This window comes from Sander vitreus, chromosome 21, assembly GCF_031162955.1.
Source record: "Sander vitreus isolate 19-12246 chromosome 21, sanVit1, whole genome shotgun sequence".
NCBI lineage: Eukaryota > Metazoa > Chordata > Actinopteri > Perciformes > Percidae > Sander > Sander vitreus.
In genome coordinates, this window is record NC_135875.1 from 21094220 (window position 1) to 21382577 (window position 288358).

Genomic DNA, 288358 nt, shown 5'->3' on the forward strand with positions numbered 1-288358 from the left:
TGCAAAAATAGGGAGCTAATATTTGAGATTCTCTGTGTTTTGCTCTCTACTACATATCTGTTTTCACAGCTTTTGTCTGGTATTCTCTCCAGCCTGAAGTGTCAGCTTTTGGCCAGCTTAGAGTGGAAAACTTAAAACTCTCTTTCACTGTTGTTGTTTTCCGTGCACTTACTTTTTTTGTGTCAGCTGTTGTGCCATGCTGACCCAACTGCATTATGGGTCAGCGGGATGAATGACCAAGAGGTGGCAAATGCGATACAAGACCGACAGGTCGTTTGTCCTCACAGCCTGTGTGCACCCTTTTACACACACATACACACATTCACAGATGAAAGTTTTCTTTTTAACACACACACACACACACACACACACACACACACACACACACACACAGACACACACACACACACACTTGGTTGACAAACTATTCTCACTGTTAACTAGGCTGGATGCAGCAGCGATCATTAATGTGTGTGTGTGTGTGTGTGTGTGTGTGTGTGTGTGTCTGTGTGTTTCTGTTTGGTCCCATCATTGATTGGAGTCACATAGCTTAGGCTTGTATTAACCTAACCACGTTAGGAATGCCCACTTCGACCCTGTGGTCAATAAAATGCATGCGCTATGCATCAAGATGTCTTCACATTAAGTAACTCTGAAACAATCCTCTCATTCAGCCTCCCAGACTCTCAGCATCTGCCTCTGTTCTTTTTTTTTAAATTTATTTATTTTGTATAATATAATTTTGTATATTGTATTATTATATAACAACACGCCTTGCAAACAGATCTTTGGTAAAAAGGGTGAAATGGGAGCGCCGACTGCCACTCAGAACAGCCACATGTGGGCTTCCCCATTCCCCAGATTCCTCTGTGGCTCCTTTTTCCTCTCAAAAACCTTTTTTGATAGTCAGTTGGAGTGAAAGAGATAAACGTGCATCCCTCTGTCAGAGGAGTTTTTACATTTGAATAGGATAATGAGGTCACTGGAGGGAGCCGAGAGAAATGCTTATCTTCTTTGTTTGTTGCCAGCTGTTATCATCTGTCTTTGTTACATTCCTTAACTGTTCTTCTCTACGTGGTTCGAGCGAGCGTCCATGCTGGTGATCCTGCTGAACTGTGTGACACTGGGCATGTTTCATCCCTGCGAGGACATCGTCTGCGACTCTGAGAGGTGCAAGATCCTGCAGGTAAGTCAGTTAATGGATTGTTATTTATTGAATTTATTTTCTTTCCACACCATGTTCAATATGGAAAATCCAAGCAGAACAGGAGCAGAATGAAATACTTATTTTCCAGCAGTGGGGATATGTACCCAGGGGGGATATGTAACCAGGCTGTTCTCATACAGCTAGGAAAAGTAAAGCACTGTAATATGTATTGTATGTATTCCACTTACTTATTGCTGCATGCACCACATTGACTGCTGCTGTATAGGAACGCTCTGGTCCGTGTAGGGATGAAGTCGGGGTGGATGGGTACTAAAACACAGGGCTTTTAAGCTGAGGAGCGAAGTTCGTGTCCCGGAAGAAATTAAGGGGAAAACACACCGAGGAAACGAGGGTTTGTGTCTCGTTTATGTAATCCTAACCACAATCTTTTTTTCTTTTTTTTATCTTTACTTGTTTTTAAGTCGTTTTGGTGCTTAAACTTAACTTTCATCTTTGCATGAAGTTAACTTTTTGTCGGCTAAACTCAACTGCATTGGCCTCTAAATCGACTACCATTACCATACGACGCGGTTCCCAGTAACAGTTTCTCGGCTAAAATTGACCGTAAAGACAGCTAAAGTTACCTGTCATGTGCCTGGTTGGCACGTGACATGCCAGAGGTCGCTTTTTTGGTAGGATATCATACCAATTGTTGTGTATAACTTTTGTTATGATATCATGAGAATGCGTTGAACTAAGTCCATTATTTTCAGAATATCATGATACCTATGCGTGTATTTTTGCACTTACGCACACCACTTACTGAAAAAAGAGATTGAAAACATGAGTGTCCCTAACCCCTCGCCACACCGCCTGCCTAAGTGTTAGCCTCGTTATCCTTATCCTAAAATACACGTCATAGAGGAATACGTGGGATTTTTTTGTTGTGTTTTTGTGTTTTTAGCATGGTATCGAATTGGGTATCGACAATAGTGAAATTTCACTGGTATTAGTATCGACTAGTTAATTTCTGGTAGCGTGAGATAAACACTTGATTCTAAATGTGGTCAGACAACACGTTGGAAGAACTACTTCTTAAGCAAAAGCCAACCCATAGTCTTACTTGTTGTCTCGGGGACAAGATCCAAAAATGATGGATCCTACATTCCCCATAATGCAAGTCAATTACATCTTTTTGTGAGGCCCTCCCTGCCTGGGAAATGTCTACATCTTTTAAACTTGACAGCCACAGTTTTCATTGCACATTCATCACCAGCAGTCAATTATCTTCCTCGATCTTTATTCAATAAGACAAGTACAACCGACTGAAAGGCCTTCCAGTGGGACGAGCATGAAGAGGAATGAAAACACACATTAGAAATATAACATTCACCTACATGAATGTGACACTTTTTGATAAGGACAACAAATGCAGAGAGCAACGGCTGGGAAACATCAGACATTACAGCAAGATAAAACCTTATGGCAGATTATTCAAACATGTTGAAACAGATGATTAAGTGCATGAACTCTGAGAGGTATGGGTCCAATTTTCTAAACCAATGCCTCTCATACTGAAACAATATTTTCCATCATATCTGGCCTTTGCACTGCCCTCCATTTGCATTATCTCAGATGGGAAAATAAACAACAACATTGTGTGGAGGCGTTTCCATTAATTTATGGACCTCCTTTAACCTAACAAACGCTAATGGAGGAGGCATTGTTGTTCTTGTTGTAAAACACAGAGGATAGAAAACCCATTTTGTTCTAAGTCGGATGAGGGGAATGAGGCGGACTGGGACGCAGTCGAATGGATCCGTGTTATCTGGCACCGTACATCTTCTGCAGTGACGGGATAAAGTGCTTGCAAAGTGGTTCTAAATAGATTGAATCAGAACAAAGTCCTCTTATTTTCTTGTCCACTGACTCAGTGAAATTGAGCAGCTTCATTTCAAAATGAGATATCTATCATTTAAAAAATAGAGCCCTAATCCAAGTATATGCTTTCTGGAATGGAAGTCCATGAATTGGGTAAGACATTTACTGATCCAAAGCATCTTCTGAAGGAAGTAATCATACTTTCAATTCCTCTTAAAATGGATGCATACACATCATTTTTCTCTTATGAAATCTAAAACATTACATTTGAGAGAAAAAAGAAAGGAAATGGAAGAGCAGGGACAGAAAGGAAAGTAAGAGAAGATCGTAGGAAAAGAAAGAAGAAGAGAGAGGAAAACAGTGAAAAGTAAAGCAGGGGATAGGGAAAGAAAAGGAAGAAATAATGGAAAGGAAAGGAGAAGAATGAAGAGTAACAAAGAAAAAAAATGAAAGCTGAATTTGGAGAATAGTGTAGGTAGGGCTGGGTACCGAATTCAAAACATTTTAGGCACCGACCAGATTGCCTCTATAGTATCGAGTATCGAAAAATGCCTCGTCATTCAATACCAAATTTCAATAGGAGTAAATCGGTGCCATGTCATTTCTCTGACTCTCCATTGTTCCGACCTCTCACAAACCCGAAAAATTCCCTTTGGTCCTACAACCCACTAGTCCAACATCCACTATGGCCACGCCAAGACCCGCCCTTCAATAGCATTTATTGGCCAGGCGTCCATGCTTACGCAAGGTAACATAACCTCATTTGTACAGGTCCTATCCCCTGACCAATCGACTATCCTAACCACTCAAGGTCAAATGCCTAACCCCAACCAATCGAGCTGCTTCGTAGGGCGATTCTTGGCGTGGCCATAGTGGGATTCGACAAAGGGACGTGGGACTAGTGGGCTGTAGGACCAAAGGGAATTTTTTGGGTTATTGAGAGGTTGGAACAATGGAGCGTCAGATAAATGGGCAGTCCCCAATCTCATCAGCATCAGTGAGCCAATAAGCATGCGGCATGTTTCTACCAAGATCTAATAATGCTTGTGATTGGCTGTCTTACATTACATGTCATTAAGACAGGCAGGATTAATGTGTAATGTTGTAATTTCTTTTTGTTAAAAGGGATTTAATAAAATTGGTTTAGTAAATGGTAACGTTGAGGAACCGGTATCGAATTCTCGGTATTGGCATCGGTAGCAGTATCGAACATTTTTCAACAATACCCAGCCCTAACTGTAGGATGGTTTGAGTTGAAAAAAGAAACACGAAGAGCCAAGAGTTTGAGGCTGCTGTTGCTGGGCAGCCCGAGCCTATCAACTGCCTCCGTCGCTCTGCTCAGGGATATGAGATGTGATTTAATTCAGTGGGTCTTCTCTCCGGAGCGCAGATGAATGTACAGCCTAGAGGTTAAATGCATTCTCATTAATTCCTCGCTTCCTCCATTTCAATCTCCCCATTGCTGTCCGCACCGATATGTTAAGAGATCGTAAAGGCACATAAACCAAACAATTTCATGCTCTTGTCTGTCTTTGATCCGTCTCACACTGTCTGGAACATACTGTCTTTCCAGTTTTCTCTCCATTTCCATTCTCTCACATCTCTGTCTACGCTGTTGCCTCAGTCTCTCCTCATCTTTTACTTTTTTTAATGAGAGTTTGGTTTGATTTTACAACCTCCTCAGGTCAAATATTTACCAGATTTTCAAATTGATTTTGATAACACAGAATAGTGGTAACAGAAGAATAGGCCATATGGTGAAAATGGTTTAATTTAGTGTTTATTCTGTGTGCAGCACAGAGTCTCAACTAAAACCGACGCCTGGTCAGGTGCTTTTGGTGTTAGTTACTGACACAAAAAAGTCTCTTTTAGTGTCTCAGTCAGACGAAGAGGGCTTTCGACTAATTCCAATATAATCCCATCTGCGACGATATTTGATGCTCTGGGTACCTCTTAGGCCTCATTTTCCAACGCGTTTGGTCGGGACCCTTGGTGGAACCTTTTGACGCTCTGGGTCAGGACACATTTGGCCTCATTTTTATGTATCTATGGAGAAGTACCTCAAACTATCCCTTTAAGTGGTAAGATGGTAAAAAACAAACTAAAACAACAAACAAGGACATTTGATAAGGTTATATGTTATGATCCGAAAATATCCGCAATTATCTTCCTTGTGTGGACCCGAGGGCTAATATCCCAGAAAACTCATTTAGTGCCTGCACTCTCAGATCAGGCCTGTGCTTAGCATAGCCCTGCTAGCATCAGGCTAATGATGAAGGTCTGCCAGGCCTCTCCATAGCTCTCCTCTGTGATGCGGGCTAAACGAGCTCTCATCTCCTGACAAAGCTAATGGCTACTGTAATGGTCACAGGCCACTGTGTAGCTGCAGGGTAGAGAAAAAGATGACCCACGCTTCATGTGTCAGCATTGTTGAAAGGTTACCATGTGGAATTATTTACAATTTGTTTTAATGACACTCGGAAGTCACTTTAAAGCTTTAGTGTGTAACGTCCATTACATTCAAGCCATTGCCAAATGAGTTGCTACAAAGTTAAGACTATCAGCTTCACAAAACTCTCTCTGTATTTCTCAGTATGGTTATGTTTAGAAAATGGTGTCATCAGGAAACTTTCGCACGCAGAAACTCGAGTGAAGATAATTACCTCTTCTGAAGAGTCCATCATGTTTTTTTTAATCCTCCTCGTCCTCCTTGGCAACAAGTAACTGCTTGGAGGAGGGGTGGGGGTGGTGTGCGATTACGGAAGGCTTGTGTCATGTGGATGCAACAACAGTGTTGTTGTCATTGCTTAGAATTCCTCATGGGGGCGACAGAAACTACGCACTATAGCTTTAAATTAACTTGTTATCAGCTTTATTACATCATGGTTGGATAATATCGAAAGTTTTCATTCAATCAACCGTTACTCTAGCAATGTCTGTCTGTCAGGTGGTCAGTCAGTCCATTACTTTGGTCCACACAATCTCAGCAATCACAGTAATGAAATGTTGTACACACATTCATGGTCCCCAGACGATGAATCCTAATGACTTTGGTGATCCCCTAACTTTTCTGCCACCAGCAGTTTGACATTTGTGGATTTCAGTGCATATTGTCTCGACAACTATTGCCATCCAATTGTTGTCACTACAGACATTTATGCCTCCCTAAAGGTAATCTGTAAAAACTTGGTGATGGAAAAGCTATGTAATGGCAAAACTATGTCTAAATTACATATATATTTGCATTTCTGTACTGCACTTTCTTGTACCAATATATATATGATGTGCTAAACTGTATCCTTCCGGCTCCATACACCTTAACATTGTCTACAGTATGTCTGCAGCAAGCAAAAAAGAGTATCACTGTTTTACTTATCTGTGGTTTATCCCCCTTCTAACACTTTATCCCAGATAAACAAACCTCAACAGACTGTAGATGAGGTACAAACATCAGAAAGCCCTCCGTATAAGAGTGAAAAAATAAGGGATAAAGGATGATTTACCCGATTGGAGTAGTTTCAAAGAAATGTCAAACTCTGGCTATAATGTATCAGCTGTAATGTTAAAGATTGTCTCTTTTTTTCCTGAAAGAGAAATTTCAATGGAACACATACTGCTCTGAATTCTACAAAACACACTTAACCTTCCATCGTCCCCCGACAGCTACAGTACAAAAGGATGTCCGTGGAAAGCAACTTAAATCATTGGCAATACAATGGGAACGCTGGGTTACAGAAAGATACACAGAAAGAAGACAGAAGAGAGAAAGAAGGAAGGAGGGAGAGGAGTTGGCAGGCAGATGCCATGGATTTGAATTCCTTGCTGAGATCATAGACTGTAAAGGATAATGAACGGAGCTTCTGGCACTGAAACCTGAAGCCAATGCGGAAATGCCTTAAACCTGTATTCTATCTAATTTACAGCAGGGGGCAACTCTACTGGATGCAAAAGGATGTTGGCTTGTATAGAAGTCTACGCCAAAATGACCCTACTTCTCATTCAATTTATTACCTAGGCAAATATTTTGATAATGACTTTATGGACTCAATCGCTAGTTTCAAGTCTTCCAATACAGCATGATGTTCATTTTGTAAATTATGGTTTCATTTATTTTAAAATAGACAATAAAGCAGGGTATGCTTTAGGGCGTGGTTACACTTCTCCCTGTCAATCATGGTAGAGGCTTAGCATTGCTAACCGAGGCACTGTGTACATTAAAATAGACGTGAACTTGTTTTTTTGGAATGCTGTTACACACTGCTACACTTTGGCCCTCTCACCGTGTGTTTTCACTTCATCAAACTTAATTGAAACATTTTGGTCTCCTAAAAATGCCTTGTTCAGCGTTGGGTAGCACCTTGCCAACCAAGGATGCTAGCTAGCGCCAGCGTTAGCTGGTAACTTAACAGAAGGTTTGCCTGTTTGCCTTGATTTTCTGTGATATTCAATTCAAGAAACTAACATTATCTGCTGGAGCTGCTACCCCCGCGACCCGATACCGGATAAGCGGACGAAGATGGATGGATGGATGGAACATTATCTATCCGTTAGGAACTTCATTTGTGCAGAGCATCAGTGAGTGTATAATCCATACCCAACAACACAACACAGTTCACATTGCACACGGTGGCACAGTTCACATGTACAGATTACACAACACAATATACAACACACATCACATACCAGCAGTCAGAAGGTAAAAACTTGCAAAGCAAAATACATAAAGTATGAAAAATAGGCAATAAAAACATTTAAATAATGTTAAAAAATGATCATGTATTGATTCAAATAAATACATGAATAAATAAATAAATAAATCAGCTATTCATGAGTCTGATGGATGTAGGCATGCAACTCAACATGGCTTTCTTAGTCCTGAATGAGAGTGGCCTGTATCTCTGTATCTCTGACTGTTGTACATGCAGCTGAATGGCTCCAGTACCCTGCTGGATAACTTGCATCTGCCGGCAGAAAATCAGCAACTTTCCCTCTTTCAGAGTTTAGCGTAGCGCAGCGCCATTACAACCATAGAAGACACCGGCTTAGCTGCATAATCCTCTCCAGCGCCAACCTCTCATCCAAAATTCGTCATGTCCGGTTTCAAAAAACCAAGATGGCCTAATTGCCAAACTCAAGGCTTCAAAACTGTAGTCCACAAACCAATGGATGACTTCACTGCTGCTAAATCCATTATTTTTACAGTCTATGGCTGAGATTAGGGCTTCTAATATTTGTGCGGAGCCAGAGTGCTTTTGCTACTGTGTACTATGTAACTACTGTAGGAGCTTTTAAGACTGATTGAAAAACAGACACACACGGACAGACACACACACACACACACACACACACACGGACACAGGTTAACCCTAACAGCCTAGCATAAATGTGAGGCTGAAGAGACGTCAGATCTTATGTCTGCATGCATTTACCCTGGTTTCTATAAATGGTCTAATAGAGCTAAAAAGTCTCGCTCACAATATTATCTCACTCCACCTAAGAGGAGTGCATCTCAAGTGAATGGCAGATTACAGTTAGCCTTCTCTATTGTCCTCACTACATGAGGCACACAGAGCCTCCATCGGCACGTGTGGCTGTCCGCCTGCCTGCACAGTGCAACTGTGTGTGTGTGTGTGTGTGTGTTCATGTGATGAAAGCATCTGACCCCCGTGATAATAGCATTTGGATTTCTGACAGGCAGAATTAGCATACATAGTGGCTGAGATTTATTTTTCGGAAAGGTTGCAGGGAAATGTTTTTGCAGAATTGATGGCACCTGTTTCAGCCAAGAAGAAGATATACACAACTTCCTATCTGTTAAGATGCCCTTTATTAAAGTAGGGACGCATGCAGGGACGGACACCAGGAGAGAGATTCTTTCTGGATTCAGGCTTCATTAGTTGGGCTCTGAGAGACATTGTCTACCATTGACCAATCACCTTCTGGAAAAGAGTTGCATAGGATTTGGCCCTAAAATCTTTTTATATACACCTTATTAAGCATAGCTAAATGGATTACCAACATTTCTAAAGGCATTATTCCCAAATAGAAAGGAAAAAACACAAGCCAAAAGGATTTTTGCAATGTAGCAACTTAATTTTTTTTAAATCTTATAGAACACTATTCTTAAACGAATCAACCATCTACAGCTATGCTAGCTTTCCAAATTATTGATTTTTTTCTTTGTTAAAAAAATAAATAAATGTAAGGCTGCAATTGATAATTGCTAATATTTTTATTTGGGGTTAATCTGTGGTTCATTTTCTCCATTAATCGATAGATTTGAGTCTATTAGCTAATTAGTTAGTGAAAAATGCCCATCACAATTTCCTGACCCAAGTTGATGTAATCAGGTTGCTTTTTCTCTACAAACAACATCTAAAAACGCCTAAAAATACAAAGTTTACTATAGAATAGGGAAAAGAAACAGAAAATCTGAGAAATTCAGGAGTTGGACTTAAAACGATGGGCATTTCTGCCTAATAGATGAAAAGAATAACGAATAGTCGATCATCAAATTAGTTGTCCGTCCATTTACTTTTCAATAAATTGACTAATTGCTCAAGCTCGAAAATAAAACTATAACAAACAAATGTAAATGTACTGCATTTATATAGTGCTCTTCTGCTCTTAAAGACTACTCAAAGCACTTTACCATAGGCACCATTCACCATTCAGACACACATTCATTCATACACTGGTGGCTGAGGCTGCCATACAAGGTGCCGCCTGCTCATCAGACAAACATTCAGTCAAACATTCATACACATTCACACACCGATGGCGCAGCATTGGGAGCATTTCAGGGTTCAGTGTCTTGCCTAAGGACACTTCGACATGTAGGCTGCAGGGGATCGAACCACCAATTGGTAGACGACCACTCTACCACTTGATTTTCGACTTGGCGCGCGTGTGCTGTGTTCTGGCTGTGCCGCGGTTATGTTCCGTCCTCCGCCACGTGCCATACCACACCGGGAGAGTCTCAGAAGTGGAGCGGCCTGTCTGCCCGACTCGCAGATTGTATTGTCTCTACGTAAGTACTTGAAAGAATAATCACGTGTTTATTAAGCTAGTATCTACGTTCCACTCTAAGCACTCAAGGACCTGTGGTGTAGTATTATGTTTTTCCACGTCCAAGATGAATCTCTCGTCACCCATGGTGTTGTAGAGGAGACGTATACAATATTGGGGGGTGTCTTTTGGTAAATTGACTGGATGCTTTCGCTGTTTTTCCTGCACAGATGTCCAAACGCCCCGCGGCTAGCGTGAATATAGAACTGGCGAGTATCTTTAGCGGAGCGGAGAGCCGGCTTAGCGCACGCTTCTGGGACGCGCCGTGGCACGGGTGGTAGAATATCAAGCATTGACTTGAATGGCCACAAGGACCTCCCTGCTGAAATGCACAGATGTCATTATACTTTCATTATACGTTATTGCCTGGGAAATGAATTCCGGCTTACAACCTATATGGAGATCAGAGGTCAGGGTCAGCTGCAGCACAGACAAGGAGCTGGTAGACTTTCAGGGACTTGCTGAAGGACACTTCAGCACGGTGGATACTTGCTGTGGACTTCCTCCTTATTGAAAGACAGACCTCCTGCCAACATGTCCCCCTGCATTGTATGGCTGCTGATTATTTAACCACAACAGCCTGTGCTCATGTCCCATAACACATGGAAATATTTAAATCATGTGCAGGAATGTTTCTGATCTGCAGATCTTGATTGTTCGTCAAGGGCTGTGTCACTTTACACGTATACTGTACAATACTGTATCCATAATAACTGCTTCGACGCTTGAGGATTTGGAGCGAGTCGTGTCAATTCATTAGGGAGTGTTTTAAGTGCACTCAGCGTTAGTGATTAAGTGCAGAACATAAAGGCTCCGTTCAGGAGGTGATGAGAGAGCGGGTAATGTTGGCTTGGTCGCTTGACGCATTGATAACACGCGATAAAGCTTGCTGATGTCTGTTGTGCGCCTGGCAGACACGTGTGTTTACACTTGTTCTCAGGCAATGTGAGAAGTAACATGGGCGTTCACACACACACACACACACACACACACACACAGGGCTGTGTGGGCTGTCACTGTTTAGGCTGAGAGGTACAAGCAAGCCTACATACACAATTCAGAGAGGGAGAGAAAGAAGCTGTATGATCAATACGCCCACCTTGTCAAATACTGTCTTGATGCCTTGGTGTCACTTTTTGACACTTTGGGTCGGGACCCCTTGACATCATTTTTCAACGTGCAGGGTAAAACCACTTAGGTTTAGGATAGTCTCGCATTGCCAGACCTATCTCCACAGCGCTGCAGAGGAGGGTCTGGCTAGTCCACACAACATTCCTGGATAGGAGAAAAATGTGCGCTGGTTGATTGGCATTTATTTAAACCAATCGCAATCATCTTGGGCGGCGCTAAGCACTGCACGCAGGTATGGTGCCTCTGCAAAATAGCCTTGGGAAGGAACTTGTTTTGTTGGAACATAACATTCGGTGGATTTAAAATGGCTGCCGAGTGTGTAATGAGAATTTTACTCAAAAAAAAGCTATATATAACTTGATTGTCGGTTCTAGCTCAGAAGATGTTTCCCGAATCGACTGGAGTTTGGAATGCCAATACAAAGAAAGCGGAAGGTGAGGGACATCAGACACCAGAACTATCCCTTAAATGACACGTCGTCGATAAAGACTAGGGTTAGGGAAAGATCACGGGTGGGGTTAGACAATGTACATTTAAGTGACACACGGGACGAACAGCACACGAACCCCAGGCTTCTGGGTGAATGTCCTGTGTTGTTTGACCTATGCAACACCCCAACCTGCCTCCTTATGTCTTTTATAATACTGCTACCCTTATCTCTTTTCATACTACGTCATCTTAAAGCGCTGCGATCGAGCTGCTGCTCAGCCCGGTACATCCCATACAGACGCTAAAGGGTGCATTGTGTGTCAGTATCTGATGCTGAGGGCCACTGACCAAGCGTCAGTATGTGACGAGTTGGGAGTAAGAACGGATCGGCTTTATGTGTGTCCATACAGTGTAATATTTTGTGAAAGACAGACACACAAAAACAGACACACACACACACACACACACAGGCTATATACAGTCAAGTCCAAATTATTATAAGCAAGCACATCAAAATGACACATACCGTATACATATGAGCATGCAGACAAGCAAATGTACCCCACACACACTCAGACTGTAGCTGTGCACACAGTGAAATACTGCAGCCGACGTAATCACAGTAATGGGGGAGTGATAAGCCTTCCTTGGGAGATATAGGGAGGCAGTGGGAGAAAAAGATAAGGGGAAAATAAAGATGAGAGAGATGGAAGTTAGTGGTAGACCGGAGGAGGAGGAGGAGGAGGAAGAGAAGGAATGCCAGTAGCTCACATACAGCAGGAATCCCATCCAGCTGTTAATGCAGCGAGACAAGAGTGGGGGAGAGGATACGAGTGGCAGAAAGCCGAAGACATAAGTTAGCATCCCATTATTTCTTTTTCTTCATTGGCATAAAAGTTGACTTGTATGGAAACAAAATTGTAGATGTGTCTAAAATGAAAAAATGAAAAGAACCTGGACAGCTGCCTCTGGTTCTGGCCAGTATTGTCAGTGCTGGTATTCATACTGTGGACTGTACAGTCTATGACATCACCTGTAGGTTTACTCCAGGGCAGGGATGTCTTAAAGCATGGATTGGGATGATGGTTTGCCACCTTTTCAGCCAGACACATAAATGTAAATTTCACATCAAAGGCAAAACATTGCATTGTGGGATTTCTATTAAAAAGTAGTGTCTACTGCTACTTTTTTGTTTTACTGTGTATACTGCTCTGCTCGACTCGACTCAACTCACTTTTGGTACCAGATCCTTTCTCTAATTATCTATTTAGCTGATCGGCAAATCGCCACCACTTGATACTGCCGTAATATCGTCTTCAACGGGAGACTCGCTGGATCCTTTCATCTGCAACAAAACAGAGGACCGTCTGCGTTTCATCAATTGTACAGTGTAGTGTGTACGGCGTAGGTTTACGGGCTGCCATTTTATAAAATCTGGGGTAAGTAAATGAAAAATAGTGGTCGCTATCGACCGTAACTTGGCTATTTCAAAATTGTCCACAAAGAGTCCAAAACTTTTGCTAATGGAAAACCAAGAAAGAGCGAGTTAAGTAGACCACAGACGTACTATGCAGTGAAAATAGCATTAGCCGTTAGCCACTTTGAGTTTACCAAACAAGTTCGCGTGTAGCTAGTGAGAAAAGTTGGACATTTAACAGCTAAAGACAAGTTTCAGTAAGTGTTTAGGTACATTTACTAAACTATCCTATCAGTGACTTGTATACACTATATAATAAATGTACTCTATTATTATTATGAAGCTACAGCATGTTGGAGTCTAAATTTGAGGGAATGGTTAGCAATAGGGCATGATTAATATAGAAAGTGTAGCTAACTGATAGCATGTACAATTTATAATGTCTGAATTCCATTTAGCTGCTTCAGTTTCAGGGTCCTGGTAGTGTGCATGTGCACACTGTCATGGCTTACTGAGACATTTGTATAGAATGAGCCACATGTTATTAGTACATATGTGCTCTTCCTGCTATGACAAGTTAAATGTCTACTGTGAGAAATTCCTATAATGTGCAATATTTAGATGTATACAAATACTTTCACATTTTTGCCACTTTGTTACTTAATAGTTGCTTAGTAGTAGTAGTACCTGCACCCACAATTTGTGGTACAAAGCTTTGAAATTTGCTTGTTATAAACAGTGTGCGTCTGTTAAGTCCTTACAGGGTTCGTCTGGTGCACAGGAAGTGAAGGCTTTTCCATTTCTAGCAGCAGCAACAGTGGTTTGTTTAGAATAAATATAGAAGGATGAGCAGACCACCTACACACAATCAAAAGACTCAAAGACTTTACAGTACTGCCAACACTGTTTCATTGACAAATGATCTCGGAGAGACGCAGTGCAATACCATGGCAGCAATGAGCACAATAAGCAATAGCAACGAAGCAGGCGAAACCTGAATAAAAAGTTGGCCCTTTTAAACTGTATGTGAGTTATGATATTCCCATTATAGGGGTTTCAGTTGTCCAAAGAATATTGCATTACCATCCCTTATATTATCTGATTCACCACTTAATTTTGCTTCAACCGTAATTTTGCATATTCATCCCTCACTATTTCAAAGAGTTTTAGATTGGATTGACTCACCACGAGTTCAGTGTTGTCAGTTGTTGGCCAATTTCACCCTTTTGTGACTGTCATGCTGAATGAAAGCCAATTTCATAAGGCGTGTCTGAACAGGGATTAGGCTGGATGATATTATAATTAACTTTTTTGTTTTGTTTTCACATAATGTGAAAGTCTCATTCTTTGGGGACATTCCAAAAGTTGCAGAAAATATCCAACGGAGTTCAAAAATTCTGTCCCTGTGTAAATCTTCTCACAGGGAGAGAACGCAGTGGAGGGAAGAAATTTGGAAGTGCGAGAGCAGTGAGCCGTTAAGCACAGGTCATTTGTGTCTATGAACCTCAGAGGCAGGCTTGTGTTCTGCTTCTCTGGTCTCCACATGGATGTACAGCCAGTGAACCATCATGACAGTGAAATCACACATTTCCATTTTGGTAAAAACTCAACGTGGTGTCATCAGTGTCAGGAAACCCTGGAGATCTTAGCCTGTGATTGGTGTATGTTTGGATATGAAATCCAATCCTTGTTCATCAGGATCATGCAACGTGCTTCAGACAATGATGTAGTTTCGCGGAATCAATATCGAGATTGCAGACGCTGTATTACGACGTGCTGCCACACCAGTACGCTCCAGTGGGAATGCCTCAAGCCAACATGTCCTGTTGACTTCGATTCATTTTGAAACCCAGCTGTCCGTAGAGTGTGTTTGCATGTGTATTTGTGTGCATGTTTGAAATGAGAACAGCATGGAAGGTTAAGCTGGCTGACATCAGCTCAGTGTCAATTCATCAAGAGTCCCTAAAGGCTTGGTCCCATGTTGTATGTGCTAAAGTATGCATGTACTGTATGTATCAGTGTGCAGATGTGTGTGTGTACTGAAGGTTGTGTGTGTGTGTGTGTGTGTGTGTGTGTGTGTGTGACAGTAAATATATGGTCCATATCACTCTGAGTCTTAAAGGGGATTCTTATACAGTATGATGAGCTCTGCTGGCATGCAGTCTTTAGCTAATGCAAAATAGATGAGTAATTACTCTGCAGCAGAGAAAGAGGAATGGCTCCATCATCAAGCAAAAGAGAACAGAGATAGATAGGATGGAGTATTAGAGGAGCGAGCAATGCAGTCATTTTATGCTCAGCATATTTCTGCTCCTTCATTTCACACAACGCTAGTCCTCTCTCAGCTGTGCATCTTGGACCGTAACACCTGTCAATAGTTGGACTTTCTTGTTATTTTCCCAACAGACTGACGTGCCCTGTTGTCTATCTATCATGCAAGGTCCAGTGTGCCGTGCCTTTCGAAAAGCTGATTACTAACAAGGGCTGTTGGTCCAATAGGTCCTTTTCTCCAGACAGAAACCATTCATACATACTTTACAGTGATTATCTATTTATCGCTTGCATTACAAAAAAACATTTAAACATGCACTACAGAAAAATATTGAACGTAACATATTGTAGCAACAAGCAAAAATTGTTAAAAGTAAAAAAAGATAGTTTGACATTTTGAGGAAATATAAGTTTTTTTTTCTGAGAGACGACAAGAGAAGATCAGTACCACTCGCATGTGGCTCATCAGGCGATTAGCGTAGCTTAGCATACAGACTGGAAGCAGGGGAAAACAGCTAGCTCTGTCCAAAGTCAGCAATACATCTACCTAAAGCTAAAAAAAAAAATTTGCAAAAACAACAAGCTGTGGTTTAAGGGAGAGTTATAAACTGTAACTTGCTGAACAGTGGCACGTCACAGTTACTTCCTGTTGTCTCTGCTGGTTCCCTGGCAACCTTACAGTGACTACAAGATTTGGAAACATAGCTTTTAAAAGGCTTGGCAAAGCTCAGTCTAACTTTATTTCTTTGTCTTTGCCAACACTTCCAATTCACTCAAAGTTCAATTTGCAGCTAGCCCTGAATGAAGTTTTTATTTTGTTGCTCTACCTTAAATACATCTCTTTACATTTTAGTAGACCTAAAGCTTTATGGTTGCATTGTAAAGTTCAGGGCCGATTTTAACCTGCTATATTACAGTGGGCTGGTAGAAACAAAATGGTGGTGCGATTTGGGTTGCCCAGAGGTTAGAGAAGCGGAGTAGCCCGGAGGTTGCTGGTTTGAATCCCTGGCAAAATGACAGCTGGCAACTGGAGGGTTGTCAGAGTCAAGATCAGATGCAATTCCATTCCATGGCTACGTGTGTTTGTAAATAGGGTGTTTGGATAAATGCAGAAGATTCATTTCCCCATGGGGATACATAAAGTGGTTGTTTTAATATTTAATTATATTCTAATGTATAAAGAACAGTTTGAAGCAGGGAAATTGGGAGGTAGTGAAGCAGCATTTCTAAGTTTGCTGCTACCCTATGATTGGAGTCAGTGGAGGGCAATTTTACTTACAACTCAATATGTATTTTCAATGGATGAGCTTAGTTCTCAAACAAAATTAAAACCTAATCAAGTGAGACTTCTCACCATAGCCAATATTTGGTGTTATTCAAACTCAAAGAAAACAACTAAATCAACTAATTATGCTGATACTCAAAGTTCAATCTAACTATATATGCAGCATATATAATCCAACTGGGCAGAATCAATCTATCTATCTATCTATCTCATCAGTATCCTGTTTCCCTTTGCAACAATTTTAACAAATGTATCCATGTCTAAGGTATTTGTTATTGAATTCTCATGGGCAAAGATCAACAAATTCCTTTCCTTCAAGTAACATTTTAAGATTGAACATTGGTCTGGGGAGTCTGCTCTGTATTTTCTACTGCACAAGTGGCGTGATCAACGGGCATAGTTCAAATGACTCTGTACGCAATTGGATAGTCCTTCAACCAATCAGACCAACGATCCGGGTGACGTAGCAGCGACAGCCGCATCAACAGGTTGCTGCGCTTCGTTGGCCGCTATGTTGAATGTAAACAAGAAGCTGCTTGGTCGCTTCTCTATCGTCATCGTGTTAAACCCGGCAATAGCGCGCCAGGTGGATAAGCCAGTTTGTGATTGGTCCCCGCAAAATTGTAACGGAAGCAGGATAGAAAAACTTACAGGTTTCCATCCTGAGCTGCAGGGCGAAATCAAATCTCCGGCAGATCGGGCTGAGTTTACCCAGTCTAGGTAAGAACTCCCCTTATATTTGGCCTCTTGTCATGAAGGTAGCACATGTCTGTAACACATACTCGCAAGGTCAACAGTAGAGTAACACAGACTACAGTGCTCTGGGCTTTCTAAATTGGAAGAGACTATCAGGTGAGGATCAATCAACAGGGATTGATCGTCACCTGATAGCGAGTCAACAAAATACCTGTCTCCACTGTATTTTGTACCATACATAGAATGGACAAGTTGGTTCCAGCAGTGAGACAGTTTACATTTAATTTAGATCAAACACTGAACACAATGTTTGTTCTTTTATCTTCTTCTTTTGGGGGATTATATGCATGACTGAACAATCTGCTCTGAGGCTCTTCTGCCTCTTTGGAGTAAATGGGTGGTGTGTAAAACATCTGGAGCGATGTACGCTAGGGAGAAACCTGGGGCAGGTGTTTGCTAGAGGAACCAACTATCTAATATATGGTATGCCCTAGAAAACAGCAGTGCAACCCAATATTTTGTGTAAAATCTGTTGGGATTTCTAGACAGACTACATGAATGCTCTCCAAAGATGAGGCCATGGTTAGTGCCTGGTTATGGTTTAAAATGGGGGGAGCAAATTTGGAAAAGTACATACATACAAAAATACATAATTAGCAGGCCAATTGCAGCCAATCACTGCAAGTCTTCTTCAAGTTAATGCCCACTACCACAGCAGCTCAGGTCAGTGTGCCAGATGCTACCAAAACGATTGACACTGTGGTGTCTAATAAAAATCAATGCATAAAATGCGTTAGGATTATTTCAAATGAAGTACTCTATCGGTATCATTATGACATTAAGGGTACCATTATTGGTACTGGTATTGTAACTTTTTAAATGATTACCAGTCCTGTTTAAAACAAGATTCCTGCAGCACCTAGTCTATATCCTTGACGTTCCACTTCCGGGATTGCTCCATTGCCGCTGGAAAATCCGCTGGATTTCACTCATTTAGGCCGGATAGCCGTTGCCTTATGTTTCCTTTGTGGTGGCATGTAAAACTCCGGTCGATTTATAAGGACTATGGTTAACCTTTTCTCAAATCTCTGTAGGGTAAATCCAGCCAGCTAGCTAGAGTTTTCTGTTGCAAGACTAAAATAACTTTTAAACGTACACGTTCCACCAAAACAAGTTTCTTCCGAGCCTATTTTGCAGCGGCACCGCGGCTTTTCTCCGGTGCTTGGCGCCACCCAAGACGATTGTAATTGGTTTAAAGAAATGGCAATAAACCAGAGCATGTTTTCCTCCCATCCCCGAATAGGCCTATGTCACGCAACTATTGAAGACTGGAAGAACATCTCTGAGTGGGGATACGGTTCTTCCGGTTAGCTTTTTACAATGGCGTAGCCCGATACATACTGCTGGACCAACACTCTCAAAGTAAAACACATTTTGAAAACGGAAAAAAGGCAAAAGGTACAAGACCGTGTACAGAAACTATCATAAACTTCAATGGTAGAAGCTCGCTCTAGCCGTTCACGGTTTCGCGGGTACGGTAAACGTTTCTATTGGTAACAGCGAGTTGGACCAATCGGAGACGTTGCTGTTACACTTAGGATTGTAGGTGGTGTAGTTTTTCTCCATAAGATCGCGAATAAAACATGTTTGTCTTAAAACAAGGTTGATTTCATACAGACTTCTAGCTTCTACAGGAGCAGAAACATTCATTTCACAACCTCGTAGCTTGTGGTCAGTCTACCTCGGATGGTTTAGACATTATGGCTGATAATCTAAATCCTTATGGATAAAGGGACTGTTGACCGGAAGTTCTGTTTCTCTACTCCGCGTTCCGGAAGCAGGACGTGTGACATATGCCTTTGCTATGTGGAGTAGCCAGACTCTCCTCCAGCGCTCCTCCAGGAGGGTCTGGCAAAGCGAGACTATGCACCACCTAACCTCTTGGATTCATAAATCAAGAAACGCCTGCAATCTACTAGATTGGATCCCAAATAATAAACTCAACAGGACTAATGCAAATAGCCACTTTACACTAAAAAGCTCTCTGATTTGGCTATTTCCCAAACGTCCCATCTCAGAAGCCGAATCCTCTCCTATCAGCTAGTTAACTTTAGGTGGGCTGGCTGGCAAAGTTAGCTAACATTGACTTGCAAATTGGTTTGGCATTTCAGCGACAATACAATCCTACAATTAGCTACGATTTAAAGTTTGCCTGGAGTCAGTGGCCCAAGCAATTTTATTCAACATACGCTGGCGTATATTTTCCTATGCTCTATATTCAGTCCATGATTACAGTTAAGCTAAATGGCTGTTTCTTACCTTCGTAAACAGTCAGACTCCTGTGTGGATTGACAGACTGTGATTGACGGCCAAAGCATGCTGTGGCAAACGATCAGTGGCGAGTGTGACTCAACAAACTTAAAGGGTGGTCCAAAGATCTGTGATTTTTGTATTCCTTGTTTTTGTCAGTTGCTGAAAATAATAACATGATCATTGATATAGGCTGCTTAAATATAATCACATGATTGCGTGGACTGTATGATGAAGGTCATTTAAAAAAAGCATTGCTCTGGAGCCTATGGATGGGACTGATGAGAACGTTGAGTAGTACACACACACACACACACACACACACACACACGCATATACATTCTCGTGTGACCCTCTACATTTTACTTACAGTGAACTTTAGAGCACCGGGAGGTATTCTGCCTAAGCTAACAAGATTTTATATATTTATACTCTGTTCATGTTTGGATGACTCATCATCAGTGGGTGTCCTGTGCCTTGATCTTCTTCCAAAATTATGTTTTCATTTTTTTGACTTTGAGCTGCATTCTTTTCCCTCCTCATCTCTAATTCCTTCTCTTCTGCCTTTTTGATAATTATTTGATTTTCATGTTTAAAAAATTAAGCTTATCTTGTTTTGAATTTCTGTCCAACTCGCATCCTCATTCTCACTCTTGTTTTCTCTTTCAGTCCAGTCTGATAATAATTGGGAGAGCTGAAGCTCGCAGCCAGACAGACAATAATGAGGGCAGGAATACTGATTAATGCAATAAGAGGCTTATTCCAGGTTATTTTATTGTATACTCTGGATCGGAGGACATATGTCACTTGAGTCCCTGTTATGGCAACAAGGTGAACTTATGGTGTGCAAAACCATCCTTGGGCCGGAGGACCCATGTTGTCGGCAAGCATCTTTCTTACAGAAGTCGCCTTCAGCAAGACACTACATTCTTTGTAGTTGCAAGGATTCTGTTATTTTTTTCTTTTCTTCTTTTCTCTTACCACAGGGAGCCTAACCTCCTGGCGGCAGGGCAAAGATAAAAGAGGATTCCACTGCAGGAATTATCAATCACATTTCTGTCAAGGGTTTACTGGTTCTCTCTCTCTATTTTTGTTAAATGTAAATGTTAAAATTATCTTTGATGAAGTGAAACCACACAGCGGGAGGGTCAAAGTTTAAGAGGAAAACAGGGACAACACCCACAGTGCAATGATTAGCATTGCTAAGCCTCTGTCCTGACTGACAGGTCGGCCACCAAAGCAAAACAAACCCTGCTTTATCGTATTTTTTAAATAAATGGGACCATAATTTGCTAAATCAACATCATGCTGTATTGACGAAGACTTGACACTAGCGATTGAGGCCCTAAACTCATTATGAAAATGTTTACTGTGCTAATAAATCAAGTGAGAAGGAGGGTCATTTCCCATAGACTTCTATGTAATTGAATCTCTTTTTGCAACCAATGTAGTCGCCCCCTGCTGGAAATTAGATAGAATGCAGGTTTAAGGCACTTCGGCATTGGCTTCACTTTTCAGACCCACAAGCTCTGTCTATTATTTTTTTAAGTCTATGATTCAGACTAAAATATCTCCACTAACTATTGGTTGGATTTCCATTACATTTTCATGTTCCCCAGAAGATGAACCCAACTGATTTTGGTAATCCCCTGACTTTTGTTCCTATGCTGCCAGCAGGTCAAAGTTTTCACATATCCATTCTCACAAATCTACTAAATGTATCTGCACACCATTTTGTACAAACATTTTTTTCCCAGATGATGTATCCTAATGTTTTTAATGAACTTCTGACTTTTCCTGTAGTGCCACCATGACATTGGCATTTGTAGTTTTTGTGTCAAATGTCTCAAGAACTATTGGATGGAAACAATGAAACCATTTCAATTTGGTAGCTACATGTGTGTTGCCCTCAGATCGTCATCAGATCAAAATTGTACATTTTTCCAATACTTTGGGCCTGGTTTAATACCTGCAAAACTGACATTCCGATCAGTCTCTGCTGGACTTTGTGTGGTTTACTTTTCATATTGCTAACTTGTACTTAACTTTTTGCAGAACTTCGATGACTTCATCTTTGCATTCTTTGCCATTGAGATGGTGATCAAGATGGTGGCTCTGGGGATTTTCGGCAAGAAGTGTTACCTTGGAGACACTTGGAACCGCTTGGACTTCTTCATAGTATTGGCTGGGTGAGTTACCCAGTTACACGCACACAAACACACGCACACACATAGGTGGCCAAGCATAACCAAACACTGGAGGCTTGTACAAGAAGTAGTAAACACACACACACACACACACACACACACACACACACACACATGCAACGAATTTGAGTAGTAATCAATCTGCAATTCAGGATTTGAGAGTGCAGGGACAGAATCATGAACAAGGACAGAATCTAAATGTTTTGAGCTTGTTAGTGTAATTGTGTCACCAGATTTCAACAAACTGCAGGGTTTTCTTTGCTTGCTGCCCCCAGAGCAGATCAAATCCCATTTGGATTTAAAGCATGAATCTGTTAGAACCAGTCCTCTAGGACTAAGTAACATCAGGCTTCTTCTCTGTGCGCTCCACTGGGTTTGTCATTCAATGAATTTACCCGAATGTCCTGTAAAAGCCTTTTAAAGAGAAATTGGTAGCAAGTACCCTCTTAAATTCTTAAGTGCTCAAAGTCTGTCATAGAAGAAAGTGAGATAAGATTTAAAAACTAAGGGTGTGAATGCAAAATTAGTTTTCTTTTGAACTTGACGTTGTTTACTTGTTCATGTTGTTTACTTGTACACTTTATAGCTTTACTTCACTTGCAGATTGAAAAGGTTTTCTGCTTAACTTTCATAACATATCCATGCGCACACATGTACAATAACGATGTCCAGGCACACAATATACTTGCAAACGAAGACACACATGCACACACGAGATCGTTTACATAATCCTGTTTAAATCGATCGAAAAATATATATATAAACTTAAAAGCTAGAGCATTCATTGCTTTTAAGCAGAAAGCTAAGGCTTCTGTCTTAAGCGTCATTACGTTGTGCTCTCGTTGTGAGACGTCCGTGGCAGCATTCTTTTGCAGATGATCACAACTGAGCATATCTCAAAAACTAAACAATGTACATAGTTCAAATAGCTTATCGAGTGTTAAGAAACATTTTGTTCATGTTTCTACATTCAGAAATCTTTTGGATCAATATGTTTTGTGTGATTATTTAGTAAAGTTTGATGAAAACACATGTCAGATTTTTGTATTCTTTATATTCATGACACAATTTGAATATTTCTATTAATTATTATGGTTTACTGACTTCGATGACCTTTTAGCTTAGGTTGTACTGAGTTTAGTGATATGGAGCGTTCAAAGATACTGCAAGAAATGGCATCACAATAAGCAAATACCAATGTAGGCACTGGCATTTCTACTGCAGAGTTCAAAGGTTTAATAGATCTACTATGCATACAGTCTATAAACACAGCAGGCACAGAAATTAACACAGTGACACACATACACTGATGCACACACAGCAATGCACACACACACACACACACACACACACACACACACACAAACACTGTAATTTGATTAAACATGTTACAGAACATAGCCTGCTGGTTGCTCTGACATTTTCATCCACTACATCCCCTGCTGGCTTTTAATACCATCCTTCTGCCACAGCTTCTGTTGTCCATCAGTGGGAACAGGACACATTTTCTTTCTGTGTGTGTGTGTGTGTGTGTGTGCGCGCGTGACAAAGCATGCCCTTCAGCAACAGAGAAGAGATACATTTCATGTACTTGTATGCAGTAATACACCTGTAAATCTGTGAGTGGCAGCTGTTTCTCACAGTCGACGGTCTCTGTCTTTGTCTTTTCTGCAATGGCAACCCTGAGCTTCCTCTTCAGCCCTCATCCATGTAATTTATGAGGACTATGGTTAACTGCTCCTCAGATCTCTGCAGGGTAAATCCAGACAGCTAGCTAGACTATCTATTCAATCGGAGTTTTCTGTTGCACGACTAAAACAACTTTTGAACATACACGTTCCACCAAAACAAGTTCCTTCCCGAGGCTATTTTGCAGAGGCAGGGAGGCTCCGTGCGATGCTTAGCGCCGCCAATTGGATTGGTTTAAAGACATGGCAATAAACCAGAGCACGTTTTTCTCCTATCCCGGAATGCTGTGTGGACTAGCCAGACCTTCCTCTGGAGTGCTCTGGAGGAAGGTCTGGCAAAGCGAGACTATGTCCACCGCAACCTACCTCCAATATGGCGCTCATATTCTTCGTCACCGTACTTCCTTTTTGCTCCCGTAATAATTATGTGACCACTAGAGGGCGCCGTCACTATAAATGTAAATTTAGGTCGTAATTGCTGCTTGAAACAAACAACCTACCAGACCAGACTCTACCAGAAGGAACTAGATGGGAAATACCTCAATGTCTGATACAGTCAGTGGGCTTCTAATTAAAACTACAGCAACAGGCAATGATAACAGCTGTAATGTTCATTGTAAAAGGAGGACATTATAATGAATAGAGATATTTTTCTTGCATACAGATGAAACTATACTGTACTGGTGGGGAAAACTGGGTCATCGAAGCAGTGCAGGATAGAAAATGCATGTAATAGGCAGATGAAATATTACTGTGGAATTTCATAATAAAACATAAAAGCAATAGAATCCATTCCTTTTGTGTATTGCAATGTTAGATTAGCATAAATGTTTTACTTAAACTTTATTTGTCAAACAATTAGACGTAAAACATAAAACATAAGCATGGTCGATGAGTATAATAATACCTCAAAAGTCTTTTATTAAATATTGTATACTGCAGTGATTTGACTTGGATATTTCATAAATTAATTAGAATGCTGACTGTAGTCGGTTATACTATGTGTGAATATCACCTCTAGGGCTGCGACTAATAAATCTTTTCATTATCCATTAATAAGCCAAAACTTATGTCCATTTATTGATCAATGCCAATCACAATTTCACACAGCCCATGTTGATATATTTTAATAGCTTGTTTTGTTCAACCAACAGTCCAAAACCCCCAAATATTCTATTATTCTAAAAAAAAAACTAAAGCCCTGTTCAGACCAAAGATTCACGACGAGACGAAAACGTTTTAGAACATCGCAGAGAAAAGTTGCAGTGGTCTAATCCGGCCCGTCTCAGCTGGACTCAAGCCAGCTAATGGTTTCGCTGCGACTCAGCAGTTTAAGTCGCAGAGGCTGGTTTTAGAACTTAAGGGACGTCGCCTCGTTTGATCAGCTAATGAGAAGTCAGCTGGTAAAGTCAGCTATAAACTATAGAAATGAAATGATCCACAATCCATTTCATTCAGCTGGTCGAAATGGCAGAGTTTTAGACGGAGCTCCAACGACCGCCATAAGCACGGTACCATTATATGGGTAAGCGAGATAGGGAGTGACTGAAGAGAAAGAGAGCACCCAGCGGCGTTAGAACAAAGCAGTGAATCAGAGAAACAAACTGTTGTTTTCGCCGATTCATCACTAGAAATGCAACTGTAGCAAGCATCTCACTATCACTAATGTTATCCACATTCAGATTAAACAAATGATATATAGGTATACACAGTATACCCACTAAGAAAGCTCCAGGATTTTCATATGCCCACTTAAAAATGCCCAATGACACGCAACAACATACTTTTCATTATATTTTTGATATATTTTGAATTGTCATCTGTGTTTTTCTTTTTCACAATAAAGGTATTCCCACCATAAATTGGTGCATAACAGTGTATCCGAATACGGGAAATTAAGTTTCTGATGCTCAAAACTTCCCTGGGGGAGGACACCCAGACCCCCCACTATGATATGTTCCCCCCTATATATATATATATACAGTATACCCACTACAATACATTAGACTACACCACTGATATCCAGCTACAAAAAAGCCTAAAAGTTGAAAGTTAGAACGGAAGGATAACAAGGCGTTTTCAGGGAGATGATACACCATCATCTTCTTCATCTTATTGGTTTGAACTGGCAGGTTTTTAGAACGCCGCAGACCGACTCGTTGCAAGAAGTTGCAAGTTTTGACTCATCTCTCAATCTTTGATCTGAACTGGGCTTAAGAAAGATTCACTTTTGAGGAGATGGAACACTTCATAAGGGTAAGAAAAGTGGTTGAAATAAACCGGGGTTAGGATCAGCTCATTGTAATTATTGAACATATTGATTTATTGACATATGAACATGATTACTGTATGTACATGCAGAAACATGTACGCGTTGGTCATTAACCTTTTAACATTAAAGATAAGAGTAAGACATAAAAGGTCTGTGTTTGCATGAGTCCAGACCAGGAGTCGGCAACCTTTTCAATGATGAGTATCAATTTACAAAGATGAATGCGGCCGGTATGGCAGTGGCATTTGTTAACGTGCATGTAATTTATTTTCAATTTGTGCGCTGATAGTTAGTTACACTGTTATTGGAAGTTTGACCTCAGTGATAATGGAGTTGCAGGCCTTTTATTTGCACTTGATCACCTCTCTCAGTTACTCATTCACACATACAAAACCTTGTTGTGATGTAAGCTACTGATAAATCAAATGTTAACTGGGCTGACCAAATGGTGTGATCCCTCTTCCTGTCTTTTGCTGTTGTGGTGTGCTCTGTCCCGCCTGTATGTTTCCCCTGAATTTAATTCAATTACATTTCATTTATAGTTTCAAATCATAAAGTTATCTCAGGACACTTTACAGAGTAGGGCTATACCACATGGTATAATTTACAGAGACCCAACAATCCCCCCCAAGAGCAAGCATTTGGTGCGAAAGCGGCAAGGAAAAACTTCCTTCAAACAGGTAGAAACTGTCAGGATTTGTGCAGGCTTGGACCCAAAAATGCAGAGAGTTGAGACGAGGAGGCAGTGTTCGGTCTCGAAGGTTTATTAAATTAAGCTGGCTACAACAAAAAGTGTCCTGATGCAAGCAGGTAGAAAACTGGCCAAAGGAAATCCCAAAACACAAGGAACAAAACTACTGAGGGAGAGCCGCAGGGTATGCCTCGGAAAAGACACGTGTAACGACAACGATCGGACAACAGACAAAGAAAGCACAGAGACTAAATACATGAGGTAACGAGGGACAGGTGCGTGAGGGCTGGTGAGACACATCAGGGCAGGGCAGAAAATCACAAAGGCGGGAAAACACACAAGGCAGGAAATAAAACAAGACATGACACAGGAGAAACAGACTCTACAAAGTAAAACAGGAAACTGAAGCATGAAAACATACACAAGGACGGAACTAGGAAACAAAACAGGAAACAAAACAGAACACAAAAAGAACACGGGTAACACACAACCACAATACAGACAACAGGGAATGAAATAACAACAATAAACCACAACAGAAAACCACAACCATGACAGTAACCTCAGACAGACCCTGTCTATTGGTGGGCGGTCAAATTTGTTGGTTCTTTTTTCAATGTTTAGACGCTTTTTTGTCACTTTTACGATTTTTTTTTTTTTTTAATGCTTTTTCCATTTCTTTTTTATTAGCTTTAACTTTTCTTTTACCCATTTGGACTGCTGGCGCCCCTAGCATTTACCTATGCTGCCTATGCCACAGGACAGCCCTGCTGACGCAACTGGTGAATGGTCTGTTGTCAGCCAACTGAGAAACGTGGGCTGTCACTGATGTCCACTCTCATTCATTCACTCATTTATGATGGACAGTGGCCAGTCTTTAATCCTGGATATGATGGTGTCTTTAAGTCCCTCCAACAAAACCTCTGCACTGTTGAGGAAGGCCTTGTTGATTTATCACCAACTGTGAAATATTTCACACGTTTAGCAATGCACTCGGGAATGTTATAGCTGCCCTCTGTAGCCTTATATTTGTTTGTTTTTTTAATCTGCTTTGGCACTGCCCTTTATATCATCTTTGAAGATTTTCTCACACGTAGTATGGGGTCAGGATTATGTCATACGTCAATTGCGAGCTTGATAAACAGGCTCATGAGCAAATTATATCATTTCACAGGCGCACTAATTCAACCATCAAGAGATGTACAGGCAGCTGAGAGCGTGATACAAAACATAGAGGGAGGCAAAGAATGGCACGTGCATGTATAAAAACTATTTAGGAAGCGCACAGGTCAGCCATCACATGCCATCAGAGTGTCTGCTTTGCGTGCATTGGAGGGAAATACAAGCTCTCGCAGGTACACTCTGCTCTCGAAGTGGATTTCTGCTCGCGTGATTGAAACTGACTTTTGACACTATGGGGTAGGGCTGGACAATAAATTGAAAATTTGAAGCTGTTATCGACGTATTTTTCCCATGACGATAATTTCGATAATTTATTCATGTTGATAGGCCTACCTTCTCCTTAAAAAAGTTCTGCCGCGTGTTTCTGTCTTTATTAACGATGTAGCACAAGATAGCACCCTAAAAAATGACTGTATGAGTGTTTTTCGTCCGTTCCGTAGTTGGGATATCTGCGTAGCTTTTGAAATGTCTATAAATCCTTGCCAATGTATGTACGAGCTACACTCTGTTTAAAGATGTTGACCATTATCAGATATCAGCCTCTTTTCTCTCCCTCAACATATTTCTTTTCACTCTTTAAGCGTGATATATGCTCCTGCGTTAAATCTACGCCGTGGCTACCTATGTAGGTACGTGGAGACGCGGACCCTACACCAAGCCTAACTAGTTGCTCGGCTGTGGCTTGGTAGCGTTGCATTTCCCCCTACTCATTTCTTGGTTCTCCTTCTCCATAAACAACATGAAATCAAGGAGAGGGTTAACTTTTCCTGCTACAGATTTCCCACCGTGGTCAGAAAGAACAGGGGAGACACTTTGTTTCTCCCACTACGTCGCTAGAGTGCCAAAGCTAATCATCTCACTCGCTCTACCACACACTTGCCGGCCCTGCTATTCTCTTAAAGAGATCAACGCACACACCAACGCACAAGTATAAACTTTAGGCCACTTACTTAGGCTACGCTGATAGCAGTGCGTGGAGCCTCTGCAGGTCCATAAATCACGCTTTACTCTGTAACTGTGAGAAAACATAATTGTGTATATGTGTGTGTGTGTGTGTGTGTGTATGTGTGTATGTGTGTGTGTGTGTGTGTGTGTGTGTATGTGTGTGTGCGTGGGTGTGTGTGTGAGCATGTATCAAAGCATGAACAATATGGGGTGACAGAAAACACGGCACAAGAAATAAAGTCTATTTCCACGTCTGTATCTACTGGTGTCATGTACGTTGAGTTACATCTGAGGGTGAGTGTAGGTGATGGTTTGAGCATGCATGTATGTTAATATGTTGTGTTTTCATTGGTTGCCATTTCGAAAAAAAAAAAAAAAAAACTTTGTACGGAGAGCCCCCCAGCCATACGGAGACAATGGTAGCCTAGGTAACGGCTGGTTGTCAAGCATTTGATATATCCCGGCAACAGTTGTTAAGTCTGCGGAGGAAGGCTCTGATGAACTGTTTGTTTCTTTCTGAGGCGATAATTACAGCTAAGCTGCTTTTTCAGCAGGTCTTCGCTCTCCTCCTAATCACCTCACTGTCAGGAGGGAATGATGGAGGGAGGTGTGTAACAAACAGGTGGAGTGTGCAGAAAAAGATGGGGATGTGCTGGGAGTTTTTTGTCTGGTGAACGGTGGAATATGGCTGCACGATATAAGGAAAATATGCAATATGCGATAACATTGAATATCGCGATAACGATATTACTTGCAATAAATTACCAGATATAAAAGTGTACTCAGTTCTGCTGCCTTCAGTATTCTGCTAAAATACAACAAGTTGCTTGTTGAATTTGAAACAAATGAAAGAAAATCATTTCCAACATTCTTTAATTGAACAAATTGAACATTGAATTGAATATAAAAGGCAACACTAACAAAGAATGATAGTTTTCTGATGATATTTTCTTACAACTAACACAAAAAATCACAAGAGTGTTTTCTGCGATATGTCGCAGCCTTCCGCGATGTGTCTATTGCGGCAGTTGATATCGCATGACGATACAAACGATATATTGTGCAGCCCTATGGTTGAGGGAGTGAAGGATGAATGTACTACTGCATTCACATGGTAAAGAAAGAAAGTAAGTAGGCGTTTCCTACTTTTGAAAGAAAGTTTACAACATCATCGACATAGCAGTAGATGAAAACTCACACTTGATAAATGACATTTTCGTTTCATTTTCGTTTTGCAATTGCATCACTGTAAATGCCTTCACAACACTGATGTTTTCATTTGTGAGTTAGCTTTGCGATGCTTAGTTTGCTCTCTGTCATCAACTCACACGTATCACTCTTCAGCTGCATGTGTGAGAAGTGTGAAAAAGCTGATGACAGCACCCAGTGTGAACGGAAACAATTACTGCTAGATGGCTTGGGAAGACTTGTGTTAACACTTCTAAGTTGTGTTTTTCACCTGTCAAGTTGTTCAGAATCATGAACGCAGAATTGTTGTTTTTCACCTGTACACAGAATTCTGAGTCAAGCGAAGTAGTTTCACTGTGTTCCCACATCTCTGTAGTTGATTATGTTATTACAACCGATTGTTGGACAGAACTACAAACATAACACAAAGGTTATGATGAACTGGAATGATCCTTTCCTGTACTAGAAAACTGGCCTAACCGACCAATTGCATTCGGCAAAATGAATGTGGCTCTGTAGCTTAGTGTCAGCTCTGTATCTGTGAATGCATGTCGAGCCAAAAGTAACTTCTTAATTTTTCTCGGAGGGCAGTTCCCTTATAAATGCCACAGACTGAAACTAGGGCTGTCAATTGATTAAAAAAAAGCAGAGAAAAATGCTAGGATATTCTCCAGAATAACCTCAAAGGGACTGTATGCTCAAAAAAACTATCCAGCGTTGCGTGCCTTTGGTGAGGGGGAGGATGGTTCTCTGCCTCAGCTGTATACATGGCCAGCAAGTGGTATATGAGACTCAACGTACTCTGGTGGTAACTCAGTTCACATCAACAGTACATGCAAATAACTTTAGTCTTGTCGAGAGGAACCATCTGGAAGTGCTTTTAAACTGAACTTGCCATTCAAAAGATTCTTTTCTTTATCCATTTCCTAGGAGCTTTGTTTTTGCTAGCCATCCACAAGGTTACTGCTGCATCGCTTCTTGATTTCCCAAACTACGGAGTGGCCCAAGGCCCAAATCACAGAACATGCGTGCGTTAATCACGCATCAAAATAATAAGTGGAGTTAAAAGGAATTTGCATTAACTCATAATTGCATTTCAGCCCTAACTGACACAAAAAATATAATGGGACCTGACACGTTATCACAAATGATGACGAGGAAAATATTATGCTAAAAAGTTACAACACGAACATTTCTAAGGAGTTTTTGAACCAAATATAAATAGGACAGATTACTCTGTTCATATGAAGACACTACATTTAATAAAACAGTTCAAAACAAGTTTAGCCTTAGCTCTAGATTGAATGTCCTGTTCTGAGAGAGTGTTTTCATTTATGTATGTATTCATTTATTGATTGGTGCAATGGAGCCCCATTCAATACCTTAGGGAGTCTAAATAGGAAAGTGTAGCAGCACTTTCTCTAGCAGGCTATCCTATCCATAGGACATTGATCGATCCGATTTAACACGCTCTCTCTCTCTCTAGCTTGATTCCTCCTGTAAAGACAGAAAGGATAACTGAGGGGGAAGAGTGTGAGTGGAGAGGGAACAGGAGGAAGGATGATGTATTGGCAGAGAAAGGCAGATGAAGAAAGGAAGAGAAGCTGAGGCAGTCGAGTTGATCGCTTGATTGGACTCCTTCAATATGTAATCCGGTTTTATGTTTGAGCACAGACACCACCAATGAAAATGCTCATTTGGGGTCATTTGGGTCAGTTTGGATAAATTACATCTTGCTGTAACTTGTATAGAAACAGGGATCAAATATGTGATTGTTAGTAAGGTACCTATAACTCTCCTAGAAAGAGTCTAACAAAACAAGCTAAATCTTGTTATTGTGATGAAATATCCCATGTAAACCTTTAATCATCCCCTGCAGCACACTGCTAGAATTCACACCATCTAATTGAGTATGGACCAAAGTGGTGGACCGACCAACAGTCAATGATATCCCTAGTAAACATGTCGCGAAAAGTAAAAAATTGTGTAACAGAAATATTCTTGTCTGTCCTGAATTATCTGGCAACCCCTCCGATTTTTCTTAGGACCTATTTTAGGGTTCGAAAACCCTGGGGTTGGAACCAATGTAATAGAATAGACCGAATCACCGTTACATGGCGCTTACACAAAAATCACTTCCGGGTAGAAAAATGGCAGTTAATTTGATGTGCAGAGATATGTGAAATCGGTAAACTTGTTTATTTCTGTTGTCATTTCCAGCCATCACTGTAACATTTAAAGATATATAGTTAAACACGGAGGTCCGACATATCTGACGTTTCTGCTGCTCTTATTTTCTGTTTTTCTTTGTTTGTTTCTTTGCTAGCTTCTTTTATAAACCAAATCTAATGTTATGAACAGCGACATCTCACCGCGGCTCGGACTGACGGTTAGTTTGTGTGATGTAATTTTCTTTAGTCTGTGGCCCAACAGGAAAATTAGTTCTCCAACCTAACGTTAGTAAAAGTGTTGACGTATGAAAGCATCAAACATGCATTTTAGATGAATGAGATGAGAGCATAGACATAAAATGGATAGAAAGGTACACAACAAAATGGCTATTGTTGTTAGTTGTCATAGTGACAATACGCTTTCAGTGGGGGCGTAAACTGTGTCGCAGCTCGCTGGAAAGAGAGCCGCCTGACGCCACTCGGGAGATGTTCTCGGAGTTGCAGTGAGTGAGGAGAGACAGTTAGACCCAGCGGCAGTGGGTCAGTGGACCGCCAACGTTAGACCCAGCGGTAGTGGGTCAACTCATTGTCTGTAACCGATGCAGCATAAAAGCACGGCGGTACCAGCAAGCCAGCCACCCGGTGTTCGTTGGCTAGCGTTAGCTTGCTAACTCCACCTTAACGTTACCCCCTCGCCACATCGCTCACAGAAAACGAGCCGAGTCAATGGTGCCGATAGCAATGTGCTTTGTATGGATGAATCATTAAGTTAGTTTAACTCATTTAGCGGCTGGCTCTCTGCCTCGTAACGTAACAACTCCACTGCTTGTTTGTTTGTTTATATGTAACAATGGCAATGGTACACATGAAAATGGCTGCTGCTCTGACCATTCTGCTACGTTGATTTAAATGGAAATGGCCTTTCTATGCATTTTATTTCTATGGATGAGAGTATATCCAGTTTTTCCTCGCCCTCGTTTGCTCAGCGCCGTTAAATTGTATGTACAGAGGTTTCCACCCAGACGTTGATTGGGTCTATAGCATAGAAATTCTAATCATTGTTCTTTTACTGGACAGGGACAGTAGAGAGATATAGAAGGGAAGAGAGATTGGGGATGACAGGAACCGGTCAGTGCCTTAACCCCTAGGCCACAAAGGCACCCCTTTGTTTAACATTTTAATAATGTTAATTCAATTCAATTCAATTTTCAATTCAATTGTATTTATACTGTCAAATCATAACAGGAATTATCTCAGGACACTTTACAGATAGAGTAGGTCTAGACCACACTCTATAATTTACAAGGACCCAACAATTCCAGTGATTCCCCCAAGAGCATGCATGAATGCGTAAGTGCAACAGTGGCAAGGAAAAACTCCCTTTTAGGAAGAAACCTGGGACAGACCCAGGTTCTTAGAAGGCAGTGTCTGACGGTGCCGGTTGGGGGTATGATGAACAATGGCAATAATAGTCACAATAAAGATATTGTAATAGTTATAATAGTTCATGGTGTTGTAGAGCACAGCAGGGCGTAACAGGGCGTGGAAGGGTGTTGGCCGGACATAGCAAGTTGAAGCCGGGCATTGCAGTGCGTAGCAGGGTGTAATAGGGCACAGCAGGGCGTAGGGCAGGACCACGGCGACAGCTGCCACCATGATGTAGGTGCCATCATGATCCAAGATGATGATGCTGGGCGGAAAAAGAACATAAGGACTCCGGGGAATAAGCTCCCCGGAGCTATGTTAGTAACAAGCATTTCTGTGACACGAATACACACAGATGGAAAGAGAGAGGAGAGAGAAGCTTAGTGTGTCGAAGGAGGTACCCCAGTAGTCTAGAACTATAACCGCATAACTAAGAGCTACAGAGAAGGGGAGATAGGGAGGCTGTGTTCTGTGATTGTGGCTACACACCTTCCCCCACCGGTCTAGGCTAACGCTGCGACTCATTACTTCCTAAGTATATGTAAGCTTTCTATGGGGAGAAGCAGAGATAGGGTGGGGGTGCGCCATGACTGTGGCTACACACCCACCCCCGCCGGTCTAGGCGAAAGCTGCAACACCTCATACCCTATATATAGTAAGCTTTCTATGAAGAGAAGCCGAGATAGGGAGGCGGTGCGTCATGACTGTGGCTACACACCTTCCCTTGCCGGTCTAGACGAACGCTGCAACTCCTCACTCCCTAACTATAAGCTTTATCGAAGAGTAGAGTTTTAAGTTTACTCTTAAAGGTGGTGACAGTGTCTGCCTCCCGAACCCAGACTGGGAGCTGGTTCCCTAGGAGAGGAGCCTGATAGCTAAATGCTCTGGCTCCCATTCTACTTCTAGAGATTCTAGGAACCACAAGTAACTCTGTATTCTGGGAGCGCAGTGCTCTAGTGGGACAATAAGGTACTATGAGCTCTTAGATATGCTCAAGATATGATGGTGCTTGACCATTTAGAGCTTTGTAGGTCAGGGGAAGGATTTTAAATTCAATCTTGTATTTCACAGGAAGACAATGCAGAGAAGCCAACACAGAAGAAATATGATCTCCCCTCTTAGTTCTTGTCAGAACACGCGCTGCAGCATTCTGGATCAGCTGGCGAGTCCTAAGAGTTTTATTTGAGCATCCTGATAATAGGGATAATACAATAGTCCAGCCTGGAAGTAACAAATTCATAGACTAGTTTTTCAGCATCGTTTTGAGACAGGATGTTCCTAATTTTGGCAATGTTACGAAGCTGAAAAAAGGCTGTTCTAAAGGTTTGTTTTAAGTGGGCATTAAAGGATATATTGAAAGTTATTAAAAAATGGTCTGATAATAAAGAATTCTGTGGAAATACTATTAAATCTTCAATTTTGATGCCATATGACAGCACAAGGTCGAGTGTGTGGTTAAAACAGTGCGTGGCCTTATGCACACTCTGACTGAAACCAATTGAATCTAGTAGTGAGTTGAAGGCAGTACTAAGGCTATTGCTGTCAACGTCCATTTGGATATTAAAATCACCTACAATAATTATTTTATCTGATTTTAGGACTACACATGACAAAAACTCTGAGAATTCAGATACAAATTCAGAATACGGGCCTGGTGCTCGGTAAACAACAACAAATATAATTGGCTGTAATGTTTTCCATATCGTTGTCGTATGTTGAAGATTAAGAACAAGACTTTCAAACGAGTTATAATTAAGTTTAGGTTTAGGATTGATTAACAGGTTTGAGTCAAATATGGCTGCAACTCCCCCTCCTCGGCCTGAGCCTCGAGGAATTTGAGTATTAATATGACTGGGAGGAGTGGCTTCATTTAGACTAACATATTCTTCATGTCCCAGCCATGTTTCAGTAAGACAGAATAGATCAATTTGATTATCTGATATGAAATCGTTTACCAATATTGCTTTAGAGGACAGAGATCTAATATTTAATAGTCCACATTTGATTCTCCTATTCTGTTCTATCGTTGCAGTGGTTGTTTTAATTCCAATAAGGTTGTTAAGTATAGCACCTCATTGGTTTACGTTTGATTTTACCGATCTCAGTCGGGGGACAGATACCGTAGTTATGGGATTGTGAATGGGTGGCTGCTCCAAAGGAAGCACAGAGGAGCGTGTAGCGCTGTACCTGTGGTTACTGATATTATTGATTCTTACTGGAATGATATGTAAAGGAGTGAGAGCTTATGGGAGAGTGAGACTGGGAAGTGCGCTTGTGCGTGTGTTTACGGGGTGCAGACAGTCAATCTAAGGTCTGGGTCTGCAACCAGGTCTTGGTCTGCACAGCGTGCCGCAGATTCTCACATAGCATCTGGCTGCCACGTCTATTGGGATGAATCACGTCCCTGCTGAACAGGGAGCCACGTTCCCAAAACAGATTAAAATTGTCAATAAAACCTATCTTGTGGATGTTGCATGTATGCTGGAGCCAGGTGTTGAGGATGAGTAGTCTGTTAAAAAGGCAAACTCCGTGACCTCGAGATGGAAGTGGGCCCAAAATAAAAAATTTTCTTCCCAGTGCTTTTTAAAGCTTCAATGAGAGTACCAAAGTCTCTCTTTGTGCGCTCACTCTGCTGATAGGACATGTCGTTATGTCCACAATGGACCACGATGCGTTTAATAGGGGTCGGGAGTGAGGGTATCAGGTCCACAGCTTTAGCCAGGATGTCTGCAACTTTAGCTCCAGGAAAGCAGTGTGTGACAGCATTAAAAAAACTTATATCCCGGGTGATATTATATGACACCAATAATTATTGTGGTTGGGGGGAAGAGCGGACGAGGAGTGGGGGGGCGTGAATGGCCGGTGGCAGGAACAAAACAGGCAGTATCGGTTTCAGATGGACAAGGAAAAGAAGAGGAATATTGCTTACCATTCGGTGGGGGAGATTGTTTTTGAGGAACGTTGTCATTTGGCCGGTTCAGGCAAGGGATGCCATCGCACCGTCTGACTTCCGCATCCCTCAGAATTTTTCGCCGTGAGGCAGCGGTCCTTTCCCGTGACGACAGCTGGTCAGTCGGCTTTGATTCAGGGCGAGCCTGGGTAACCACATCGGCCGTTACCGGGGGGAACATTCGGCTTCGACAGGGCATCGAAGCGACTGGAGAGGCTGAGGGCAGGAGGCGATGGAGCCCTACCCGAGGCTCTCTTTCGGCCGCGAACCACTGTAGTCCAGGATGGCCTGATGGTCGGTGTCAAACTAGAAGATGGATGTGGGCAGGTGGATGGGTCCCAGAGTACAGTATCCTGGAAGGCCGCCGAGAGAGTTGCGATTTGGAGCGATTGATTTTGAACAACGTCCAGGTAGGCTGTTAACAAGGCATCTTTGGTTTTTAAGTCCTCTGAGAGCTGATGAACTTCTTCCCTAAGGTCAGAAATTTCTTTGCTTGCATTTTCAAGCAACGACGAAATCCTGTGGGGAAATCGCCAGGTGTGGAGGTAGCCATGGAGCTGGCGTTAGCCTGAAGCTAATGTTTACTACTCGTAGAAAATGTGCGGTCCTCCACAGGTACGTAGATTTGCGTAGATGCTGGCTAATTTCTAGAGACTAAAGGCTACCAGGGGGCAAATAAGAAACAAAAAACTAAGCAACTAGTACAGCATTGTCTCGAAATAATACTGTTTTCCTCCGTCTGTCATCTCTCCCTCTACACTCTCACACTGCGTTACCTTCCGGTTCCGGTATTAATAATGTTAAGAGTATTTATTAGAGAGATAAACCCCTTGAGAAAAATTCTCATTTTCGAGGCGGTCTTAAGACAAATATACAGAAAATACAAAATACATTTACACAGCACTCCCAAGCCTAACTACTCCAACACCATGACTCACCCATACAAAAAAAAAAAAATAATATATATATGTATGCAAATAAATTCAATTACATTATATTTATAGTATCAAATCATAACAAGAGTTATCTCGAGACACTTTACAGATAGATTAGGTCTAGACCACACTCTATAATTTATAAAGTCCCAACAATTCTAGTAATTCCCCCAAGAGCAAGCATTTAGTGCGACAGTGGCGAGGAAATACACAATAAGTTTGAATACATCCCACTTGCGCTGCTGTTTTCAGTATATGCATAAACAGGTGTCAACACATTAAGGAGGAGAAAAGTAAGAAACTATATGAAAAGAAAAAAATCTACAAGAATTATGTTTCATCAATGCAATGTGTTTTTTCTCCCCTTAGTGGGGTCTTAACTGTAAATTTGAGGAAAAATAGAACAGGCACAGAGTGACTCATCACCTTAACCATGATCCTGATCAATTAAGATAATTATCAGGAAGTATCACTCTTCATTTCGCCATGATATATTGATATTTAAAATGCAAGCTTAGCACCTTTAACTGGCTTTAAATATTTAACACATCCTCTTGGATTTCAGAGCTTTGACTGAGTCGCACTAAAGGAGTTGAGAGAGAAACACAGGACCTAACCATCAACGTCTCCTCCTTTCTTCTCTTAATGATTTATTAATGACACTTTGGATCGGCTCCAGCCCAGTTTAGGGGACATCGGAAGAAGGAAAGGGTGTGAGGATGGAAGAGGAAAGGAGAGAGGGTGGTAGAGACGTCAAGAGGAAGGGAGAGAGGGAGACAAAGTGAGAGAGAGAGAGAGGCTGAGAGAGAGAGGAATGGATGAGTTGAAAATGAGGAAGGACACTGTTAGAAAGGCAGGTAGAGAGAAAACTGAATGTACTTTTTTTTTTTCAGCTAAATTAAGCAATTTATTTGTTAAATATTTTTGGAATTACGCTCATTGCTTTTTTTTTCCAAGAGTGAGATGATCAATGTCCATCTCATGTCTGTGCGTTAAAGGGATACTTTGTTCAACCAGCTTTGTATCATAATAATGTTGGTAGAATGTATAAATGAACTACGATAAACTTCCCTCCATATTAACAGTGCCCAGATCTCCCTCACAGGCCAGCAGAAACACCTCCAAGTCTAACACAACATTCGTCACTAGGAGGTTTGCTGCTGGCCCTAAGGCCTGTTGCTTGAACTACAGACTGTACGTCTGCATACGGACACAAGTATAGAAGCGGATCGAGGAAGACAGCAGCCCCTCTCTCTCTTTCTTAAACTCAGACTGAACCAAGACAGCCTCACGTCCAAAACGGACGCTCGGTCAGGTACTGACGCAAAAAGTCTCCTTTAGTGTCTCAGTCAAACGCAAGGAACTTTCAACTAATTACAACTAATTGTAATTACAGCCAGTCACGTACAACGTGACTGGTTGGGAGGCCTTGGCGTCACTTTTTTACGCTGTGGGTCATTATTCAACGTGCAGGGTAAAACCACTTAGTTAGGGCTAGGGAAAGATTGTGGGTGGGGTTAAAAATATACCTTTAAGTGATACGCGGGACAAGAACGGGACAGTTAGGGTTGGGAAAAGATTGTGGGTGGGATTACAAAATGTAGGCTACGTTTAAGTGACACGCGGGATATGAAAAGGACACGAAACCCCGGTCTTTTGGGTGAAAGCTTTGTGTTGTTTGACCCATCCATCGACCCCAACCTACCTGCTTACACAGATTTCGTTTTTTTTTTATACTACTAGCTACCATTGTCGCTCTTCATAGTACGTCATCTTGCAGCGCTGCAGTCGAGCTGCTGCTATGCCCGGTGCATCCCATACATCCCATAGGCAGCTAAGGGTTAACCCCAAACTCTGATTAAACTGTAAATTAGGCAGTGCTGATCAAATGTAAAGCAATATTATGTTACTCTCAGGGTTCCCAAGGCCATGGAAAACCTGAAAAAGTTATGGAATTAGTAAATTCCTTTAAGTTTTAGAACAGTCATGGAATGTTGTTGTGTGTAATGAGTGGGTCAGCGGACCGCTAACGTTAGACCCAGCGGCAGTGGGTCGGCGGACCGTTAACATTAGATCCAGCGGCAACTGGTCAGCAGACCTCTAGCGTTAGACCCAGCCCGCTGTTCAGCTCATTCTCTGTAACCGATGCAGCATAAAAGCACGGCGGAATAAATTAGGACATTGTTACAGTAATCTTCCGTGGATAACCTGTTAGGTAATGTAACATAACACCAAACTTATTTTCTGTACAGGAGCTGTTTACATAATGCAGCTCTTTTATGTGTTAATACTTGACACTTTCTAAAGTGTGGGTTAGGGTTAGGGTTAGGTGTGTGTGTGTGTGTGTGTGTGTGTGTGTGTGTGTGTGTGAGAGAGTGTGAGAGTAGTGTGGAAGACTGATGTTGCAGTCCAGAGGGGTGAGAGAGAGAGAGAGAGAGAGGACAGAGACAAGGATATAGCATCCATGAACAATGATGGCCATTAAACAAACTGTCCACTGCAGTAGGTCTCTCTCAGCCTTCCCCCTGCCCACACTCTCCAGCCCCCCCTCTCTTTCTCTCTCTGTACAGCATCCAGACTGGACGGCTGTATTTTCTTGTCCTGGGTGTCCTTATCCACCCTGGGCTCTCCTCCATTAGCTATATTATCTCCCCACTACAAGTGGGTCAGCAGATCAGCCATAGATTATCAGTCAGAGGGAGCAGGCGGGAGGGTGGGGATGCTGGGGAGATAGAGGGAGGAAAGATAAAGACGAGAAAGGCTAAGCGCAAGTGTGAGCAGAATATTTTAAAGATTTACAAGGATGCATTTGGATGTAAAACTGTGCCTGTATTGTTAACCAAAATTACAATAGAAAAGGGCATCCTGCAGCCTCTGTTGATTTGCCTTGGGTTCCCAAATGAAATCCTGCTTTCATGAGTCATTAGTGGGCAACCCTCTCCGTGCACAGAAAGTGAATACACACAACTGCTTGTAAATCTTTATTGCTGTGAGCACAGCGTAGTAATTAAAAATATCAACCTTTTCTCCTGTGGATTTTGCAGCTTGATAGTCAGATGCCACTGTTTAGAAAGATTTTAGAGTAAATCAAACTGAAACTGGGGGTTCACCGTTCCAGTGAGAATGACGCCCTCGCTTCCTACTTTGGTATTGTGATTACTGACAGGATTTGGAAAAAAGTAAATTATAATCTCTGCAAAGTACTGACATCACGTTTCAGGATTTGTGGCTATTGAGGCTTAGAGTTGAAGCCTGTAATTTACAAAATTGGCCTCTGCAGCTTCAGGAAAGAAAAGGACTACAGAATAGTTTTTTTTTTTTTAAATGTGCTTCCATTTCAGGCTTTGTAGTGTCTGTAGAAGCTAATAACACATGAGAATCATGGAAATCATCATGTCAATGTGTATTTTGTAAGCTTCTTTCTGTTTTTACACAGTATTTCACAGTAGAGAGCCCTTGCTTATGATTGGCTGGAGGATATACTACTCTCACTTAGCATCATCATGATATTAGATTATTATGAAAGCCGAAAAGACTAAGTAGTTTCAGTGGTTGTCTCATGTTGTAGTATTACTAACATTAAGGTTGACATTGATAGTTTAAAATGTATATTTGCTGAAACTGTCACTATGTCCTGACAGTTGACACTTGAGACAGATTATGGCATTTGCAACTTTCCACCATGTCCGAAGCCAAACAACCAATCAGAGCTGCACAGTCTAACGCAGTGTCAATGACTGCTCGTGAACTGCAGTCAAACAGGAATCAAGGTTCATGATTGCCTATTGCTCGCTTTAAATGTTTTCAGGAACATATCTTAATGAACTGCTTAGCTGTAAAATGAGAAAGTTTGTGACCAAGTCGAGCCAAAACCAACCACTGCCCACCGGCCTACGGGCCGGAGCAAGCTTTCCCATTTTAAAGCTAAACAGTACACTAAGGCAACATTTGCATTGCTAGTTTTTGGTTTTTAAGCCGAGTTTTGAGCCAAAAGCGAACTCCGTGCACACTAGTGTTTTTAGCTCCAGTAGAAGAACTAATCTCCGTTTAAACTAACACGCCCAAACTGCATATCTCATCAACTTTCTTGTATACCGGGCATGCACGTACCGGGGTAAACAGGAAGCAGAATGTATACTCTGCCCGTTGCTGGTGGTTGCCATGGTAACGTTAGTAGCTTAGTCTCAGAGAACGAGACGTCACGACCGATAAGTTGGAGTCAGTGTCGGTGTTGCTAAATGTCTCCGTTTGTGGCCATTGAGACTGCAACACAACCCTGCAGATTCCAAACCAAAAAGGGCTCTGAAGTGAAATGTCTCCGGTTTAGACGCTCTGTAATACCAGAGCAGTGCTAATGCGAGGTGTAAACGTAGAAAAAGGTATTCGTTTTTTAACCAAAACGTAGCAATGTAAATGTAGCCTAAGATATGTTTCTGAATAGGCAATGCATTGCAACAGAATCTTGATACATATAGTATTTGATCAGCGCTGCCTAGTGTTTAACAGTTTGACAGCAGTTCAGGAGGAGTCATTGGCGCTGCTTTAGAGACTCCTCGGCTCTGATTGGTTGTTTTCCTTATGCCATTAACAGCACCAGGAGGAGAAAGAGGAACATGAAAACAAGTTTTTTTATAATCTTTACCAATAGCTTTAAAGAGCACTTAGCTTAATCACAAGTTTGTGTTTTTTGAATGATTACAAGTGGCCAAGGTATTAGCGGGATACCAAGCTCTGCAGTTATCAAACAATAAGTAATAATTGTATTGTTTGATAAGAGAAAGAAAGTCCCTCAGGCACATTCACAAGGAAACTGGTTTGTTAAGTTTGATTATGTTTGACCTGGGAACATTTGGGACTATTTTATATGCAGACACAGTCACATTTTGCAAACATTTTGTGTTTACATAGTTTGCTAGAACCAAAATAATGACTTTCCTGGAGGGAATGATACTGTATTGAGCATATAACTTTATTGCTGTCATGTATTATTCAATGCGTGCTGCCTTTTCTGGTGTCTTATGTTTTTATTCGTTTTAAGCTAACTTACTCATTGCCAATCAGACTTTTAACAGAACATGGAAAAGGATGCAACCACGGGGTCTAGTAGTTAGATTTCCCCTGTGGACATGCCGACTCTGAAGTATCCATGAGCAACACACTTAATGCCAATGTAGGAGTGCGGTTCTGGAGCCAAGACCTTTGACTTTTCTGCTTGGGGCCAAGAAGAAGGAGAATTCCCTCACAGTGTGCAATTGTTGCAAGGGAAAGAGAGATATTCAGTAATCCGCCATGACTGTGAAGAAAAAGTTGGTTAACATTTGGGTTAGATAAGCAGCAGAGTGGGTTGATGGCAGAACGTGTTGCTGATGAAAGGCTTTCAATCTGATTCAGCATGAAAACACTCCATCTGTCTCTTCTCTGTGGTTTTTCCTCTCTCCACTTCTCCTTAATGATACTCAAGCACTCACTTTAATATTATCAGACTCTCATCATTAGCTGGTGTTCATGCAGTGACATGAATTGGACGTTTTGATTAAAGGAGACCTATTATGCGTTTCTGTCATTTCATGCCAATGTTACAATGTTGGATGTTGATGTTATACATGGCCGAAGCTTAAAATAATGAGGTGAACATATTTAACCCTTGTGTTTTACCCGGGTCACATTTGACCCGTTTTCAAAGTTTTTTTATAAAAGATATATGGGTTTCTTTCAACCAAATCTTAACTATTAGTCAAATAATTCATAATTTCTGCTTTTTTTTACCTCAAACATTAGGTATAATGTCATCTACATTAGGTTTCTTGAACATGATCTTTAACAAAAAAGTGTTGACATTGACAAAAACTTTTAAAAAAACGTCAAAAGCAATCGAAAAAAACGCCAAAACAAGTTCATTGTCAACTTTTACCCGAATTTTCATGGTCGATGGGAAGACAACGCGAGGGTTAAAGCTTTAGTGTGTAACTTATTGATATTAACGAACGTCCGTTACATTCAAGCCATTGATAAATGAGTTGCTACAAAGCTAATTAAGACTATCAGCTCCACACAACTCTCTCTGTATTTCTCAGCATGGCTGTGTTCAGGAGATTGTGGCGTCCGCCGACTTTCCCGCGCAGAAACTCGAGTGAAGATAATGACCTCTTCTGAAGAGTCCGTCATGTTCTTTTAATCCTCCGTGTCCTCCTTGGCTACTAGCAACTGCATGGAAGGGGGGGGTGGTGCGCGGTCATGGAAGGCTTGTATCATGTGGATGCGCCGACAGTGTTGTTGTCATTTCTTAGAATTCCTGATGGGGGTGACAGAAACTACGCACTACAGCTTTAAAGAAATGCCCATTCTGGTTTCAACTATTTGTTCTACTCTCGGCTCCGAGCCGATTTTATATATATGGTCATCTGCTCCAGGCAGGCACTACTGCAGTGTTTAGGCTACATACCCTGCCAGAAGCTACATGCTAAGTCGGGGAAAGCTGTAATCTCAACATCTGCAATGTTGTTAATTTCTCCCCAATTTAGGACAACATTACTGCTGGAACATTCGTCAGATTGTGTATTATTTGGTTTAGAAGCCTATATTGGCGATTTATGATTCAGCTATATATTCCGGACTGTACATAGGCAGACAGCAGAGCACAAGTGCGGAGACTCCGGAGATCTGGAAACGCTGACCAATCAGAGCAGACTGGGTTTTTTATCGGGAGGGGGGCTTAAAGAGACAGGCGCTCCAACAGAGCGTCTCAGGCGGAGGGTGAATGTGTGTTGTTACATAAAGGTATGAGTTATTTTTATGGAGCACACACTGTAGCAATTGCACTTCAACAATACTACACACACAAACACACACACAAAGAGCTATCCATCACTCACAATTAATTTGCTGATGGACACCTAGTGTGACAGCTTGTCACTGATGTGGAGGCGAATAGAATGCTAACAATGTTGTGTGACTAAAGGTCTTTTAGCAGAGAGGACAGATGACTGGTTAGTTCATAATGAGTGATAAGTGACAAGACCGATTATGAAGGAGGAATGTGCAGCTACAGTGGTAAAGCGGTATAGTCCAATAATCTAATAACAAAGCCATTACCTAATGTAATAATAACAGTGGGGATAAACAGGTGATGCAGCCCTTTGACTGTGGATCAATCAAATAACTGCTACCTAAATGCATTTCTCAATATTTATTATTATGACTCAATATTTCATGGATATGTGATTTCAATCCAGGATATCAGTGTGTTGTATGCAAATGTTTAATATGGTCAAAGAGCTCCAAGCACACTTCAAAATTTGATCATTCTTCTGTAAGAAGCAATCTTGACAAACAAATATATCTTTCTCACTATGGTTTGCACATTTCGGAATTACAGTAAAGCAGCAGTGGGTAGAATACAATGAAACGCCAACATTTGAAGTAGAGTGAAACCTCTCCCTCTCCCGTCTTTGTCACACAGGCAATGCATGTGCCAACCAGCCAATAGGAACGCTCTAAATCTCTCTCTCTCCCTCTCTCTCTCTCTCTCTGAAATGACCCGTGATTGACCAAAGTCTCCCGTCATGGCTTGATTATCTAACTATGACAACAGAGCCAAGAGGGGGTGCAGATTTTTCTCTCACATCCTGTGAATTAACAATATGCTAAAATATTATTATGGAATTTTTGGGCAACAATGCCAAAAATATAGTGCCTACCACAGCTTTAAAGGTCCCATATTATGCTCATTTTCAGGTTCATACTTGTAATTGGGGTTCTATTAGAACATGTTAACAAAAAAAAACATTATTTTTCTCATACTGTGTGTCTAAATAAACCTGTATTCACCCCTGTACCCTGTACTAGATACACAGAGTAGCCTATTAAGCTAGTGTTTGTTCTTTTTTGGCCCTTTTAAGGCAGATCTGCAAGTCCAGGGGTGTGGCTAAATGTTAGGGGGCGGCTCAGTAATCAAGTTTAGACCACATATTGTAAGTTTTATGTAAAACGGATGATGTTTTTCATATAAGGCTGACTTCTTGTTGCCAGCAGGGGGCGCTATGACTATGCTTCAGTATTGACATGTACAGTAGATGTCCTCAGGCCTGGACTTTTGTCAATCATGAGAAATTTCAGGCAGATTGGCCAAAGTACACTCGAGTTACAACAACTATCTCGTTCACCACTTAACGCTCAAAATATCTAATTTTTCACCAGTCCTGAAGCGTGTGCACATTTTGGTGAGTTTTCGATAGGCCCTTCGCCAGCCAACGTTAGTCGGCGCTTGGGCCCTAATGAGAGTAGATTTGCTACCCAAAATACTAAAATAATCTCTGTTATTTTTTGAGCTCTCAAATTGTCGAAAAAGGTGTTTTTCTTTCCAGCCTTGATTATGCTAGGCTAGCAATTTCTCCCTTCCTAACGCTATGCCACGCTAAACACATCTTTGACCTATGTCGGTATCAAATTCACATCAATCCTCTTACTCTGTGCAACAAACTATATAAATAGCCATGTAATTATCAGCCCTCTACGTGGAATGATTAATGGGTATAGCAGTGGATGTGTATCAAGTTAGTTTTACGCATATTTTGCCACCATGATACTGAAAACATCACGGGGTACCCAAAGCCATTTGTCAACTTGCTGTGCAGTGAGAATGCCCCAGCTCTCCTCATTAGTTATTCAGCAAAGGTATTTCCAACATTATTTAACAAATATTTTCTTCCCTGATAAAACAAACTCCATAGCCTCAAATCGAGCATGAAAACTGAGGCGACTCTATCAAAACGGGTCAATTCCATTTGTCTTTCCTCAGTCTATCCATCATGATTTGCTTTAAAATACAAAGATGGAAAACCGGCCAGGGAAATGATGAACAAATATACACTGGTGAGTTATCTTTTATATTTGTGTACTCTTGCCTTTTGGTCCAACTATCAGTCATCCATTCCTTCTCATCCATCTGTCAGATATAGGACTGGTGGCTACTTATATATAATGGTGCAGTAGCTGCAGGAAGACAGATGGGTGGACTGACCGAGATGGACAGATGGATAGATACAGACAGAAAGGCAGACAGATAAAGGTTAGGTGAGGACAGGGCGGGTTAAACATCGGACACTACATTCCTCAACTTCCTAGCATACTTTTCCTAGTACAGCTCTTTCTGGGTGGCATTGGGTCTCGTGTGTATGTGTGTTCCAAGCTACTGTTGTCTTTGTTGTGGAGGAGATGTAGCTGAAAAGCTGTGTGTATACCATCCTTCATGTGTCTGGCTGCTTTGGCACAAACACACACATTCACCCTCTGCGATAAGAGAGGACAAGCTAAGAAGCTAAACGCCCAGAGGAGTGTGTGTTTGTGTGCGTGTGTCCTTTGGTGCTTTTTATTGCATGACTTAAACAGTATGATTCTCATTATATTCTTCTGCGAGTTTGTCCTTGTAAGGATCTCTCCATATCAAGATATAAGAGTGTGTATGACAAGATGTAAAACAGTTTTTCATTCTTCGACTCCATCCCGCTGTGTAGATCTGCTCTGTGGGCGTCAGTTTGGGAATTCTCCTCACGCAAACTCCCTCCAGGGTTGGGCCTCCCCCAGTCCTCTCCGGCTTCTCATTTCTTAGTCCTCCTCCACCGGTTGCCCTTCCCTGTATCAGCATTGTCAACACTGGCACGGACTCTGACGAAAACAGTGCACGACTTCCTGTCGTTTCCATCGTTTGTTTGATACACACCATTTCTCCTCGGCTGTTTTCTTCATTCCAGATGAGGGGAGATGGGTCAGTTTTCACTGAGCACACTAAACTTCATCTGGCTCCCATCAGGGAAAGCAAGTGTTTTTGCATGGACTATTTTTCAACAGACATCATTCATCATCCGCTTTGAAGTTTGTTTATGCAACTCTGTCTGATGAAGAATGACCCTAATATTTGTATTATATTGCTCTGGGGATTTATAGCATGTCTATGACACTCAAACATGACTTTTCCCATTGGTATCCTGATAATGGTACAATACATTTCCCATAGGGGCTTTTACTATTCAGAACTGGAATCATGGTGAATTTATTGTATATTCTCCATCTCATACAGCCTGATAATCACACTGAATTGCCATGTTGCAGTCACATCATTTATCAGTCTGACATGGTGGGTATATAAGCCATTTTCTATTTGGAAGAGTTGTTATTTTGACCTAACTTATTTGTCTTGTTGACATCATGGAAGAGGTTAGCAGAAGTGGTTACTGGGAGATGGTAACACAATAGTTTGACATGATTCCAAATTTAATCATTTATTCCCATATCAACCGCAGTTGATTTGGAATTTGTTTTCGGTGCACACTAAACAACGATACATATAATCACATATTACACACAAAAACACGCCGCCACAATAACAATACAGTGACAACAAATAATAATATTGTAATAAATACAATAGTGGCTCATGCCCTTAAAGTGCATGTGCTCAGTTTTTTGCATTTAATGGTCCCATATTATGCTCATTTTCAGGTTCATACTTGGATTTTTACTTTACTGTTAATAGAAAATGTTTACATGCTTTAATGTTCAAAACACATTTTTATCATACGGTCTTTCTGAATATACCTGTATTCACCCTCTGTCTGAAATGCTCAGTTTTGGCACCTGTCTCTTTAAAGCTTGATTTATACTTTTGCGTAAAATCCACGGCGTTGCTACGTACGTAGGTACGTGGAGACACAAACCTACTCCGGACCCTACGCCGTAGCCTGACGTGCACCTTTCGAAAAATGTAACTACACGTCGCGGCGATGTACGTCGCTCGGTTGTGGCTTGGTAGCGTTGCATTTCCCCCGACTCACTTCCTGGTTCTCCTTCTCCATAAACAACATGAAATCAAGGAGAGGGTTAACTTTTCCTGCTACATTTTTCCCACCGATGTCAGAAAGCACACGGGAGACACTTTGTTTCTCTCACTATGACTCTAGAGTCGGTACTCGCTCCGAAGCTAATCGCCGTCACTCTCTCACTTTCTCCCTCGCTCTATCACCCACTCCCCACACACACACATGCCGGCTCAACGCACACACCAACGCGCAAGTATAAACATCAGGCCACTTCCGTAGGCTACGGTGAAAGCTCTGCGTGGAGCCTCCGCAGAACCGTAAATCAAGCTTTAGCCCCCCTTTCGAAAAAGCCCAGTCTGCTCTGCTTGGTCAGCTTTTCCGGGTCTTCTCCATCTGTCAGCTCTCTGAGTCTCTGGACCGTCATTGCAGCCAGGGAATGAAGGTAACGGCACTGTAGTGACATTTACTACCTATATATAGTATAGTTGTGACATCACAACTGTCCGTAAGTCCTGACGGCTTGTTTAAAGGCACAGTTTCTGAATACACAACTATATCTATAAAGTTGTGGCACCAACAACAGACTGAACTAAAAATAATGGACAAAGTTTCCAGGCCTGCAAAGTGAAGCCATTGTGGAAGTGCCTTAAACCTGCATTCTGTCACATTTCCAGCAGGGGATGACTCCACTGATTGCAAAAAGAAGTGTGTTTCTATAGAAGTCTTTGGGAAATGACCCTACCTCTCACTTGATTTATTACCTCAATAAACATTTTCATAATGAGTTTATCGTCTTACTCGCTACAGTAGTTTCAAGTCTTCTTTAAGACAGCATGATGGGCGCCCGGATAGCTAAGTTGGTAGAGCGGGCGCCCATGTATAGAGGTTTGCTCCTCGACGCAGCGGGCCTGGGTTTTACTCCGGCCTGCGGCCCTTTGCTGCATGTCATTCTCCCTCTCTCCCCTTTCATGTCTTCAGCTGTCCTGTCGAAATAAAGGCCTAAAATGCCCCATAAAATAATCTTAATTTTTGGGTGTTGTCTGTTTTATCTCAAACTTTTTCGCTCGTGCTGTGTGTTTTCACTTCATCAGAGATAATTGGAACATTTGAGTCGCATAAAATTGTCTTTTTCAGCGTTCTGCCAACCAAGCTAGCTAGCAACTAGTAGCATTAGCTTGTAACTTAATGGGAAAATGTGCTGATTTTCTGAACTGCTTTACATACGGATGAATGGTGGCAGTACCAGGTCGGCGTTTACCAGCAGGTACATTTCCACTGGATGACTCGCTTCAGAAGGGTGAAACATCTTTAGCGTTAAGCTTAGCGCAGCGCCAATGCAACCATAAACTCCAAAAGTTGCAAGTCACTCTTTCATAAAAGTGCCACTTGATTCCTTTTGACCTGAATGTCCACGGCGGCCATTACAGAACATTACACAGCTGCCGATGTTCCCAGGGACTACCAGATACCGTGTCTCAGCTGGTGATGGGATGGCGCTTTGCCGTTCTGTTAACTGTTTACTCATTTACCTTGTCTTTGTGGCTCACAGGCCATCTGTCAAGTTCAGGGTACTGTATGTGTGTGTGTGTGTGTGTGTGTGTGTGTGTGTGTGTGTGTGTGTGTGTGTGACAAACCAGAAAAAGCTCGTACTGGGACATCTCAAACACACACATTAATTAAGGGAGTTTCTTGCACTTCAGGTGACCAACAGGCACACACACACACACACACACACACACACACACACACACACACATAGACCGTCCGACATGTGTTGCAAATTTGTCCGACAGACAGACTTGGAGCCGGTGCGAGGAGGGAATTCCTTCATCTGCACGCCCCTTCAAGCTGCACATGTGCTCAGCATCTGCTCCACACACACACACACACACACACACACACACACACACGGAGAGAGAGTGAGTGGGAGACGAGATGACGATAAACTCTGATGAAGAAGAAAATAAATGTCAAGCATTCCACAGTTTCTCTTTGCTAGCGCTGTCCTTCTAACCTCCCATCACAGCCAGAAAGAGCCTCTAAAGAGCTGCTGGAGAGTGTTAAGAGTGTGCCGTCCCAAGGTTACAAGCGGACTTGATCTGATGCTGCTCTTTTATGTACCGTGGACGCCATATTATCTTCTCAATGACGAGTGATTCACCCGCTCTTGACGTCTTCCAAAAGATGTATGCTGTCCGCGCCTTTGAAGGTTGATTGTGCGAGGGTGCATGTGAATATATGAGTGTTTCTCAGGCATGCAAACATTGCGTGTAGGCTGCGCTTCATATACAAGCACAAACACACACACTGCAGTTTAAGTGTTTTTCTAACTTGCTGGTCCATTAGCTGCATTTGGAATGAAAGCATATTGTTTGCCAGAACACATGTACTGCAGCCATCGCTAAAGGCAAGAATGTAAATGGGATTCAGGACATTAGAGGATTAATTACCACTTGAGAGAGTGGGAAAGCATGTAATACATGCAATATATAATTGGCTACATAATATTGCCTTTACATTTTCTGTTTTTTTATTCCCAGATGATAAAGCAGGCTCTGCAGTGTGAGCTGTGATAGCAATTACAGTATTTGTGTTTTGTTATCGCTGTACTTACACATCTTTCTCTCCACATGTTGCAGGATGTTGGAGTACTCCCTCAACTTGCAGAACGTCAGTTTTTCAGCGGTGAGGACGGTTCGCGTGCTGAGACCTCTGAGAGCCATCAACCGAGTGCCAAGTGAGTGCAGACCTAACTGGCCTCTCACACAGCTCCTTAACCAGACTCTGGATCCCAGAACACTCACAAAATCACAACACTTGTGGCTTCCTCTGGAGACAAATGCATTTCTTTGATCGTAAACTAAAGCCAGGCTGCTAAAGATGGCTGACCATTGCCTTACGCCAGTGTGAGAAGTCGCGCATTGCCAGATCTCCACAGCGCTGTGGAGGAAGATTTGGCTGCACCCCAGATGCATTCTGTAACAAGAGAATAAAATGCTCTGAGTTGTTTGCATTTCTTTTAACCTTTCACAATCGTCTTCGGACACAGCGACAATGGCTCTGCAAAAGGAACTTGTTTTGGTGGAACATTTGCACCGTGCAGATGCCACATACAATATTAAATGAAGATAACTGTTCACACTGTACAGTCACTTGAGCTATACAAATTAGCTGGACACATGGTTACGTAATTTGCTCGTACCAGTGTATCGCCGTGTGTACTTCGTCCATAGCAATCCCACCAATCAGTCCCAGAATGTCCCAGGTACAGAGTAAATGGCATAAACATATGCTTTATAAATCTTTACAATCATTCAACCAAAGAACCAAGCAGGGCTGCCTTGTTGCACGATCCAATTTCTCTTCAAAACTTTCCATTTTCAGTGTGCAGCTTGCTAGCTCGAAGTTTGAGAACAGCAACACACAGAGAGCGTAATGAGGGAGGAAATATACTTCCATTGATCCAGACTACATCGTGAGCGACGTCAGTACAAGTTTGGGGGATAACAAAGACAATCTGGTAGTGTGTGGGGCCCAGATGTTTAATCTCTTACTCTGCACAACAAATGCAAATGTTTGGTGTGTAAGATTTAAATCTGATCCAGTCTTGATGTCTTCCTATAGTGTAAGCCACTTAGCTGGCAGCCTTAATGGTTCAAAATTGCTTTGTTTTCATCATTAAAATGGACAAAGGCTTATATAGTCATCCGACATCATATTATTTTGGATAGTGGATCAAAGGACAGGAGTTGCCCGAGCTAATGTTGTGCTACACACTCAATCTGGACTGAATTGCATTTTAATCCGGAGCAGACCACTTATTACACAATGTGAGGATATATTTTCTGGTATGTGAGCATTGGTAGTGTGATGGAACTTAACCACATAGTTATTAGTGGTTGTACGCGTACAGTGTGTGACATTGGTTGCAGACTGCAAGACTGCTTCACTGTGTGTGTGTCCGTGCCCCTTGTCAGTATCCGTATATGTGCATCCACTTTGGCCCAATCACAAGACATAATAGCAATGTTTCCATTCACATATTTTGGGGGCATTTTGAAGTATTGCATTAGAAAAGCTGTAGGAAAGTTGAAAACGGCAGAATCTGATACAACTTCCTCAAAACCATGTTGAAATGCCTTTGCTGAATAAGTTCTTACGTAGCAAACATTTAACTGACATGACTGACCAGCTGTTTACACTGTCGGCGTCTTCCCGGAGATTAGCCTACATTTATTTAGCTTCGTCTCTGGACAGAAACATGGCCAATACTAGCTAACATGAATGAACAATTAAGACTTGCCCAATTGAACAAAATTCCTGGAGACCTCTCGCTATTTTTCTATCAGAGACGGGTAAAATGGTCAAAGCGACTTGTTTTGTTTTCAGTTAGCAGCCCCTACTTCTTCTACTCTGTTAAGAACAGGTGTGGGTAAAAACGTTTTGACCAAAAACTCTTTTTTTCCATCTGTGAAAACAGGTGAATAATATTACCTGCCAAACCTTTTTTTGTGAAACTTTGAAAAATGATCCCTGGAAAAACTTTGGTTGGACCTGTTCTTGGTTCCTAAAGCCTATACGAAAAAAAAAAAAAATAGATCAGACATAGAAACTACATCACTAGAAAAAAAGATCTCACTACTTTCCTCTCAGGGCTTCCGTATTCACCTATACGACACGGTATTGAAAAAAAGTCTTATTGTCAGAAGCTCACTGTCTTTACACTTTGTTCAACGTTAAATAAAATACTTGCCTCAGTTTATTAGCCAAAAAGATCTTGTGAACTGGCAAAACCAACACAGTGACAGGTGGCGTTAAAAAACTGACGAAAATCTTTTAAACTGACCTTTGTCGATCTGAAATGAAGACAGATTCAGCAACTGTATGGCCTATTTCTCGCTTAAAATGTTTTCAGAAACAAGTTTCAGTGAACTATTTTCGCAAAATACGAGATTGTATTTTGAACAAGCCACCATTATTATCAGCTGGAGATACACAGACGCGCAGAACTTACGCTCAAGATGGCGTTGCTTCGGTGTGTTCTGAGGCACTTTTTGGACCTAGGGGACCCGACTGATCAGTCCGACTGCCTTTTCTGCCGACGGTCGGCCGTCATGTTGGAGTGTCAGAGGGCTTTAAATATCAGAGTATTAACATCATATTCAGACATTCACATCTTGCCATGAAAGAGCCCATATTTGTATCCTTACATACTAAGTCAGTGCAGAAATTAAAACAGAAGTCACAGTTTTTACATTCATAAAGGCTTATCTAAAAGCTGAAACTTTGTAATAAGTTATCACAATGACCAGTCATATCTTGCTTCTAATGATTAATCGGGCTTGGTTGCAGGAAATTTAGCTGTATGAATTTACCTTATCTTAACATATTGGACTTCCGCTCCGCTGTCGTGCTACTTTATATAACTGGTGATCATGCAGGTGGATTGAATTCCTACACAGCAGTGGAATGTAGGTCATGGACAAGCCGATCCACAGTTGGTATGCTGCTTAGACTGTGTCTCTGTGTTTTGGCTTTCCCCAGCCAGACATCTTTGGACTCAGACAGATTTATATGCAATTTCCCAACTGCACGATTCGTACGAAAGGACTGCAGTGCATAGCTACACTCGCATACGAGGACTATCACTCACTCCCTCATTGCGACGCAAACACACAACTCCCTGATTCACTAGCTCCATCTGTCATCCTCCCTCTCCCTTTCTTCTATACACTCACATATTATCCAACACCACCCCCCAAAAAAAGTTCCATATTCCACTCCCCTTATCTTCCATCAGTCTCCATTAGAGTTTAATTAGCACAGATTGAATTTTCCAGTGCACACATTGTTTAAATAAATCATAACCATTTTTATACCCACCCAGCAGTCCATTCTGTGTGTTCATTCTCACCTCCACCACCTGCATTGCTTTCATTTAAATACACACCGTAATTATGTCATTAGCTCCCTCCCTCAACAACTCAGAGAAGATTGCAGGCAAACTGAGCAATGATCCCATGGGTGTGTGTGTGTGTGTGTGTGTGTGTGTGTGTGTGTGTGTGTGTGCGTGCATGTGTGTTGACATTAGGGCTGCTAGATTATGGAAACAATCATAATCACGATTATTTGGGTCAATATTGAAATCACGATTATTTAACACGATTACTGATTGACTTTTGGAAAGACGTCGCGATTATTGAACTTCAGCAGATCAGATCAACAGCGAAAACACCTAGTACTGTGAAATTTCCCTTAATACTTTTCCCATTTGAACACTTTATTTTTCACTCAGAACACAAGGCAAAATAGAAAATATAGAATAATAAGAGTTTACTTGCAAAACATAACGTGCAAAATTATCGTTTTTCTCGAATTATTTTGTTTTTGTGGTCATTAGGAGCCAAAATCGTAATCGCGATTCAAATTTGGTTAATTGCACAGCCCTGGTGTACATGCAGCGTACACCCCCGCGTGGGTGCATGAATGGGACATCAACCTCCTATCACTCTACTGATGACACTCCCAAACCTCTTCTGGAATCTCACCCTCTTGTCAATCAAGGCTGTCTTAGGGCTCCAGCGCTGCTCATTAGGCCACACACACACACACACACACACACACACACACACACACACACACACACACACACACACACACTTACAGAGCACACAGACTCGCTCATTAGACCATTCCTCATCCTAATCACAGGACTAATAGCGGGCGTTAATGTGTGGATGATTTGGTCTGGTTCTGGCCCTGCGGCGAAAATGTCATTGGGTAGGGTGGTGGTGGTGGTGGTGGAGGGGGGGTCCCAAAATGGCCCCCCTTCATCTCTTCACCAGCCTAATCAAGTCCTGCAGAGAAACTTGCAGCATTCGTCATGACTCTGGATGGGGATGCTTATCGCGGAGCTATTTTATTAGCTATTATATTGAGGTTTAAGGCTTATTTTGAGGCACACTCAACTGAACTTGAATACACAGGTGCTCTAGTTCTTGGATGCTTTGAATTCATTTCCTACACTGGATTCATTGCACTGATTTTTTTCTTTTTTTTAACCTCTTCCATTATTAAGCAGTTGTTGGATTAAGGCGAAGAGAGGGAAAAGCTACAGTATGCCCTTTTAAATTTTGGCAAGGAATTTGACCTGCGTAATTGCCGCAGCGACATTACAAAAGAGGTACAGAATAGGGAGGACATAGATGTTTCAAAATACAATGTGACAAGATCACAAAATCACAGTTGTATCAGTGCAGCAGCGGTGAGTCATACTTTTAGTACAGTTGCCCTACATTACACACATAGAGATAGATTTATCTAGGATCTTTCGGTGCTTGTAATTTCCACAGAGTTCCTCTGTGCTCATAGGTTCACATATATCCAATTATATCTTAAAACAATTGGCACCTGTCCATATGTACATTGTGGCTGCTGGTGGGAGTGGGCGGTCCAAAAATAGACAGCGGGTTCCGGGATTTAGCAGCGCTGCTCCTGATCAGTGCTGTAACCGGCTGTTAATAGGTTCGCCTAACTAGGTTTTATAAGAAAAAATAATAAGCGCACACGGAGCTTCCAGTTGAACAACTGCCAAAACTCTTCCTTCCTGGGGCTCTCGGCCCCGCCCCTTTCTCCTGTGTCAACCTGAGGGATCCAATCAAATCTGTTACAGTGCATTAAAATCATAGACATAATATTAGTGGACATAGCATCCGTGATGTTACCCATTGGTGTGTGGGCTGCCATTTTAATGCCTCAAGTTTGGCAAATACGAGCATCTCCATCTTAGTTTTTTGTAACCGGATGTGACGATTTTTGACGAGAGGTTTTGAGCGAGGCAGGATGACGCGGCCAAGCCAGTGTTGTTTATGAGTTAAATGGCGCGTCGCTAAGCTAAACGCTAAAGAGGGAAAGTCACAAATTTTCTCTTCTGAAGCAAGTCATCCAGTGGAGATTTACTGGCTGGTAAACGTGGAACTCCGGATACTGGCGCCATTCATCTGCATGTACGGCAGACAAGGACGGCAGTAGCTATAGGCAGGGGTGGGATCAGCCCACCCAAACGTGTGACTTACCCACCCAATCAAAAGTTAAGAAAATGTGTTCAGCAAATGGCACAGATAATACCATCACCGTTTCTAACTTCTGATTGGGTGGGCAGCCTAAAGCTCGCCCCTACAGTCGCCCATTGCCCACCCTCTTTTCGTTGTGTTCGGCTTTCGTGGTCAATGCAGCTTTAAAGCTTTAGTGGGTAACTTTTTTATATTAATGAACGTCCGTTACATTCAAGCCATTGCCAAATGAGTTGATACAAAGTTAATTAAGACTATCAGCTCCACAAAACTCTCAGTATGGCCAAGTTCAGAAACCGGTGTCGTCCGGCGACGGCGCAAAAAAATCAAGTGAAGATAATTACCTCTTCTGAAGAGTCCATCATGTTTTTTTAATCCTCTGTGTCCTCCTTGGAAACTATAGCAACTGTGTGGAGGAGCGGTGGGCATGGTGGCGCAATCACGTAAGGCTTGTATCATGTGGATGCGCTGTAGGTTTTGTTTTCATTACTTAGAATTCCTCATGGGTGGAGACAGAAACTACGCACTATAGCTTGAAGCTAATAATAATGGATGTGCTCTGCTGCAGCCATGCTGTGGCGGTGGTGTTGCGCTGCATCCGTGCTCCATGTATTTCTGCCGTAGTTTGGGTTTTCCACCCCCGATGAAGAGCAGCGTTCAGCCACTTCCTTAGACTTTGTCTCATCCAGAGATCAGACCCCCAAATGGGGATCTTTGTCTCACAGACGGTCTGAATGAGAAACTGCCTCGTCAGCAGAGCAATAACGTGATGTGCAGCAGACTTTAGGGCAGGTGGATTTCTAGAACGCAATTTCGCTAGTTATTATCGACGGGTATGCATATTTTTAATACTACACAGTGCAATAACGTGTTTTCCACTGTGGGACGGGAGAAAACACAAAATCACCGGTCAATCTGTTGATGGGCAGGAGCGGAATTAAGAAAGCAGTCCAGCGCAGGGCTCTAGTGTAAACTTTCCATCTCCAACCTCTTAGTCAACTTTCTTGTTGATAATTGTCCACTGCTGCCTAGAATGTAAGCCATCTGAACCTGGATCAGCAGATGTATAAACTGTTAGTACTCACAATCCTCCGCCTCGCTGTCTACACTCCCACATTGCTCTTTTCTCACCCTCTCTCGGTCTGTTACCTCTTACCTTAAGACTGGAAGAGAAGGCTGGAGATCATCTTAAAACACACACACACACACACACACACACACACACACACACACACAGACTGGTATTAAAGGCCACATTGTATCTGGGCTGGTGTCTACTTCCTAGGCTCTGGCATTGATTGATGCACTAACATGGCACTCCTGCCAGTACAAGTGACAGATACGTGTTGCAGGCTTCATCCACCTGCTGCCAACAAAACCAGAAGTCTCAGGCTGTGTCACCCCCACATCACAACCCCCTGTCTGCCACCTAATTGCCTATTACCTTCACGTCCTCTACCGGCCCACAGGGACCTTGTACCCGGCCTTTCATTGGCTACATCAATGTAGATATGACAACTTGTGGCTTGCCTCAGAATGGGTCTTAATATTCAAAGGGATCGGCTGACCACAAGTGTGTCTAGAGTAGAGTATGTGTTCCTGGGTAACATTTGCTTATGGCATGGAAACAGATATGGCGCTATACTGAGGTTGTATTTTGAGCTTTCATTTAGGATGAGTATATCTAGTACATGGAAAGAAAAATCCTAAATCTAGATTGGCTAAATTATTGAGAAACCCCAAATTGCTACTTTTTTTCTTTCTCAAAACAAAGTGTGCTTCGACTAAATATTAAATAACTGCATATTTTAACATTTAGAATCTATTGTCAGCAAATGCTTCTTCTGCGTCTTCCTTGATTCTGCTCCTGCAATAGGCAAAGAGAAGTAAGGAGCTGCTTTAATGGGTTTCACTGTCAGGCCTCAAGGCACTTCAACCTAGAATACTGACTTTAAAATGCTGAAATGTAATTTCGTAAAAGTAAAGGAGTCATTGTTATACACAGAGAAGAAAAATAACTATTGTACTCAGGCTAAAGTGACACATTTATTTCACTACCTAGCAGACACCATTTTTTTTCCTTCAAGTCAAAACATATTTTTGGAGTAGAAAAGGGCCTCAGGATGATGGTTGCTCACCTGCCAAAGCGCTTGGTTTGGTGGCAATGCCAGCCAGCTGCAGTCTGAATTTGCAATTCATTACTGCTGCTGGCGTAGGTTCATGTATTTTTTTTTTTTTTTTTTACCCTGGTTATCATCAGTTCCTTAATGCCAAGACCAGCTGGAATTAAAGAAGAACTCCAACGATTTTACACTTACTCTACAGGTCAGTTTAGTAGACATGGGGAATACCTCTCAGCCTAAGAAAACAGTCATATATGTAGTCATATTGTCTTTTGTAGCTGTAGGGGAGAATCATCCTGTGGCTTCTGAGAGATAATCCCTGAAGATGTCATTAGGGTTGTCTGGGCTTGGGTGACTTTATGTCAAAAAGCCCGCCGCACAAACACAGCAGTTAATATGGATTTTTAGCCCTTTTGGACGCATACAGTACTACCCCCTGTAATCTCTGGTTGACCAATCTTTTTTTCTTTTTTTTTATCTCATCTGGTTTTTATCTTAACATCCCAACCTGACTGAACCCAACTGCCAAATTTGCCATTCAAACCCGACTCAAAAGTTGTATTTCTATTATAATTTTACCCAATGCTGACTGTAAGCCGACCAGGAAAATGCTACACATTGGCTTCATTGTCTTTGTCCTTCCCCCTTCCAACTGGGCATTGAGAAATGTCTTAAGAATTACATTAAGACAACGCAACAAAATTACCCAAACCCAGCCCAAAACCCAATACTGAGTCAGGATTTGCCCAGATTGGGACAGGTAGCAGAACTCTACGTGTGAGTAGGGCTGTAACTAACAATTATTTTCATTGGCGACTAATCTGTCGATTATTTTCTAGATTAATCGATTAGTTGTTTGGTCTATGACATGTCAAAAAATGGTGAAAAATGTCGATCAGTGTTTTCCAAAGCCCAAGATAACGTTCTCAAATGTATTGATTTATCCAAAACTCAAAGATATTCAGTTTACTGTCACAGCAACCTGGTCTCACAGAATTCCGTGAAATGAACACGGCCCCTTAACTCAAAATCTGTGACAGTTTCACGGAATCGCCGAAAATTCCGTGACAGGCCCACGGATGCGATGCCTATGTAAGTCAACGACAGGCATCATCCGTGGTCTACGCACTGATTCCCTGATCACAGCATGATTCTTTCTGCCAGTCGGGCTGCGGCAGAGAAGCTGTATAGCTTTGCTATTATTGGTATTTTTAGCCCAATAACCGCTGTTTTAATCAACATTTATTCACCAGATCGTGTCATAGTTTATTTGTATTTCTTTTAATGTTATTATTTCGGTCTATTTCGGCCAGGGAAGCTGGATTGCTTTGTTGTTTATTTATATTTTTAAAACTATAACGCTACATCTAGCAACATATATTTAGATGTTATAGTATACAATTCTTTATTTTAATAATATTATTTTGGTCTTATTACCAGTGAAATATTACAGTATGCTGTAATACAGAACGATATGATCCGAGCTACTGACACACATTCAAAGCCGATATCCCACAATGCAATGCGGGCATTCATTCACAGAATCAGACAGCGATCAGCGGGTTTTTAACGCCAGTATCGCTTCAACGTACATATATACAATCAGTGGTTGAGTCACCAGCAACAACACGTTGCTCAGCTTTGTTCCAGTAAGGTATGCACCGTAATAACGTTTAAAGAAATCCGCGCAATACTCCGGAAGTGACGTGGTACGTGCCGCTCGGCGGATAAGACGATAAAAAATACATAATATTCGTAATATTGATGTTTTTGTCTAACGTTGTATTTGAGGATGTAAACAATGAAGATATTAATAATAATAAAATACAGTTTCATGTATTCGTCTCATGTACTGTTTGCTCGGCCGGCCGGCGGGCGGCGGCAATCTGAAATGGAATGAAGCCCACTCACGGCAGACAGCAGAAACACAGGAGTCGAACATGTCCCTCCACCCTCCCCAGAAGAACTACAAGTGCACAAGCTTTGTAACAGGTTCTGGGGCCCCTCTATAGTGGGAGTTGTAGTTTTTAAATATATTGGTATATTTCTCATAATTAGAAGTTGGTAGTGTAGAATTTTGGATCCACCCTGGTTTTTTTTGGGATGGTGTCATCAGATTTTAAAAATATAATCGTTGAATAGGTGAAAATAGCTTATTACCATATTTGACAGTGCTTACAGTGTGTACACTTTGGTGACCATAGCTACATGACAGCTGAGGTCCAGAGCTTTCTATAACAGCTGGTTCTATGTGTGTAGCACCTTCTGTTGCTAAATGACAAGCCTTCAAAGATGGACTGGGTTCAAGGTTCAGAGGTCAATATTTCAAAGCAGGAGTAATGTATCCTCTTCAGACTGACATATGTTACTGTCCAGGTTGAGAATTTTCCAACGATGTCTTTGCTATAGTCCTACGACAACGTTTTAATTTTTACTATATCATGGAGACCACTTTGCAGGTGATACTTTATTGTCCCCAGAGGAATATCTGCCTTGAGTTCAAATGCTTCACACATAACACTTGACATATTGTTTTATCATACAGCTGACATATAATTACAATAAAAAACATAAACAAAGTGATATGCAGCCAGACTGAAGCACATTATCAGCCACAATCTATTGTTTATCTTTCACAAACAGTGACAAGACCTACACACAACCATATGCATTATATCATGAAGCTATTCCACAACCAGCCTTAAGCAACATTATTTAAAGTTTTAATTGAGGTAGGTCCAAATAAGGCCTATGGTTTAGAAATATTTAGTTTACATTGGGGTGCCAGCAGAGGATAAGAGCTACTTGGCATGGAGAATAAAGATCAGACCATATTCTCTGTGCTTGACTGGAGAGACTGGTTTCTATTCCTCTCCACAACCTTCATGACAGTCACCTGACAACCAAACTTTAAATGAGATGTTTGTCATGCTTTCTGACATATGAATATGATTTGTAATGCAGCCTTGTATAACATAAACCATCTGATTCACCGTGTCTGCTCTAAATGATAACACACACTTTGAACACGGGCCTTCCAGCCAAAGGTGTTGTCCACATGAACACCAAGGTGCCTATAGGATTAGAGCCGATTATTGGTTCATCATATATGACCTCTGATACCCTCTGACCCATGTCACAACGTCACAACCAACTGCTCAGTTTGTGAAAAAAATGCCAAAACACATGTTGTATATGTACACAAACAAAGCTACATCTCTGTAAACAAAAACCTCAGCAACAATCTGCTTATCCTTTTAATTTCCTGAAATGCTTCCTAAAACTCGTCCCTTCTTAATTTTGAAGGCTATATGGCTACAAGCTGTAACCACGGTGATATGAAGATCATCTTCTGAATATAATAATTAATATGTTAGGCCTACCATAAATTGATATTTCAAAAAGTCAGTTATTTGCTGATTTTGGGTTGCTCTGTTCTGTGCACCAGCCAATATTACCAGGTTCATATTGTGGAATCTGTTCTGTATGTCTGAATGGCGCTAATAAAAAATTGAACTAAAAAAAAGTCAGTTATTTAAAACAACTAATAATGCAGTGTGAGTCCCACACATACATATGCTCATGTTTTTTTTTTCCTTTAGTCTGTTATTAACATTCATCAACCACAAAATTAGAAAACTGCGTTTTTAAATAACGATGCATGGAAAATAAATAAATGAAAAATGCTTCTCATTGTAAGTAGTTTATTTTACCACAGAACAAGTCAAAACAAATGCTAATAAGTCAAACATAAGCATAAAACACAATTTTTTCATTATTGGTATATTTATTGTACAAATTCTCACGTAGGCGTGCAGCAAGCTTTCACAGACGCCGTGCGGTAATTACTACGTCACTTCAGCTGATTTGATTTGTTGTCACAATACATGAGACAAATACATGAAACTGTATTTTATTATTATTAATATCTTCATTGTTTACATCCTCAAATACAACGTTGGATAAAAACATCAATATTACGAATATTTTGTATTTTTTATCTTCTTATCCGCCGAGCGGCACGTACCACGTCACTTCCGGAGTTTTGCGCGGATTTTTTTAAACGTTATTACGGTGCATAACTTAATGGAACAAAGCTGAGCAACGTGTTGTTGCTGGTGACTAAACCACTGATTGTATATTATATATTATATATTGTATATATATTTGTACATTGAAGCGATACTGGCGTTAAAAACCCGCTGATCGCTGTCTGATTCTGTGAATGAATGCCCGCATTGCATTGTGGGATATCGGCTTTGAATGCGTGTCAGTAGCTCAGATCATATCGTAATGTTCTGTATTAGCCTACAGCATACTGTAATATTTCACCGGTAATAAGACCGAAATATTATTATTAAAATAAAGAAATGTATACTATGATAACATCTAAATATATGTTGCTAGATGTAGCGTTATAGTTTTAAAAATATAAATAAACAACAAAGCAATCCAGCTTCCCTGGCCGAAATAGACCAAAATAATGAATAAATGTTGATTAAAACAGCGGTTATTGGGCTAAAAATACCAATAATAGCAAAGCTATACAGCTTCTCTGCCGCAGCCCGACTGGCAGAAAGAATCATGCTGTGATCAGGGAATCCGTGCGTAGACCACGGATGATGCCTGTCATTGACTTACATAGGCATCGCATCCGTGGGCCTGTCACGGAATTTTCGGCGATTCTGTGAAACTGTCACAGATTTTGAGTTAAGGGGCCGTGTTCATTTCACGGAATTCTGTGAGACCAGGTTGGTCACAGACGAGTGAAGAAACTAGAAAGTGTTCACATTTAAGAAGCTGGAATCAGAGAAATTTGACTTTGTATTTTCATAAAAAAATGACTCAAACCGATAAATCGATTATCAAAATAGTTGCTGATTAATTTAAAGCCTTACCTGTGAGTCCCCCAACTCTTATCACTGAATTACCCCTTTAAAGGGGGCAAGGAGTTATTGGCAACCATTTAAAAAAGGAGAATACACTGGATCAGGATGAAGAGCAAAGGTGGCATGTCTGGATAAAAAACTAACATGCTCCCTCCCTCTGAGTTGGTGACACACACACACACACACACACACACACACACACACACACACACACACACACACACACACTTCCCTAACACTCTTATAGTGCTGGGACGATATGCTTTTGTCCCGATTTGATTCTTTCAGGATACATGGGTTCTGATACGATTTGTATTGGGATTTTCATTCATTGCGATTCTAGAAGTATTGCGATTCGATGGTGTTGAGTATTGCCTTTTCTTTTCCTTCTTTAACAAAAACAAAAGTTGAATAATACACTTCTAGAGACAATACATCATGAGACATTTCTAAAAACTAATTGTTTTCTAAGAATAATGCACATCACATGTCAGTCAGTCTGACATTTATTTCATTTGTAAATAAGTACATAACATGCATTTTCTGCACTTTCTGCTTCCGCTCTGTTTTGCCGGAAACGGATAGGATATATATATATATATATATATATATATATATATATATATATATATATATATATATGTATTGTTTGAAAATCGAATCTAGGGAAAAGAATCGATTTTCAAACAATACGATACATTTGATTTTTGTTTCCCCTCCCACCCCTACACACTTACGTTCAAACAGACCTGCAATGCAGACAGGTGTGCTGTTCTTTTCATGCATCAGTAACACGGAGTGGTTCATCCTGATCTCTGAGCAGCACCTGGTTTATACATACGTTGTGTACTTCTGCCCAGAAGGCAACAACAACAACACAGCATTATTGACCATCCCCCCCCCTCCCCCCGTGTGCTCATTCCCTCATCCTTCGACTGTACATTGTTTGCCAAGCCTCATTACTGTAATTCAAGAGCTGGCAAGAACTTTCTAGCTTCTATTCTTCACAAAGCCTATAAGTCACCCCCCTTGACTTCTGCTCTTGTATTGTGATGTGAGGCCGATAGGGAGAGACCAGAGGAGTCAGGGAACGGGTTTAATCCAGAGGCTCCTTGTTTGTGTGGAGCAGAGGAAATACAACACTGATAAGGTTAGAAGGAGTTCAAAGGAGGAAGTTGTCTGCCACAAGCAAAGAATGTCATAGCGTAGTCCTTGCTCTTCGCTGTCAATCCGTCTGCTGATTGATATTTTGTTGCTTAAAAAGAGGGAAAAGATTCAGTTTCATTTGCATTTTCAGTGCAAATTCATTTTCAGTTTAAGGTTTTTCAGTTGCTACAGATTCTTGAAGCTTGAAAATCATTTCTTTGATCACTTGGAGCCTGTCAGGTACGCAACCGTCTCCCCAACACAGCTGTGATTTGTCAAAGAGATTAGTGTTAAAGTTGTAAGTTCTGCTTTTGACTTGTTGTCAAGTGACTTGATGTGTAAAGGTATAAAGGCATAACAATGATCAATCTTCTGAGAGAATAATTTGTAGTTCAAGAGGGATTATGAGGAAACGGAAATCAGGGATCTTTTCAGACAAGGCTGCATAGAAGAATTTCTAAATGTGTTCATACAAACAAGAAGATTGGTATTCATCTGCCCATATTTATCAAAATCTTGCGGCCGTAGCAGTCATCGCGTGTGAGTGGGACAAAGTATAGGATCATTAAATTTAGCATAAGAAGGCAGGTTGGGGTGATGGATGGGTCAATGACTTTCACTCAGGAGACCGGGGTTGTGTCAACGGTCACTTCTTGATATTAACCGACTTTTACGGACCTTAGTCCGTGATGCAGTTACGTCCTAGTTTCAGTAGTTTTACTTGACTCTTTTCAAGCCAATGCCCCAGTATGTATGTTGCCTAAACTTAACTATTTCTTCCTCACAATGTTAACTACATGTTTAAAACTGAGGCCGTTAGGTTATATTGAACAGTCACACGATTAAAACTGCCACCGCGGTCACGTTAACATCATCTTGTGTAAAAATGGCCACATTGCAGCAGTAAATTGAACTGTTATAGATGTCATTTTTGGAATTGCTGGCAATCGACCTGTTCTGTCGTTTAAGTATGACGAATTTACAAATATATATATATATATATATTATTTTTTTTTTTTCTCTTTCTTTTTTTATATTTGATGTGTTTTAAGGTGGAAATGAACATCACCAGACATTTTGACAATCACTTATTTTTAAAGTTGGGGATTGCGTGTCTTTAATTTAGGAATCAGTTTTAAAGCTTAAATCAGGCCAAAAAAAAATCAAGCCCACCCTACCCAAGCCCGTGCGTGTTGTGTCCAAGCCCGGCCCAACACATTAACTGTAATTATGATTTAAACCCGACAACTTTTTTAATACGTGGACCGTTATAACTGACGTTCTCAACTACAATTCATTTTACCTGTGGGTAACAGATCAAGGCAGCAACATAATACATGCCCTGGAACCATATAGGAGACTTTCTTGTCTCGATCACCTAATTAATACTGTCCTTCGCCACGGTCTGCATGCTGACGCACTGCCTGACAACACGCCGGATATAGAAGAGACCATATCTGCTGCTAAAGGACTCCTGGTTGCATAATTATCGAAGACAGTGCTACAGATGGAGGAGACACGATTTAGCAAAGTTTACCTCACACTCAAGTAAGTGCAGGACATATATCCAGAGCTACGGGAGAAGCCGGAGAGGCATAGCTTTCTCCCCACCCAATTAGGCTAATAAAGTAATTATTAAAAAAACACAAATGCTTGATGAAGGGCACGGCCCGGCCCGAGGATAGTGGTGGGACATATCAGGCAGAGAATCTAAACTCTAATCAGTTTGGCCTAGAGAATACCATTGTATCACTTAGGGTTTGTTTGCATTGTACTATTGGTCAGCTGTGGTTCTAACCATTATCAAGCACAGAAAGAGAGAAACTGTTAAATAAAATGTGTAGAAGTGAGCTAAAGCAGAGACCCCAGATCCAATGAGATCAGATTCTGTTATTTCATACAAACAAGCAAACCTATTCTGGCAAATAAAACAAAAGCAGGTAAACAGAGTTCAGATGGGTTCTCTGTCCTCTTTTCTCTCCATCAGTTTTCATTTGTCTGCATGTACTCCTTTCTTCGGGTCACATGGCTTGCTTATGCAAAGGCACGTTCCCATTTCAGGGACGTCTAGTGGTTTGGAGTCGCTGACACGGCGCTAGTTCCCATCCACTCGGAGCAAATTAGAAGAGACGCAGGTGTACACTGGCCCTCGACTCAGAAAGCCCATTAGTTCACAGTACACAGATTACAAAGCTGGCTAGGCCGGAGCTAGACCCGGACAGGAGAGCAGAGCAAGCAGACCTAATCTGCCTGCTAACAGATGGCTCCCCGATCACACACAGCCTCCCGCCTGCCAGCCATGTTGAAATGGAGTGGCCGCCCACAGTGAGGTTGGAGAGGGCACACAGGCGGAGGACATGATTGTTATTGAATATGAAATGTCGATCACTTGGAATGAGCACGCTATTCAGGTCCGGAGAGGCTCAGAGGATTGATTCTCTTATCCTGGAGATAAACAGACGTGCTTTATATGATATTCCGGTTTGCCTGAATCATATATGGCTATATATTTGAGAAGTTCTTTGACCTTAACCTTCTGTAGTTGAGAGCTCTGCCACGATTGCTCAGTAGGATACAAATCAATGTCTGTATTTAGATTAATAGCTTCACAATTTTAATCACATACCCATGAAAAAAATCATGACAGACACCTTATAATTAATACTTTCCAATGTGTCCACTGCCAAATAATGTGTTTTTTTAAATTGTGTGATGGAGTACTCAAGTCCTGGACTCGGACTTGATGTTCGACTCGAACCGCTATTCCCTGGACTCGTGACTCAGACTCAAACTCAGGTAATGGTGACTCAAATCGGATTCTTCATTGGTGACTCAGACTTGAACACTAGGGATTTGAGACTTGACTCTGACTCGCCAGTTGGTGACTCGACTGCAATCTTGCCTTAAGGATACATAGGGTTAGGGTTAGACTGTCCTACTGACCCCATTGGTCATTTGTACAGGCAACTTATAATGACCCATATTTTGTTTATGTGGCAGTAGTCTATATCTATAACCTTCCACTTCCGCTCTGTGGCCGCCGGAAATTCCGCTGGATGTCCTTCTTTTCGGCCGGATGAGGAAGGTCTGGCAATGCGAAACTAATGTGGCGGCAACCTGTAGTGGCCGTAATAAATATGACGGTGGCAAAGGAGGAAGTTGAAAACGTGGTGTAATGCCTGAGCCACACCTCCCGCGTGAGCAGCACGTGTGTGACGGCGGCCACGTTGACAGTTTCAAGCAGCCACGTAGTCCACTTGAGCAGTGCGGCTCGGCTACGTGTGGGCCGCACATTGAGACATTCTGTTCTCGCCTATATTTTCTGCATGATGTGCACAGTTTGCCACAAAATTAGACCGTGAAATGATCTTTTGAAAGTCATATTGACATCATAAGAGCATTTTCACTACAGTTTCAATGTGTATATATGTAGAATATGTCACATGACATTAATAAAAATTAATACTTTTTGCCTAAATTTAACTTAACACTTTCTGTTTCCATTTCATAGTAATGAAAAACCCCCTAGTGGTACAGGCAAACTTAATGTCGAAAGGCAGGCAGCGCTTCAGCAGCAACGCTATAGTGGGGTTTCCATCAATGTATTTTTATGCATATTAGAAAATGTTGATGGAAACGGCAAAATTCGAAAAAAAAAAAAACTTCCTCAAATTCGCAAAGAAGTTTTTATGCTCGCTTGAGGTGGTTTTTGGCCTTTTTTGAAAAAGAGCAAAATGTGCAAAATGGGAGATGGAAACAGCTTTGCTGAATAAGTTGGGACGTAGTGAACATGTGACTCACAAGACTATTGTCCTGGTATCCATCAGATTGTTGACAATATCTTTATTAGGAGTAACCCCTTGAGATGCACCATCTCGTTTTCGAGGGGGTCGTTATTAATAATTGAATATACAGTACAATCATAATTGGACACAACAGTTAACAAAACAGAAACAGACAAGCAAAAAAACAAAACAAAAAAAAACAAAAAAAAAACATAATCAGTCAGTCATAATCAAGTTTGTGACAAAGCAAGAATGAAACTGGATACTACTCATAATATTAGAAGAGGTGTTATGGTGTTGTAGATGATTAATAACAGGTACAGTTGGTACTGTAATAGGAAAATAGGGCATTTTTAAAGGATGGGAGAGATAGAATGGACCGAATATTTACAGGTAGATTATTCCAATCTGAGGGGGCTTTAAACCTAAAGGCTTTCTTAGCTGTTGAGAAACGTACAGCAGGAACAGAAAAAAAAAAGTTGTGTAGAGTATCTCAAGTGGTAGGTAGAGGAAAAGGGTACCATAAGCTGTTAAGATAGCTAGGGTAATTGCAATGTATACATTTGTAAATAAACAGCAACCAATGCTGATGTCTTCTTATTGAGGGTGATGGAAGAGCAAGTTTTTCATACATAATACAATAGAGTAGTAGTAGAGTAGTAAAAGGACATCCAAGAACAAATCTACAGATTCTATTGTAAGCAACATTGACAGCAGATTAGTGCTGGGTGCAACCTGATACAACATCAGCATAGTCCATAATTGGTAAGTTAAGTTGTTGCACAAGTTTCTTTCTAACAGTAAGAGAAAAAACATTTTCTGGATCGGTAGAGAACACCAATACCAAAATTGATTATTTTTAAAATATAATCAGTATGACTTAAATGAGAGCTCAGAGTCTAGCCAAAGTCCGAGGTATTTGGTGTGTTCAGCTTTTTGCAGTGAACTACCATCAGAACACGTAATTACACGTGTGACCTTTTAATTTGGATTTGATGGTCTGTGGAGTTCCAAAAATCATAATGTGAGATTTGGTTTTGTTAAGTAATAATTTATTTCTTATGAGCCAATGTTGTAGGCTATCAAAGTCGGACTGCATAGCTGATTCAATTTGTAATAAATTAGTTTTGGAAGTGTATAATACTGTATCATCTGCATAAAGCTGAACACAACATTCAGAGCAGATTGATGGAAGGTCATTAACAAAAATAGAAAAGAGAAGTGGACCAAGAGTTGAACCTTGAGGGACACCTCGTGTATCATTACACATTGTTTCCTGTTATGGAGATAAGAATTGAACCAGAGTAGTGTGTTGCGTGACAGACCAGCAGAGAACAATTTATCCAAGAGCAAGTAATGATCAACTAAGTCGAATGCTTTTGTTAAATCAATAAAAATTGCATCAGTTAGTTGACTGCTATTAGATGCAGAGTTGTTCTATTGCAAACTTTTGCAATAGAACAGATGATTGAAATTGGTCGATAATTATTGGGCTCGAGAACATCACCGCCTTTATGAAGTGGAGTGATACGGGAACATTTCCATATGGCAGGTATTTCACATCTGGATAAAGACATATTAAAGAGATCACATAGCGGATACATAATGATATGAGCTGATAATTTGAGAAATCTAGTTTCAATGCCATCCAACCCAGGACCACTGCTCATTTTTAGAGCATTGATTGCATTTTGTACCTCCACAGGTGTTATATGCTTGAAAGAGAAACTATGACTGGGCAGGATATTGTTTAAATGGCAATCAATGAAGAGATTGGGAGCTGTAGCTGAAGATACCTGAGAGAAATGTTGATTGAACACTTGTGCAATTAGTAGTGGGTCTTGTAAAATGATTTTATTGACTGTGAGTTTAGTAGGTAAGGATTTCTTGGATGTATTAATTATATCTTTAATTGCATTCCAGAACTGTTTAGGATTTTTAAAGTCATGTACAAGGGATTCCTTATAATAGTTAGATTTAGCATTTCTTGACATAGTTTTACTATGATTTCGCAATTGCCTATACCTTTCCCAGTCAGTCGGATCTTTGGTTTTATGAAAGTTAGCCCAGGCATTATCTCTCTGTCTAAATATACTTATAAGGTCAGATGTTATCCATGGAAGATGCGCACCCTTAACTTTAGTGGTTTTCATGGGAGCGTGTTTATCTACAACATTAATAAATTCAGAATATAGATGAAGAGATAGAATAAGTCCCATGCATTATTTACATCTGGAATAAGATGAAAACTATCCCAATTAATTGAAATCAGGTCATTTATAAAATGGTTTATATTTAATTTCTTGTATTGCCTAATTCTAATTAATCTGGGTGGTAATTTTGGCAATTTAATTTTCCAGATGCAATATACAATGGCATGGTCACTGAAACAGTTGGACATAATCCCTGCTTTAATGAATCCATTTGGATGAGAAATCAATATCCAGTCAAGAAGAGATTGACTCCGGGGGGTAACACAGGTGGGTTCTCTGATGAGCTGGGTTAGGTTTAAGTTTCCAAAAACGTTTCTTTCTTTTGAGGATTTATCAGTCCAGTTCTTGTTAAAGTCTCCCAGTAAGATAATTTCATTTCTGCACTTAACTGAATTAATAGTAGATATGATACAATCAAATGATTGACTGGAAATATTACCAATAGTTATGCATTTATTATCATGCAGGGTTATCTTTACAAAAATACACTCAAAGATGGGGGAAGGATTGGGATATGGGTCCCATCCAGTTCTCTGTACACTTGTGGCACAAGGTGCGTAGTGAAGTTATGGTGCGCTGTTGCCTGTGCCTCAGCCACGTCGGGTATATTGACGAATTGGTTCAAAAGCTTGAATCGTATGGCCCTGCACACCACGTATACACAGCGGTGAACGGTTGTCTTGCTGACACCAAATGTCTCTGCCACAACCCTGTATTCTGCACAGGTGGCCAACTTGTACAATGCTACCTCTCTTAATTTAGCCAAAGAACTTAGCTTCTAAACTCTTTGATTTAGCAAGCCGGTTTGCAATCTACAAACTGCTAACAGCTCAGCATGTGTAACGTCAACTTGTGACGAAACAACGCTTTGCGTAGTCTAGTTTATTCACTCCAAACCAGTTGATGGAAACGCTTCTAATTCGCATTCTTTTTTGCGACATTTTAAAAGTAAACTTAAAATTTGCTTGGCAATTAGATGGAAACATGACTTATGTGGACATTACACGCGTGTCAAAACAGTTTTAGCAAGGTAGCTGTCACACACTGCTTCTTTTTAGGCTATGTGGCCCGGGCGTAAAGACGGCAACAAGTTCCACATACGGAGTAGGTCAGGGTGGCGGTTAGGTCACGGTGGCAGATATAATATATATAGAAAATATAGGAATTTTACCCAGACCACTGTTCGTGTCCCATGTGTAACCAAAAGTTGACTTATTTTAACTTACATATATAAGTTAACTTGTAAGTTAAGTCACGTAACTATGTTACTGTCAAACCACCCACCTCAAGCCAAGACCGATGAGATGGTGGGGGCGCCCGAAACTTTTAATAAGGGATTTTTAAGAAGCCGACAGGAAGCTGGATACGTGCAAAAACTGTGGTGTTTATTGACAACAACAAAAAAAACATACTCAAACAAAGGGCACAGACTGAACCCCCCCAAGAAATACAAAAACTAAATTAAACTGAGGCAAAATAACAAGTCCTTTCTTCTCCTGAAAACCTTTTGACTCAGCCTCACCTAATTGGACCCTACCACCTGCACAGGTGATTATAGGCTGAGCTAACCTGAGAAAGCAACATTAACGCTTTGTTTCTGAAAATACCATTACAATTAGATAGATCAGTTACTGCTGACATTACTATTTATACATATATGTGCACCCACAACAACAGGCACCCGCAAATATAAAAATGTCATTCACTGCAGAACTATCATACCTATTGTTCTACACCATCCCCTCAGGACCTAATCAGGCACACCTGTATGTACTCTCCTTAATTAAGATGGTGAGAAGATGATCTACCCCCCACATCACAGGCAGAACCATAGACAAACCATAAACAAAGCAGGCCAAATAATAATTTATCAAATAAACAAAAACATTACATGGAAATTAAAGATTTAGCAGACACAATTTTTGGGAACAGAGGCTAGTGAAAATGGAGAATGGCAGCCTTTTCACAGTAACGTTACATTCTACGGCACGTACTTACGTAACAAACATACTTATTTTAACCCACACCACCATCTCCTCCTTCTCGTTTCCTAAAACCTAACCAAACGTCAACTACATGTTTAAAACTGGCACCGTTATGTTTAGGTATCAAGTGTATACTGAAAAGAAGATTAATTTAGGACATCTTAAGTTTTATACATTTTTCTTAAATTTTTTTTTTTTGTGACATTGATTGATTTTACATCACAGATTCAGAGGATTGTCAAATTCCTTTGTATTATACATGAGAAAATATGTGGCAATAAGTATTGTTTACTGTAGTGTTCTGCATGCTACAACTGTCAGATGTGTGGAAACCAGTGCGGGGCAGTTTTAGGTATTAAACTGTCATCGTGCAGACATATCTACACTCTGGATCGCAGCGTATGAAGCCAGTTAGTGTGCTGCGGACTCTAATCCCAGCTGCTGCCACTAACTCAGCCACAGCTAAGCAGCATCCTAACAGCTCAGCACTTTACACTATGAGGGCAATCATTTGAAGGAGCTGCTGCTTAATGTGTGCTCTGTGTATGTGTGTGTGTGTTTACACTGCTCATTAATGACTAAAGAGAGAGAAAGTTAGAGAGAAAGTTGCTGTTGTGGGCAGTGAGTCAGGTCTGTCAGAATGCATGAGACTCCCAACAAGCCCTCCAAACCAATGCAATAATATGGGTCTTCTGTTCCTACCCTATAATACGACCCACAGGCAGGGGCGGGGCCAGAAGGGGGGCACAGGGTGGCACCCCCTCCTGAAATATGATTGCCCCCGCTGATGTCCCCCTTCCCCACCCTAATCCATTGGGCTAGAGTGCTGTCAATCTGACAATTGTGATTTCCATTGGATCAGAGTACTGTCACTTGGCTGCCTGTTCTGCCCATAAATATATCTATGGTTCTGCCAATCTTCCCAGCCCTTATCACATGACCAATTAGTTTCCATGACAGCTATTCTGATACCATGGAACCAGCACTGGAATTGTTTTTTTAAAAAGTGGCAGACTGAGCTTATAGAAAATGTGTATTGTATTCATAGATACAATTTGTTTAAAATGAAAACAATTGAAATTAACAATGAATGGGATGTGTTATTTAGCAGAATTACATTGTGTTGTTATATCCTATCCAATATTTCCTATATTTCTAAACAGATTTTCTATGCTGTATTCTGATAAAATGTCCCCCCCAACCCCCACACCCACCCCGGGTCACCCCTGACTGATAATTGGTCCCCCCTGTGCCACCCCTCTTAAAAAATACTGGACTCGCCCCTGGCCACAGGGGCGTTTTCCGTCCTCAAATCTAAACCAGAGAACGTAGCAGCAGCTGAATGTATCAGAATACTACTTTCTTTGTGAGTATAGGGCAATTCTGTTAAACAGATGTCCTACCGAAGAGCAAGTGGCAACAAATAGCCACAGGCAATGACTCACAGTTTAATTTTTACATATCTCGCTGCACTGGATGTTTCCCTTGTAAACAGAGCTTTAACACGGCATTTAATACCTTTTTCACAGTGCTATTACGAGCGCTTTGGAGAGATATTTCAGTGTCATGCTGGTAATTGAGTATTGCAGACAGTGCGTAATGTGACAGATATTATGTAATTGAAATAAGTTGAAAACATAGTTTTTCAAGAGTATTGGATGTCAATCAAAAGATTCTGTGTTTTCACTGCTGTCACTTTCTCCCCAGCTGGGTGTCATATTCAGATGGTTCCCTTTGACATTATGATGCTGTGAAAGACGCTTGCATGCTATTCCACGGATGCTCCTCGCTGTCAGTCATTCTCCTGTCCTTCAGTAGTACCTTTGCTCCTCTCCTCCCTTTAGCTCCCCCCTGTGTCTCCTTGCTGTCTTCTCCTCATTTGTTCTCCATATCTTAGCAAATCTGCAAAATCCTCCTTCTTTTCAAATCCATCTGTCAACACCAAAAGTCTTTGTCTCAGTGTGTACCCTCGTGAATCCACCACAAATATGAAAAGTTCCTCATGCAGTTTGGTGTGCCACTCCCAGATACCACGGTTTATTTGGAACGTGGACGGAATTTAAAAAAATGTATACATGCCCCATAAGTACGTGTTTCATTTTAAACTGTGGCTTCCACACAGGGCCGGCGATTGCTATAGGCGAACTAGGTGATTGCTATAGGCGAACTAGGCGATTGCCTATGGCGTCAAATGTGTTGGGGGCGCCGTGTCGCCCTTAGGTCTACTTCTCTTTAATAATAGAATTAGAATGACATGCAAAATAAAACATGTTTATTGAACATGATCATCCTAGGGCGCCCCCTCAGCCACACGGAGCTCTGAAGCAGACCTGTGTGTCGCTTAACGTCCACTCTCGCTGTAAAAATAGAGACGAGCAGCGGTGCAGACCACGTAGCTGCTGCAGCTCGCCTTCCGTGGTCTGTGCAGCTTCAGGTTTATAAAGGACGCGCTCTGCTGTGGGCATGCTGCGGAAGATGTGTCCCGTTTGTGCTCTGTGTATTTCTGCAGTAGGCTAGGTCTAGTTTCGTTTTTTTCACCTCCGATGTAGAGCAGCGTTCAGCCACTTCCCTAAACTTTCTCTCATTCAGAGACCAGAGACTCAAACGGGGCTCTGTGCCTGTCAGGCGGTCTGAGATCTACCGTATCAGCAAAGCAATCACGTAATGCACAGCAGACTGTGGTGCAGCTGGATTATTTTCTGAAATATTGTGATGTCATTCTCGTAATAGCCTATTATCACTTTATTTTTCTCAAAATATCACGACTCCTCCAAATCTCAGAGAGCACAGATGAGATATATTTTGAATGTGCACAAAGTTTTGAACATGAGTAGAAATATTGCTCAAACACATCTGAATGCACATTAAAGGAGGTTACTTCCCAAACAAAAGACGCAAAAGAGGGAGGAGTAAATGATGCCTAGGCTATATGTGTGGTGACTCAGATATAATTAGAAAAGTTGATCCAAAGGAGAATAAATAGATGAAAGCAATACAGATTTCCTGAGAGCCTTACTGCAATATATTCCATTATGTTTTATATTTGGATTGTAATCTATGTTTCCCTTTACATAAAGATATTTCCAGCATAAATTGATTCAGAAAAAGGTGCATAAAAATTCACCTGAATGCAGGGAATGAAGTGTTTAATGTTCAAAATGTCATCCCCCATCATAAGTCACCATGCACACAAATCTGGAAACAAAATCTTGGCCTTTGGGTTGCCAGACCAGTTATGATTAGACCAAATGTTGATGCCATCTAACTTACATGGAAGTAAAATGTACATACATTGGTACTCTATCGCTGACACAGCACTGTGGAGATTTGGCACTGCGAGACTGGGGGGCGCAAAACTCAATCTCGCCTAGGGCAACCAAAGGGCTAGAGCCGACAAAAATGAACTAAGAACGACAAAACACACAGATCGCTTTAGTCTTGTCAATGGAACTATTTGGCAAACTTGAAGTCTTATTGGCATCCATTTCGGCGTCTCTCGCTCACCATCCACTCAAAACGTAACGTTAGCCTACTACTCTTTGGCCGGCTCGCAAGCCCAAACAAGTGTGTGCGGAATGTCTGTTGTTTTGTTTCCGGTCTAGCTAGATCTGGTGTGGTGTTAATCTCACGATAAAACAATTGACGGCGTTAAAATGGGTTTGCGTTAACGCCGTTAATAACGCGTTTAACTGACAGCACTATAAATGATGCTCCATAATTAAACATTTCATAACTAAACATAACGGTCGCAGCTTTTAACACATTTTTCAGAATCTGTCTACAAATATGAAACGTTCCTCTTGCAGTTTGGTGTGCCACTCCCAGAGTTTAGTTGAAACCTAGTCTATATACACGACGTTCTACTTCCGGGATTGTTCAGGTGCCGCCAGAAATTCCTTCTTTTCTGCCGGATGTCCGTCACCTTCCGCTTTCTTTGTGTTGGCATTTTAAACTCCGGTTGATTTCTGAGGACTATGGTTAACTGCTCCTCAGATCTCTGCAGGGTAAATCCAGACAGCTAGGCTAGACTATCTGTCCAATCTGAGTTTTCTGTTGCACGACTAAAACAACCTTTGAACATACACGTACCACCAAAACAAGTTCCTTCCCGAGGCTGTTTTGCAGTGACACCGGGGCTACGTCCGGATCTTAGCGCCGCCCATGACGATTGTGATTGGTTTAAAGAAATTTCAATAAACCAGAGCACATATTTCTCCTATCCCGGAATGTTGTGTGGACTAGCCAGACCCTCCTCCTCTCCTCAATGTGTGGAGGATGGTCTGGCAAAGCGAGACTAGTTGGAACGTGGATGGAATAAAAACAAAACTGAAACACACCCTGTAAATACGTGTTTCAGCAAGCATTAGCATGCTAACATTTGCATGTTTGAGTTGATCTAAAGGGGTCTGGCTCCAAAGTCTCTCCAGCTTTCCATTTCTCTCTCTCTCTCTCAGCTCTGTCTCTCTCTCTCTCTCTCTCTCTCTCTCTCTCTCTCTCTCTCTCTCTCTCTCTCTCTCTCTCTCTCTCTCTCTCTCTCTCTCTCTCTCTCTCCCCTCTCTCTCTCTCTCTCTCTCTCTCTCTGCTCTCTCTCTCTCTCTCTCTCTCTCAGTTCTCTCTCTCTCTCTCTCAGCTCTCTCTCTCTCTCAGTTATCTCTCTCTCTCTCTCTCTCTCTCTCTCAGCTCTCTCTCTCTCTCTCTCAGTGCTCTCTCTCTCTCTCTCTCTCTCAGCTCTCTCTCTCTCTCAGTTCTCTCTCTCTCTCTCTCTCAGCTCTCTCTCTCTCTCAGTTCTCTCTCTCTCTCTCTCTCTCTCTCTCTCTCTCTCTCTCTCTCTCTCAGCCTCTCTCTCCTCAGCCCTCTCTCTCTCTCTCTCTCTCTCTCTCTCTCTCTCTCTCTCCTCTCTCTCTCTCTCTCTCTCTCTCTCTCTCTCTCTCTCTCTCTCTCTCTCTCTCTCTCTCTCTCTCTCTCTCTCTCTCTCTCTCTCTCTCTCTCTCAGCTCTCTCTCTCTCTCTCTCTCTCTCTCAGCTCTCTCTCTCTCTTTGTTTTGCTCCCCCATTCATGTCGGTGTCCTTCAATCTGTCTCCTGTGTTCCTCAGTGGCTGTTAGCCCAGTAGACGAGCTGTGCCGGCGCTCAGAGAGAGACTGTCCCGGCCTCTCCAATTACCCAGAAAACCAAAAGGATGCCCATTATTGATACCTGACTCGCAGGGTTACTGCTGGGCGGGTAGCCTGCAGTACAGAGCGAGAGAAAGAGAGACATGTGCAGAAAGCATTGGCGTAATTTACAGAAGGGGGTTACGACCCCCGATAATCAAAACTGGCCGGGGTAATGAAGTCAAAGAGTTTAAATGCTGTTGCAAGCAAATATTTGTTGTTAAGATGTGCATTATTCCTATAAAAAAAAATCACAAAACACATGTAGGTTTTGAACCTGTAGAACATTTTATTTAATAAATAAATAGTAATAATATTAATAATAATAATAATAATAATAATAATAATAATAATAATAATGATAATATTTACATGGATAAAGACATTTGCATGCAGAAAAAGCAAAAATTAAAATAAAAAACAAACATATTTTGCTAGATAGGTGGAGATCTCAACACCCTCCCAATGTTACACCCTTGGCAGACAGAGAGAGAGACAAATATATTACATAATAGCAACAACACATAAGATAGATAGATAGACAGATAGATCTAGTGAAGAATGAAGAAAATCAGTGCATGAAAATAAGAGCAAGTCTGCAACAGCCGAGGGACACAGCCAGATTTAGCAGAGGGGGTGTGTGGGCGGCAGGAAGTGTGTGTGTTGTCATAAACTTTAGGGAACACTGTCCAGAGCTGACAGAATCAGGGATTTACTGTATGAAAGGCGAAAAAAGCAGGTCTCTTTAGTGTGGCGTTAATTCCGAGCAAACTGTAGGTGTACTGCTGACAGTCTCACAGACTCGCTAACAAATCTCCGTACTTTGGTTTGTTATCCAAAATGTATTTTTAACCTTTATTCATCCAAGGAAGGATGTTGCTGAGCACGCTTTCTGTTTTCTACAGTGGCCTGCTTATTTTTATACAGTTACACACGTTCACACCCGCATCTGACACAATGCAGGGACTGGCTTCTAGTTACTGATGGAGTGTCTTTCCCTTTCGTAAGCACTTCATTACAGCGTTAGAGATCATCACTGATTGTTTTTGGTATGTACTTTGGTACCATGTAGAACCTCTAGCTTATGCCATAACATTATGCTGGAAGGTAACTGCATTGTCGGTGCCATTTGCTGGGGGGGATACGTGGGATTTCCCCCTTTCTGGTCTATATATCCCTGCCTCGGCTGAATTATTTTTATCCCCGGTGGGGCCAAAATATATCCCTCCCTCAAAGTGATCATACTTCACCAATAGACCATATATTATACACCTAAAATATAAGTATTTTAAACTAAGCAAAGCGCTGTAACGTGAAAGTCTGTAGTGCAATAGAACGGTAAAATCCGAGCGGCAGTTGCTGGTTGGATTTAGCCGCTACAGAGCTCAGAGACGCCGGCTACCAGCGGCAGTTGTTTAGCCGCCAATAGGTGACTGTGAGCCGGCTACTGGCAGATGACGGTCCTTTCAGGGGCCGTGGTAGTGGAGTTTAGCCAGAAAAAGTGAGCGTCATGCGGCGATCACAGTTAAGTTCAGCCACCAAAACGACATGTTAAAGCGTAACTCGCGCCAAAATGCAACCTAGTGTGGCGAGTGGGACTTTTTGGTGTGGAGCGCCTTTTTGGCCTGCTTAACGCCCAAACCCAAGGAAGACACCGGCAACGCCACCCGGGGAATTTCACCACGAGAATAGGATGTGGCTAGATTGATAGTTAAACCACCAAAATACAGAAAGCACACGACGACTATTTTACTATTTTAAAGACAATTATTTTATTTATACAATTACCAAAAACCTCAAGTATAAAATACCACTAAAATACCATACGCACAAGGGTAGAGGAATGGGGGGAGATCAGTGCCGAGAACTTACCAGTGGAGGGACGGGGTCAAGGGGTGTGGGATCTCAGGGAAGGATCACCCCAATAACACGTGGAACACTCGCACACACACACACACGGTGGTGAAAAACTCAAAATACACCAAAAGGGGTAAAACACAGCACACGGGAGGGAGACACCACCACCAGGGACACCGACACAACCACCTTCGGCACTCAGCAACTGTGGGAGAAAGAACACTCAATTATTGGGGGGGGGAATAAATCAATAAACAACTTCAATCTAAGGCAAATCTAGGCAGCCGAAAGTGACTAATAGCTGCCTAGAGCCAAACAAAAATAACCAAAGATTAACAACAAATAAACCATAAAGTTTCAACAGAAATGAAAGTCTTTATCAGAACTTAAACAAAAAGAAATAGGGATTAACCAAAAATGACTTAATCCTAGCTGCCTAGAGCCAAACAAAAATAACCAAAGATTAACAACAAAAAAACCATAAAGTTTCAACAGAAATGAAAGTCTTTTTATCAGAACTTATACAAAAAAAGAAATGACTTAATCCTAATTTAACAAAGAAACCCATAAACATAGACCCCAATCTCCACACACACACCACAATGACTAGTAACGATTAGGAAACAAATCGTGGTTTGTATTAAAAGACTCCCAAGGAACGCACATTTCCTGGGTGTAAGTCTTTAGCGAACTCCGCTCCCTGGCTTGTAAGGCCTGTGTTTTAACGCCCATGCATCCCTCTCTACGTGGCGAGCCGCGTTCTTATACGTTGGCAATGTGGCGCATACAGCAGAAAAACGTGAAATGCTTACGAATTACAGTGCTCAACTTTTCATAGCTTTTTGAACGAATGGTTCATGAGGACAGGCTGAACAAGATGGTATATGACAGTGGGACAAAAATGACATGCCGTTTATAAGTGTCGTTAGCCAGTAAAAGCTGTAGTATACCATCAGCCACTTGATTTCAGCTCCTTTATTGGTAGCAGTTTGTTAACTTTACTATCCTAAAAACCTTCCCAGCAGCAGACCACATCCTCCTGACGAACTGATATAGTGAATCACTTCTGTTTGTCAAGAGCCAGACCACATATTGTGTACAAGTAACCCACAGCACTGCTCTTCTCATCTGTTAATAATAAATGACGCTGTTTTGACAGTCTGCTTCATTAAGCTGTGTAACTAATGTACAACACAGGTAGGCTAAATTCATCAAACTGTGATGTGTAGCAGGCTACTATTTCTACCATGTATCATTATAATGTGATTTTTATTACTGTAAACAATGTTTTATAGCATATAGTGTATAATTTGATCAAATGAACAAAGACCCTGCATTGTGCTCTTGCGCACACTAAATGTGTTCTATTGAGCCAGCACGAGGCAGTGTGAACGGCTGTGAATTGACATGTTCTTTGGATTGATTCTCATACATGTACAGTATCTACCAATCTATTCAATGAAATACCCAGTACTAAGTATCAGCCTTGAAAAATGTGCTTCACTGCCACTTGTCAGGCTGTTCTCATGAATTGTATATATAGCTACGGAAAGTAAAGCACTGTAATTCATTTGTATTCCATGTATTTATTGCTGTTTGTACCACGTTGACTGGTGCAGTATAAAGCGCCCTGGTCCACATAAGGAGGAGGTCGGGGTGGATGGCTTTCAAGCCCAGAAGTGGAGTTTGCATCTTGACTTCCACTCGGAAAACAGGAAACACGCGTTTAGGTCCCAGGAGTGTTTTAACCCAAACCACGATCCGACCCTTCTCGTTTTGGTGCCTAACCTTAACTGTCCTTGCGGCACGACGGTCACTTTTTGTCGGCTAAACCCTACTAGCAACAGCCTCCGAAACGACCGACAGCTCACGGTGCTCTGTAGCCAGCTTCCAGTAACATTTTGCAGGCTAACATTAACTGTAAAAACGGAACTGTCATGTCATCAGTCATCACATGACCAGCTGGCGGTCGCCTAATTTCGTAGCATATAATACAAATTGGTGTGCATACGTTTATGTACGGTATCATCCGAAACCTGTTCATGAGAATGCGTGACACTTAAAGCAAAGACTTCTGACAGCAGTGTGGAATGTAACATTTACTCCAATACTGTACTTAAGTACAAATTTGAGGTACTTGTACTTTACTTGAGTCTTTTCTTTTCTTGCCACTTCTTACTTCTACTCCACTACACACAGCTTTAGTTAATAGTTACTTTACAAATAAGGATTTTTGCACACAAAACACATGTAAAATACAATGTTTTATTGTAAATTAAACTACCTAACACTATACAGGCCTACAAGTACAGCTGAAATGATTAGCCGATTAAACACTGTTGATTGACAGAACCGTTTTCATTGTTTCCAGTTTCTAAAATGTGAGGATTCTTCTGCATTGAGTACTACTTTTAAACCTTTTACATATTGTTGATGATACTTACATGTGACAGAGTGTTTTCTAAGTGTGGTATTCGTACTTTTCCTTAAGTAAAGGATCTGAATACTTCTTCCCCCACTGTCTGACAGTAACATACACCTAATCCTCACAGTGTGCTACACATCTTCTGTGTGCGTTTTGGGGAACGATTGTGTGGTGCCCGGCTGTTTAAGCTTGTCCTTGTCTCTTCTCTCAGGTATGCGTATCCTGGTGACCCTGCTGCTGGACACCCTGCCCATGCTGGGTAACGTGCTGCTGCTCTGCTTCTTTGTCTTCTTCATATTTGGCATCGTGGGCGTCCAGCTGTGGAACGGCTTGCTCAGAAACCGCTGCTTCCTGGGCAACTTCTCCATGTGAGTTCCACGTTTACTATACCAATATATATATGTGTGTGTGTGTGTGTGTGTGTGTGTGTGTGTTCTTGTTTAACTATATTCGTGGGGTCCGAAAACCGGGACTTCAGTATACTTGTGGTACACAAATTTAAAGGGCTGTTTGAGGGTTAAGACTTGGTTTTAGGATTAGGGTTAGAATTAGGTTAAGGTTAGACATTTAGTTGTGATGGTTAAGGTTAGGGTAAGGGGCTAGGGAATGCATTATGTCAATGACGGATGTGTGTGTGTGTGTGTGCATTGTTTGGAGCAATAACTCCACCGCCTCTGTCCAGACAAAATTGTCAGCTTTTGTTGTTCGCTTCGCGCTACAAGGGAGAGGAGAGGGAGAGAGGAGGAGGAGAGGGAGACAAGTAGAAGGAAGGTTCTACGCAGGCGGCGCAGACTTGGTGGATCGCATTTCACACACTTTTGCGGCACCATATACCGATTTTCCCCCCCATAACGCTCGTCTAAACGCAGAATAAAAGGTGAGAGCGCCACGCCGCTTTTGCGTTTTCTCTTCAGATCTGAATCCGTCTAAACATAGCCTGAGACAAAAGCCTCACCATTTGTGTGATGGCAGGGATCAGCAACATTAGCATAAAAGTCTGCTAGCCGCATGCTAACACTTACAACAGTATAAGACCTTTTTCACGGCAGACATGTTGACATGTCATAGTAGGAAAAGCATAGGTGTATTCAAAAGCATTAATGGTGGCTGCATTCCACTTAGGAGAGGCCCTGGTGTTGTGCATGCTGACTCACTGAGATAGCTCACTGGGACACTTGATGGAACTGAGCCATCGTTAAGGTTATACATTTCAGCTGTGCTTTTCCTACTATGACAAGTCAACATGTCTGCTGTGAAAAAGGTCCATAGTGCATAGGTCTGCATGAGGCCAAGGCAAAACATATGGCGTAAACCTTGACCCGGCACACTAAACTGGGTCATGCAAGACAGTCAATGAGGTTAGCGATTATAGAGTCTCATCATAATGATGAATGGGAGAGCGACGAGCCCTGGAATAATGAGAAAGACCCCATGGTATATGGAAACATGGGGCACACACATGACTTATTGATGTTTCCTGTGTCAACCTGGCTCCATTTCTCTCTACAGGATTTATGAGATCTCACAGCTGTAATTTAAATTCATGCGTAATGGCTGGCGATGAGCTGGCATATTTTTTTTGCCATCATCATCCATTGATCTTCTTGTATCTGAGAGGTCCGTCCAAAGTCATAAAGATATCTGTTTCAACACCTTCTTCGCATCGCTGATGCATATTTCAGTGCTTTAGCAAAGTAACAGCTGTTAAATGGGTTGACAGTGACTCTTTATTATGCGGATCAAGAATATGTGAGAGCACCCGGTAGGAACCACATCCCATGTGTCATTTTGGGGTGCGATAAACCAAATGTGTGTCATACTGAGCTCATCAGACCAATAAGTGTTCTTGTAGATCATCTCAAAGTGTGAAACAGCTTTTAAGTATGTATAAATACCAGCAATGGAATGTAATTAAGTGCATTTACTCAAGTACTGTGCTTAAATACACATTTCTTTTCATGCCACTTTCTACTTCTCTACATTTCAGAGAGAAATGTACTTTTTACTCCACTACATTCATCTGACAGCTTTAGTTACTTGTTACTTTACAATTTAAGATTTTTGCACACAAAACACATGTAGGTTGTAACATACGGTGTTTTATTATTGTTGTGTTTTATTAAATTAAACTACCCAACAATATAAGGGCTTACAAGTAAAGTGGAAATGATTAGCTGATTAAACACAGAACAGTTTGGAAAGTTTCCAGTTTCTAAAATGTGAGGATATTTCTGCATTGAGTACTTTTACTTGTAATACTTTAAATACATTTTCCTGATGATACTGTACATACTTTTACTTACGTAACGTTTTCACTGCAGGACTTTTTCTTGTAATAGAGTATTTTTACACTTTGGTATTAGTACTTGCGACTCCCAACAAAGATGGAACAGAAGTGTGATGTCTCACTCGGTAGCTAAAACAGAGAGCTCAACACACAGGGTGAAAAGAGGAGCTGCAGCAATGTGCAACCAAAATATAGTGTTTTTTTTTTTTTTTTAAATTAAACCACATAAACCAATTCTGGTACAACCTCTAAATACAATTATGAACCTGAAAATGAGCATAATATGAGCACTTTAAGTAAAAGATCTGAATACTTCTTCCACCAAGTCGCTAGCGCTAAACCTACCAGACTCCATTTAAAAAAGGAATACTTTTAACGTGTATAGAGCCAACATATTTTCACATGTAAATCGAGTTGTGATGGTTGGAAAAGTGGAAAGATGACCAAAAACGGCTTTTCGTAGTTTTATTTTGTTTCTGTCGACTTTGAATGAAGTGTATTTTGCGATGCTAAAATTACTGTTTATTTACATGGAGTCTGGTGGGTTTAGCGAACACGATTTCACGGATGGTTTTATGTTTAAAAAAGGATCTTACTCTTCAACAGAAAGGTCGACCTTCTTAGAAATCCTTTCCATAATGTTGTCAGACACTTAGAATATTAACCTGAGCCTGTCAGTGACGAGCACTTTTGTGGAGGTAAATACAAGCTGGACAATTGGCCTATTAACTTACATTGTAGCTTGTTTCGCAGCTGCCGACTGCAGTGATCTCGCTTAATACTGGACCCATTTCAAAGATTGTTGGTCACTTAGACAGAAAAACATAGGAAAATAGGCTCTAGGTTGAAAAAAACGGTAGTTACCCTTTAACTGTTGTCGCCGAATGATGCTCCCTTTTTCTCTAGCAGCGGCCTCTGAAATGACCGACTGGTCATGGTGCTCTGTGCTCACAGTCACCTTTTTGCGGCTAAACTCAACTACCAACTGAAAGGGCTGACAGCTCACAGAGCTCTGTAGCCGGTGTCAGGTGACCAGCCGACAGTCACCTCATTTCGTAGGATATCATACAAATTGTTGTGCATACGTTATTGGACGATATCATACGAACCCATTCATGAGAATGCGTTGGTGTTGACAGACAGGCCAGATATCACACAATCACCGGACACACACACCAGTTATGGCAAGTGCTCTGTCTATAACAGATATGCCAAGAGGTGGTAAAGCAGGCAGGCAAACAAACGTGTGTGCTCGTCTCACACAATGCACACAGGGGTCTCCCCAGCCATTTAGCCCCAGGTCTGTCAACACAATTACAGCTGGCTACGCTGATTAGTTCCTCCGCTCTGTTGGAAGGACTGTTAATCAGAGAAATCAGCTGCTGCAGGATTTGCATGGATTTAAAACGCACCCGGTAGTGAAGCCTAGCAACACGTATTGTTTACGTCTTTTGACAAGGCGTCTGCATTATCAGAAGTGGACAAAGCTAGATTTGGACATGAGTGATGGAGAATCCGATCGGGGAGAGATCAGTGACTCGTCATTTTCATCTGATGAGAAATCTTCATCTGATGACGAGGAGCGCCCATCTACCCGTATCATCGCAGCGCAGCAGCCCTCAGATGCTGACGGGACAGGTGCTTAACAGTTACAATCTAGTGATAGACATCCTAGTTAGACGGAACTCGTGTAACGTTAGCCGTTTCTAACGTTAGCTTACTGCACTAGCGTCACTGTGTCCACGTTCGGACACTTTTTGGCTAACGTTCCATCAAAATATCTGCTCAAATACGAATATAAATGATCTATTAATGTGTTTAGTTAATGTTATGGTGTAAAACTAAAGTGTAACTTCTTACCTTTCCAACGGTATATCGTTTTAAGTGTTTACTTTAGATTTTACTTTACAAGAGCCGGCTAAAGTGCGCTGTCACCGGTGAATTAGCCATGTGCTACCCTTGGCCATAACCGGACAGCCATATCTCCTCGCTGTAAACAATGGGCGCTGCTTTTTTTTCGGGAGTATTAAGTCCCATCAATGCTGTCGTACTTCCGTCCTTCACAATAAAATGACATGCTTCACTAACTCTGGTTAATTTCCAGTAGCCTACAGTAAAAACCTTTTAGAGAGGAAAGATTGTTGCCCGAGCCTCGCCCAAATGTTCTTACTACTTTCCCTCATCAAAGTCACTTTCATATACTAATTAGACATGTAAATGTCCACGTGCATATATGAAAATTCATACGTACACTACCGGTCAAAAGTTTGGGGTCACTTGGACATTTCCATTCCACTCCATTACAGACAGAATACCAGAGATCAGTTGCATTGCTTTTTTTAATCAGGGCAGCAGTTTTCAGATTATATTATGTCCTTACATAATTGCAAAAGGGTTCTCAATGTTTTCTCAGTTAGCCTTTTAAAATGATATCAGATTAGTAAACAGAATGTGCCTTTGGAACGTTGGATGAATGGTTGCTGATAATGGGCAATGTAGCTATTGCATTAAAAATCAGCCTCTTCTTTCTACAATAGTCTGGACCCTTTTGAAATTATGTAAACACATAATGTAATCTGAAAACTGCTGCCCTGATTAAAAAAAACAATGCAACTGATCTCAGCTGGTATTCTGTCTGTAATGGAGTGGAATGGACATTTCTAAGTGACCCCAAACTTTTGACCGGTAGTGTAGATTGTTAGGTGGGTATAGATCAATTCTGCTAACATTTTTGGTGATGATCGGAAACGTAAAGTACCGCGAAAAGACCGGAAAGTGCGTCAGTTCGGAAGTGTCTGAATATGGCCAATAGCAGCGTGTGGTGTCTGAACGTGGATGCTGTGACGCTAGCTAAACTAGTTATAAATAGTGTCTACAACTAGGTTCACACGCTGGGAGAGCACACTCACAGCCGCGTGTCTGTGTGTGTGTGTGTGTGTGTGTGTTTGTGTGTGTGTGTGTGTGTGTGTGTGTGTGTGTGTGTGTGTGTGTGTTTGTTAAATCTGTAATGAAAGAGCCTAAAAGCTCATAACTGACTTTGTCAAGTCGTACTTATTATTTAAAAAAAGAGATACAAAATGTACAACTGCTTCAAGAAATGCCATATTTGCGAGTACTGAACGTGTTGCGGCATTGGGTAAAGCCTGGGTAAATTAGTTACTTTTTAACCTATATGAGAAAAAAAAATCGCCACCGCACAATATTTACCTGCCCCCTTAGTCATTTTACCCTGGCGTCGGGCCTGATTTAAAACCTGTAGACTTTAGGGCTTCAAGGTTGAGCCACTTAAAAATTCCATCTAGGGAATGCCAAAATGCAACAAAAGCAGGTTACATTTGAACGGTGATGGGAGAAGGGCAAAGATGGTTCCCTGAGGAGAGACATGCCATTGTCTCGTATTTTAAAAAAATGTCTGGGAAAACCCTGGTAAATGCTTAACAATGTCATTTAACTTTTAATGCTTCCCAATTCTTGTGCCAAGATGTTTTGTAGCTCCTCCTGTTTCCACATTTGCTTTGTGAAATGTACAAGAATGCTCTGGCATTATTGTTATTGATGGTATTTAAGATATTTTTTATTATTTTATACAAACGTTTTTTTCAGTATGTCTCAGTTTGTTGTAAGCACCAGATCCGAGGGTTCATTTTTCACTTTATTTTAGTAGTTATTTATATAGCACTTTACAGCAACCAGCAGGTATCCAAAGTGCTTTACATCAAGAACCATGAATAAAACAGCATAACATACAATAAAAAGAATAAAAACATAGAAAACAGTAAAATCAGAAAAGGTTACATAGAAACAGGAGGAGGAAAGGGAATTTGTCACACCACTACTATGTATTAAAAGCCATTCTAATTGGCTTTGAGTTTGGATCTAAAGATATCTACATCTGTAATAGTGCGACTGTCAGGGGGGTAACTTGTTATCAAGGAACAGTAAAATGTGCCAAAAGATGGGTGTGTGTTCCTATGGCAGCCCAGTGTTCATGATGTCATTCACGTTAAATGATGTTTTGACCTATCATTAGTCCCTGCAGTGGGTATCAGGCTTCAGGTTCAGTGCTTTCATTAATCTACTGGGCCCCATGACAGATGACACCATTCTCTAGCCCTGACCTAACTTACCTTTAAACTGCCTTTAACTCTTACTCTCAGCCAAGCAAAGAGCAGATATTTATCAGGCTTGACCCGGCTTTTTATCTACATTGTATCTGCTCAGGTTAAATGACAGTGGATGGCCCCACTGGCTTGATAGTCAGTATCTAAATGAATGCCATGGCCCGCTCAGTCGTCCAACCACCGTCACATTTAACAGTTAACCAATAGACAGTAGCAAACCCACTGGTATGATGGTCCCATTCCACTCACTCACACTGATTTCAATGTACTGTACCAGTAACTTGTAATTGCCACTTGTGGCTGCAGTGGCCACTGTTCCGCAAAAAATGACACAAAAATAGACACGTTTTAGGGTCAGCCGTTTTTTTTATAGTGTCCGACTTGTAATTCAAATTTGTGGAATACATTTTAGGGCACTTATTGCTTCCCACAATACACTGTAATATCTAGTGAATATGAATGCTCCCTACAATATTAAAACTATACCAAAGAGACGCAAATTAATTAACATTAATACAGCTTGCAAATTAATCCTTTTGTACGTAAGGGGGTTTAAAATATCTAAATATGTGTTAGCTGGCTCTTGCTGGATTGTTGTTTTGGGAGAGTAGGGTACCGTGAATCTATTATAAGCGAACCATTGATGGATTAACGTTATATTAGAGGCAAACTCAGCTTCCACTTGCTGTCATAGCAACAGTAGGGGATGTTTAATTTGTGCAACAGCAAAGACGTAACCATTGGCGCAGAGAAAATGACCTGTGTAGTGTCCAATAGTATTTTTTTTTTCATTTTGCCGATCAGCATGGAACTCCCCGATATAGTTAGTAGGGAGTAGTGAATGAGTGGACACAGCCATAGTCTCGCTTTAAGGGATGTGTCTAATTCACTTCCTGTAGGGTCATAGCGGGTCATTTTTGTAACCAGAGAGCACATTATTTATCACATATGCTAGTAATACTTGAAAAGACCAATCTACTTCCATTTCTAATGTTTGAATTGAAACGTTTGGCACATCTCTCACTATATGTATCCACTCTCTACACCAGCGTAGGCTAACCTGCAATATCCTCTCTTTTTCTTGCCAAAAGCCCTCTCTCTGTGGAGCTCGAGAAATACTACCACACTGAAAACGACGATGAGAGCCCCTTCATCTGCTCCAAGCCTCGAGAGAACGGCATGAGGGACTGCGGCTCGGTGCCCAAGGTGTACAAGGAAGGAGGCCTGCAGTGCACCCTGGGCTTGGATTATTACAACAGCACTGACAACAACACCTGCATCAACTGGAACCAGTACTACAACAATTGCTCTGCTGGTCTGGTCAACCCCTTCAAGGGAGCCATCAACTTCGACAACATCTGCTACGCCTGGATTGCCATCTTTCAGGTAAAACAGCTATCCACACCTGTGAGGTGTGGAGGAACAGCTGGACCATAAAAAAAGAAATCTGTTTGTGAGAGATAAGATTTTTGCAATGAGGCACATACAGTAGGGTCTGGCTGACGTGCAAGCCTGTAATACAAGATGGAGACGAAGGGGGGGGGGGACTAATTGCAGCTGGTGTATCAGAGAAATAGGGTTTATGGGATTAGCAGGTCGCCACAGCCACACCACCAGACTGCGGCTTAATTTTTCCACACCATTTGCTTGCTATCTCCACATCATCTGTAAAGCCTTTTGTTGGAGAGTTCATTCCTCCCTGTCTAGCTGAGGGGGATCATTTTGAAGGATAAAAACCAGATTGGAGATGCGTTCCCCCAAAGGCCTGACCGCTTCTCCAGTTTGCCTGCGCAGGGTAAAACACACAAGAGAAATGTTGGAGATTAGTCTTCTGCTGAGTCTTGGTATTTGGAACTGGACTGTGAAATATGCTCTTCTTTAGTTCCAATCATTTCTATTTTGGTTTCGTCTTTTGTGAGTGGGCTGATGACTGTTTTCTTTTTAAAATATTTAGCGATGCACCAAATCCCGATTTTTGGGGTTCGGCCGAAACCCGGTGGAAATACCTTTTATTAAGCCTATGTGAAGAAGAAAAACACAGATGACATTTCAAAATATATCAAATTTATAATGGAAAATATGTTGTTACTTGCCATTGCACATTTTTAAGTGGGTGTATGGAAATCCTGGAGATTTCTTAGTGGGTATACTGCGTATACCTGCGTATCACGTAGACTACACCACTGTAATGAAGTAAACAACATCCACAGCCTCTAAAATAGTTAAATGTAACAACTTAATGTTGAATTCACACGCTCTTTTCACATCGTAGGAAAGCACATCGCTAACGCCAGATGAGTGACAATTTTCGCTAACCAGTGTATTTGTGAAATTAGAAAGCTAACGTTAGCTAACGAGCAGCAGCCAGCCGTTCGGTCGCTCTGCTCATTTGCCGAGAGAACAGCTGACAGCCCGGGAGAGGCACTGTCTGGTCTGTCTGCATCCCTAAAAATATTACACATATATATATATATATATATAAGATAAAACTTTATTGTCTGTTCACACAGAATTTTTTTCTTGCATCGTCTGCTCCAACAATCAACAGATAACGTCTGTATGGTCAACCAACAAACATCTGACACGCCTGTCCTTCACAAGCTGCATGCTTGCGTGAAAGGTGCTATGTAAATAAATGAAAGTTTCTTTTCTTTGTCTCTCTCTTATCCTCTCCTTTGTGTGTGTTCTTCTTTAGGTGATCACTCTGGAGGGCTGGGTGGACATCATGTACTTTGTGATGGACGCTCACTCCTTCTACAACTTCATCTACTTCATCCTACTCATCATTGTAAGTGCGACTTCATGGCGCCTCCGGTGCTGTGTGCGTACGTGCCTGCTGATAATTGACAGAGTGGGTCAGCGGGGACGCTTGTGCGAGCATCCGTTGCGAGTGTGTGAATAATAATAATGCCCTCTACCTCTCCTTGTCCTTAGATTGGCTCATTCTTCATGATCAACCTGTGCCTGGTGGTCATTGCCACTCAGTTCTCCGAGACCAAGCAGAGGGAGAGTCAGCTGATGAAGGAGCAAAGGGTGCGCTTCATGTCCAACGCTAGCACCCTGGCCTCCCTCTCCGAGCCGGGCTCCTGCTACGACGAGCTGCTCAAGTACCTGGTTCACATAGTCCGCAAGGGGGCCAGACAAGTGGCCCATATCTGCAGGTTCCTGGCTCGCCGCGCTGGGCTTAATATCGCTGCCTCGCCCCCTGCAACGGAGCCCCAACGCAGCCAGAGAAGGAGGAGGAAGCCCTCCAGGCAGGGATCTGTGTCGGTTCATCACATGGCACACCACCACCACCACCACCACCACTACCACTTGGGTAATGGCAGCTTGAGGGGAGGAGGGGGCGTCAGGTGTCTGGAGGGTAGGGATGTGGAGGTTGGTGCTCATAACATTAACAGAGGGGCCCTTGGAGCAACCACCGGCGCCGGGCATCTTGCTTTGGCCCCGCCACTTTCAGTGCCGGCAGCCACCTCTGATACAAACCTGGCAACGTTGTCCAATCCTGCTGGGGGAGCTGCCGATTTCTCATCAGTTTGCGGTGAATTCCACACAGAAACTCTTCACTGTACCCCCTCACCCACAAACCCGGGGCCGACCGCGGACCCTTTCTCCCATGTCCCGGCTCCCACGTCCAGGGCCATGAAGAGGAACTCTGTACCTTTTGCGGCTCCAGGGCCTAAGAACTACCCCACTCTGCAGGCGCGAGCCCTGGCAGAGTCCAGACGAGGGAGTGTTGCTGCCAGCACTCTGACCAACATCGGCTTCAACCTGAACATCCCGCCCGTGCCCCTGGAGAGACGGCCATCAAGCCTGGTGGACACACACACTCCCACAGGTAGACAAATCACAACAAACTCACAGGGATGTGGTCACAGACACATTGCATTGAAAATCATGATCATAAATGCAATCAAAAACTTGGAAAGTGTTTGATTTTCTCCATTAGCTGCATTCCTTTTGTGCTAGGGTGGATAGTTTGCTCCGCGGAGTGTTCCCATTAAGAGAAAAACTGGGAGGCAAAATGGGGTTTGAAAATAACAAGAGTATCTCATTCAGTCAGAAATGGTGCTTAATTTCCATATCAAAGTTCGAAGGAAATCAAGTGACACGCCACTGGAAGTGTTCCTTTTTCTGCAATCATCCATTTGGTGGAGTACGGTATTGATTTGTCGTGATTAAGCCTCAAACCAAAACGCTGTCCAGAGTTGTGGGGTTTTTTTTCCGTGAGAGACACAAGTGAGTGCTAATTACAGTCAATAAATGTTAATCCCTCATGTCCAAGCTCGCAGCCAGCTCCGTCTGGACCCGGCCAAGTTCTAAAAGGCAGCGGGCTCAGCAAAAGTCAGAGCAGGTCTATTCAGGTTGTACAGATGGTGGAAACGCTGGCAGCCAGCCAGACAGGCCGCAGCACAGCCTGTCGAGACGAGGCATTATTCATAGCTCGAACTGCCCATCACCACCAAAACGCACTCCCTGTGAGACACACCAGACTGTCCAAAAATGTAGTTGTTACAACAGATCTCTTTCAATTGGATTTGACAATTTGTCTAAAACATGTCATTTATGTAATTCATCACAATCGCACTGATTTAACCGCAGTTGCCTTCTCCTTGTCTCAGTTTCTCCGTCTGACCTTTCTCACTCGGTCTGCAGCCCAGTTCTCCTGCCAGCTGTCGGCTCGTGACCTCAGCACCACCAGCAGTGCCATGGACACAGCCGCTTTGACCCTGGACCCCGAGAGTTGCCCCTACTGCGCCAAGGCCCTGGCCAACGAAGCTGAGGGCAACGAGACCCCCGGAGACTCCGACAGTGAGGGTGCGTACGAGTTTACCCAGGACCTACGCCACAGGGACAGGAGAGACAGCCGGCAGCCCAAAAAGAGGCAGCGAGGGCTGGGCAATACGTTTGCGAAGGTGGTCCGCTTCTGGAGGCTGGTGTGCGACACGTTCAGGAAGATCGTGGACAGCAAGTACTTTGGACAAGGGATTATGATCGCCATTCTGATCAACACTCTGAGCATGGGGATCGAGTACCATGAGCAGGTTGGTGTGTTTTCTGTGTGTCTCATTAAGAATGTGTGTGAGTGTTTAAATAGAGACAGAGCGCATTTAAGTCCCGCCCCCATGGGAGGGGAAACAAACTCTCCGAGCTCCATTGACTTGTATTGCGTGAAGGTTCCTCCTCCTCATTTCCGACTGCTAGCAAACAACAGAAACGTTCACAAAGCTGCTGTTTTTGTGGGATGCGCTGCCAACAATGCAAAGAACCCATAACTTCAGTTTTTATAAGCTGCTGACCCGAAAACTGACATAGACTGACATAAAGTTAGCCTAAAACTGACATTTGGATATTTGACTTGGTAACAAAATGCTGGCCGCGGACATAACGTTAGCTCAGTGTCAGGATCCCACAGTCTTCTCATTCTCCCTGCCGATTCCTCACGTCTGTATCCACTTTTGTCTTCATAAAAGCTGTTTTTCAGGTCAGCAGCTTATAAAAACTTATGCCATGGGTTACTTACCCTGCTGGTAGTGAATGTCACCACACAGCAGCTTTAAGGCATTTTTCTGACAAAATTGACGAGGAGACACCTCAATGGAGTCAATGGAGAGCGGATAGTTGTTTTGAGGGTATGACGCGTCGCGCTCTGTCTCTGTGCAGCTGTTTGATGGTGCTCCGTCGAGGTATGGTTGTGCGTAGCAGCGATGAGACCCTAATGAAAGACTGTAGGAAGGTATTGGTTTTACTAATAGATCCTCTGTGTACGCGTGTGTCATTCTGTGCAATTGTGTAAGCTACGCAGCTCCCACAGGCCCAACTGGAATTCCTGATGTCCCTTTCTGGCCTCGGTTGTTTACACGAGCGTAATTACAGCCATGTGAGAGAGAAAACGGAAGTGAGAGAGAGAGAGAGAGAGAGAGAGAAAGAGAGAGAGAGAGAGAGAGAGAGAGAGAGAGAGGTGATTTAATGGGTAAGGAAGGCCCCACAACATCTCACATGAGATCTCAATCTGCAGTTTTTTTTACTCCTGGGTTTCTTTCACTTTGACCCTGTGTACACCTGTGGTCCGTTTCAGAAAGCAGGTTTGGTGAAAACTCTGAGTTTGTTAACCCTGAGATGAGGGAAACTCTGGGTTTTCTGTTTCAGAAAGGGAGGTTAATCAAACCTGAGAGAGAGGGGTAACTCCAGCCCGTTTCAGAAAGAGAGGCAACTTAACCTCGCGACAACCCTCCATTTGTTTGTCACCACAACGCGATTTGGAAAACGGTGCAGAAAGAACATAAACATAACGTCTTGGCGAGGAGGTTGCTGTGGTAGTTGAAGTAGTGGATGAGTTTGTGTTGAGCCTTCTTGCTACAGATCACCCTTCCAGTTACGTCCTGTTCGTGGAGATTTTCCTCTTAAATGTATTTAATCAGCGCAGATACTGTATCAAGAATTCACGTTTCCAAAATGCATATGTTTTTCTGATGAGATGAAGATTTATAAACCTGAGGGTTTCAGGTTCAAGGTGTGTTTCAAGCGTGTTTGAGGCTATTGTGTAGTGTTTTTGGCTTGTGTGAGTTTGTATAAAGTTGAATAACGCAAGTAAAGTAGGTGACACAAGTATTGTGTTTGTTTGTGAATTTGTGTGTGTGTGTGTGTGTGTGTGTGTGTGTGTGTGTGTGTGTGTGTGTGTGTGTGTGGAAGGAGCTTGAAGCCTGGCCAGGTTTTTTGGGGTTACTTTCGGTCTCTGACCCAGTGCCTATAAAGATGTCCAGATGCCATCCTCGGCACAAACACACCATAACCATTTTAAACCTATACATCCATGTTTTTAAACATGTAGTTGTAAAACAGAAATAGTTAAAGTTACATTGTGTAAGAATTTCTCCCATCTAGCGGTGAAATTGTATATGACAACCAACTGAATATTACTTTCTAGCCCTCCCCCCCATTCCGAGCGCATTTTAACTCCTACGGTGGCAGTATTATTCCAAGAAGTACGACTTCGTCCGTGAGTGTTCCTTCCCCAGTGTAATACTAGTTTTATGTTATTTTGGTACCATTTCATCGCTAACATCAGCTATCAGGTTCCCAACATATGCAAGCTAATGTTAGTAAAGTACCAGTGCTATCGTTATTCTGTATATTGTACGAGATTAATAGTTTAAGGCAATCTTTACAGCGTAGGAGAGAAGCAATGGAGGTTTTTGTTTTTAATATATTTCTCTGAGCAGTATGAACAATGTCAATGAAACCGAAATGAGCTCTTAGTATCTCCATCGTTTACAAGCAGCTGTTCTAGCTGTAGCTAGTCTGTGTTACGACTCTATTGCATGAGTTGTCTGCCAGGGAAATCACGACACATATGCAATATAATTCAGCGGCTGGAAAAATGTGATGGTTACAAACGAGGCTTAACAATCAAAAGTCAAATGGAATGTTTTTCCGAATTATGTCCAAATCTTGAGTGTAGAACTTATTACTGGGCTGGAGGTGAACTGTGGCAGGGAGAGAAGAAGCCGTGCAGTGCAGAGAAAGATACTGATGTTCAGAATTTAGCCTCACACCAACACCAACACACCAATCTGGTTCTGGAGCCTGAAACCAGTAGACAGTTTTGAGTAAGTTTGCTGTCCAGTAAGCATTGAACTTGGGAGGGCAAGCCCAAGGTCTCTCAAGAAGTTTCTTTTCCCTTTTTTTCCACTACTCTTTCTCCTCCATTTTGTTTTTCTCATTCTCACTTTCTTTCTCACTTTTGACTCTTTTGTCATATACCATCTGTCCTCCACTTCTTGTCTCACTCCTCTTAAGTCTTTTCTCCTCTCTTACTGTGAAGTGCTCTTTCCTAGTTTGGGTAACATGGATCCCTCCAGTCTCCAGACAGACTGCTGAAAACTTTATTGAGACGCTTCATTGATTGCAAACCCATCGACATCCAATAGATACAAGGATCACTAAGTCTCTGTTTGGCTCTGTAACTGTCCACATGGAGAAGAGGCTGGGTTTTAATTTCCCATACATCCTCCAGCCAAGTTTTCTGCTGGAGTTTTGCAGTGTGTTTACACCGTGCAACTGCCACCTCAGGAATTAGATTGAGACTTAACTACTGTGTTCAGAGCTACACATGTTTAAAATCCTCTTTTGTCTGCACCCGGCTGATAAACTCAGTATTAGGCAACATTATTTTATGTTTTAGCTTATAGCTTTTTTTATTGGGGCACAGTTCAAACCGTGTTTACAAAGCAAAGAATGGATAACCTTGATCACGTGTTGAAGGTGGTCTGTCCAAAGTGCATTAATGCCGCCATACGGGAAGGATGGAAGAGATATTTATGATTTGTAATAGACCTTTTCAATGGAATTCCATTGCTAGGCCCTTGTTAACTTCCTGTCAGTTGATGCCATTCACATACACTGCAACAGGAAATCAACTTGAGTCCATTTAGAATGTTTATGTTTACATCTGTGAAAAGGTCTATATTAGAGTGTAACATTTATGTAATGAACATATTTATTGAAATTTATTGAAAAGATTTCTGGTACAGGATATACAATCCAAAAAAACAAATATATATACACACATACATATACATATATGCACATTCACATTTTAACATTTTATAAAAACATTAATTTCATAATTGAAGTTTTCTAACAATTCATAAATAAATTACATAAATGAATTACATAAATTACTGACAAGCTTTATAATTATACATTACACCTCTTGACAGGCAAAATGCATCCAGCCTATTCTTAAAGGAGTTGATAGAAGGGGAAAGCACAACTTCTTCTGGAAGGTCATTCCATGATTTTACCGCACAGAGTGTGAAAAAGTTCTTTCTCTTTTCAGACAGGCATGTTCTAGGGTAAAGTTTTAAAGAATTCCCTCGTGTCTCGTACCTATTGTTCCAAAAGTGAAAGATAGGCTCAACTGTTACATCATATATTCCCTGTACAAGCTTATACACCTGAATCATATCTCCTCTGTATCTCCTAAATATGAGAGTCGGTAAACTTAATTTCCTCAATCTATCGTCATAAGACATGTTTTTCATTCCTGGAATTAATTTAGTAGCTATTCTCTGGACCCTTTTAATTGTTTCTACATATTTTAATTTATATGGACACCAGATGGAGCTTGCATATTCAAGATGAGATCTTACCAGGGATTTGTACAAAGGTAAAAATATATCCTTGCATACATTTTGAAAAGTTTTTAGTTTTTAGTATTGCAATCATAGATTTTTAACTGTATCAGAAATATGTGTGTGAAATTCAAGTGAACCATCCACCACAACACCTATGTCCCTCTCCTCTTGTAGTGGATTGACCACTATATCCCCAACTACATAATTGGCTACACTATAATTTTTTTTCCCAATATGTAAATGTTTACACTTTTCTGGATTCATCTTTAATAACCACCTGCCACACCATTTGCCCATGCTACTTAGATCTTCTTGAAGATGGGCTCGGTCTGTGTCACTTGATATTATTCTGAACATTTTAGTATCATCCGCAAAAAGGTAAACATCAGACTGTATCATATCTGGTAGATATATTACAAAGAGAACAGGGCCCAAGACTGATCCCTGTGGGACCCCAGATGTCACCGGCTTCCAGTCTGAGGCGGCACCATTCACTACCACCTGTTGTTTTTGTTTGTACAAAAAATCCTGTATCCAATAAATAACTCTGTTGTCTAAAAAATAGGATTTTAACTTTGATAGCAGTCTTTTATGAGGAACAGTGTCAAAGGCCTTTTGAAAGTCCAGATATACACAGTCAACTGTCTGTCCTCTAGCCAAAGCTTGTGACCATTTGTCAAGAACTGTGAGTAACTGAAGAGAAGTTGTCCGCCCGGATATGAAGCCATATTGTTTACTACTAAATAATGTATTACTTTTCATATGGTTGACTATATATGTCCTTATAAGTTTTTCCATTGTCTTGCTAACATATGCAGCAAGTTTGCCATCAACGTGTCAACCGGCAGCATAATTTCCACGCTTCCCATTCATGTCTATGTAAGTAGCCAGGCAATGCATTTTGGTAGTTTTGAGGCGACTTTCGAGAGATGGGGCGTCGAGTTGCCCGATCCTGATTTGCATAAAGTTGAGGTCCAGGCTATTTAATGCAAATCAAGGGCGTCCAACTTGACCCGCCTCTCGAAACTCCCAGAAATATTTTAAACTGACCGTTGTCTATCTAAAATTAGAGGACAGATTCAGTATCTGCATAGCTTATTTCTGGTCTAAAATGTTTTCAGAAACACATTTGAACTATTTTCGTAAAATAAAAGGAGCCACCATTGGTCCGTGTCGACATCTCTGGGCCACCTGAGGAGAAAGCCCACGAGTAAAAGCATTCGTCCAATCAGGTGCAGCCATCGCGGTTTTCAATGGGTGTAGCCTGCTTTCTTTGGTTCTCAGTGGTCATTGAAGAGAAATTGCTGAAACTGCTAGTGGCAAGCCCAGAAGCGTCCAATCTTGAATCCTGGGAAGCAGGGCGATCCCTCCCTTCCAAAAACGTACCTGTGGACACGTATCTTAGTAGCTAATACAACATTTCCTCCAGCTGCTTTCTCAACAGTGAAAGCCTTCTGGCAATTCAGGAGGCTTAATCCTTTCTAAACCCCTTTTAAGTTTCTTCTTTGCTGCACAAATCAAGTAGAAAACATTGATTTCAACCGTCTCTGTTCTACACCTAAATTTATTGATACTGAAACGCCACAGGGAATCTGCTGAGATCCAATATTAGATGATGTACCAAACATTGTGCAGTGTGTGAAGTATTCAAGACAATCAGGTGATCCCATATTAGCACACAAATGTTCATCCTATTTGCCTATATGCAACAAAAAAAAGATACATTTGCTAAATGGAAATGTTTTTCATCCAGAATCCTGCACATTTCCAGTTTTGCAAACCCGCTTCACACCTGTGAAGCTCAGCACATCTTTGTTTCTGTTTGAAGAAGAACATAAGACATATATATATATATATATATATATATATATATATATATATATATATATATATATATATATATATATTTTTCAAATATGGAGAGAAGGAGCAGGGCAGCAGAGTTTTATTTCATATATAATTTTACATTAACTGTATAGTTTGCACAATTGCAACCGGTGCCTGTATCCATGCCAGCAGCTGCTGTAGCACCAATATGGCAACATCACCTGCCTGTTCACTGTCCTCACCTTTAGATATCTAAACATGAATTGAATACAAGCTACAATGTGAGTCAATAGGGCAATTGTCCGGCTTCTATTTACCTTCACAAAAGTGCTCGTTTTGCCACTGACAGGCTCAGATTAATACTGGACTAATTTCGAAGATTGTTGTTCCCATCAATCACTTAGATACAAAAACATCGGAAAATAGGTTGAAAAAAACGATAGTTAACCTTTAAGCAATTGTGTTTCAGCTCTGTTGAATGGCAGCTTTTCGATCAAGTTAACTCGTTTTCCAGCCCGCCCTCCTGTTCTGTAAATGGATGACACACACACACACACACACACACACACACACACACACACACACACACACACAATGGATCTGGTATTATGTATCATTCAGCTGCAAATAAGGTTGTGGAGTTCTGACTGTGTCTTGAGAATTTGACAAGATTAAACATCCACCCCGATGAGTAATTGATGGCGAGAAAAAGATGGGGAACGTACACTAACACACACACACAAAGTGAGTCAAACTTCAAGCGATATTTAAAAGCTTAATCAATGTCACTGCTGGCAATAATTACACATGATGTGCTTATTAATCATGAATTGTGCTGAATATGGATGGGTGTATCTGACAGAAGAGTTGTCAATTTGTCACGAAGGAAGAGTTTCTGCAGCTGTGCGTGCTTGAATATGTTTATGGTTTCCATAAAACAGTAATCTCAACTACAGTTGATTTTTGGCAAAAATCATCCTGGTTCATTGTAGACTATTTACATTTCAGAGCATTTAGTAGCTAAAGAGAGTGAATGTTACACTTACATTGGGTGGACAGAAACATGACCCCAAATGAATTCTAATGCTATGCTCTTTACGTTTAGTTGAGTTGTTAAGTTAACTAGGAGCTACCCACACAATATGTTTAGGTGTTTCAGTATTTTCACTATAATGCTTTGTGTATTAATCCGTGAGACCACATGAAGATGTTGAATGTGTGCTACAAGAAACCATTGGCAGAAATGTGTATTGTAGATTGTGTATCAAGTGCCAATTTATTTAAAGGGTATCTACCGTTTTTTTCAACCTAGACCCTATTTTCCTATGTTTTTGTGTCTAAGTGACTGGTGGGAACAACAATCTTTGACATTGGTCCAGTATTAAGCGAGATCGCTACAGTCGGCAGCGGCGAAACAAGCTACATTGTAAGTTAGTATAGGGCAATTGTCCAGCTTGTATTTACCTCCACAAAAGTGTTCGTTTTGCCACTGACAGGCTCAGGTTAATATTCTAAGTGTCTGACAACATTATGGAAAGGATTTCTAAGGAGGTCGACCTTTTCTGTTGTAAGATCCCTTTTTTATACATGAAAACGTCCGCGAAATTGCTTTCACTAAACCCACCAGACTCCATGTAAATAAACAGTAATTTTAGCATCGTAAAATACACTTCATTCAAAATCGACATAAACAAAATAAAACTATGAAAAGCCATTTTGGGTCGTCTTTCCACTTTTCCAAACATCACAACTCTAGTTTTGGTTGAAATAAACCCATAGTTTAGTGATTTAAAAGTCTGGTGGGTTTAGCGCTAGCGACTTCAGAGCTGTTTCTGGTTAAACAGAAAGGTCTCAAAGAGGTTTTAAAGGTCTATCTCTGAAGGAATCCTTTCCATAATGTTGTCAGATACTCAGTCAGTGGCAAAATGAGCACTTTTGTGAACGTAAATACAAGCTGGACAATTGCCATATTAACTCACATTGTAGCTTGTTTCGCTGCTGCCGAATGCAGCGATCTCGCTTAATACTGGATAAATGGCAAAGATTGTTGTTCACATCAGTCCCTTAGACAGAAAAACATAGGAAAATAGGGTCCAGGTTGAAAAAAACGGTAGTAACCCTTTAAGGTAAACCTTAGAGGGTTAGGGTTAGGGTTAGGGGTAAATGTTATTCCTATAGTCTAAGACGGTAAAAAAAATATTTGTAAAGATGAACAACTCTCCACCAAATCCAAAAACTAGAGTGCTGAAATCTAAATTTGTGATGTCATCAAGTACAATGTGTTGAACTGCTCCATAGACAATGTATTGGGAAATATGTTACAGATGAAACTGAGAACACACTGAGGGAATGTTCTGAATATATGGGTACATTTTTTGTTTCAGAACTGAGAATGCTAGAATGGAATAAATCTCATTTAGGTATAAGAAAGAAAAGAAACATTCTGTGGGTCCACAAAATCAAATCAATCTCCTATTCATTGTCTATGGAGCAGCCTCGGACTTTAGACTTACTTCTCTGGTTTCTGGCTTTGAGAGAGAGTAGCTAACTTTCCTAGGCCATAAAAATAACATACTGGAATTCTTAACTTAGCTGGTGTTCCCCTTTAAGGTTTTATCATTATTATTATTATTTATTTATCATCAATCATCATACAGAATATCTGCTTGTCATTGGGATCAAAGAGCACCGTTAATACTTATCCGTGGCTCATTGAGATTCTTCTCTCAGAGTATTAAATATGGACTCTTTCGCTCAAGACTCCTAACTCTGGGCCTGGCACACTGGATGAGACTCTGTAACACAAACTCACTCTCACAGACATGTGTGCACTGCTGTGACCTGACTCCTGAGATATAAACCGGCCTCTTAAGTAGATGGGCCATAACAGACACTCTACATCCACACGCGTGTCCTTCAAACACAGACATGTTGTTACCCTGCAACCCATCAGTGTGTATGGAGCTACAGGGCCTGAACCCTCACTGTCTATGACACATAACAGAGCCCCCCTGTCTGCTTCCTATCTCTTAAACGCACACAAATACGTACACACAAACTCTGCTGCTTGGGAAATGGCACAGGCATGCTCTCGCTTCGAGGGCAGCAGAAGAGGCAAGTGCAGCGAATGTAAATGTGTGCGCGACACAGAGATGGAAGGATAACAAGGTGATTAAATAGAGTGTTGGACAGAGACCACAGAGTGTAAGGACTTGGAGGGAAAAGGATAGAGAGGGTGATGTGTGGAAGAGATGAGGCAGACGGGTTGGACGAGTAAGGAGAGGGTGCCTGCTTTATCTCTGCGCAGTTTAAGAGCGTTACCATTTATGGTGGAGCTGATGGAATAGTTGTCTGTCTGCCAACTATGTGACATAGCCCAAAGTCTATCTATTTACTTGGGAAGGTCAACCTCTTTCTCACTTTACATAAGAAACTTCCCTGTCTGTATGGTCACCCGTCCCTGTCTTCCCCACATCCTTGTTCTGAAGCTCTCCTGTCAGTCTTTTCACTCCCTCCATGAACGCCGGTGATGCCAAAATAGCTTGAGGAGAAGTTAAGAGGCATAGAAAAGACAGGGGTGTCAAGGGAGATATGGCAAAATGCATGGTTCCTGTTTTGGAAATTGTTGTTGCTGTTATAGTGGAAGCCTTTTAGCACTGACATGAATATTGATTCAACATGTAGCTGTTACAGAATAAAGTGATCTAAAGTCACTTTTGGGTCACTTGGTCTACATTTCCCACAGGCGACTTTTGACTTGATTAACCTTAAAAGCTATTCCCCTAAAAAAAGAAAGTTGCTGCTCAACAGTGATACATGTTGGTGTTTGTACAGTACGTTTGTATTCAATACTTAGTTCGCTTTATGAGGATAGGAAGGGAAGGTTCACTTTGAAAAGGGCAAGTTTTAGGGTCAAGTGCTTAAGATTGATGTTAAGGGTCGAGTTACACACATCCAAAGTGCAAATACTTGCAGCTAAAACACACTGTTCGAGAAACACTGACGCCATTTGAAGAAAAAAAAGCTTTATTACTCCCAACAAGAACAGAACCATGGACTATTGTTCTGTTTCCTTGCAGTAGAGCTTAGATCGGGCCCAAAAGATCAAGCCCGACCTTTCCCGAGCCCGTGCACGTTGTGTTCGAGCCCAGCCCGGCCCGACACATTAACTGTAATTATGAGCCCGAGCCCGATTTAAACCCGACATTCTTTTAATACGTGGGCCGTTATAACTGACGTTCTCAACTACAATTCTGAGTTGTTTGAACTACAGAAATCTGTTTAGAATTATCTTAATGAATAATGCAACAAGGACGAAGCAGGCTAAACTGTGCTGTTTGTTTATTCAGACTGGAATGGATCGCAAATGGATCCGAATGAAGAAACGTAAAAAAAACCTGTAACCTGAACTCGACCCTATAGCCTAGCTGCTCCCTCAGCCATATAGCGTTGGTAACAGATCAAGGCAGCAACATAATCAAAGCTCTGGAACCATATAGGAGATTTTATTGTCTCGATCACCTAATTAATACTGTCCTTTGGCACGGTCTGCATGCTGACGCATTGGCTGACAACAGTGCTGCAGAGGGGGGAGACACGATGTAGCACAGTTTACCTCACACTCAAGTCAGTGCAGGACACCCAGAGCTATGGGAGGAGCTGGAGAGGCATAGCTTTCTCCACACCGAATAAGGCTGATAAAGTAATGATTAAAAAAACACAAATGCTTGGTCAAGGGCCCGGCCTGCCCTGAGGATAGCGGCGGAGAATCTAAACTCTACCTTGCAGTAATGCAATTAGCTAAGCATGCCCGACCTTAAAACTAGTGTGCTAACATTCTTATAAACACAAATGTACTTTTACATAACACACAAAGTACAGCCAGAGCTGCGCTTTGTCACCAATTCTGTTTGTAATATTTATGGATGATTGCAGTTCGGTGGGCTGGGGATCTCATCGCTGCTCTTTGCAGATGATGTGGTCCTGATGGCATCATCGGCCCGTGACCTTCAGCGCTCACTGGATCGGTTCGCAGCCGAGTGTGAAGCGGCTGGGATGAGGATCAGCACCTCTAAATCTGAGGCCATGGTTCTCAGCAAGAAACCGATGGAGTGCCTTCTCCAGGTAGGGAATGAGTCCTTACCCCAAGTGAAGGAGTTCAAATACCTTGGGGTCTTGTTCGCGACAGAGGGGACAATGGAGCGGGGGAGATTGGTCGGAGAATCGGCGCAGCGGTGGTTTGGGGGGGGGTGGTATTACATTCTATTTATCGCACCGTTGTGAAGAAAAGAGAGCTGAGCCAGAAGGCAAAGCTCTCAATCTCCCGGACAGTTTTCGTTCCTACCCTCACCTGTTGTCATGAAGTCTGGGTCATGACCGAAAGAACGAGATCCAGGGTATAAGAGGCCGAAATGGGTTTCCTCAGGAGGGTAGCTGTCGTCTCCCTTAGAGATAGGGTGAGAAGCTCAGTCATCCGTGAGGAGCTCGGAGTAGAGCCGCAGCTCCTTTGTGTCGAAAGGAGCCAGTTGAGGTGGTTTGGGCATCTGGTAAGGATGCCCCCTGGGCGCCTCCCTAGGGAGGTGTTCCAGGCACGTCCAGCTGGGAGGAGGCCTCGGGGAAGACCCAGGACTATGTGGAGAGATTATATCTCCAACCTGGCCTGGGAACGCCTCGGGATCCCCCAGTCGGAGCTGGTTAATGTGGCTCGGGAAAGGGAAGTTTGGGGTCCCCTGCTGGAACTGCTCCCCCCGCGACCCAATACCGGATAAGCGGACGAAGATGGATGGACAAAGTACAGCTGAGGTTGATGGGAATATGATTCGTTTTTTTTACGTATTTGGTCATAAACCAAAGTATTGGATTGAAAGACCCTAACCCCACTTTTGTGAAGGTAACCCAAAAAGCTGGGGTGCAACAGGAGCTTTACGTGGGTTACTTCAAGCTTGAAAACCTGTTGTCAGGCACAGGGACCTGGATGGTGTGTACGATTCTATAACAGCTACAACCAGGGTGGGATTTGTGAATAAAGCAGAGCAGGGGATGTTTTTTGATCATGCACAACCAAACAAAACATTCAATAATTAACTCCCCTTTTCAATACCATGGATAAAGTGCCACTCGGCCAGCCATGCCAAAACACTGAAAATAATCTCAAAATGAAATAGCACAACTTGGTGTCAACATAAAACACAGCGCTTTCAAGCCGGAGAGCAGAGTTTACTGCGAAAACAAAATACTTTCAGTCTAACCCTAACCCTCTGGAGTGTTTTAACCACAATCCTTTTCCTAAACTTAACTAGTCGTTTTGGTGCCTGAACTTAACTGTCATCGCGGCATGACGCTCACTTTTTCTGGCTAAACTCCACTCCCATGGCCCCTGAAACGACCATCGTCTGGCGGTGCCTGTACCCGGCTCACAGTCACCTATTGACAGCTAAACAACTGCCGCTGGTAGCCGGCGTCCCCAGAGCTCTGTAGCGACTAAATGCAACCAGCAACTGGTTCAGACTTTATCGTTCTACGGCGCTTAGTGTTCACGTTACAGCGCTTGAGGTCATTATGGTTTGATTATATTTTGCTACGAATGGGAATGTCTGTTCTTATTCCTGAATTTTGGCCCCCTTCAAATTGAAAGCAGCCTGATATTTAAATGTGTGAGGTAGGATTAGGTTCAGTTATTGTAAGGACTAACATTAAATATTTTAAGGTTGTGGCTTGTTTTATTTCCAAAGATTATGGAACGTACAGTAGTCAGTGTGTTTCAAGGCCTTTTGATGCATTCTCATGCTTTATGATGCACACACACACACACACACACACACACACACACATTAGCTTTTGCCCTTGCCAAACCCAGTGCGACAGTGGAAAGAACCTTTGGTTGTGCTTCTTGCTCCAACCAGAGACAACATTTATTCAGCTTTTATCCTGACCTGCCGGAGGAATGCAGAGTTGGCATCTGAAGGCACTGGCCTCCCTCCAAGACAGGGCTAAGAAAAGTCTTTTTCTAATTTGTACAATGGTGAAATGTTGACGACAAAACAACAACTCCTAATCCTAGTTTATGGAGGGAAGGCTGTTCTAGCCCTTTAGGCCATGAAATCAAAAAGAGAGAATCAATGGAGTGATCAAATGATGGATTCAGTTATTTCCTGGTTCAGTGAGATGTCAAATAACATCAGGCCTGTATTATATGTTATGTTATTATATATATATATATATATATATATATATATGTAGTGCTGTAGTGCTTTTGCATCTTTTGTCACCAGAAAATCTAGATCTTGATAGATAAAACATATACAATACATGGTATCCAGTTCAATTCATTTCTTGCTCCCAGGAACTGTGTAGTGTGTAAGTGGCTTTCTCCAAAGTAAATATCTATAAAATCTATAGAACATTATATGCTTTGTTTCTACAAGTTTACAAGTGTACAAGTTTTCTTAACCTGGAGCAAAAGTTTCTTAAACACCTAGCCTCTGCAACCTTTGTAGCAGTATATGGTCAACCATGTCAAATGCTTAGGGAAGATCCAAAAACCACAGTCAAGTCCTTATTGTTATTATCCCTGTGTAGTTCTTCTGTGAAATGTGTTACGGAGTGGATGCAGCCTTTTTGATCATTCATTCACCTGAGACAAATCATCACTATTATTGAATTACAACCAGTCATATATAAGGGTGAGTGTACTAGTCTCCATTTCATGCCATTTCATGTACTCTTCTGTAGCACGCCTAAGCAAACCACTTGATTAAACTAGCACGCAAAACCACACACACATACACACAAAACCACACACACACACACACACACACACACACACACACACACACACACACACACACACACACACACACACACACCAGACATGGTGCTGCATCATTGACAGTCTGGGGCGGAGCAGAGTGCAGCATCCCGTTTGGATTAGATCACATCTGATTAGATGACATTACATTAGCGCTATTCCTCATCTAACACACTTTTCCACCTAATGCTGCTGCAGCCTCATTACCCAGGACACAGCCATCGAAAGAAACAATTAGAAAAGCAAGAGCGTCTTTCTCACTTACACACACACATTTATCTCCCTCTAGGAGGTAGTACGCACACCTCAGTGGCCATTTATCAATTAAGAAATTTCTCCTGCTTGATAAGCTAATGGCTGTGAGCCTTAACTAGCATGAGTGTGTGGTTCTGTGTGTATTTTTTCTACCTCCATGTCTTTTGTGTGTTCCAATGTGCGTTTCTACGTGTGAGAAAGGCTTTTATGGTCTCATTCTCTTGCAGTAGTCTTGCATGATGTCTGAGGAATGTCTAATATACAAGTTGGAACAATAGCAGAGCAGAAACAGTGGGGGGAAAATAATGATCTGAACCTCAAGGCCAGATGTCTGCAGTCCAAGTCTCGCCTCATAAAAACTGTACTTCTTGTTCTGGCTTATCAATCGCATCTATTATAAAGCTGTGTATGTAAGTGTGAGTCTGTGCAGGGCTTTGTGCATACAGTCTGTGTGCATACATGGCAACGCCTGTGGGAGTAGAGGACACAGTGTGGGTTTATGTGTGTGACCTGGATGTGTAAGTGGCGAGTTGTGTGACTTTGGGGTACACATCTGTGCATTTGTGGTATGGAGAGGCAATCCGGTGTCCCCCAATGGGACCTATAATATAAATAGGCTGTGTATGGCAATGAATGGGGAGAGACAAATCACTTCTTTGATCCCAAACATTTTTCCACATGTGGCCCTAATCCTCTTCCGTAGAATTGAGCCATGGATTACACATGTGATGATTGTCAACTGAACAGATCATTTTGCAAGTGAAAACAGTCACAGTTTGTTGTATGTTTGTTGTAGCTAGTAAGTAGTAGTGGTTAGTTTCCTGTAAAACCGCTCAGTGAACTACATATCCCGGCAATTTACGTCACCTTGCCTGCTTCTCGGCTTGCTGTGTAGCTAGCTAGCTTAGCTAACGTTATCATTCCTGATGTGTTTTATCCAGCATTTTTATCAGTTGAGAAGCGAAAGAACGAGCAAGATCCATTGCTCGAGTAACGTTACGTTCCAGTACGAAACACACATCCTAGCCCATGGGACCTTCGGGGGAGTAGTCCTTCTAATTACGTATTTTGGCGGTCTTAAACTTCAACGGTTTTATGACTAACTGACGTTCTTCACTTCACGCGAAAATTATCTTTTAAGTTGATTAACGTCATATGTATAATTCATGGCTAAATTCAAACAAATATTCAATCAAAAAATATGTATCTCTCCTCATTCACTACTAAATATATTTTTCTCCCGAAATAAGGTCCCATGGTTGTCCACCGGAAGGGGAGGGACTTTGCCTCTCTATTACACTAGTCTGAACATGAGTGTGTGTGTGTGTGTGTGTGTGTGTGTGTGTGTGTGTGTGTGTGTGTGTTTCTACATAGCTGTGTGTGCGGGCATTCATCTGAAAGAACACAAACATCCAAGTGCCCCAGCATTTGTTTACCCTTTGAACTATTTTTTAATCGCACGATGCGTGTGTGCGTGTATAAAGGATTTGCCGCCGCGCTTGTCGTTGTACAAATGAATGGACACACTAAAGCAGATGGATCAAACAAATAGATACGTCTGTGTCTGTCTCTGTGAACCCAGTGACAGACACCAGAGACAGACGATGACAAAGAGGTGAGATGAAACGGAGAAAAGCTTGTTTTTCAGGAAGCAGGCTGTGGTTTTAACAAGAAGGCAGGAGGGGAAAGATATAAAGAAAAGATACATATTTTGTACACTGTCCATTTAACATTGCACATGTATTGCATGATAGTGCTTCCACTAACATGCTCAACAAGTAATGTGATGAAATACACTTTACTTATATTATTTCTGCCACAAATCCCTTTTCAGCTCCTCCACTCTGATTCCCCTATTATTTCTCCTCATTATTAGTTGCTGTCATCTCATTTAACAGCCAAGCTTAGAAGAGCAATGCTATAACACATTTGAGCTTGTTGGAGATGGATATACTCTTTGATTTATTGCACATAAGGCTGACAAGGATATTGGGTGTTAATGCTAACGTGCTAATCACAGCGGAGCTGAATTGATTGATTTTGAAAGCAAGCGCAGCATCCGCTAGCTTTTCAGTAATGTAACAAATAGTCAAACAAATAAGTGTAAGTTAATGAGTAATCAGTGATGCTATTTTGAATTTAAAGAAACCAACACTGTTACAGTTGGGTGTCATTCAACCCATAATCATTTTATTTATCCTCTTGAACCTCAACCCTATACAAAAATATATGTTATACAAGAAGTGGCTGCCTATACCCTCTACAATGATTGGCCAGGAGTCAGGTCTATTGTAATATTCTATCAAAAATATAATGAAGATATGTATTTGGGAATTATTTAATCCAGCCCCTGTCACGGTAGATAGCTGGGCGTAGAAATGGTCTTAGTTTGTGCTTTTAGTCAGCTAAAGTTAAGGACACTTCAACCATAGAGGTGGCAGATCAGACAACTCTCATTTACAAAAGGTTATTCAGGATTTAGAAGGCAGTTCAAACCTTTTTAGTCATTAGGCAGGGCTTGGCGTTAGTTTTTCTCAGCCAAAGGCTGAAGATGTTTTACTTGCCCGATTGCTAAACTTTCTTGTCCGAAATGGAAAACGTAGACCTAGTTTTAAAAAAAAAAGAATAAAATCAACAGGGATTTGGACTAACTATTATAATTTATTAACATACAAAATATACAATTAATAGGCGGCAGTTACATAGCTGTGATGATTCTAAGTTATTCCTTAGATTACTGGAGGAACGGGTGCTTCAAGGCGTCTGGCTTTTCGCAGCTATTGTGCAGTGTTGGTGCCTTTTGGTGTTATCATGAGCCTCTAGAATGTTGCACCTGAACGCCGTTAATGTAGCCTACAAGGACGATGTGTCATTAAAATGGGTATTAATAAAGCCTTAACTCTATCCAGAATGGCATAATAAAACTGAAAATGACAATACTATGCATGCACTAATATTACGTGGCAAATAAGGGCCTTTTATTTAACCACTTGACTAATACAATAAAATGACACACATATCAAGTTGTGAGGTTGCTGTACCTACGTAGCTAATTGTTCTTACCTACCTAAGACATTTGACAGTTAAGGGGCCTTTCAGACCAAAGGTGGCAAAGGCGCCGTTGCCACCCATTGTTTCATTGAAACCCATTGTTTCCAATGGCGTTTTGATGCATCGAACAAAGTGCGGGTGCAAAAGCAGCAGGCGCTCAAAGTTCAACCTGGTTGAACCTGGTTATGCGCTGAACCCAGCGGCAAGCACAGTGCAAACTGCGTTTTGTCTGAAAGGCCCCTAAATCTTTAGTGCGTAACTTTTTGATATTAATGAACGTCCGTTACATTCAAGCCATTGATAAATGAGTTGCTTCAAAGCTAATTAAGACTATCAGCTCCAACCAACTCTCTCTGTATTTCTCAGTATGGCTATGATCGTCCAGCGACTTTCGCGCGCAGAAACTCAAGTGAAAATAATTACTTCTTCTTAAGAGTCCATCATGTTTTTTTAATCCTCCGTGTCCTCCTTGGCTACTAGCAACTGCGTGGAGGAGGGGTGGGGTCTGTGCGCGTTCACGGAAGGCTTGCATGATGTGGACGGGCCAACAGTTTTATTGTCATTACTTAGAATTCCTCATGGGTGAGACAGAAACTACGCACTATAGCTTTAAGTGATGTCATATTTGGGTTGGGAAATTTTCCAACCAGTGTCAGCTCAACAACCAACTATTGCTGATATAAACTCACTAAACGTCAAGAAAGGAAATATTCTTACGCCCATTTACCTTTTTAAACAAAAAAATACAACCGTATACATTTCTTGGGGACTGTGGCTCATGTGGTACAGCGGTCGTCTGCCAATCAGAAGGTCGGTGGTTCGATCCTTGGCGCTGCAGTCCCATGTCAAAGTGTCCTTGGGCAAGACACTGAACCCCGAATTGCTCCCGATGCTGTGCCATCGGTGTGTAAATGTCTGTGAATGTTTATCTGATGAGCAGGTGGCACCTTGTATGGCAGCCTCAGCCACCAGTGTATGAATGTTTGTGAATGGCGAATGGCTCCTGTACTATGTAAAAGTGCTTTGAGTAGTCGTTAAGACTAGAAAAGCGCTATATAAATACAGTTTATTTACATTTACATAGGCCTGTCACGATAACACATTTTGCTGGACGATAAATTGTCCCAGAAATGATTGCGATAAACAATAATATTGTCGTTCTGAGACCATTTTCATCTAATATAATAATGGCATAATAATGTAGGTACACCTTTTCAAAAAATAAACTTTTATTTGTAAAGAATATTTAACACTGGAACTGGAAGACGTTTTAAATATCCACAATAAATGAACAAAACAACCAAAAACAATAAATAAAATGGACTCTCAGTCTCTGTTAACAGAAAATGCAGTGGAATAAAAACCAAACATAATCAAAAACAATAAATGAAATGGACATTTTTCCGGTCATTTTTATTTACCATGCGATTAATTGATTTATTGCATATTGCAACAGGCCTGCCTTTTATTTTTTTTCACTGAACTAAAGGCCTTCACATACGGGGGTCGTAACGACTAAATTACACGACAATGCAAAATATATAAGCTATTTTATTGAGTTTTCCTTCAGCGAAATACTCCGATTGAATTTCATTCCATCAGGTAAACAGTTACCTGAGTAAGAGTGTTTCTGCTGTTGGTGGTCTTTTTGTGCTAGCCCGCTGAACAAGTCTGTCGTTTTTATACACAAGATTACATTTATTTTTTACTTGCCCGATCGGACATCTGCATGAGGCATTCCACTTGCCCGAACACAGAGTTAACTTGCTCCGGGCAAGCGGGACAAGCGTTATTGTCGAGCCCTGATTTAGGTAGGAGGACTTTAAAGTAGCAGGGACAACAAGGGTGTCATAAGCCAGTGCAATTCCGGTCAGAGACGTCAGGCTCTAAATTATGGTGCAATATGTTCGTCTTGGTGTTGCTGGACCTTCTGTTCTGCCTCAGGGCCTACTGTTGCATTCTGGTCTTATGGGAGTAATGACTTAATACTGAGCAATGACGTGTAAGTGTTGACTTCAAACTCATATATTCTGTCAAGATGCTCTTATTGAAGTTTTCTGTAGACAGTGCTTGTTTTTGACTGCTTACACTGACCACATAGTGAATGAACCCTAGCAGCCTCCTATACTTTAGCCATACACCATTTCATAACCCATGAACTATTTTTTGTAGAAATTGGAAGTGGTACATCATTTGCAAATCACCATTTCAAATGCCACAACCTGCACGCAGGAAATAAAGTGCTCAGTGTCCAATAGTTGCACAAATGCACAGCGACCTGCATCCCGCCAGTAACTCTGATGTGTGGAAAGGTGCGAGGGCCAGTCCATTGCTGCTTGCAGCTTTAATTTAGTTTTTTTCTAGCTGAAATTAAACATATTTTTCCTTTAAATACATATTATGCTCATTTTCAGGTTCATACTTGTATTTCTGGTTTCTACTACAACATGTTAACATGTTTTATTGTTCAAAAAGCACTTTATTTTTCTCATTCTGTCTGTCTGAATTTACTTATATTCACCCTCTTGTCTGAAAAGCTCCATTTTTGCGCCTGTCTCTAAGCCTCCCTCCCGAAAAAAGCTCAGTCTGCTCTGATTGGTCAGCGTTTCTGGGTCTTCCGCATTTGCGGTCTCAGCATTTCTGTACCGTCATTGCTGCCGGGGAATGACTGTAACGGCACTGTAGCGGCACTTTCTACCTAAATATAGTATAGTTGTGACATCCCACCGGTACGGAAGTCCTGACGATTCGTTTAAAGGCACATTTTTTTGAATACGGGCCGTGTGCATTTCTCTGTGGATTGAGCCTTTTGATACTTTCAAAGTATTTATATAGCACCTTGACCTACTTTATATTTCAAAAAGACAAGCAAATCTCACTTTATACAACATGGGACTTTTTAAAGAGATAACCCAAACATGATTTTCAGCTGGAGTTAAGTTAGTCTTAACATAATTTCTCATACTTAACATTAGTGCTATTCTTTGTTTTTGAAAGAAAAATGAAGGTCCATTGCCAAACTCCTGAGTCTAGACATACTGTACCAGATGAAAGCTTTGCTTTAGTTGCTTTAAAGCAGGGATACTGGAGCAACCATTTTCTCATATGACCTGAAAGCAACACCAGTGACAATTTTTCATAATAACCGACTGACTCTGTGTCACTGTTGCTTTGGTGCTCTAGACAAACTGGTGCCGTAATGCAGCATGATGAGCTGTTATTCAACTGGTGATGTGATCTCTGTATTCCTGTCTCTCTGTATCCATGCTAGTGTTGAGTAATCACTGCTTAAACAGTCATGGTGTATAGTGGCAGCCCACCAGGACAGCCTTAATGACACACACTGTGTTTACATTACATTACATTACCTCCTGATTCAGCCTGGGGATGTTTCTGACGCACACACACACACACACACACACACACACACACACACACACACACACACACACACACACACACACACACACAGAGGTTTGTGGCACTATCTTTGTGGGGACCCGTCATTGACATAATGCATTTCCTAGCCCCTTACCCTAACTTTAACCATTACAACTAAATGTCTAACCTTAACCCTTACTCTAACCCTAACCCTAATCCTAAAACCAAGTCTTAACCCTCAAACAGCCCTTTAACCTTGTGGGGTCCAGCATTTTGGACCCACTAAGCTGACCCCACGAATATAGTTAAGCAAGCCCACACACACACACACACACACACTGTAAGACAGGCAGTGACACACACACGCTTTGATGATGGAGAACATGCAAACACAGATCAGGCCCTCAACACCTTTCATCCTCTGTGTCATGTCAGTGCAATGTGTGTGTATGACACCATGTTTGAGTTGTGTAAACTGTGTATTGCATTGAGATGAAAGGCCTCATGAAGCCTGTCTGGGGTGTTACACGGCCCACAGACACACAACACCATTCTCACCGGCTCTTTTCTCCTCGGCGATAATTACCGATACTCGCTGTAGATGTCTGATTTACATACTGTGTCACATTTGGATGTGCCGCGGCTTTTATCTTCTGGCTTGCGTTCTTTCTCTTGTCTGTCTGCATTGCCTGTTTTTCTCTGTTTCTCTGGCACACACACATACAGTACACACCAGTTGTTTGATCTACTGTAGCTGTGAGTGGCAGCCCAATTCTCTGATGAGCTTTGAGCAAACGCCCTAGCCGTATTGCGTTTTGCACACGAGTGTGAAAGAAACAGATTTGTCATATTTGATTGGGGGGAAGCCTATAGCTCACCTGGTAGAGCGCGCGCCCCATGTAGGCTCAGTCCTTTGCCAGAGGCCCGTGTTTCAAATCTGACCCAAGGACCTTTGCTGCATGTCACCCCCCCCTCTCTCTCTCTCTTTTCCTGTCTCTTTTCAGCTGGTTGCTTTCCCCAGCAGGTGTTGTTGCTGTAGTCATAGAAATGCCATGCTAACCCAAGTGCAAATCCAACACTGTTGAAGGAGTTTGAAAGAAAGTGCTCACAGTCAAGCAGAACCAAGGACGTAGAATTTGTGGTTGTAGCATCCGTGACATCACCCATTGCCTTGTAGATTGCTGATTTGAAGCCTTGATATGGCCGTCGCCATCTTGGATTTTTTTTTTGCAACAAAATGTGCCGATTTTTGACGAGAGGCTGGAGCTGGGGAGGATGACGTGGCCAAGCCAATGTGGTTTATGGTTGCAATGGCGCTGCGCTAAGCTCAACGCTAAAGAGGGAAAGTTGCCGATTTTTAACCCTTGAGTCACGCAGTGGAGATTTACCTGCTGCTAAACGATTGCCGGATACTACCTCCATTCATCTGCATGTACGGCAGAACAAAAGATCGGCAAACATTCCCCGCTAACGCTAGCGGTCGCTAGCTAGCTTGGTTAGCAGAAAGCTGAATAAGGCATTTCTATTCCATTATTTTACAGTCTATGAGTAGAACACAATTCATTTTCTTACCTCCTGAAAGGTTTACAGTTTGATGATACAAGGTTTAGACAGGAGCGTGGCACATGTCACAAGCAGGCATTAACGTCTCTTTTCTCTTTGTCTCTTTGTGTCCCCGTCTCCAGCCTGACGAGTTGACCAATGCGTTGGAGATCAGTAACATTGTGTTCACCAGCCTGTTCTCTCTGGAGATGCTGTTAAAGGTTTTGGTCTACGGGCCCTTTGGCTACATCAAGAATCCCTACAATATCTTCGATGGCATCATCGTGGTGATCAGGTGAGCTGCTGAACAGAATTTTTCCCCAAGCCATGAAATGATACAGGGAACACATAACCTGAAGGCCCATATACATACCCATTATTATAGAAGAGAACTGTAAAGCTATAATACAGTCATGTTAGCTTTCCATCCAATGAAACCAACTCAGCCGTGAAAACCAATGCGATATCACTACACACAGTGGTAAAAAAAACAAACTATAAACACTCTCTGAGAGTGATGCTGCAGTCTGTAGTCTGGTAATAAACACGGTCATGACACACCACTAGAATAATGGCTTCTCCATTTCCGAAGTGCTTCACTAATGCTATTTTCCGGAACTTTCTTGGCAGTTAAATGTTGAACAAAAGTGACCTGTTAAGTCTGCCGTGGCATGCCAGGAGATCTCACTGAAACAGGAAATGCATGCTCACATATGTCACTTCTATGGGCTTCAAATATAATAGGGGAATAAAATAAAATATAAAAGGGAATAGAAGCTTCGTGTGTGGTCGTATCCTATGAAAATCACCTTTCTCCATTATAATGTTATCATATTTTTGATTTAGTTGTTTTTTTATAACACTTTCATGCCAATATTCAACAATTCACTGTGCAAATTTTACCACAAAAACACATTTGTTTTCAGTTAATAACTGACTAATTAGTCAGTTTCCCACATTGTTTAATTAACTACAAGTTGTGTACAGTTTTGACCATTATTGTGTGACATGTTAGTGTCGGTAATGAAAGACAGAGACTTTCCTCAAACCAATCGAAATTGATTGTCAAAATAGTTGCCATTTAATTTGATGGTTGACAAATAATCAGTTTATAGATTAATCTTTGTAGCTCTGTGAGTTCTAAGCATGTCATGTTTAGAAATAGTGACGATGGATGTAGTACGAGCATTAGTTCTTCACAACTCTCGGACTGGGCAGGGATCTGGGTTTGAAGAACTTGGATCTAACATGAATGCATGTGTGTGTCTCTCTTCTCTCTGGTCAGTGTGTGGGAGATCGTGGGTCAGCAGGGTGGCGGTCTGTCGGTGCTCAGGACCTTCCGGCTGATGCGGGTGCTGAAGCTGGTCCGTTTCATGCCGGCCCTGCAGAGGCAGCTGGTGGTGCTGATGAAGACCATGGACAACGTGGCCACCTTCTGCATGCTGCTCATGCTCTTTATCTTCATCTTCAGGTAGGCAGAGGAAGAGGGAGCGGCCTTGCATCCTGTCTAAAGCCCTATTCGCATGGGATTAGTATCATCTGGGGACCTTGTGTGATTTAGAAATATATATACTTTTACACGAATACATTTCCCCAATGCATCTCTGTTACACGTTAATACCAAATAAAATCAGAAGGAATTTTTTAGACTGCAAAAAAGCAGGTTTGGCGAATCATTGCTCCTAGATTGCAAGTTAATGCACGCTCCATTCCAGTTGGTGTTGGAATGTCTGTTTGTTGCCAAGCGCCAAAACCATATTCCAAAACTAAAGAAGAGAAGAAAGCATAATAACTGATAGCGTCATGGAAGCGCCTGCTGCAAGCTCTGTCTCCAACGTAAATACAGTTTTGTTTCTGTTTTTCTCTTTGTTAATGTCAAACTTTGAATTTGATTGTTAAGACGGTGTGGAAAGCCTGAATATTATGTTGTCTCATAGGGAAGCTTTTGCTTTTACTGCTAATAATTAAGTTCATTTAATATCAGTAGTACATACATGTCAGGTAGTTAAGACTTTTACTCAAGTAATATTCTGAAAGGTGACTTTAAAGCTGTAGTGCGTAGTTTCTGTCTCCCCATGAGGAATTCTAAGTAATGACAACACCACTGTCATTGGTGGTGCATCCACATGAGACAAGTCTTCTGAACATAGCCGTACTGAGAAATACAGAGAGAGTTGTGTGGAGCTGATAGTCTTGATTAGCTTTGTAGCAACTCATTTGGCAATGGGTTGAATGTAACGGACGCTCATTAGTATCAAAACGTTACGCATTAAAGCTTTAACTTCTAACAAAGTAATTTACTGGTAAGATACTGGTAACTTTAAGTATTGCTTTCAAGTACCTAATACAAGACTGCTCAAAAAAACATACATGTATTGATCTTACAATCTTATGAAAAGATGAGCTGTCTAGTCCTTGTTGCAGGAGGAACAACATCAAATCAAGTTAAAATAGAAAACAGTCGGGGTAAACTAAAGGGAGTTTGATCAGTGACCGTGGAACTAATTCTGCAGATGGTGAGCACAAATTGTGTGGAATTAAAGTCCATTGGTAGATTAGTACGTTGTGACCCAAAGAGCAGAGGGAAGCAGAGCTCAGCACAGATATGTGACAGGAAGAATGAGATCAGTCGATGGGATGACAAGACAAAGTGATTCCTTGTTTTCCTCGGCAACTCTTCTTTCTGCCTGGTTAGGCCTGTGGCTGAGCTCAGCAAAATCCAATGGGTCAAGGTTCCGTGCACTTGTCTGACGCGCAAGCAGACACACCATATCATTAAAGAAAAAATGCAATCAATGTTTTTTTCTTTTTCTTTTTAGAGCTTTATTGATGAAATAAGAGCAAATGTGCAGGGAACTATCAAAAAGACTTCATTGGTTTCTTTCAAAAATGAGTAATTTTCCTTAAAGCCCCTGGAAACTTAGCCTCAGATCTAAAATATTTCTCTATAGCATTAAAGTTTATTACATTACGACAAGCCATTTTTGGCAAATTTTGACAGCCCTAGCATGCAGTAATGTCAAACACCTACTAGTGACTGTATTAGAAACAATAATATAATGTCATGAACTGGCCTAAAGTCAGTGACAAAAAAAAGGAATAACACATTAAATACAACAAATTGAATGGATTATGTTGACCAGGAAGGTCAGTAGATTAGTGTAGCGTGCGATGGGTGCAAACAAAACACAAAACCTTGCAAAGGAGCATTGAAGCTGTTCTGGAGGCTCGCTGTGGAACAACACCTTATTGAGACACCTACTGGTGTTACTGGTGACACTTACACCTTACTGGTTTTTCCTTTAATGTTTTCATCTGTACTTTATTAACTGCAATTTTAATTGCTACTCTTAAAACCCCCAAAAATCTCTACTCACAACCAAAAATTAGTTAAACTCTTAAAGATGCAGTAGGTAAAACTTATAAAACTAACTTTCTGTCATATTTGCTGAAACTGACCCTATGTACGAGTAGAACTACATTAAGCAGGTAATAAAAAAAAGAATCTGGCTCCTCTGGCACCACCTACAGCCTGTAGTGCGATTTGCAAAAATCCACCGCTCCCTGTTCTGATTCACCAATCAGGGCCAGCGGGGGTGTCTAACTGCGTGTCAATCACTGCTCAGGCACATGCATTCATTCTCCCTTGTGGAGGGAGGGGCTTAGGAGACAGTTTGGGCTTTAGCAGAAAGGGGGGGAGGGACTGAGAAGTTGTCGATGTTCAAATTCTTCGGCTAAGTCCTGGATCTTCACAATCCTACCTACGGCACCTTTAACTGTGTGTGTGTGTGTGTGTGTGTGTGTGTGTGTGTTTATCCCTTGTGCGGTTTATCTGTGCATGTGCTTCATTTCAGCAGCTTGTTGGGATGTGTGTACATGTGAGTGCACATTTGTGAGGGTATGCATGCGCTTGAGCGGAGTCACACATACACAAACACACACACAGATTTCCGGAGGCCTTGCATATTCATATATAAACAGCCTCTGATTTGAGTGAAGAGTTGCCAAGTTGACACAGCAGAGGCCTGTTCATTGATCCCTCAGCTCCAGTTGAGCTTCAGTGTTTGTGTTTCTGAAGAAAAGATTGCTGGTTCATAATAATAACACCCCGATTAGCTGTCTTACTGTACAGTATGTAGCAGTGATCTTTCTTTCTTTCTTTCTGTTTGTCCTGTTAAGAATAGTGTAATGAGTAATGATGACATTCAGTGTGCTGTTATCTTGCTTCTGCTTGACAAGACTTTTATCAACACTTAGCATATTGCTAATGACATAGCAATCTTCCATTATTTGTCTCATCTTTTTCCTTTATTCTTCTTTCCTTTATTCTCTTCCCTATCTCCTCTCAAACCACTCTATTTGTACATGTTAAACTGCTAAAAGTACCCATGCTACCAAGTCTACCATAGCTCTCTAGACTTGGTTACATGGATATATAGTAAAACAAATTCTAAAGCTATTTATTAAAGACCTTATGACTTCCCAGAGCCTTGTCATCAGAGTGAGGTTTCCAGGCAACCAGCAGAGACACTGCACAAACAACCACGTGGAAGTATAAACATTGATAGCCAGGAAATAGTTACACTAAATACTAGCTGTGTCTAAAACCACAAACAGTTTCCCCCTGCTTCTAGTCGTTTTGCCAAGCTATGCTAATCAGCTCCCAGCTCTAGTCTCGGAAAGAAAACTAATATTGTTGAACTAATTCTTTAAATTCAGTCACAGTATTACTTAATCTCAGTGCTGCAATTTGACAGGGTCGACCACAACATATTACTAGACCGACTGGAAAACTGGCTTGGACTCTCTGGCACAGTACTAAACTGGTTTAAATCCTACATAAAGAATAGAGACTACTTTGTGTCTACAGGTAATTACACATCTGAACAGACAAATATGACATGCGGAGTTCCCCAAGGCTCCATTCTGGGGCCTCTTCTGTTTAACATCTACATGCTTCCACTGTCTCTGAGTATGGAAAACAACAAAATAAGTTACCATAATTATGCGGACAACACACTGATATGTACATAACCATATAAACAGGGGACTATGGTCCAATACAAAACAATGAGTAAGTGCATTGAAGAAATCAACAAATTAATATGCAGAACTTTTTAAAATTAAACAAAGAAAAAACTGAAATGTTTTTCAAGCCAAAGAGGAACAATTAAAAGTCTGCGCTCAGCAAAGCCAGAAATCTTGGTGGAGTCATGGACTCAAACCTGAATTTCATCAGCCACATTAAGACAATTACAAAGTCAGCCTACTATCACCTTAAGAATATATCAAGGGTTAAAGGACTTCTGTCCAAGCAGGATTTGGAAAAACTTGCCCATGCTTTTATCTTCAGTAGACTCGATAACTGTAACGGTGTCTCCCTAAAAAAATCAATTAGACAGCTGCAGCTAATTCAGAACGCTGCTGCTCAAGTCCTCACTAAGACCAAAAAAGGGTTAGGGTTACATCACTCCAGTTCTGAGGTCTTTACACTGGCTTCTTGTTTCTCAAATAACTGATTTCAAAATACTTCTGTTGGTTTATAAAGCACTGAATGGTTTAAGGCCAACATACATTTCTGATCTGCTACTACATAATAAACCATCCACACATCTCAGGTCTTCTGGGTCAGGTCTGCTGTCAGAACTAAACACAGAGAAGCAGTGTTCAGTTTTTATGCACCACATACCTGGAACTAATTCCCAGAAAACTGCAGGTCTGCTGCAACTCTCAGTTCTTTTAAATCATGTAATTGTTAATTAAAAAATAAAAGTTATTTATAGTATCAAATCATAACAAGAGTTATCTCAAGACACTTTACAGATAGAGTAGGTCTAGACCACACAATATAATTTACAAAGACCCAATAAGTCCAGTAATTCCCAAGAATTCCAGTAATTACCCCAAGAGCAAGCATATAGTGTGACAGTGGCGAGGAAAAACCTCCTTTTAAGGAGAAACCTCGAGTGGTGAGGAAAACTTCCTTTTAGGGAGAAACCTCGGACAGACCCAGGCTCTTGGTGGGGGGTGGCTGACAGTGCCGGTTGGGGGTGTGATGAACAGTGGCAATAATAGTCAGTTTGACTATAAATGGTAGTTGTAGTAGTTAATGGCGTAGCAGGGCATTACAAAGTGTAGCAGGGTACTGCAGGGCATAGCAGGACGTAGCAGGGCATAGCAGAACGTAGCAGGGCACTGCAGAGCGTAGCAGGGCACTGCAGAGCGTAGCAGGGTGTAGCAGGGCATAGCAGGGCATAGCAGGGCACGGAGCAGGACCACGGCGACAGCTGCAACCATGATTTAGTCCAAGGAAAACTGCTGTGCGAAAAAAACATAAGGACTCCGGGGAATAAGCTCCCCAGAGCTAGGTTAGTAACAACCATTTCTGGGACATGGATGCACACAGATGGAAAGAGCGAGGAGAGAGGAGCTCAGTGTGTCAAAGGAAGTCCCCCGACAGTCTAAAACTATAACAGCATAATTAAGAGCTGGTGCAAAGCAAACCTGAGCCAGTTCTATAAGGGTTGGTAGATGAATCTGACGACTATGAAGAGAAGCAGTAACTTTTATTCTTCTATTTAATACTTGTCTTATTCTATTCTAGCTTTTCTATTGTTCTCTTTTACAAATGTTAATCGTTTTAACTGCTCTTTAATGTTTTATGTAAAGCACTTTGAATTGCCTTGCTGCTGAAATGTGCGATATAAATAAAGCGGCCTTGCCTTCATTTCCAAAGTAGTACATACCTAATACCTTTTCGTGCCTTTGTTTGTAATGCCGATGATCTCATTTTGTTTGAATGAGTATAAAGTGTCATTGACATGGTGTGTGATGCTCTCCATGGTGCTGAATTTAACCTGACATAAGCACTCCATTTGCACTCCCATTCTTGGCAACATTACTGCCACAGTGCATTATGGGCCAACTTGCCTGACTGACAGTACTCCATGTATGATGTTATTGTTTAACTTGTTTTGGTCATAAAACTAACGTGTGAATGCTATATTTATATTTAGTCCCCTGGGCAGAAATTACCATTCATGCTCAGTACATACTGCCTCAGCTGTCTCACAAGCAGCAGGTATAATTAGTATGGTGGAGTCAAAACAAGTCTTTTCAGCGTGTTTATTTCTGTTTATTTGCACTGTATCTAATGGCTTGGCCTGATGTAAACATTTACCCCTCTGTTTCCTGTTTGTTTTCTCCTGGCTCCCCCTCCCTCTGTGTCAGTATCCTGGGGATGCATCTGTTTGGTTGTAAATTTGGATGTGAGGCCGATGGAGACACTCTGCCAGACAGAAAGAACTTTGACTCTCTTCTCTGGGCTATAGTGACAGTCTTCCAGGTGAGCATAAACTATTTTCTACTCTTTTAAACACTAACATTTCACTTTGTTATGGCCAATTTAGCTGCAGCTTTATGCCTGACTTCACAGTGTGTTGAGATAGTTAAAAAATCAGCAGCAGCATGACCTTAAGGTATGCAAGTTCATCTACCATCTGGAAGCTTGAACTTCCTGTGTGATCACACTGCAAACTTGAAGAGTCCTTAAGCAGTCAACATCTTCCTGCTCCATTGGTGCTGACTGAACTTGTCCCTATTCAGAGGCTGAAAAGACAATTACTTCCTAATAAATAAAATATATCAAATCAAATATTCCTCTTCACTCTCCCTCCCTGTATGGCCTTTATCTATCTTCCTCATTTTCTTCCACTCTGTCTAATTTCCATTTCCATCATAGAATGTAAAATAATGGTCCAAGCTTCCTCGTCTGAAATTTAAGCAATAACGCAAGTGGCTTAAACCTTCTAGCACGAGGCGACTCCACCGGTTGCAAAATGAAGTCAGTTTCTATTGAAGTCTATGGAAAAATGACCCTACTTCTGCCATGATTGATTAGCTTAAAGTCTTTTTTTCATAATGAGTTTATGGTCTCAAAGTCTTGTTTCAAGTCTTCTTCAATACAGCATTTCATTTTGTAAATTATGGTCCCATTTATTTTAAAAATGGAAGATAAAGCAGGGTTAGCTGGTAACTTAAGGGAAAGTTTGCAGATTTTCTGTTCTGCCGTACATGCACTTGCTTCAAAAGAGTTGAAAATAGAACTTATAAAACTTTCCCCCTTTGGCGTTTATTTTTGCCAAATTCAAGGCTTCAAAAAGGCAGTCCACAAACCAATGAGTGATGTCATAGCGGCTTCGTCCACAATTTTACAGTCTATGATTTCCATGTATCTTTACGTAGGTTAAAGTGCTCATATTATGCTTTTTGGCTTTTTCCCTTTTCTTTATTGTGTTATATATATCTTTGTGCATGTTATAGGTGTACAAAGTGAAAAAGCCCAAAGTCCACCCCAAAGGGACTTACCATCTCCAACAGAAAACACTGTTCACAAACTGCTCCAAACAGCTCTAAACAGAGACAGAGACAGAGACAGAGACAAACGTGCGTCACTTTGTAACACACGTTATAATGCTCGCCTAGCTGCTAGCGTGGCACGCCCTCATACTCTGCTTCTGACTAGCTAGTAGTCCCTACCTAGCTACTGCGCTTGTGTGACTCCCAACAAAGATGGAAGAGAAGTGAGATGTCTCACTCTATAGCTAAAACAGACAGCTCAACACAAAAGAAGAAGAAGAAGGTGAAAAGAGGAGCTGCAGCAATGTGCAGTACAACAAAAATATGGAGTTTGTTTTTCAAAATTAAACCATGTAAACCTATTCTGATATAACCTCTAAATACAATTATGAAGCTGAAAATGAGCATAATATGAGCACTTTAAGAAGGTCTGCCTCTTGCAGGTTTCCTTCTGTTAGTGATTAGGCTTTCTGTCGGGTCTAACCATTCACCCATTATCTATCTATCGTGCTTTATAGTATTTATCAGCCTTAATATAGGACCCGTGTATAATTCAGTGTAACATCTGATCAGGGACGATGTAGAATGTCAACATGTCACGCTGCACTGTACTGACATCTCTGTTACACATGGATGGTTTACAGCAGCTTCCCTTATCCATTGTACATAGTCATGGAAGCTTTTACAATTCAGTGTTGTGTCCTTTTAAATGAAAAACCTGCGGTGCATAGAATGCATTTATATTTTTGACATAGAAATACAAGACATACTGTACTTACTAGAACTTAAACTTCATCAACACACAACCTCTGAAATATCACAGGATTTAACCGTTTCCCTGAGCAGCGGTTGTCCAGCTTGAACAAGGCACTTCAAACTTGTCAGTCTTGTGATGTGTTTGTGTGGTCTTTTTCCTCTCCTCTCCTCCAGATCCTAACCCAGGAGGACTGGAACAAGGTGTTATATAACGGCATGGCCTCCACCACTCCTGTCGCCGCCCTCTACTTCATCGCGCTCATGACCTTTGGCAACTACGTCCTCTTCAACTTGCTGGTGGCCATCTTGGTCGAGGGTTTCCAGACCGAGGTAAAATGTTGCTGGCCACACATGCACAAAACTACTAAACAACCATCTTAAATTATCCTTCTCAAATCAAATCCTATAGGGCAATTCAAAGTTTTGTCACTCACAGGCTCAGATTGTTATGCCAAGTGTCTGACAACATTATGGAAAGAGTAAAGAGTCAAATCTTTTTAAAATGTTTAACTAGAAACAGCACAGAAATTGCCATAGCCATAGCCATAGCCATTGCCATCGCCAAACCCACCAGACTCCATTGAAATAAACAATACTTTTAGCGTGTATTTGGGGTTTGTTTCGACCAAACAAGAGTGGGGATTGTTGGAAGAGTGGAAAGACAAACCAAGACGGCTTTTGATAGTATTATTTTGTTTCTGTCGACTTTAAATGAAGTGTGTCTTACGATGATGACAATTACTGTTTATTTAAATGGAGTCTGGTAGGTTTGGCGATGGTGATTTAGGGGAATGTTACATGGTAAACAAAAAGGATTTTACTCTTTAACAAAAAGGTCGACCTCTGTAGGGATCCTTTCCATATTGTTGCTAGACACTTACAACAATAATCTGACCATCTCAGTGGCAAAAAACTGCACTTTTCGTGGATGGAAATTGAAGGTGCGCAATTGCCCATTAGCAGGATCAAAAACATAGGAAAATAGGGTCCAGGTTAAAAAAAAGTTGCCCTTTAAATGCAGGTCAACTTGTTGAATGTGTCTTACTTCCAGGTCTTACCACAAATGATTTCTGTAGAGGGTAAAAGTGATTTATATAAAACCAGCTTTAATATATTTGTATCATTACTCTGCCCTGCTTATTTGTTGTATTAGAAAAAAAATTGGTTTTAAGACTGGAACATGAGGCCAAATTACTCAATGAGGTGTTTATTTTTTATTGCAGGCACAAAAAACGTTAGCGGATGGATGTCCACGCCCACACATCCATAACAAAAATCACACTGTATTATTTCATTAACCTTTACCTATTCTTACACTCTCTGCAGCGGGTTATTTGAGGACATGAAAACACTAGTTTCAGCGTTTCATTTTTCCGCTCCTTTTTCATCTTCATCTCGCTGTCAGCCTCTTCTCCTCCCACTCTTTCCCACTATCTCAGCAGTCATCCTCATTAGTGTTCTGCTTATTTGCCAATACGTTCATGCCATAAAGCACATCATAAGAAAACTATGTCTGCTGGACTAGACGGTGCATCAGCCCACATCCCCTGTTTCATCAGTCTTATGCTTGGATACCTTCTTTTCATGCCCCCCCCTGATCTTTCCCCTCTTTAGTACAACTCTTCATATGACATAAAACTAAAGTGTAATGTTCTTAACCCCAGCACCATGTTAGTGGTTTTTCTCTGAGACAGAAAAGGGCAAGAAACTGGTAGTGTTTAGTTTCCCTGAACTTTTTTTGGGGGAGCAAAGAGGTTGAAACTCATTGAGCGACATTTTTTACTTGTCAGCCCATTTGTAGCATACAAGTCTTTATTTGAGACGGATAGAGCGACTGAGAGAAAGAAACAGAGGGTGAGACGAGAGTAAATCACATGAGTATTCAGCCTATCTCTGGCTGTCTACTTGTCTTCCCCCTCTCGTTCTTCGTTTAAGCACCTATGCTTTGATCTTTGACGTTCTTTGGCTCTTGGGCTAAGAGGAAAGAGAATAGATGAGGGGCGGCAGGGGGAGAGGTTGACAGTCTCATAAAATATGGATTCATTTCAATGGGCTTCTCCTCCTATTGTGCTTATCTGCTGTACAAATATGAAGTGCATGACTTTGGTAAATGGAATCACATAGGAGGTGGGAGGCAATGACCAAAGCTGTTTAAGAGGAAGGCTTTACATGCAGGCCAAGACCGAAATGAATGCATGTCTGGTGACTTCTTAAAGTCCAACTGACATCAGTTTAATACATCCTTGTTCTTTTTGACTTGTGTTATTTGGGCAAAATTGTAATTAGCAAAAGGAACATTTGTATTTTTTGCTGTGATAGCACCCCTTTTAGTAGTGTTTACCAGGCAGTGTGCATTTATGGTACCATCTGACAATATTGGTACTGTAATTTGATCGGTGCGGCATCTGTGTCGACCTAAAGATATATAGTATATATATATATATATATATAGTTCATAATATCACTTAAATTCCAACGGCCCACTTAGAGAGCTAACGTTGTTAGCCGTTGCTTAGCTCCATCTGTGATTTGAGCACTTTCTACATTTTTCCCTACATTATTCCGATTCATGATTTGAATCATGATTCAAAACACTGGGTAACATACGGAGTGCCGTGGTTAAAGGACTTCATTTGCAGTGAGTTTTGACACTGTTCATTTGCCATCACCACAGCTGTATCCATGAAAGAAAGACAGCTAAGGCTAGCTAGCCTCCCTGGATCCATGAAAGAAAGACAGCTAAGGCTAGCTAGCCTCCCTCCTTTCTACAATGTAGGATGAACACAGCACTGATGCTGTGTCTCAGTTCAGATACTTGTGTACGGATACTTGCGTACACTATGTACTCACTTGTATAGTGCGTACATTTCAACAGGGTAAAATGTCCGCCATGCACTGACTGGAAATTACTCTTATAATTATTATTATTATTAATGGTAAATTGCAGCCAGGCAGAGTATTGCCTCCACCTATTGTCGCCCGCCAAAATATATACCGTCTTGTTTTTTCACTATCTGACTACAGTATAGTGGTATATATAAATAAAAACACATGTTGTTGCAGTTTCCTCCACAGAAGTTTTTTGCTTTGTAGCAAAGATGGCGACTGTTGAGGGCAAGTAGTGTCTAGCATTTTGCTATAGCCTACTCTGTCAGTGTGAATACTATGCACTTAAAATAGAAAGTGTAGGTACAGATGTGCGCGAATTGAGACACAGCATGAGTGTGCAGGAGCTGGCAACGACTCAGCCGTTTTTAATAAAGACATGAACAAAAAGAAACGACTAGTGGCAAACAATGCTAACGCTAAGAAGCTAGGTTAACTAGCTAGCTTTTTTTTGTGCCTCTTTTAGCTTGTTGTTTTGGGTTTACCGGCCTGCAACTTTGCTATTTTGGTTCAGACACATCTATCTGTCTCATAGTCTCATTTTCAGCTGCAGCAGACAGATATTCTTTATTTTTAAAAAAAGCTCTAAAAACACCAAACTACGCTACCGTTAACACATACATATACACACTCATACACAAACACGACCAAATGTAGAAACCCCTTAAGGTCTATTAGCTCTGTGCTCTGTTCTCCCCCTGTGCTCTCCTGTATCATCACAGAGATGTCGGCTTTATTCCCCCTCTCCTTTTTCAACTTGACATCCTTTTCTGCAAACACTAAGTTTATTTTTAGGCAGCCAAACTTTCCCTGCGTCAGGGTTGCTAGGTAACGGGCACTTGAATGATGTGAGCCAAGCCAGGAGAGATGTACGGCTGTAGAACCAAGACACACAGTCGCGCAAAATTGTATCACTACTAATGTACATATTGCTTTGGACATAAAGGCAGAGGGGAAATCATCTCATGGAGATGTTCTTTCAGTCGTCTTTGCCTGCATTTATTTTCTTGATTTAACTCCATCCTCTTCATCTCCTCCATACTCTGTCTTCCTGTTATCCATCTCTTTCTGTCATTGTGTCTCTCCGTTAGGTTGTGACAGTGCGTCCATGTGACAGAATCCAATATCCGCTGCAGAGAGTGCAACAGACCGATTTGTTTCTTTATGGAGACCTATTAACAGCAGAGAGACAAGACAAGACCTGTTCTTCTTTTTTTTTTTTTTTTATTACACCTCTCACTCTGACAATAAACACACATTTCACAAATGCAAACATGCACGTTTCACACCGAAGCGCACAGACTGTACGTTCTTGACAAGTCAGCTGCACAGGAATGCTTCCATGCCGAACACAATATGTCCTGAACGATGCATAGCTCATTAAACTTATATGTCAAAATCATTTTCATTACTGCTTTCTGATCTGAATGATTTTCATCCAAAACACCAATGGACCAATGGAGGGTAAAAATGCCATGGCTGTGCCCATCACCTCTACTCTTTGCTGTCTTGACTTTTCATGCTTTCAACTGATTCAAGTGGCGGAAATACACATGTGCAGTGCAGTTTGACAGCACAATGTGATCCAGGACACTTGCTTTGTAGGGGTGTCGCGATTTTGATTTTAAAACGAAAATCGATCGAAATGAGCTTTCGATTTAGACTATTAAAATCATAAGCAGGATCGACGATTCCCCTAGTATTTTTTCCTCTCTCCACCCTTGCCTACTTGCGCACATCCAAAGAACAAAACAACAACAGACACGGCCTAGCTTAACGGCTGGTAGCATACAGCCAAAGACGCAAGTAACGTTAGCTTACCGGTAGCCTGCATCGGCACTTTTCCAGACACAATGGCTACTGCCGGAGTCGAAGATGACGAAGAAACAACAGAAATGGAAAATCCTCCTGCTTCCCTGAAGTTAACGGTGTGGCAACATTTTGCCTTTCAGACTCCATAGTGCCTTCATGTGCACCTCCGTAAACTAATGGTGCATTCAATGGCACTCCATGAAACTCCAACTGTACCCTTCTGCCATCTAGTGGCTCTTATTGCAGCATTGCCGTCCCCGTTGAAAAATAAATGTAAATGTAAATGAATCGTGACCTTAAAATCGAAAGTCCAATCAAATCGGGGATTTGGAGAACCGTGACACCCCTATTGCTTTGATACGCTGAGATGTTGCATGGTAAAGTCGAAATGTAAAAGGCTGAATTTTCTTTTAACTCTCTCTGAATTTTCCTTCTGCTCTTGTCTACTGCCGTGGTTCCACCTCTCACCTTTATGCCTCTTTTCCTGTGTGTGCCTCCCTCTCCTGTCCGGCTGCAACGATCACTTCCACTATAGGAAGTGACGAAGCGGGAGGACTTGCATGTCCAGCCGAGTCTAATTCAGCTGCCTGTAGACTCAGGGGTATGTAAAGCACTGCAGCTCTGTCTTCCCACCCTCCATTTAATTAACTAACCACCCTCCTTCATTCGGCCCTCCTTCTCCACCTGTTTTCCTCATCCTTCCCTATGGAGGCTTTGCAGTGGCGTGTCAGAACTCTCAGTAGCCACAGCTTGGAGGTTGGATTCTTCTCAATAATAGTAGAATTTACAACAGTAGCAGAATAACTCTTAAGTGTCGGTCCTGTTTGGCTGATTAACAAACCAGCTAGATCATTTATCAAATACACTAATGCAGATAATAAATTCTAAGCTTATGCTACCTGCACGTGTCCTAAAAAGGGCCACTCCACCCAAATTACAAAAATGATCTGTATTTTCTAACTTGCCCTTAGTGATATTGCGTCATGCAGATACTAGATAGATCCGTTTTATTTACAGAGATTTTGAGATCTTCACTGCTGAAAGTTTTGCTGCCAACCCAATTCAATAGAGTACTGAAGTGGGAAGTAAAAGTCCAGTTTATTTTGTGCATTCACCATATCAGGTGGCTTGCAATTGGAGCTTTTCCAAAAGATGAGTAACTGTGATATAAAATATCTGGTTATGTGATAAAAAAAAAAATGAATTAAAAAAAAAATAAGACAAAGGTACAAGCCAATGTAAAGATCTCAACCTCAAATGAGCATTCTGGTGAACATCCAATCACAGAGCTTAAAATTCTTCAGAGGCACCTGGGGCACTTTGTTCCCAGTTACATCAATCACTGGCTTCTTCTCAATAGCAACTGCAGCCAAGGCTTATGGGTATTGGTGTATTTAGAGCCATCCGTACCAAACTGATTGCAAAAAACATGATTTTAAACAAAACAAAGTTCAAATAATTAAAACTGATGACCATAACCCAAAATAGTAAGAGCTGTTCACAGCAAGGTCTGTGGATTATCCTGAATGACAAGATATCTTTGGAAAGAGACATCGCAAACACATTTTTCATTAGTAATTTGTCATTTCTTTTGTGCCCCGCAGATGGAATTCCATTCACTTTCTCTGTATTGTGATGGTGTATTGAAGACTCAACAATTAAAATCTCAAAACCTCTGTTGAACCAGCATGGCTTAATACCAGTAGGGCTAAATGGAAATGCATGTTAGGTATTTTTTTGAAATTTCACTAAACTTACTATGACAAGAACTACTGGAAAGGGAAGCAACGCAATGCCAAACGCCATCACACTTAGCCTTAAAATAATAGTTGTACTGATCAAATCAATTAACAGTATAGTGATAGTGTGACTGGTTGTATCACTACAGAAGAAGCAGTCTCCATCTAAAACAGCACAGAAACCTCCAACATGGCTGCCAGAGAATATGTCACAACATCTAATGGCGCTTACCCACTGCTAGTACCAGCTCTACTCGGCTCTGCTCGGCTCGACCGCGGTTCCCCGGTCCTCCATTTTCCATTGCAGATTTTTAGTACCGCCTCATGCGTGAGGCGAGCGTGGCTGGAAACGCAGGAAACTGCCGTGACCTAACGCGACACACACACAGAACGTTGAAGGTGTGTTGTTTTTGATTCTCAGTATGTGGCCGTTGCCACAGCCAGAAGACACATTTTGTTTCAAAAGAAGCTGGAGGCAGCAACAAAAAACACAGCTGGCTAAACTACTTAAAAATGGCGGGTTTGTTCAGGACACCCCTGTCTGTCGCTAGCAATGATGACGCAGTGATTAGTGACGATTCTCTTCGACCAATCCGTAGTCTGCAGGTTTTCACGTCACCTTTTGGTATCGCCTCAGCTCGCTCGGAACCTCGACGGAGGTGATACTAAAAAAAGGTACCTGTTGGCAGGTACCATGTACTTTTTTTCATAATGGAAAACCAAAAAAGACGAGTAGGGTCGAGGCGAGTCGAGCAGGTACCATGTAATGAAAAAAGCGCCATAAAAGTCCTCTGACCTTCTTCCTGCATGATGCCCTTGCTGTTTAAACTAACCGGGGCAGAGTGACTGTTCAGAAGAGACAACAAAATGCTTAAACACTTGCATCACTTTGCTGTGTGTGTCTTTCTTTTCTATTCCTTTTTTGAAAGCAGACTCTGCATCAAACCTCAGATTGAATGCTCACCTCCCACCAGCCCGCCACCCCTTTCTTTTTTCTTTCTAGCCTCGGGATAAGAACACTGCACCGGCACTGCCAAAAATCTCCCTCTCTCAGTCTCTGTTTTTTTCTGGCTGGAAGATAAAGATGAAGCGAAGGAGGGAGGGTTGGGGGTGGTGGGTGGCTGAGTGCCGGATTTTTGTGAGGCCCCGGCACAGCCAGAATTGTTGAAACACAGCTGCCCACTGTGGGGCCCAAGCCTGTGATGGGGATTTGAGTGCAGTCTGCTGGCTGGGCTAATGGTTAAACCTGTGGTTGTAGTTTGATTCTCCTATGTAGTCTCTTAACTGTCTGTACTGTATACGTTGCATACATTGTACTAGCCGCCTATAGAAGTCCAGGACTGCCAATATTAAATTGAAGTCATTCAATCGAATAGAATACAATTTTTATTGTACTTATTTATTTTATTTTTAAGTTCAGGATACACATTATCTTAACCAATTTGAAAAGGAAAAGCATCATCATTTTTAAAAAGGGAAAACGTAACTTTGCATTTATTAGCTTACAGTGTGGAGCATGAATCGTTGTTTCGGTGAAATATCTGAACAACTATTGGATGGTACACACACTTATGTCCCCCTCAGGATGAAATGTAATAACTCTGATGATGGTCTTCATCAGCCTCAGCTATTTTTTTTTGCTAATTAGCTAAAATTAGCACGCTAACACAATGTAATGAATGGTGAATAAGGTAAACTGTTAACCCAATACACATCTGAATGTTACATTGTGAGCATACACGCATGCTGATTTTAGCATTAGCTCAAAGCTTGGCTGTGCCTAAGTATAGCCTCACAGACCTGCTAGCGTAGCTGTAGACTCTTGTTCCATTTCATTTTTATTGAAAAATAAGATAAATTAAGGACATAATGAAAGTTTGTATTTAAAAGTCTAGTTTGGGATTCCATTGTCAAGTTCATGATGGAGGAAGGATTTCCATCTTGGCAGTAATCACCTATTCTTAAAGATGAACATGAACGCAGTGCTTACAGACAGAAAATTTAATTTCAATTTGATGGAATGATTTTATTTAAATATTGGCATCCCTGGACTTCCATACTGGTATTGTTATGGATGTCATTAATGATACTAGTTTAGAGGTTTACTACTAAAGTGCAGGTTTCCGATACAATTCTGAGCTGACAAATGCAGCCGTGGTAGGATACAGGTTTGGTGGATACACACACACACACACACACACACACACACACACACACACACACACACACACAATTACCCCTTTTCCTCCTATCAACATCCACCGCTGTCTTCCATTTACACCCTGTTTAAAGCAATGTAATTGAGATCCCCCTCTGTGCTGCTGGTGTCTATTATTGTCTGACTATCAGCAGCAGGCCTGGTCTGGCCTATCTCCTGCTCCCGCCACCATGCCCAAATTGGGGTGGCAGAGTGTAAACACGCTACCCAAACAACCGGGCTATTTCGGGACAAGGGGTTTCCCTTGAGTCCATCCCCCCCCCCCCCCTCCTTCCACCCCCTGCTCCAAAGCTATAATCTCCACCTTTCCTTTCTCCAGTGAAACCTCCAACACGTCCTTCTACTGGCTGATCTCCTCAAACTGTACATTCAGTACATTCAACACCAACATACCAAAAATGCTTGCAGTAATATTTCCTCCCTCCCCAAGGGTATTAAAACTAAAAAATCTTCTTTTACCACTCTTATTAAATCCCTGCTCCTCCTGAGATGCCTTAATCTAGAAATAAATTTAAAAAAAAATTGATGCAGGGAATTCGAGGATTTGTTTTCTGACAGCTGAGAATGTCTGCCTGTGAAGAAGTTGTACATGATGTGCTAGAGAGGGAAGGGGTAAAAAGGAACAGAAGGGAAGACTGAGGAGATGATGCAGAAAGACAAGTGAGAGAAAACAGCAACAGAACAGAAAGAGAAGGAAATTCGGCAGATCCAAATCGGATCCAAGTTGGATTTATCTCCCTTGCAGTCTGTTGTAATTTCACCCACTTTAGCCAGCTGATGTGTGTTTCCAAACAGCATTGTGCACTCCTACCAATCAGAAGATTAGGGTAGAGAACATCTTGGGTCAGCTTGATCTTTTGACATAGCCGGTCAGCATTGTACTGTTGAACCGACTCTGTCATGTGGACCTGCTGGTGCCAACTGTAGATTTATACTACTGCTGCACATATATTAGTAGTTAATACATTGTTATTTTGTATTATGCAGCCTATAGAGTCCTACACTTTATATGTCCTTAAAGGAATCATTAACTTAGTGTAGCCGAGATACTAAGCCAAGAAAAGTAAAAGCCTCAGTCTATCTTCTATAATGTTAGTCCTGCAGGTATAGGGCAGGTATAGACAAGTTAAGCTATTCCTGTAAGGAATGTGTGCATAACACACAACTTGGATCCCTCCATTGCTGCAAGGATGGGGCTTTGAAAAGATAATGGCGTTTGAGATGTTGTTTTACTTTTACATCGATATATTTGTTGAGCTTTAATTGCTCCTTGCATGTTAAGCAGTTTTCATGCAATGGCCCTGCCAGAAAAGTGTGAACATGGGGAAGAAATTAGCATCATTTTACAAATCCTGGTCTAAATACAGAAAGCAAAGCAAATGTTCACTCCTGTCGCTGTACCAACTGTACAGATGTTCGATGTCAGCTAGCCAGCAATGTGTGTGGTCAGTGTGTCTCTGACTGATCTCAGAACTTACCAGGAACTCCAGTTCTTTCTGTTATTTTCCTCCAGTCTCGCTCCTTTTTTCTTTGTCGTCGCTCTTTCATCTGTCGACGCTAGATTAAAGCTACAGTTGGTAGGTGGTTGTTACTGTATTGCCTATTTCTCAACTCAAAAAAATGAGAATGTTTTCTCCGGCCTACCGGTAGCGGTGGTTGGTTTTGGTTTGACTTGGTCACAAACTTTCTCATTTTACAGCTGAGCAGTATACTAAGATATGTTCCTGAAACATTTGAGGCGAGGAATAGGCAATACAGTAACAGAATCTTGATTCATATTTGATCAGCGCTGCCCAGTTTGGCAGCAGTTCGCGAGCAGTCATTGAGACTGCGTTAGAGACTCCTCGGCTCTGATTGGTTGAACTTTGGGCGCATGGGAAACTTGCAGATGCCATTAGGAGCACCAGGAGGAGGCAGAGGAACATGATTTGTTCAGAGATAATCTGTCTTGTGTGTTACTGTCATGATGTAGTGACAGTTCTAGCACGTTTTAATAAATGTTAACGTCTAACTAACTATAAAAGCCCTCGGATGAGCGATAATCTTTTGATCAAGCTGAAACATTTTTGAGCGGATGCATTTTCTTGACCTCAGTTTGTGCCTCTAAAATGTACCACACATTTTGTCTCAACACACATAGGACCCTATTTTAACGATCTAAGCGCACGGCGTGAAGCGCCTGGCGCAGGTGCGTTTAGGGTGTGTCCTATCCACTTTTGCTAGTTTGACGGCGGAAAAAAGGGTCCATGCGCCGGGCGCATGGTTCAAAAGGGTTGTACTTAACGTCTTCATTAATTCATAGGTGTGTTTTGGGCGTAACATGCAATAAACCAATCAGAGTGTCATCTCCCATTCCCTTTAAAAGCCAGGCGCGTTTGTACCTTGGCGCATTGCTATTATGATGGTGGATTTGCACCGTAATATTTTTATTTGTAATCTTCTGCATGTCTGTGTGCTGCTGCGCTTCCCTGTGTGTGTGTGTGTGTGTGTAACAAGCATAGTGTGTGCGCTGTGCATAAACCTAGGCACATTTTACTAATGCTCTGTTAAAATAACAATGAAATGCTGCGTTATTGACTTTAGACCAGGTTTTTGTTCAGCCTCAAGATAGCAATACGCCAAGAATGCACCTGAACACACCTCCCTGTAAGACCAGCACGCCCATGGGCGCAAAGATGGGCGCAGGTGCATTTTCTATTTAAACGATGCGGGCGCTGGACGGGAAATTGACAACTGCATCGGTCTTAAACTAGCAAAGACACTTACGTCCTCCAAACTCAATGTCGTTTATTACTACCCTCGAATACAAGTGTTTCATGAAATTAGCGCCCCTAGCCATGGCAGGAAATACGACCTAAACCAGAGAACGTAACCGTAAGCGTTTTTAAACACATCGTTGACGTTGTGAAACAGTCTCAATTTGGTTAGCTTTAGGCACAAAAACAACTTTTTACTGGGTTAGGTTTAGGCATTAACACTAATTAGTTAAGTTTAGAAAAAAAAGACCGTGATTTGGGTTAAAATAAGATGCTACTTCACTACCAGTTCGGCACGTGACGCAGAACGGGACATTACTCTGTGTAAAAAAAAAAACATTCATTTGATTTTCTAACTGGGCTCAAATCCTGGTCTCCTGGGTGGAATGTGTCTTTTTGTCCATCCAGCATCACAACCAGCAAATTGGCATTTCTTTAAACCAATCACAATCGTCATGGGTGGCGGACAGAGCAATGGTGCCTCTGCAAAAATAGTTTTAGTCGTGCAACAGAAAACCTCAGATTGGACAGACAGCTGTCTAGATTTACCCTGCAGAGATCTGAGGAGCAGTTAACCATAGTCCTCATGAATCCACCGGAGTTTAGAATGCCAACACAAAGGAAGCGGGAAGGTGACGAGCATCTGGCCGAAAATGAGGGACATCCGGCGGACTTTCCGGCGGCATCTGAACAATCCCGGAAATATAAGTCCTAATTGCTGCTTAAACAAACGACTTATCTTGGTTAAAGGACAATTCCAGCGCAAAATGAACCTAGGGGTTATTAACAGATGTGTACCCCCTCCATCGTTCTCTGGGACATGTTTTCATGCTAATCGAACGTGTTTGTAGCTTGAAACAAGACAGTCGCGTTCTCGTATACAGGCGGCCGCCGTCTTGGGAGCTACTGTCTTTTTAAACTATATTTTTAATAAACTGTCTGTACACTTACAATGTTCTCAATGCTTCGGTTAACATTAAGGGACCCTCATTATGCTACCGTTGAAGTATGGTGATATTTTGAGCCTTTTTAGTGGTATAATAAGCGATTTGTTTTTATTTTCCCTGTGCCCTGAATACTAGCGTTTTAAGCTAATCAGCGGTCCGCGCTAGCTTGTTTCAAGCTACAAACATATTCGGTTAGCATGAAAACATGTCCCAGAGAGCGACAGAGTGGGTACACATCTGTTATTAACCCCTAGGTTCGTTTTGCGCCGGAATTGTCCTTTAACTACAAAACTGGGTGGATTCTTTAAAGCCAGCTGTTGTGTCTGTGTGCCTCAGAAAGGAGAGCTGAGGATCAGGTTGTCCTGTCGCTCTTCACTGGGGCCGCTCAGGTTTGGTCCTCATGCATATACTACAAGGTCCTCACAACAAAGACCCTGGCCTAGCTTTGATTTTCCTGTGAGTACACACACACACACACACACACACACTTTGTCACACTGTCCGGAAGCTACTGCAGCTATACACGCCCGTAACTGACCACTGCTCAGCAGGAACCAGAGCCAAGACCAAAAACACCACTGCTCTCCTCTCTTCCCCCCCCCCCCGCCACCCCCACTCACCTGAAGAAGAGAGAGAGGGAGAGGCGATAAGGTTGAGCACCCACAATGCTAAGTGCTGTTGCTCCACTGGGGGTTGTCCTATCACAGCTGTCGTTTCCGAGTGATTGTGTGTGGGTTGATGAGCCCTGTGGGAGACGAGCTCCTGCGGTGGTTAAAACAGATTTTTATTGTATTTTAGGAATTTATGTTTGATGATACATTTTTGTATCTGGCTGTGTGCTTGCTTTAGCGGTATGTCTGTGTTAACGTGTGTCTGCGGGTTAATCTTCAGCCAAGCTTTTTTTAAGATGACAAATTTGAATCAGGTTTCCAGCAGTTTTTGATGTGCGTACACAGTGCCAAGAACAGATTTACAGGAGGATTAGGGCTGGGACGATATGCTTTTGTCCCGATTCAATTCGTTCACGACATTGCGATTCTAGAGGTGTTGCGATTTTCTTTTCCTTCTTCAACAAAAACAAAAGTTGAATTATACACTGTTAGAGACAATATATCATATCAATTGTTTTCTAAGAAGAATGCACATCACATGTCAGTCAGTCAGTCTGACATTAATTTCATTTGTAAAGAAGTACATGACATGGATTTTCTGCACTTTCTGCTTTCGCTCTGTTTTGCTGGAAACAGATATGATGTTGTTGCCGTCGGCGGTACCGTATGAACGGAAAATATTTAGGTGAATCATTGGTTAAAAAAAACTAAATTAATTAAAAATACTGATTGTGGGGAAAATAATTGATCTTAAAAAATGTCGCTAAAACAAATCACGATACACACGATTTTCTCTTTTTTTCCCCACCCATAAGGAACAGGATACACGACAAACTGCTAAAACAAGGACGAGCCATCAAAACATAGCTAGCCAAATAGCTATTATGTACAACCAAGTATATGGAAAAAAATGCTAGGGGTGACAGACACATTTACAGAAAAGGCCCTTTTAATTTTTCATACATTGTTATTTAAAGTGGCTACATGTAACTTTCAGTTTGTGTTGAGTCTAGCGGCCACTTTGGACAAAAGCGGTAGTGTATTTACCACGCCTGCTGTCCCAAAGGTCTTCTCTTTACAGTGCTCTATTGCCCACTGTAGATTACTGAGTTAGCGTTACGGAGAGGTCATATAGTCGCCATGAATGTTTTCCTAGGACAGAAAATCATTCATTTACAATAAGAGAATAAGTTACAGATGCATCGTTGCATTTCAAGTGTTGCATACTTAGCCTACTTTGGATGTATCGTGAGCTGAAGAAAAATAGTAGGCCAACACAAACACGGACTAAAAGGAATAAAATGGAAGGGGGACGTAATTTAATGTAGGCTACTGACGTACAACCACATCGTGCATTGTGAAGGGTCAGTCTGGGGGCACACAAAGATTGGCTTAAACTAGAAAAAAAGAAGAAAAAAAATGGTTGCCTCAAAGATAGCCATACCCAACATGCCTACATTAAAGAAAAACAATATGCAGTATATCTACACCCACTGTGTCTTTCTCTCACACTCATGGGAAGTATCAAGAAAGTGATTTAATGGTTTATAAGGAGGTGCATAGTGAGTAGGTCCTCAGGCTTCTCTGCACACAGTTTATTCACTTTGCTACCACAGAGGTCTGACTAACTGGGTCGGCATTCTATTAATCCCGCGTCCACCTGGCACCCTCGCACATATTAATGGAGTCTGCAGGCTCTGGCGTAGTGCAACAAATACAATGAGGAACTCTGAGGTTCGCCGCAGTAGGTTTGTAAGTGGAAGGCAGCGTGAAGCAGAGGCTTGAATAGAGTAATTAAGAGCTTGAGAAAAGCATGTGAAAGATAGCAATGGGGGGGTAGAACACTCTCTGGAATGTGATGATCGGTCCCATGACAAGTTTAGCTGCCTTTACAGTTAAATTTAGCCCAAAAAGTTGACTGTGAACCGGGTACAGGGCACCGTGAGGTTCACGGTCATTTCAGCGGCCGTTGCAGTTAAGTTTAGCTGACAAAAAGGTGACTGTCCTGCGGCGACGGCAGTTAAGTTTAGGCACCAAACCGACAAGTTAAGATTATAAAGATTATGGTTTGGGTTAAAACACTGGTCCCCTTAAGTAGTACACCCAGGGCACGAACACCCGTTTCCTGGGTGAAAGTCTTGTGTCTTAACTTCTTCCGGGACATAAACTCCACTCCCCTGCTTGACAGCCCTGTGTTTTAGGACCCACACATCCATCCATCCGACCTCCTTCAAATCCCTACGCGGATCTATACTATATTTTATACAGCGGCAGTCAATGTGGTGGATCCAGTAACAAATACGTGGAATGAATTGCAGTGCGTTACTTTTGGTAGCCATGTGTACGAATGGTTCATGAGAACAGCCTGGACAATGATGGAGAACAAAAACAAGGCATAAACGGTGATGCTGTTCTGACAAAAGTCAAACTGGGTTACTGATTTAAAGATAGCCTTACATCACACTTGGTGTGTGTTGTGTGTTTGTGTATAAGTGTGAAAATCGCACACCTACGTAGTAACCACACTGAAGCTCTTTTGTAGCCGTTTACGGGTCACGGCAAGTAAAACGAATTGGCAATGCGGCCAATGTGTTTTTGCTCAACAAAAATAAACCTGCCAGGTTCTCTGTGAAAAGTGCAGTGTTGCATTTAACTGGTTGCGTTTCAGTGTGGTTTCTCTATGGACCTTCTCACTGTCCTTGCATGACAACACTTGGGTTCATTTCTTTCACTGTCACTCTGTACCCTTTGACCATTGGGATCAGGGAGACTACACCCTCACCTGCCTGCTTACAAGAGCGAGGTTGCCTCTAGTGACCGATCCCAGGCCAGATCTGAACAAGGATGGACGGAGAAACAGCTAAGCAGGGGTCTGTTTTAGAGGCACCTTCAACCCAAGCACTTTCTAATAACTATAATAGAACGTTTGGGTACTAGACCCTCATTGCCTGATGAGGGTCTAGTACCGAAACGTTGCCAGCTATTCAATTTATTTCTGCAAGTTAGACAGTGTGCGGTAGTGTCTTTTCAACTTTTGACCTACCCGTCCCCCTACGACGCACCTGTCTCACGTTGTAGATGTGCAACATATTTTTTTCTGTTCTGGAACTCTACTACTCTTCTACTCTACTAAGAAACAGAGATTCTCACGGGGCTATCTTCTAACTCTTTGTGTGTTTTGGTCTGTCAAGGGTGATGCTTCCAAATCAGGTTCGGAGATCGACTCCTGTGCACGGAGTATGGAGGACGATAATGGCAGCAAGAAGGATTTATCGGCCTCTGCAGGTGAAACTCATTGCATGGCTGCTCTCTGCTTGAATCGATGATGCTACAAGCGGAAAAACAAAGGATTGAACTCAATCCTCAGTGATTCTTCAAAGGCCCTATTACAACACTTGGCAAAACATGTAGCATCTGTGTTTGCACAGTTAACTGCTGGCATTTTCCCACCCTAATCTTTGTTAAATCCCCTGCAGATTACACACTGTGTTGTCTTTCTTACAAACTGTATGTAAAAGTGTGTTGTGCAGCAACAAGTTAGGCTGAAGACATCTAAAGTACACCCTGTGCAAACATCCCCCATCTGTTCTATGTCTGTGGTCTCCTGCTCTCAGCCTTTTCCCCATTGGTTTCCGACCACACGTGCCTGCGCAGCGTCAAACCAGTACGGCTGCCTCATCCATTATTCCTCATACGCCAGTTCACATACCCTCTAACTACTGTTCGTGCAGACCGAAAAGCCCGATAGCAACACTAATGTATGGAGTGTAACTCCCAGACGTACAGTATCATCTCCCCTGGCTCTGTATGAAACTGCTTACATAGCTGGAAGAGCCTAATATACATCTTCATCTTCTCTGCCTCGGATAAAGGTTGGAAGACGGAGGAATTAGCGTTATTAAAGTTGCATTGCCCTCAGCATGTCATGTATTTGTGTTGCTGCCAAACATAATATTCTCTCCCACACATCCCATAAGTTGAACGCCCTGCTGAAATATTCATGTTGCTCAATAACAGTATGAGGCATCCATTTTTAAGTATGCTGTGCTGCTTTACTGAAGGTGTACCCCTTTGGCACTCCTCCCCATGCGCCACCTTTTCCTGCTCTTCCTCGCTCAATGGTGTTTTAAGCCCCTTCCAGGCAGCGCTGCGACCGTTGACTTCAAGGCACCTAACCATAACCCTGCCATCTTTAATGTGTTAATGTCATTCATTTGCTCGATTCTTTACTTTAAACCCTGTTTAATACTCTCTAGTGGCGCCTTCACATCTGTAGTTCCTTTCATTTGATCCGGACCAAGACCAATTTTTTTTTTGCCGTTTTCCGTTCCGTGTGTTCTGGTCCGAATCAGTTGATGAGCCGGTGGAACGAACCGAAATGCAGCAACACAAGTCACGTGACAACATTCACATCATTGGTCAGATGTGTCTTTGAACACATTTCCTGAACTGCTCTTTGATTAGTCATAATTAACATGCGGGAAAAATTCCAACGGAACGCTCCAGAGTTCGTTTGAAAGCATGCTGCTTGGCACCAAGGGGAAAAGGAACTCTAGTGCAATTCAAACTTACTAAAGGAGGCAGGTGTGAGAGCCCACTTAACACTCCTGAACCATTATATGTGACTTCTATTCATCGCTCTTTCCTTTAATAGTAGTGCCTGTAAATGGTCATGTGGACCTGAAGACCAGCCTGACTCCCCCTTTAATTACCCACACGGCTGCCACCCCCATGCCCGTACCCAAGTTGCCCGTCGGAGGGGACCCCCTCCTGGGCTACGAGTCCCATCGAGGCAGCAACGTCTCCATAGACCCAGCCTGCTACGACAAATCACCGGTTCGTACATTTATTAATATTCTAACCAAAAGCATGTGGCCGTTTTCAATGGTAATAACCCTGTTCCAGGATGTCACAAAGCCAACATTTGAACACATGTAAGTGGATAAGGGCCAGGGATTACCCCCAGGCCTCCTCTGAGTGTCTCTCTGAATTCATTGGATGTGTCTTGCTGATGTGTGTTGGTCATAATGATTGATGATGATTAATGTGGCGAGCCGGTCCGACACCCTACTTACCGCTGCCAGTGCCACTCTCTATTTGACAAACTGATGATGGGGATAAAGACCTGAGAAAACAAGCCCAGATCTCTACATCTGCTCCTGTCTGCCTGTCAGCATAAATCTCTATTCAATTCAGCTCCCGCCAAGCCGAGTCAACCCAATTCAGCTTATTTGCATGAAAAACCATCGCCAGAGTTCTAAGATACAAGATCAACACTTTTACAAGCTGTCCCTAATTCCTCTTTCTCTGTTCTGCTTTTTTATCACTCTGTCCCCTTTGTCTCTTTCCTTCCTGGCCATCTTCCTGCTCCAGACCAGTGCTCCGAGCTCCTCCCCCCACGCCCCATGGAGCTCTGGCAGCGGCTGGACAAGCCGCCGGTCCAGCTGGAACAGCCTTGGTCGCGCCCCGTCACTCAAACGCCAGAAGCGGCAGTCCGGGGAGCGGCGGTCTCTCCTCTCCGGGGAGGGGGGCTCCAGCTCGGAGGACGAGGAAGGTGGAGGAGAAGGAGAAGGCGGGCTGATGGAGGAAGATGACACCTCTCTGGTCAGGACGGACTCCATGTGCCAGTCGCAGAGAGGGCCCAGACACCGGAGGATGGAGTCGGTAGAGACTCGGAGCTCCATGGATTTGCCCCCTGATGCTCTGCTGCAGGTAGATGCTGTTTCTATCCTGGATCGATCTTGCGAGCAGGGCTCTTCAACGTTTTTTTAGGCCAATGACCCCCTTAGCTGAAAAAAAGACGGAGCAGGGACCCCTTACTAGGGTTGAGCATCGTTTTGATTCCAAGTTGGAACCGGTTCTCGATGTCCAATCCTAACCCTTCATATGTATATTGTATAAAATTGAGTTGCATATTAAACTGGGCCTACAATAACGTGTAAGCTGCCTAAAGCCTTTACACATACCTTTTTATGGTGCATACAATACTAACCTTTTAAAATATTTTTTGGCATATTCATACATTTATACATCATGTGTGAATGTTAAAATGTGGCACAGTAAATACTTAAGCTTAACTGTGTCTGTAGATGGCTACCTTAGCGGTAGGCCAGTGGGCCTATCATCAATGTTGTGTACATTAAAAACAGAATTATCTTTATTAATATGTTGGATTTATGTAAATGTATATTTTTAGGCATATTTTTTTATTTGTTTTTATTTTAAACCATGAACAATAATTTGGCGGCCCCGCCTGCAGCAACTCTGAGGACCCCCTAGGGGTCCCGGACCCTCTGTTGAAGCTCTCTGCTCGAGAGTACTTTTTGATATTTGACTTGGAGCACAATTGGGGGCTAAAACTATGTTGCTACCACAATCTCCACAAAGTGTAAGTCCCGCTCACTTGACAGTAGTAACTTTTAGTGTACATCTTAAAACTACAGTATATTGTCACATTTTGATGTCATTCTTGAAGTTTAATTCAGCCCGACACATCATGCTTGTAGCGTTTACAAAGCCAAAGAGGATTACATGCTCATTGTAACAATAGACTATAGCGGTCAATACCAAACCTTTGTGCATGATACAGAGGTTACCAAATCTATAGCACAAAATGTAAACGTGCCACACAAAGCTCATATAAGATTATAAGACCAGTGGTGAAAGAAGTATTCAGATCCTTTACTTAAGTAAAAATACCACACTCTAAAAATACTCTGTTACAAGTAAAAGACCTGCATTGAAAATGTTACTTAAGTAAAAGTAAGTAAGTAGCATCAGGCAGGAAAATGTTCTTGAAGTAGTAAAAGTAAAAGTACTCAATGCAGAAAAATCCTCACATTTCAGAAACTGCAAACGATCAAAACTGTCAATCAACTGAGTGTGTTTTGTGTGCAAAAAAATCTCAATTTGTAAAGTAACAATTAACTAAAGCTGTCAGATGAATGTAGTGGAGTAAAAAATACAATATTTCTTTTTGAAATGTAGTGGAGTAGAAGTAGAAAGTGGCATGAAAAGAAAAGACTCAAGTACAAGTACCTCAAACTTGTACTTAAGTACAGTACTTGAGTGAACATACTTAGTTACATACACACCACTGAATGAGACTATAGTAAGTGTAAATGTAAGTGTAACTGCCTCCTGCCCCTGTGTAGGTGCCATACCTGTACCGCTCAGCCAGTATGCACAGCTCCAGACCCCCCTCACTGGGCCAGTTACGGCCCCCAGAGCACAGCGACTGCAATGGGAAGGGCTCTCCGTCAGCCCTGGGCCCCACACATGTCTCTCTGGAGGACAACACTGAAGACGAAAATGCAGAGGAGGACGCCAACCTGGTAAGTCTGTGCACGCGTGTGTGTGTGTGTGTGTGTGTGTGTGTGTGTGTGTGTGTGTGTGTGTGTGTGTGTGCATGTTTGCTCGTTGTTGTTAGAGCTGTAACAATTCCAAAATGTTCCAAATGTTTGTAAAATTTGCTTTTGCAACTCAGAAATAATTGCGATTAACAATAGAATTGTCTCTTTCAGTCAAATAAAAAAAAAATATTAATTTAGGTATTACTTTTTCAAAGAAATTCAAGTTTTGAATGAATTCCAGGAGACATCTTTTGTTATATATCACTGTTATGTGACCCAGATAATGTAATAACAGGTACAGTGTACAATGCCTATGAAGTGAACCACGCCTCTTTATTATCATAAATCATTGTATTTTCTTTGTAAAATGAACATAAAGTTGACAATAGACCATTTATTCTAATCAATAAAAAACAAAGCCTTGATCATTAACAAAAAAACGGATTAAATTAAATTAGGAGTACAATAAATAGTCATTACTATTGGCAAAACTATGTGGCAAAATAGTCATCACTGCTTCTGTATTTACATGTTTTTCTAACTGTATCCCAAATTGTCATTTTTGTTGCTATGAACATGTATAGGGACATAAGTGCCAACAACTTTCACAGAGCATAGCTTCAGCAGTCCGACCAATAATTACTTATACAATTACAACTTGGCACATCTTAACAAAATCAACAATTACCATCAACAGTAATAACTCTTAGGACCTTAGCTGATGTTAGTAATTAATTGCGGTTAAACAAAGAAACCGCAATTACGTAAACATCTGTGATTAGACAATTATGTAATAATTGTTACAGGCCCAGTTCTTGCACGATTCATGTGTTGGTTAAAGCTCTAGAGCTGAGAGTTAAAGTTTGGGGAATTAGAAGAAAGTGAAAGTGACAAACAAGTATACGAATAGATGCATGTACTTTTTGTGTGTAATAGTAAGAGATCTTTATCTTTATAGTAGATATAAAACTGAGGGGTCAGACAACATTTTTTTTTAATTTGCCCACGTTAGTTAAAGACCTCATATTATGTTCATTTTCAGGTTCATGATTGTATTTAGAGGTTGTACCAGAATAGGTTTACATGGTTTAATTTTCAGAAAACGCCATCTTTTTGTCATAGTGCACATTGCTGCTGCTCCTCTTTTCACCCTGTGTGTTGAGCTCTCTGTTTTAGCTACAGAGTGAGACATCTCGCTTCTGTTCCATCTTTGTTCGGAGTCGCACATGCGCAGTAGCTAGGTAAGGACTACTAGCCAGTCAGAAGCAGAGTAGGGCGGGGCATGACAAGCAAGTTAGTATGATCCAAAAAACAAACCCGCTTCATTCGTTAACCCATTGGCTTTGGCTCAGCTGTACAACCTAGACTGGAGCAAGACGTTTCAAACGTAACGTTTTAATTCTGCACTGTCTCCTGCACTTCATGCTCCCTCTAGGGTCGTTTTGCCAGACTGTTCCGCTGGCTGGAGAAGAAACAGCCAGAGTGGTGTCGACAGAGAGACACCTGGTCACTCTACCTCTTCCCTCCAGAGTCGAGGTATAGTATTCACACCTCCCGCACACCTACAGAACTCTACCTTCCTGCTCTGTTCTCAGTTTTGCCGGTTCTTTTTTTTTTTTCTTTTTTTTTATTATTTATGGTAGTTGTGGGTACACAGCACTCGGAACATTTGTTGTTTCCAAAATGAAAAGATGTAAACTGCATCCTCCTGGGGCAGTTAGCAGAAATGAGGTTGTGCATTTTAAAATGAAATGAAATATAAAAAATTCGTTCACAGCCCTTTTTAAATGGTAGCTCTATAAGTGTACGGGAAAAAGACTGAGCCATCTTTTTGACAAAAAGAGGATTCTTCACATTTCATTTTGACTGACATCCCGTAATGCTGACTGTAATGACAAAGTGTTTTTTGCCGCAATGCATTCTTTTCTTTCTCTTCAAATATCAACTCCTTTTCCATCCCACAATCGCACTTCAGAAGTCTCTTTTATCTGTGCATTTCTGCCATGTCAGGGGTGAGTAAGGAGCAGAGGGAGGAAGGGAGTTTCTCCGACTGAGTGCTGCGTGTTATCTCAGCCACGTGCTGAATCCATCGCTTCCCACCCTCCCTCGCCCCCTCGTCCTTCACTCCTCCTCCCCTTCTGGGGCTTTGATCAGTGGGCCTCTGCTGCCCATTTGGAGGATGTGGCTGTCAAGGCAACACCAGGCAAAACGCCGCCCCCAGCCTGCCGCCACAGCAAAGCAACCTGCTAATTAAAAATCAAACAACAATTCCCCCCCACCCACCCAATAGGAATTTATCACCAGGGTGATATAATATCCATTCCAAATGTGTAGATGTCTATATGTAGATTTGAATGGCTCTCAGATACAGTGTAAAATAATCTCCATTGTCAGACAGTTAGCAGCACCAAAGAAAGTATTAAAGACTGATTAGTCTATATACACGACGTTCCACTTCCAGGATTGCTCCTTTTCTGCCAGAAATTCTGCCGGATGTCCTTCTTTTCGGCCGGATGTCTGTTACCTTCCGCTTACTTGGAATTTTAAACTCCGGTGGATTTATGAGGACTATGGTTAACTGCTCCTCAGATCTCTGCAGGGTAAATCTAGACAGCTGTCTGTCCAATCTGAGTTTTCTGTTGCACGACTAAAACAACTTTTGAACATACACGTTCCACCAAAACAAGTTCCTTCCAGAGGCTATTTTGCAGCGACACCGGGGCTACGTCCGGTGCTTAGCGCCGCCCATGACGATTGTGATTGGTTTAAAGAAATGCCAATAAACCAGAGCACGTTTTTCTCCCATCCCAGAATGCTGTTTGGACTAGCCAGACCCTCCTCCGCAGCGCTGTGGAGGAAGGTCTGGCAAAGCCAGACTAAAGACTGATTAAATAGATAGCCAATGACTCAGCAGGTGTTAAAATAACATGAAAGAAAAGTAACATTTAGTGTAGTCTTGCTCAATGGATATACTACATTGCTGGGATAAAGCCTGACGTCCGGCACTTCCTTTTCATCTTGCTATGTCCGCCTAAGACGGTTGTGATTGGTTTAAAGAAATACAACCAAGCCAGAGCGTTATTTTTTACCCTATTCCAGAATAGATAGGTGGTGTACTGTAGCTAGACCTTACTCCAGCACTGTGGAGACAGGTCTGGCAATGCAAGACTACATCTAGTGAGAATCAGTGCTAAAGTTAGCAAACAAGGCTAACTAGCTACTACTTTTTCCCCGAGTTGAAGCTAATTAGCCTATCTTACGAGCTGGAATATAAACTTAACGACAGATTGGGTCCCCCGCAAATGTTGAAATTTGTAACGGGACAGATGGCTTAAAACGCTAACTGTTGATAGCTAAGGATGTGTGCACCTTTTTAAAAAAGGAGGGCAAATGACTACGTATCAGTGTTCATATGATCAACCGCCACCATAAGAAACCACCCAGAGTGTTGAAGCAAAGATGCCGTTCCTACAAAAAAAATTCCAAAAAGCAGTTAAATAATTGACTTTATATTTCACAAAATGTTTCAGTTCAAATCTAAAATTAAAATTATTGGGAGGCTGCCAACAAAAAAATACCAGTATGAATAATTGTTCTATTGACATACAGTTCAAATTTGAGCCCTTTCAGAAGTTCTGGATGGTTCTACTCGCTGTTGGCGGTATTGCAGGATCTGGAAAAGGTTAATGAGAAAAGCTCCCTGTAGTCTGTTTTTGTCAGATTATTAAAAAAACTGAAGGATCTTGGCTCAAAACCGGGCTTCTAGCTGGCTTTCAATCGCAGCGGGCTGCAAGGTTTGGCCGTCACTGAGAGTGACGCCGAGGACACAGGCTCTGCGTGGTGCCCATTCTGTGCCTTGAACGGCCACGGACGCCCGCCTGTGCTCCCAATCACATCAAGAGACAACCGCGTAGCGGGAGGCCGGAGTCCAGCGGCTTTCACATGGACCCGAGTTCACCTCAACCTGCCTTTGTGCTCTCTGTTGTTACTGCTGCCACTGATGATTACTGCAGGGGAAGTTTTAAATAAGCGGAGGAGTGGGCCGGCTATGAAGGCATACTGTGATGCAGTCACTGCGATCAGATGTGTTCGTCGCGAGACTGGGCTGCGTAAGAACAGTGGTCTGTTAGTCTTGCATGGCCAGACCTTCCTCCACAACGACGCGGATGAAGGTCTGGCTAGTCCACACAGCATTCCGGGATGGGAGAAAAACGTACTCTGGTTTATTGGCATTTCTTTAAACCAATCGCAATCGTCATGGGCGATGCTGCAAAATAGCCTCGGGAAGGAACTTGTTTTGGTGATACATGTGTACGTTCAAAAGTTGTTTTAATCGTGCAACAGAAAACTCAGATTGGACAGATAGTCTAGCTAGCTAGAATTCCAACACAAAGAAAGCGGAAGGAATCGGAGCAATCCTGGAAGTGGAACGTGGTGGATATAAGACTACTGGTCTATCAACATGGTGACTGGGGGATGTGCAGGACCCACGGAGGGTTGTACATGTGGTCCCTCATTACACACTACATGATCAGATTATGTGGAACTACACTGAACCCTGTGGGGGAAGGGGCTTGTCTGAGCAGAACATTATAAAATACAGATAAGAATAGAACAAACAAACAGCAGGGAGGAGGTTTTCACAGTTACAGTAAATAGTGAAAATAATGATCTGTGGAGTTTTTATGTCCAAACTTTCTGTTGCTATACATTCCGGTCCCGAATGATGTAACACAAAAGCGGTTCAGCCTATAGCGGGGGGAAAAAAAACAAAAACAACTTTAAATGTTCTCGCCATCTGTCAGCTCTTTTCTTGGAAAGCGATCATCCAGCACACAGGAAGTGATGCGGTTTATGTCTCTGGTTTGTTTTGGGATCCACAGAAGAAGAACTGGTTATGAGCGGCTCTTGTGTTTTCTAGCCATTCTACACAAAAAAGGTCATGCCACCGCCCGAGCACCGACACAAGCTCAAACTTCTTCAGCACAAGATCCAAGCGGACATTTCACACTAGTGCCTACACTGTTAAAGTGACAGGTGGGTTCTGGGAAGTGCAGTTCAGAAACACCACCGAGACGTTCAAAGGCTCTAAGAAGAATTAAAAAAAAAAAAAAAATGTAGATGAGGAGCATGAAGTTGGTTAAAATCAGCAAATATATTGGAAAAGAGTGTCAAAATGTACAGATTTGCAGCTTTAAATTGGAGAATTAGTACAGGAGGAGACACTTTGTGACATCAATATTTAAGTGAAAACTGTCATTTAGAAGCAGTTGAGGCATTGATGCCAGAAAACTCAAAAAGGTCATCAGAGGGGAAAGCAAAAAAGCAAACAGAAAATCTTTTCATATAAACAAACATGCATCAAGATGTGATCTTTTCAAATCCTAGGGTCTGACAGAAAGGGGTATTTTTGCACTTGCTGGAGCGTGTGGTGACAGTTCTTTGCTGTGGTTTTTGGTGTGTGTGTGTGTGTGTGTGTGTGTGTGTGTGTGTGTGTGTGTGTGTGTGTGTGTGTGTTTGTAAGTCTTGGGGGCCATTTGAACTTGACATTAAAGTTCTCAGCCAGCCTTCAAACCCTGGAGGAGGAACTGGCATCAGAGGCGTGTGTTTTCCATGTGTCCTCCCTCCCTCCCTCCCGCTCCAGGATAACACATGAATTTTTTAGCATCAAGGCTCTGACATGAAGATATCAAAGAGGAATTAGCTCATCCGGACCATATACTGTATGAATAATGATCACCATGGTCGAATGACACATGCACACAGCACGTATTGACACAATAGTGTCTGAATTGCCAAATAACGCCTAAAATCCAGATCTGAGCCTCACGTTATTGTCCCCGGCTGTACACCGATATGAGCCATCAAAGCGGATTTGATGTAGAGTTTAATCCCTTCCACTGCCATACAGCCTATAACAAGCATTCCTTCTTTCTTTCTGTCTGTTGTCGTGGGCTAAATGCGGGAACCTTCTCAAGTCGGGTAATGAAAGTAATTAATGACTCCTTATTCTACAGCGGTTCATTACAGAGTCACTGTATGTGAGACAAGCTCCCTTAAAGTAAATGAGAATCTTTCATTACTCTTTAAGTGTGGACATAGTTTCAGTAAATGTCCTTCTGCAGCGAGTGTGTCGGACTCATTTTAGTTCATGGGCCACATACGATACGATACAACTCTGTCAGTTCACACCGAAATTAATTTCATACAGCACAATTTGATCTCAAATGGGCCGGACCGGTAAAACCATTGCCGTAATGAGTCTGATGGTGGAGCCGAATGTAACTGAAAGGTGCTGTGAGCCCACCAAGCACACTGGCTTCCCATTTACCTCTGTGAAGAAATAGGAACTGATCCATCTTTTTTGACACTCTGTGTCAACTTTTCTCCACATTTTCCACCGGTGGCTCCTACATGAACAGTAGAATTGGCTTGACAGTGTCGTGTCTGTCACATTGGCTGTTTGTAAGCATGTGGAATCTATACTTGCATATCCAGCATAGAGCCTGCTACTCTAATTAGGATTGCGCAACCCCCAGTTGACAAATAGGAATAGCATTCCATTTTATAAAAAAGAAACTGGACTTCTCTTTGCAGTTTTCACACTTTGTAAAGTCATCCAGCATGCCGGATTGGACCCTTTGGCAGGCCGGTTCTGGCCCTAGGGCTGTGTGTTTGACACCCCTGTTCTTATGTATATAATATATATTATTTATAACATGTTTTATAGAATATAACTGGACTCAGCAGCAATCTTGATAGTAGTGGGGTGGCATAGCTCAACAAATTGTTACAATTGTTACATTGTAACAATTTTGTGATAAAAGCACCCAAAATTGGCAGATGTGTTGATAGATACATTGGGAAGAAAACTGGATATTGGGCCGTTACAAACTCTTACCCTGGTGGCAGACATGTTTCAAAATGGCCACCCGCGGTTGGTCAAACTTACCTATTCAATTGGACACACATGCAATAAAGACAAAGACAAAATCTAGATCCTAGTAAGCCTGATAACCAAATTAAATTCCCACGATTATATGGACAATTGACAATGTTCCATTTCATGCTACTTTGTACTTGTTCTCACTACAGTACAATTCACAGGGAAATAGTGTTTGTATATATTCAATTCAATTGCGTTATCTCAAGACACTTTACAGATAGCGTAGGTCTAGACCACACTCTATAATATTCAAAGACCCAACAATTCCAGTAATTCCATACTGTATCAACAGATTTAAGTAGGCTAGTTAGGCTACATTGCAGATGTAAAGATGCAAGTTTTACATACTATATATTTTAAAGATACGTATATTAAGATTCACATTCATCAAGATGCTGATTAAACAGCATTTTCCATTTCCTGCCAAGATCCAGCAACTTTGCACAGCCATTGAAGAGGAGTAGGCAAACGCTCCACAGGCCACAATCAACGACCTGGTCAACTCTATGCGTGAAGATGTGTCGCACTGATAATAAATGTCATTTTACAAGATAAAACTGCACATTTGAGAGTGACTAGCGCAAGGCACACCTGTGTAATAATAATGCTCTTTAATCAGCATCTTCATATCCCACACCTGTCAGGTGGCTGGATTATCTTGGCAAAGGAGAAATGCTTACTGACATGGATTTGGACACATTTGTGAGCACAATTTGAGGGAAATAAGCTTTTTGTGTGCATAGAAAATGTCTTAGATCTTTTATTTCGACTTGTGAAAATGGGAGCAATAACAAAGGAGTTTATATTTTTGTCCAGTGTAAAATTGTGACACTGGTACAGCAGTCTTTTTCCTGTATAGGCAAAATTAAACCTGTTTGATGTTATCGTACGTTTTAAGTCTTAGAGGTGAAGTTAAATCATGTCAACATTGTCAACAAACCAATGGGTGCGCTCCCTCTAGCACCAAACAGGAAGCAGCAAACGGCTAGAGCCAGTGTTGTTTATGGTTGCTATGGTGCAGCGCTAAGCTAAATGCTAAAGAGGGAATGTTGCCGATTTGTATTTTCAACCCTTCTGAAGGGCATAATCCAACGGGAGTTTTACCGGCGGATAAACGTGGACCTTCGGGTACTGCTGCCATTCATCTGCATGTATGGCAGAACAGCAAACTTTCCCTTAAGTTACAAGCTAACTCTAGCGGTACCTAGCTAGCTCGGTTACATTTTTCCAAACGAATCTAGTTTGTGTGACCCTGCAAGATGGCCAGTCTTTATCTTATTGTATTATCTTATCTTTACATATTATGGCATTCTTTTACATAAGCTGTGAAATGGTGTCAGACTGTTCAATGTCTTCTAGTGTATGTAGGCATGAGACAAACTGGCACAGAGAACATGGAACACAGACTAAGGCTACGTTCACACCGCAAGTCTTAATGCTGAAGTCAGATTTTTTGCTCAGATCCGATTTTTTGTTTGGCTGTTTAAAAAGTGGCCTATATCAGATTCCAGTGTGAACTGTTTGCGGTTTTGAACTGACCGATGCGCAAAAGAACAATAACAATGACATCAGACGCAGCAGGCTGTTGCACTAAAGTTAGGGAGGTTATGGAGGAAGTAAGCATTTTTCGCTTTTATTTCCAAATGTTTGTGTAATGGCAGCTGTAACATTAATGAGCAGATGCTGAAGAGGAGAAGAATGAAGAGAAAGAGAGCCAAATTGGCTATTTTGGCCTTTTGCGGGGTTATGGCTGCAAATTCACTACAGAGGTCTGTAGGACATATGTAAGTGGTCTAAATCTGATTTGAAAAAATCTGATCTGGGCAAGATTTGAGTGTTCACACTACTTCTGAAGAAGTCTGACCTGGTCACTTGACCCCAAAAAAGTCAGATTTGGGCCACTTTTGCCTGCAGTCTGAACGTAGCCTAAATACACTGGCGAGGAAGGGATAACGAGAAACACGTGAAACTAATCAGAGCGGGGTAGGCAATCACACAGGCGGGAAAGACAGGGGCAGGAAATGAAGTATCTGAAACGAGACGAGAGGTGAGAACACAAAACAAAACGGGAAGTAATGACATAAAATGATAAATAGAATGACTTAATCAACAGACAAAAATAGGTGAAACTAGCTGCACCTCAACCAGCTACAGACTGCTACAGACAGTACTGCTACTTACACATTGATGCTTAGTGATAATAATTCAATAATAATATATGCATACTCATAGGGGGCATCATTCAACATTACGAGTACTTTAAGATCATTTTACTAATAACACTTGATTACTTTTACGTGCCACTTTCAATGCAGCACTTACATTATATAGGTTTTCTCATGAGGCAGTATTGCTACATTTACGTCCTCTAGACATGTTTTAAGACAAATACAAATCTGTTTTAGTTAATAATTTGTGTCTGATACGGTTTTTCTACAGTTATGTTAGTTCAAGTTAAATGTTCTTAAAAGTATATCTACTCCTCCTCCTCTCCCAGTAATTAGAGGAGTCTTTCCCTTTTATCATACCAAAAAACACACCTGCTGGTGCACTCGCTTGTTTGTGTACTGCATATTACTATGTCAAGTTAATTTTCAATGTCACTGAAGTTTCAAATGTCTGTGTATGTTTTGTCAGGTTCCGGATCCTGTGCAGTAAGATCATCAACCACGGGATGTTTGACCATATTGTGTTGGTCATCATCTTCCTCAACTGCATCACTATCGCCATGGAGAGGCCTCACATTACCACCGTTGTAAGTCTCAGAACACGTTTAAGAGTACCAACATGCACACAATTCACTACACACTATGTAACTATTTTTTCTGTAAAGTTAGAGTCGGTGAAAAGATCCAACTCAAGTGTGTTGCCTTCACAGTCTTCAATGACAACCATAGAAAGAAGTGGAGAAAAAGGAAAGACAGGTTGAATGACGGGTAGTCAGGCAAAGAAGCGTATATATAGACACAGCCTTTTCTGAAACGTCTGTGTTGGTAAAAACAAACAAAAAAAAAGTACCTGTCAGCAAGTCCAACCTTGATGACTGTTCAAACAAACACGCCTTCGCCCAAAACAGAATTACTACTGTAGTTTGCTCTCCGCAGATAAAAGCTGTGGGACACTTTGTAAGCAGGGAACCACTCCTGTTTGACTGTGAGCCAGTAGCTGTGGGTAATGTGTGCTATACCCATGTATCTACTGCACTGCATCATCAACACCATCCCCTCCTTAGCTAATGCACCAGCTCTTCAAATAGAGGAGGGCTGGATGAATGCCTTGCAGCAACGCCCGCACACACACACTAACTCTGTGTCCTTTCCTACTTCCAGCAATAGCAGCAGAACACAGCTCAGCCATTCCATGCATAAACACAATAATTATCACTTTGATTTCACTGAGCGAGGTGTTCCGTGGATGGGCCTAATTGCAGTTCGGTCTCGCTGGAACGCTCCGTTCGGCTTTTTCTGCTCCAGAAACACGGAGGAGACAGTTCCGTTGTAATTGATTCAATTATCTGTCGGCTGGTGTACGTGGCTAATGTCCAGGAAAGGAGATGTTCAACAAATGGAGGCCGCCCCACAGGCAGCCCAATCTAATCAGGGCAGAGAGATCACACACACATATCATATCTAGATGGGATGATGTTTTTGCCTCACTCCTCTGGCGCGCGCGCACACACACACACACACACACACACACACACACACACACACACGTCAGAAAGCAGTATTTTCGCATGTTCTTCAAATATTTGTCAGCTTCCTGCTGTGGCCAATATGTCTGGTCTGCGCCCTGAGGTCATTGCTGAAATGAGATGGAAATGTATGATGCAGCACGCAGCCCGAAACAAGAGAATGATCATTACAGTTTTAATCTCATTTGCCGCCGTTGGTCATTGCACGATGCTACGTATTTGTTTACCTGTGTGGATTGTTTTGAATTAATGAAGCCGATTGTGAATTGATTTCCACTCGCTGATTCTGTTTTGGCTGTGTGTAACAAGCGGATATGTTTGATTTATCAATCCGCTGCTTCTCTTTTTAAGTCTGCTTTACATCACCCATTTTACCAGCCCGACAGAAAAGACACATTATATTCTTTAACTAGACATGCAGTCATTTCGTCAATTTAGTTAAAGCGATAAAGTGTCTTAGTCACAACATTTTAGTATGGAATGCAGGCTGAGTAATTAGTTTATTGTCCTGGAAGTTATGTCACACACTTTGGATTTGGCTTGCAGTCCATTGCTGTTTTGGTTTGGTGCCGGAGGTTGCCTGGATACTGTTACTGTTGCTCAGTGGAAATGATTTATGGTGATTATACCACCTATTATGATTTATTATTTCTAATTGAGCTAGGGGACAATACATCACTGTCTAGAGTTCTAAATGGAATTATATCGGCATCAATTGTATAAAACACAATCAATCTTAAGTTTGCTGCAGCCACGTCATCAGCTCCAGACAGCGTTAAGATAGAGAGATGGCGTCAGTGCTACACACTGGAACTGTGATGAAAGCTTTCCAGGATGAGTTGGTTGACTTTTCTTTCCTGCTGCTCAGGAATACAGGAGATGTTTGTAATTGCATAATTGAGTGATGCATTAAGCAAGATTGTTATGTAATATTTAGGGCTGTCAGCATTAACGCGTTAATCGCGATGCAATTAATGGCCTCCTATGGCGCCATTTTGATGCTACAAAGCGATCACCCGATGTTAGCATCCCATTGACTGCTATTCATTTTGACGTCACTTTGACAGCGAATAACTTCACATCTGAAGCGTTTAAAGACTCTATTTGTCCATTGTTTATTTCTAAAGAAACACGATAATGTATAAAAGGCTCCGTTACCTTGTATCTCACGTTATGGCTCTGTAGCAGACGTTTTTGTAAAAGTAGGCTAACGATTGTGTCATAACCACGCGACTTACTGTCGCATAGTAGAGGAATTACCGTATAGTACAGGAGAAGCACGCAGGCAGTTTCGACTTACATTAGCTGTTTACGTTTAATTACTAATGTTAACTAGCATTTTAGTTAGCAATAATTAGCCTGTGTCCATGTTATCTCCTTACATATACCTACGCTCTCCGTCTCTGCAAGATTGGGAATGATTGCGATTTCTCTTGGCACAGCTACCAGAAGACTTCCAACTTTCAGACAGGTTGCTCACGTCACATTTACGTCGTCTCTCTCAGTTGGAGGCTGCGCAGTAACGCTCAGCACTTCTAATGGCCTTCACTGGTCTCTGTCCAGAGCAACGGGATCTGTTGGTCCATTCTTATATACTGTCTATGGTTGCAGGCTGCAGGCATGATGGAGAAACACAGCAGCAATAACTCTGAATGGAGCTTTTTACTTTCCAAAACTCCCGGGCGGCTCGTAGACAAGTCGAAAGCCATATGCACGTTGTGTAAAGCCGAATTAAAATATCACCGAAGCACGTCAAGCTTGAGCTACCACCTACGGAGCTAAGCACAGTAGTACAGTTAACGTGATGCTACCCACTAGCATGCTACCCACTCAGGCAAAGCAGTATTTTGGAGAGTGCTACTTGCCGACCTGTGGATGAAACCAAATCCCAAAAAATTACTACAGCTCTTGCAAAACGGGTGGCAACTAACTGCAGACCTGTCAGCATCGTAGAGGACTCGGGTCTTAAAGACGTACTACGGTTGCCGTGTTCTGACCTGTCTCGTTGCCGTCGAGGGGGACAGTAGTTTCACCATACACAGCCTGTATGACCCGGAGAAAGCAGCCACACTGGAACTGCTGCAAGGTGCTGCAAACGCTGTCTCATTAACCGGTGATCACTGGACGTCAGTGAGTAATCAACATTATTTAGGAGTTACTAAACACTATATTGACTCTAGTAAGGATAGGGATTTTTAGTTTTTTAGTTAGGTACTTGGAGGAATTGTGCAATAATGACAGATTCACACATTTTTCTTTTGTTTACAGTAAATAAATAATTACAAATCTTAAAATCAAGTTCATAAAGTAACTTTCTTTGCATTCATTTGATTCCTAATCAAGATACACTGGTAAGAATTGCTTTCCTAGTAATATTGCATTGCTGCACAGTGATCTACTAAATTATTGAATGATTACAAAATGAATTACAGAATGTTGAGCTCCCTAAAACTTGGAGAGACTGTAGCCTACCTTTCTCCAGCATGGGGCTGCCGGTGTGCAGTAGATTACCTACTGGAAGTGTTAAAAATTAGGTACTGTTTTTACTAGCTTGTAACTAGGCAGTCATTGCTGTTCTCCGCCAAATATGTTCAGCATTACTAACGTTACTTCAAACCAGGCCGAGCAAGAAGGAGCTGCTCAGGCTGATGGCTTGTGGTTGTCAGTTGTGGTCAGGCACACTGGAAACAGGCGTTGAACTGCGAACAGCACCACCACCATTCAAGATAAGGAATGAGAGGGAGACAAGAGGTGTTAACTGTACTCCTTTTGAGGGAGCTGTGGATTATTGTCAACGTCTGTTTTGTTTAATCTTAGTCTTCTTTTTATTTATCTTTTTATTCATTCCAGTTTGCCAAATTTTAAGTATACCTAGTAGGTAAGCCTTATAAAACTAACTTTCTGTCATATTTGCTGAAACTGACCCTATGTTCGAGTAGAACTACATGAAGCAGGTCATTTAAAAATAAATCCGGCTCCTCTGGCACCACCTACAGCCTGTAGTGCGATATGCAAAAATCCACAGCTCCCTGTTAAGATGCACCAATCAGGGCCAGGAGTTGTGTCTAACTGCATGTCAATCACTGCTCATGCACACGCATTCATTCTCCCTTGTCGGGGGAGGGGCTTAGGAGACCATTTTGGGCTTAAGCGGAAAGGGGGGAGGGACTGAGAAGTTATCAATGTTTAAATTTTTTGGCGAAGTCCTGGATCTTCACAATCCCACCTACAGCACCTTTAACGTTACATATGGAAAAACCTAAGTTGATTCTGTGCTTAATTTGGATGGATAACTTTAGTTAGCTAAAACGGCTAACAACAGCTTGCATGCTGTATTTCAGCTAACAAACCGTATTTAGCCTGCTAGAGAGCAAATTCTGTTTCTTAAACATTGTTTTAATTTGATCATTTAGTTCATTTCAGTGGCCCAAAATAGAAGTACACCTATGGAAAAAAGTAAACTTAAGTAGATACCTTGCTTCATTTTGTAGGCTAGCTAAAATGGCAACAGCTTAATGACATGAAGTATTTCAGCTAGCAAGCTAATATACTGCATTTTTGTACATCTCCAGAGCTAAAGTTAACAGCTCATTAGAGACAATTTTTAATTTGGTCTTTTAAAAAATTAAATCATATATTTTTTTTAAATTTGCGTAGCCTTAACATAGTTAATACTGTGCCTCATTTTTGCAGGCTAGCAAGCTTACACTACAGTCATTTACATTAAATTTGTTTAGCTAGCAAGGTATATGTTCACTTTAACAGTGAAAACGCACCGGGCGCGTATGCGTCGTGTATAGCCCTGTCCCTCGTTCTGCCCTCCTCCCTCTGCCTGTTGCACACCTGAGCGTAATCAGTGCCCAGATAGAGTGGGGGAGGTGATAAGAAGGCAGAGAGTGACTTTTTTCGCCACAAGCAGGTTTGTGTTTCCCAACCTCCATGCACACTTAGGTGCTGGAGTTTTGTTATTTTAGTTTATTGTATTAGTTTGGGCTGGAGATTACCGGTAGTTCAGTTATTCGTCTCTCTTTTGTTTGCTCTAGAATTAGTTTACCCTTTTTAGATAATTTAGGCGAGACGCGGGGAGCGACGGCCCATTGCGTGGTTGGTCCAGCGTCTTCCCATCTTTTGTTCTTTTTGGCCAAGGTCTCCAGTCCCTTTTGTTTCTCTTTGTTTGCTACTTTTGAGAATATTTTTGCATTATTTAATAAAGCTTGTTGGTTAATTGTTAACCTTGTGTCTGGCATCCTTTTTTTATATATGTTGCATCCTCCAATCCCTTTTGAGCCTTGGTTTATTTCTTTAACTGGAGGCTGTAACTGTGACGCCGAAACGACCACTGCATGAACAGGCAGATTGGGTATCATGGGCGCCAAAATTAAAATAGCTGCGCTATTAGGCTATACGCAACGCTTACGCGCCCGGTGTGTTTTCACTGTTGACTTATAGTAGGCTACATACCCATATATATGTGCATATATGTTTTCACGAATGGGATCGCCCCGCTTCCCAGAATTGCACGCTAGTGGGCTCTCTACCAGTTTGTCTCCACTGACCACTGACAAGCAGAGAAAACAGTCTCTGCCCTCCTACAACCGCGATAGCTGCAGCTGATTGGACGAACGCGTCACGTGGGGCTGGCTGCTCCCAAATTTCAAAACTGATCATAATGGCCGCTTGTTCTGAATACGATCTCATATTTCACGAAAATAGTTCCCCGAAACGTGTTTCTGAAAACATTTTAAGTGAGAAATAGGCCATGCAGATGCTGAATCTGTCTTCATTTCGGATCAACTCCAAGGTCAGTTTAAAATATTTTCGTCAGCTTTTGAGAGGAGCCGAGCCGGCTGCTCCTTATTTGCATGAAGTCGGTTGGATTCAACTTCATGCAAATTAGGAGAGTACGACTCAACGTCACCGCTTGTCCAAAGTCCCTGCAACGCTACCAGAATGCATTGCACGGCTACTCTCATAGAAATGAATGGGAAGTGGGGAGCTAAGTTCTCAGATAACATAGTTTATTCAATTTTTGCAATTTTCCAATTAGTTTGACCAAATATAAGCATACATGCAAAGGGTAACTTCAAGTTTGTGTTGATTCATTATTGCATGCTTGCTAGGAAACAGCTATTTAGTATACATGCAAATATTTGGCTAGCAAGGTATATTTGTGTAACCTGCCACAGCTAAAGTTAGCAGCATGTAGGCTACAGCTGCATAATTATACACAGCTAAATCTCTAGCCTTTTGCCAGAATGTGATTGGCCTGACAGCACATTGAGGCAAACTGTTGACCTGGTGAATTCATGTCTCATTAAGGCATACAACATGAATTTTCCCCTCTATCTCTCTCTATCCCTCCTCCTACACTGTACCTTCTCTTGCCCATGCCTGTTCATTCCTAATGAATGAAAGTAAAACTCGTTTACTGAAATGGCTGCTGTCAAGTCTGGAATTTATCAACTCTCAACGCCAGTATTCCCAGTGATGTCATGCCTGACATTCCCATAGACGCTGCAGGACTGCCATCTTTGTGTGGGTGTGTGTGTGTGTGAGTTTGTGTTCCTCGGAGCATGGGTGATGGTAGTTGGAGGCCGTGGGAAAGGCAGCCACCTACACCCGCTCACACGCACGCACACACATCCAGTACATAGACAGTCAGTGGCAGCTAGGATTTTGAGGGGAAGTAGAGTAAATAAGCAGTCGGCGAAGGGGTCTTATTCTTTCTAGCTTGCTTGTTTTCTCTCCCCAGTCCTTGTTTAGCTCAGTAAATAGGATCTCATTCTCCCCTGTGTTTCACACACACACACACACACACACACACACACACACACACACACAATTGAGCCATGCTGCGTTAAGCATCAGGGAAGCATGGACTGCAGTAATGTTCATATAGATGGAGATCTAGCTCAATCCTGATGGTACTGTCTTGCGTGCATGCTCACAAAATGACGGTGCTTGTTTTCGGAATTGACTGTTTATCTCTGATAAAAATAAAATAAAGGACAGGCTTGTTTCATTAGAAAACTGCCAATTTCAGCCTAAAAATCTTGTTTCTCAACACATCTGAAGCGTTTCACCAAGTGTTCCACAGGTGATATAATGCTACTTGTTCCCAATGCAATTCATTCAATTTGGGAAAAACAAATTTCCTTACACTTGTCTTTTTTCACCAGTAAAAGGATACTTAAGATTGAAGACCCAAAGATTAGATGCCTTGTTTAAATTTTCCTGCAGTGCTAATAAACAGTAAACTTTATAATTGCCCGCCAGCCATAATTAGTGACTGCAACAGGGATGTTTGTACAGAGATGTTTTTAGATAATGTGTGAGGAAAATAGCTCCTTCATACATTATTCAGGTCCATTTCGAAGCAGACAAAGAACAAACTCAGTAGAAAAACATGCTTAAAACAAAAATGTGAATTGCAAATCCTTAGAACTGTTAGCATGTGCCTCAACTCAACCAGGTCTCTCTTCCTTCTTGAATGCAGGAGCGGATCTTCCTAAAACTGTCCAACTACATCTTCACAGCGATCTTTGTGGCTGAGATGACTATAAAGGTGAGTTCCACTGACACATTAGTTTGTATAACCTGTCTGTGAGAGTCCTCTTGGCTTACTTACTAAAGTCCAGTCCACCTTTTGTGAAAGCCTTTGGTCATTTTAGCCATTATGTGATGGGATGCTACATACGCATTCTCATGAATGGGTTTGTATGATTGATGATTGATTGCGACTTTTGCACAACAATTTGCATGATAACTTACGAAATTGTGCCGACCCCCAACCCCTTACAAGTTAGGTTTAGGGGTCTTTACAGTTAAGCTGAGCCGACAAAAGCTGACTGTGAACCAGGTAACGGTCAACGTGAAGTTGCGGACGTTTCAGTGTACGTTACAGTTAAGTTTAGGCACCAAAACGACTAGTTAGGGTTAGGGTTACCCTCGGGACACGAACACCCGTTTTCGTGGGTGAAAGTCTTGTGTCTTCCCCTTAAGTTCTTCCGGGACACTAACTCCACTCCCCCGCTAGAAAGCCCTGTGTTTTAGGACCCAACCCTTTCTCCCTACGCGGATCTTCTTGGTCTTAAACAGCGGCAGTCAATTTGGGGCATACAGTAATAAATACGTAGAATACATACGAATTACAGTGCATTACTTTTCGTAGATATATGTGCTAATGGTACATGTAACTTGCATGCTATGACCTGTGCCTGCCAATTGTTATCGCTTTAAAGGTACATCACTGTTCTTACTGAGTTGACATCAGGTCATATGCCACAAAATATTTGGTAGCTCAGGAATCTTTGTTACCATACGCCATCGTCTGTCTCCAGCTTTGAAAGAAACAAGATGAAACATATGTGTTCTTTCACAATGTACACGTTTTGCATAAGATGGAGAAACCCGCAACCAGACTCCAAAAAAACGGCTCAGACACAAAAGCTGCAGAGAAAATAGAGTCTGCCTGATATCCACTTGCACTGTAAGCCCCAAAAAATACAAATGACAACAGAGTTAAGAGGGAGGAAAGGGAGAGGAAGGGAAGGAAGCGAATGAGAGATTGAAACTCAAACAGACAGTGAGCACACACAGTCACACACACACACGCACACGCACGCGCACACGCACACACACACACACACACACAGTGCTGAGTGCTGTTTCATAATGCTAAGCGGAGGATTGTCTCGCCAGTATTTAAATGGACCAGCTTTGAATGGAGGTCCGTGCAGGCGTGGGCAGGAGCAAGCGGAGGCAGAGGGGAGGAAAGTTCACTGGTGTCACTCATTCAATTCATTTGTCTCTATTTTTGGTCCCAATGTGATTGCTGGGATCACAAACGTAGGGCCTGCACACACAGAGGTCTGGTTGTATCATTTAACTTTCAATTAATCTCTTTAAGTGTAGTGCAAAGTTGTAAAATGTACCCATATTTAACATAAAGGCCAAGATTAGAGGATGGTTTTTTCTTCTTTTCTTCTGCTTACAACTTCCAAGATTTATCTTGTGTCCCTTTTAAATGGGATCCAACTCCTAGTTTGGGAACCACTGAACTCAACTGCATTACTGTATAGTTAAAACTAACTACACCTAAACCAGCAACAACAGTGAAATGCCACTCGCACTGATACATCAATATAAATACTAATGTTATCATAGTATATCACAGGGGGCATTTTTTCTGCAGAACCAGTACTTTTACATTGGATACTTTAAGTATATTTTCCTGATATTACTTGTAGTGATCGCCGCTTTTTGGTCCTACACGTCCTGCGTCACAGACACCCCCCCAGTCCGCCTCGATAATTACGCCGGCAATAGCAAACTAAGATGGCGCTGACACTCACCCGTGGAAGAGGCTGAGTCCAATGAGTGGCTCCGTAGCTTGCCAGCCCTTGGCAACAAGTAAAAGGTCCCGTTTTTCTTTAGCCTCGTTCTAAGCGGATTACTCATCTTCCTTTCTTCCTCTGTGATTCTACCGGAAAACCCCAACCCCACGCTCACAGCTGTACAGTCTCCGGAAAGACGTCAGAGTATTGGCCGTAGCCGGAGGTAACTCCACTAAGGATGCAAACAAAGATTATCGACTAAAAGCAAGAGGCTTCACTACGTTGGTTTTAAAGGTAAAAGGTACACTCCCCTACACGCGGGGAGTGTACTCATGCTGAAAGCAGGATGTGTAATGGAGTACGTTGTTATATTGGTACTGCTCTGATTATGTTTTCCACCACTGGTTAAAGTCCAAGCAGAATGTTATATTAGAATATGCAGCTGTTACATTATTGAAATGAATGTAGCAAAGTAAAAAGTACAATATTTCCATCTTAAATGTAGTGTAGTAGAAGTATAATGTAGCATTAAATGGAAATACTTGATACTCAATTTTGTTGGGTATAACAATTGCATTCACTTTGCTCCAATCCTGACGTCAGCAAAGTGAAAAGAAGTAGAAGTAGAAGCTGTCTGGACTGTCACAGAGATCTGTTTTTGTTCATTAAAGTATAATTTCAGTATTTTTCAACCTGTACCTTATTTTCCCATGCATTTGTGTCTTAGTGACTAATGTGAACAAAACTCTTTAAAATTGGTCCATGGATGTTGGGTACCACTGCCATTACCGTAACACTGAGCTGTAGCATAACTAGTCTCAACTTCAGCGCTGTCCGTATCTAAAGGTAACGTCTGTGAAAGCTGCGCGAAGTGTAGCCCGACATTTCCTTTAGACACCACAAAGCTGCTCTGTCCTTACTCAAAAACAAACTCTCCCCCCGGGAACTCTCCCCCCGGGAACTCCTCTCAACTCAAGACACACACGGAAATCCCGCACTATATATTCATTCATTGTTCCACACCTCTGTCACCTCGCGAGATTTCAGAACGAGATGTCACCGTCTTACCATAATGTAGTCATACACTTATTATAACAATCTGAGCCTGTCAGTGTGAAAAACAGCAAACGGTGAACATTTGCCCTATAGGATTACATTGCAGCCCTATTCTGAAATACTGAAGTTCGATGACGCCCATTCATATACACAGTACATACTGTTATGCATTGATTAGCATCAACTAATGTAAATTATCTTCTATCCATGTCCCTCTGTCTCTCTTGCTCTCTCATCTCTTCAGTTACATTAGGTGTTAAGGAATGCATTAAGCGAAAATAGCTGCCGTGGCCTGATTTAATAAGTTTCAGCTACAAGCAAAAAAACAAGTCAGCCAGTCTCTATTATTTTCGGGAATGCAAATTTCTTTATGGGCAGAATAAATGATGAGTGGACCTATAGAACTAGAAATGAGCTTTGGAAAAGCTTTTATTATCTCGGCTGCCAAGTTCCAAGTAAATAATCGCTCCACAAATTTAATTAGCTGTGCATATCGGACATTAAGCAATGACTCATAATTAAAACCAAACAAAAGATGGCTTGATAACAAACAAATCTGCGAATGCGCTGACAAAAACATTGACGTATCATTTTATGCCACTTATTTTGAGTTGATATTTCACTTGAAACGGAGTCCATCTATATTGGTACTGCAGCAGTTTACCCTTTGCGTTATCTACTATGTCAGTGACATACAGTAACTACACTGTGCTATATGTTCATGCAACATGCCTCTATGTCCTATTTGTGTCCAGATTGTAGCTCTGGGCTGGTGTTTCGGGAACAAGGCCTACCTGAGGAGCAGCTGGAACATTCTGGATGGGATGTTAGTGATGATCTCTGTTATCGACATCCTGGTGTCGCTCATCTCCAATTCCGGTACCAAGATTCTGGGCATGCTCAGAGTGCTGAGGCTGCTGAGGACCCTGAGGCCGCTACGGTAAGTGGCTCTCTCTCCCAGGGATGCCGAAATGTATAGACAAACAAACACACTGAGAAAACAGACAACCACCCCTAAACTGTTGATAGGAATTATAAAAGAAAGTCTTAATATACAATACTTCTACAAGAACTTGGACATATTTTGTGGGTGATAGTAAAAGGCCAGAACTATATATATATATATATATATATATATATATATATATATATATATATATATATATATATATATATATATATATATATATATATATATATTTGACACAAAGATGGAGGTGGAAAAAACTGAGCTTTTTTCCCAGCTCTGACAAGTACCACCTTCTGGAGCTTTTGGGAGATTTGAGAGAGTTTTTGTGTGTGTGTGTGTGTGTGTGTGTGTGTGTGTGTGTGTGTGTGTGTGTGTGTGTGTCTCTCTGTGTGTTATGTTGTTATGTCAGCGTGTACACAATTGCATAGTTATGTTTATTTGAGAGGAACTAAGGCGGAAATCACCAATTTGGAGACTATTTGTGCTTAGATCTCCAGTGTGTTTGGGTGCAGAGGGAAATCAAGAATGTCTGTCGTTGCCAGGGCTCAAAATGAACTTTTTTTTCACCATCGTCCCAAACCTTCCCGTAATATGATTTAAACCATCCCAAGGTAAGTGCTGGCTGCCCTAATTATAATTATAATAATATATATATAATAATAATAATAATAATAATAATAATATCAATAATAGTTATTATAATAATAATAATAAATTACAGTTTTTCCAAAAGTCAAAATAGCTAAATAAAAGTGATGCTTGGAATTAAATAAAACACCATGGCAATTATTAAACTATAAATTAGCTCGCATTTTATTTAAAAAATAATAATCGTCATAATTATAATAATGCATTGCATTTATCACTTCTCATAACACAAATTGATTAAGGTCTTACCAAGCTGGACATGCAGTGTGCCATATTATGCAACCCTTCTATAATGCAGAATCTCTGCTATACCATCAAGTAAATTATTTAGTGTGTTCTTCATATCATGCCTATTACCCTTGCGATGTTTTCCTATTTTCCTCATATTGGGATACACATTCGTTCTGACTTCCACAGAATGTATGGAATAAATATATACAGTACAAAAAAAAACCCACATTTCACTCTAAATGTAGCTTTCTCTCCCACAGACAGCACTTTCTCTCAACTGAATCTCAATTATTGATTGAGAAAGCCAGCCCAGTTTTTCATTTGTGCTGCCCATAGGTGCTGCCTGAGCAAGCACAGCCCACTCTGACTTGTTTGAAATTGGTTGACCAATCCCAACAGAGTGGGCCAGCTGACCAATCGGAGCAGACTGGGCTTTTCAGGAAGGCGGGCCAAGAGCTCAGACAGACATAATGTGTTTTTTGACCATCAAAGCATGTAAACCTATTCTAGTAGACCCCAAGAGTACAAATATGACGCTGAAAAAGGATAATAGGGGCTCTTTAAGTTAGAGCCCTGGTCTTTGCAAAATATCAGACAGGGTCTTCACGTGTGTGCACTCCTTAGTGCTTAGTTTTAGCCTCACTGTGTGTTCCTGTGTGTGCCATTTTCATGTGTGAGACGTCATGCTTGACTTGGCTTACAGCCGCATGCTTGGTGTCCCATCTCGTGAAGGGGAGCTCTCGAGGCCTCGCCCTCTCTTTAATATGTATCACGGTTCTCAGCAAGAGCACAAAAATCAAATATTCATTTTCTTCCAGCAAAATTGACCCAATAAACATCACTGATCTTTTCTGTCTTCTTTTTGCTTCTATAACTTCCACCTCTGACATGAAAGTGAACTCTTTTGCCGAGACTTATTTCGCTCTCCGTGCCTTCAAACTGTTTGTTTCGTCTTTGACTTCATACTGTAACATTTGTGTGTGAACTAGACAGTTAACATGAAAGTGCTTCAAATTATGTTTGTGTGTATTGTGCATACTATGCATACGCATGTCTTTTTTATGAACATTCATCTTTCTGTTACACAAGAGGACTCAAGTCCCTGCCATGTGCACGTGGTAATCAGTTGGCTCAAATCAGACCAGATCGATTGGCCCTGAGTGAAATGACGCGTTGTGTTTTGATCTGCTTTGTGCTATGTTGACGCTCAAGAATACTGCAACAGAATTTTATAAACAAGCAATGATCGATGAGTGGTAATTGTTAGTCTTAGCAGGACAGATGTTAATTCCAGTTTATTACTATTGGGTCTCTTTTTCCATGTTTGGGATATGATTGTTTATGCATTAAACCTCGTTAATTGTTGACATTTGGGAACGCTGCAACATTGCTCACAGGTCTCACAGGGTGAGGAACACAGGCAGTCAGACAATCATACAGGCTTTAAACAAAATCCCATATTTAGCCAAAGTGAATGGTAAAAGGTAGGATTGGGCATCGAGAACCGATTCCTACTTGGAATCGTTTCAAAAATTACGATTCCAGTAGAATCGTTTCTTTATTGGAATCGTTTGGAGGATTTGGTTTCAAATCCGATCATCGCTTCCCAATTTAACATGCGCAAGTTTTGGTTTCCGAAGCGGCCAGGCGCTTGTTGTGTTGCAGCCATGGAGCTCAGTAAGTAGAGCTCTAGTGTGGCTTTATTTTACATTGAAAAAGCCCTGTAAAACTGTAAACCACCATTGAATCGAAATAAAACTTTTTTTCATTTGTGAAAATAGGCATGTGACCCGCTTCAACTCCACCCCTCAAAGAATCGGAATCGAGAATCGATAAGAACCGGAATCGAAAGGAAGAATCGGAATTGGAATCAGAGTTGTTAAAATCCAAGCGATGCCCAACCCTAGTAAAATGATTACCCAAATGTCCGCTTTAAACGTCCATCAATGTTTACAGACTCACTTCCTGGTTCCAGTTACGGCGACCGTTTGCTCGTCACATTGCGACTGATCATATGACAGTTAAGTTTAGCAGTCTTTACAGTTAAATATAGCCGAGAAAAGGCTACTGGGAGCACGGTACAGGGCCCCATAACGGGACCGCTATGACAGCGGCCGTTACAAAATGGTCTCCTAAGCATGAGCAGTGATTGACACACAGTTAGACACCACCCCCTGGCCCTGATTGGTGCATCTGAACAGGGAATGGTGGATTTTTGCAAATCGCACTACAGGCTGTAGGTGGTGCCAGAGGAGCCGGATTTATTTTTAAATGACCTGCTTCTTGTAGTTCTTCTCGAACATAGGGTCAGTTTCAGCAAATATGACAGAAAGTTAGTTTTATAAGTCTGACCTACTGCACCTTTAAGTTGAGCCGACAAAGGGGGCCGTCATGCAGCGACAATCGTTTAGTTTAGGCACCAAAAAAAATGAGTTAAGGTTAGAAAAAAGATTGTGGTTTAGGTTAAAACTGTGGTGCCATTAAGTAGTACTCCCGGGACACGAACACTCGTTTCCTGGGTGAAAGTTTGGTGTTTCCCCCTTAACTTCTTCATGAACTCCGCTCCCCCGCTAGAAAGCCCGGAAAGTGTTTCAGGACCCACCCATCCACCTGACCTCCTCCCTACGCAAATCTTTGCGTGCTTTTACAGCAGCAATGAATGTGGTGCATACAATAATAAGTACATGGAATACATACAAATTACAGTACGTTAGTTTTTGTGGCTATACTGTATGTACGAATGGTTCATGAGAACTGCCAGCATAGGTAAACATACAAGTGAGTGGGATGAGGGCCTTTTGAAATGCTATAACAGCAGCAGACAGTATGGCAGCAGGCATGGTAGCAAAAGATTAAGCAGATACTTCATACAACATACTTATATGGTCTGGTTTCCACTGTGGTGCATGCTTACTGCAGTTAAAAAGAGGGCATGTTTCCAATGAAGTGTTAATGTCACATTAAATAGTGCATTTGGAGCTTTCTAATTAGATGTGGTGCAACTGAGCACTTGAAAAGAGTACCTGATTCTTACAGCTGTTAAATCCTCTTATTTTATTCCCAGAGGGCAGCAAGGCTGGGGCTGTATTAATGTCAAGTAGGGAAGGTTTTATAGTCAGATTAGAACATGTGTAGCAAATACAGGCGGAAATTGGACACATTTTAAGTTCGGGGGGAGGTATTCTCGAGAGCAAAGGGCAACCATTCCTCTAGGGAGTGATGTCTTCACTGTGAGAAAAATGCAAAATGGCAGATAGAAATGGGATTGAGACGATCGTATGAAGGGAAGCATAAAGTGGAGAAAAGTGGAGAAACGGGAGAGGATGGAGATAAAGAGAAAGAGACAGAGGAACAGGCTGAGCATGGTCGCTTTGCTCTCTCCTCCGCTGAGGCTGCAGATGAGTAACACGAAAGCAATACTGTAAAATCTTTTTTTATGGTTGTTATTAACTTTCAATCCAAAAGGCGGAGCACAGCATTAAAAGCTATAGCATATTAAGATATTAATGTGCTGCTGTGGGTATACTATACTGTATGTGTACGGCACGTACTGAAAACCCTGTTAGAGATAATTCAGTCTGGTCAACACAGTGGAATTAGTGCTTGGGTTCCATTAAAGCCATGTTTCAGTTAAAATAATGAATAAACATTCCTTTGGGTAACATTTGTTGAGCTGATGTACAAGTGCTTCTGCCAAACTCAACAATACAAACTTAATCTATTTATTAAAAAGGTTGGATCTGTTTGTTAGTTACCTAAGATGTAGTCTCACATTGCCAGACCTTCCTCCACAGCGCTGCAGAGGAGGGTCTGGCTAGTCAACACAACATGGGAGAAACGGGATGGGAGGAAAACGTGCTCTTGTTTATTGGCTTTTATTTAAATTAATCACAATCGTCTTGGGTTAGTGGTTAGGGTTAGGGTTAGGGGTTAGGGTTTGGCGTAGGAAAAGTTATCTCGATGGCTTCCTCCACTTGGTCTGACGACTGAGCAGTTAATTGGAAGCCAAAGGCAGATGCACTGGCCGGCGCACGTCACTTGCAGCTCTCCTTTCCTGCATTTCCCACACTTAATTATTGAATAAATTTAATAATTATTAATTTGCATAATCATGCTTGTAGGCTTTTTAATCTGTTTTTTTTTTTTTTATTGCAGAGGGTTAGGGTAATTAAGCGCAGGACAGAGCAACGGTGCCTCGGCAAAATAGCCTCTGGAAGGAACTTGTTTTGGTGGAACGTATACGTTCAAAAGTTGTTTTAGTGGTGAAACAGAAAACTGATTGGACAGATAGTCTAGCTAGCTGTCTGCATTCACCCTGCAGAGATCTGAGGAGCAGTTAACCATAGTCTTCATACATCAACAGAGTTTAGAACGCCAACACAAAGAAAGCGTAAGGTGAGGGACATCCTGCCGAAATGAGGGACATCCGACGGAATTTCCGCCGGCATGGAAATGAAACATCGTCGATATAGACTTCCTAAGATGTGTACGCTGGTGACTTGGACACTGGTGGCAAAAAAAAAGATATAAAATATTCTGCACACAAATGGCCAATTTGGAAATGTGTACGAAGTATGCTACAGAATGAGGACACCATCTTATACAAAACATCTTATAGCTACGATCTGAAGATCTAAACACAATAAGGACACAAAAGTACCGTACTGTGCATTAGAGCTACGACTAAGCCCAAAAAAATCAGGTCAGACCCTTCGTGAACCTGCATAGTCTCTGTCCAAATCCGAACCACGGCAGCAGTTTTGAACCTTGCTTTTTGCGTGTAAGATGAATAGATATCCAGAAGATGGCGGTCAACACACAGCACTGCACAGGTTATACATTATATATGACATTACATAGACTATTAGGTCTGCAAAAGACGGAAAAAAAACTTGGGCGAACCCGACCCGATTGAAGGTTTGGGCAGAGAATGAAAGCTCTACTGTGCATAACCACATCTGCGCAGACATGTAGTTGCAGTTTAGGCAGGTCGTTGTTTTCCTGAAAGAGTGTGGACATTACTGGGACATCTTCTCCCTTAAGTTTTCGCCGGCTAAATTAGGAAAAACAGAAAAGCGTATCTTAGGAAGATGCATAGTTGAAAAAAATGTGTCAGTCATTCAAAAAAAAGAAAGAAAGTCTATAATGGCTATAATATCTGTCGCATGAGTTACATTTTCATGGGTAAAACCTTACAGTTAAAAAAAAACCCGGTTTTCTCAAAAGCTTTCTAAATTGTGCCTGTTCAAACACACCACAAGGCAGACGTCGCTTTTCATCCTGCTTCTGTGTAAATTTTGTTATCAGCTTGTTGTCAATCCAGTTTGATTTGTGGCAGACCCTCGCTGGCTGTTTGAATTAAACATAAGCTTGTCTGTGTTTACCCCTCTGGCAGTGCATTGCACTTGGGGTTCACACTGGCAGCAGCATCAGCACATTGCTACATGTGTTTGTCTAAGTGTAATTGCAGCAGAATAAAATGACAGATTCCTTTAGGTTTGAACATTGGTTAAAACTCAACAAAATAAATATTTTTAGACATTTAAACTGTGGAAATGTGACATATTACCTTTTAAAATAGGGCCCAACATATTAAAATACTATATTACCTATAAGTTAGTTAGGTAACACTTTACTTGAAGGTATCTACATAAGAGTGACATGACACTGTCATGAACACATGACACAGTCATGACACATGAACCCTAACCCTAACCATAACCTTAACTTGTCATGACAAAAAACGAATGACCCTTACTAAAAGAAGCGTTATGTCATAAACGTTTATGACTTGTTTATAATGTTTATGACACATTCATGACAGTGTCATGTCACTCTTATGTAAATACCTTCAAGTAAAGTGTAACCATTAGTTATGTATGTTAAACATAGTAAGCTTCCAGTCCCAAGGGACTCGTCTTAACCACTGAACGTAATTTCTAGGAGACAGGGTTAGAAAAACAATGAACTTAGTTCAAGATGTGACATTGTATGGACTTTACTATAAAAGCTGCAGTGCAGTAAGTAGTAGAACAGTGATACATTGGTGTTGTCTCTGTACTTGGTATTTGAAATGAAATGAAACAATCATTTTGAGTTTAAAGTACCAGTTTTTAGCACTAATTTGAGGGTGTCCACATCATATATAAACCAAGCGAAAAGTGTATGAATGAAATAATTTGTCCGTGTGTGTGTGTGTGTGTGTGTGTGTGTGTGTGTGTGTGCGCAGCTCTCTGTTGCTGTTCATTTCTCATTAAAGATATTAATGACAGCATTACTATGCACAAGAGAGGGCCCTTAGGGGTGCACGGGCATGTGTGCGTGTGTGTGTGTGTGTGTGTGTGTGTGTGTGTGTGTGTGTACGCGTGCGCGTATGCGTGTGACAGAATGATGCATCAGCTTTGTTTAACAGGATACACACACACACACACACACACACACACACACACACACCTGTCATTCAACAAGCCCATAAGCGGAACTGAGGGCCAGTCTCAGGGAAGGCCCAGAGGTCTGTACCCTGTGTCACCAGCGAACAACACCTGCACTTCATCGACAACTCAGCCACAGCCTAGAAACCCCTCCCCACCGCCGCCTATCCATTAATTGTACCCGCCACACGCCCAGGCTTCATTTCAGGCAGACTGATTGTGATGTTTGTGACATCAGGGCTGGCCAACAGGTTTGTTTATTGATAAATCCTCTCTGAGGCTAGCCCCCTGTCACCTCAGCCAGTAGGCTCGTTGTAAATGTAAATGTAGTGTAAATGGACTGTATTTATATAGCTCATTTATAGTCTTAACGACTACTTGAAGTGCTTTTACATAGCACTGGAACCATTCACCATTCATACACTGTAGCTGAGGCTGCCATACAAGGTGCCACCTGCTCATCAGATAAACATTCACACACATTTACACACCGATGGCGCAGCATCGGGAGCAATTCGGGGTTCAGTGTCTCGCCCAAGGACACTTCGACATGGGAATGCAGGGCCAGGGATCGAACCACCAACCACTCCGATTGGTAGGCGACTACCACCTGAGCCTCGCCTGCAAAATGAATGGGAGCAGCAGTGGGCAGTGACAAAAATCCACAGTCGGTCAGTTTCCAGGCGATCTGTTGCTGATGTTAATATACATCAGACTGTAGATGATCTGTAATCTGCATTAAGTCGGATTTAGTCCCTCTGGCTACTAAACGTCACCATCAGACACACAACATGTGTTCTGTACAGAATAAGCCTTTAAATCAGACAAATAGCAATCAAAATCTCTCCAATTCAAAACGATTAAAAAGTTCATATAAAGCATCAGTGTTTAGCTAAGAGCCAGGCGTTTCCTATCATGCCCTGGGTCTTGCAGTTGGTGGAGATTTTACCGTTGCCCACGCGTGCGTGACGTCAGATGTAATCATCTCAAGGTTTGTGCGCTGGCTCACCAGTGTGTACGCTGTGGTGTTTGGTGTTTTAAGCCCCCAATGTCGTCTTCCAGGCAGCGCTGCATGGAAGGCACTAACGTTAGGGTTAAGGTTAGGGTTAGGTGGCTTGCAGTCGACGGTCGCACGCTGCCTTGAAGTCGACGGTAGGGGCTTAAAACACCATCAGGCGCACGCTGTTTGACCATCATTCCTCCTATGTAACAGTGCTGACGATGGCCAATTAAGTCATGAGAAGAATTACCATTCTTCAAGATGTTTAGATTATGTTTGTGTGACACCTGAACTCATTGGCTTACAGTTTACATTAGCACGCCGCTCATTTACCGTCGGGTTGCAAGAACATTGAGTGGTAGTGTGTGACAGCTGGAGAAGAAATACAGCTGCTGGTTGAGAAAGTGGAGAGAAATGTACACAGCAATGTGGAGCGAGAAAGAAAGTTTCGACAAAAAAAATTCAGAAAATAACACCTGCCTCATTTTTTATTCCCTCTGTATCCCTGCTACCTACCAGCCCTGCTCTCCTCCCTCTGTCCCCTATTTCTATCTCCCTGTGTCTCTTAATTACACCTAGTGTTTGCACTGTGGGAACACGCCTGCCGCTTATTTCCCGACTTGTTGTTCTCCTGCCCCGGTGCGAGCGGCATGCTGGTGGAGGAGAGAGACGGGTGGTGCACGTGGGCAGGTGTTGTGCGTTGCGGCAGACTCCTTCCCGTTCCTATGTACAGCACACAAAACAAGGACACGCTGCAAAAGCACTTTGAAATTATGCAGAGAGGTACATTAGAAGAAGCGAGGACTAACTTTTCTCCCTCGGGCTCCCTCCATCCAGCTCCTCCTAATCCTCCTTTTTTTTCTCCGTGTCATATGCAAATATACTTTATGGAGAGGAGCCTATCGCAGTGTTTGTCCTTCACGAAGCGCATCATTGGAGTGCATTGACTTCCAATTAGATGCTTGTCTCTCCTTCGTTCCCCTCCTTAATACGCCTTTTTACTTCAGCATATTTGTCAGAGTAGAGCTTTAAAGAAGAACATGATGTAAAGAGGTAGAGAGGTTAGCCTGTGATCCGATAGCCTGGCTCCGCCCTCCTACGTACTTCAGCTCAATTTTCATTTTCCTTCAGTACGTCGTCTGGGTTTGCGGTATATTCGCGGTTCAGCGAACAGAGGGAGTGGCTGAGGACGATGACGTTTGAGTTGTAGTTCAGTAACGGCGGCGGAGAGAGACGCGAGCGAAGCCATTCGGTCCGTTGTGGCAACGCTGCCAAATATCCAGAAGTTAAAGCCCGAGCAAGAACAATCTTTGCTGAGTTTTGTTGGTGGCCGTGATGTTGTGGCCCTCCTCCCCACGGGGTTTGGGAAAAGTTTGATTTTCCAGCTCGCTCCGTTAGTGATGAAGGAGTTGGCTAAGGCGAACGCTAGCGATGCTAAGCCGACGTCACGACCAAACGTTGGCGATTGCTTATGGCAGATCCAGAGTGGCTCTGGGAAGATCCAATAGTTTTGAACTTCAACAGAGTACCCGCCTTCAAGGAAGTTAACACTTGGCAATGGAGAGAGGCCAGACTCTCTGGACCAATGAAATGTACCAGAGTCTGGTAGGACCAAGCTAGTGATCCGACGGACTGAGCTGTAAACCATGTGTTTCTGTTAGGGTTCGACCTATACTGGTTCATCAGGGCCGATATCAATACCGATTATTTGTAGTTGATGTAACCGATAAGGGACATTTGGAACCGATATGCATTTACTGTGAAAATTAAAATATTTTAGTCAAAAGTAACATTTTGGAATGTTACAAACTCCAGCACGAAAGTTAGTTTAAATGCTTCAGGCAAGTATGTAATAAAACTAAAACATTAAACATTATACAAAGTCAAAAAAAAAGAAATCAATACAAAAATAGCATCCTGAAGTCTAAACATGCTTATAGTTTTTATGCAAGTCGCAAGTATCGCAGTTTTCAATAATTAACTTTATCTGTCGGTAAAATAAAACATTGATACAGTTAATCTGCCAATTGCCAAATAGCGGCCCAGATAATCAGCCAGGCCGATTATTGGTCAATCCCTAGTTTCTGTCCTCGATTGACTCTGCAAACTCACTGACTTCCCCAACATGTTGCACTTATATTCATTCTCTTCTCAAGCTAGTTCTTCTTTCTTTTTGTAACTTTGTAAAATCTTAATTGTTTAGAGAGACATTATATTAGATTGGATTAGATTAAAGTGAGAAACGTCACTGCTACAGCAGCAAATAGAAGACACTCACAGACATACAGAATATACAAGAACTAATAAATAGGATAGACTACGAGAACCACTATTCCAAAAATATACACAGGAAACGAATGTACAATTGTATATACAAGTGGTGAATAAAAATGCACAACCTACTTAAATAGTATTTATAAAAGATGTAAACAAACCTATGTTTGTGCAAGTTGCACTATAGTTCAGTATTGTGATGTATATGAGTCTTAGCTTATCTCAGTGTGTAAGTATTAAAACATTTGGTTAAGATTGAGATATTTACATAAGAGTGACATGACACTGTCATGAACTGTCCACAAGTCATAAACATTAATGACATAACACTCTTGTCAGTAAGTGTCATTCGTTTTTTTGTCATGACAAGTTATGGTTAGGGTTAGGGTTCATGTGTTCATGACAGTGTCACCTGTTCATGACAGTGTCATGTCACTCTTATGTAGATACCTTCAAGTAAAGTGTTACCAAACATGTTATTGCATGTGGTAGGAATGACTTGGGAGCCTCTGTTGGACCAGTGTGGGGTCGATTAAACACGAGGGATGACGTGCACACTAATGGAAGGATGACAAGTTGATTAACTGAGATCAGGAGCAAACACGTATTCCATTGAACAAATAATGAAAACACCTGGGAAACATCATAATTAGCTAGAATGAGATAGCAAAAAGATGGATTCAATAAACAGCTGCAACTGATCATTGCCGTGTTTTGCATCTCTATTTCACTCTAAAGAGATGTCACAATCGCTTAAATAGACGGGTGAACTCGTCTCATGACAAAAACACTAAAACTGGACTCCGATGCCTGCCCTTGCTGAGGAATCCAATGGAAATGTGTTCTCATACCAGCACAGCTGCATCAGTCCTAAAAGCAGACGCATGAAGATGCAGCTCTTGAACACTAGTACCCTCCATAGCTCCCCAGTGGTACTGCACCCCAGCATGGGTTTCAATAGAATATAAAAGTGCAAAGGGATGAGGTGTAGCCATCGGCTCGTTATTCTCTGATCAGGGCTATTGATCAGTGGCCTCGGTCGGCCCTGGCCTTTTATTATCTCATGTCTTTTCTTAATGTACTATTGACTTTTCCTTCACTCAACATGTCTGCTCAGGGGAAAAACATACAAGGCAGACAAAGACTAACAGGCAAAGGCAGAGTAGATTATCACCTTGACAGCCTGTGTAGCATTGTTTTTCATCTTTAGGCCTTTTCCATCTATCAAGTCATATTGGCTTTGGTGTGTGTGCGTGCGTGCGTGCGTGCATGCGTGCGTGCGTGCGTGCGTGTGTGTGTGTGTGCATGCGCTGTTGCATCTGTGTGCTCATGCATGTACATCTGTGTTTTCTGCATGAAAGCCTATGCAGATGGGTGTGTGCGCATCGGCAGGTTTTGCGTTGTGTGTCTGTGTGTGTGTGTGTGTGTGTGTTTCACTCTGTTGGAGAAGCTCAGCTGCAGTGCATTGCTGTGCCGGGTGCCATGCTAATCAAACATCCTCATCAGTCCATTGGCTTAATTAGATGTGTCTGTTTCCTTGACGGCAGAAATGAACGAGGCAGAAAAGAGGAGTTAAATAGAGAAAAAGAGCAGGAGTGAATCAAAGTTGTCTTTAAGCCAACAAGTGTTTTGGCTTTAAAAATTCTGTAAAGAAAGAAAAATGAGAAAAGGGGTTACTGACTGCAGTAAACAAGGGAAATCAAGATACAAAGAAAGTGTGTATAAGTGTGTGTGTGTGCGCTGACAGGGTGAGGGCCTGGGGATTGGAGGGGGGAGGTTGGAACGCTGCAGGCATCCCTTCTCCATCTGGTATGAGCTGTATTGTAAGTGACCTCAGAGTTCCCTGCACAAGCACATACAGTATATCAGAGATGGGGACTCGTGTTTGAGCCTCGGGCTCGAGATACACTTAAGTCGTACACACAGTGACTTGAGACTTGACTTGAGACCAAACTTCATACAAGGCCCAAACCAAAGAAGCACCGAATGCAAAATATGTGGACTCTAGCTCAAAGACTTGAGACTTGACTCGGACTCTAGCTCAGAGACTTGTGAGCATCTGTGACACATACACATCCAGGCAGCACACAAACGTTTACATGTCCTGTTATCTGCTGTGTTTCAGTGTGATCAGCAGAGCCCCGGGGCTGAAGCTGGTGGTGGAGACTCTGATGTCGTCGCTGAAGCCCATCGGCAACATCGTGGTCATCTGCTGCGCCTTCTTCATTATCTTTGGCATCCTGGGAGTACAGGTGAGAGGGGAGGGTGAGGAGAGAGGGGAGGATATACGGACAGAAACAATGAGAAAAACATGTCAGATGACATCTTTAGATTAAAAAGTACAATATTTCTCTCAGAAATGTGGCGGAGTAGAAGTAGAAAGTGGCATGAAAAGAAAAGACTCAAGTAAATTACAAGTACTTCAAATGTGTACTTAAGTACAGTACTTGAGTAAATGTACTTAGTTACATTCCACCACTGGAAATAAGCGTGCCAATTTAATTGTATGAATCCTGTGGAAGTATACTATATAGGAGACATTTCTGAAACCAAACTTACCACAGCAGAATCACTGAGTTTGATGAATGAGTTTTCTGTCGAGGTTCACTGTAAAATAAAGGGCAAGTCTGTGTTTTTTCTTCGCAGCTCTTCAAGGGGAAGTTCTTTGTTTGCGTGGGAGACGATGTAAAGAACATCACCAACAAGTCAAGCTGTTTGCAGGCCAACAACAAATGGGTCAGACACAAGTACAACTTTGACAACCTGGGACAGGTGAGGCCTCAGGAAGGTCCCGATTTCTGATCAATAAATGCAACAAACAAGTCTTTGTTGAGCTGCTTTAAAGCTATGGTGCGTAGTTTCTGCCGCCTCCATGAGGAATTCTAAGTAATGATGAGAAAACTGTTGGCGCGTCCACGTGATACAAGCCTTCCGTGATTGCGCACCACCACCACCCCCCCAACACCCCCCACACCCCCCTCCTCCACGCAGTTGCTAGTAGCCAAGGAGGACACGGAGGATTCAAAACACATGATGGACTCTTCAGAAGAGGTCATTATCTTCACACGAGTTTCTGCGCGGGAAAGTGCCCGGATGCCACAATCTTCTGAAAATAGTCATACTGAGAAATACAGAGAGAGTTGTGTGGAGCTGATAGTCTTAATTAGCTTTGTAGCAACTCATTTGGCAACGGCTTGAATGTAACGGACGTTCATTAATATCAAAACGTTACGCACTAAAGCTTTAACATGACATTTTTGCGGGCCTTTTAGTGTCAAATGTATTTCTATATCACCCCTTGTTCCACCTCTCTGTCTCAGGCCTTGATGTCTCTGTTTGTTCTGGCGTCCAAAGACGGCTGGGTGGATATTATGTACGACGGACTAGATGCTGTAGGAGTCGATCAACAGGTAAATATATTCATACCCTCACGCGGAAACACACATGTAAAAATATATCATCAAAGATATGATATACACTGAACAAAATTATAAACACAACACTTTTGTTTTTGCCCCCATTTTTCATTTTTCACGCACATATTAGAGTGGCCTTTTATTGTGGCCAGCCTAAGGAACACCTGTGCAATAATCACGCTGTCTAATCAGCATCTTGATATGTCACACCTGGGAGGTGGATGGATTGTCTCGGCAAAGGAGAAGTGCTCACTTACACAGACTTAGACAGATTTGCGAACAATATTTGAGAGAAATAGGCCTTTTGTGTACGTAGAAAAAGTCAGTTCAGTTCATGAAAAATGGGGGCAAAAACAAAAGTGTTGCGTTAATAATTTTGTTCACTATAATTCCCTCGAAGCACAGGCAGACACAAGTTCTTGCTACTGGTTTATCTGAAGCATATTATAGTGGGGGGGTCTGGGTGTCCTCCCCCAGGGACGTTTTGAGCATCAACGACTTAATTTCCTGTATTGTATATTAGGGTTGTAAGAAAAACTCGATACACTTGAGTATCACGATTTTGCAATACTGTATCGATTTTCAAAAAGGAAATATCAATTTTATTTTTTATTTTTTTACGTTAAAAAATAAAGACAGTGGTTCACGTTTATGTTGTGTTCAAACCCCCAACGCTAGATGGCTATGCTGAGACACACCACTAGTGTCTACAGTGCCTAGCAGTGCCTGAATGTTTGCTAGAAGCTAACAATGTAGCTATGGCTGAACTTTAGCATATAGCCTACTTTAGCATATAACAATTAGCTCACTAAGAACCTGGGAATCACAATCCCAAACTGGCAGTTTCATTTTCTGTGTACTGAATTGTTTACCTAAAGTAAACTTCTTTGACTTTTATGAACATCATGTCTTTTTTTAAATATTAGTTTTTCTAAAATTATACTTTACGCACAGTATCGAATATATTGCAATATATTGAATCGTGACCCATGTATCGTTAAGTCAAGTCATTTTGACACTGGCTGTAAACAAATTATACATGATGTCATAATGTAATTGCAACAAATCATTTTTTTTGGCCATCCACTGAAAAATATTTAGCCACATTTAGTCACTTATAGGTTAGAAATCAAAGAAAGTCTTCTACTGTAAATGTCTACGTAATCCTCTGTACCCTGTGTGTGTTTTCAGCCGATAATGAACTACAACCCATGGATGCTGCTCTACTTCATCTCCTTCCTGCTGATCGTGGCCTTCTTTGTGCTCAACATGTTCGTGGGCGTCGTGGTGGAGAACTTCCACAAGTGCCGGCGCCACCAGGAGGCCGAAGAGGCCAAGATCAGGGAGGAGAAGAGACTGAAACGCATGGAGAAAAAGAGACGGAGTAAGGAGAAGGAGCTGGCTGGTCGGTAGTCTTTCCACATCTTTCTGAGTCCTGCTTGATTTGAGCTTGAGCCTTTTTTTATTTTTTGTTCTTTTTTTTTTTTTTTTTTTGGCTTTTTCATTTGGTTTGGCCGAATCCGGAAGAACGCAATTAGTGAGCTAGTACCAACTACAGTTGCTACTCTGCGGTAGATCCTTCCCTTTTCCGTTTTCCTTGTAGGCCCTCAGGCTAGTTTCTGTTACAGTCCGATGGTCTCCTGTTCTGGCTCGGCAGACTCTGACACGGACTGTGGAGGCTCTTCTTCAACTCCAGTATCGATTTGATCCAGTTGGACGTTAAGAAAAGCTTCCATTATCGGCCGGTTTGCAGAGCAAGGACAGCTGACCGTTGGTGTTAGCCCCTTACCTTCCCTCCTCCCTTACCTTACCTTGCCTGGTCTACCGTAGACACCGTGCTTGGGATGGCCCCCTTTGGAGCATGCCCAGCGAGTGCTGACAGACGGGGCTTGCATGGTGGCGGCTATACAGAGCTAGAGGGAGGGGGGAGTCGTTGATCATTTAATCGTCCTAGACGAAAGCGAAGACGGCCCCCCTCCCTTCCCCTCTTCTGCATGTGGTTTAGTACAGCCGCAGGGGCAGGGATAGGCTCAAATCTGAAAGAAAATGAAGAGTTGTCCCTTAGTTTTCCTTGTAGCTAAGACCTGAGATCACTTTGGGTGCGATTTGTAGGAGTTAGCGCTAAATCCTTGCCCGGTCCCCCTCCCCTCCGGCTGTATAGGAGTTGGTGACAAACTGCTTGGTTTGATTTTTTTTTTTTTTTTATATATATATATATATATATTTATTCTTTCCACTGCCTCCTACATGCAAACCATTAGACTTTTTGTGAATTTAGTGCCTATACTTACAGTATTTTACGCACTTAATGTAAAGGCACTTTCATTATTAAATTTCTGCAAGAAGCAGTGGACACAAAAAAAAAAATCCCTATATCTATATGACATGGTCATTTTATTTCGACGATAGGAATGTTTCCCTCCGTCTCTTGAGAAATACAGATGGAAATTGATCTTTCTTTTTTCAGGAGGCGTCTTGCCAAGGGTGTCCGACCAATCGAGAAACTCTCCCAGACCCTTGCACAGTCTAACACACGTACACTTTATAACACAACAGGGCCTTTTTCATGAAAGCACACAAAACCTTTTCTATTTTTAAGTTTGTTTCCCTGTTTTTGCTTTATCCCGTTTCTTAAAAGCCGTGTTCTTTTGTTTCCTGGCTCGGTATTTTTTTGGCCAGGAAACCTTTTTTTCTTTTTTCATACACAGTGCTGTTTTAGGGAGGAAAAATGGCTAGACGTTGGTTTATTAGCAAAACAGCAACGCAGAAAGGCAAGGTTGCTTATAGAAAGAGACAGCTTACTGGTGCTACTCGAAAGTATATGTCTGCTTTGGTTTGAGAGTCAACGGCCTCCTGATTGTTACAAAACGACAAAAGAAATGGACTCAGAATTACTGGAAAGACAAAACAAACAAAAAATGTAGGAACATGAACCAGCTTTATCTTCCATCGCTTCCTTCTGGCCTTACTCCATCCCTCTTTCCCTCTTTCTCTCTCTTTGACTCTCTCCTGTTTAAAACTCTTATTCCTCCTACCTTCCTTCCTTTCTGTCGTCTGCTTCTCCCTGACTAACACAGTCTCATTCCTCTAGATTTATTGGTTCCTGGGGTGAGTTGGGCCCTCTCTGAAGGCACATTGAAAGGTACAGAGTTTCCAGCATGTTCTGTGTGTCCCTTCAAACCCACCACCACCGACCACGACCACCCTACCATGGTGGCTAAGGTTCTAAGTTCAGTGATCACGGGAGGTAGGGCTCCATCCCGCGTCCCCACCCCCCTGCCTCCCTCCCATCAGCTCTCAATATGCTGGACATGCTGTTACCTGTTTTCTCTGTCGTGGCTTTGTCTTTCACAGCTCCTCCACACCGTCTGCGATTCCATCCACAGTCCAAAGCACCGCTCGCTGCACAACCACCGCATCAGAAGAAGACTATTATCTAGTTAGGTTGGCAGGGACACGATGAGAAAGGGCTGTGGTGTGACAGGGAAAGGCTACTGGGGTGCAAAAAAATATTGGACTTGTTTATAGGTAAAGGATTCCAGAGCGTAGTTTTTTGATTCACAAACCAAGGGCACTGTAGTTACATCATTCTTTCAGGACACATTAAAAGAAGAATTACTGTTTATAACATCGTTGGCCTTATTTTCATTGTGATAGACGTCTTTTTTCTGTTGGTGAAAATATTGTGCTCAGAAAAGTAACTGTTGAGATCTACGAAGTGTGACAAGGCGGTTATAAGTAAAGGATGAGGAAAGGAAGGAGTAAAAGGCCCTACACACTGCCGACTCTGTCCGTCCGTCTCTCTCTCCGTGTCCCTGATCTCCTGTCTCACTATAGACACAACTGACGAGACAGCCCAAGACAGCCCAAATCACAATGAACCTAGGTGTTTTATTTTGAAATTAGTATTATTTTGTAAAGTATCCGGCTGCACTGTGGCCTTCCTGTATGTGATTACCTACCTGGCTTGACACATTCACTCGCGGTAGAAATAGAGGAGAAGCCAAAACGATTGCGTGCGGGCTGACACATTGAATAACATGGCGCATCTTGGTCATTCGCGGCGCTTCCGCATGCAGCTTGGTTTTGGCTTAAAACTTACAATGGGTGGTGGTGGCGCAGTGGCTATGACACATTCCTTTGGTGTGGGAGACCTGGGTTCAATTCCCACTGTAACACATCAACCAATGTGTCCCTGAGCAAAACACTTAACTCCTAGTTGCTTCAGAGGCGTGCAAAGTCTGACACACACACACATATATATAGCAATTGTAAGTCGCTTTGGATGAAAGTGACAGCTGAATGAACTGTAATGTAACATTATCCTGCTTATTACAGGGCTACTCATACAGGTTACCGGCTGATAACGCCTTCTTCCCGGTCGGGATGGTTTACTTTACCAGTCTGGCCTCTGGAGTCAATCTCCAGAGGCCCCATGATATGATATCTTCACAATACTTATGTCATGATATGTTATTATTGCGATTTTATATATATTGCAGTATTCTGCGATATATTGCAATTTATTACCTTTTTTCCAACTTTCCAATTTTTCCAATCTAAAAAGATACATTTCTCTGTTTGTTCATCTCGCTTAAGTTGTATTGCTGCAAAACAGGATTGTCGAGCAGGCAAATTGACCAACACATATAAAATAAAAGATACTTGGCGTGGGTGTATCAATACAGTATTGCCAAGGACAATCGTCATACTATGCTGTATCGATTTTTTTCTCCCCCCATCCCTATGATGAGCATGGCTCTCCCGCGGTAGCCAGGTCGCCCTGGCAAGCGAGCTAAACATGGATCTAACTAATGCTCTGTTTGTACTGTTGTCGCTATTAGAGCTGTTAGCACTATGCATTTCCTCCACCCTCTCTCTCCCTTTATCATCCGCTGATCAGCGGTATGAGCCAGATTTTATTGATTTAAAAATGGTCCTCCAGAGTCTACTTCGCAACAGTCTTTTGTACAGAAATAACAGACCGTAGAATGGCGTGATTGACCAATCAGAATCGAGTATTTAACAAGGCCATGTAATAACAACGGATAACGCCCAGTCGATTGGCTGATAACATTCGAAGCGGGTGGTTTATAACCAAAGTAGAATTTTTGACTAGATGATGGGGCTCGATAAAAAGGTAAAGGTAAAGGTACTTTATTGCCACATACATATACATAGAGCGAAATTCATTCTCTGTATTTAACCCATCCCTCATGGGAGCAGTGGGCAGCCATTTACAGCGCCCGGGAACCAACTCCAGATGTGAGCCAGTGCCTTGATCAAGGGCACTGACTGGAGAACCAAGTATATGTTTTTTGATGGTGGGGGAAACCAGAGCACCCGGAGGACACCCACGCAAACGTGGGGAGAACTAGAGTTTAGATTCTCTGCCCAAGACCGAGCCGTTATTTTCCGCCACTATCCTCAGGCCAGGCCCTTGATCAAGCATTTGTGTTTTTTTTTAATCATTACTTTATTAGCCTAATTGGGTGGGGAGAAAGCTATGCCATAATCAGAAATATTATCTATATAGGCTATATTTAGGCCAAAGTAACACATGTGTCCAAAAAGTTACACAAGTTTGACTACAGTTACAAAATGCAGCACGTGTCATGCGCGGAGTCTCCTCCTCTCACACACATCACACCGGGGCTGCTGTGCTGTAGGCCTATTGTGTAGCTTAAGTGCAACATGGAGCTTGAGGATGGAAAGAAAAAAAGGAAAACAGGAGAATTACCTTTGAGCAAGTTTGGAGGAAAGTCGGAGGTATGGAACCATTTTAAACAAGACGTGGGCAGTGACAACATGTGTTGGCTTTGTCCAGTGCGTTAGGCTGAGTGCAGCACGCTGCTCGCCTATGACAGCAAATAAAACGGGGACTTGGACGATGAACGGACACATGAAGCAGGCTCGCCGTGGCAGAAAAGATGATAGTCAGCCTTCAACGTCCTCTTTTGTTACTTCTCCAAGCATGAGGGCGAAGCAGGCCCTCACAGAGAAATGCGTTGAGTTCCAATAACTCTGAATTGTAGTTGAGAACGTCAGTTATAACGGTCCACGTATTAAAAAAGTGTTGGGTTGAAATCGGGCTCATAATTCCAGTTAATGTGTCGGGCCGGTCTCAGACACAATGTGCATGGGCTCGATTTTTTTTGGGCCAGATCTAAGCTCTAGGGAGAACATACAAACTCCACACAGAAAGGCCCGGAATGACCGGGATTTGAACCCAGAACCTTCTTGCTGTGAGGCCACAGTGCTAAACATTGGGCCACCATGCTGCCAGCTTGGCTAGATGAATAGTGAAGGGATCACCAAAGTTATTAGGATTCAACCATGGGGGTGGCTCTCGGACTAACAACTACCGTAAGTTATGTAGGTCAAAGTTGAGTGAGGTGTCAACTGTAATGGACGTTTTACAACATGTTGCCTTCGTTTTCTCTATCCAGTAAGTTTGGAACCTTTCTGATCATCCGGCTGCTTGTGATTCTTGCCTGTCTGACTTAGCTAAGTAAAACTACCAATTTTACCAATAGGAATGGGGGCCAAAGCTGTAATAATAGGGCCCAAGTTTTGATAACTCAAAAGAATCATCCTTTAAACTTGACCAACTTGTGCTTCTCTCTCATGTGTCACAGTAGATCAGAGCCAGAGAGATTAGAGAGCTTGATCAGTTTGGACAAGTGGTCCCATCTTGCATGAAACAAATTCTCTCTCTTGCTAACATTCTTTAATAACATCCTCTATTAAAGGTCACTGGCCGCCATTAAAGGGCACTGAACCACAGGAATTCAATCAAGAGCATTCTGTTATATTCCCATCGAGTCAGTGCTCGACTTAAAAGCTTAATTTAAGACATCCAATGCCAAAATATGTAAATGGGATCCCAGTTCATTAAACTGAAACAAACTCTGTTAGAGGATCTAACTAGTTTTTCGAGCTTCAATCTCCACAGGTTTGGCTCCAAATAGCTTGTTTTGGATAGTTTCTTTGATAGAAAGCTATCTATTAGGATTTGAAGGAAATATGCGATAACTTTGAATATTGTGCTAGCGATATTACTTGTGATTAATAAACAAATATTAAAGTGTACTCAGTTCTGCATTTCTGCTGCTTTCAGTATTCTGTACTTTTTTTTTTTATTGAAGGAATTAAACATTGAATTTTAAAGTGCAGTTTTCTACTGATAGTTTCTCACACCAAAAATCTCTGAGTGTCTTTCGCGATATGTTGCAGCCTGTGTATATGGCGACAGTTGATATCGCAGAAAAAAAACCCAGATATATTGTGCAGACCTAACTGCAACACACTCTGTTAGAGTATCTAACTACAAATAGTTTTTTCCAGCTGCAATTGCCACATCTTTGGCTCTTAAAAGGCTTAGAAAGAGGGCTAAGATAGTTACTTTGGTAGAAAACAATCTATTTCTAGTTCATATGTGAACCAGTAGGATACCATGAGTTCAGTGCCCTTTAATGGCGGCCAGTGACCTTTAATAGAGGATGTTATTAAAGAATGTTCGCAAGAGAGAGAATTTGTTTCATGCAAGATGGGACCACTTGTCCAAACTGATCAAGCTCTCTAATCTCTCTGGCTCTGATCTACTGTGACACATGAGAGAGAAGCACAAGTTGGTCAAGTTTAAAGGATGATTCTTTTGAGTTATCAAAACTTGGGCCCTATTATTACAGCTTTGGCCATCATTCCTATTGGTAATGTTGATAGTTTTACATAGCAAGTCAGACAGGCAAGAATCACAAGCAGTCAGATGATCAGAAAGTTTCCTAGTTGGTAGCGAAAAACATCCATTACAGTTTACTCTACCGGCTCAACCTTTACCTACATATCTTACCGTAGTTGTTAGTCCGAGAGACACCCTCAGGTTGAATCCTAATAACTTTGGTGCTCCCTTTACTTTTCTTCTAGCTCCATCATCTGGTCAAAATCTCTACTTCGGTTATAAGCCACCCGCTTCGAGTGTTATCAGCCAATCGACTGGGCGTTATCCGTTGTTATTACACGGCCTTGTCGAATACTCAATTCTGATTTCTATTTCTGTACAAAAGACCGTTGCAAAGTAGTAGAGAGAATAGAGTGAAGGCTCTGGCTCATGAATGTATCTCCACTACACCCCACTGTGTAAAGGTCACAGTGGTACATGTTGTTATTAAGCGAGACCACAGCAGCTTTGGTAACAGCGGTTGGCTCTTGTTGGGCATTAAGTTCATCCCAGGTCTGTCTAACCACTTTGACTGGTTTGGCAATCTGGTTAAGTTATTAGTATGACAGGGGTGTTAGATAATGACGACCCCCACCCTAACTCTGCAATGTTTATGTGTGTGTGCTTGTGGTTTTGTCTTTGTTTGCACATACATACATACTGTATTGCCAGGAGCAATGTCTGTTAACTAGGGGCACATTCCTGGAAGGTACTTGACCGTGCTAGATTGGATTTGTGTGTGTGTGTGTGTGTGTGTGTGTGTGTGTGTGTGTGTGAGTGTGTCAGGGGGCAGATGGTTTCAGAAAATAGGTTGTAAAATATGCAGGAGCAGCTCTCATCCCCGAATCCCCCTCTCCTCTCAGTCTGGATGGCTGTCTGAGAGGCGAGCAGGACCCCTACACCCCTTTGTTGATCCTATGCGGCATTTCACGAGTGCTTGCAGTATTTTGATATTTTTAAAGACGTGCAAAGAACACAAAACACGCGCATAAAATACAGCATCCACACAGTGTGTTACTAGTGTATTTGTGTTAGGATGGTCAACACATGCGTTTGTGTGTGTGTGTGTGTGTGTGTGTGTGTGTGTGTGTGTGTGTGTGTGTGTGTGTGGACTCTTATCTTTAGCTTGCACTGCACTGGAGCAGCTTTTTCGAGAGGCTAGAAGGAGGACAGGGACAAAGAGAGGAGAGGAGATGATGGAGGAGGCGCATTATGATTTTGACTGAGGATGGACGAAGGCAGAGAGACACACGGGGGTGGAGGGGAGAGGTGGTAGTTACACAAACACACTCACTGACAAGTTGGATCAAAGTGTAACCGTAACTGTAGTCGTGAACAGATTAGAGACACATGAAATCACACCAGGATTTGAAACTTGGACTTGAGTCAAAAGCAAGAGAACTGACTTGGACAATCCATCCAATCGTTGAATGGCTAACTGACCAGCCAACAGACAGACAAAACCTTTCTCTGGAGCCACGCCACTAGCATGGCTAACGTGGCTAGTACAGCTTACACAATCACAACTGCTTAAAAAGCTCCCGAAACCCTTTCCCCAAAACCTTTCTGAAGTCGATTAGGGAGGGTCCTGAAACCAACAACCTGACATTCATACTTCTCTCTCTGCTACAGCTTTCAGATAGAAACAACACACTATAGCTTTAAACTAGGTAACATTTTTAGTTTTTGAGATATGCTCATTTTTGTGAGCAGAGTGCAAAGGACGTCACGTAACGTGATGGCGTCATCACGTGCGTGCAACAAACTTCAATTCAATGTTATTGTCATTGACACAATGTGCAGGCACATACAGTATGTACCGAAAATGTAGGTCATTACTTTCCAATAAACACACATAGATACACAGTAGATTACAAAAAGACACGTTATTGGGCGCCTGGGTAGCTCATCTGGCAGAGGGTGCGCCCATATACAGAGGCTCAATCCTCGACCCCTTTGCTGCATGTCATTCCCTTCTCTCTCCCCCTTCATGTCTAAGCCTTCCGGTCATAATAAAGGCCTAAAAATGCCCAAAAATATAATCTTAAAAAAAAAAAAAGACACATTATTAACATTAACATTATCTACAGGCTCGGGATTATGAAACATAAGACAGAAGCCTTAGCAGTTAGGGCTTTGGTTTTAGATCGATTTAAACAGGATCATGTAAATAATGACCTCTCGCGGCCGCCGGCGGGGTCCGTTCACTAAGAGTTACTTTAAAATGAAAAACTTTCACATGCGGTGTCACTTTAAATGTCACCTGCAGGGACCTGAAACACTTGCATCCTGACTTGGAATATGCTTATGAAGACTTGTTAATAAAAACAGCTCTGAATCTCTCTCTCACACACACACACACACACACACACACACTCAGGACGGTCTAGTTCCCCTCAGGGTTAATGTGAAGAGTCTCCCTGTGTGAGTCAACTTGTTGTGTTGGGTCAGGCATTCTGCACATAGTCAGCTGCTCGTGACAGACACCTCAGGAGAAGCTATAGTACACTGCACATGATGTATGCTGCTAATTATTAATACAGTTTCCTATTATTTCCCCCCTCAGTAAGCTATCAGAGAGAATGGCATGCTGGATATTTTGACAGACAGCAGCTTGTATCAGGGTAATGATGCTCTCAGTGTTTCTGTGCTAGTCTATAGGCTGTTGGCTGTTGTCTGCAGCAGTGTAGGTAGTGGCAGTTTCTCAGAAGTGTACAAATATGTAGTGTACCAATGACTAATCTTCATGAATAACATTATTTGTTACTCTATGGGAATTTCTTTTTGATTAATTGAAACTGTTCAGTCTACAAAATGTCAGAAACTAAGGACAAATGGCCATCAAAACGCTGCCGCATCACATTTTGCGATATGCTGTGACAATTCACAACATGACTTGGAGTAGGATTAAGAGTGTAAAAGCATCGGAGTGATGCGGACATATAAACAGCGTTCATTATGAATTTCTACCGTCATTGTAAAACAATATGATTTCCTGAAATCTTCATTTGTTCAGCTATTTCAGAGCAACTGCTAAGTGTAGTTATTAGCTTTAGTTATCCCCTCACCCTCTGCTCTATATTAGGTAAACCTCACCCAGCCCTTTAATGCTTTCTGCTGCTGCCAATACATGAACCAAAATAGCAGATGCGCTTGAAGACACCCACACAGTACATGCACCCATTATATACCACTCAAACGCACGAAGGAGTTTAATTCCTGCCGCTCAGTCTCTCAGTCAAAACAATAACAAAAAGGCGGACTTTGATGACGTCGTGAAGTGGCGTGAGATGATGGGACTTGTTGTCTTCATTGTTAAAATACCACCATTGACTCAGGCAGAAATAACGTTAGTTTTATCCGTGTCATGTTTTGTCGTGTATATATGCGGTAAGACGCCATTGACGGACGACCAAATGTAACGGACCGTAACCTTGAATAAAATTACAGATTTTTTCAAGTTTGAACATTGTTATACACAACTCAACAAAATATATATTTTTCGACAGTTTAATGTGGAAATGTGGCATTTTATGCTTTTAAAATAGGGCCCAAAATATTAAAATACTATATTACCTACGTGTATGTTAGTTATGTTTGCTAAACATAGTAGCATCCAGTCCCAAGGGACTCGTCTTAACCACTGAATGTTAGCCTCCACAAGCATGGTGTCCTATAAACATAATTTCTAGGAGACAGGGTTAAAAAAAACAAATAACTTTGTTCAAGATGTAGTCTGGATCCGGTGGATTTATGAGGACTAACTGCTCCTCAGATCTCTGCAGGGTAAATCCAGACAGCTAGCTAGACCATCTGTCCAATCTGAGTTTTCTGTTGCACGACTAAAACTACTTTTGAACGAATGTTCCACCAAAACCAGTTCCTTCCTGAGGCTATTCTGCCGACATGATTGTGATTGGTTTAAAGAAATGCCAATAAACCAGAGCACGTTTTTCTCCCATCCTGGAATGCTGTGTGGACTAGCCAGACCCTCCTCCGCAGCGCCGTGGAGGAAGGTCTGGCAATGCGAGACTATTCAAGATGTTACTTTGTATGGACTTTACTATAAAAGCTGCACTGCAGTAAGTAAGTAGTAGAACAGTGACACATTGGTGTTGTCTCTGTACTCCAGAACATTGGTATTGGAAATTAAACAATAACTTTTGAGTTTAAAGTACCAGCTTTTAGCATTAATTTGAGGGTGTCCACATCATCCTATAAACCAAGCGAGAACTGTATGAATTAAATGTGTCCGAATGTGTGTGTGTGTGTGTGTGTGTGTGTGTGTGTGTGTGTGTGTGTGTGTAATAAGCCAATAAGCCAGTCAGAAAATTGTGGCTCTGCCATGTTAACAGATGGCCCTTGACTTCCCCAACAGGCTGAACAGATCAACACTGTAGTCCAAGCAGCTCTGGCTAGGTCAGCCCCCACATTAATTCACTCTCTCATACAGTAACACTCTCTGATCACATTCATCTTATCAAGGAATGTGTGTGCATGGACAAATATGGCATACACCTCGAACGCTGCAAACGCATACAAAGATGGGTTTCTGTAGCATTCTTAACATTTACTATTTTGTCACACTACGTGTTAGTTTCTGTTGTGCGTTGGATTCAGGTGTTGATGCATTGACTGTATAAGTCAAGCCAAAACATCTCTATCGTCCCCTGGTGGCTGGCTGCAGTATAGGTCATAAACCCCGCCCCCTCCATGTTAGCGGATGGGACATGGGCCAAACTAAAAAAATCAAAGCACACGTCAATTACTTTTTTTCCTAAAGTTGGTTTCTGACATTTTTAGTAGTTTTCATCACGCTGATGTTTGTTAAGTGTTCATTTTTCTGATAAGTTTGGTATTAGTTGTTTGATCCCATAAAAACAGGGTTACATTTCATGATTGACAACTGTTATTGTCTCACGATTGGTCAGGCGGGTATATGGGCGGGACTTCGATACCGCGGCTCCACCACCCTATCACAACTGTGCAGACTCTCTATTTACGTTTCACTTTTGTACAGTGGGGGGAAGTGGCAAAATGTCATCCATCTTTTGGTTTTACTGTCTCTGGTTTGATATTTATAAGACTGCTGCCGTTGATTTTAACCATGTTGGCCACAGATGTCACAACCTCTTCTCCCCTTTGTTGGTGGCTGTGTGTTGCTTTGAAAAATCACATTATTTAAGTGCTGATTGCAAGTGGTGCCAGGCAAAATAGTAAGGCCACATCTTTTGTGCTAATATATTTTCTAAGTGCAGTACGTACTGAACTTGCAGTGATTCCTAGAGCTTTCTGAGAAATCTGCCTCCCACTCAGAGTCCAACAGCAGCTCCTCCCTGCTGTTTTTCCACTCATGGTTTCTGTATGTTACCGAGCTAACTGCACACGGCCAGTGACCGCAATGGAAGCACAACCTTAAATGTGCCCTATTTGTGGGACCAAATGAACTTGCCAAATGCATTTTTTCTTCATAAAACCTGCACAGAGACCCATTTTTGGAAGAATTTCAGACCTACATTGTTTGTCTTTTTCTTTCTGGCCTTTGCTGGCACATTGCTACCTTTCATGTAGGAGTGGTGCGAGTGCTTCTTTGTGCATAAACAATCACAAAATGGGAACTCAGTCTTAAAAACCATGCTTGCACTACAAGTAACTACACTACACTACAAAACTCCACAGAGTACCTTTAACTCAGTGTTAAAAAAAAACAACTCAACATATACTACACTATACAATAAATAGTGTGACAAAATAAGGAAGTGATATATTCCTTCCTACCACTACTATACCTTCTGGAAAGTGGTGAAACTGTGAAAGCAATCTATTAACATACTAGTCTCGCTTTGCCAGAATGTGCTCTGGTTTACTGGCATTTATTTAAACCAATCACAGTCGTCTTGGGCGGTGCTAAGCCCCGGATTTGGTGGAACATGTGTACGTTCAAAGGTTGTTTTAGTCGTGCAACAGAAAACTCAGATTGGACAGATAGTCTAGCCAGCTGTCTGGATTTACCCTGCAGAGATCTGAGGAGCAGTTAACCATAGTCCTCAGAAATTGACCGGAGTTTAAAGTTCCAGCACAAAGAAAGCGGAAGGTAACAGACATCCAAACAACGGCCATCCGAAAAGAGTGACATCCAGCGGAATTTCTGGCAGAACGAGAGCCATCCCAGAAGTGGAACGTTGTGGATATTGACTATTAACATACCAATCAAACACCTTAAAGCTACCCTGTGGAGTTTTTGAGTGGCTCCCCGCTTTGTCTGTATTGTGCACTCCCTCAAGCACTTGGGTGGCACCATGCACATCCCTACCACTTGTTTCATGGTATTCTGCTGATCAACAATTAGTGGCAGTAACACGCCAAGAAACGTAGCATTACACCAGCAAAGGCAGGGGAGAAGCGGGCCGCCAGAAATTGCGCCGGGCTTTGAAGCTAATTGAACATAGTGGCCAAACAGTGGAATTACAACTCCCAGCCTGTCACATGATGCCCTCCTAGACTAGACTTTTTTATGTCGAAAGAGACATCTGTAAATGAGTGTATATATTTTTGGAGCGTTGCAACCCCTGTGAAATAATTTGTACAATCAGAATCCTTTCAGTCTGATAACATTTAAAAAAGTTTAGCAAAGTTGCATGATTAAATCATTTAATCCCCATTCATGTTAGCGGAGCGCTAAACCGGAAGTAGCATGCTACTATCAGGGTCATTTTACACATGGTTTTAGCTTAATGATGGCTTGGTCATTACTACGCAGACTCCCATCCGTGGGATATTTTGGCTTCACTTGTGTACAGTGGGAGGAAGTGGAGACGGGTCGTCCGTCTTTATATACAGTCTGTGTATTAAACCTAATAAGAATACTCCAATCTCATATTAAGGATTGAAAAATATATTTTTATAACTTTAATAATCCAAAATGCAGGTCAGGTTTACTTTGAAGTTTTACAACCTTTTGAACCTTTTTCTAAGTCCACCAAAATATACGTAACTCACATGCTAAGCCGCCACATAATGTAAGTCTCCATAGCTCAGGTAGGTCAGTTTTAGAGTCAGTAAGAAAACAGAATAGGGCTTCAAACTTCTCCAATGGTTTCCCATTCGCAGAAAGTGAGCTTGCAACTGTGCAGGTACAGTAATGGAGTCAGCAGCTGATGTGGACAATGTCACTGTTGTATTCTCCGTGTAGATTCATAAATCCTCATCACCTTGAGGTGCAGTAACAAAGGCGTGTTCATATGTTGTGCTGTTAATCTCTGTTGTCACTACACGGCCGGCAGTCAACAACACGAGGATAATAGGATCATCTCCTTACACATTGTTTAACCTGAGCACCAACCACACACACATAGACATCCCAAAACATAAGTGTGGGTATATGCAAAGCAGCTTATTACATGAGTAGCTGTACTTCATCTATTAGCTTTCTCACACACACACACACACACACACACACACACACACACACACACACACAGACAAGGAGACACACAAGCCAGCCGGTGCCAATCCCTAGCTGTATCTGGGTCAGAGCTAACAGAGATGAATCTAACAGAAGTTTCACATTGCCCCCCTTTCTTTCGTCTGTTCCTATGTTGTAGAGATGTAATTAATAACACCAGTCCTTTAAGGAGAGGAGGGAAAAACCTCGGAGGAGAGGAGAACAGAGAATGATTGCGAGACGGTGACGTACCTTGGCAAAACGTCTCAAAAGATGCAGTTCCAGGGTGTAAAAGTTTGATGCCACAAGGTATAGGTAGCAGTGCTACGTCAAGTGTTTAATTGGATGAATCTTTCATAACTTTTGGGGGTTGGCAGCGACTGGAAGCCATATTACTGCAACTGCTTGGGGGTATGCCACTGGGTGTGTCATGGTTTCCTGATGTCACTTAACCTCCCACTAACCAACATACATCAGTATCCTAAGTTATAATAGTATTATCAAACACAACCAACTAATGAAGCTAATTTGCCTCCCAGAGACATTAACTATATCAGTTTACCCATAAATCTGGAGGCATGTATGATGGAAGGTGTTGATATGCCTGAAAAGCGGAAAATCGAATGTAATAAATGAATAATAAAGCTCATTAATTTCCACAGATGGCAGTGTTGTAATGTTAATAATTGCTGTAAAAGAACATACAGTATATAGTTAGTTTGATTGAAAAGCTGCCCCAACAACACCCGCTATGAATGTTTCATGTTGGAAACTTGCTCTATGAATATTTCATCTGGAGAAATGTGGAGGACCGAACGGCACAGAGCCGAGTGCAGACAGTCTCATACTGTAGCGCTGCCCTGCTGCACTCAGTGTAGTGATGAAAGACACAGGAGGTGGGCTTTGAGTTTGCCTTGATTTCTACTAAGCAGGGGAGTTCTCTATCAATGGGTCCTAAACCAAAAGCCTGAAGCCTGTCTAAACCTTTTGTGGGAGTGTGCATATGTGGTATATCCAAGGATGCGACTTCAGTACAAATGCAAAGTAGCAGATGAGCTAGACATGACACGCGCCGATTGTTGGACAGAGTATAGTATTAAAGATCCTATGACATGCTGCTTTTTGGATGCTTTTATATAGGCCTTAGTGGTCCCCTAATACTGTATCTGAAGTCTCTTTCCCGAAATTCAGCCTTGGTGCAGAATTACAGCCACTACGAGCCAGTCCCACAATGAGCTTTCCTTTGGATGTGCCATTTCTGTGTCTGTAGCTTTAAATGCTATTGAGGAGAGATGGGGGGCAAGGTTGAGGGTGGGGGTGTGGCCTTGACCAACTGCCACTTTGCTTGTTTTCAAGCCATGATGTCTCTCTCTCTCTCTCTCTCATGGGTGGGCCAAATTCTCTGGGCGGGCAAAGCAGAGAAAGGGGAGGTAACCTTTCCCCTTATGATGTCATAAAGGGAAGATTCCAGATCGGCCCGTCTGAGCTTTCATTTTCTCAAAGGCAGAGCAGGATACCCAGGGCTTGGTTTACACCTATCACCATTTCTAGCCACTGGGGGACCATAGGCAGGCTGGGGGAACTCATATTAATGTTAAAAAAAGTGAAATTTTAATGCCATGGGACCTTTAATTTCATCACAAATGATCAGACCAAGTTAAACCTTAGCTGTGTTCGAAACCATTCCCTATCAAACAGTGCACTATATAGTGTGTTTGCCATTTTCTAGTGGTGTTCGAATTCTCTGCGGTTGTTTTCATTCACTATATAGTCCACTGTGAAATACCCACAATGCACTGCTAATTTGAGTGTACATACTGTACGCATGTACCCTACATTTCACGCCCGTATACCACAATGCAATGCAGCTGTGTTTTCCCGGCGAAGAAGAAGCAGAATCACCCGCGAAAACTGAAAAGGAAAAATGGAGCTGGCTTTCGTTTCTAAACACTGGAAATGTAAAATGCAACATACTGTATATGCAACATTTTACTATTCTCCTGAGTGCTTGGTTTGTTTCAGGAACGTAGTTGAAGTATTTTCGTTTGGGGTTGTTTACATGATGCTGGGCACGCCCACCTCCATCACACAATTAACCGGCACATCTACTGACGCAACAATGTTTTTCAGTGAGTTTCGGAAATCTTGTTTGGCCGTTCCCTATATAGTTCACTATTTAACAACCACTATATAGGGAATAGTGAGTGAGTGAGTGAGGCAACGGTTTCGACCACAGCTCTCGTCTGTTCCGGTCTGGGCCAGTTGCTGTTGAAAATGTTATAAAATCTAGCAATGTGCTGTGTTTTAAGGGTTTTAATTTGATCGTCCAAAAGTAGCATATCTTAGTATAACAAGACAAGCCCCTTTCCCATTGGACAAAAAAACCCACTAACATCTGACTTCTGTCTTTAGTGGGAAAGGTTACAATCGGCATTCATTGCCTGGACAAATGGTTCGATGGTGTTTTAAGCCCCCAACGTCGACTTCAAGGCAGCGCTGCGACCGTTGACTTCAAGGAACCTTACCCTAACCTTAACCCTAACCCTAACCATTGCCTAATCCTAGTGCCTTACAGGCAGCGCTGCTTGGAAGGCGATGTTGGGGGCTTAAAAAACCAAACACCGGACAAATGACTCTGCAGTAGTCACAGGTACTCATGGGCTTCACCTCGAATCAACGGCGATTAATAATCACTAATTTTCGCTTCTTTTCCGCGGTGATGCTGTGCCACTCGCATAGCAAAAACGGGCCCAAACCAGCAAGCCAGAGATAAAGTAGTGTGGTGTTGCGTGAGCGAGAATTATTAATCCAGTTCAGCAGATTTCCGTGCAAAGCCGCAGCTCACCACTGTGACTCTTGTAGACTTTCCATCCCTTCTTTTCCACTATCACATTTCTCTTTCTTTGCCTTTTTTTTTTTTTTTCAAGCAATTTTCAACATACTGTTGTTTTGGATGAATGTCCGTTACGGTGGTGTCGTTCTTTCACTCATAGTCTAAATGATATCCAGTGTGTTGTCCTCTGTATTTACAAATTCAATTCAACAAAAGCCCATTTCTGACTGTCAAGGCTAAACAATCAGTAGTCATCATGTGTGAGGTTTCCGTTCCCAGGTTTAGAGCTACACTAGAAGGATTATATTTGACAGAGTGAAAAAAACAAGATGTATTTTAGCTACTTTACTGTACGTGTGGTTTAAAGCCTTGAATGAGTTGTATATTGTTTAAACTGACAATCTTGCACGAAGAGGTAGAACAGGTCTGAATCCAAATACCGGGCACTGGGGAGTTAAAAAGCCTCTAACCAAGGAAGACTAAGACATTAAAATCATCCATCTTTCGAGGAGTTTGTGTGTAGTTGACAGGGTCTGTGTTGATCTCGTTGCGCCCTGGATGTGAACACAGATTCAACAAAGGGAGGAAGGGTAAAAAAAAACACGTTGTCATTTTACTGGTAAAAAAGCTTCCCATCGGTCTGTACCTTGTCATCACTGTTATCCTTGTTGCTCCGCCCTCCACTCACGCCGTCCAATCGCTTGCCTTCACCATTCAGTCCCCCATTTCAATTGGTCCATCCTGCTCAAGTATGACTCAGAAAGAGGTGTGTCAGTCTACCACGTGAACCAGCACAATGTGTGTTAAAGACTGCAGATGAGTGTGTGTGTGTGTGTGTGTGTGTGTGTGTGTGTGTGTGTGTGTGTGTGCGTGTGTGTGTGTGTGTGTGTGCGTGTGTGCGTGTGTGTGTGTGTGTGTGTGTGTGTTTGTGTGTGTGTTATCATGCCCTGTCATTTAGAATTTTGAATGTCATGTTTTCTTATTTCTTTGCCTGTTTTTCTTCTGGACTCCTCACTTTGCGCTGCTGCTCCTCTCTGTTCCTCCCCCGGTTGAATTCATTTTTCTCTTCTTTATCGGTTGTGTCTGTGTTCTCTGTGTATCTGTTTGATCTTTAAGCACGGCAGCAGAGCATTCGGGAATTCCAGTTTAATCTTTTTTTTGTTGTTGATTGTTTTACAGTAACTGTTTTCGTTGACAATTGTTTGGTTTGTTTTAGACTCGGTGTTTGCTGGATTTCAAATTTGGACACCCAGTCCTTGACATTGACACATTTGTCCCGGCAGACACTGAGTCTCAAGGTTTACTACTGAGCCATTCAGCACGAAGGACATGGGCATAAAAGCAGCCGCCTGCATCCAACCGAACTATCCACTCAGACATGTGAAAACACCAATGTTTCTCACTGACATTCGACTCATTTCCCTCCTAGATCGTTTACCTTTAAAGTGCATTGTTGCTGCTTTTACAGCCCGTGTCCTGCTCTTTCTAACACAGCCATTCTTTTTTATCATCTGAGATCCAAACCTCCGTGTCATCCATTCCCTTCAGCCATAACGATCCACACCCAGTATTCCAATCATCCGTCAATCTCTGACGGAACTACCAAACCACATAGATCTTTCGAAGACATTCAGAGGAGATCCAGCAAAGCAGAAACCATTGCACCAATGAATCAAAGTCGTAGCAGTGTCTCGTGTTGTTTTAGAGATTCATGGCCAGGCCTCCTTTTACATCGGAGTAGCTGGCACAACATCCTTTCCACTTCACGACCAACCGTACACACCCTCACTTGATCATCGCATTCTGGACAGCCTGTAGGTCCACTGTGTTCCAGACCCATTCTCGACACATCCAATTCAATCCAACCTGGGCTCAGCCTCACGGTCACAGTACACCCATAGTGCTGTGGCCTTTCCTACTCATCGGTCCCAAAAAACAAGGACCTGTGTCTGTATTTCCCAACAAAGACCGCCTCGGAAATGTATGGATTATGTTTTTGAGCGTGGCCGCGTCCAAAAGCAACTCCCAGGCCGAATCTCCAGCACGAACCATCCTCACCCCTAAGGGTTAGCGGAGAGTAAGGTGTCCACGGTAGGGGAAGGTGAGTACACTTAAAGGCAACAAAAGAGGAATAAGGCCCTTGGGGTTGTTTTTGGACAGGGAATTTTTTACGTCTTTACAAAGTTTTTTCCTTCTCGTCTGTCGGACAGATTTTCAACGGGGGTTTTAGATCTCTTTACAGTCAGTGGGTTCATCCGTAAACATATAACACAGAATGCCCACTGGATCCAGCTGCGTTGCGTTCCAGTCAAAGCATTCTCATGAAAGGGTTGGTATGATATCCTACGAAATTAGGGCGACCGCCGGCCGGTCACGTGACGACCGACCACATGACGACCGCCGTCCACATGACGACCGTCCACATGACGACCGTCCACATGACAGTTAAGCTTAGTGGTCTTTATAGTTAAATTAAGGCAACTGTGAGCCGGGTACAGAGCAGCCGTTTCAACTGTTGCAATTGAGTTTAGCCATCAAAAGATGACTGTCCTGTGGCGACGTTAAGTTTAATTTTAAATTTCAGTGACTTTATGATAATGCTATAAATAATGATTTTATCAGCACTGCAGTAAATCAACCTGGAAACGACCGCTGGTTAACATTTAGCAGTATTTATAAGCCGCAATTAAATCACAATTTTATACTTATTCTGTTGTCCGACAACAGAAACAGAAAAAAAATTTTCACGAGAACAACTACATTGTGAATTTGGCTCTATCAAAACACCGTATAGGTGATCATGGAGAGAAGGAGATGACAGAACGGAGGTTTAACGTGCTGAGATTCAGCACAGCAGACCAGTCCTTCCCACTCCTTTCCAGATGTTGGCTGCGATGTGCAGTTTTGCCAAATCAAAAGAGGAAGAAGAGAAATAGATGGGAAATCCAAATCTCCCTCTCAGGATACAAACTAGTTTAGTTTGGCTGTATAGGCCTTGCTCCTACAGTAAGACAAACTCATTAGATATTATTTAAGATAAGTGGCAATAAACATAGGCATTCATATACATTCACAAGTAGATGTCAGGCTTCTGAGATGCAAACTTCTTCGACAAAAATAGAACCGTACAGATAGCAGCGGGGGAAAAAATGCCGGTAGTGAGATGCTTTGGTCAACACCGGTTAGAATGGCCGCATATCATCTCCGGCAGCCGCGGTGAGACACGATGTGACGCGACGCAGCGCAGCAATATCCGGTGGACATTGACCATAAAAGTGTCCAAGAAGATAGAGTGCAAAGTATGGTAAAAGATCTGTTTTGGCGAGACCCAACATGGACAGCCTAGCCTGTTTTTGTGCGTCACCTGAGAAAGACGACATGTATTCTATTTGTGTCACAAACACAAAATACCTTCCTTATAGATTCTAGAAATGAAGCTATTTAACATAATGAGATCTAAGTCCCCCCACCCCCACCCCCCCCCCATGAAATGATTGTCCTGGATGTTCTGTTAAATGCACACAGAATGGGTGTCAAATATGAGGATGGAGATGCAGAGAGCAGGTGTGTGACAGGTCTCTGTACAGAGTGTGCCTCTGCCTCCATCCTCCTTCCTGTCGGAGCTGAGAGAGAGAGGAGGCTGCCACATCAGTGAAGGAGGAGAGAGAAAAGACGGGGAGCAAAAGTGGGAGCTAAATAAGTTCTTCATTCTACTGTATATCTTTGCAAACTGTTGCAACGTGATTCCGAAATGAAAATTCCGATGCCAGCGTGACTCAAACACGGAGCAGCATTATCTCCATTCCTCAGAGCAGCTCTGCTCTTTTCGTGAAAGTGAGAACAGGGGAACTGGGGCAGCAGTGTAAGTTGGCTTCCTAAACTTTCACCTTTTCATTCCCTTTCCTCTCCTTTAGAGACTAGTTGAGCTTTAGCCGATTTTCTGTCCCTCTCTTTCGGTCCCTTCCATTTCTTCTCCCTTATTCCCTTACGTCGTGTTCGGTCTCACCCTCTTCGCCCCATCCATAACATTAAAGCGTAACTCTCGCCAAAATGCAACCTAGAGTCTTTTTATGAATGTACCGAGTCAAACTTTTGTTTAAAAGCATATTTAGGACGGAAGCGCCACTTTTAAGATTTACCGTATTTTCGTTTTTCGGTCAAATGGCCTTTTGAATGGGAGTGCTAGGGGCACTTTTATGCTAGCCTCAAAATAGCTATTTTTAACACTAAGAAGGCTCGACACAACATGAAACTTTGCTCGAAGTATCGCCAGGGGTTCTACACCTTAACGAAAGCATTGACAACATTGTTTGTGTACCCAGAGTTTACTAAAAAAGGTTTTGAACAACTCACCGTAGGTCTTGTTGTTTCCGGTTGCTACCACCTCGGCAGTCAAAACGAGTCGATATCAAAACAAGTAGCCACAGATTTAGTATATCCCTTGTGCACCGGTGTAGTTAAGGTGTAGAACCCCTGGCGATACTTCGAGCAAAGTTTCATGTTGTGTCGAGCCTTCTTAGTGTTTTAAAAATAGCTATTTTGATGCTAGCATAAAAGTGCCCCTATTACTCCCATTCAAAAGGCCATTTGGCTGAAAAACTAAAATACGGTAAATCTTAAAAGTGGCTCTTCCGTCCTAAATATGCTTTTAAACGAATGTTTGACTCGGGTACATTCACAAAAAGACCCTAGGTTGCATTTTGGCGAGAGTTACGATTTAAGGGCAATGCTTACTTCTTCAAATTACTTGTTTTGTTTAAGGGAGAAAGTGAACCACTCTAGCATACTCACCTCAGCTTTCCCATACTATATTCTGTTCTTTATCTTGGCCTTGTATTTCAATGCATGGGGATGTAGATGGGACAGCAGATATACCGTGCTAGGAGAGGAAAAGTTGTATGAAACAACATATTTAGATGAATGAGGGAGAAGAGAGTAGGAGGTGAAACAAAGGGACTGCTGTTGTCTGTGAGTGTGGCTCGCCGTGCACCTGCAGACAGTAAGTAGAGCGGAGTAAAAATAATGTTTGCTGATCCAGCAGATGATGGACGATCTCGTAAATAGGAACTCCCAGTGAATGAAGAAAGTCACAAGGGCTGTACTTAACTGTCCCCATTCAAACACATAGGCCAAGATGCTTTGAACTTGCTTTATCACTGTCTTTTCATGGGCCACATGGTGAAACGTCAAAAAAAGTATAGCCTCATTTATTTAAAAAAAACAATGAGGAAGTGTTGTTACAGAGACAGTTCCAGGACCTGAGTTGCTAGAAGAGCGAGCAGGTGACTGAGTATGTCATCCTGTTTTAGTGCATTCATTTAAAAAGCCAGCCCAAGCACATTGTTTTTCACTCTCTGGCACGCACATCAGGAGCAGTCAAACTCCAACACTAGCTGCCCTGGGGTTCAGCTGCTACCACCAGCATTCAGGTTCATCTCCCCTGTTGTCAATATCAATAATTTCCAGCAGGTGCAAAATCAGCTTTCAGCCAGGATGACCCTGAACCAAACATAGAATAACTAACTTGAAGCTCAGCAGCAGGGCAGGCCTCTGCCAAACCTCAACAACTCTCCAACTTGCAATGCTCATTCAGTCATTCATTTCAGACAGGTCTGTATTCTTAATATTCACCTGTTACTACTCTGCTTCACTTAGTTTCTCTTTCTTTAATCCCCATGAGGAATTCTAAGTAATGACAACAACACTGCCGGCGCATCCATATGATACCTTCTGCGATCGCGCAGCCCCAGCCGCCCTCTACGCAGTTGCTAGTAGCCAGGGGAGGACACAAAGGATTAAAAAAAAACATGATGGACTCTTCAGAAGAAGTAATTATCTTCACTCGAGTTTCTGCGCGCAAAAAGTCGCCGGACGCCACAATCTTCTGATCATAGCCATGCTGAGAACTACAGAGAGAGTTGTGTGGAGCTGATAGTCTTGATTAGCTTTGTAGCAACTCATTTGGCAACGGCTTGAATGTAACGGACGTTCATTAATATCAAAAAGTTACGCACTAAAGCTTTAAAGGGTTACTCCACCGATTTAGTATTGCATGAATGCAGGTTGGAAGCTGACATGCCAGATGTTTTTTTTAAACACAGAACCATCTGAGATGCCGTCTTTGGAAACTTGTTGGAAAAGGGCAGCCACTTTCAAAAAAATACCTGGCAGGTGATTGGATGGATCATCTATCTATCGCGTCCGCCATTGTCGTTTTGAACGGCTGTCACAAACACGTAAACCACAGCCCTAGCTACCAGTAGCTCCTCACAGGACGCCGATTGGCTGATAGTTCAGACAGAAAAGCATTAGGTCGGAGCCTGACAAGATGGATTTCCGTGTGATATCGCGAGAATCCAGCTGCCGTGCAAGGTAATGCAGGTTGGGGAGCTTGTGAGAGACCATCTTGCGATGGGATCAGCCATGATGCCAAATCGGGCCAGGGGCGTAAAGTGTGTGTAGGTGGGGAAATGGCCCCTTCCCTACTTCCCACCCCCCAACTTCCGGCACACTTGCTCGGACCACACCCTTCCTAGCGTACATGTTTTTTGGATGTGTACATGAACACATCATAGTTTTTTTTTATGGCTAAACAGGACAGCAATTGCAGGTCTAGTCAAGGTGACATAATGGTGACAGATTAGCAGAGAGAGGGAATCCATTGTTTATAGGTTGCAGGCTTTTTTCCTTTTATGAAAATAATTAACATTGACCAGGCGTCTACGGGGCAGCTGATATTGGTGATTGACTGTGAGTGCCACTGATACAAAACTAACATGTTGGTGAAATACTACACCAGAGTCTGACACCAGACTTTTTGGATCCATTGATAGTGCACCAGATTGCAGGTTTAATTTAAGAGATGAAATTAAATCCCAAAAGATGCAGATATACAGTTTAACATCAAGGATGGATGGGTATTCTGTTAACGGACACTGCTTGGGCTCTCAGCTCTCCTGTCTTATTCCCTGATCTATGGGGGGGGGGTTCTCCGATACGATAGGGAAACCACTAGGCACACACCATGAATTGCACACACACATACACACTCGTGGGAATCGTTCCAGCACAGCTGCAGCTGCAGCAGCACACCTGGGCTAATTGGGCAGAGAGGGAGCGCTCGCAACACCCAAGGGACATTGGGACATTGTCACGCACGCGTATGTGTGTGTGTGGATGTGTGTGTGTGGGTGTGTGGGCAGGCGTGCGCGTGTGTCGCTCCCTTTTCCAGTGTGACCTAGAGCCTCTCCTTCACTGATGGAGTGATAAGGTGATAGATACTAGTGCGCAAGCTTCCTCTCTCCTCTCTCTTCCCCATCCTAACTCCCAGCCCATCCATCAATCCGTCCATCCTCTCTGGATGGAGGAAAGAGGTGAGGTGCAAAGTGATGGATGAGTGTGGAAGAACTTTTCTCCCACGTTATGTTCTTTCCCAGAGAGGAGAAAAAAGTTCAAGAAAAAAAGGGGAGGCAGAGTGATATCAGAGAGACAGAGGGAGCGATGGCCAAATCTCCAGATCGAATTATCCTGACAGCAGCCTCCCCCCACGAAAGTCCTCCATACACCAGTGGTGGAATGTAACTAAGTACATTTACTCAAGTACTGTCCTTAAGTACTCATTTGAGGTACTTGTGCTATACTTTTCTTTTCATGCCACTTTCTACTTCTACTCCGCTACATTTCAGAGAGAAATATTGGACTTTTTACTCCACTACATTCATCTGACAGCTTTAGTTACTTTACAAATTAGGTTGTGTGCACACAAAACACATGTACTTTATAAAATCTGATGTTTTATTATAAATTAAACTACCCAACAATATAAGGGCTTACAAGTCCAGCTGAAATGATTAGCCGATCAAACACTTGATTGACAGAACTGTTGTCTGCATTGAGTACTTTTACATTTAGTACTTTTAAGTACATTTTACTGATGATACTTGCATGCTTTTATTTAAGTTACATTTTTAATGCAGGACATTTACTTGTAACACAGTATTTTTACAGTGTGGTATTAGTACTTTTACTAGTAAAGGATCTGAATACTTCTTCCACCACTGCCATGCACACACACACACACACACACACACACACACACACACACACGCACATAGAGCAATGCGGTTTATCGCCAATCAAACTCACTCAGGGGAGAGTTAATACAAAATTGTTGATCAGAGGATCAGATTGTTGATTTGATGAGTCGTGACTGCAGACAACAGGAGGGCTTGGCTGGACTCTCTCTTTCTCTCTGTCCATTATCTCATCTGCCTTCCCCTTCTTAGTCTCTTTACATCTCTGTGTATATATCGCTTATCCTTAATGTGAGTCAACCATCTTGAGGATGGTGTTGTCGTGTTTCCTTAACCACTTCTTGCTTCTTCTTTCTTTAAAGCAGCTAAGGAGGCTCCAGTCCTCCACACAGCAGGTCTTCTGTACAGTGTCCTGGTGTATTACCTCCTATCTCACCTTTTGAACGCCACCTCCCCTCCTCCTCCTCCTCCTCATTCCCCCTGCTCCCTGCACCCCATCCCACCCCCACTACTTCCCCCCTTCCAACAGAAGCTCAGAGTAAGCCCTACTACTCGGATTACTCCCCCACTCGCCTGCTCATCCACAAGATGTGCACCAGCCGCTACCTGGACCTGTGCATCACCATCATCATCGGGCTCAACGTCATCACCATGTCCATGGAGCACTACCAGCAGCCCCAGGTCTGATCTGGGGGGAGGATGGGGGGGGGGGGGAATAATGATGGGCTCTTTGCTTCAGATGACGCTTGCGCTTGAATTATAATTGTCACTCATATGCAATCACATACGGGTTGGCAGTAGTTCATTCCATAGGGAGTTGAGTTGGGAACCAGAGGGTCGCTGGTTCAAGTCCCCGTGTGGACTGGTAGCCAGGAGAGGTGCCAGTTCACTTCCTGGGCACTGCCTAAGTGCTCTTGAGCAAGGCACCGAACCCCCCCCCCCACCAAACTGCTCGGGGCACATGTCCAGCAGTCGCAGCCCCCTCACTCTGACATCTCTTCATTTGTACGTGTATTGGACCCGAGCATGTGTGTTTATTTCAGTCCTGTGTTTCCTAACAACATCCCCACTGGGGATCCATAAAAAGTATAAATTAATAATTATATATCATTATTATATGTAATAATTATCATATCCAACTTAGCGACATCTAGATTTGGTATGGTGGACACAAGGCAGTTTGTTTGCATACTACGTCAGTTAGAGGTGTCCTCGACTAAAGAAATTCTTGGTCGACTAACACTGGTATGATTTTGTTGACTAATTAATTAGTTGATTTAATCGACAGATAGGGCTGGGCAATATATCGATATTGTGATATGAGACTAGATATGGTCTTAGATTTTGGATATCGTAATATGTGTAATAAGTGTTTGTTTTTTAAAGGCTGCATTACAGTAACGTGATGTCATTTTCTGAACTTACCAGAATGTTCTAACTGTTCTATTATTTGCCTTTACCCACGTAGTCATTTTGTCCACTCTATTAATGATTATTTATCAGAAAAATTCATTTTGTAAATATTTTGTGAAAGCACTGATTGTCAACCCTACAATATTGTCGCTATATCGATATGGAGGTATTTGTTCAAAAATACTGTGATATTTGATTTTCTCCATATCGCCCAGCTCGATTGACAGATCTGTCAAACTGAGTTTCTCCACAAAGAATCAAGCATCACTTTAAATCTTGTCTTTACCAAAGATGTGCTTCGCAAAGAAAGAAAATTCCCGCACACACTTTTCACCTCTGCATTTGGTTTATTTGGTCGGTCGACGTTTTCACTTTCTCAAGACTACAAAGGTCCTAGTGATTGAAACGTCCACCGACCAAATAAACCAAAGGCAGAGGTAAAAAGTGTGTGTGGGAATTTTCTTTCTTTTTTAAATGGATCTTCGGGGAAATTGATTCACTGCACCACAAAGGAGACAAAGCAAGCGGCGTGCGTATTGCTTTCGACTCACCTTTACCAAAGATGTGCTCATAGGTTTCTCAGATTTAAGTCATTCAGCATGAACAAGCATTAAAAAAGGACTAATCGACTACAGAAATCTCAATAGACTAAGACCAAAATGAGTAATTAGTTCTATTCTGTGTTACAGTGTCTGGCTGTAACTGTTTTTAAGGCATTTCAACCATGCCATGAATATAATTCAGGAAAAAATACTAAATTCTGGCAAATGTTTTAAAACTGTTTTGGCAGAAAAATGACCAGGTTAAAAGAAATACTGAATATTGGCACAGAATATTGGATATCTGAAAAATATCAGTATCTGCATTGGTCTGCATAATTTATTATTGGTAATACCATTGGACTATTTGGTTTTAATCTTCCTGGAACTCCAGGTTTATGGCTTCCCAGGACTTCAGATAGTGTCATATATTCAATCTGTGCCAATAATCATAAAAAAACCCGTTTCAGAATACCATTGCTCGTTATTTAAACAAGGGTGAGAAAAGGATCAAGTCAACAGAACAGATAAGAATTGTAAAAGCCTGTTAAGAAAGGCAGTTATGAACTATAAAAGGGAGGTTAAAACAATAAATATGAGATTAGTACATGTAACAATCCCTTACAGTCAATAAAAGAGAGAAAGGTTTAAAATAATGCTTCAAACTGTATAAATTTAAGGTAACCCTAGGGTACCACAAATTCCGCCCATCTGGTACACCCAAAGGGTAATACAAATTATATGTATCCTAAGAATCCACACCAAGGTCTGCTGTGGATTCTTATGATTTATAGCCCATATGTCAATCGCCACCAGGCAGCTGTTCCAGCTGGGATTTGTCTTCCAATTGTATTTGAAATATGTCTATCGCTTCAACATATTGTTGGCTACCCGCTCCGAACTGATCAGAACCCCGAGGTGAAAGTCCAAAAAAAGGTGGCTGAGGGAGCTAGAGGGAGAGATAGTATTTAGCGAAATTCCACAAGCGTTAAAGAGACAAAGAGACACAGCATAAATGAGAGAGGAACCAGTTAAAGAAGATTTGAGAAGAAAACAGTGGAGGTTTCATAAGGCAGATAAGGAGGTAGTATGGCATGGTAGATGGGAATGTAAGTAAGGGTGTTAAAGAAGTAGATAAATAGTGGAATTATCCTGGGTAAGAATAGGACTTTTGGTAGAGTAAAAGGTTATTTCAGAACAGAAGGTTGTTGGGTAGACTAGAGCAGTGATGGAGTACTCGAGTCCTGGACTCGGACTTGAGTCGCTATAATCTGGACTCGTGACTCGACTTGGATAAATTGCCACCATTAAGGATTTGGTGAAATCCCTGTTGACCATTAGTTCTGTCCCCTTCTCGTTGCTGAAGGTCAGTTTTTACATGCAGATGGGCACTGTGAATTCTCCCATGGGCAAAAATGGACACTTTAGTTCGAATGGCCTTTTCATGGAGAATGAGGAAAGGACGAGTGGAGGATGATGTGAGTGATCTATTAATGGAATGGCTAATTCTGGAGAAGAGGACCGAGTTTACAACATGGACCTCGAAGACAGAAAATGCAGAACAAAATGTATATATACACAGCAGAAATATTATTCACCATAGCAAGCCATTTAGTGTAACTGAGTCACATTGAAAATTTCTTTTTTTCTTTTAAAAAGACAGCAATAAAAAAGAAGTGTGATAATTTCATCATCATAGTTTTCAGTGCAGCTTCAGGACATTTCATTAAATCAGTGGCACTGAAACCCACAGCTTACTCTGCTAAGATAACAGACCATTTAAATGATAGGTTTACTGACTTGTTAATGGTCCCATATTGCAAAAAGTGGGATTTCCATGTTTTTTTTATTATAAAGCAGGTCAAGGTGCTATATAAATACTGTAAAAGTATCAAAAGGCTCAATCCACAGAAAAATGCACACAGCCCGTATTCAGAAACGGTGTCTTTAAACGAGCCGTCAGGACCTTTGTACAGTTGTGATGTCACCACTATACTATATATAGGTAGAAAGTGTCGCCACAGTGCCGTTACAGTCATTTCCCGGCTGCAGTGACGGTGCAGAGACTCCAAGAGCGCAGGTGTGAAAGACCCGGAAACGCTGACCAATCAGAGCAGACTGGGCTTTTTCAGGAGGGGGGCTTAAAGAGACAGGTGCTAAAACAGAGCGTTTCAGACAGAGGGTGAATACAGGTATATTCAGACAGACCTTATGAGAAAAATAATGTGTTTTTGAACTTTAAAGCAACGATACAGGTTAAAGTAGAAACCTCAAAAACAAATATGAACCTTAAAATTGGCATAGAATGAGGCCTTTTATATGGATACTTGTGCAGTTTATTAAACTTTTAAAATTTCTCTCCCTAACATTCTCAGGAGTTGGACAAGGCATTAACGATCTGTAACTACATCTTCACCCTCATCTTTGTTCTGGAGTCGGTCTTCAAGCTGGTGGCCCTCGGCTTCCGACGCTTCTTCAAGGACAAGTCAGTATTTAACCGCCATTCTTCCCAAAGTAACGTTATGACCTTTGTCAAACATTTCCGACACCAATCAGACAGGAATCCTGAATAAACATTGACCTCGCCGTTTAGCGTTTTGACATTTGAGTGGATGTGACAGTGTAATAGAGTGGTGGTTAAAGGTACCGCTTTTTAACCTCTGAGTCATGTGGAAAATCTGAGGCAGCATTCGGAGAGCTTAAATGAGCTTTTGCTAAGGTGCTCCAGTGGACGGCTCCCAGTGAGGCCTGTATGAATACAAACGGCCTCGTAAAACACCCATAAAACACGCTGCCTTAGATGATTTCATAGCTTTGAAATCCCTGGCTTCCCACTGAAAACCACACAATAACGAACAAACGCAATCACAACAGCACAAATGTGTACTACCACACATCACATACACATGCATGCACGTGAATACACACACTAACACACACACATCTCAGTGGAGGCGTCATGTTTTTGGACCAGGGCTGACCACCAAGGGCTCCATGATGTCCATTCTCTTTGCCAGAGTAGACCATTATCCTTTTTGCATTTGGCAGTGGTCCAGTTTGATATTACCTAAACATACAGGAACACACAGGAACACACAAACACAACATTTAGCCAAGACCCCCATGGCTACTTTGAAAATCTCATTGGCTTTTAACTTGATTTTTCTTGATTCACACACTTTGAGTATCTAAATGAGGATGTGCGCGATAAACTACGGATTGGACTCTGAATGCTGCTGATGGACGTTGACAAACCTGATTAGGACGACCACCCACCACTAATCATCACTGACTTTTTGTTCTCTTATTTTGTTCCAAACATTTTGTTCAGTGCACATTGATTGCACAGGGGCTGGAAAACGCTTTACAAGTTACACAAGTTACAGTACCTGGGAAAGAAAGTAGTCTGCCGACTACTGATCTGAGTGTACCATATCTATCGTTATGATACATTAAAATGGCAACAAGTCCTCTAACCCAGGGGTCTTCAACATTGTTTAGGCCAAGGACCCCTAACCTGAAAGAGATACGAGCAGGGACCCCCTACTACATATATTGTATAAAATTAAGTTGCATATTATATATACTGGGCCTACAATAACGTGTAAGGTGGCCTTAAGCCTTTACACAGAGGCCTACCTTTTTATGGTGCCCTACAATACTAGCTATTATTTACATATTCATATATCATGTTTTAATGTCAAACATACATGTGGCAGGCACCTGTATGTTGAGGTTGTTGTTGTTTTCTACAAATAGGCCGATTTGTCTTTGCTAATAATATGTTGCATTCATGTTAATGTATATTTTCAGACATATTTTTAAAAAAAAGTATTAAAAAAAAACATTTAACAATAATTTGGCAGCCCCCCTGCATTGACTCTGAGGACCCTCTAGGGGTTGCGGACCTCCTGTTGAAGATCTGTGCTCTAAACCATACAACGATATAGTTTGTTTATTCCTAGCCTGGTCCTACCAGACTCTGGTACATTTCATTGGTCCAGAGAGTCTGGCCACTCTCCATTGACAAGTGTTAACTTCCTTGAAGGCGGGTACTCTGTTGAAGTTTAAAACTATTGGATCTGCCCAGAGCCACTCTGGATCTGCCATAACCAATCGCTAACGTTTGGTCGTGACGTCGGCTTAGCATCGCTAGTGTTCGCCTTAGCCAACTCCTTCACCACTAACGGAGCGAGCTGGAAAATCAAACTTTTCCCGAACCCCGTGGGGAGGATGGCCACAACATCATGGCCACCAACAAAACTCAGCAAAAACTGTTCTTGCTCAGGTTTTAACTTCTGGATATTGGGCAGCGTTGCCACAATACACCAAATAGCTTCGCTCACATCTTTCTCCGCCGCCATTACTGAACTACAACTCAAACGTCATCGTCCTCAGCCACTCCCTCTGTTCGCTGAACCGCGAATATACCGCAAACCCAGACGTAGTACTGAAGGAAAATGAAAATTGAGCGGAAGTACGTAGGAGGGCGGAGCCAGGCTAGTTTATTCCTACCGTCTAATACGACCCACAGGAGCATTTTCCGTCCTCATATCTAAACGACAGAACGTAACGGCCCGGTTATAACACGTTGTTGGGCACAAAACTTACTTGGTTAGGTTCAGGCACCAAAACTACTTCGTCAAATTTAGAAAAAGATTGTGGTTTAGGTTAAAATCATCTGTCACGTTGCTTCATTTTCGGTTTCTAATCTGACGCAGAATGTGGCGTGGTTCGGTTTGTGTTCTGTAAAGTTTAAATAAAAAAACTCACAGTTTACTTTTATTTTCAAACGGGGGACACGATCCCACGTTTCCTGGCTGAAATTCCTGTTTGTTTGAACCATCCACCGCTCCAATCTGCCTCCTTATACTCTGTCCCCTTTCTTCCTGCTTTGCTCCCGTAATAATTACGGGTGGCCACTAGAGGGCGCTGCCCCTACAAGCGTCAATATAAGTTGGAATTGCTACTTGAACAATTGACCTATGGAAGCGTTTTTCGGGGGGAGAACAGTCTCTAAAATGAAACGATACCAGTGCTCTACCTGCCTCATAACACTGAAATGGTCTGCACACTCCTGTGCATCCACAAAATTGTCTCTAAATTTAAAGTGTGTAATGTGATAAGTTAACTGTGTGTGTCAAACACTAACCCCTGTAACCTCAAAAGGTTGTAGAAAGCTTGTTGTTTGCTCCTTCACAAAGCACTGCAGCTGGATTCCTGTCGGTTACATTGTATTCTAGTGACAAGTTTTCACAGCGGGGAAAAAGTTTCAAGATGTCGATAAGAACTAATCAAACAACAAACATCAAAATTCAATTCTTCCTAGTCAAAAAGAACATTTCAGATATCCACAATGTCATTTTTTTCTATCCAGAATGAACATTGTCGATATATATGAAACATAATTCTTACTAGGAAGAACTCCAATTTCAGATATCTACAATTCAATTGTCACATAGTACACATCATTTTAGTTTTCCGATATCCAAAATGGAAAAAGTCATTCCAGCTTTCTGGGAAGTCATCACAAGTTATTGGTTTTGAAATTAAAAGGACGTGTGTGTGTGTGTGTGTGTGTGTGTGTGTGTGTGTGTGTGTGTGTGTGTGTGTGTGTGTGTGTGTGTGTGTGTGTGTGTGTGTAGGTGGAACCAGCTGGATCTGGCCATCGTGCTGCTGTCCATCATGGGCATCACTCTGGAGGAGATTGATGGCAACACACTGCCCATTAACCCCACCATTATCCGCATCATGAGAGTGCTGAGGATCGCACGAGGTATGCACCCTCTGCCTCTCCACCTGACCATCCATCCATCCATCCATCACAACCCTTTCCTGACACACTCTCTCACACACACGTACACACTCTTTTTCTCTCTTTTCTGGTGCTGTACTTTTAAGATGCCTTGTAAACCAGCCACGTCCCTGGGACTCCTCTCTTTATCACTTTAACATGGCATGTCTCAGCAGGGTGCGGGCACGTGTGAGTCGACCAGATGGCACAGGGAAACACAGTACACTGACAAACACAAGCACTGAGAAGGAGCAGAGAGCTAAAATATAGAGACAAAGACTGAGAAATGGGAGAGATGAGGAAAGATAGCTAAGGGTGGGCGAGAGTCGAGACACGTTGTGACAGTAAGTGAACTGAGCTGCGGGAAACTGAAACTAGGTATGGAGGGGAAAAATGAGAGGAGAGAGGGAAGAGAGGAGGAACAAAAGGAGGAGGCAGGGATGATGAACAACGTCTGACCTGAAAATAGATTATGAGAAGTTGGAAAAGAGGGGCAATGGATGTTAGAGTTAAAAAAGTTGAGATGAAGGGAATGAGCAGGAGATAAATGAACAGAGGAAAGGTATGTCGGTGGGTGAGAGAGACAGAGATCATACAGTATATCTGGATAGGGAGTACATGGTGGAAATGGTTGGAGGAGGTGCAGAATGAGGGAATTCAGGTTCAAAAGACTTTGGCAGGAGGGAAGAAGAGGAAGGGAAAAGCAAAACTGCCTGTGTGCTTCGGGCCGATTACTGTCCAGGTAATTAAAGATAAGAGAAGGTTGGAGGGGAGGAAACAGGAGGAAGAGGAGAGGAGACGGGCAGCAGGGAAGCTCATCTGTTTTGTCTGATTACTGAATGTGCAATAAAAGAAGTAGCATGGAAGTCGTTACTGATTACTGTCACACAGAAGACTAGGCACAAACACATGCTCTTGTGTGCAATGTGTGTGTGTGTGTGTGTGTGTGTGTGTGTGTGTGTGTGTGTGTGTGTGTGTGTGTGTGTGTGTGTGTGTGTGTGTGTTTGACACTGCGATTTGGCCGGTTACAATAGTTGGCTCATTTCTTATCTGGCATCAACATGTGTCTCATGTTCACACTGTATTGTTTACACACTGGTTCCATTGTAATCACATTTTAACTTTCCTCGCCAATATAGATGCACAAGTTACATCTTCTGCTGTTTTAAAGCTAAAGTTTTCATCTCTGCTTTCACGACTCTCACGATCAGAATTTGACAACTTTGATTCTATGCCCAACAATAGACGTGTCTGAATTGTTAGTGCATATTTTTTTTCACTGCTATTTAGCTCTTTGAAATCCGGTCTGTAACCTGAAAACCTTAGGAGATGCGACAGAGCTACAGTCATAAGACAGTGATGGAGATGTCAATCAAGCCCAGTTTGGGACACTCACAGGAATGCACAGACCTGTACATTTGGGGAAACAAAACAAGCGGTCCACAAGCGCATTACCCAACATAGAATAGCCAGCTCCTCAGGTCAGGACCCAGCAGTACACCTGCAACTGAAGGACACACATTTGAGGACAGCAATGTCCACACTTTTCACATATTTCTTTGCTGCATGTTATTCCTCCTCTCTCTCCCCTTTCATGTGTTCAGCTGTCCTATAAAAATAAAGGCCTGAAATGCCTAATGAAATACTCTTTCAAAAAAAAATATCTGGAACTCCCCACTAGTCAGTCAGAACTAAAGAAGCCTTTTAAATGAGAGGCACAACGTCTTCAAGAATTTCTAGCAAGTCCAGTTGCCTTTGCTTATCACAGAGTCTAATCAAGTGTATTATTGGTATGTAGAGGTGTTCAGTGCAAACCTATATGGGCATTATAACAGAAGACATACTTTCATGCTTCAGTAGAAAAAGCAGCAGTGTAAATAATACAATGAGCGATGGCTGAATTGCATTTAGCTGCTTCTGTTTCAGGGTCCTGGTGTTGCCATCTTTAATATTTTTTTATTATTACAACTCAAAAGGATGCGATGGAGAGAACTGTAGTTTGATTTGATAAGATGGGCAGGAAGCTGCGATTGCTGAGAAATGTGTGATGACTTCATTGTTTTGACGTTTTAGTTACACCCATTAGTGCATGAGGACCCCATGCAGATATCAGCAGCAGTTTTCCAGGTGCTGTTTGATTGGATCTTTAAATTTGCCAGCTTTAAATGAAGCTGCAGACATGGCTTGACGCTGGCTTTTTACCCGAGGCTCCTAAGTTGAAAAATTTCGGAACCCATGAAGAACTTTAGGCAATGATAATTTATGTTTTTCATTAGTAAAGGGATACAATGAGACATTTAAAGCAACATTATTTAATTAATTCAAAAAGTACACAATTTATTATTATTATTATTATTATTGTTATTATTATTATTCCTGCTTAAACTGTATAAGGTTAAAAGTTAATTTGTCATTGTACAAGACAGGGTTGTGAAACGAAATGCAGTTAGTCCCTTTATGCTACACAAGAAAAATAAAAACAGCAGTGCATTCTTGTAGCACATTTTTGTTATTTGCATCAGGAGGTATGTAAACAGCAGCAACAAAAACACTGGTGATCTCAGAGCAGAAAATATGGCCGCATCTTAAGATAAAAAAAAAATTGACATCTGGGAAACCTTGTCCATGCACTTTGACTACATTTGAGCACCAAGCATCATCTGATCTAAACACAGAGTCTGCCTACCCTCGTCCTGCGCTGTGACAATTGTAACAGCCTGATCCAGGATGCCACGATGGATCCACGTCTGTGCAAAGATGTGGGCGCAGCAGTCTCCGATGCTCCCGTTGCTGGGCAAGCCCAAGTTAGTCCAGACTAGATCTTATCCTGGCTCCCTTCCTTCTCACACCACCCACGATGGCGCTTGGTCCGGCTGGTCGGTTGGAAGCTGCTTTGGGCAGTGATCATCTCAAGGTCCGCAGCACTTAATCCAATCCCCGTGCTTCCTTTGATGAGTGTATCTAAATCATAGGCTATACATGCTCCAGTAACAAAGGCGGTGAGATAACCAATTAAAACAAAAATGTAGTGAAGTACATGGCAACTTTTGTCCCCCTCGTGCAGAAAACGGAACTGTCGCACTGTCGAGTCTGCCAGGTAACCATTGGAAAGTTCCGTATAAGTAGCCTAGAAATCTAGACGCACCCTAGCGGCAGCAAATGTAATTTGCAGCCAGGGTCAGTCTAGCAACTCTCCGTTGGCTTGCGAGCTGGAAAAACCAAACTCTAGTCAGGCCAATCACATCGTGTATAGAGTCGGTGAGCGGGCTTAATATAATGACGGCAGAGTTGTGACGGTTCCACGTGAATTCCCTGCTACTTGAAAACAAAGAAGATGGCTGCTGCTGCTGGCGAACAGCGGCTTTGGCCACGACTCTGGAAGACTTGGAGTTAAGCTTTTCTTTGAGAAAAGAACAAAGAACGGCACTGAAGTCATTCTTAAAAAAGGAAGATTTGTTCAGAGTTTTGCCGACCGGATACGGCAAAGGTTTAATCTATCAACTAGCGTCGCTCTGGTTGGTTGTAGCGCTATCAATTGTGTGCAGAGGGAATTTGAAAGACAACCGTTAATCCCGCCCCTCGGATTGAGCCCTGCCAATGGTTAGTTCCTAGACCCAACATCTTGATGTGGGTCTGGCTTGTCAGGCTACAGTATAAGCACAGAGACTTATGAGGCGTGATGGCACAAGTCCCTGTTCTCTAATGAAAGACTGAACAATCTTAATATTGGTAAGTACATTTTTCATTTTCTGTATGTTTGTGTCCCCACAGTTTTGAAGCTCTTGAAGATGGCGGTGGGGATGAGAGCTTTGCTGGACACCGTTATGCAAGCCCTGCCTCAGGTACACAGTGAACTCTGTTAAATAACATCCACCAAAGCCACCACAAATTCTCTTTTCCTTCCACATCTTTATTTTTTCTCCGTGGATCTTTCATTTTCCTAACACGTCCCACAGAAGCTGTCCTTAAAATTACATCCCAGGAGCATTTCGTTTTGGTACAAAGTCTTCTGGTTTCAGGGCATCGTTTCCCATGAGCTTTTTTGCCAATTCTAGAGACTCTTATTTGCATAACCACCTCCTGCAGAGACGGGGAAGTGAATGTAGCTTCAGGGTTTTTTTTTGAGAGTGGTGGAGTTGGTAAATTAAAACAACTTCTGTGTTCAGCTTGAGAGAGAAAATAACGCTCAGTCCTATGTTCACAGCATTCTTTGATTCTACCTCTGTCTGTCATTCAAAGAGAAAGTCAGTGTTGTTCCAGGCTAATTGCTCCTAGAGCTTGTCAGAGGTGTTTATGATTAATAAATCCGATAATAGCGGGTGGTGGGAGTGAGCAGGTTGCCACATGCTGATTAGCATTGACAGTAGCAGCAGCGACAAATCCTAAAGCTTTTCATTACCTAAACCCAACTCTGTATCAAAGCTGTTCTTCCCCATTATCCTTTTCACTCTTGTCTATATTTTATTCAGATTGGGCTTATTTTACTCCTTTGTGTCAGTCACTCATTTATGGCATTCATGCTTGCAGTTTACAGTGATAATGGTGACAGATTTACCACCTGGCAATTTTAGTCATTTTTGAAACAATAGGTCCTTGATTTCAGACAAAGGTAGACAAAAGCAGCTGGTGTAAAGAGTCGATTGATAACGCCCTCTCTGACACTCCTTACCTTTTAATGTTTCGAGCTGTGGAAACCCAAACCCTGCCGAGGGCTCTTGAATATGAATATGTATATGATATTGTCCTAAACAGCTGAGGCAAAAGCTGCGTGCCCCAAGCAAAAAGTCAGCATTCTTACCAGTTGATGATCCATGCAGAAGACCTGGAAATAGAAAGGAGGAAGTCCCTCCCCATTCAGATTGATCCCATGGGATCTTATTTCGTAAGAACAACAAAAATAATTTTTGGATCCCGTTTAAAGTGAGCCATGAATTACACATATGATGTCCGTCAATTTAAAACAACATATTGCAAGTCAGGGAAGGCACAGCTTGTTGTAGTTTCCATAAGGTCATAGTACCACTTAGTGTTGTGTCAAACTGCTCAGTGAACTACATATCTCGTCTCGCGCAATATACGTCACCTCACTTGCTGCTCCGCTTGCTTAATATCTAGCTAGCTTAGCTCTGTTCCACAACACATACTTACCTGATTTGTTTTATCCAGCAAAGTTCAGCAAGATCTGTTGCTCGTTTGAGTAACGTTACATCCCAGTACGAAACACACAGGCGTCAAACCTTCAGTAAGACATCGCTTATGCAACTTTGGGGCGAGTAGACTTTCTAATTACATAATTTCACAGTCTTATATGTCAACAGTTTTACGACAAACTGAGACTTTCTTCACTTGCAAAACTATCTTCTAAATGGACGAACATTGTTGATAACGCATAGTATGTCCATTGTCCGTGGCAATACTGCATCGATACACGGACGCCAAGTATCGATCTTTTATTATATATGTGTTGGTCAGTTTGTCTGCTTGACAATCCCATTTTGCAGCAATAAAATTGAAGTGAGACGAACAAACAGAGACATTTATCTTTTTAGCTAAAACAGATGTTGAAAACGTTTTCCTTTGGGGGCATCATTTGAAGCGTGGGGTGATTCCCACCCCTACCGTACTTTCTTTTCTTTTTTTTGTCGAAATAAGGTCACCTTCCACCGGAAGGTGAGGGACTTCGCCTTTCGAGTTTAGCTGCAATTGCTTGAGTCTAAACTTTCTTCAAATCTAACAGAGCAGGACAGAGCTGCTAACGTCAGTCTATATTATATAGTGGGGAAATACTACACAGTCGACGTGCTAGATGTCAGCAGGGCTTTTTTATGTTTACCAAATAAAGTCGTATGAAATGCTCAAGTAAAGCCCAGTTAATACTACTCAGCTAGTTAGCCAGATGTGCTAACATTTTGGGCTTATGTTAAAGCAGATGAACACTGTTGAAGGCCAATCGCAAAATGAACCTAGGGGTTAATAACACATGGGTACAGAGTCGACCGTTCTCTGGGATTTGTTTTCATGCTAATCGAATCTGACCACTTTTAGGGCAAACCGCTAATTAGCTTATAACGCTAGACGTCGGGGCCACGCGAAAGTAAAAAGAAATCACTATTTCTATACCACTAACAAGGCTCAAAATAGCACCACACTTCCACGGTAGCATAATGAGGGATCCCTACATGTAAACTGAAGCATTGAGAACTTTGTAAGTGTACAGACAGTTTATTAAAAAGATTAGAGTTTATAAAGACAGTACCGTTCGCATATACAGGCAGGCGCCATCCTGGGAAAACAGTCACGACCAGTCGAACGACGAACGCTGTGCAGTCAGTAACCAGTAACGTAGCTCAAGCACGGCGTTCTGGTTTTGGAAAGAGTGAAAAGAAAGAAACCACCATCGCAACTCCTTGAATTCTCTCTTACTGCAGCCCCATGCTCCCCACTTCAACACCAAATCCCAAGTTTGACAGGCCTACCGTGCCTAGTTACAGACACTAAGCTATAATTGGACAATCGCTGTTCAGGTGGGGTTTAGCAACTTGTCGATTGCCATAGTTTACATTTTCTCTTGGCTGCTTCATCATGACCCTCCGTTCGTTTTCTCGCTGGAATCAGCTGTTTGTTGTCCCCCGTTGTTGGGTCATTCTGCCGTGGATTTCTCTCCTCTGACTAATGCCTCTCTCTTCCTGTTGTCTCTCTGCAGGTGGGGAATCTGGGTCTTCTCTTCATGCTCCTCTTCTTCATATTTGCAGCGCTGGGAGTGGAGCTGTTTGGTGACTTGAGTAAGGACACATGCACTATGTATAAAGGGAGTCAGGCACACAAAGACTCGCACACTCGCATTTAATTCTCCCCTCTGTGGGTTTAATCTATCTGATGTTAATTGCTTACTAAAACCCTTTGATGAATTGCCATATTGATTTCTCTTTTAGAGTAAGTATTAGAATTATTAACATTTGATTGCAAAAGCCCTCTGTTGTTACGACTCTCTTTATGTTCATTTCTCTCCTTTGCTGTCTTCTTTTTCATCCCGGCCCTGCTCCTCCCTCCTTGTCTCCCCAGTTTGTGATGAACTCCACCCATGTGAAGGTCTGGGCCGCTATGCTACATTCAAAAACTTTGGGATGGCATTTCTGCTGCTCTTCAGAGTTTCCACTGGAGACAACTGGAATGGCATAATGAAGGTAAAGCTTACACTTCAGTGTGAGGTCCTGAAGACATACATACACATGCTGCTCGTTCGTTCTTATCTATATGCACATTCATCCAGCAGGAACACAAGAGGCAAAGCAAGGCAAGGTAGCTTTATTTATATAGCCCATTTCAGCAACAAGGCAATTCAAAGTGCTTTACATAAAAAAATGATGTATGAAATAGAAGAATTAAAGTTACAGTGCAGTGTAAGAAATGAACAAATGACTTGATTTAGAAAAAGGCAGCATCAAAAAGAAAGGTCTTCAGCCTTGATTTAAAAGAACTGAGAGTTGCAGCAGATCTGCAGTTTTCTGGTAGTTTGTTCCAAGTATGTGGTGCATAAAAACTGAACGCTGCTTCTCTGTGTTTAGTATGGATTCTGGGGACAGAAAGCAGACCTGACCCAGACAACCTGAGAGGCCTGGATGGTTCATTATGTAGCAGCAGATCAGAAATGACATTCAGTGCTTTATAAACCAACAGAAGTATTTTGAATTTAATTCTTTGAGAGACAAGAAGCCTGTGTACAGACCTCAGAACTGTAGTGATGGGATCCACTTACTGTGTCTTAGTGAGGACTCGAGCAGCAGCGTTCTGAATCAGCTGCAGCTGTCTGATTTATGTTTTAGGGAGACTCATAAAGACACTGTTACAGTTATCAGTTGTCTCCTGCTGAGACATCTCCAAATCATTTAAAAATTGAGCCACGGCACTGAAAATCTTTTAGATAACACAAACCTGTAATTTCAGTAGCCTACTCCAAAACAACTCCCTGAACGCCTTTCTCCCGACTCGCTGCCCATCTTAGTCTCCTCACCGCTGTGACAAGAAGTCACCTTCATGAGATCAATGTTGTTGTCAGACACTTTTGATAACAATCTGAGCCCGTCAGTGGCAAGAACAATCACTTTTGTGGACAAAAAATCAAGGCTGCACAATTTCCCCATTAGGTTAAATTGTAGCTGCGTTTGCAAGGGTCGGTCACTGCGATCTCGCTCAATACTGGAACAATTTCAACAATTTTTCTTCACATCAGTCCATTAGACCCAAATGCATGGGGAGATGGGGTCCAGGTTGGAAAATACGACATTACCCTATAAAGTGATCGTAGGCTGACTTTGTAATTGTCTTCATGTGGCTGTTGACATTCAGGTCTGAGTCCATGACTCCACCAAGATTTTCTAGCTTTGACCGTTGTTTTTAACACTGCCGATTGAAGCCGAGTTGTAATCGTTACTCTTTGGCTCCAAGAGGCAGATTTAGTGGTGATGTGTTGGTGTGGGGACCACTTTTTTTGCAGACGGCAACAATTCAGTGCTGTCCTTCCCTACTGTTTGTTTTACATCCAGGGCCAAATAATAGTAGTAAATGTTAGCCGTCATTGTACTCTTTTAGTACTAGATGTGTACACATTTTAGCTTGAAGACAATAAATATATTAGCAGCTATTTTGCCAGTTACCTCATAATAACTTTTTCAAACACTTTCATATGGTTGTTTATCTATCCAGAATCCCTACAAATCTTGTTTATATTGGACAATTATGCTACACAGTTAAGTTCCTTTGCTAACATTTTCAAGGCTTAAATAAAGGTTTGAATGAAATTCAGTGCCAGTAGTAGTGGTGGGCCCTTTAGAAAGTAAGAGCATGGAGGTTGCAGTGATGGATGGCAGTAGATGGCACCAGAGACCTGACTTCATGTCCCATTTTTATGGTTTTGTTACCATTTGTACCATCAACATGATCTTTCCCTAACTTTAAGCATACTGTAGCTGAAGTAGGGCTGCAACTGACGATTATTTTAATTTTCGATTATTTTCTCGATTAATCAGTTAGTTGTTTGGTTTATAAAATGGTGAACAATTTCGATCAGTGTTTTCCAAACCCCAAGTTGACGTCCTCAAATGTCTTGTTTTGTCCACAGCTCAAAAGATATACAGTTTACTGTCACAGAGGAGTGAAGAAACTAAAACATATTCACATTTAAGAAGCTGGAATTCTTTTACTTTTTTTTTAGAGAACTTTGACCTGCTGGTGGTGCTAGATGAAAAACGGATCACAAGTCAGAAGGCTTTTTTTCTTTTGGCAAAATTACATTTCAAGCCTTCCAATAGTTCCAGGACTGACTGACTGACTCACCGGCAATGCCATCCTTAAAAAGAAAGCCTTGCCATTGGACATTTAAACTGTCCTCATTGAATGTAATCCAGGGTTTTGTATAATCATCCAACAGCAATGTTCTGTTTTGCTGCATTGGAAATCCCTTTTTTTTGGTTTTCCGTTAGCAAACGTCGTGGATAGTACCTGGTACATCGTACTCTTTTGGGTATTATCGTCCAAGCGAGCTGAGCCCATACTAAAAGGTGGAGGTAAAATACTGCAGACCTCTGACTGGTCAGAGAGAATTGTTACCAGAATCATCACTTGCGCGACACAGTCTCCCAAGTCCTGTACAAAATTGCCATTTTTAAATAGCCAGGCTACTGTTTTTTATTAACTTGACTGAGATTTTTAAAAATGGCGCCCCACAAAACCTTGCAGTGGTCAATTTACGAGTTGCAGACATTCTTCTGTTTAAAGCATTAAAAATAATGTCGCGGCAGTTTCACGAAATCTTGAAACGAGTCGAGTTGAGTCGAGGTAGCTGTTCCATGAAGTGGAAATGAGGTATGTGTGTAGAGTACTGCTTGCTGGTGAAGCTTCAGCTGATGTGCTTGTGTCATGTTTTCATGTTTCTTCCAGGACACGTTGAGGGACTGCGCCGCCCAGGACAGCAGCACCTGCTACAATACTGTGGTCTCTCCCATCTACTTTGTCTCCTTCGTGTTGACCGCTCAGTTTGTCCTGGTCAACGTTGTCATTGCTGTCCTGATGAAGCACCTGGAGGAGAGCAACAAGGAAGCCAAGGAGGAGGCGGAGCTGGAGGCGGAATTGGAGCTGGAGCGCCAGATAGAAGGGGACATGGCAACGCGGTCACCCCAGCTCCACCCTCTGGCGCTGGGCATGGACCGCTCCAGTGCTGGGGGTTCACCCTGGAGGTCCAGCGGAGGAGGGGACAGGGAGCAGGACAGAGACGGTCCTATGGACTCGCCCACTGCTGATATAACCAGAGACTCTGTTTACATCAGAGAAGACCCGCCTTCATGCCTGGAGCCCCCGCTGGAGGTGAGGAAGCTTTTTTGGTGTTGCTTGTACATTATGTACAGTGGGGCAAAAAAGTATTTAGTCAGCCACCAACAAGTTCTCCCACTTAAAAAGATGAAAGAGGCCTGTAATTTTCATCATAGGTACACTTCAACTATGAGAGACAAAATGAGAAAAAAAATCCAGAAAATCACATTGTAGGATTTTTAATGAATTTATTTGCAAATCATGGTGGAAAATAAGTATTTGGTCAATAACAAAAGTTCATCTCAATACTTTGTTATATACCCTTTGTTGGCAATGACAGAGGTCAAACGTTTTCTGTAAGTGTTCACAAGGTTTTCACACACTGTTGCTGGTATTTTGGCCCATTCCTCCATGCAGATCTACTCTAGAGCAGTGATGTTTTGGGGCTGTCGCTGGGCAACACAGACTTTCAACTCCCTCCAAAGATTTTCTATGGGGTTGAGATCTGGAGACTGGCTGGGCCACTCCAGGACCTTGAAATGCTTCTTACAAAGCCACTCCTTCGTTGCCCGGGCGGTGTGTTTGGGATCATTGTCATGCTGAAAGACCCAGCCACGTTTCATCTTCAATGCCCTTGCTGATGGAAGGAGGTTTTCACTCAAAATCTCACGATACATGGCCCCATTCTTTCTTTCCTTTACGCGGATCAGTCGTCCTGGTCCCTTTGCAGAAAAACAGCCCCAAAGCATAATGTTTCCACCCCTATGCTTCACAGTAGGTATGGTGTTCTTTGGATGCAACTCAGCATTCTTTCCCCTCCAAACACGACGAGTTGAGTTTTTACCAAAAAGTTCTATTTTGGTTTCATCTGACCATATGACATTCTCCCAATCCTCTTCTGGATCATCCAAATGCTCTCTAGCAAACTCCAGACGGGCCTGGACGTGTACTGGCTTAAGCAGGGGGACACGTCTGGCACTGCAGGATTTGAGTCACTGGCAGCGTAGTGTGTTACTGATGGTAGCCTTTGTTACTTTGGTCCCAGCTCTCTGCAGGTCATTCACTAGGTCCCCCCATGTGGTTCTGGGATTTTTGCTCACCACTCTTGTGATCATTTTGACCCCACAGGGTGAGATCTTGCGTGGAGCCCCAGATCGAGGGAGATTATTAGTGGTCTTGTATGTCTTCCATTTTCTTATAATTTCTCCCACAGTTGATTTCTTCACACCAAGCTGCTTACCTATTGCATATTCAGTCTTCCCAGCCTGGTGCAGGTCTACAATTTTGTTTCTGGTGTCCTTTGAAAGCTCTTTGCTCTTGGCCATAGTGGAGTTTGGAGTGTGACTGTTTGAGGTTGTGGACAGGTGTCTTTTATACTGATAACAAGTTCAAACAGGTGCCATCAATACAGGTAATGAGTGGAGGACAAAGGAGCCGCTTAAAGAAGAAGTTACAGGTCTGTGACAGCCAGAAATCTTGCTTGTTTGTAGGTGACCAAATACTTAGTTTCCTGAGGAATTTGCAAATAAATTCATTAAAAATCCTACAATGTGATTTTCTGGATTTTTTTTCTCATTTTGTCTCTCATAGTTGAAGTGTACATATGATGCAAATTACAGGTCTCTCTCATCTTTTTAAGTGGGAGAACTTGCACAATTGGTGGCTGACTAAATACTTTTTTGCCCCACTGTACATGTGTGTGTACACTACTGGACAAAGTGCAAGACTTTATAGCTACATGCCTTCGCTATGTATGCCTTAAGCCCTATTTGCACGTGATTAGTAAATTGAGATACGCATTACTGTAAGATACTGTCTAGGTCAGATTGTTCAATTCTCAGTGGTCCGCGCAGCCTACTGCATGACATGACAGATGCTCTGAGGTCACTTCCTGCTGCGGGCCAGGCTGTGAGGCCAGTCAGATGACCCGCACGTCTCCGGTCATTAGGTCTGACTCCAATCCAAACCGTTAAGTTAATTCTCTGGCCCATGCTGAGGGACACTGAGCATGTAGGACGGTATGTGAAATAACGGAGGGAGGAATGTCTCTTCACTGTCTCAATGTAATAACTATGACCCATATGTAAACAAACCCTGGCGTATATGGCCATGTTAGGACATATTCACTAGCATAATAAATTGAAATATTATTGGGTGCATGTAGGTGTGATGTATCCAAAATCAGGGTCATAATTGTAAATATAAAATATACTGGATATGCAAACGTATTATTCTGAGTAACTCATACTGACCCATATCAGCGTGGTTTACAGTTGTGTGTGTGTGTGTGTGTGTGTGTGTGTGTGTGTGTGTGTGTGTGTGTGTGTGTGTGTGTGTGTGTGTGTGTGTGTGTGTGTCTGGTCCCTGTAGAGGACATGCCAGTCACAGAGAGGTCGCAGTGCCATGGGAAAGCTGGGCCACAGGGCCTTGTTGTTCACTTCAGCAGCTATTTCCAGACAGCAGGGAACTTTTTGGGGATAGGAAATAGAGGTCTCACTATCGTTATGTTTCCCCCCCTCTAAGATAGTTATCCGTCTTCCTCCGCCACTCTTCCAAAACATGTATAGTTAAGCAGCAATCTCTTCTCCAGCTCTGTGGGAGAGCAGCTCTACTGCAGTGTGATAGTACCCCCGTGTGGAGTTAAATGGTAACATATGAGAGCCTATGGTTGTATATATTCAGTTCCTGCATAAAAGTCTTTACTAAGTTATTTAGTACTACGCATACAGGTATGAATAGTAAGTAATGAAAGGTTTTAAGGATTATCTCGATCTCCTACTCGGATGTGTTTGTTTTGTCTTGTTTCTGTTTGTTCCTACCTGATCGACTGTCTTTATCCTCCCCTTTCTTTCTTTGTGATCCACTCTTGCTTTCCACATTTATTCATGTGTCTCTGTCTGGACTTCTGTCTTTCCTTTTCCCCCCCGTCCTTGTACTTTTTCTGTCCCCTCTTTCTCTATTTTTCTGCTCTTTCTTTTTACCTCTGCATCATCTGAAGTTTGTCCAGCGGAGAGCCCAGTTTGACTCGGTCTCCCTGGGCGCCCAGGGTTCAATGGAGGGAGAGTTGAGTTTGATGGACAACCTGTCCGGCTCTATCTGCCACTACTACTCGCTGCCCCCCAAGCCCGGCAAGCACAGCACCGACAAGAAGGTCAATAATCGCCAGAACGATAACTCACTGCCTCCATTTCATACATCCAGTGGGCCTTCTTATTTCTCTCCAATGTGCAGGGAGCATCACAAGTAGAAAATTGCAATGCAGAAGTTGCTGCTGTAATTTCTGTTGATCAAAAACAGATCTAAAAAGGTTACAGGTTTTTCCTTCACACAAGGCTAAATAATAATGTTCCTTGTTTTCGATGCAGTCTCACACTAGGACTTTCTTAAAACAAGTGATAATGCCTTTAAAGGGTCAGTTCATCCAAATAAAAATAAATACATTTTCTCAGTTAGTGGTTTCCAGCCCAGGTTTTGAGTTATTTATCTTTGACATTTAGGCCTCCACTCCCCATGCATTGTGAATGGAACTTTGTTTGTTGCTGTTATGCTCAAAGCATTTACAAATGATATGTTAAAAATGAAACATTTGCATGTCCTTTCAAAAACAATGTCCTGGTCACTCAGGATAATCTACAGACCTCACTGGAACTACTTTCTAATAGGGATCGACCGATACTGTTTTTTCAAGGCCGATACTGATACTGATTATTAGTAGTTAATGAAACCGATAGCCGATATTTGGAACTGATGTGCATTTACAGTGAAAATTTAAATCTTTAAAAACTAAGATTTTGGAATGTTACAAACTCTAACACAAACCTTTGTTTAAATGCTCTAAGCCAGGGGTCTTCAATGTTTTTTAAGCTAAGGACCCCTTAACTGAAAGAGAGCTGGAGCAGGGCCCCCTACTACATGTATTGTATAAAAATGAAGTTGCATATTAAACTACAATAACATGTAGCGTGGCCTGAAGCCTTTATATATACCTTTTTTGCATACTAAGCTATTAAAATAGCCTAATAATTGTTGACATTATTTTATAATTTAAGTTTTAATGTTACACATACATGTGGCACAGTGAATCCTTAGGATTAAATGTATATGTGGATGGCCTTACCTATAGGCCAGTAAGAAGTGGCATTTTAATTTGCTAATAATAATAATATGTTGGATCCATGTTTTCAAATAAAAACTTTTAAAAATTAACAATAATTTGGAGGCCCCTCTGCATTGACTCTGAGGACCCCCTAGGGGTCCCTGTCCCCCTGTTGAAGATCCCTGCTCTAAGCAATTATTTAATAAATTAGAAACTTTCAACATAATACACAGTCAAGTATAGTTAGATAGTGATGTGGGCGGAAACTGAAGCAGAGGGACAGACACAGAGCTGTAGCGGAGCCAAAGTAGAACACTTTTCAATTAATTTACTTTATTGGTTATCAGGCAAATAAAACGCTGATACAGATAATCTGCAAACTGCCAAAAAACGGGCCGATAATCAGCCAGGGCCAATAATCGGTCTATCCCTACTTTCTACTGGAGATGTTCCAATACCGATCAGAAAAGCCTCCGATGTTGCCTAAAATGCTGGTATTGGTATCGGAAAGTCCTGGAGTTTATGCACCGGATCGATAACACGTAATTTGGCCCTGAAGAAAATCTACTTTAAAGTAGTTTATTTATGTTCTTTTTCCTCAAACTGCATAATAAAAGAAAGTTCGACAGCATTCATTGTTAGTGTATGCTCATGTTTCACAAAAAAAGTTTAACCTGAGCCAGGCCTTACAACAAAGATAGAAGTAGTATAGCGTAGTTAAAACATAATAAAATATGGGAATGGGACTCTGTATCGGGAAGCAAAAAATGGCAACGGACCATCTCTACTTTCTACCAAGGAAATAGTCCCTGTGAAAACTTTCCACAGGGTGTTCTGTAGATTATCAGCGGGAACACTCATTCTAGAGAGAGATGTTGCGGTTTTAAATTTAATTTTCCAGCACTTTGAGCAGCACAAACACAATTTCGTTGACCTTCGGTTAAACTGAGGCAATCGTGTTTAGATCTATGAATCTGTTGTTGGTAGAACATTATCTGTGGGCCAATGGATTCTGATTAGCAGAAAACGGTTTAGGTGTATTGATTTTGTATTTAGTAGTGTACTGATGGTGGCTATTTATTCATAAAGTTGTTAAAAAAAGTTTGTTTTATTTCTGTCTTTTAGCATTACAGGACCATGTTGAAAATAAGTCTCCCTTTGATATCAAATTTAAATATAAATTCAGCTTTTGATTACTTCTCATCTTCTTTGAGGCCTTTTAAAAAAAACGACAAATCACACTTTGATCAAAATGAACCAGACCCATAGACATACGATCAGGGGTCGCAAGTAGATTTCACTTTGTATTAGGGGTCACAAGCAAACCAAATTTGGAGCCACTGTACTAGAGTTAAGTAAGAAAATATGTTCAAATTAATTTGGGTGAACTGACCCTTTAAATTAAGAAGATTACAAATATGGAGATGAGCTTGGTTGACTCTTGAAACAGTAGACTTTTACTGAGAACAGGCAAAGTTATCTCACCACTATTGGCAGATTTACCACTTTCAATGAAAATACCATGACTCAATACCAGACGAAACTACTTAAAGATGAATCAAGTTTCCCTGGCCTACACAGTGAAAGAGACAGTTACGTAGAAATGTAGTACATACTGTCCGTAGAACTTCATTTCATAAAATTCATGGTAAAGCATGTGATGTTTTGTACATATCGTGCAGCCCTACAGCCATTTCCGTTTTTTTGTGCTGGCATTCCTCCACATTAAATAGTTTACCCTTTCTAACCAGCCCTGTTGCCCACCACAGTGCAGTGCGTCATATCCCGCCTCAGCTATGATCTCATTTGTTCGCTCACGTCTTCATTCACTTATATTCATTCATGCTTGGCAGGTTTTTGGTCTGCCTCAGCAGCCTCAGTGACGTGCTTTAGAGTTTGCTCTGTCTCCTCTGTACAACTTTGTCTCCGTTTGTGTCTGTACATGTACATAATTTGTGTCATGTCACACATTCTCACTCCCATTGCGTCAACTAGCGACGCTTGGTCAGGTGCCTTTGGCGTTTGTAATTGACGCAAAAGTCTCCTTTGGCGTCTCCTTTGGCGTCATATTTAGACGCGCTTGGTCGGGACTCTTGGCATCACTGCAAACACAGAAATTGTAAACATTCGGGGCTTAGCCTAAACTTAGAAAACTAAAAAAAATCTTTTTCCATTCACGGGCAGCTACATGCATTATTTTTCAAGCCATTTGAGATGCTTAAAATCTGTACATCATCATGGGAAAACATGATAGTTGCCAAGGAAGAAAATCATCTTGTAGAGCCTACATCCTATTTTGTATTTAATTGTTATCCAACTGTCTTCATCATTCTGACACCAGAGCACAGCAAATGTTGAGGATGACTCATTTTCACTCATGCCACCTTTTGTTTTTTCACTTTAGTTTTTATTAGATTTTCAGTACAACTGTTCACAGTCACATCAGTTTGTAAGTGTTAATGAGGTATACAAAAGAAGCCACAAAAATAAAAAATAAAATACACATTTCAAGTAGCTGCTTTATCAACCAATCTAATGTGACTATTTTAAGTGGCATAACATGGAAGGGAATGAATGTTTAGCTGACAAATCTGCTACATTTGAATCAAAATCTCATAATAATTTAGGCTGCTCTAATTGTAAATCAAGGATCCCCAAAAGAACATTTCCTCAACTATATACAGATTTCTTCAGGGCATAGCATATTAGTAGTACTAGTAGCAGCATAGAACAGTTGATGGTATTTTTTAAAACCTAAAAGATTCAGGGCTTTTCAGAAAAACATTTGGGGCTGGGGCCCCAGAAGTCACCCCCCCCCCCTCCTCTGCTCTTCCCCTGGCAAAGAAGTCACAATCTTACACACACACTTCTGCAGAGTAATGGCTCAATCAATAAGCTAGCTTCACTGCGTCTTCACTGAATAATGCATATGGGTGCCTCTTTTCCTCATTTGAAGGCAAATGTCGGCCAATTACATTAGCATCGCAAAACCCCATCTTCTAAAAGCTTTAAATTGGTCGAAGATGTCATTATTAGGCGCCATAGGCCACCTCTTTGCTTCTGATACGTCAGCAGAAAATGTTTTCCATTGAGTTTCGGGGCCCTTCTCCTCTCTGCTTGGATGGCTTATTTGCCTGTCAGAAAGCATTTCCCCTGTTAAGCAGGTACAAGGCCAAGTACACAGCAGCTCTGCAGCGTTAGGTGATGTGAATGAACTCAGAGCTCGGATAGGCACTTAGAGGTATTTTGTTCAACATTAGGCCTCGACACGTTTGAAATGACTTCACATGACAATACATGCAATATAAATGATAAATGGTTTGTTGCTGTGAAAGAGTGTCTCGTTGGCATCGCGTTACACAGTTTGTCTGTTCAGAATCATCAGGCTGTACATTTTAGTGTTTGTGTGTGTGTATTAGGGGTGGAACGGTTCACAAAATGTATGGTTTGGTTCGTATCACTGTTTTGGGGTCACTTTTTTTTTGTGTCAATTTTATTATTGCTTATTTATTTATTTGGCAAAAAAAATAAAACATTAAATTCTATTTAATGTTGCTCTGCAAGAAAGATACAGTTTGGGATTCACTGTGTTGCAGAAATATCAGCGGATATTATAGTCAAGTCACATTACTTTAAAGGTCCCATGGCATGAACATTTCACTTTATGAGGTTTTTTAACATTCGTATGATATCCCCCAGCCTGCCTATGGTCCCCCAGTTGCTAGAAATGGCGATGGGTGTAAACCAAGCCCTGGGTATCCTGCTCACACCCCCATGTGTACGTTCAAAGGTTGTTTTAGTCGTGCGAGAGAAAAATCAAGAGAAAAAGATTGGACAGATAGTCTAGCTAGCTGTCTGGATTTACCCTGCAGAGATCTGAGGAGCAGTTAACCGTAGTCCTCAGAAATCCACCAGAGTTTAGAATAAACACAAAGAAAGTGGACGGTGACGGACATCCGGCCGAAAATGAGGGACATCTGGCGGAATTTCCAGCGGCACATCAACAATCCCGGAAATGAAACGTCGTTGATATAGACTACTAAATCCATAATGCTCCCATAGAGCAGATAGAGACTGCCTGACAGCTGCGCTCGGCATCTCATTCGTGCCAACTGCAGTTTACAATAATGTGTGGCTTTTTTTCCCTCCGATAAGTTTATTTAAAGATTTTTTCCGCACAAGCCTTTTTGACTGAAATCTGTGACGTTAAAATAAACCGAGCAATACATGAATGCCCTGAACTGTGACCAGAACGAACGGTCCGTTTTTTTAAAACCATTCCATCCCTAGTGTGTGTGTGTATGTGTCTGTCATAATACTACTGTTGGTAACCCCACAATACAATAATAGGAATAGCGTTTAAAAAGTCTAAAGGTCCTCATGTGGTTCCCATTCTATACATTTTGCTTTGTTTTTCTTCCTTGTTGTTTCGCTTCGCTACATACTTCCAGTTTCATATATGTTGTTACAAAGTTGTAACATGTTGCTCTCTCCTGTTAGCTACAGGTATTATCTGTGTGTGTCGTCCTTATCTTTGTGTGTTGCCTTGACTGTGTGTTTGTTTTTCTCTGCTCACTAGCCATTGTCTCTTCCTGCCTAGATCCCTCTAGCGGAGATGGAAGCTCTATCTCTGGCCTCGGAGAAATCCTGGTCCCTAGCTCTGACAGACGACTCGGCCACTGGCGATTTTAACCCCCTCTTTCTAACCAGTCTGGAATGCAATGTACTGACAATTCTCTCTCTTTGTCTTCCTCCATCCCTCTTCTCTTCCTCATCTTCTCCTCTGTAGTTTGTAGTGTGTCCTTTCCCAGGGCACTTCCAAAGCCACTTGTCCCCCCCCCTACTACTCACACACTGGGGTGGAACAGGCTTGCGTTGACAGGGGAACCCAACTGGATGCTAAGTTAGCTAAACAGCTAATTTGCACCTCCCATACACATCCCAGCACAACTAAAACTTTTAAAGGGGCTATAATCAGCTTTTTAAAATTTATAATGGATCATTTTAATTTGGAACGATTTTCTGACCCTCAACACTACCGTTTTGATTCACTCCAACCACACTCAAAGTTGTTTTCGGCCGCAGTAGGCAGCTTCTTTTTTTTGGCAAATAAATACACTAGAACCCACCCTACCCAGCATTAAACAGCAGACAGGCTAAGTCAACATTTAGCTGAACATAGTGGAGCATTTAGCAGCTAATTTTCTGTAAAGAAAATGGACAAATATTTAATTCAGGAATTAAAGGAGCCCAAAACTGAGACTGAATGTAGGACTTTAATGTTTTTTTAGAAAACTGAGACAGTCCTGGTATTTACAAATTCTAAATATAGTAACTTTTAACCACTTTTAACCACTCATGGGGCCACATACAGAAAATATGTTAACACTTCATCATACAGGTACTAATAGTTTCCTATAATTTCTCATATGTAACTGTAAATGCATAGGGACAGTGGAGACAGTGTTCAGTTGGTACACTTCCAATTCATTATTTCCATTGAATTGCTCACGAAACATTAGGAGTGTTATTGTCTGTGTACAGCAGGTCAGCTGCACATGGAAAATCTGTCTGAAAGCAAGTATACAGTACAGCATATATGGAGAACAAAGTGTCCAATAATAAGTGAGAAACTAAGGAATATTAACTTGAGATTAAATGGGGCCTTTTGCGGCTTATAAACTAAACACAACTGACTAGACTTCAATGACTCTGAACTTTGTCTCTATTTTCTCAATAATTAGTCCCAAATTACATCATTCTTTCCAGGAAAATTCAGGAAATTACTAGAAAATCACAGACCCATCATATGGTACCAAATATACCTGAATACACGTATACATCCTGAGTATGTGTCTGACTGGCTTGGCATGTGTGAGTTAACATCATATTATGAATCTGTTCTTAAGTGCACACAAAATGGCAACACTTTAATTTATGCCGCATGGAAAACAAATGGAGCCAGCTGCATTAGGCACAATAATGCACTCCATAATGTCTTGATCGGGAAAATAACGGACTTGCGTTCTTTGTCACCACTACTAGTTACTTTACAAATTAAGATTTCAGCACACAAAACACATGTAGTTTATAAAATACGATGTTTTATTATACATTTAAATACCCAACAATCTATAGACCTACAAGTCCAGCTGAAATGATTGGCCGATTAAACACTTAGTTGATTGACAGAACTGTTTTCATCGTATCCAGTTTCTAAAATGTGAGGATTTTTCTGCATTGAGTACTTTTACTTTTAATACTTTAAGTACATTTTCCTGATACTACGAACATACTTTTACTTAACTAACATTTTCAATGCAATAACATAGTTGTAACAGAGTATTTTTACAGTGTGGTATTAGTACTAATACTAGTACTTTTACTTAGCTTACTGTTGTCTGTTGACTGTTGTCTTTTCTCAGCAGTGACGTAAAACTCATCACTCGAGCGGCTGCGCGCGAATGTCGCCGGGCGACACTATTTTCTAATCATAGCCATACTGAGAAATACAGAGAGTTTTGTGGAGCTGATAGGATTAATTAGCTTTTGTATGAACTCATTTGGCAATGGCTTGAATGTAACGGACGTTAAATAATATAGCACTATAGCTTTAAGTAAAGGATCTGAATACTTCTTCCACCACTGATCCTCACCAGAATTAATCTATACACTCATCCATGCTATCCTGTCCCAGTGGGCTCTTGTCATTGAAAGGACATCTTCCCCTTTAAATTGAAACATGAATTGAATGTCAACTGGGTGTCAGGGTATAATTAACAACCAGTTTGGCTCATTAATGGTCACACTCCCCTGTAGTCACGTCTTCCCCAGAGAGAGAGAGTCACTGTAACCTTGGCAGTCTCGGAAACGGAGAATCCCAATCAACACATGACAATGAAATCGCTGTTAATTGTATTGTGCTGGGACAAACACAAAAAAAGGAGGGGAGTGAGGAGATAGAGGGGTACAAGAGGCGTTGAAAGACCCTGGTGAATCTAGCAATCAGTACATTAATATTTAAATTAGGTTTGCCCTTATTCCAAAAAAGACGATATTCTGACTAAGCTGTTTACATGGCTAATGAAAGTGAATATTCCACTCGTTTACATGTAGCTGTGCAAAATAGGATTTTTTTCAAAGTTGCGAACCATGCGAACACAGCGTCACTCTTTCAGTCCTTCAACCACCGTCTTGAAGAGGACACAGTTGCAATGTTTGGGAATATCCAAAAACCTGTTGATATCCAAGTCTTTCATAATGTTTACAAGTACCAACCATAGCAACAGACAGAGCTAGCTGTAAGCCGTTAACAGGCAAGAGGCCATACACTCATAATACGCATATTCTGAATGCCCTGTATACATGTCCTACGAATGCCTCTAAAACCCAAATAATACCGGCATATCCCACATGTCCTAACCGGAAAACGCTATATTTGGGTAAAGGCCTTATTCGGAATATCCAAACGGAATATGCATCTCAATCAATCTTATTCAGGATATTGTCATATTCGAAATAATAGTGGAATATTAGTGTGCATGTAAACATATGTACTGTGCCCTTCAACTTTCTCTTCTCTTTCTCATTCCACCTTTCCAGCCTAATGTGTGTTACTCTGCAGTCCAGTCCAGTAGAGTAGTGCGCCTCCTCACCTGCCAGTTTGCAGTTTTCTCTCTTTTGTCTCTACTTGTAGCTCTTATTTTTGTTTTTCTCCTCTGTCTCTCTCTCTCTCTCTATAATCTCCTTTTCCTTAGTTGTCTGTCTTATTCCTATGTGCTTTACATGTACTGTATGGGCCTTTCCTATAAGACTTCCTCTGTGTTTTGTACTTGTCTTCTGTCCCCTGGCGTTATAGTAGTTTTCAGTCCTCTCTAAGTTGTCCTTGTGTTTGCTACTTGGGTGTAAAGTGCGCTGGAATTTCAGTAGCTCTGTAATGAATGTGAACTAGTTCTGTAATGGGTCAGGCTGCAGGACACTGCCCCAGCTGACACACAATCACGGAGCAGGCTTTCGTAAAGTGACATGACTGCTGGGGTTAATGCAGACACAGGGTATCTTACAGTGAAAACACACCGGACGCAGAAGCGCCGCAAAGCTAGATTCATCCCTGTTCGCACACCTGGCTGTTCATAACAGATGCACAATGCTCTGCAGCGTCACAAAGCCGTGTGTGTGTGACTCTCTCTCTGTATGTCTGTCCGTCCGTCTCTCTTTCCGTGTGCCTGATCGCCTGTCTCGCTCTAGACAGCTGAGAAGTGAAGACAACAAAAATCACCATAAACCTGAGTGTTTTATTTTGAAATTAGTTTTATTTAGTTAAGTGTCCGGCTACCCTGTGGTCTTCCTGTATGTGATTACCTACCTGGCTTGGCACATTTGCTAGCCGTTCACAGAAGAAATAGAGGAGATGACGGTGTGGCCGAACAGACAGATTGGATAACATGGGCGGCAAAATGAAAATAGCTCCGCCTCACAGCGCTTTGCACCGCTTCCACGTCCGGTGTGTTTTTCCTGTAACAATTTAAAAAAATAAAATAACATAAAAGCGCTTGGAAATTGCAACCTAGCAAGGTCTTGTTTCTGTGATCTGTGGCAGCTTTGTGCCAGTCGACTCCAACATGCAAAGATCCCGTCTGCTTTCTCTGTATGCTGATGACCTCTGCCTCTTTGCCCACGTGGTGTCAGAAAGATATCAACTGTGAATGTGTTAGAGTGTGAAAGTGTGTGAGTTTAAGAGTAGCCCTGATCCTTGCAGCTCCAGAGGGACCCTGACTCTCTCTTCTCTTTCCCCAGCCGGAGCAGCTGGATCCTGGGGAGCCACTAGAGGACAACCTGCTGAGCGTCAGGAAGCCTGCGGTGGGACGCACACACTCCCTGCCCAACGACAGCTACATGTTCCCCCCCCTGCAGCCCTCTGGCAACATGGACCCAGCTCCAGCACACCTTTTAGCACAGACACAGGGACCGCAGCATATACTGGGCACCCACAGAGCGCAATCAGGTAATGTATGAGACCATTTTGCAGAGCCGCCATCGCTGTGTCCGGAGCTTAGCGCCGACCAAGACGATTGTGATTGGTTTAAAGAAATACAAACAACCCAGAGTGTTTTTTTTTCTCCTATCCCAGAATGTATCTGTGGTGTTGCCAGACCTAACTGCACAGCGCTGTGGAGATAGGTCTTGCAATGCGAGACTAGGATAGGACAGACGATTGAAAGCTTTGATTTGTAACAATGCAAATTGACACCGAACCTCTGAGAATGAACACACCTGCTGTACCTGTTGTTGTTTCATATTCAGTGCTGTGCTTGTTTGCGTGCAGGCTCCAGTAGCTCAGTGCGTTCACAACCAGAGGAGGGTTCCCAGCGGCTGACCGTTCCCGCAGACTGCTTCAGACCCATCAGCCCCCACAGCCACTCCGACTCAGAGAGTATACCACGACTACCACCTCCCAGAATCGCACACACACTCAGCCGCACGCTCCACAGACAGGTGACTAAATCACACTGTGTCACATTTTCACTCTTATAATCTTGTCCTGTCTGTGTCTGTGCTGTATGTGAAGAAAGCTCAGTGGTTGGCAACCATGTGCCATTTAGGCCCATTGATGTGGAAGTTTGTATTCATACCAAACGCTACAGAGGGTGATTTCACTCATTAAAGCACGTTCTAGAAGAGACAAGAAGCTGAACTGGAGTACTGGGTGTTTGGTGTGAATGAAAACCTATTGAGTCTTTTGTGTGTATATACATGTATTTATATATTATATATATATAAATACAAGTACCAGTCCAGGGTTCAACAACGAGGTATGCCCAATGGCCTGGGGCAAGTAAAACGCCACGTTGGGCAAGTAAATATAACGAGTGGATAGGGCTGGGTACCGAATTCAATATTTTTTCGGCACCGACCGAATTGCCTCTAAAGTATTGAGTGTTGAAAAATGCTATTTTGTCATTCAATACCCAATTTCAATACCTAAGGAGTAAATCTCATCAGCGTCAGTGAGCCAATAAGCATGCAGCATCTACCAAGATTTAATAATGTTTGTGATTGGCTGTTTAGCGTTACACGTCATAGAGGCGGAAAGGAAAAACTCTACGTTACCCACAGACACTGGGCTCACGTAGTAGGAGATAAAAAAAAAAAGAAAAAAGATTTGTGCCATAATGTGAAATGTTTTAATTATTTTTTGTTTTATAAAATTGGTATCGAAAAAAGTATAGTTTTGGAACCGGTATCGAAGTCACGGTATTGGTATTGGTATTGGTATCGGTATTGGTATCGGTATTGATTGTCGTATCATAAATGACATTATGGTTTTCTTGCCCCCCTCCCCTTGCCCACGCTGGAGAAAGCTTGTTGAATGATTTGATTTGAATGTGCTGTTGGCCAATAAAGAATTGAGTTGGCGCTAGTGACGCGTGACTGGCGGCTGTCTTCTTCATAGAAGAAGAAGATGATAGCTGCGTACGAGCTAAAGCGAAAGAGAGTGTCTCAAGTCCTCTTGGGTGGCAGTAGAGGATGCCGATGACTAACAACTAAACGTAACAATTGAGTTGAGACTTTGTCATTTTTTGATAACCACTAATAAAAAAAATACATATAAGAGCCAGCAAAAATTGACTTTGGGTAAGTGGGGAAAAAAACGTAACGTTGAACCCTGCAGTCAAAAGTTTGGACACACCTTATCCTATGGTTTTTGTACTGTACTGTACTGAACTGTAATAAACGTATTCTGGCCTTCCTATCCTGACTGACTGACTTTTATGTCTTGTAGTAATGAGGGGCTGTTATTTCTCTTGACTTAGTTGAGAGGTTCTTGCCAAAATAAATAGAATAGGGCTATTTACTATACACCAACACTACCCACCTAACACAACTGATAGTCTCAAATGCATGACCATGGCTACTTTGAATAATCTGAAATCTTAAACATATTTTGGTTTGTTTAACACTTTTTTGGATACTACATAATTTCATGTTTTATTTTATAGTTTTAATGTATTCAGAATTGATCTACTGTACAATAGTCTATAGAAAAAAAATTAAGGAAAACCATTGAATGAGAAGGTGTGTCCAAACTTTTGACTGGTACTGTATATATATATATTATAATCTTGGAAGGTTTTTCTCCCAATTGTGGCCCTGTTGAAAAAATGGGTTTAGAGCTTTCCTAAATCTCTTTCCTCGTTGCATGTTCTAAACAGTTTCACTTTTCTTCCTTCTTCCTTCTCCCCTTCTTCCTGGTATTCCTTTCTGGTATTAACTTATCTGCCGTCTCATTCTCCATATATCTGTATCTGTTACTCTCTGATCTCAGCTCAGTTGGGCCCAAAAGCCGCCCGATCCTGAGCTACTGCTCAAACACAGATACTCCTGTTTCTGAAACCGCAGCAAACGGCAGACTTTAGCTGCCATTGGGCCTTTTCAGAAACACTGGACTCCACGTTCATCTTCCAAGAGACAGACAGATTAAGACACACGCACAGGCTTCCCTCTCTCCCCCCCCACCTTTGTCACTCATTTAAATATCTATCTACTGCTAACCATCAGCCACAAAGCATCTAAAACTCTGTTAACAGCCTGTAGGAAACCTTACTGGGACTTTGAGTTTATTCATTCTTCTGTAATCTTATACAAGCAGCAGGAGCTAGGTGTAACATTGCATCAGTGGATGTTTTGGTATCTGAGTGATAGAATGTATTCAAGTTATGTTATGTTATTTGGCTGAGAAATGTACCCACAGTGCAGTGCACTTACTACATTACAAACTATACAACTCAGGGGATTACTACAGAACAGCGAGTGCTGTCCATATGCATTTGGCCATTTTGTACAAGCAGTACCACAGCGATAGTGTGTGTTTTCTATTGACTAGGTTAGTGCTTCAAATGTACATATAGTTGTTAACCAGAGGACAGTAGCACTTAATCCGATTTTTGCTCCAAAATAAGTGTGACAGGGTGATGTTTTCTTAGTAATGTTCCAGTGATTGTGTGTTACTTTGGTGTTGTGTTGATGTGGCTGGTGATTGGCCGGGCCTGGTTGTGATATCTTTGGCCACTAGGTGTCTCTGTGGTCCCACCATTCAGGCTCATGCAGGGGGAACCCACGATTCCAAACATCTCTCAAAGTGCTGTGCGCAAAAAAAAAAGAAGAAACTCATGCATGCCTTGCATCCTCATCTCCACACTTTAATTGACTTAATTCAATGCAAATATTATTTCCTCTCCCCAGTTTGTGGTCTGTGAGGAACAAGTCATGAGGACATTTTATGAGTTTTGGCAACCATTGTGCTTACTAACCCCTTCCTCTCCTACAGTAGCTGCATATTATGTCTACCCTCTGACTGTTGGCCTCATACCCCATAGATGGTTTTGTTCAGAGGTTAGCATGACGGCACCAAAACACTGATGAGAATTTGGTTGTAAATTGAACTACAACAAATGGAACCCTCGCTGGCGGTTTACAGGGTTTTGTGTGAATGGTCAAAGGTTAGAGGGTCCAGAGGTCTGGCTCAGAGTTCACTGTCAGCCAGCGCTCAGCAACCGAGTTCTTCTGTCCATCCAACTAGTAAAAGCAGCACACAAGTCTATATTTATTTAATTCCAACAAATAAGAGGTCATTTTTGATCACATTCATAATCATTTTAGATATTTGGTATATGTCTATATATATATATATACTAAAAACTGTGGGGAGAAATATTCAAAGAGATCTTTAATTGTGATGTTGAGTACAAGTAGTTAATTGAACACTCATCATGTCCCTTTAAAGACCCCCTCCAGACATGTTTCAAGACAAATAAATAATACTCCTCTTTGAATAGTCACTTGTCTGACATGGGTTTTAACCAAACAAGTTGGGTTGTTTTTTGGTAGTTTTTTTGGTAATTATTAAAATTGCATCTACTCCTTCTATCTCATTAATGGGAGATTCTACTGGTGAATAGGGGAAACTAAAAGATAACACCATGAAACTTTCCCCCAGATGATTACTTACATTAAGACAATATTTGTCTGTATAACAACTTTTCTGAAATATGCAAATGAGGCATTCTCTAATAATAACTGTTCAGGCGTTCAGGGTATTCAGGAGAAATCTACGGACACAAATAGACAAATTATAGTAAAATAAACACCCTAATATGTATTCAGGATGTATTTTTATTTATTTTATTTATTTTTTTATTTTTATTTTTTACTAGTCTGAAAGAAGATGCGTTATGGAAGCAAAATAGCCCGAAAAAATCAAAATAAGTTTTTGCCTGTAGTGTCTCCCCTTGAAATAAAACAATATAAATAGTTTTCTAATATATTATTCTGGCGCACACAAGATGTCTCCTACTCCACTGAGTCCCTACTCCTTGTATGTGACCTGGAGGTTTCCAGTTTCCACATCACACGTGTGTAAGTCGCACATTAGCTCAGGATTGGCTTCCAAACCAGATGTCACAAAGTCCTGCTGGTGCACGCGCACACGTGTTAAACTGAGATTTAAGGTGGAGTACAGAGACACTTTCCCTCCTTCAGCAGTTGAATGTGAAATGTAACTCTGCACATACACCATTCTGTGCAGAGGCACTCAAAATATCCCAGGTAAAATAAAATAACACCAATAACAATGTTAGAGTGGAGATGGGCTTTAATTTTTCCATCAGATGTAAACGCAGAACGCTGGCTCTGCCTTAACAGCAGCACTGCACAGTAAACTAATAAAAGAAACCCAAAGAACACATCCAATAATGTCAAAAGTTGTTTACCCAACTTAATATTGTCAAATCGCAATATGGAATTCTGCCGTTGAGTAATCCAGTGTAACCTCTGTGTTACACTCTTTGCAGAATGTGTTGCAATTGCAATTCAAGCCCACGCTGCCTACAAAGCGAAGTTCAGAGAGGACTCTGGAGATGCGCTGGCCAGACGGCGAACTTTGACCCAAACTACTGCTTCTCATCCTCATCACCTCGCACTAACTAGTCTCCCCCTCTCATCTCCTCTTGGTCCCCCGCCCCCTCGCTCTGCTCCATCTCCTCCTGCCTTCCTCAACTGCACATTTACCTCCATCTCCTCACCCTTTTCTCCTAAATATTTCATCCCTCCCCTCTCCCCTCCATGCCCCGTCTTCCAGGTTGCGGTGTCTACTGATTCTCAGGAGGCCCTGTGTTCTGAGGGAGGGGAGAGCAATGAAGGACTTGTGAATGTGGTCTCTCTGGGCCTCCCTCTATCCCCCTCCTCCTCTCCCTTACACTGCTCCCATCGTCCTCAGCGGCAGCCTACTCTCTGCCCGGTCCCCTCCCCTAAACCCCCGCGTCCCAGCAGCGTACACACCCAGCTTCATGAGCAGCACTGCCTCGCCTCCTACTCCCCTTCCCCCTCACCTCCCCCGCTCCTACCAGCCAGGCTGCGCCGACAGGACGAGGCCTCGGCGGATGAGGAAGTGTCCCTCATTACCCACGCGGGGTTGGCTGCCAGTGATGACGTCATAGCGGACGACAGCGGCGGTAACGCCGGCTACGCCGGCTGCCCGGACAGCCGCAGTCCGTGTCTGAGGCAGCTGAAGCGGTTCCACAGCGCCGACACACAGTGCCGCGGCGCCCCCCTGCCCCGCCCCCGCCCTTACTCCTGGTTGGACGACCTGCGGTGTCACTCGGTCGAGGTGTGCTCATCGGCCGAGTCCAGTCCCCAGCGCAGCACCGCCTCCGCCTCCACCTCTTCCGGCTTTGTGTCGCGGTCCGACAGCCTGCAGACCCACGGCCAGACGTCCACTCAGACCTCGCTGCCCTCGCCCCGACGAAAGAAGAAGATGAGCCCGCCGTGCATCTCCGTGGACCCCCCTGACGGACTGGAGCCTCAGTCTGGCCTCTACTCGGGCCTCGGGGGAATGGGGCTGGGGGTGTTAGGGATGCCCCCTGCTGTGCCCAGCCGGGACACCTGCCTGAGGAGGAGAGCGCCCTCCAGTGACTCGAAGGACTCCTTTGACCTGGGAGTTGGAGAGGGGTCGGGACAGGACGGAGGCTCGCCAAACACCAACAACAACCCCAAGCTACTGACTCTTCCCAGAGAAGACAAGCTCTGAGCACTGAACACTGATCCTGTAACACACACACACACACGCACACACACACACACACACACACACACACACACACACACAGACAGACAGACACACAGACACACACACACGCACACAGCTGGACAAAACCCTCCACACACACACACACACACACATAAACACACGATGCACACTGTGTATCTGTGATGGTCATAGTTCTAGTAATAATGCTGTAGAGAGTAATAATGGTATAGCTACAACAAACATCCTTGGTTTCATGAGGAGTGCAGTACTGTAGTGGTGTGAGCATCCCTATGTCTTTGTAATGTTACTGCCAAAACAAGCAGAGAAGAAGAGAGCACATGAAACGACAACACAAACATGGCCGTTTTCTCTTCTGCTATGCCTGCATGCCACTGGCTGCAGCTTGACCCCCGGGAACATCTGGAGTGACATCAGCACCGGGGAATGTGGCGCCCTCTGTGGTCGCCATCTGAACTGCCTGGGGTTACACAGGTGGGCTTCGCCCGGTCAGTGGAGGTACCAAGCAATATGAACGTTTTAGAGACACTATTTTCTTAAATTATTGGGCCATAGTGTTTGTACAGGATGTTTTTTTGTTTTTTTTATTTCATTCGATTGTAATTTCCATGTCTTTTTTGTGATTTTATTTAGGGTTTTTTTTGTCAAAATGGTTTGTCTTTGTCTTTCACCGTAGGATATTTGTAGCTTTCTTGGTTTACTAAGGAAAGTGAAAGTTTTTCAAAGTGCTGAAAACCATGTATTTGTAGGAATAATATATAAATATATATATATAAAAAAAAAAAACAAGTCATTAAACTGAGCTTGGATTTTTAAGCACAGACATTTGACCATGGTGGTTTGATTGTTAGAGGAAAAAGGAGGTTGCACTTGAAGTTTTTCCATTGATTTCTTGATTCTCCCGAGTGTCTCAGACAGCCCCGTCTCTCTGCAGACAGACTAGAACAATTACAGAAAAACAACAACTTAAAATTGATTCTACAGTTGTTTTCTTTACCTGACTTCTTTGACTTCTTCAACTTTTTGTGCTCAGGTATGTGTGTGTGTGCGTGCATGCGTGTGTGTGTGCGCATGCGTGTGTGTGTGTGTGTGTGTTCTTGTTTAACTATATTCGTGGGGTCCAAAAACCGGGAATACAGTATACTTGTGGGGACAGCTTTGTGTGGCCAAAATGCTGGACCCCACAAGTTTAAAGGGCGGTTTGAGGGTTAAGACTTGGTTTTAGTATTAGGGTTAGAATTAGGTTAGGGTTAGGGTAAGGGTTAAGGGTAGGCATTTAGTTGTGATGGTTAAGGTTAGGGTAAGGGGCTAGGGAATGCATTATGTCAATGACGGGTCCCCACAAAGATAGTGCCACGCACTTGTGTGTGTATATGCGTGTGTGTGTGTGTGTGTGTGTGTGTGTGTGTGTGTGTGTGTGTGTGCGTGTGTGTGTGTGTGCGTGTGTGCGTGTGTGTGTGTGTGTGTGCGTGATAGAGCCAAACTTTCAACGGACATTGGAGACGGTTCGTCGTGAAACCAACGTTAAGGCAGTTGAAGAACGACTCAGTTGTAACGTTAAAACACACCTACCGCAGCCATCTCTACTGCAGACGTTATGCTTCCCACGATCGCTGCTCTCTCTGTCGCAGTGTGTGAATGAATGAATGTAAACAGGGTGAATGCACAACAGGAGTCTCCCATTCAACATGAGGCGAGGCAAAATAGAAGTTCCCTGGATGGAACTCCAGTTATAGAAGTGTATTCGTAGCACAGCGTAGCTCTGCATCACAGTGTGAAGTGAAACAGTTATTGTGGGAAATATATTTAAAGGGGATGTGTGAAGTGTGTGAGTGAAGTCGGATGAAGTGCCTCAGGTGATGTCACGTGAGTCAGCGTTGGTTGAGTCTGAAGACTGCAAGTTAATAACAGGAAAATAACATTTCTGCAAGGTAAGGTTTTAGCACATTTCAGCAACAAGGCAATTCAAAGGGCTTTACATAAAAAAGAGCAATTAAAAACATTCACTTAAGAGAATGTTACAAAAGAGAAAGTTACAATGCATTGTGACCCCTATTTTCCACTGAGTGCTGCGTTCCGGCTGCATTCCAGTTTTGTTCCCTCCTCCGCCATGCGCCATACCACACCAGGAGCGCCTCAGAAGCGGAGCATCTTGCCTGCCCGACTCGCAGATTATGTATTGTCTCTACAAGTACTTTAGAACAATTGCGTGTTTATTAAGCTAGTATCTACCTTCAACTTCAAGCAATTGTAATTAAACATGCTTTTTCTTTTCTGGCGTTGTCTTTTCTGTCTATCATGTTTTTTCATGTCCAAGATGACGCTCTCGTTGTCCATGGTGTTGTAGAGGAGACATATACGATAGTGGGGGGTGTTTTGGTAAATTTACTGGATGCTCTCGCTGTTTCACTTCCCGCCCGGCTGTTCCAACGCCCCGCGGCTTGAGTGTAAACAGACCTGGCTCGTATTTTGAGTGGAGCGGAGAGCCGCTTCACACACGCTTCTGGGACGCCGTGGCAGGGCTGGTGGGTTATAAAGCATTGACTTGAACGGTTGCAATTGCAAGCGGGGCCCGCGGCGCCTCCGGAATGCAGCGCAGACGCGCCTGGTGGAAAATAGGGGTAAGAAATGAGCAATTACCGGTACATGATTTTTTTAAAGGCAGCCTCAAGAAGAAAAGTCTTCAGCCTTGATTCAAAAGAACGGAGAGTGTCAGCGGACCTTCAGTTTTCTGGGAGTTTGTTCCAGACATAAAATACATACAAGTACATAACACGTGAAGAACGCTGCTTCTTCATATTTAGTTCTGACTCTGGGGACAGAAAGCAGACCGGTCCCACACGACCTGACAGTTCTGGAGCGGGGGTGCGTAGCCTGCTCCTCATCTCTGTTTGAGGCTAGCCGCTGCTAGCATAACACACCTGAATCTCCAATCCATCAAGTTGCATTGTGGGTAATGTAGGCGCCAGGTTTTGACAAGGAAGACGACTGCTTGGAATAAAAAAGATGACTTCTGCTGCATTGATTTGGATCCTTTTTATTTTAACCTAGCCATCGTGAGTCCCACAATGCTGCAGGAGTGCAATGTTGAATTGATGGAGTACTCTTTTCAAGCAAGCCTTGGTCCAATCACGTATGATTCATCCGTCTAGTGTTGTGGGGGTGCCATGCCATACCATCCTTTAACAGAGATAAGGGTTAGGGTTTCCCCCACTGCCACTATTCAATTCAACTTTATTTATAGTATCAAATCATAACAAGAGTTATCTCAAGACACTTTACAGATAGAGTAGGTCTAGACCACACTCTATAATTTACAAAGACCCAACAATTCCAGTAGCAAGTGCGACAGGAAAAACTTCCTTTTAGGGAGAAACCTCGGACAGACCCAGGCTCTTGGTGCCGGTTGGGGGTGTGATGAACAGTGGCAATAATAGTCACAATAAAGATAATGGAATTATGACTAGAAATAGTAGTTGTAGTAGTTTATGGCGTAGCAGGGCACTGCAGGGTGTTACTGGGTGTAGCAGGGCGTAGCGGGGCACTGCGGGGCATAGCAGGACATAGCAGGGCATGGCAGGACATAGCAGGGCGAAGCAGGGCACTGCAGAGCGTAGCAGGGCGAAGCAGGGCACTACAGAGCGTAGCAGGGCGCGGAGTAGGACCATGGCGACAGTTGCAACCAGGTGCCACCCTAATCCAAGGAAAACTGCTGGGCGAAAAAAACATAAGGACTCTGGGGAATAAGCTCCCCAGAGCAAGCATTTCTGGGACATGGATGCACACAGACGGAAAGAGAGAGGAGCTCAGTGTGTCAAAGGAAGTCCCCCGGCAGTCTAAAACTATAACAGCATAATTAAGAGCTGGTGAAAGGCAAACCTGAGCCAGTTCTATAAGGGTTGGTAGATGAATCTGACGACTATGAAGAGAAGCAGAGAACACTACATTCACTTCCCGTGTTAACATTGAAGAAAATAATCCCTGTCAGATCACATCATTATTATATTTAACTCCACATTTCTAGACTTTGTCTACACAGGGATTTAACTTTCATCAACAGCATCAACAGAAGTACATTTCCAGGATAAAGCCTGACATCCAGCGTGTGGCTCACGCACAGGATGTGCGGCTCCATGCTCTGTGTGTTGCCGTTCTCAAAATCCCTTTGCTACGGGAAACGACAACATTCAAACTAGCAAGCTACACGTTAAAAAATGGCAAGTTTTGAAGAAAATTGTAATCGTGCAACAAGGTAGGCCTGCTTATTTCTTCCGGGAATGATTGTAAAGATTTACAAAGAATATGTTTACGGCATTTACTATCTAACTGGGTGGGGATTGGTAAGGCACTGGTAAGAACAAATGGCATTTAACCATGTATCCAGCTAATTTATATAGCTCACGTTACTGTATTGTGTGAACAGCTTACTTAATTTAATTGTGTGTCATTTGAGCGGTGTCTGGTGGTGACGCCCCTTTGGAAATGGGCTGTGAATTAACCTTCCCCAAACCCACTCTCAGTTACAACTGAGAAGGGTCTGGTGTCAACCAGGCTACCCTTTGCTGCATGTCATTCTCCCTCTCTCTCCCCTTTCATGTCTTCAGCTGTCCTGTCAAATAAAGGCCTAAAATGCCCAAAAAATAATCTTAAAAAAAAAAGACTTTGCTATGACTTTTTTTTACATAGTATACTATGACTTTTTCACGACTTTTTTCAACATACTACACTATGACTTTATTACTTTTTTCGAAAAATTTTGTTATCACTTTTTTTGACATGCTATATGAGAATTTTCGACGTACTATACTATGACTTTTTATGACTTTTTTCGACATACTATACGATGACTTCATCACTTTTTTCGACATACTATACTATGACTTTTTTTAACAAACTTTATTTGGTGGCACAGTGGCTCAGTGGTTAGCAATGTTTCAAAAACACCAACAAGTAGGCAGTGCAGACTGTGACCCTTGGTTTGCTACCCAGTCCAGGCTGGGCCTTTATGTGTGGAGTTTGCATGTTCTTCCAGACTTTCTTTGACATACTAAATGATGACTTTTAGTCACTTTTTTCCGACATACTATACTACAATACTCTTTTTGACTGACTATGCTATGAGTTTTTCATCACTTTGTTTTCGACATACTATACTACGACTTTTTATCACTCTCGACATACTATACTATGACTTTATCACTTTTTTCAACATACTATACTAAGACTTTTTTATCACTTTTTTAGACATGCTACACTATGAGAATTTCCGACGTACTATACCATGACTTTTTTATGACTTTTTTCAACATACTACTGTATCCTATGATTTTTTTATAACTTTTTTCGACATACTATACTATGACTTTATCACTTTTTTCAACAAACTATACTATGACTTTTTTCGACATAGAATACTATGAGTTTTTGATGGTTTTTTCGACATTTTTATCACTTTTTCGACATGGTATACTATGAGAATTTTCGGCATACTATACTACGAGAATTTTCGGCATACTATACTATGACTTTTTCATGACTTTTGTCGACATACTATACTATGACTTTTTATCACTTTTTTCAATATACTGTACTATAACACTTTTTCATTACTTTTTTGGACATGCTACACTATCAGAGTTTTCAACATACTATACTATGACTTTTTTCGACAAACTATACTATGACTTTTATCGATATACTATACTAAGACGTTTTTATTACTTTTTTCAACATACTATACTATTACTTTTTATCACTTTTGACATACTATAGTATGAGTATTTTTGACATACTATACTATGACTTTTTAATGACTTCTTTCGACATAATATACTATGACTTTTTTTAACATACTTTATTTGGTGGCACAGTGGCTCTACTATACAATGATTTTTTATCACTTTTTTCGACATACTATGACTTTTTTCGACATACTATGACTTTTTTTGACATACTATATGATGACTTTAATTACTTTTTTCGACATACTATACTATGACTATTTTCAACATACTATACTATTACTTTTTATCACTTTTTGACATACTATAGTATTACTAATTTGGACATACTATACTATGACTTTTTTCATCACTTGTTTCAACATACTATACTATGACTTTTTAATGGCTTTTTTCGACCCACTATACAACTTTTTTTTTAACATACTTTATTTGATGGCACAGTGGCTCAGTGGTTAGCAATGTTGCAAGTAGGCAGTGCAGACTGTGTCTCTTGGTTCGATACCCAGTCCAGGCTGGGCATGTTCTTCCAGACTTTCTTTGACATACTATGCAATGACTTTTATCACTTTTTTCAACATACTATACTAAGACTTTTTTTAATCAATTTAGTGATATGCAGGAAAAAGGGCCGCTGGTCGGAATTGAACTGGCGGCCGCTACAACAAGGACTGAGCCTGTGTACATGGGGCGCATGTTCTAACAGGTGAGCTAGTTATCTTCTTTAGGCATGCTATACTATAACATTTATCGATATACTATACTATGACTTTTTTCGACATTCTATACTATGACTTTTTTCAACATTCTATACTATGACTTGTTTTGACATACTCTACTATGACTTCAACGTGCTATCCTATGAGAATTTTCTACATACTATACTATGGCTTTTTATCACGTTTTTGAGATACTATACTTAGGCATACTATACTATAACATTTATCGATATACTATACTATGACTTTTTTCAACATTCTATGCTATGACTTTTTTCGACATACTATGACTTTTTATCACTTTTTTGACATACTATACTATGACTTTTTTCGACATACTTTACACTATGACTTTTTAAGATGTTTTGGGGGATTTTAGGCCTTTATTTAATAGGACAGTTCAGTCATGAAAGGGAAGAGAGAGGGGGTATGACATGCAGCAAAGGGCCGCAGGTCAGAATTGAACCGTCAGCCACTGTGGCAAGGACTGAGCCTCTGCAAATTGGGCCTACATGGGGCACACGCTCTACCAGTTGAGCTACTTTTTTAACCCTTCTTTTGGCATACTATACTATAATTATTTTCGACATACTATACTATGACTTTTTTCGACATACTATACTATGACTTTTTGCAACGTACTCTATTTTTTTTACACAGCGGGGCTCAGTGGTTAGCAATGTTTTAACTACACCAGCAAGTAAGTAGTGGAGACTGTGACCCCTGGTTCAATACTCAGTATCGGCTTGGCCGTTTTGTGTGTAATTTGCATGTTCTTCCAGACTTTGTTTGACATACTATACTGTGAATTTGTATCATTTTTTCGACATACTATACTACGACTATTTTTGACAAGCTATACTATGACTTTTTCATGACAAATATGAAAATGTTCAGCTCTTTAAGTACATTTGTGCTTGTATTCAACTTGTTTCTACCATGTATACCTACATACAGTTTTTGTTTTATCACTGTTAAAAGTTTAGTGCTTCTTTATGATTTTTCAGGTTTTATTCGGGGCTGCTCAGTTTCTCAATGTTTACTTCTCATACACCACAATACATTATTGACATTATTCAACATTTCAATGAAATTCATACTAATTAAAACCATTCCCACTTTTCCAACTATTCTCACTACTTCACCTTCTTCTTACGCAATTATGCCAGGAATCCAGTTCAGCCTTAGCAATTCAGCTTTTCAGCATTCACAAGCATTTTCTGCAAGAAATGCATTTTCTAGTATTTTATGTGGCTTTTTTTTTGCGCGGTGCAAATGGTCCACCAAAACAAGTTCCTACCCGAGACTATTTTGCAGAGCCACTGTCGCTGTGTCCGGGGCTTAGCGCCGCCCAAGACGATTGTGATTGGTTTAAAGAAATGCAAACAACTAGAATGCATGTTTGATGTAGCCAGACCTTACTCCACAGCGATACCTGTCATTACTCATCATTTAGAAAGAAGCCTCCTGCCCCAAAATCTGTTGCATTCCTTCAGGATCAGTTTAATGAAGATTGCACATAGGATGCATTGCTTTAAAACCTTTTGACAGTTGTTATCGATGGCTTGGTATCAGCAGCAGCTTAAAGAGCTTTAGTTGTGTATCACATCAATGTCAGAAAAAAATAAAATGTCTCGAGGGATATACACGTTCTTCCATGTAGAACAGGATCTTCATCTTCTTCAAGCAAAAAGCTATTTATAATTTCCTCTTGTTACTTTTTGATTTGAACAATCAAATGCACATAGTTGCATAGTTGTCAGGCAGTGAGAATGATGTAACACTGGTTGCACTCTGAATTCTTGCTCTGTATGTTATTGTGACATGCACAAATGGAGTCACAGTCTAAAATATCCTGCCTGCTTTTAGCACACATAACAACAACATACAGGTAAAGAATGCAGAGACGCATAGGAACATTTTTTTACGACATTAATAAGACGCAATAAGCCATTCTTTGTATCAAATTAGACCCAAGAAATGTGGTTTTTATTAGACAGAAAATGAGCACACTAATTGGACACCATACATCTACGTTTTTCTGTAGTTAGAAAACACATTTATTGCCATAGGAAACAAAATATACCATACGTAGACACTCTAATACCAAATTATACTCTAATTAGAAGCCAACTATCGGACATAGCTTTTATAATAGTCAGACAAAACACTGAGCGCTCAGAGGACAATATATTTATTTGGCATTTATTTAACATAGTTTCACTTTCTTACAGTAATGCTCATTAGAAGAAAACTGTACCGTTAAGTAATGTCAAACCACTTTGAATCACAGCTGGTTGCTATTTCACACAGTCCCCTGAGCCTGGATGTTCTCTCCCGTAGATTCCCGTAGAGTTTGTAGGTGGTAATAGATAGATTAATACATTCTTAATCGACACTCTATTCCCATATCAGTTACGACATCAGACCATTTAATGCCATGTCACTATCCGAGGCATTGCATCTTTATTTCCCAGTTACATCCTCATTAATGGGTACTTAGCAATACATTACAACAGAACTGTACCATAATCTGATGAGATACATTGTTATTCACCACTGTTAAATCTTAATAGACTTTCATAGGCTACATCTACACTACTAGGTTTTTATTTTCAAGTGGCGTTTTGAGACAAAAACGATCTCCGTCAACACAAGAAACCTAAACAATAAGTCTGACTGACATGGATCGTCATTTCCAAAGGTCTCCGTTTGTGCCCACCCAGACTACAAAGCAACCCCAGAGTTTTTGAACCGAAACGGGGGCAGCAGTGTTTCCAAATGTCTCTGTTTTAGGGGCTCAGAAACACCGTAGTAGTGTGGACGTGAGGCGTAAACGTAGCAAAAATATTCGTTTTTAAACCAAAAGTTTGTAGTGTAGCTGTAGCCTTAGAAGGTTATTCGTGACACATTGCAACAGAACTGTACCATAATCTAAAGTGAGAGAATTTCAAAGAAGGTTATTTGTGACACATTACAAAATATCTTAACCGTAAAATGCAATAAGACATCTCAACCTGTTCTCATTCTGAACTCGTAAAATACAGACGTTTGGACAGTGGCTGTCAGCGTCTGAAGTGACGAAAAAAGCGCCCCTTCAGCGTGTTTGTAGAACGTAGCGGGGAGAGCAGCAGCTATTCCCGCGTTTCCTAAACTCATCTGTCCCGTTCCCGCGAGTCACGGAAACTTAAGTCTACTCACAAGCTTTTCCTTAACTTAACTGCATCAAAAGGGACGGCAATAGTCCCAACCAATCGTGTTTAGTTAAAGCGCGTTATATGACGCTAAAGGAGACTTTTAGCATCAACCACAACGACAAAGGCACCTGACCAAATGTCCGTATTTTACGAGATGGGAGTGAGAATGGGTTGTATATCTAACCTTAACCCAAGACACCTATTAAAGCTGTATTGGTGTAACGATGGCTCGCTGTTACTAGATCACTTGTTATTAGGAAATAGTATTACTAGACAAAAATGGCTAATTCATGCACAGATTTACATATATTAGTAACGTACACGGGTACACATGTGGTACATGTGTAATTTTAACATGTGTATTTATTGATTGATTGATTGTGTATTGCAGTTGGCTTGTGCCTGGGATTTCACAGCGGGGACGCTGGGCTGTTCAGCATCGTCGTTTGCCTGCAAGAGAGCACAGAGCTCAGATTAAGCCTTTAACTTGCAGATTGGGAGTAGTACAGTAACAGTATCATTACAAATGGTAGAGAAAAGTGAAAAGTGATGAAAAAAGTGGTGAATATGTTAGTTACTGAAATAACACAATGACTAATGCATGAATATCTGTACGTTGTCACAGCATTCTCATTTACATTCTCTGTGGATGAAACGTTCACGGCAATAATGAAATACAGAGCAAGCTAGCTAGGCTAACCAGGTAGCTTAGTAACTGCAAACTCAGTTTCAAAATAAAAGTCTCTGAACAAGTTGTGAATTCTTCATAATTAATACTTTGTATAATAGTATCAAAGTATAGTATATTTTGGGTATAATACAGCATTACACGCAGTTTCTAGTTACAGCATACTTTAGGTATATGGTGTCTAATTGTGTTTGTTTACTGTCTAATGAAGACGACATACAAAGTATGGCTTATTACATCTTATTAGTGCACTGTAAAATTAAGTGCGACCAACATTACTATACAATGTTAACATACTTTTAATGATCAGCATGAGTTGTAATTACAAGCAGGCAACATTATTCCCTGCACAAATTTGCTTAGGTTTCACAAACACAAACCAAAGATATGTAAAAAATATGACTTCTTAAACATGCATATCCGCAGGGATCTGGGCTCTATATGTAGTAATGCTATTTAAAGTGTAAATATATGGTCTGACCTTTATGCAAAAGAATGAATTAAACCATTATACGTATTCTTGAAAGTGCGAACATCTCCGCAGGAGCAAAAGAGATCTGCTAAGGAGCTTGTAGTTAAATGACATAATGAGATATAATAATGAGAGCATGAAACACGTCAAAACGTATAGGGATCCTGCTGTTAGATAGTGTAGAGACAATGAACCCATTAAGTAAAACTCGTAAACATCAATCTGATCTAATCAACAGATTAAGACACTGTGATGTTAGTTTTCACTGATATTTCAAAGGCAGATGAAAGAAAGAGTCAAACTCAAAATGCTGCCTTTGGCTCAGCACAGTCACAGTCACATTTGGAATTTCTCCAAACCGCCAATCTTTGAGATGGAGATGTGGCTGCACTAGAAATGCTAGGATGGATGAATGGATGGTTAATGCATTAAAATGTATTTTTTTATGAAGTGCTATAGTTTTACATTCTTATGGCTACCCATGTTCCCTCCACTTGACTTATCTTACACTTAACTGCGTAAGTGTGTGTGTGTGTGTGTGTGTGTGTGTGTGTGTGTGTGTGTGTGTGTGTGTGTGTTATTAAAATGCATACCTGTTCTGGTAATACTGTAACAGTATCGCCCTGTCAGGGATAAGTGTTACTGGCATCAATCACACAGGCACTCCTAAAAATCAGCTTGGTTATTCAAATTAGATACATGCTAAACAACGAGCTACAGCAACACCCCTATATATGCTGAATTCCATATCATATGCTCTCACTTTACAACAACTGTATACTATTACAACAGGATACAACATGATATAATGAAAGCAAAGTTGAATGATTGATCTAATTTATCTGCAAGATTTCGCTGTTCTGCGCTTTTATTGCTCTCATGAGCTTTTTAATAAATTCTCAGACTGAACAGGCAGCCATCCATATACAAGTACAAAGTGCTTACTTGCTCAGACAAAAAATGATGAAAACTCTTAACTCTTAAAAATCTTGACTCAGGCTTTACATTAGGCTCTGAAAAGTTTGTATTTTGAGGACGTCAGCTGAAGTCGGCTTGGCTTCACAGCACGGACAGTGTATTCCAACGGAGAGTGACAGCAAAAAAGAAAAGTGTCCAAACTTGTCATACAAACTTCTTGAACCACTCCTGGCTGCTCTGTGCAGTGCTTTAAGCTAAATGCTAACGTCAGCATGCTAACTTGCTCGCAGTGACAATGCTAACATGCTGATGTTTAGCAAGTTTAATGTTTCCATGTAACCATCTTAGATTAACAATGTAGCATGCTAACATTTGCTAATTGGCACTATTAACGCTATTTTAACCTAATGATGGCGCTAGACTTAGTGTTAATGGTTCACCACAGTGAATATATAATTCATCATGATGGGACCATGGATGTCTTTACCGCCACATTTAACATAAAGTGTAACTTAACAACAGGTCAAAAAGCACTTGGAACCACACCCAAAAGTGCAGTCACAGTGTACCGACACCCTGCAGCAAGGTAAGACGTTAAACCAGGGGCGACCAAAGGGACTTACCATCGCCAACAGAAAACACTGTTCACAAACTGCTCCAAACAGCTCTATTGTAGTCCAGCCTTTACTTACGTGACAGACGTGCATCACTTTGTAACACATGTTATAATGGTCACCTAGCTGCTGGCGTGACACGCCCTCATACTCTGCCGGGCCCTTGATCAAGCATTTGTGTTTTTTTTAATCATTACTTTATTAGCCTAATTGGGTGGGGAGAAAGCTATGCCATAATCAGAAATATTATCTATATAGGCTATATTTAGGCCAAAGTAACAAATGTGTCCAAAAAGTTACACAAGTTTGACTACAGTTACAAAATGCAAAATGTGTCGTGCTGAGTCTCCTCCTCTCGCACACATCACACCGGGGCTGCTGTGCTGTAGGCCTATTGTGTAGCTTAAGTGCAACATGGATCTTGAGGATGTAAAGAAAAAAAGAAAAACAGGAGAATTACCTTTGAGCAAGTTTGGAGGAAAGTCGGAGGTATGGAACCATTTTAAACAAGACGTGGGCAGTGACGACATGTGTCGGCTTTGTCGAGTGCGTTAGGCTGAGTGCAGCACGCTGCTCGCCTATGACAGCAAATAAAACGGGGACTTGGACGATGAACGGACACATGAAGCAGGCTCGCCGTGGCAGAAAAGATGATAGTCAGCCTTCAACGTCCTCTTTTGTTACTTCTCCAAGCATGAGGGCGAAGCAGGCCCTCACAGAGAAATGCGTTGAGTTCAAATAACTCGGAATTGTAGTTGAGAACGTCAGTTATAACGGTCCACGTATTAAAAAATTGTCGGGTTGAAATCGGGCTCATAATTCCAGTTAATGTGTCGGGCCGGGCCACTCTCGGACACAACGTGCACGGCCTCGGGTTGGGTTGGGCTTGATGTTTTGGGCCAGATCTAAGCTCTAGTAGTACAAGTAACAAATATATGGTGTTTTCTGAAAATTAAACCACATAAACCTTCTGGTACAACCTCTAAATACAATTATGAACCTGAAAATGAGCATAATATGAGCACTTTAAAGAGCCCCTTTTATGCTTTTTTGGATTTTTTTCCCCATCTCATAGTGTGTCATATAGTTGTTTGTGTATGTAATCTATGTATAAAGTACAAAAGAGCACATTTCACTCCAAATGTAGCTTTCTCTCCCACAGACAGCACTTTTTCTCAACTGCCTAAAAACGTCTCACCAACATTCCCGTTTGAAATTCCTCAATTAGTGATGTCATTGATTGAGAAAGCCAGCCCAGTTTTTCATTTGTGCTGCCCATTGGTGCTGCCTGAGCAAGCACAGCCTGCCCAGTGGTTTGTTTGAATTTGGTTGACCAATCACAACAGAGTGGGCCAGCTGACCAATCAGAGCAGACTGGGCTTTTCAGCAAGGCGGGCCAAGAGCTCAGACAGAGTGTTTCAGGTGGAGGCACTGCAGCAATGGAAAGTATAGAAACATAATGTGTCTTTTAAACTTTTAAAGCATGTAAACCTATTCTAGTAGACCCCAAGAGTACAAACATGATGCTGAAAAGTAGTATAATAGGGACTCTTTAAAACCAGGTGAGAACAAGGCCTTTGAATGAGGCTCATCCATACAAAATCTGCTTAGAATTTTAATTCTGTGTGGCCGGGTTAGCTCAGTTGGTAGAGCAGGCACACATCAGTAGAGGTTTACTCCTCGACGCAGCGGCCGCGGGTTTGACTCCGACCTGCGGCCCTGTGCTGCATGTCATTCCCCTTCTTTCTCCCCTTTCATGTCCTTATCTGTCCTGTGGAATTAAAGTCCTAAAACGCCCCAAAAAAGAATTTCAAATCTTGAATAATCACTTGTATAATTAGGGCTGTCAAAATTAACGCAATAATAACAGAGAGACTTCTCGTTCTGAATAACAGGCTTTAATACTTACATTTAATTAAAATGCAGCTCAAGACCCAAAAACAAGAAACAAAGCTCCTTGAGCAGACATGGATGTTCAGTTTCAAAGCCCTTCCAGATGGTTCTCTCCACAAGACTAAAGTTATTTGCATGTACTGTTGATGTGAACTGAGTTACCACTGGAGTAGTCCCGTCTCAAATACCACTTGAGCATTAAAAACTTGAAAAAATATCCCTTTTAAAGTACATTTAGAACAGATAAAAAATGTGTGATTAATTTCCCATTAATCACGAGTCAACTATGGCCAATTAATCTGTGATTAATTGCGATTAAATATTTGGTAACACTTTATAATAAGGGAACATGAATTACCATGAATCCACGCATAACTTCATGCATGAAAAAGCATGAATTCATTCATGTAGTACTTCATGAACTATCAGTAATGTACAGTATCTCATGCATGACTTAATGCAGGAACAATACGCTAATTAATGCATCAATTAAGGTATTTCAATCATCATGATTTCTGATTTATTAATAACGTTAATGCCTTCTTCATTTGCAAATCTGTAGTTAAAGTGACATAATCCTTTAGAATATATGTATACTGTTGTGACCTCCGTTTTTTGAAGAAGACATCAACATCATTAATAAATCAGCCACCATGATGATTGAAATACCTTAATTGATGCATTTATTGACCTACTGTTACTGAAACAAGCAGGATACTATGAATCATTGTACTGATAGTTATAATAAAGTACTACGTGAAAGAATTCATGCTTTGTCATGCATGAAGTCATGATAATTCATGTACCCTCATAATAAAGTGCTACTAAATATTTTAGTCGATAGACAGCCCTGCTATATAGATGTATACCACCAGAAGTTAACAGATAACTATTAATGACGCATACACCATTAACACATTCTTACATATGCTTGTTCAAATTCAAGAAATTTTTCTATAACAGGACTGTCTAGTTTGCTTTGCATCAGAATGAGCAGCAGCACGTGCTCAGATGCACGCTGATGCTAGACACAGACAGCTCAGACTGTGGACAGCCCTGTCTGTACAATGTAATTAGCAATGTAAATTTCTCGCCTGCAGTAACAGTTTTTTTTAGTTCCAACATCTCACAGTTTGTTGATGAATGATAATGCTCCGAGGCAAAGAAGTTGGAATCACTATTTTGGTTTGTGAAATTCTTACTTTGAAGTAGTCTGAAATCCCTCAACATGACTAACCAATCCCAGGTGTGTGCGACTATATCAAATACCAGTCCAGACTGGTATTTCCTCACTACTTTCCTTAAAAAAACTCAATAAATTGTATGACAAAACCCAACAACACAGCCATTTAGAACACAATTACATTCACTGTCAGTGGTTCTCCTACACGTGACTCCTTTCTCACTTTTTCCACTCTTTTCTTTTTTTTTATGTCCTATTACATTCTCCACTACTTTTTCTCTCACCTGTCTTGGTTCTTTTATATTTTCATTTCTACGTCTCATGGCTGACAGCAGGGCATCTGAGATGTGCTGGAATATTCTGAACTCATGTATAATTTCAGTTTTTGTACACTGTAGGTCTGGATGATTACAGCTTCCATGTCTATATCTGATGTCTCATTTCCATCCAGGCATTAGTTATTAAACACGCCCCCCCCCCCTTCCCCCAACACCCCGAGAACAGAAATCAGCCTCATTAAACCAATTGACGATGGCTGATGGCTTCCAAATAACAACCTCTCTCCTCGTCAACAGTGTTGGAAATAAGTAACGAAATACAACAGCGTAAGGAAAAAACAAAACAAAAGACTGATGGGCATTAACACAAGACATTCTTGTTAGTCAGTGTTTGGCTGAGGCCTTCTGGGATGTTAGCCAAAACAAGGCATACTAAGTTTATTACCGCTCCAAACACAGGACGCCTGAAGATCTGCTCTTTTGGCAGAACTAGTGCAGTGCCCGACCAGAGCGCAGGCCTGTTCGTAACAGGCCGTTTCCTTGGTTCCACGCATCAAAAATCCACAGAGCCTGGAGCACATTGGACAAGGCTAGGTGCTAGCTGTTAAAACTAAAACTAAACTAAGCTAAACTAAGCTTTGTAAACCATTTTCTTTACTTTCTGAGCCCACTAGATGGTGTTCTTGGTTTTAAGAGAAAGGCCTAAGGCATTGCAATTCAGTGTATTCTCAACCCTTTGTTGAACAGAGAGCACCATCTAGTGGGCTCAGAAAATAAAGAAAATGCTTCACGACGCTTCATTTGTCCATCACTACTAAACTGGCATTAAAGCAAATAATGACTTGTTTACATTTGTTAATCGGAGCATTAACAAAAATCACTCAAAATCAGCAGGGGGGAAGCATGTAGAAACAGCTGTTTACACAGGTTTGCAGCTCTCTTTCTCATTGTCGAGGGGTTTGGGGGGTTGGAACACCAACCTCATTATTCTGGGGGGGTCAAGACTCAAAAAGGTTGAGAATTACTGCGGTACCGACACCTTGTGCTAATATGGCACCGGTGCCTAAAAACAACCGTTATCTACCGGACCGAATAGCAACGGGGATTTCGGTGTCTCATTTCGTTGCTGCTTAAATGCCTGCGCTGCCCTCTGGTTCTCAGAAGCATCGCTGCACGGAACGCTAGTTAACATTACACTTGGCAGCAAGTAACATTAGCCCACAGTTAGCTAGAAGCTGGATTGAACACGGTTAAATGCTGACAGCTAAGCAGTGTAAAGTGTGACTGTATTTCACTTTAGAGGATTCCAACACCGGGACGTAAGTCTGACTGCAGCTGCTGTTGTCGGAGAAACAACACAGAAATTGGTAAGCCTTGTGATGCATTCAAAGTTATTATAAAAAATCCTTTTCCAATCTCGTGGTTGTTTTTGTCGTTTAAAGGTGCACTATGAGTTCCTGCATGGTTTCAGTGCGATTTCATTTTTGTCTCAAATCGTAGGCCTCTCTCCTTGATCCGCTAGCTGCCTGCCCCCTGAACACACTGTGAAAAAGCCCGGTCTCGGGAGACAACACAGGGGTCGTAAACGTCAAACAAACACTAGAGGCACAGGCTGTGCACCAAAACACAACAAACACGTTCCAGCCAATCACATACAAGATGGTTGGGGGAGGGGGTGGGGGTTAGTGACAGTTAGTCATTACAGTTACGGAAACATGGGGGGAGGGGCGAGCTTGCTCTGTTTTGTTTGGAATTTACTTGGAACGTCAACAGAAGTGACCATGCAGGAACTCATAGTGCACCTTTAACAGCAATTTACTGATGAAATAAGTTATACGTTATTGTTATTACATTTTAAATAAATTATTTAATTTTGACCATATGGCCTTAGCAATAAACAAGCAGTTCTTCAATGTCGCTGCCGACTGTGGCTTTGTGCTGTTTCTTTTTTTTTTTTTTTAAGTATCAGGCACTGTTTACGCACCGGCACCATTTTAAAAGTATCGTTTTAGCACCGGTATCGGAAAAAACCTAAACGACACACAACCTATGTACATGTGACACAAAAATCTGTTATAAAACGCAATTGGTTCCCATTATTGCTGCTTGCGGTGTTGTCGGGTGGTGTGCCCGTTCAAAGCGTTCTCGAGAACAACGCATTCAATGGTAAATTTACCTCTCATTCACACATTCACATACACCGATGGTGGGGGAGCCGCCATGCAAGGCGTTGGCCCCGCTACATGAGCTCGCTGCTGCTCCTCAGTCATAGTGGTGGAATGTAACTAAGTGTATTTACTCAAGTACTATACTTAAGTGAAAAATTTGACGTGAGTCGTTTCTTTTCATGTCACTTTCTACTTCTACTCCAGTACATTTCCAAGACAAATATTGTACTTTTTACTCCACTACATTCATCTGAAAGCTTTAGTTACTCTAGATTTAGAATTATTTAGATTTAGCTTTAGATTGTTTCACACAAAACACATCTAGTTTATAAAATATGATGTTTTATTATAAATTAAACTTACCAACAATATAACTGCCTACAAGTATGGCTGCAATCATTAGTCGATTAAACACAGAACTGTTTTGATCGTTTCTAGTTTCTAAAGTACTTTAACTTTTAATACTTTAAGTACATTTTCCTGATGAAACTTACATACTTTCACTTAAGTAACATTTCCAATGCAACACTTTTACTTGTAACAGAGTATTTTTTTTAAGTAAAACACTCAATGACTTCATAAGTGAACAGCTTCATGTAGCTACAACTCAATATTTTGGGAGGATAATGAATACTAATTTGTTTTATTTACACACAATACAGGCGCATGCTGTTTTATTATTATTATAAAGTTTGAAAAGTTTGAAACGTTTAGAGGTCCAGCCTTGTACTCACTGAGGCAACATAACACGTCAACCTTCCGGTACTATTTATAAATAAACTAAATTAAACTCCATTATTGAATTATCACTGTGCTTATTTACCTCAGGGATACAAGGTGCAGTGTGTGCGATAAATTAATTGATGTCACCTTCACAGAAACACCTTCACGGTGTGCAGAACTAATAACTGAGAAGGATAGAACCATGTTCATGCTTGCAGTATGAATTGTGGCATTTAGATCAAGCGGTGATGTTACATGTAATAAAGTTCCACATCTTTCAGATCTTTAATTTGCCTTATTTAAACCCTGATATCTACCCCACATTCCCCAACTTCCCCCGAAAATAAATATGCAAGATTCTTTTTCTGCAATACACTGAAATATTTGGTCGTATTGATGGTTAATAAAAAGTGGGATACATCTAGAATAACTACCCTAGGTATATAACAATAATAACATGCTTCTAATGAAGAAATTACACAACACTCAAATATATTTAAATTCAATTTGTATGATATAATATGTCTTACCATGCTTGGCTCTTTATGTTACCAAAGTGTGATGTCTCTGGACTGTATTCAATAAATATAGTATAGGATTAAACTATTATTCTGTCTTGTATTCATTAACAAAACAAGACGTATCTCCGCAATCCAAATCAACCGCCAGTTGTCTACCAGGAAGTGATAGGTGTTGTTAGCGCGACATCACTGTCTCATCAGAAGAGTAGTCTGGTTCAATGGATTCACGTTGCTGGGACAAAGCCTGACATCCAGCGCTCTTGCTATCTCTAACTGCATATAAGTCATGATTAATATCTATATCTAATTGCAGTTGTTCCCACATTGTGTAAACAACTCACTGTTGTAAACCTATTGCACTCTACTCAGCAGAGTATATTCACCTCACATTATTAATGGTGATGCAGGGCCTTGCTGTTAGTGTCGGAGCACATCATCACCAGTTCAAGCCCTCCAAGAAATGTTCCACTACATTTTGTGAAATCCTCTCAAATTATGATCAAAGATACTTCGATGCCCAAATATCTGGCTGTGAAAAAGATTGTGAGAGTATGATGCAAAAAGCAACACATGACTGTGTTCACACTGACATTGAGCTGATGTGCTGCGATCTTGAAATACCACTGTCTGCCTCCAATCAACCTGTCCTCATCATTTTCCCTATTGATTCCTGATCAGGTGAAACCCGCCCCATTAAAGCAATTCAACCCACATGAGGCAACTGTTTGAATCTTTCATCTGAAATCAGCCAGTGTTTATAATTGGTGTCAATCTGACTCTGTGGAGTCTGAGGGCAAAGATAAAGTAGATCTGTAAACCATATCTGAATCCACATATGAAACAGGAAAATATCTGATAGATTGTAGAACTACGTGCTCTGCAGCGAGATCAGTAGAACTCTGTGAACTCACATTCACATCGATTCATGATTGTATGGCACAGACAAATTATAACATAACCAGAGCCTACATTCAAATGCTGTAGAGAAGGTGCAGCAGTGTTTTTACACTCAGCAGTTAAGCAGCAGCATAGTTAATGGGTAATTAAACCTGGCCCCTATTTTCCCATTTGCATTGGTGTCTAAGTGACTAATGTGAACAACAAAATCTTTGAAATTGGTCCAGTGTTGAGCGAGAACGCTGTAACCGGCAGAGTGAACCAGGAAGCACTGTAATTCTATAGGGCAGAGGTCTTCAACTTTTTTTAAGCCAAGGACCCCTTAACTAAGAGAGAGACGGAGCACCCCCTACTATATGTATTGTATAAAATTAAGTTGCATATTGAACAGGACCTACAACAAAGTGTGGGGGGCTTAACGCCTAAATACATATATTTTTAATGCATGAAATATTAAGCTATTAAAATAATAATTGTTGGCATGGCACATTAAATCATGTGTTAAAGCTATAGTGCGTAGTTTCTGTCTCATGAGGAATTCTAAGTAATGACAACAACACTGTCGGCGCGTCCACATGATACAAGGCTTACGTGATCGCACCCCCACTTCTCCTCCACGCAGGTACTGGTAGCCAAGGAGGACACGGAGGACTAAAAAAACATGATGGACTCTTCAGAAGAGGTCATTATCTTCACTCGAGTTTCTGCGCGGGAAAGTCACTGGATGACACGATCTTCTGAACGTAGCCATACTGAGAAATACAGAGAGAGTTGTGTGGAGCTGATAGTCTTAATTAGCTTTGTAGCAACTCATTTGACAATGGCTTGAACGTAACGGACGTTCATTTATATCAAAACGTTACACACTAAAGCTTTAATGTTGAACATATACAGTGACTCCACAGGATGAACTGTATATGGCTACCTTAGTGACTAACTTAGCTATAGGCTAGTAAGCCTATCATTAATTTTTTTTCTCACAAATAGGCTGATTTATATCTGCTAATAATATGTTGGAAGACATTTACATTTTTGAAAAAAACTTTCGAAAAATTAACAATTTGGTGGCCCCCCCTGCAGTAATTCTGAGGACTCCCTAGGGGTCCCGAACGCCCTGTTGAAGATCTCTGCTATAGGGGCAAATGTGCATTGTCAATTTCTGTCCACTAAAAGTGCTGTTTATGCCACTGACAGGATCAGAGTGTTATTCTAAGTGTCTGACTACATTATGGAAATGATCCCTACAGAGATAGACCTTTTTTTTAAATGGAGTGTGGTAGGTTTGGCGAAAAACGATTACAGAGCTTTTTCATGTTAAACAAAAAGGATCTTACTCTTTAACAAAAAAGGTTTACCTCTGTAGACATGCTTTCATTAAAGTTGTCAGACACTTAACAATCTGAGCCTGTCGGTGGCAAAACCAGCACTTTTTGTGGACATGAATTGAAGGTGCGTAATTGCCCATTAACGTTACATTGTATCTTTTGTTTCGCCCCTGCATGCTTGTAAAGAGGGATGTCAACAATGCAGATGTTTTATGAGGAAGGAGATGCATTTGTCACGTTTGCTAGATGGCAAGGATACACAAAATTACTTTTGAGAGTCATAGTTAATGTAAATAATCAGGATTAATGAAACTTTAATACCTTGCAGAAAGGCAGAGTATTACCAGACTATACAAAATATATTTGTTTTTAGTTCAGAAAAACACCAGTATGGATGAACAACTTTAAAGCAAATGTGTATTTCAGTATGTGGTTTCAAACTGTGGAATACCTTGGATAATGGGGTAATATCAATATCTTTCAGTTCAAGAAAATGTATGAGAAAAAAAAATTAGACCACATGAAGTTGCCAGATGAATTTATTTTCTTTATTATTATTATTATTATTATTATTATTATTATTATTATTATTAGCTTTTCTTTCTTTTTTGGTCTTCTGTCTCTCCCTTTTCTATGTAAAATCAACTGTTAACTGACCGACAGTCTGTCTATTTCTGTTTGATGTATTATCTGAGATAGATAATACAGCTGCTTTCCGATCATGGATATCCAATGTTTTTAGCAAATAATTTGTAGTTTGATTATAAAATCTGCCTGTCATGAGCGGAATAATAAAACAATGTGAAGTGAAGTAAATATAACTTGTTTGTCAACAAGAAAACCACACAGAGTGCACTTTTAACGTAGCAAGGCAAGGTAGGTAGAGGGTAGTCTCGCATTGCCAGACCTTCCTCCACAGCGCTGCGAAGGAGGGTCTAGCTAGTCCACACAGCATTCCGGGATGGGAGGAAAACGTGCTCTGGTTTATTGGCATTTCTTTAAATCAATCACAATCGTCCTGGGCAGCGCTAAGCTCCGCACAGAGCCGCTGCAAAATAGCCTCGGGAAGGAACTTGTTTTGGTGGAATGTTTGTACGTTCAAAAGTTGTGTTAGTGGTGCGAGAGAAAACTCAGATTGGACAGATAGTCTAGCTAGCTGTCTGGATTTACCCTGCAGAGCTCTGAGGAGCAGTTAACCATAGTCCTCGTAAATCCCATTCCAACACAAGGAAAGCGTTAGGAAACGGACTTTGGCGAAAAGACATGCATCCAGCAGGAATTTCCTGAGGCACCGGAGCAATCCCGGAAGTGGAACGTCATGGCTATAGACTAGGTAGAGGCCGACCCAAACTATTTCATTTTACAGCTGAACAAAATATGTTTCTGAAAGCAAAAATAGCCAATGCAGTAACAGAATCTTCATTCATATTTTATCAGAGCTGTCTAGTTTTACACTTTGATCGCAGTTCACATAGACTATAAAAAAATAATGGCGAAGCTTCCGGGGCTGAAGTGAAGCCAATCCAGAAGTGCCTTCAAACCTGCATGGTGGTTGTCCTGCTTACTGAGCTGTGTAGTTCCTCTGTTCCTTTTGTGTGGAACGAGGAGTGTGAATATGCTTTCAAAGCTGCAAAGTCTCTCCTCTGCAGTGCTCTTGTTTTCGCCGCTCCTACCTTCTTTCTTCCAGTCCAACTAGAAGTTGACGCGCCGGTGGTGTGCTGTGCTGCTGCTGCAGGACGGTGAGAGTGGCGTGAGCCATTCACGGTGTTACTTCTTTGCAAAGTTCAAATGCAACCATCTGAACTACTCCACAATTGAGAAGCAGACACTGGCCATGCTCCTCGCCCTTCTATACTGACCATAGTCTCGCATTGCCAGACCCACACGTACATTCTGGGATAGGAGAAAAAAAACTCTGGGTTGTGTGCATTTCTTTAAACCAATCACAATCGTCTTGGGTGGACCCAGCGACAATGACTCTGCAAAATAGTCTCAGGAAGGAACTTGTTTTGGTGGAACATTTGGACAGTGCAAAAGAAAACACCACATACAGTATTAACTGAAGTTAACTGTTCACACAATACAGAAACATGAGCTATTTAAATTAGCTGGATACATGGTTAAACATAATTTGCTCTTACCAGTGTACCGCCGTGTGTATTTTGTCCATAGCAAATCCCCGCCAATCGGTCCCAAAACGTTAGATAGTTAACCCTCTGAGGACGAAAGACGCACTGGCTCGTCCAAATGATGTTTGACAAAACTCCTACTCAAAAAGCGATATTCCACAATTGTATTTCACAGTCCCTCCAGAAAAACACGATTATGCGATCACATAATTCAAGGCATAATCAGCCAAAGTCCGCATATTTATGCGGGGGCCGCATTTTTTCAAATACGCCGCACTTTTGCTGCATAAATTGCCGATTTCCACGCAAAATATGCGGGGCTTGCGTGATTTCACAATCCCCGTATTTTCGTTGCAAAAATATTGCGTTTACTTCACACAAGAGCAGCCATTTTCCCCTGTTGCCATGGGAACGTTATGAAGTGACTTAATTACGCGACGTAAACATCATCGAGAAGCTGCAAACCCAGCGATGAAGCCACGATGTAACCGCAGTTTCTGCAAGTTCCCGCAATTTCATCGCATAAAATAGCATAAATATCCTGCATATTCCATCGCATTCTTTAAGAAAACGTGCCGCATAATCAAGGATCAATCAAGCAACAATCACAATTTTTTTTCTTTTTCTGGAAGGACTGATTTCAGACATTTCTTTACTATACTAAGCAATTCGTACAACACATCATAAGTTAAGGTTTGTTTTCAAAAGAGGTTTGACAAATTTCAAAAAGCAAACATCAACGTTTCAGCTTTAGTGCCAAATTATCTCTTTACACATTGCTCTAGGAAAAAATGTGGGCGTCACTATACAGAAAGCTGAGTTTGTTCTGAACATTTTGATTGATGTGAAAACATGTGGATTGGTATAATGCAAATACCCTAAAAAGGTCAATTTAAGAAGATATGTGAAAATGCCCTTAGACCTCAGAGGTAAAATAATTGCGGGTCACTTCCTGTTACCCCGGAAGTCATATCGTCATTTAAACACGCCGACCGTGGCAAACTTTATCTACAAAGAGAACAGACGCCGTTAAGACACCAAGATAATATGTTACACTCTGTTACCTTTTAAACTTAATAAACAGAAATGTAGTTAACAAAGACGTATGTGTTGCGTGTTTGTGAAGTAAATGGTATGGTTTTAAACAATAAGAGAATGATGTATTGATGATTGTAGCTATAGCATATACATCACCGCAGTATTGGATGTTAAATATGTGCACAAGAAAGCTACGGGACAAATGAATGAATAGGCAATCTTTCACTCTTTGAGATATGAAATAGGTAGCGCATCACTACCATGACGGCAGCCATGCGCCCCGTCACATAGGGCCTACATATTTCACTGTAATATACCATTGTGTATTGTTAGGGCTGCATTCAGGGCTGTGCATTGGTAGTATGAGTGGGAGAACCAGTTGTATTATTGTGTGTGCCAGGGGTGATTGTTTGAGTGAGCACCCCCGCGCTCACTCAGCTTCCTGTGATAAATGAGGGAGGAGACCCTGCGGCTTCCCCTTCTCAACCTTTGTTTGTACCGGCCGGCAGCTGACTGTGCAGTGCACGTTAGCAGGGATTCCCGTAGTATATTTTCTTTTTTTGCTGTTAATTAATTGTATTGATACTTTGTCAATGAGCGTCTCCCATCCCATTAAACCAGGCAAGCGTTTGCCATGCTATTTTATAAGTTTCCTTACAAAGAATTGGCATTTTCAGGAGTGGTTTAAGGAGTGATTGAAATTAAAGTCATGCCAGAGTTGCAGGGTCTTCAAGATGCAAATATGGAAATGTAATAAAGGATTAACACTTCCAACATAAAATCAATAATTGAACATAGTATAATGCCTAACTTGACTACATTACTAGCCTCAGTTTGATTAAAAGAGCTGAGTCAATTCCTGAACAGTGCAGGATGACTTTAATCTTTAATGAAAAGCAAGCATCTGTGCACTGAAGAATATAAACTACCATGCACTCCGAAACTAGCTCTCAACATAACAGAGAGTGTGTACACTTGTGTGTGAGATCAAGATGTGAGTGTGGGTATGTGAACCAAGACTCAGATGGAGAGGAAAGTGTACAGGCTTTTGCGTCGCTCAATTATTAATCAGAGCTGGAGAAGACTAGTCAGGATCAAATCTAATAACCAGTGTTTGTTTCACACTGCAATCCATTCGTAGAGACTGATCTAAGAAGCACTACCAAACAGAGTTTGCTTTTCCATTTAACACAGAAATATAGATTTTTATAGATTCAAATCTCCAGGCGTCCATACTTGTTATCTGTGCATGGGTGTACTGTCTTGTCATGCCAGCAGTTTGTCCACTGATGGACTCAAATCATCTGTTTGTTGCAGCTCTACTGGAATCTGAGTTGTTGTAGAAGTCAGGGTCCATCAATGGGATTTTTGTGAATGGTCACACAGATGCTTTAGATTATATACAATGCAGCCTTGATTAAAGGGGATTAGCGCTCGAGGTCTAAAACAGGTTTGGGTCACGGAATTGAGGAATGACTATTGGAACTGAGTATGTCATGTATTTTAGGTTAACCCATCCTACTTTATTAGAATAGTTTAGATGAGTGTCCTCAGGTGCCTTTTCCTGTTTCCTGCCTTTTCAGTTTCAAACCTGAGGGATACTTTGCGATTTTTAGTTTTGGTCTGGGAAAACAGCAACATTGTTAAAAAAGAAGTCAGACAGAACAAAAAACATGAGCAGCCAGACAATCAGACAATCAGGTTAAAACAAAGACTAGCCAAACATATTTGGTAGAGCGTTTTCTTTTCCTCTGGGTTGCCAATCCAATAAAGTAAAGGCAGATGCAATTGTGTCATTTGTGTCCTTGCTTAAACTAGGATTGTTCTACAGAGGACAGGAGAAGGTTGGCTGCCATGTTTAAACTGGACACGTATCTCAGTTGAGATTGAGGTCAGAGGTACGGCAGAGTGGCAGACAAACAGCTACTCTTGAAATGAGAAGCCACCCCAAGGCATGCTAGGTGACACGCTCCAAACACACCTCTATGATTATGAAAATTACATCTCCGCTGCTGCCTACAGCTGTCAAAACCCGTCCGTCTCGTTGTTGCCTGACATTGCACCAACTGCACATTGGTCAGTTTTAGTGTTTGTTAAGAAAAGGATAATAATGTCTCTTTGACTTCTCTCATTCAATATATAATTATTCTAAAGCAATAAGGCAAAGTCCAGTACAGGTTTCACAGCTGTGGAGAGGTTCTGCTACACTCTCAGGCGCCACAGAAAGTGTAGATTCCCTATTCCAAACAGTTAATAGACTATTCTGCCTGCAGTCTTCTCCGATTGGTTGGCTGGGGCCAGGTCCTATTGCCCCTCTGTTGGCGCTCAGGCGTGTCCACTCCTCTTAAGGCTGTGTTATGGTTCTGCGGAGGCTCCACGCAGATATTTCGCCGTAGCCTACGTAAGTGGCCTGATGTTTATACGTGTGCGCTGATGTGTGCGTCGAGCCGGCATGTGTGTGTGTGTATGGGGAGTGTGTGGTAGAGCGAGGGAGAAGTGGGAGAGTGACGGCGATTAGCTTCGGAGCTAATCGCCGTCTCACACTCATTGTATCACATCCTATGTCTCTCAGCATGTTTTTAGGCCTTTGTACTTTTCCACTGTCCCATACTGATTGTCTAACCTGTCAATACCAGCTCATAATGTGCTAACAGGGAGGGTAATGATCCAAACAATCTTACACACATATTGCAAAGAGCACTATTGATGATCTAATCAAGCTTACACATACATATTGAAATGAGCACCATTGCACTTCTATATTTATTCCATAGTTTGTATAAACATATAACCTATCAGTAATGTCATTTTGGTATTTAGGCACATTAGCATGTTAACTTGAATTATTTCATCACACCGTCCATGCCCGTTTTTCTTTTCTACTCCTGCTCTCGTACATCTCACAGCTTTCCACCACAATCCTTGGTGGAATCATTTGCTCTGTTTCTCTTTCAACGCACTAAATCTGACAGCGTGTTCAAATTGTATCTGCTTTCGATGCCACATCTCTAATAGAATACCATTTCCCCTTAGCATTCATTGCATTTCTCTATTAATTCTGCTTTATTGAGAAATCCCAGTTAAATTGTTCCGCTTTGTGCATATATTTGTTAGTAAATGAGTGTACATGAATGTTTATACATAATACCAGTGATATGTGCAATGATATGCAGTAGGGATGTGACAATACACCCAATTCACGATTCACGACTTTAAGTTCACGACGCAATTTTCTCACAATTTTTGAAATGAGCTGCAGACAAACGACTAAAAAGGATTCCTTTATTTATATGAACTGTGCAACACAACACACGTGTCCTCTTATCAAAAGTACAAGTGAAATAAATGACAAAAATGAAATGGAAAATGAATAATTAGATTTTTAAAAACAAATCCCACATCAAAATAACTTCATAAATAGCAATATCAAAAAATATATAACTTAAAATGAATAAACTAAGAACAAGTATTGATGTCTGAAGTCAAACAAGTGAAATCATCAGGCAGATTATGCCCTAGGCTGTTTAAAAATTTGCATCGGGATGGATTTTTTAACTCAACCGGTTGTAATCTTTACACATTTATGTTGATTTTCATGTCATGATGCATTGTAACATCCCTAATATGCTGATTCGGAGGTATGCAATCTCCAATTCACACAAGCAGAATCATTCTTTTTTTTGTTGACGTGTTTGTGTTTTCTGGAGAAGAAGGAATGCAGTGATTAGCATTTTAATGCATGATGCCCACTTGAAATCATCAGTCTGTTCCTGTTTACAAGCAGGGTGTATCTCCTGTTGAGGAAAAGCTCAGCTCTTGCTCAGATCAACAACCAAAAGAGGCCCGAGGGACATTGTATGCTTACAGGCACGTCCTCGAAGCCCCGGGGCTCAGTTAATGCAACCCTCTATTACAGTAAGTTGTCATTTTTAAAACCATGATGGGTATTCACTTTGGAGAAAACACTTGGAACCATCTTACTGTACACATTACATAATTTAGAATATTACTACTACACAACAGAGTTGAGCAGAATCAACTTTTTTAACTGTCAGGGGGTTTCTTTTTGCAGCTGTAACAAGGTAAGAGTAAAGCCCTATTCACACAGGACTAGTATTACCTGGGGACCTCTAGTAATTTGTAATAATTACGTAGGTCGTATGTGATCTTAATCTTGTGCGAACCTTCCATGTCCATAATTTGCAACCCGTTCTCATTCCGAACTCGTAAAATAAGGATGTTTGGACAGTGGCTGTCAGTGGCTGTCAGCGTCTGATGCGACGAAAAAGTCTTTCAGCGTGTTTGTGTAACGCACCGGGGAGAGCAGCAGTTAGTCAGATAGTATTTAGCGAGTAGTATGTAAGGGCGAATTTCTGTGTTAGGAGGTTGGTTGGGGTGGTGGATGGGTCAAACACAGGACAGTATGGTCGCACTTGTATGTCTGTGTATTTAGTTGATTGTCTTGTTGTGTATTCCCATTTCATTTCATGCTTTGTGCGAGAGAGCCACAGACTGATTCATGTTTTTTTGCACTTACATTACAGATCCAACACCCTCATAAAACTCTGATTAGCCTACCGCACGCATTTCAAAAACCAGCCAACAGGCCGGGTTTATACAATCATCACTGCAGCTCTCATACGGGAGCTCAGATTTGCAGAAGAGTCATGCAGAAGGCCAAATACACCACACACAGACAAACTGGTAGAAACGTGTGACACACAAACACACACACACACACACACACACACACACACACACTGGCGGCCCCGTGGTTAATCATTAACGAAGAATAGATTAATTATATTCTCTGAAATTGAGAAGAGGGCAGGGAGCAGAGCTGCTGCTGTGCCTCCCCATTAAGAGAGACGCTGTGCGCATTTACATGTGTACAGAAGCTATCTTCATTGATTTTTTTCAGAAGCTAAAAGTTTAGTTATTTTTCCTCTGTCAAGTTTATAACTACTTTTTAGTTTTGCTACTTAAATGTCCCATGATATTTGCAGCAGTGACATTTCTGGGCGCATGGAAACATTTACAATAACTGATCACTAAAATAAACTGTTAAAGAAAACACATACATCAATACAGTAGGCACATTCTCATGTAAAATTCATACTTTCACACATGGTGTAGTGACATTCAACAAAACGAGCATTTCCAAAGTAGCCACTGAGGGGCGAACAGGTGACCTTGTTTTGGGCACGTGTGGACATGTTGAATGACAGCAAAGCCACCAACAAGAAAATATATTTGAAATAAAAAGAGAAATTAAAGCTGCACTTTAATATTAACTGTGGATCAACTGACTCAGACACATGGGGAAAGTATTGCTTGCAGTGGCAAACTCACAGAGTATAACCATTGACATATATAAAATGGACCAACAGATCCCGTTGCTCTGGACGGAGACCAGTGAAGGATATTAGAAGCACTTTTCCAGTGATGGCTGAGCGTTACTGCGCAGCCTTAAACTGAGAGCTAACGGGAGGTGATGGCTTGCTAGCGTCAAAGTGGCGTTCCGAGGAGAAGCTTACCCCCTTGAGTATAACACCAACACTGCAGTTCCTCTGCAGCTCTATAGAGCATTTTAGCTCATTTTCTTAGCTCATTGTTTTGGTTTTACAACCTGGAACTTCGTAACACCAAGGAGGAAAACAAACTCTAGTGTGATTCAACCGAACTTAATGAGGCAGGTGTGAAAAAACCCTTAAAGTTGCTATACAACATTACTTTGCATCTGCCTGGTTTCTGCTTCAGCATGAGGGTAGAAGGAGTTCATGAGGATCCATCATAACTGCACAGAAATCGGCACACTGCAGGCAAAACTGCTACAGTTAGATTATTCCCATGTGGAAATGTTGCTCTTCATTAACATATTCCCGCCCGCAACTGTTTCTCAAGTCTGCAGAACATCAGGACATGCTTGTGTCAAATGTGAAGCAGACAAAAAGGCACATTAAGGCTTCTGTATGAGTAAAGTACCTGAAATGGAGCCTGCTGTGACTTAATGCTAGGCCCATTATATATTTTCCTTGTTTGTTGCTAGTGGTTGAATTGAGGCTTAGAAACCCACATCCAGTGAAATGCTACCCACTGGGTTTGGTGAATCACTCTCTCGCTAGATTTAATTCTGAGAAATCCAAAGTCTGTCTTTGCAGACCAGAGTCAGATGGAAACTTGCAACATTTTTTTAAATCTTGAAAGCTACAGTAATATATCTTGAGGAAGACATCATTAACTGAATCTCACAAATGTACTGGGATTGGGAAAAGAAGATATATCAGCAGCATCACAGATGGTGGTGAGTCTTCAATTGGAGAGGGTATATTTATAGTCTGCATTCAGCAATGAGCTTCTCTCTGTTAGCCAGCTTAGAAGTCCATTGGAGCAGAAAGCTTGCTTATTGGAAAAGTCAGAGCCTTCTTCCCTGCGTTAGTTACCAGGTTTCATGGTTGCTACTATCCATCAGCATTTTAAATCTAAGCTCCTCTTCCTCATGCTGCAGCTGCACTTCATTCCACTTCATCCACTCATGAGGCCATGAATTGAGAACTTGACCCCAACCATGTCTTTCAACTCACAAAAGCACAATATAAACAGGAAATTAAAGACTTCTGTCAGATCGAGATAAGTGTCTGACAGACCTTAGCTCAGCTCCTTACTTCTTATGTCTGACTTCTCTTTACCAACAGTAGGATTCCCCTGGTGTCTCCATATTTTTTGCTGCCGTAGTGTCTGGTCCGAGGCTTTATTCATTCTTGCAAAAGAAACTTGCAAGAGTGACTTTACTGAGCTTTTCAGTTCTGATGTCATGCAATGAATGCAGAAAGTTAAGTTGATCAGAATATAGCTAGCATATACTGTACTGTAATATAATGAAATCATTTAGTTTAGGCTATGCCTTAGTACCTAGACCTGCCAACAAATGCTTATTGTTAGAAGAAAACAAAACACCCCACATTTCCTTAGACCTGTAGACCACTACTGACCTCAATCACGCCGGCTCCCTCAGAATCAACTTCCCTGTCAATCTCCTGCTTCTCTTTCTCTCTGCTAAAATATCTTCGAATGTCCATCTGCTCAATGAATTGAAGGATACACCGGTACAATAGCATTAGTTTTCAGTGACAACAACATTCTATGGGGAGTGATATTGTTTTAGAATACTATAGAAATAGGCTATATTATCTCATTATCATTGGCATATTATTCTTTTCCATAGTAAACCAAAATATCCCCTTTCCTTTACCTCAAGAAAATGTAGCTAAAGGTAAGCAGGTAATTAAAAACAACTTACACTCTGTATCACTGACTACATGTAAGTGTAATCAATCTTCCTTCACCATTCATCTGTGTGTATCGGTGTGTGTGTGTGTGTGTGTGTGTGTGTGTGTGTGTGTGTGTGTGTGTGGGCGAGTAGCTGACTCTCTTCCTCGCTCATCCACATACCGTTACCGTCAGTGCTTAATTTGTAAAGTGGGAGGTCCCGGAGCGCAGAGCAGGGGTGGATCCGGCGACTCAAAACGGGGGTTGGAGGTAACGGAACAAAAAAAAAAAATGACACTGCCTACGTAGCTTCTCTGACTAAAAAAACCTAAACAACACTGTGTGTACATCAGGGCGATGTTTATTTTTATTTCAGAACGTGCACTGCATCGGTGAGAAATGTAAAAAATAATATATAGCCTACACTGCAACAATCGTTTTCACAAGCAGCAATTATCCATCGGACCAGTAAATTAACCAAAAAAAACCACCGTGGTCTCCACATTCTCGATCGGCAGTAACGGTTTTTCCTTGTTTGGGATCGGAAACATGTTCCGGCGTGTTCCGGCTCAAGTTAAGCCCTGGTTACCGTGCACATGGGCGCTCGTTGAGCCTCTAACACTGCCATTTCGACCAGCTGACAGTTGTAAAATAGTATTAAATCAGACACACTACACACCGACACACACAGATGAATGGTGAAGGAAGATTGATTCACCGTAGTTAGTGATACAGAGTGCACTGTAAAAAAAACTTGATTATTGTTGTTCTTAGGGGGGCTTAGGAACATTTTAGGGTAGCTTCAGCACCCCTAAAATAGGCCTAATGGCGTCCCTGCCTTGCACACTTTACTGGCTGCTGGTTGGCTGCTTAAAGGTTGAATCGTTTTAATTGATTAAAAGCGCACCCAACTTTGCCTAGGTTACTCCCAGTTATTTAAATTAGAAAATGCGGGATCAGGGCGACCTATGTCTTAGTTAGTTTTTGATAAGACAATGTGTCTAGGTAATGTTACCTATTATGACAGTGTGACTTGTTACAATTGGAAAATAAATGTCTCCAAACCCAAATTACAGTATAATTAAAATAATAATTCTAATAATTACATGGCATAACGGCAGTATTTTCTCTGCATTTAAAATGACTGAGGTGTAGCAATTATGAACACATCACTATTCACATCCTCATCAGTTTACTTAATAGAGGCCAAAGATCCAGACAATAGCACAACATGTCCAAGACAAAAGTGTCAGTCCTCTGGGAGAGTGTGAAAAATGCAAAATTATTAAACAATTATGATGTACTCCTTGTTGTTGTTGTTGTTGCCATGAAAAATTGCAAAACATCTCCCTGCCAAGAACATTTTCTTCATGCCCTCCCTTGATTACATTTCAAGTAATTATCCTAAAATAAGCCTCTCTACTCACAGCCATGAGACAGCAGACGCCTGCTACATTTACAAAATGCACCTGTGGCTAATTTAGAACAGAAAACAAGTCAGGTAATTAGAGGATGATGCAGTCTGTGTAGTCTGTTATAATTGATTTTGAAGTTGATGCTTTGCTTTTTTATTATTATTATTATCATCATCATTATTATTTATAGTCCAGTAAATTTGACCAATGTTCATGACAGTTCGTCCTGTCTCTGATAAGCTGCAGCATCAATTCTGTTCTGTGGAGTACGGGGCGATTTCAGTCTGGTTGACGATCGCCCATCGCTCTGATAGACTTTCACGTTAAGTCATTTTTTCTCGAACTGCAGGCACTGCAATGCAATCTTTATGGGTTCGCCCTAACATGTTTTCATCATACGTTACCTGATGCTTTCGTGCACTCCTCGATGGTCCAATTACCCGATTTGGGAAGTCATTCTTCGGACTTTGGTGCGTTCATGAGCTTTAACTTGTAATGTAGAAACAACATTGACGCTACAAGGAAGATATGTTGTAGTTTATTGCTCAGAGCGTTTTAAATTATACGTTGACAGCTGTTTCCTTTATGATTGGAAAACTCATTATTCTGACACCACATGAGGCACCACCACATGGCGGAGCAAGTGAGCAACTCGATCGCGTCTTTAAGAGAAATACTGTTCAGTCGAAGAAGTAATCAGGACAAATTTGCGACTAAAGAATTAGGACCACCTAGACCAAATTTAAACCTCAAGCAAGTATCTACAAAGGGGGGAAAAATGTGAATCGTGTATGTGCAGACGGCCGCCATCTTTGACAGCTAGCTACGGCAACACCACTTGGACGAAGTGCGAAAACTAAATACTTTCACCCAGGAAAAGCGGATTCGTTCCTCGGGAGTGTTTTAAATCAAACCACAATCTTTTTTCTAAACTTAACTTGTCATTTCGGTGCCTAAACTTAATTGTTGTGGCTGAATGACGCTGACTATTTCTGGACTAAACTCAACAGCCACAGCCACAGCCACTGAAAGTGGTGCCTGTACCTGGCTCACAGTCACCTATTGGTGGCTAAACAACTACCGCTCATATGACGGAGCTCTGTAACCATATCTGTAAAAAAAAATATATATATATATATATATATATATATATATATATATTTAAATAAATATAAGCCTTTATATATTTTCCTTTTATTTTTTATAGTCAGTTGGTAATTGTGTTTAGCCGCCACAGAACTCCGCGATGCCGGTTACAGAGCTCCGTCATATGTGCGGTAGTTATATATATATGGCTTATATTTATATATATGGACCTTTTTGCGTTCGTATCGCGTCGGTCGGTAACTATGTTTGTCCAAGTGGTGTTGCCGTAGCTAGCGGTCAAAAATGGCCGCTCTGCACATGCACGACTCACATCGTGTAGGGACTCACATTGTGTATTGAAAAGCACGTTGACAGAGAAAGCCAAGAAGAGAAAAGGAGAGAGTCACCAAGCAAGAATAAATCTTGGACTGGCTTTTAGTCGTTGGCGAGAGCTTCACAAAATAAAAAGGCTGCAAGACAGATACGAGCTGGCCATCTTGCTGTTGGACCAGTAAGTAATATTAGCTGGCTTACTATGTCTTGTGTTGTTGCACTTGCTTATGTTTGGCTTTTAGCAAAGTTGTCGACTTGCTCGGCTTGTCGTCTTGACAAGCATATGTTCTTGAGGAATGTATCCATAACAAATGTACAGATGTCAATATTTACGACAGCATCCCCAAAAATTTCAATACAGTAATGCTGCTTTAAAGCAGTAGTGGGTAGAATGACAAAACAAAAAAAACGCCAGAATCTTCCCTTCTTTGTCACACAGGCAATGCATGTGCTAACCAGCCAATAGGAACTCTCTCTCTCTCTCTCTCTCTCTCTCTCTCTCTCTCTCTCTCTCTCTCTCTCTCTGAAATAACCTGTCCTTGACCAAAGTCTCCCTTGATGGCTAGATTGATTTTCTGATGCAGAACAGAGCCAAGAGGAGGTGCAGAAATCTGGTTCTCAATGTCAATTACAATATGCTAAAAGATTATTATGGAATGTTCAAAAAAAGTGCCTACCACAGCTTTAAGCTAGATTTGTGATTTCTGGCTATAAATAAAATTGACTTGACTTGTAGATGTGAATAATCACATGCACATCATACAGTCATTTTAAATTGTTAATGCCATATTGACTTTTGGTTACGTAATAATTGTTCAAGTGACACGCGACAGTAATGCGATTTATTTTCCCCAGTTCGAGTAGTGTAACAGTTTAAAGGGGAACTATGCAGTTGTTTTAGCTTAATTTACCTTCACTGAACAGCTTCGGAGTCATTGGAATGGTTATATGACTTTTTTTGGGTTGAATGGTCATCTCGCTTCCCCCTAATGCCTGTGAGATGAAAAACCACCCTTGCAACGCCTGACTCAGCGTCAGGAAGTACAGAGTGATATCAGGTCTCGCGATGTAACGAATTGCTTTAGGCACTGCACACATACACGCCCCCATCCAGGAACCGGCTAGCAAGAATAAGGTAGCGATGGAGCCGGCAAAAAAGAAGCAGAAAGCTAGGAAAGCGTTGTCGGAGGAACAGAGAAAGAGGAGACGGCAGACTGACCGAGCAAGTTTTTACACAGTGTTGCCAAATATCTATTCCGAAGCTGTCGGGGGAGCTCTATAGAGAAACCTGTAAGAAAACAGCAAAGAAATTGCCAAAACAGCATAGTGCCTCTTTAAAATTTCAAGTTCAAAAATGCATTACTAACCCAGGGAGCTCATAGCTAACCACTGGTGTCACGTGACCAGCCGGCGGTTTCCTAGTTTTGTACGATTTCTTACGTTTTGGTGTGCATACATTTTTGTACGATATCATACGAACCCTTTCATGAGAATGTGTTGAATACATACAAATTACTTTTCGTATCTATATGTATGAATGATTCACGAGAACAGCCTGAGTCATGACAGTGTGACACTGCAGCCAGCATGCACATTACCAGGACCCTCTATGGACCCCCGCCCATAGAGATGTCACATTTCTCACGTGAATCACCAATCACCTCACTGTTCAAGTGTGTATGGACCCCAAGGTTTCATTCGGTGACAGCGGGACTTTCTGGAGCGCTGCTTACAGTCACTCGGCCTAAGTTAATGCATACAGTCACTGTGGGGAGCTAAGGCTAGCTATTGAAGGTGAGGAATATAAGCTACCTCCTACTATAACCAACTATAACCTGGCTGGTTTAAGGTCTGGTTTTTCATTTCTACATTTGTGAATCGGAAAATGTAATGTAACTTCTTTTTAATTAATATAGTAATAAGTACGTAAAAACATGTTTCAAGTTACTTGACCAACATTGGCTATGGCTATTCAGCCAACCAGCCAAGATTTTTATTTCTCAGCATAGAAATTTACCGAATGACTGACTTGTAACACTTTACTTTTACAAGAAAGTGTATGTCTGAAAATTGTTTATAATCTCTGCTTTGGAACAAACTCTCACAACATACATTCCCATGTTTCTTTAACAAATATCAAGAAAGGAAAGTAGTATTCATGACAGTATATCCTTAATTATTTTTTACTGTCGTTTCTCTGACTTCCTCACGCTGAGAGTAGCTTGCAACATGGTATTATTAGCAGCTTAGGTTTCTCAATAGTCAACCCCAATCTTACCTGACACAGCGGCTTCATCATTATTAGCCACCATGAACATACCAAGGAGGCATGATATGCAGTGACATCCAGCATTACCAGAAGCTCCGTGGGTGGTGGCTCTGCTTAAAAAAGCTACAGTATTGTTGAAAAATCTAATTTTGTGTCTTGCATTGTGTGCATCGATGCCATCCCGTTGTGTGTCACATACATCCATGTATAGGTTGATACAATGTTTATGAACGCACTGCTATAAACTCACGTTCTATTTTCACATTGCTAATTTCTCTTTTGGTTGTAATTAATTTAATTATTGCAAGACACAATTTCTAGTACAATTAGTATCATTCTATCTTCAATTAGAACACTTTTCAAACCACACCTCAAAAGGTCTTAAGCAGCTTATACTTCACACTGTAATTGCTTCCCCAGAAGCCATTTGAAAAATAGTTTGCAGCTTTGGTCACTGAGACTTGTTTCATGATTATCATTTCAGAGATTTGCTGCAATCTGCTGTCTGGACCTGCAGACATGCTGCCAGATGAGCTCAGGCTAATTCACAATCACTGCTGGTATGATGCCTCTATGAGTCTGCAGGTTGATGAACTCGTGTTAATTGTATTCATCTCTGACCTTGCAGGACCTACCTTGTGCAGGTTTGCCTTGTGCATCACTGCCTGTGGCAGCCAACTGGTAAACGCATCATCCCCAGTATTTAAAGAACCTCAGGACAGGACACTGACTGAGATAAGAGGGGGATTATACATTACAAGCCAGTATTTTTTTTGTTTGTGGGGAAGATTTATTTCTCAACATCATCCAAATGACACAGGAAATCCATAATCAGGAACGCAGAGAACAAGGTAGAATCCAAACAGAGCTTGCAAACAGTACACACAGAAACAGAAGACAGAAAACTACAACAATGACCTCACACCAGACAAGGGAAACACAAAGACTAAATACACAGGATAATGAGGACTAACAAGGGACAGGTGAAACAAGGCTGGGAAACAGGTGAAACACATTAGGGCAATCACAAGGGAGGGAAAACACAGGAAGTAAAATAACACAAGACAAGACAGAAAACCAGACCGTCAAAATAAAACAGGAAACAGAACATACAGACACACTGGAAAACAAGACAGGAACTACAGCTAGACAAGACAAGGGAGGAAACACGGGCTACAACAGAAAACAGAACAAATAAACAACAATAACAGGAAACAAGAACAGAACCTTAAAACCAACAGAAACTCAAACTCAAAACCATGACAGTTTCGTGTAGCTAGTAGTAGTAGCAGCATAGCGTAAGTCAAAATGCCAAGGAGTTGTTGCTTGGTTAATTGTACAAAGTGATGGGTGCCTGATGTTTAACATACCTAGGGGGAAGCATGCTTTTGCCAAAAACCGGCGGAGGTTATGGCTTCAAGCCATAAGAATGGCTGATTGGGATCATATGCAAGAGTCAGGCTCCCATTGTATCAATCAGAAAAGTTGCAGCTTGTTAAGTTGTTCAGCTAAGTGATATCTACCTGTCAGGGCTGTAGTACTCGAGTCCGGACTGTAGATAGTTAAAGGTCCGGACTCAAGACAAGTTTAGACTGTTAACTAAAGCTACGCCGATGTTTTGCTAACGTTAGTGCAACAGCGTTAGCCTAGCCTGCTAGGTAAATATTACGACTGCCTTTGGAGTTTCTTATATCTGCGTCCACGTTGTCAACATAAGACCTGTGGCGTTAGTGCTCCTTTGTACTTTGTACTATCATTTTTTTGAATGAAATATTAAGCTTCGCTCCTACGAGATGGGTGGGTTTTTATTACGTTACACACAAAGCTAACTGGCTATAGTTAGCCTGTACGTATGCTGGCGGACATTAGCTAACGTTGCCGAGACAGCGGCAGTAGAGTTTCGGCGAGCTAACCACGACAATCAACCTCTGCTGCTAAAAACAGTCAACCTGCAGTGATGTTTTGAAATGGAGACACACATATCGTACCTTTTCCCAGAAATCCTGGCCATTATTTTAAGGAATAAACCAACCATAGGGGTACACTCAGGGGTAAACCTGCTGCTAACATTGGCTATTACATTAGCCTAAAATGATAATTATAGCCATACATATATATCACAGTAACACTGCAAAATTAAAGACAGACAAACAGATCCAACTAAAATCACGTTTTATTGAGTCAGCAGTTATATACAAACAATAAGGAAAGCTTCAATACTTAAGGTTGTTGCAGTAGCGGACCAGCTCACCAAACTGGCTTTCTGCCCCTGGTATGCGCACGTACCCTGTAATGTTTGTAAACAGGAAACCCGTGAATACGCAGTTGAGATATTTGGAGTTCTATTAGCATTACAATGGGTGGAAGAGGTGATGGTATGTAAAATACTCATCTGTAGCGACTCACTGTCAGCACTGTCAAGTATCAAAGCAGGACGAATATTGTGTGTACTATACAATACTGTGAGGGAGAAAAGAGCGGCACTACCACGGCTCTCTGCCTCGCGTATTCTCTCATGGGCCGCTGCTTTCCAAACATTTAGCCCCCTGTCTGATTGAGCCGGTCGGGAAGAGAGTTCACAGCGAGCGGGCGTGTTGATGACGTTTCTATCACGCAGCTGCCACTACCGGAAGTAATAACTACTGGAGAGACGACGAGATTCAGAAACCTCAATTTCAGATTCAGATTCAGAAATCGTAATACTAATTCTGAATATTCCAACGGCATTTTGGCCAGTTTTGACAGCCCTAATGACATACATGAGACCTGTGTATCCAGCAACAAGGAAGTGCTCTGATGCGGAATTTAGTTATTTAGTAACTTTTATGTATAATAAGAACTGGATACAGCGTTTGAGTCAGAGCCACGTTCATTCCTATGAGAGTTACTCAGTGGCGCATGAAGCCCAAAAAGTTCACTTGCTGCATATAAAATTAAGGCGCTGCTTTCACACTATGTGGACATAAAGCAAGCACATTAGAGACCTCCGGCGGCCGAGGACGGCAAGTTTTAGTTTAGCGCTCCGTTACCTTAAATGGTGATTAAATGATGTGATGGGGCAGCTTTTCTACACCTCACAAATGTTATTGAACCGAGGGAATGAATTCTAAAAGTGAAATGAATCATTTTGCGAAGGTTGTGACCAGGGTTCAAAATTAGCACCATTCACCAGCCAAATGTTGGTAAAATATGCAAGTGGCTGGTAGATTGTCTTCACTCACCAGCCCAAAAAAAACAATGGTAATCTATTGTATTATTTGAACATTCACTAGCCATTTGGCGGATGGACAAAAAGTTAATTTTGAACCCTGGTTGTGACGCTCGAAAAAATCTATCCACATATTTACAGACGTCTCTTTTGCCATGTAAGTCTATGGGGAAAAGTCTTTTTGGGCCCCATGGCATCACGTGACGAACACAGAAGTTGTAATTTGACTGTTTGGCCCGCAAAGTCAAATTGGCTTTAAAGCCCAGCTCACTTCCTGGGGGCCTGACTTGTACCTTTTAAGATTTTATTTACCCAGTCTTGTACTTTCTTTTTATCAAAGGACCAGATATTTTCTAACACAGTTTTTTGTTTTTGTACTGATGATTCAACCAGGTGGGTTTCATGCTGACCCAAGCCACACAGAAAAGCTCAAACTGTGAGCCACGTAATTTGGCTGTGAGAACAATGAAAGAGATGTCTACTTCCATAACCAGGGGCGCCTGAAATAGCATTTTGCAACTCTTTATAAAATAGATAAACATGTAGTGCCTGACTGACTGTGTCCAGCTTCATTTGTGGACAGGGATTGCTAAAAGATTTCAGTATCTAACAACAACAGTTCCCCCCCAGGATGTTTCCGCTGTCTGACTGAAACAGTCTTGTTTGTTTTCTTTCTTTTGCCTCATTTAATTTTTACATTTTTTACTTACACTGGCCAAAGCTTCTAGCCAAAGTCCTCAAACTAAATCTCCTGTTTTAATAGGCTCAATCACAAATGACAAAAGCACTATGGGGGAAAACTATATATATATATATATATATATATATATATATATATATATATATATAAATATCTTTTCTCCATATTTCACCATGTGTCCCTACTCCTTTCTTCCTTTCCCAGAGAGGTCGTGACTCAGAGTGGCTGGCTGGAACTTTTTTTGTTAAAAGACAGGAGTTTCCAGAACATTTGCCTCTCAGCTCCCACAAACCAGACTTCCCTGTCATAGACCAGGCTGCAGTCACAGGCTGATCACTGGGAAAGGGACATTACGGTCAGTATGCAGAATAACAACGATTGGAAAACTTCAAAAATATTTGGATTTCATATTTAGGATAAAACAAAACAACACAGGATAAGTAGCAGACTCTTGGTGTGATGCCAAACCCGTCTTAAACCCAACGAGACTTTAAGACTGAGCCTGCTGACTGCTTGTAAAGTGAAGTCAAATAAATTGAAAACCCAAAATAGAGTTTTCAGGAAGATTACACAGGAAATGATAAAACCTTTGTGACCCCACCACCTGGGGTCCTTAATGAAACAGATGAGGCAGAAAACACAACCACGTTCTCCAACACTGACTCATTATGTTCAGAAGAACAACAACCACTTTTTCAAGTGGTGTTTTCTTTTTCTGTCATATTCCACCACCTCAGATGGCAATGTGCTCAATCTGTTGACTGAGTGTAATTTGTCATATTTTACTGTTCTAATCCAATCCAACAATGCTCCATGAAAACAATACATTTACAAACATGAAATGATCTCAGAGCCATTGGCAGACGGTTATCCATTTCTCCATATACCTCCATTACCTTGTTCCCTTTGTTACAGCCCCTGGTTTTGTGAATACCATTATGTTTCAGTTTGTCAAGGACAATAAGAAAGGGATATTCCAGTAATTTCATTTTAAATATAGTTCAGAGACTTTCAAGAGACATATTCCTTTTTTAAAGCAAGGTCAAATGTGATGCAGCTGTGTACAAGGTATACTGACTGACAATGCTTAAGTCAGCACGCTAATATGCTCACATGACAACATGCTAATTTTTAGCAGTTAATGTTCAGCATCTAAGTTTAGCCCGTTGGCATGCTAGTATTTGCTAATTAACACTCAACAGAAAGTACAGCTGAGGCTAATGGAAATGTCATTAGCTTTGCAGGTGTTTGGTCATAAAACAGAGAAAAAAACGACTGTGCTAGATGAAAAGTTAAGGGATCCCTATTTCACCTAAAACCACAAATGTCAACCTTATTAAGAAGAAAAATAATAAGGGTACATCATCTGGTAACCATGACATGTTGACCTATTTCACTGGTGGTACCGGATGAACATTCTCGGTAACACCAAGGGGGGTAAGCTTCGCTTCACAGCTCGAACCTCCTATGGCACCATTTTGATGCTACAAAGCGATCACCCGACGTTAGCATTCCATTGACTGCCATTAATTTTGACGTCACTTTGACAGCGAATAACTTTACATCTGAAGCGTTTAAAGACTTTATTTGTCCATTGTTTATTTCTAAAGAAACACGACAATGTATAAAAGGCTCCATTACCTTGTACCTCACGTTATGGCTCCATAGCAGACGTATTTGTAAAAGTAGGCTAACGATTGTGTCATAACCACACAACTTACTGTCGCATAGTAGAGGAATTACCGTATAGTACAGAAGAAGCTCGCAGGCAGTTTCGACTTACATTAGCTGTTTAAGTTTAATTACTAATGTTAACTAGCATTTTAGTTAGCAATAATTAGCCTGTGTCCATGTTATTTCCTTACATATACCTACTCTCTCTGTCTCTGCAAGATTGGGAATGATTGCGATTTCTCTTGGCACAGCTACCAGAAGACTTACAACTTTCAGACAGGTTGCTTACGTCACATTTACGTCGTCTCTCTCAGTTGGTGGCTGCGCAGTAACGCTCAGCACTCACCGGAAAAGTGCTTCTAATATCCTTCACTGGTCTCCGTCCAGAGCAAAGGGATCTGTTGGTCCATTCTTATATACTGTCTATGGGTAACACCAAACTCCTTCCTGATCATGACCCTGATACTGATCATCTGCAATAAATGTCATTGCAATCCATGCAATAATTGAGACATTGTTCATATTTGCATTGCATAAGAACATAAGGGATGGGAATGATTGTTCTAGGTATAAGTCAGACCCTCAGTTGTTACCAGAGAAACCAAGTTATTGTTTGAACATTTTTAGATCTTAATTGGGAAAATTTGAATTGATTCTTTGGCAAGTGACCATGGTATAGGTGGGTTGATAGATAGATAGATAGATAGATAGATAGATATAGATTTACAGATAAAATAACAAATAACAAAAAACAAACAAATCCACATGAATAATATGGACAATAAAAGAAAATATACTAAATAATCTAATAAAAAATCCACATGAATGTACTAAGGGATGTACTGTATAAGCATGAGACGCTTGCAGTGACAGGGCAATTATATTGTGCTCTATGGTAAGGTGCTCTATGAGAGTGTGTGTCATGGTGGTAGTGCAATACATTATAGAATCGTATTGCCCTGGGGACAAATGACTAGTCTTGAGCTGATCATGCTATTCTGCTTTGTGATAGTGCTGTGGAGTGAAGGACAGTCATTGTCCAAAATGTTGAGCAGTTTGTTCAGGGTCCTTTTATCTGATATTGAAGTGATGCACTCCAGTTCAGCACCCACGACAAAGCCAGCTTTCTTTACAAGCCTTTCTAGTCGCCCAGCATCCCTCTTCTTAGTGCTTCCTCCCCAGCATACCACAGCATAGAAGAGGACGCTGGCAACAACAGACTGGTAAAACATCCAGAGGAGCTTGCTGCAGACATTAAAGGACCGCAGCCTCCTCAGGAAGTACAGCCGGCTCTGCCCTTTCTTGTAGAGTGCTTCAGTGTTGGCTGACAAGTCCAGTTTATTGTCCAGGTGTATCCCCAGATACTTGTAAGAGTTTTCCACCTCCACATTGACCCCCTCAATGGAGACTGGCAGCAGAGCGGGCTTAGACCACCACCATGATGCCCTTCGAGGTGTCCATTATCATTTAATTAATGGACTCTGGTGGAGGCAACTGTCCGACACGCGTTGTCTCTTAATTCCTGATAACAGACACCTCGTCGGGCATTAACCCTTACATATCTACATATACATATATATGGCTGGTTTAAAGGGGTCCCCTAGGATTTTATTTTCCTATAGGGCCCCAACAGACTCTAGAATCTGTTTTTTATGCCAGACTTGATAAAACTCTTTCAGACCCACGGAAGATATCATACAATTGTTTTCACAGGCTGAGTAGTACTCCTCAGCCAACTTCATGAGTAAAACGGCTCCTTTAAACTAATTACCAAAGGGTTATTAATGATGCACAGTTGGCAGAGCATGTACGTGGACGTGCATTATAATTGGTGCTTTTACAGCATCAACAAAAGATTTATTTGTCATTACAATTTTTATTCAACTATGCGCCTTTTTTTTAATGTGATTCCAAAGTTTATGAGCCCAGATTTTCCACCTGTACAGATGACTATGCCAAGAAAGACAAAACCATTACATATTATGTAGTACATTTTAGACTACAGAACTGTACCAGGAAAGAAAATTGAAGGCAATGTTAGTGCAACAGTAAATCATATTAGTGTATTTATCAAAATTAGGGTTATTCATTTGTAAGATTTCATCTCAATTAATCTTGCAATTGGTGGGCTCACAACAAACATATGGTGTTCCAAAAAAGCTGACTTTATCTCACACTTTTGAAAAAATGTTCTGTAATTGGCCTTAAGCAGAGCAGTGAGTTCAAGTCCAGATGAACAATCCAGAGAAAGTATTATCAAACAAACCTCATTAAAAATGCATATCTGCAAAAATAGATAAGTCAGAACCGGGTCCCTTGCTGGAGTCTAGACGCTGATTATATAGATATATATATAGTTATCTCAGGACACTTTACAGATAGAGTAGGTCTAGATCACACTCTATAATTTACAAAGACCCAACTGAACCAGCGGCAGATACAGCAAGGGCCTCCGTACGTGATGGGCCCGCTCAACCAGGTGAGTTACCAGGGGCGCCACCCTTAACGCATCAGCTAATTGTTTTGATTTTTCAATCAAGATTAAGTTCGAAGGAAAAAATATTTTATGTTACTATTTATGTGTTTTACAAATTACAACACACACAGGTTTCTCAGTTTTGTTTGCCTTTTAAGCCTGTTGCAAAAAGCTGCCACGAGAGCCTTAAAATCTCTCTACCACCTCACAAAATAAGAACAATCCCATCACACAAATTATCCAGTTTTATTGGACCTGGCATAACTACTTAGTTGTGATTACTTTAAAAAGCTCAAGGTAAAAGGTTCCATACAATTCTGTGCTTTTCCTGTAATGTTTTTTTCATTATAGCCTAATTGCCAAAATATCACATGATCTGCTTCACTTCAGTGGAAAAAAAAGAAGAAAAAAAAACAGGTCTCTTTTCATAATTGATGAAACGCTAGAGGTCTCGCTGTGTGGGTGGTGGAGGAACCAATCCTTAAATCAATGCAGGCTAATATGGGCATTGAGGCTAATGAGCGCACAGATGTTCCAATGGGTGGAT

General features: G+C 41.7%; 1 protein-coding gene across 1 annotated transcript; it reads left to right on the forward strand.

Annotated features, from left to right (window-relative positions):
* The first annotated feature begins 1079 nt into the window (after positions 1 to 1079).
* cacna1g (calcium channel, voltage-dependent, T type, alpha 1G subunit) lies at positions 1080 to 243539 on the forward strand. The gene is made up of 34 exons (XM_078279988.1): positions 1080 to 1186; positions 21691 to 21824; positions 50743 to 50840; positions 81961 to 82117; positions 89249 to 89543; positions 90853 to 90945; positions 91092 to 91995; positions 92814 to 93202; positions 115304 to 115455; positions 116446 to 116631; positions 122391 to 122505; positions 124449 to 124604; positions 140435 to 140528; positions 141898 to 142079; positions 142617 to 142955; positions 144398 to 144577; positions 146031 to 146131; positions 154179 to 154296; positions 161732 to 161800; positions 165383 to 165567; positions 178307 to 178433; positions 178828 to 178953; positions 179502 to 179591; positions 180789 to 180981; positions 206157 to 206308; positions 209955 to 210064; positions 213225 to 213355; positions 217145 to 217215; positions 220077 to 220155; positions 220436 to 220557; positions 223310 to 223732; positions 236571 to 236778; positions 237100 to 237269; positions 241912 to 243539. The coding sequence occupies exons 1-34, from the start codon at positions 1094 to 1096 to the stop codon at positions 242857 to 242859; spliced, it is 6990 nt and encodes a 2329-aa protein (XP_078136114.1). The 5' UTR covers positions 1080 to 1093; the 3' UTR covers positions 242860 to 243539.
* Positions 243540 to 288358: the final 44819 nt, after the last annotated feature.

Excerpts from the sequence above, each read along its gene's own strand:
- cacna1g (XM_078279988.1), top strand. The coding sequence starts at position 1,094 with ATGCTGGTGATCCTGCTGAACTGTGTGACACTGGGCATGTTTCATCCC. Across the intron at positions 122,506-124,448 it reads CTATAGTGACAGTCTTCCAG|ATCCTAACCCAGGAGGACTG; the intron begins GTGAGCATAAAC and ends CCTCTCCTCCAG. Across the intron at positions 206,309-209,954 it reads AGCACTACCAGCAGCCCCAG|GAGTTGGACAAGGCATTAAC; the intron begins GTCTGATCTGGG and ends TAACATTCTCAG.